The sequence below is a fragment of the Oncorhynchus tshawytscha genome, linkage group LG24, assembly GCF_018296145.1.
Source record: "Oncorhynchus tshawytscha isolate Ot180627B linkage group LG24, Otsh_v2.0, whole genome shotgun sequence".
NCBI classification, from domain to species: Eukaryota; Metazoa; Chordata; class Actinopteri; order Salmoniformes; family Salmonidae; genus Oncorhynchus; species Oncorhynchus tshawytscha.
In genome coordinates this window covers 6,277,851-6,505,941 of record NC_056452.1, presented here as the reverse complement: position 1 = coordinate 6,505,941, position 228,091 = coordinate 6,277,851, and the positions used below count along the sequence as shown (strand labels likewise).

At 42.4% G+C, this 228,091-nt stretch overlaps 3 protein-coding genes and 1 non-coding gene across 6 annotated transcripts; 2 read left to right on the top strand and 2 right to left on the bottom strand.

Moving 5' to 3' along the window:
• The first annotated feature begins 35,510 nt into the window (after positions 1-35,510).
• On the top strand, positions 35,511-127,098 carry plxdc1 (plexin domain containing 1). 2 transcript variants are annotated; one of them, XM_042305242.1, is made up of 14 exons: positions 35,511-35,956; positions 61,046-61,206; positions 71,676-71,819; positions 72,028-72,097; positions 83,067-83,189; positions 83,447-83,565; positions 123,774-123,873; positions 124,033-124,128; positions 124,260-124,339; positions 124,636-124,698; positions 124,812-124,938; positions 125,400-125,435; positions 125,987-126,144; positions 126,520-127,098. In XM_042305242.1, exons 1-14 carry the CDS (start codon positions 35,881-35,883, stop codon positions 126,643-126,645), a joined length of 1,479 nt encoding a protein of 492 aa, XP_042161176.1. In that variant the 5' UTR covers positions 35,511-35,880; the 3' UTR covers positions 126,646-127,098. The 2 variants fall into 2 exon arrangements, with proteins under 2 accessions (XP_042161176.1, XP_042161177.1); XM_042305243.1 differs by lacking the exon at positions 125,400-125,435 and having other exon boundaries at positions 35,512-35,956.
• A 28,271-nt stretch (positions 127,099-155,369) lies between these two features.
• trnac-gca lies at positions 155,370-155,441 on the bottom strand. Its single transcript has one exon. It is a non-coding gene; the product is annotated as a tRNA-Cys (tRNA).
• Positions 155,442-156,150: 709 nt separating this feature from the next.
• On the top strand, positions 156,151-201,729 carry LOC112223813 (LIM and SH3 domain protein 1). Its single transcript, XM_024387049.2, has 7 exons — positions 156,151-156,443; positions 157,807-157,901; positions 158,667-158,751; positions 176,393-176,500; positions 178,312-178,384; positions 199,509-199,606; positions 199,875-201,729. Exons 1-7 carry the CDS (start codon positions 156,375-156,377, stop codon positions 200,046-200,048), a joined length of 702 nt encoding a protein of 233 aa, XP_024242817.1. The 5' UTR covers positions 156,151-156,374; the 3' UTR covers positions 200,049-201,729.
• LOC112223811 (kelch domain-containing protein 1) lies at positions 200,276-222,839 on the bottom strand. 2 transcript variants are annotated; one of them, XM_042305239.1, is made up of 13 exons: positions 222,641-222,839; positions 221,812-221,882; positions 221,375-221,570; positions 214,114-214,226; positions 212,145-212,229; positions 211,949-212,047; positions 211,684-211,758; positions 211,374-211,432; positions 211,053-211,165; positions 210,262-210,334; positions 209,907-209,991; positions 202,866-202,945; positions 200,276-202,174 (listed from the first exon to the last, which is right to left on the bottom strand). In XM_042305239.1, exons 3-13 carry the CDS (start codon positions 221,477-221,479, stop codon positions 202,015-202,017), a joined length of 1,047 nt encoding a protein of 348 aa, XP_042161173.1. In that variant the 5' UTR covers positions 221,480-221,570; positions 221,812-221,882; positions 222,641-222,839; the 3' UTR covers positions 200,276-202,014. The 2 variants fall into 2 exon arrangements, with proteins under 2 accessions (XP_042161173.1, XP_024242816.1); XM_024387048.2 differs by having other exon boundaries at positions 221,375-221,492.
• Positions 222,840-228,091: the final 5,252 nt, after the last annotated feature.

The window sequence follows — 228,091 nt, the reverse complement described above, 5'->3', positions numbered from 1 at the left end:
AGGGAGGATGTTTCAGTTAGAATCGTCCCAGTGAAAGCACCGAACCAGCGGTAAGTTGTTGGTTGCAAAGCACTGTACGTCAAAGTGATTTTTATACTCCCAAGTGATGATTTGAATGTACAATTTATATAAATTTGTTTGCAAATGTTATTCGAACATCACACATAAGATGCAGCGTTTTTGTGCATATTTGTTGTGCATTTTGTTGTAGAGAATTCCAGCTAATGCTAGCTAGTAACTTACTGTGTCTGGTTGGGGGATTGTATATTTTGTACAGTGTGTGTGTAACCGATGTGAAATGACTAGCTAGTTAGCGGTGGTGCGTGCTAATAGCGTTTCAATCAGTGACGTCACTCACTCTGAGACCTTGAAGTAGTGGCTTTTGTGGAGCGATGAGTAACGATGCTTCGTGGGTGTCAGTTGTCGGTGTGCAGAGGGTCCCTGGTTCGAGCCCGGCGAGGGGACAGACTAAAGTTATACTGTTACATTGGTGCCGTGACCCGGATCACTGGTTTCTGCGGAAAAGGAGAAGGTCAAAAGGGGGGTGAGTGTAACCGATGTGAAATGTTGGTGTGCAGAGGGTCCCTGGTTCGAGCGAGGGGATGGACCAATTTTATGCTGTTACACGTGAGTACAGAGTTGGATGGTGAGCCGTGCATTGCATGACGTGCAATTTTGTGCTGTTTTGTGCTGAATAAATCTCCATGACTGGTGCTACAAGTTGGAGTTTACGTCGATGATTGATTGTACACAACGCAAGAAGCGTACTGTTACTGTGGTGCCGTGACCGTTCTTCTGGATCGGATCATCCTTCGCTGGTTTTCCATCTCAGAACTTCGCTGTGGTTGCCGTTCGAGAATCAGTTAAGATGTTGCTTGTGCAGTTTATGGCGATATCGCATTTCACCACAAGAGGGAGCTACGGCAACAATTTCTTTTTTATTACTGAAATGTACGATTTCTCTGAGACTTTCTTTGCTGTTTGGGACTTTAACTTCACAGATGAACTATATAACTTTTGTGTTACTTGTTTATTTGCAATTCTAACGTATATCTGATACAACTAGTGTGATTTTTACCAGTGTACTAGATATAGGTTAGTGTGTTTTAGTGTGTTGATTTCCCATTAGTAAAATGGAAGGTGTTGGGAGTGGCAGGGGTTTCCTGACATTTAATCTGTCACCATCTGTTGGTAGGGGTTCAGCCAAAATTCCAGTTGCTTCTACACCTATGCCTAAACTGGAGGGTTTTGAGTTCTGATGATAGTTTCCCCATGGAAACGCCCAAGGATGTGAATGAAAGAGGTTTGCCAAATATAAGGAGTGGGGAGGTCTCCATGGATTTCATAACAGACATTGTACAGCAGATTGGTCATTCCATTGGGGAGAAAATTGCCTCCTGTTTGGAGTCAAACACAATTGTTGGACATGTTGGGGACAATGTTATGGGGAATACATGCAGCTGCAGGGGTATGGATGTGTCAGGCCTGAACCTGGTATTGCATTCTGATATCAGGGAGCTGGTGTACTTTAGGGGGGATGGTTCTGAAAAGTGCACAGTGCATGAGTGGGAGGATATGGTCATTGTTTACATGCATAAGAGGGGCGTATCTGTGATGGACCAAGCAGATGAGGTTATGGTCAGGCTTATGGGAAAGGTCCGCGATGTTGTTAAAGTGGGCATACGCAGCAGTCCCGCTGCTGATTTATCTAAAGGCCAAGTCCCATCTTTGCCATTCTGAAACAGTATTTTAGTGACACTGCTTTTTCAAGCATGCCCCTCGCTAACTTTTATGCCACATTACCTGGGACTGATGAACAACCATTCGACTATTGGCTCAGACTTAACAGTTCTATGGAGGTTGCTGAAGATTGTCTAAAGAGACAAAAAAAAGTGTTGAAGACACATCTCGTGAGCTCACAGTCATGTTCATCAGACATTGCTCTAAAGCTGAACTATCTTTAAGTGGAAGCCATTACAGCAGTGGACCGCTGCAGATGTTCATGAGAGGTTGGATGAATACAGGAGGGAGTACTCTCACTTATCTAAGGTGAGCCCAACAATGAAGCAGGAAATTGGTGCTGTTGTGCCACTCACCATGCCTGCTGTGAGGCCCCACATGGAATCACCTAATGCGTCGCCTCCCCCAGCCCAGACTATTCAGGGCTCAGCTGAGCCGATGATACGGATCCTTGCAATGCTGGAGCGTGTGCTGTAGCAGAGGCCACAACAGTCTAACCGTCAGTTCCAAAAAGGGAATAGGAGCAAATTGAGGTCTAATGGGCCATATGAAGTGTGCGGGGATGCTGGACATGATACTTACTTTCACTGCAGGACCAATCACCTCTGCTTTCTTTGTCATGTAGCTTGCCACGCACGCTCTCAGTGCCCCAAGGCCGCAGCTCTGAGCACAGCTGGTGGAGGCCCTACAGTAATCACTGCTCAGCTCCCAGAAAACTAGTAGGCTTGCATGTAGAAGGGGAGAGTGTTGGGCCTTTTGTAGGGTCCCCATCAGTGAGGGCTGTTGATTTGGAGTCTGTATGTAAAAGTGTTTGTGACGAAATGGAGTCTGAGAAGAGTATCATAATGCAGAACACACAGAGACCTTCACCATATGATGATTTATTCTATGCCAAGGTGTTAACAGGAGAAGTGGAAGTGAGAGCTATGCTTCATAGTGGGTCCATGGCTTTGTACCTTGAGCTCTAGGGTATTACCTGAACTGTTGCATGCAGGAGTGTTGAAAATGGGTTTTGTAATAGTCCTGCAACCTTGATGAGCATGATGCTAAACATCTTTCGGGATCAGAACTTTCTTAGCCTGCTGCGTTACCTTCACAACGTCTTGGTCATTGCACCCACTGAAGATCTGGCTATACAGCGCCTGGAAATGGTTTTTGAGCGTCTCAAGGCTCACAACCTGAAGCTGGCACCAAAAAAGTGTCACTTTATGCAGAGGTCTGTGAAGTTTCTGGGGCATATCATTAGTGCGGATGGTGTATTTTCAGACCCTGAGAGGGCCATTACAGGAGTAACAGAAGCTGATCTGATGGAAGATGGCACTGACATTCCATCTCAGAAGAAATTGAGGTCATTCCTTGGGATGGTGGTGTATTACCAACATTTCATTGAAGGTTGCTCGACCATCGCAAAGCCTCTCTTTGGATTGACAACTGGACACAAGGCTCCACACTGGAAAAAGAAGAGACGCTCACCTGTCAGGAAGTTAATGGTTGCAGAATGGACAGCAGAATGCAGACAGACCTTATTCCAGCTAAGCAAGCCTTACTGGACCAGGTTCTGTTAGCCCACCCAAACTTCGACAAACCCTTTCTACTCTCGGTGGACGCGTCCAGCAACGGCTTAGGTGCTGTGCTGTCCCAAGTACAGGAACAGGGAGCTACATCTAGACCTATAGCCTTCGCAAGCAAGTCCCACAGTTATGGGCAGTCGAGGTATCCTGCGCACAGGTTCGAGTTCTTTGCCCTGAAATGGGCTATCTGTGACAAGTTCCACCACTGGTTATGGGGTCAGCAGTTCACAGTATGGACGGATAATAATCCCTTGACATCATCCTGACCAAAGCAAAGCTCGATGCTTGTGAACAGAGATGAGTCGCTCAAGCTGACGCTGTGCGCACAGACAGAGCGCAAGACGTGTTTAGCTGGTCCAACCACCCCTTTGACAAAGCCCCTGACTCCAACGAGGTGGTCATTAGCTGCCAGGCTACTGTTGACCCCCCCCATCTGGTGCTTTATCAAGACATGAAGTTGCAGCTGTTCTTCATTCACACAAGTGCTGGGTGGGTGAGGTGGGCTCACATGCACTGCTGTTGCCACAGCTTCCACAGGCTGTTGTGTCATCAGAGCAGACCGATTTCGATGTTCTGCCACAAGACCTACTGATGAGTAAGCAGCGTGATGACAACGTGATGAGCAGAGTGATCTTCTTTGTGGAGAGGGGGAGAAGACCATCCCAGGGAAAGCGTGCCCATGAGAGTGTTGAGGTTTTGTGTCTTCTCAGAAGTTGGGACAAGTTGACCTGAAGATGGGTGTACTGTATCGTGTTTCGAAAAATGAGGTTACAAAGGGGAACACGTATATGTGGTTCCAGTCTCCATGAAAGCAATAGTGTTGAAGGGTGTCCATGAGGAAGCTGGCCACCAGGGCCAACAGAGAACAGTCTACCTGACAAGACAGAGGTTCTTTTTGCATGGTCTGGAGTTTTATTTAATTGATTTATTTCACCTTTTTTTAACCAGGTAGGCAAGTTATTAAGAACAAGTTCTCATTTACAATTGCGACCTGGCCAAGATAAAGCAAAGCAGTTCGACACATACAACGACACAGAGTTACACAAGGAGTAAAACAAACGTACAGTCAATAATACAGCAGAAAAATAAGTCTATATACGATGTGAGCAAATGAGGTGGGATAAGGGAGATAAAGGCAAAAAAGGCCATGGTGGCAAAGTAAATACAATATAGCAAGTAAAACACTGGAATGGTAGATTTGCAGTGGAAGAATGTGCAAAGTAGAAATACAAATAATGGGGTGCAAAGAGGCAAAATGAATAAATAAATAAATAAATACAGCAAGGGAATAGGTAGTTGTTTGGGCTAAATTATAGATGGGCTATGTACAGGTGCAGTAATCTGTGAGCTGCTCTGACAGCTGGTGCTTATAGCTAGTGAGGGAGATAAGTGTTTTCAGTTTCAGAGATTTTTGTAGTTTGTTCCAGTCATTGGCAGCAGAGAACTGGAAGGAGAGGCGAAATAGGAAGCCAATTCTAGATTTAACTTTGGATTGGAGATGTTTTATGTGAGTCTGGAAGGAGAGTTTACAGTCTAATCAGACACCTAGGTATTTGTAGTTGTCCACAAGTCACTTGTCTACAAGTCAGAACCGTCCAGAGTAGTGATGCTGGACGGAAGGGCAGGTGCATGCAGCGATCGGTTGGAGAGCATGCATTTAGTTTTACTTGTATTTAAGAGCAGTTGGAGGCCACGGAAGGAGAGTTGTATGGCATTGAAGCTCATCTGGAGGGTTAATAACAGAGTGTCCAAAGAAGGGCCAGAAGTATAAAGAATGGTGTCGTCTGCGTAGAGGTGGATCAGAGACTCACCAGCAGCAAGAGCGACATCATTGATGTATACAGAGAAGAGAGTCGGCCCAAGAATTGAACCCTGTGGCACCCCCGTAGAGACTGCCAGAGGCCCGGACAACAGGCCCTCCGATTTGACACACTGAAATCTATCAGAGAAGTAGTTGGTGAGCCAGGCGAGGCAATCATTTGAGAAACCAAGGCTATTGAGTCTGCCGATGAGGATGTGGTGATTGACAGAGTCGAAAGCCTTGGCCAGGTCAATGAATACGGTTGCACAGTATTGTTTCTTATCGATGGCGGTTTAGATATCGTTTAGGACCTTGAGCGTGGCTGAGGTGCAAACATGACCAGCTCTGAAACCAGATTGCATAGTGGAGAAGGTGCGGTGGGATTCGAAATGGTCGGTAATCTGTTTGTTGACTTGGCTTTCTAAGACCTTAGAAACGCAGGGTAGGATAGATATAGGTCTGTAGCAGTTTGGGTCAAGAGTGTCCCACACTTTGAAGAGGGGGATGACCGCAGCTGCTTTCCTATCTTCTGGAATCTCAGACGACACGAAAGAGAGGAGAACAGGCTAGTAATAGGGGTTGCAACAATTTCGGCAGATAATTTTAGAAAGAAAGGGTCCAGATTGTCTAGCCCGGCTGATTTGTAGGGGTCCAGATTTTGCCGCTCTTTCAGAACATCAGCTGACTGGATTTGGGAGAAGGAGAAATGGGGAAGGCTTGGGCGAGTTGTTGTGGGGGGTACTGTGCAGTTGACCGGGGTAGGGGTAGCCAGGTGGAAAGCATGGCCAGCCGTAGAAAAATGCTTATTGAAATTTACAATTATAGTGGATTTATCGGTGGTGACAGAGTTTCCTATCCTCGGTGCAGTGGCCAGCTGGGAGGAGGTGTTTTTATTCTCCATGGACTTTAGTGTCCCAGAACTATTTTGAGTTTGTGTTGCAGGAAGCACATGTCTGCTTGAAAAAGCTAGCCTTGGCTTTTCTAACTGCCTGTGTATATTGGTTTCGAACTTCCCTGAAAAGTTGCATATCACGGGGCATTTCGATGCTAATGCAGAACGCCATAGGATGTTTTTGTGTTGGTTTAAGGGCAGTCAGGTCTGGAGAGAACCAAGGGCTATATCTGTTCCTGGTTCTAAATTTCTTCAATGAGGCATGCTTATTTAAGATGGTGAGGAAGGCTTTTTTTTTTTAAATAGCCAGGCATCCTCTACTGACGGGATGAGGTCAATATCCTTCCAGGATACCCGGGCCAGGTCGATTAGAAAGGCCTGCTCGCTAAAGTGTTTCAGGGAGCGTTTGACAGAGTGGAGGTCGTTTGACCGCTGACCCATTACGGATGCAGGCAATGAGGCAGTGATCGCTGAGATCTTGGTTGAAAACAGCAGAGGTGTATTTAGAGGGCAAGTTGGTTAGAATGATATCTATTAGGGTGCCCGTGTTTACGGCTTTGGGGTGGTACTTGGTAGGTTCATTGATAATTTGTGTGAGATTGAGGCGTCAAGCTTAGATTGTAGGATGGCTGGGGTGTTAAGCATGTTCCAGTTTAGGTCACCTAGCAGCACGAGCTCTGAAGATAGATGGGGGGCAATCAGTTCACATATGGTGTCCAGAGCACAGAGCAGACGGTGGTCTATAGCAGGCAGCAACGGTGAGAGACTTGTTTTTTGAGAGGTGGATTTTTAAAAGTAGAAGTTCAAATTGTTTAGGTACAGACCTGGATAGGAGGACAGAACTCTGCAGGCTATCTCTGCAGTAGATTGCAACACCACCCCCTTTGGCCGCTCTATCTTGTCTGAAAATGTTGTAGTTAGGGATGGAGATTTCAGAGTGTTTGGTGGTCTTCCTACGCCAGGATTCAGACACGGCTAGAACATCCGGGTTGGCAGAGTGTGCTAAAGCAGTGAATAAAACAAACTTAGGGAGGAGGCTTCTAATGTTAACATGCATGAAACCAAGGCTTTTACGGTTACAGAAGTCATCAAAAGAGAGCGCCGGGGGAATAGGATTGGAGCTAGGCACGGTAGGGCCTGGATTCACCTCTACATCACCAGAGGAACAGAGGAGGAGTAGGATAAGGGTACGGCTAAAAGCTATGAGAATTGGTTGTCTAGGACATCCGGAACAGAGAGTAAAAGGAGGTTTCTGGGGGCGATAAAATAGCTTCAAGGGATAATGTACAGCCAAAGGTATGGTAGGATGTGAATACAGTGGAGGCAAACCTAGGCATTGATTGATGATGAGAGATATTGTCTCTAGAAACATCATTGAAACCAGGTGATGTCACATTTGCATACAATTGTACAATTCACGAGACCACAGGCTTGGCCCCTTTCCTGCTAATGTTTGGGAGGATGCCAAGACTGCCTGTTAATAACCTCTTGAAGCTAGGGGGCACTATTTTTATGTTTGGAAAAAAAAACATTCCCAACGTAAACAGCCTATTTCTCTGGACCAGATGCTAGAATATGCATATAATTGACAAATTTGGATAGAAAACACTCTAAAGTTTCCAAAACTGTCAAAATATTGTCTGTGAGTATAACAGAACTGATATTGCAGGCGAAACCCTGAGAAAAATCAAACCAGGAAGTGGCTTCTATTTTGAAAACTCCATGTTCCATAGCCTCCCATTGCTCCATTTAAAGGGATATCAACCAGATTCCTTTTCCTATCACTTCCTCAAGGTGTCAACAGTCTTCAGACATAGTTTCAGGCTTTTATTTTGAAGAATGAGGGTGAACGACCACATTGCATAAGTGGATAGGTGGGGGCTCTCATTGTGAATTGTGCGCAAAAGAGAAAGGCGGCCATTGTTACTCCCGGTCCTAGTGAAAAGCCAACTGTCCCGGTTGAGATATTATCAAATAGATATTTTAAAAACACCCTGAGGCTTGATTATAAAAAAAACGTCTGGCATGTTTCTGTGGACATTATGGATATAATTTGGAATTTTTGTCTGCGTTGTCGTGACCGCTCTTTCCGGTGGATTCCTGGGCATAACGCACCAAACTAACGGAGGTATTTGGATATAAAAAACATCTTTATGGAACAAAAGGAACATTTGTTGTCTAACTGGGAGTCTCGTGAGTGAAAACATTTGAAGATCATCAAAGGTAAATTATTGATTTGATTGCTTTTCTGATTTTCGTGACCAAGTTACCTGATGCTAACTGTACTTATTGTTTTGTCGAGCGATTGATAAACTTACACAAACACTTGTATTGCTTTCACTGTAAAGCATAATTTCATAATCTGAGACGACAGGTGGATTAACGAAAGGCTAAACTGTGTTTTGCAATATTGCATTTGTGATTTCATGAATATGAATATTTTCTAGGAATATTATTTGACTGTGGCGCTATGCTATTCAGCGTTGCTGATGACAATTATCCTGGATCCGGTATGAGTGGTTCAGAGAGGTTAACATAGTCTTCGGCTCTGTCATAGAACCCAGAAGTTGTCAACTATGACCAGTTTATTCAGTCCTTGAGGAGAGATCTGAAAGAAGCCATGAATACAGCACAGGCATCTGCAGCAAAGCAGTTGAAGAGGCATGCTGACCTGTATGACAGAAGAGTCAGAGGAGCACCCATGGAGATTGGTGATTGAGTGTTGCTGGCTAACAAGAGGGAGCGCGGAAAGCGGAAGCTCGCTGACCGTTGGGAGGACACTGTCCACCTTGTCACTGGATTGAATGCTGACAATCAAACGGTTAAGATTCAGAACAGCCACTGGACAGGAAAAGTTGGTACATCGCAACCTGATAATGCCAGTCAACTTTCTTCCTCTTCCCCATGCTGCCGTTGATGATGGAACAGACATGTCTGGATTAACAGAGTCTGAGGACATGAATGACGGCCTTGTGGTCACAGCTGCCATGGACACTGCAGTGGATGATGATGCTGAGTACAGAACAAACGTGTGGGTGTCGGAGTTTCCTTCTGAAGGAACAGGTGACACAAGCCTGGAGGGTGATATGCAATCCTTGGATATTCCAGTGTAGTGAGTGAGCTAATTGACCAGTCTGCTTACAATATCCGTACTGACCTACCAAACTCGGACCATTTCCTACCTGATCAGTTATGCACTGACTGTGTTGACGGACCCACTATTGCAACAGCACACACTGTCACTCCTTATGCAGTTGAAGGTACTCTGGGTCGTTTTATGTCAAGGGCAGGAAGACTATTTAAACCCGTGTCAAGACTGATTGAGATTATGACTCAGCAGAAAGTTCGCTCTTGAAGGTTAAATATGTGAATAGAGGGTCAATGGTATTGACATGTTTTATTTGTTTTGTATTTACATCATTGTGACCATGATTAGAGGTTGCAGGATGGTAACGTGACAGGATGGTAACGTGACAGGATGGTAAACGTGACAGGATGGTAACGTGACAGGATGGTAATGTGACATATGATAAAGTCTCTTATGGTGGTTTATTTTATTACTTGGCTGTTTTAAAGTTGCTGAGTGTACTTAACATGTGACAGGCATGTTTACCTATGAGGGCTAAGGGGATTGATCAACCACTTTTCACTCTAATTCTCGTGGAGAATAGTCTAATGGCTGGAATATTTCGTGACTGTTTTAAAGTAGTGTCTGCATCCTCGATATACACAGCTTTACCTTTTAGTTTTCTCTATTAGGTGTCTAAAAATATGTATTTTTTCTCTGGATTATTCTGTACATATGTTGAGTGTCTCTTTACCTGACATGTTTGCACAGTGCAGTTTTGTATTTTTATTATTTTTGTTTGCAAGTGGAATCCAGTAATGGGGAGTGTAACAGGGTTATATTGGTGATTCCCTTGCCATATTATTGTTAAGCCAATGTGTGTTTGGTTTTAGTTTGGTCTTGCCTTCACCTACTCAACATGGCATCATATTGGCTGGTTTGCGTAGCTTGCTTACGAGGGAGGATGTTTCAGTTAGAATCGTCCCAGTGAACAAGCACCAAACCAGCGGTAAGTTGTTGGTTGCAAAGCACTGTACGTCAAAGTGATTTTTATACTCCCACGTGATGATTTGAATGTACAATTTATATAAATTTGTTTGCATTTGTTTGCAATTTGTACGCTGCTCCTGTTTTTGTTCATCTGCTTATTCTCATTATTAAACTAACCTTGTGCACCTGCTTCCTGCCTGATAGCATATACGTTACAGAATACTGCCTCAGAAAATAACGGAAGCAGCAGAAGATAACACCATATTCCGGACGGTCAAGGAACAGGGTCGTCTACTCCACCGCCTCGACACCCCCGATGAGGTTCTCCATACCTCTGATGGAAAGCCCCCTACCACGGGTCATCACAGTGAGCCAGTCCCTCTGCCTACCCAGCCATCCGCCCAGGTCAGCGATGCCCAACTGTCCCTTCCGGAGAAGTATGACGGTACTCCATCGCAATGCCGTGGCTTCTTACTCCAGTGCTCCCTTTATTTTGCCTATCAGACGGGAGCACCAACCACAGAGAGGTCCAAGGTTGCCACAGTAATTTCCCTGCTGACCGGACAGGTGTTGGAGTGGGCTACGGACATCTGGGAGAGAGGAGAGGAGGAGCTGGGTTCCTACGAGAGGTTCACGGCTCTGTTAAGGGCAGTCTTTGACGATCCTCCTGTCACGACTTCTGCCGAAGTCGTTGCCTCTCCTTGTTCGGGCGGTGCTCGGCGTTCGACGTCACCGGTCTTCTAGCCATCATTGATCTATTTTTCATTTTCCATTGGTTTGTCCATTGGTCTTCCTACACACCTGTTTTCAATCCCATTCATTACCTGTTGTGTATTTAACCCTCTGTTTCCCCTCATGTCTTTGTCAGAGATTGTTTATTGTCAGTGTAGTGTTTTTGTTGTATAGGTGCGCGACGGGTCTTCGTACCCATATTTGTTTATGTTCTTTTTCCTGTTTAGTGTTATGGAGCATGTTTTTATGACATTATTAAAAGACTCCATTTTACACTCCGTTTGACTCTCCTGCGCCTGACTTCCCTGCCACCTACACACATATGCCTGACACCTCCAGAGGGCAGAGAGGGAGGTGAGTGACTTTTCCAACTCCAGCAGGGTGCCCAGACCGCTGCGGAATACACCCTCACCTTTCAGACTGTGGCAGCCTCCAGTAGATGGAATGAGCCGGTGCTCCCCACTCTATTCCGGAGTGGACTGCTCCGAAGTAGGTTATCCAGACGGCGTTGGTATGTTGGGATGACGACATATCCTTCGACACTTTCATCGCAACGGCCATCCATCTGGATAACCTACTTCGGGAGAGCTTGTGTCCACCTTGCCACTCGCCTCCCTCCTTTGGCTGTCCTGAGGCAGAGCCTGAACCCATGGAGGTAGGGCCACGCACCTCTCCATGGCAGAGCGGGGTCACCGGAGACAGCTGGGGCTCTGTACCTATTGCGGCCAGGAGGGGCACCAGCTTCAGTGGTGTCTGGTTTGTCCCAACCCGTGGTCCACTAGAGCAGAGGGGCGGCCCGTGACCTCCTGTCTCCCAGTGTAGGAGTGAGTATTCCATTATCATTGTTTCCTACTGAACCGTTTCTGGTTCCCATTTCACTGGCGGCCTGTCCCTCAAGTGTTGTTTCTATAGCTCTAGTGGACTCTGGTGCCACTGGGAACTTCATTGACCAGGCCCTCGCCTCCTCCCTGAACTTAACTTCACACCCGCTTTCCTTTCCTTTTCCTGTCCAAGCCCTGTATATGAGACCATTGGGATCTGGCACAATTATAGCACCACTCACCATCAGGAAAGCCTTCCCTTCCTCATCACCACCTCACCTGTACACAAAATCATTCTTGGCCTCCCGTGGCTCCAACTTCATAACCCCAACATCACCTGGTCGAGGATGAGGATCACCGCCTGGGGACCAGGATGCCCGAGGACCTGTTTTCCCACACCCTGTGCTTCTACGTTGGTGGAGGATCCTGTGAGTGTCCGACCAGCCTATCAATCCATCCTCCTGAATCATTGGCCCTGTGTGTTGGGACGTAGATGTGGACATCCACCATGCTCTGGAGAGGGAATCCGCTCCTGCTACCTGCCCTCCAGAGCGCAACCAAGTCCCCACTGGAGTGAGAGATTGGCTGTTGACCTGGGCACACAAATCCCTCATCGTTGGAAACCCAGGTATCACCCGCACCATCCAATCCCTCTCCGATAAATACTGGTGGCCTACCTTGGAACAGGACATTGCACACTATGTAAACTCATGCACCGTATGCATCCAATCCAAATCTCCACAGCACACTCCAGCAGGGAAACTTACTTCCCTTTTCCATGTCTCAGCAGCCTAGGTCACATCTGTCCATGGACTTGTAACTGATCTCCCCTGTTCTGATGGTTTTACCACTATTGTGGTCGTTGTTGACAGATTCTCCAAATCCTGCCATTTGATCCCTCTCTCTGGTCTACCTACGGCTCACCAGGTTGCTGAGGCAGTATTCCAGCAACTCTTCCACTCAGAACTCACTTCCTTACTCCTCCACGGGGCGAACTCCTTTCCAGTGCGTCCTGGGACACCAGCCGGCCCTGTGTCCGTGGACTCCGAGCCAGACCGAGAGGTCCCGACACGCAGAGGAGGTGTGGCACTTGAGGCTCCAGCGAGCTGTCCACCATCAGAAGGACGAGGTGGCCAGTGTTACGCTTCGGGGCCGGGGGGCTACCAATATAACACCACATTCCGGACGGTCGAGGAACAGGGTCATCTACTCCTCTCTGGCTCTCGACTAACCACCGGGCCTGGCAACCCGCATTATGCACACCTGGACTTCATCATTGTCTTGATTACTTTCTCTTTATTTAACCCTCAGTAACCTCAGTCTTCAGACAGTATATATGGCTACTTGCGAAAATATCAAGACAGCTGGAACGTTTTAATTCCATAAGAGAATCATTTAGTTTTTTTAACATAATTGTTATCTTTAGAATTGATAAGCCCATGGATGTAAAATGAAAAGCAGGACCCACAGGAAGCAGGAACCACAGGGAAACCAATCAATCAAATGTATTTATAAAGCCCTTTTTACATCAGCCGATGTCACAAAGTGCCCACCCATTGGTCGCTACCCACCCAGAAGACCCTCTCTATAAACCGTTCCCCCTTCCCCCAGGGACAGACCATTTATAATGAGTTTCTGGAGAGTGAATGTGTACTTCAGTGTAGAGTGTAGCAATGAACAGAGTCTTTCGTTAATTATTTTCTATATTATATAAAAACATATGAGTAACACTGGACTTACAGCCAACCAGTATAAAGCTTTATTAGCCTACTTGTTACATGCATGTATGAGCCTCAATAATGTCTTATTATAAAGCTCATAATATGTTATTGTATATCTCTCTATGTATGACATTTAGGACTCAAGGTGTGTGCTATTTAATCAGGATAATTTTGAGATGATCATAAAACATTATAAGGGTGTCATAGCTGCTTATGACAAGCCTTATAATGGATCATTGCCGCATCATAATGTTCTCTCAAGGGGAAAGCTGATTTATTTGTCCCTAGATAGGCCTGATGATTATTTTGACAATAGGTTAATTATTTTGAGAGAGTGAAGACAAAAGACTGTTACATTCTTCAAGGCATAGGTTCTCCTTCACTGCAGCCGAAGTGAGGAAAACATTTAAACGTGTTAACCCTTGCAAGGCTGCAGGCCCAGACGGCATCCCCAGCCGCGTCCTCAGAGCATGCGCAGACCAGCTGGCTGGTGTGTTACAGACATATTCAGTCAATCCTTATCCCAGTCTGCTGTTCCACATGCTTCAAGAGGGCCACCATTGTCCCTGTTCCCAAGAAAGCTAAGGTAACTGAGCTAAATGACTACTTCTGTCATCATGAAGTGCTTTGAGAGACTAGTCAAGGACCATTTCACCTCCACCCTACCTGACACCCTAGACCCACTCCAATTTGCTTACCGCCCCAATAGGTCCACAGACGACGCAAGCGCAACCACACTGCACACTGCCCTAACCCATCTGGACAAGAGGAATACCTATGTGAGAATGCTGTTTATCAAACTACAGCTCAGCATTTAACACCATTGTACCCTCCAAACTCATCATCAAGCTCGAGACCCTGGGTCCCGACCCCGCCCTGTGCAACTGAGTACTGGACGTCCGGACGGGCCGCCACCAGGTGGTGAGGGTAGGTAACAACATCTCCACCCCGCTCATCCTCAGCACTGGGGCCCCACAAGGGTGCGTTCTGAGCCCTCTCCTGTACTCCCTGTTCACCCACGATTGCGTGGCCATGCACACCTTCAACTCAATCATCAAGTTTGCAGACGACACTACAGTGGTAGGCTTGATTACTAACAACGATGAGATGGCCTACAGGGAGGAGGTGAGGGCCCTCGGAGTGTGGTGTCAGGAAAATAACCTCACACTCAACGTCAACAAAACAAAGGAGATGATCGGGGACTTCAGGAAACAGCAGAGGGAGCGAACCCCATTATCCAATTCGACGGGACAGTAGTGGAGAGGGTAGTAAGTTTTAAGTTCCTCGGCGTACACATCACGGACAAACTGAATTGGTCCACCCACACAGACAGCGTGGTGAAGAAGGCGCAGCAGCGCCTCTTCAACCTCAGGAGGCTGAAGAAATTTGGCTTGTCCCCAAAAGCACTCACAAACTTTTACAGATGTACAATCGAGAGCAGCCTGTCGGGCTGTATCACTGCCTGGTACAGCAACTGCTCCACCCACAACCGTAAGGCTCTCCAGAGGGTAGTGAGGTCTGCACAATGCATCACCGGGGGCAAACTACCTGCCCTCCAGGTCACCTGCACCACCCGATGTCACAGGAAGGCCAAAAATATCATCAAGGACCACAACCACCCGAGCCACTGCCTGTTCACCCCGCTATCATCCAGAAGGCGAGGTCAGTACAGGTGCATCAAAGCAGGGACCGAGAGACTGAAAAACAGCTTCTATCTCAAGGCCATCAGACTGTTAAACAGCCACCACTAACATTGAGTGGCTGCTGCAAACACACTGACTCCACTCCAGCCACTTTAATAATGGAAAGATTGATGTAAAAATGTATCACTAGCCACTTTAAACAATGCCACTTAATATAATGTTTACATACCCTACATTACTCATCTTATATGTATATACTGTACCCTATACCATCTACTGCATCTTGCCATCTTTATGTAATACCTGTATCACTAGCCACTTTAATAAACAATGACACTTTTATGTTTACATACCCTACATTACTTATCTCATATATATATACTGTACTATACACCATCTACTGCATCTTGCCTATGCCGTTCTGTACCATCACTCATTCATATATTTTTATGTACATATTCTTCATCCCTTTACACTTGTGTGTATAAGGTAGTTGTTGTGAAATTGTTAGGTTAGATTACTCGTTGGTTATTACTGCATTGTCGGAACTAGAAGCGCAAGCATTTCGCTACACTCGCATTAACATCTGCTAACCATGTGTATGTGACAAATAAAAATAAATAAATAAATAAAGGTTGCAGGACTCAGTTTAACAACATCTTGCAAATGTCACCAACAGCTGGTTGCAGAGCAGGGAACACAGTCATATGGGCTTAGCTGTTTTGGCTTAGGATATAAATACTTTGCTGGTGAATCTGAATAACTCACATCAACAAGGGCTAACCAATATTCTCTCCAGATATTATGGGGAGAAAGTTTTTTTTTTTAAATAAATTTGTGTTAAACCATTAATGTCCAAGGCAGAATTCCTTCTGTAGTGCATTTGCTTATTGTACTAAATGTAGTTCATGGACATTAGTTAATACATGATGAGTTTAGTTGCTGTCAAGCACCTAATGTTTTACATAATTATGGGGTTGTGATAATGAGTTCACCAAATGATGTGTTGATGGTGGCAGTAAGAATGATAGCTTTCTAGGAGTTCCATACTAACTGACTGTATGACGATAAAGCTGTCAACAGTCTTCAGCCATTAACAGGTGAAAATATTACTGACATGACTATGAGTAGCATAGCAATGTTTCAGACCAAATAAAATGCAAATTAATTACTTAAAAATCATACAATGTGATTTTCTGGATTTTTGTTTTAGATTCCGTCTCTCACAGTTGAAGTGTACCTATGATAAAAAATTACAGACCTTTTCCTACTTACATGCTTTGTAAGTAGGAAAACCTACAAAATCGGCAGTGTATCAAATACTTGTTCTCCCCACTGTATATGAGTAAAATTGTTGATATTGTTGCATGTTGTGTTTATATTTATTTATATTTTTTGTTCAGCATAACATTCAAAATGGGTGAACCTTTCCTTTTAAGCAGGAAAACAGGGATTAAAGTGGTGCTGAGGAGAGTTTAAGGAGAGCTTGTGATCTCCATATGGAAGAAAATGAGGGCAGGACAGTGGCAACTTATAAAGAATAGTGTTCTCCACTAGTCGCCATGCTTCCTGTCTGTCTACGACAGACATTGTGTGATTGGAGCTTCCTGTGGTCTCTCCCTGTAGTGGCTTGTCCCATATGTGAGATACCGAAACAAGCATTTGAAAGAGAACCCTTTCATCTTTGAACGGTTCTTCCTAAAACTCTCTATGAATGGTTGCGCAAGCCTTATTAGTCTTTAAAATGAAACACTTTATGACAATACTGGCACACCCTGATCTGCTTCAACTGTCTTTGTGCTTGTCTCCACCCTGCACCAGATGTCTCCCATCTCCACTCAATGTCCCCTGTGTATTTATATCTGTGTTCTCTGTTTATCTGTTGCCAGTTCGTTTTGTTCGTCAAGCCTACCAGTGTTTTTCCCCTTGCTCCTGTCTTTTCTTTTCCCGGTTTTGATAATTTTGACTGCCCTGACCCTGAGCCTGCCTGCCGTCCTGTCCCTTGCCCCACCACACTGGATTATTGACCTCTGCCTGCCCTGACCCTGAGACTGCCCGCCGTTCTGTACCTTTTGGACTCTGATCTGGATTACTGATCTCTGCCTGCCCTTGATCGTTTTGCCTGCCCCCTGTTCTAGTAATAAACTTTTGTTACTTTGACACTGTCTGCATCTGGGTTCTCTCTAAAACGTGATAGTACGAACTGGCCATGAACAACCCAGCAGACTCAGACCAGCTCCACAATGCTGTCTCCCTGCAAGACACCACCATTGGATGACACAAGGAGTTAGGGACTTAGGGACTCCATAACCTGGCAGAACGCCATGACCAGGCGTTCGAGCAATTCTGCGGATTCCCCACTGGGCAGCTGGTCGCGTCACACCCGTAATCTCCCAGCCTACCCCAGTGTCCCGAGAACCCGGCTTACCTCCTCCAGAGCGCTACACTGGATATTCCGGATCCCGCCGGGCTTTTCTCTCCCAGTGCTCCTTCATTTTCGAGCTACAGCCTTCTTCATTCCCCTCGGACCGCTCGAGGATAGTGTACATCATAAATGCTGATGTCCGGGAGGGCACTCAAATGGGATACGGTGGTGTGGGATCAACAGTCTAGCGTCTGCCTCAGTCTAGAGGAGTTTGTGGCAGAAGTTCGGAAGGTGTTTGATTTGCTGTTGTCCAGGAGAGAGGCTGCTCATACGCCGCTTCAGCTACGTCAAGACTCCCGTAGTGTGGCAGACTATGCATTGGATTTTCACACGTTGGCAGCTGAGAGTGCCTGGAACCCAGAAGCATTGTTCGACATGTTCCTTCACGGATTATCTGAGGTAGTCAAAGATGAGCTTGCAGATCGGGAGCTGCCCGTAGACCTTAACCTCTAGCGTCGCGCAATCCCATATCCGGGAGCGTAATCATAGCCTCAAGCTCATTACCATAACGCAACGTTGCCTATTCATGAAAATCGCAAATTAATTGAAATAAATATATTGAAACACAAGCTACACAAGGATTTGTGTAAGAGTATTGATAGCCTAGCATAGCATTAAGCCTAGCATTCAGCAGGCAACATTTTCACAAAAACAAGAAAAGCATTCAAATAAAATCATTTACCTTTGAAGAACTTCGGATGTTTTCAATGACGAGACTCTCAGTTAGATAGCAAATGTTCATTTTTTCCAATGAGAAATAGCTCCGTTTTGTTCATCACGTTTGGCTAAGAAAAAAAACCGAAAATGCAGTCAACATTCCAAATTAGCTCCATAATATCGACAGAAACATGACAAACGTTGTTTAGAATCAATCCTCAAGGTGTTTTTCACAATTCTGTTAGATGAAAAATCATTCCTGGCAGTCGGTTTCTCATCAAAGGCAAACGGAAAAATACTGCAGCTGGAGATTACGCAATAATTGCGACGGAGGACACCAAGCGACCACCTGGTAGATGTAGTCTCTTATGGTCAATCTTCCAATGATATGCCTACAAATACGGCACAATGCTGCAGACATCTTGGGGAAAACGTGGAAAACGTAAGCTGACTCCTAGCTCCTCCACAGCCATATAAGGAGTCATTGGAATGAGGCGGTTTCAAAAAATGCGGCACTTCCTGATTGGATTTTTATCTGGGCCTGTAACATCAGTTCTGTGGCACTCTCACAGACAATATCTTTGCAGTTTTGGAAACGTCAGAGTGTTTTCTTTCCAAAGCTGTCAATTATATTCATAGTCGAGCATCTTTTCGTGACAAAATATCTTGTTTAAAACGGGAACGTTTTTCATCCAAAAATTAAAAGAGCGCCCCCTATATCGAAGAAGTTAACTCCCTCATAGCCTTGACCATCCGGATCGATGGGCAGCATCGAGAACGTGGGAGGGATAGGGATTCTGGGCTCTGTCGCACTTGTTCTCCCTCGATTCCCACCTTGCCTCCGAAGAATTCCGGAGACCCCCGAAGTCTACATTTCAGAGTGAACCCGAGTTCTTTTGGGAATCACGAGGACTGCCAACTCGCCTCCTTCGGAGTCCAGGCACATGGGTAGGGCTAGATTGACTCCGGCTGAGCGCTTACGCCAATTCCACACCCAGAGCTGTCTATATTGTGGAGCTAAGGGACATTTCATAGCTACTTGCCCATTAAAAAAACAGGCTCATCAAGATGGGGAGAGTACTCTGGTGGGCCTTATGGAGAACTTTTACTCTCCCCTTACTCCAACCCCTTTCCATGCCATCCTGCTGTGGGGGAACCAGTCGAAATCTCTCCGGGTACTCATCGACTCTGAGGCCAATGATAGTTTTTTGGATGCTACCTTGGTGTCCGAGCTGGGCATCCCCACTCAGCCCCTCTCCATTCCCATGGATGTTAGAGCGCTGGACGGGAGCTCTATAGGCCAGGTCACTCAAAATACCACTTTCATTACCCTACGAGTGTCAGGGAACCACAGCGAGGCAATCCAATTTATGCTGATTAAGGTTCCTCAGGTTCTGGTGGTATTGGGATTCTCTTGGCTCCAGCTACACAATCCCATCATAGACTGTACTGTTTGTGCCATTATGGACTGAACCCTGTTCTGCCATACCCATTGTCTGAAGTCAGCGCAGCCTGCACATGGTCTCCGCGTTCATCACCGCCTGCACGGTGTTACGGCTTTCTTCCGTCGAAGGAGAGTCGGACCAAAATGCAGCGTGGTTAAATCGAGACATCTTTAATGACGATAAATACGAAACATACAAAAACAACAAACGGAAATGTGAAAACCTAATACAGCCTGTCTGGTGACAACTAACACCTAACACCGCCTGTATCTTTGTAGTGACTGGGTGTATTGATGCTCAAAGGGATATTCAGCGACTGCTTTTTTCTATACACTTAATAGTCAGTGTCCTTCTTTGCAAGGCATTGAAAAACCTCCCTGTTCTTTGTGGTTGAATATGTGTTTGAAATTCACTTATTGATTGAGGGACCCCTTCACAAAGAGGTTGGATACTCATTGACTCAAAACATTTCAGCCTACATGTTTTATTATTGAAAAAAAATGTCTACCTACAAAATTCCACTTCGACATTATGGCGTATTGTGTGTAGATGAGTGACACAAAATGCTAATTAAATACATTTTCAATTCAGGCTGTAACACAACAAAATGTGGAAAATGTAAAGGGGTGTGAAAACTTTCTGAAGGCACTGTAGTTATCTTTGTTAGCTTTACAGGAAGAACATAAACATGTAATTGTTAGACACTTACCCAATTCCCCCTGTGATGGATACCGTAGGTCATTTTACAACTTGCAACGTCTTTGAAGGTGTCTTTACCACTGGCAAGACACATGGTCTTTGTCAATTGTTTTTTTTTGCATGCTTTGTAGAAATCTCTCTGTGGTTGGGTGTTACTGTGAAGAGACTTGTATGAGGTCATTCGTTTCCAGGGTTTGACCATGCTATGGTTTTAAAGGAGGGAGGTGGGATGTCGTGTTGTCAATTAGTGTTTGTCATGTCAACCTTTTTTAATTTTCAACATCTATCAAAGCAACACGTAGGGTAACATTGACTTTTGAACAGACTGCTTTTAAATTTTGTAGGCTACTGTACTGTGTGTTGCACTCTGTGTTGACCATTACGTAAATCCCGTCTCTTGTATCAGTTTGGACATCCTGTATCTTGTATCAGTTTGGACATCCTGTATCTTGTATCAGTTTGGACATCCTGGATGTTGTATCAGTTTGGACATCCTGTATCTTTTATCAGTCATCACCACACAAGAAGTCCCCTCACGTGAGAAACAGGATTCTGATATCAATCTGGGGGCCACAGGAAAGCATCTAGCAGGCCTTATGTGGCTCCCGGGCCTTGAATATAAGACACCTGCTCTAAGTAATGCTGTGCCAACTCTCTCAACTCCTCTTCAGATCGACCTTCTGTATTTTCTATTGCAATGGTGTTGGAGTATTTAGAGTGATCACATTTCTTGGTGAAACATTTTTTATTGTCATTTCCAATTTTAATTAAACAAATCTAAAATGTATATCCCCCACCCACCCCTAGCAAAAACGGATCTGCACAGCAGCACAGATCTGAAAGACTTAACAAGAATAAAGGCTGCAATGTCACAGCGAGGCACACATTCAGCAAATTCCAAGCTCTTCTTACCCTTACTACATACCTACATTGAACTGTTTCGTAATCTTGTTCCGCCTTTCTTTTTCTTTCTCTTTAATCGTTGTTCTCTTTTTTTTCTGCTTAAGTAGTCAGATGTTCAGATTGGATTTCTGGTGTTGCTTAAATCACGTTCTCTCGAACCTGTCTCACATTGGAACGAGGGAGAGGAGTGTGATTCCTGCTGTAATGGGAAACAGCCCTATCTATCTGGTGCCAGGTATAAGAGAGAGAAAAAAAAGAGGGGAAAAAATGAAGAGAGGATCTGGAGCAAGGGTCAGCGTGGCCACTGCTCACCTAGAAAGAATGAGGTCATTTGGGTGAGCCATGTTGCTGTCGCACACACAGACACACACGCACGCACACACACACAGCAGCCATGAATGCACGCTGATACAGTACGTATCAGGGTTGGGCCTCATAAATTCCAATTAAATTCTTGAATTTGAATTGAAGTAGCGAACAGGATACATAATTGTAATTCAATGAAATTCAAATGCCTCTTCTATTCTATATTAGGTGTAGTTTATACAAATACACATATTGTACATAAAACATCAATCATGATGTTATACTGTGGGCATACATATAAATTATTGTTGAAACAATTGATTTTCAGAACAAACTCTTAAATTGAATGCTCAAGGAAACAATCTGTATTCTACGTTATTATATTGCAGTAATCACTTAAATTTAGTTCAATATAGGGAAAATACTACATTTCTCAGAATGCATTAGTTTAACCCTCAAGTTGACCCTGAGGCCTTTAAAAAGAAGCCAAACAAATGAAATGGTTGGTGGAAATATAATTGGCTATTCTGAGAGAAAAGTGTTACATTCTTTGGTTTCTGATAGTGACCTGACAGATTCAACGAAACTCTCATGTTCTATGACTGAGTGGAATTTCTTTGAATTGCACTGAATGAAATTCAACTTCCTGTCACTCAAATTCAAATTCAAATTCTACATCCTGTGGGGTGTGGCCAATTCAAATTTCAACTCATGAGTTGAATAGGAGTCAATTCCAAAATTCCCAATTGAGCCCAACCCTAGCCTTAATGCAGTTCTTTCTGGACATCATAACAATCTTTACACAGTTTTTATTTTGCCTTTATTTAACTAAGCAAGTCAGTTAAGAGAACAAATTCTTATTTTCAACGATGACCTAGGAACAGTGGAACAACCTTGTTCAGGGGCAGAACGACAGATTTTTACCTTGTCAGCTCAGGGATTCGATCTTGCCAACCATTTCAGGTTACTAGTCCAACACTCTAACCACTAGGCTAGCTGCTGCCCAGAGTGACTTGAGTCATAAAGTAGCGTCATATACACAGAAGAGGCAGCATTATTGAATAGTTCCAATGAAAAACAAACAAGTAATTCATAGTTTATTACTGTGTAACATCTGGTCATTACTGTACCGTAAAATTTGTTACAGAAAACTGGTTTTGTTCTTCGGTAACATATTTTACGGCACAGTAATGACCAGATGGAATTACATATTCATTACACAGTAATAACCTATGCATTGCTTGTTTGTTTACTTGGACATTGAGAGCTAGCGCTCTCAAATCAAATATATGAAAATTACAAGGGCATCCAAATGAGCAGAAACCAGTGTCGATCACATTCCCTTGGTCCTATTTTATGCTATGCTATGGTGTAAGGCTTAAGCTATAAAGGATATCAGGATATCAGGTTATATCAGGTAATAAAATATATCAAGTGGTAAATGTATTGATAAAGAGACCATTATGTTATCTTCAGGAGTCGTAGGTTCAAATCCCACTTCTGACACACGAAGGAGATGGGTCATCATTATATTAGCTTTAGTAAAACTAATACAGATGTGAGTAACGGGCAAAATAGCCAGGCTAAGTATGTGGATTTGGGCCTGAGAGCACTGCTCACAACACTCACCAAGGGGGAAAACAGTCCACGACGGAGGGGAAAAGAACCACAAGGCTGTCCAAACTCACCCCAAAATCGTTAAAACATTTTTATCGTCTTGTTAGACCTATAAAAAGGGGCTATAACTTTTCCCCATGCTCTGAAGTCATTGTGCGAGCATCTGCTTAAAAGCTGGAAAAACAAATTATTCATAACTTTGTGAAATCCCCCCATTTCTGTGTTTCACTAACCCAATGAACGCAATATAGGTTTTAGGTTATGTCCACCCATCCCCCCTCACCATTTTATCCTAGCACATTACTCTTTCTCTCCATCACCACTATTATATCATACTTTCGGCCCAAATCCCCTATTGTACAACCCTCTATTGCAGGTATTCCCGAACTGGGGTACGCGTACCCTTGCCGCCGGGGGTACGCCAAATAATAATATTCTTTTTTTATTTTTTTTAAATCTTCACATTTTGAAACAGTACATTTATATTTTCCAACGGGGCTATACATTTGGGTGAGTTTTTTTTTCTCACCTGAGTAGCCTTGTTGCACTGCCAAAAATAAAATGAAACCATCTAGTCTTCAGCGAAATAACAACACAATGTCAAATACAGATAGCCTAGTCAAATAATTAACATCCAATCACATTAACTGTTACTCCAACCATGACTAGATAAACGATTGTTTACGGGGGGTAATCACGTCGAATGCTCCGTAAAAATTGCTAGAGATGGAATTCACGGCACAAACGGTTCACAAAATGTTTCGATTTAGGCTATAAAAATGGATTTCATCAAAGAAAACGGCACTTCATTTGATCACTGGGACCCTCAGGAAGAGAAATAAGAGCAAGATATCAGAATGTAAGTCATAATTTTACCTTCAGATGTGAATGTGTAAAAACTGTCATGGCGGAAAATGTTTCTGTTGTTGATTGCTCTTCTCAAACAAAAGCATGGGATTTGTTCTCTGTAATAGCTATTTTAAATTGGAAAACATAGTTTGATTACCAAGATTCTAATCTTTTGAAGGGTGTAAGACACTTGCATTTTCAAGAATGAATGTTACGAAGTTGTATTTTTTAGCTGTCACTCTGACATTTCCCCTGATGTTGATCCCTGTACGGGGATCGCAGCCATAACAGGTTTTAATCAGAAGCCACTGCCAGATTTCTGGATAGGGCTGCGTTCAGAGTTTCTTGCCTTGGCAAATCGCGCTGTTAAGACACTGATGCCCTTTGCAACCACGTACCTATGTGAGAGTGGATTCTCGGCCCTCGCTAGCATGAAAACTAAGTACAGGCACAGACTATGTGTGTAAAATGATTTGAGACTGAGACTCTCTCCAATACAAACCAACATTGCAGAGTGATGTGCATCCTTTCAGGCATACCCTTCTCATTAACCTGTGGTGAGTTATTCACCATTTTTTGATGAACAAATAAGGTTTTATATGTAAGATGACTAAATAAAGAACAAAATTATAGATTATTATAATATTATTATTTGTGCCCTGGTCCTATAAGAGCTCTTTGTCACTTCCCATGAGTCGAGTTGTGACAAAAACTCACACTCATTCTTATGTTTAATAAATGTATCGTATAGTGTGTGTGGCAGGCTTACAATGATGGCAAAAAATAACTTTTGAGAGTGCACTGAACCTGGTGCTAGAGGGGATACGCAGCTGGAGGTTGAATGTTTGAAGGGGTACGGGACTATAAAAAGTTTGGGAAGCACTGCTCTATTTCAATTAAGCTGTATCCTGTCAAACAACCTCCTTGCCCCTGCACACCCCAGCCTCCTCAACCTTCAGATAAGCCCTGTTATGGAGAGGTCTCTCTCTCTCACTCTCACTCTCACTCTCTGTCTGTCTGTCTGTAAAACTCTTATCTGCCCGCCTGCCCTGCCCGCCTGCCTGTCTGTCTGTCAGAGGTGGACGCCCATAATTTAGACCAGCAGCATGGCAGCAATGCATCCTGGGGGATTGGAGAGGTCCATCACAGTGGCAGACTCTTTTCATAGTGTCTCCAGCCATGGAAAAAGGACAAAGAGGAATAACGCATGGATACACACCATGACTGACAAGGTCTATCAATCAAAAGAGGTAATGAAGAGACAAACATGAAACTCTGGACAGTTTGTTATAGGGATGGGCCTGCAACTGGTGGCCCGCGCACCAGAACCGTCCCGACCTTCCCCTTTTTTTTATCGTTCAGGTGTATTTTTTACCGTATTTTATCTCGACCAACATATTTTCCACAAATAGTCTATCCATAATAGATTACAATTTATAGTGCCATCAAGTTTGATTGTTATTAGCTTCTCATAAGCACTCTGTTTCAGTCGATTTATGGATTGTACCTTGGGACAGAGGAAGAGCAAAATTGTCTCACTCGGGATGAGTTGTCTGAAAGGTCAACATTTCTGCAGTGAATCTCATTCCAAAAATGCCCTAGTTTTCATCCCCTCGCTGTATGTGCTACACTGAACGCTGGGGAATTCATCATTGAGATACGCGCACTTAAATGGAACTTAATTCCTTTTGTAATGCACTTTCTTCTCCGTGCGTATTCTGACCTTGAACTAAAGCATGGGGGAATGCAAGTGCCAACCTGGTCCACGTTTGGGGTTGATATCCCTGAAATGGAGGTGTGTTAGAGGTGTGTCTACAGATAAGAGAATTCTGATTTTGGCTTAATGCTGCTTTATAACCAAGTAGGAAGGTGGTAATTACCAGTTGTGAAGTTGTAAATACCATTTGGATGCATTCACTTGCTTTGAACTCATGGACAAAAGCTTATTGGCTAATGGCCAACGAGCTGCGTAAACCACAAACTAAATGTTCAGCTATAGTATCACTCTTGTAAACAAATTATAGTGTTCAAAAACGATATTAATAGATTGCCTTTATATATAATGTTTTTGGTTGCATTTAACTGCCCATAAATGCTGTTGTTGAGATAATTTCCTTAGTAGGCGCCGTCAGAGGTCAGCATGTGGGAGAAGTCGGAGCTCAGGGATGATAGATGAGTCTCCCACTAATAATTACCAGTTGGAGGGGCGTTCAAGTGAATTTTTCCCAGTCATATATGATAAATATCACCTTCCCACTTGGTTATGAACACAGCATAATTCCCTGATAATTCCACTATCTTTACGCGTGAGAAAACCTAGAATAAACCTAGAAAATCGCTTAAGTTGGAGACTTATATCTCCCTCACTAACTTTAAGAATTATCTGAGCAGCTTACCGATCGCTGCAGCTGTACATAGCCCATCTGTAAAGAGCCCACCCAACTACCTACCTCATCCCCATATTGTTTTTATTTACTTTTTTGCTCTTTTTGCTCTCTCTATTATTTCTACTTGCACATCTTCATCTGCACATCTATCACTTTGTGACGGCCCTGAATTATTCTGAACCGTCTCAGTGCAGCTCCTTCCAATAGGGCGCTTTCCCTTTAATTCCCAATTAAATAGCCAGCATCAGCTGCGCAAAAGTGGGGTTGTGATGGAGATGTGAATGAGGATGTGTTCAACCCTCAGTGCCGAAGCTTCTCTATTCCGTTTGTTTTGTTGCCGTTAAACGTGTGTTTTGTAGCCTAAGAGAGTTTACCCAGGATCGGATCCACTCTTTGCATCCGTGGACTACACCTCTCCGTTCTTCGTGGCCTTTCTCCGCTGGAGATCTATTGGCGGATTGGATTGTCTGACTGACCGACTGACTACCATCTTTTTGGTATACGGTATTTCATTTGTTTTGATGTATACTGTGATTTATGTAGTTAGTTGTAGTTGAGGACTTAGTAAGAGTTGATACGCTTTAAAGTTCTGTGGTAAAATAATTGTTTTATTGATTGTATGTTTAATACTGGGTTTATGCTACACGGAATGAACGGACAAACATTGGGTGACAAAAGTCACTTGAGTTCACTGAACTCCTTTACCGGGCTGGACTCTTTTTAGGCCCGAGGTACAGGACATTTCTGGAGGAACCAGAACTCATTGTGATATTATTATATGTGTGTAATCATTGTTGTTGCTAATACAACCCACGCAAAAGAATATAGTTGTTTTTGAAGTTCTTTCAAATGTTTTAAGGGTTTATGAAAAGTTTATTTCCATCCTGACTTTTACATAAGTCCTTTGTATTGGTGTAGACTTGATGGACCAGATGGGACTCATTCCCACCCAAACTAAAAGGAGAAACCAACGTTTTCTCTGGTAGGCACAACCTACCTGGCACCCCTATAAATAATAACCTCAAGTCAAAACCGTTACATAAAAAATGGCACCCCAGATGGGACAATTCAACATTGAGAACTAACCAAAGCAAATCTTTTGTGTGGAATTAAAACAATGGATTCACCACAAGATAATGTGCTCATCCATGTCATACCTGTCAATGGGAATACACAGGGCCATTCTGACCATCAAGCTGACAATACAAATCTTAAGGTGAATGGAGATAATGGAGTTGATTTGGGCCAGAGCCCTGGGAATCTGAATGCTCGGTCTGGACCACAGGCCACAGGAGGTCTAACCAGTTACTCACTTATTGACATGGATCTGTGTGGAAGTACTGAGCTAGCCCTCCCTCTGACACCCAACCTTCCTCCATTGTCTGGTTTATCTCCAGAGGTTGTAGTCTTACAACTTCAAGGTGACATCCTTGATATTCGTCGGACTCAACAACATCTCCAAACTCTTATCCACCATAATTTCAAATGTCTGAGGGAAGAGCAACAACAGAGTGCCATGGAATTCAGAAACTCACTGAGCACTCTAACCCACACGCTGACAGAGCTCAGTGAGAGTGGAAGACGGGAAATTACTGGTGCCATGGACAGGCAGTTTGACTACCAACGAAACCAACTCACTGCCACTCTCCAATGGCGCCTGCAACATCACCACACTGAGGTCCTCAAGGACGTTACTTCTGTTTTTTTCTCCCATGGTTGACACTGTAGACCACTTGCAGACAGAACTCTCTAATTGTGTTAAAATGTTGGATGACGTGTCTGTGGACATGGCCTCCATTAGGCACAACTCCTTACACAGAGTTTCCCTGGTGTCCACTTCTGTTCAGACCACTGAGGGCCAAGCTGGCACCTCTGAACAGCCAAGACAAGGCCATGCTGCAGCCACCCCTTGCAGGATGCAATCTACCATGCATCCTGGTGTTCATTTTCATTGTCCGATAACACCCTCCCCCTCTACTTCCTCAATCCCTTCTAGCTCGTTTGTTCATGGTGATTTGAGTAGACGTCATGTGGGGGCGATGCCCATTAAATTGCAATTTCCCACCTTTGGGAAAAAAGATGACAGTCCTGATCCGCTAATGTATCTAGAAAGATGTTGTGACTTTCTTGCCCTCAATCCCCTGGCTGACGAAGAACTCCTTGCCACATTGAGGAATGTGTTGCATGGGACAGCTCGAGACTGGTGGGATGTTGCACGTCTCACCACTACCTCCTGGGCTGACTTTGAGGCCAAGTTTTCCTCTGCATTTCTGTCTGAGGACTACACAGATGAATTGGCAGACAGAGTCAGAAATCGAGTACAAAGAGAGAAAGAGAGTATCCGTGACTTTGCATACGGTTACCACTCCCTGTGCAGAAGGTGGAAACCTGGCATTGAGGAGGAAGAGGTCATTAAATTGATCTTGAAGAACATCAACCCACTACTAGCCAGTCAACTCCGAGAACGAGTCACCACTGTCGATGGACTGGTTCGCTTGGGACAGCAGTTTGAGAAGGACAGAGAATGCCAACAGCAATATGACCAGAGAAAGAAACAGACACCCAAACAGTTACCCAAGACAGACCATCAACAACAGCCAGAGTCTCCAGCCAAGACCCCTCTCATGTTCTGTTGGAGATGTAGCCAAAAGGGACATTCTTCAGCTACCTGTCCAAGACCGTATCAAATAAACCCTTCCAGAAACCACAAATCACAACAGGCCAACACACCTAACTCTCTTCGCAGGAATGACCATCCTACTCTGGGTGCTTTAACCAGAGCGGAAACTCCAAGAGTCACTGCCTACGCCCCCCCCCATCGACATCCCCTTCCTTTCAGTTAATACCGCACCAACTGGTGTTACTCCTGTCCATAGGCCCATGGACAGGAAGAGCCATCTTGGATACCGGGTCATCCTACACACTGCTCAATGAGAAACTGTGGAAGGAGGTTAAAGGTCCATAATACAACTTGAAGCCGTGGACAGAAGGTCCACTCTATCTAGCTGATGGTGAGGCTAGACGACCACTTGGATGGAGTGAGGTAGAGTTCCGCCTGTGTAACCGCTCCTGTATGATTCCTTCTGTTATCCTACAAACCAAGAACCTTGCTTTTCCTGTAGTGTTGGGAATTGATTTCATGTACTTCAGTGGTGTCCAGATTGATATCGCACACAATTCCTACTGGTTTCCATACAATGCGAGCAAGAAGCATTTCTTCCAATCAGAAGCTATGAAGTTACATGATTGGGGTTCAAATGTGGCAATCTTCTCTGCCGTTGCTCCGGTACCACTAACCCTTGATAATCCTTCCGACGATCTCCTTTTACAGGCTGTGAGAAGAGCTCAGCTGGAACAGCCAGAGGAGTTAAGGCTGTTGGAACAGCTGCAGAATAATGCTGATGTATGTACTTCAAAGCTAGGACGCACCGGGCTCCTGAAGCACAAAATATTCCTTACACAGGAAATGCCGATCAAACAAAAGCCATATCGTTTGTCCCCAGCGAAGCTAATCATCCAAAAGGGACTCGTTAATGATATGTTAACACAAGATATAATAGAACGTTCCTCCTCTCCCTGGGCTGCTCCTGTTGTCCTCATCCCAAAAAAGACTGGTGGTCTTAGATTTTGTGTGGACTATAGGAAGACCAACAATGTTTCCCAGACTGATGCCTATCCTCTTCCTACCATCCACGAGATCCTGGAGTCATTGTCTGGCGCTGTTGTGTTCACTACCCTTGACCTCAATAGTGGTTATTGGCAGGTTGAGATGGACCAGGAAAGCAAGGACAAGACTGCTTTTGTCTGTGCTGAGGGCTTGTTTTCCTTTAAGGTGATGCCCTTTGGATTAAAGAATGCCCCTGCCACTTTCCAAAGACTCATGGAGATTGCGTTAGGTGAGCTCAAAGGGAAGATCTGTTTCATCTACCTGGACGATATAATTATCTACTCTCAGAACAGAGAAAGACACTTTCAAGATCTTCAAGCAGTGTTGGACAAGCTAAGAGAAGCTGGTCTGACCTTGAATATGAAGAAGAGCAACTTCTGCCAAACCTCCCTGAAGTTCCTTGGCCATATTGTGTCTTTTGACGGCATTCATGTGGATCCTGAAAAGACGAAGGCTGTACAAGACTTCCCTGTGCCAACCACACTCAAGGCCCTTCAACGGTTCCTTGGGATGGCTGGATGGTACCATCGGTTTGTGTCGAACTTCTCCCAGGTTGCAGAACCCCTCAACGCGTTGAAGCGAAAAGGAGTGAAATTCCAATGGACGGCAGAGTGCCAGACCTCCTTTGAAACCCTGAAACGACACCTCGTCACACCTCCCATTTTAGGTCATCCCAACTTTGATTGCCCTTTTGTTGTTTACACTGATGCAAGTGATGTTGGACTTGGTGCTGTCCTAGTCCAACAGACTGGACTTGGCACTGAAGAAGTGCTAGCGTTCGCCAGTCGGACATTGAATGGAGCAGAACGGAACTACTCCACAACCGAGCAAGAGTGCCTTGCAGTTGTCTGGGCTTTGGAAAAGTGGAGGTACTCCCTGGAGGGAAGACACTTCACTGTGGTCACTGACCATTCCTCCCTTGTGTGGGTGTTCAAGACCAACAAACCAAGTACCAGACTCATAAGATGGGCTCTACGGTTGCAAGAGTTCACCTTTGCAGTAGAATACAGGAAAGGAAAATACAACACTGTTCCAGATGCCTTGTCCAGAGCTCCTGCTTGTGATAACGGTGGCCCTCATCTTACATGTGCTACTGTCCTGTCAAGCAGTCGAGACTCGCCCAAAACGGACTTTCCCATCTCTGATGAGGCCATACGGAAAGCCCAACAGGATGATCCAGAAGTACAGGCTTTGTACCAGACTATCCTGGAAGATGGAGAAAAGATGGTCAATCCTACCACAAAGCTGACCATCATTGAAGACAAAGTCTACCGTGTTGTACAACTACCTCACAGAACACTCTACCAAATGTACATACCTGAAACTCTACGCCTTCAACTGCTTCAACATTTCCATGAAGACCCTTTAGCTGGTCATTTGGGCAGGTTCAAAACCTACAAGCGGTTGCAAGCGTTACTGTACTGGCCAAATCTGTGCATGGATGTGAAGTCGCACATCCGAAACTGTCAGGTTTGTCAAATGTACAAACCAGAAGGTAGAAAGCCTGCTGGCAAGTTGCAGCAAACGGTGGTTACCCGACCTTGAGAAATGTTAGGAGTGGATTTGATGGGGCCATTTCCTAGAAGCTCCAATCAGAATGTGTACATGCTTGTTTTTGTTGATTATTATTCAAAGTGGGTGGAGCTATTTTCCCTGCGTCAGGCCACAGCAAGGACCGTCTCTAACATCCTTACGAAAGAGATCCTGACTCGCTGGGGAGTGCCTGATTACATCCTGTCTGATCGAGGTTCCCAATTTGTCTCTGATCTCTTTGAGGAGACCTGCCAAAGATGGAACCTGAGACAGAAGTTGACCACGGCCTATCACTCACAGACCAATCTCACTGAGAGAGTAAATCGAACCTTGAAGACGATGATTGCTTCCTATGTAGGGACCCAGCACAAACACTGGGACAAGCACCTTCACGAGTTTCGATTTGCCCTGAATGCTGCTGTGCAAGAGTCCACTGGAGTCACACCTGCAGAGCTGAACCTAAGAGCTGCAGAGCTGAACGCTGCTTGCTATGAACAGGTAGTCCATCTCCACGACTTGAGAGCTCTTGTCTCAAAGAACACGATCCAGGCTCGACTTAAGCAGAAGAGAAATTATGATAAGAACAGACGAGACATGCAGTTCCAGCTTCGTGATCGGGTGTGGCTTCGCTCTCATCCTTACTCGAAAGCTGAACAATTCTTCTCTGCCAAGCTCGCTCCTAAATAGCAAGGACCATATAGGATTGTGGAGCAGATGGGCCCTTTGAACTACCGAGTGGTGAAAGAGGACACAGGTGAAGATATGCGCGTTGTCCATGTCTCACGCCTTAAGGCCTGTTACCCCTCGGCTGAGGAATTGGAGGCGATTGAGCGCCGCAAGGTCCTGGATATCTTTGAAGAGGAAAGTGAGGAGACTTTTCTTGGATTCCCAGACCCAGAAGTCTCACACCTTAAGGCCTGTGACCCCTCAGCTGAGGAGCGTGAGCTCCAAAAAGTCATGAATATTTTTGTAGAGGAAAGCGATGAGGAGACCTTTCTCGGTTTCCCCGACCAAGATGTGCCTTCCAGGGCCTTCCAGGGCTTTTTCCAGGGGGTGTGTGACGGCCCTGAATTATTCTGAACCGTCTCAGTGCAGCTCCTTCCAATAGGGCGCTTTCCCTTTAATTCCCAATTAAATAGCCAGCATCAGCTGCGCAAAAGTGGGGTTGTGATGGAGATGTGAATGAGGATGTGTTCAACCCTCAGTGCCGAAGCTTCTCTATTCCGTTTGTTTTGTTGCCATTAAACGTGTGTTTTGTAGCCTAAGAGAGTTTACCCAGGATCGGATCCACTCTTTACGTCCGTGGACTACACCTCTCCGTTCTTCGTGGCCTTTCTCCGCTGGAGATCTATTGGCGGATTGGATTGTCTGACTGACCGACTGACTACCACCTTTTTGGTATACGGTATTTCATTTGTTTTGATGTATACTGTGATTCATGTAGTTAGTTGTAGTTGAGGACTTAGTAAGAGTTGATACGCTTTAAAGTTCTGTGGTAAAATAATTGTTTTATTGATTGTATGTTTAATACTGGGTTTATGCTACACGGAATGAACGGACAAACATTGCGTGACAAAAGTCACTTGAGTTCACTGAACTCCTTTACCGGGCTGGACTCTTTTTAGGCCCGAGGTACAGGACATTTCTGGAGGAACCAGAACTCATTGTGATATTATTATATGTGTGTAATCATTATTGTTGCTAATACAACCCACGCAAAAGAATATAGTTGTTTTTGAAGTTCTTTCCAATGTTTTAAGGGTTTATGAAAAGTTTATTTCCATCCTGACTTTTACATAAGTCCTTAGGATTGGTGTAGACTTGATGGACCAGATGGGACTCATTCCCACCCAAACTAAAAGGAGAAACCAATGTTTTCTCTGGTAGGCACAACCTACCTGGCACCCCTATAAATAATAACCTCAAGTCAAAACCGTTACAACTTCATTTTGTTCATTTTCTAAATTGTAATTACTTCGCTACTGTGTGTCACGCCCTGGTCTTAGTATTTTGTGTTTTCTATATTTATTTGGTCAGGCCAGGGTGTGACATGGGTTTATTTTGTGTTGTGTTTATGTATGGGGGTTTTTCGTAGGTTTTAGGATTGTGGCTTAGTGGGGTGGGAGAAATTTAAAAAAAATTTAGGAAAAATTAAATGACTAAGATTGTTTTGTTTTTTTCATTTGAGGAAATATTAAAAAATATGCCCTACCAGGTGGTTAAGTTTCCCATGAAATGTATTTAACGCAAGTTACGCACTTGCATAAGGTCTGAAAACAAACGACTGAGAAATGCTTCAATCCAAACATGTAGAAAGGGCACATACTGTATATTCGTACAGTAAATTGGAATCGGGGCCTGTGTGAATTGTGTTTTGTAGATCAACACAGGCCTTTTTACAAAAACAGTGTCTGCATCCTGGAAAATCTTTAAAAGTTTTGTTTTTAGTTTCTGGTCTATTGCCATTTTAATTAATTATATTAGTCGTAGAGTCATGAAACTTTCACAGAACATGGAGGGGAAACATAACATTCACATACATTGTAAAGATGTGCGCTGAGAGTCGGGAAGCAAGTTCAGGGAGTGAGTGTTTTAATTAAATAAATGAAAGATAATACGAAAGAACCTCGAACAACGCACAGACATGAAACAGAAACGGAAACAATGACGCCTGGGGAAGGAACCAAAGGCATTGACATATACAGGGCAGGTAATCAAGGAAGTGATGGAGTCCAGGTGAGTCTGACGACGCGCAGGGGCGAGTAACGATGGTGACAGGTGTGCGCCATAACGAGCAGCCTGGTGACCTAGAAGCCGGAGAGGGAGCACAAGTGACATACATGCACATAAAGTGAGATATACGTTTTTCCTGGACGCCCAACAATAGGCAAACCAACTTTGTTTTGGCTGTCTACAGCCGGCTATTTAGACAGTGTTGTTTATTATCAAGGGCTCGATTCAATTCATATAATTCAAGTTCAGCGCTATAGCTCGATTGTAATTTAAAGGTATATTCCGATTGAGCCGACATATGCAGCATTTACAGTGAAATCAGTCTCCTCAAATTTCAATCACGCTATAGCGCTTCACGGATTGAAACACCCCCAAAATGAAGATAGGACAATAGGATCATTTTGCAAACTGAGGTTAAACATGACAGGATGATAACTTACCTTTGCAGCTCACCTGCCCTGACGTCCACCATCCTCCAACAGTCTCCCTCCATTTCCTGACAATCTAATGAGCATTTCTGTCTGCAGTTAGTCTCATAAGCGTCAACCTGAAAAGGGTCTGTGTGTGCGTGTACTAAAACCTCTGTTTTAGTGTATGTCTGTGTGTGCGCAAAACCTATTTTTGTGTGTGTGTGCGCTAAACCTCTTTGTGTGTGTGTGTGTGTGTGTCTTCACCTGTGCCAGTAAACATTGTGTGTGTTTGTGCTCATCGGTCTTTAAAAGAATGAAAGAGAACGTGTTTTGCTCAGCTCTCCTCAGCTGTAGAGTCCGTGGGAGTATTGACATTTAATCATCCACAACAGCTGTGCAGGATTTTACCAGACTTGTTCCAATTCATTTTAACAGTGTGCCAACAACGCACAACACAATTACCCTACTCCTTCCAGTCGCCATGGGGATGGGAAGAGGCACAGTGTAGGGGTGTCTAAATATTGGTGTTGGCACTACTTTTTCTCAGCCACATGGACATCCAATGTCCACAGTTATGAGTATTGCGGCGTAATACACCAATAAAGGATCCAATGTCCGATGTCACTGCTCCATAGCAAGTGTTGAGTAAAGCTTGTTTTTATGTTTTGGTGTATTTTAAACATGACTGATTATTTGAGAGTCTGGATCAACACACGTTCTGTCGCACACTGTTTGACTAGTTAGTTTTTGTTTTGACGGATGTCCACAGGAGGGTGCCACGTGCCTGGCAGCTTCTGTGGAAGAAATATATAAATATTTCTATGTAGGGTAGTCTCAGCCCTGCGTCTAAATCAGAGCAGTGCTCAGGAGAGGGAGAGAAAGAGAGAGGGGAGGGGGAAGTGAGAAAAAGGAGGGAGGGTGGCCGAAAACTAAGAGAGGAGAGCGAGAGACGAGGAAAGGAACAGAAAACCTGCAACACCTCATCAGCTGTTTGTACTGCTTGTCAACTCTTCTTTTACCATGGCTACAACATCCCAGGACTTAGACTAAGGAGGAAACAAAGACACAAGTGTGAGAGAGAAAGAGAGAGGAGAGAGAAAAATAAAAAAGCAAGAACCCTTCACTTCTAAGTCAAAAAGGAAGAGTGAGAGTGAAAGGAGAGAGAGGAAAGGTGGGCGAGAGGAGGAGTAGGCACCCTTTCCTTGAAGAAGTAAGCGTGCAAGGGGAAAAGGAGAGAGGAGGAAGGAGGGAGCGCACTCTACTGTGTGGACATGGGGTTGTATGCTGTTCTGTTGATCTGTCTATCCCAGGCACAGTTTGGGAGAATTTGGGCGCAGGAGCGAACAGGTAAGATCTCAGCTTGTATCACATGAACACACACACACAAACAAACAAATACTAGCACACACACACACACACAATACACTTACATACCTGAGGTAAATAGTCCCAGAACTAACTTCCCACTGTCAAAATACTGTGAAAGTGTGTGTGTGTGTGTGTGTGTGTGTGTGTGTGTGTGTGTGTGTGTGTGTGTGTGTGTGTGTGTGTGTGTGTAAGAGAGAGAAAGAGAGAGAAAGAGAATGTGTGTGTGTGTGTTTGTGTGAAAGAGATTTGTTTTCGATACATGGACAAAAGTTTGCATATGTGGCCAAGCCTTACTCTTCTGAACATCTGTGCAAGCTATGCTAAAAGGCTAACAGTCCTTTCAAAACTTATCTCTGTGAGTCAGAGGAAACACTTGAAGGCACTGTGATGGATTTGATTTTCTACCCACTCTTTGTCATCATCACCAGTCATGAGTGTGTGTGTGTGTGTGTGCGCGCGCGTGTGCGGGCGTGCGTGCGTGTGTGTGTGCTTGTGTGTGTGTGTGTGTGTGTGTGTGTATTTGCATGAGGGAAAGTATGTATGTGTGTGTCTGTGTGTGCAAACACCTTTATGTCTGTTCAACCACATCACAGTGTTTGCCTATGAGTATGTGTGTGTGCGTGTGCATGTGTGTATTTCAGTACTCCTTGGAGAGGCAGTATTTTTAGCAGCCTCCGTTCTTCCACCGCTCCTCCTCCTACAATCAGTGCTGCTCTAGATTCACTGCCCTCTCCTGTGGTCCCCCTCCCTCTGATCAGGGGCCCAGCTTTGCAGTGAAGAGCCCAGCCCAGAGAGGCCCCTCTGGGCCCCCAGTGAGAAGAGACAGACCCCAGCCCCATATGCCCACCACAGGGGCCCCATATCGCAACAGCAGAGCCTGGCAAGAGAACAGTGCTTTCCCCTTGGATGAGGAGGTCGTCATGCCTCATGAAGTGTTCCTCTTTCCTGGTCGTGGAGAACCACTGGATGTACAGCCTTCTAGTTCCATCACACACATGATTTAGATATTGTTATCGAGGGCTTGATGTGTCGATGCAGGGGTGCTAATGCTCGGCTGGAACATAAGCCTGCCCGCCATGTAGGTATACCCAGGTCCATGATGGAAGAACTGGCCTAATGTTAAAGGAACATCCACAAATCAGATGATGGTGAGACTACAGGATAAAGGAACATTAGAGCCCTCGAATCACATAGTTGGTTCTGATGGAGACTAGCTTGAAGTGCTTTGAAAGGTCAGTTAGGTGTCTCGGGATTGAGAATAAAATAAAAAACTGACGTAATAGACAAGTCTAGACAACCTGGGAGGGTCAGAAGAGCGCTCAAAAGGTTCTCAAAGATCAGCTATGACTTTGTGTTAAAATTGAAGGACTCAAATTGAAGTGGACATTGGTGAACTTTCATCTGTCCAGTTATTGCAGATGAGTGAAAGGAGTTAAGAAAAGGAAATATGATTATCTAGCACTCATTTAACGAGCCTAAACTGAGCATTTGCAGACTTGGCATGAACTGTCTAAGCATGTGCGTACCGAGCACAACCTGATCGTGTGCAGACCAAGTACAACCAGAGCATTTTTTAAACGAACAACGAGGAAACACACCAATCGTGGTTAAACAGCCATTTTTCTGTTATCGTCATCTTTTGACTGTACGACCATATGGATCTGAAGCTCAATCCCTTGTCTGCAGCCTCTGGCAAAATATAGGCAACCTGGAACACACTCAAGACGTTTGTCACTCTCTGTGGGCACATCGGTGGTTGTAAATGTTTGTTTATAGTGTTTAACTTCCCTTAGGGTTCTATATAATGATGGCATGAGGATTTCATATATTTTGGAAAGGGAAGAATGTAGCATGTGAGTTTACCATTGTAGAATGACTACATGTAAATGCAACTCTCCCTGAGGTAATTTGTGTGATTAGGTCACTTAACCTGGGGTGATTTTCCTGAAACATTCGTAGCACTAAGACCATTGTTGGTCCATTGCCTAGAAAGTACTTAAATGGACTGCTGTGACAAATCGTCAAAAAACTTCACTCGGGGCAAGGAAATTATTAAGATTGGGACAAAAAAAAACGGTGAATCTATCCCTTTAAGATGATCTCTGTTCTACAAAGTGTCTGGGAAACTGACCCCGATTGAAGAACAGACAATAAAAAGATAGTGGTGTTAATAAAGTCCTTTGTAAGACAGCAGTGAATCCAACTCATATTAACTCTATTGCTCCCTATAAACTATAGGCCCCACTCAATGAGGGTTTGGCCACAGAGTTTTGAAACCCAGAGGCCCAAAAGACCGATACTTCCAGGAATGCCTCGCAAAGCAGACTCGACAGACTAGGTTTTGGGATTTGGAAAGTCAATGAGAGAAGTGAAAAATTCATCCTTATAGTTGTTCATTTTCTGGATAAAAAACAACAATATTTTGATGTGACCATTGACAATGAGTTTTTTGAAAATCCTATATCTTGAAAATGTAATTACTGACATGCAGAGCAATAATACCCCAAAATAAATAAAAATATAGGTTTTTGTGGATTATTCCTTTAAATAGATGAAGATGGTATTACTCCAACTTTGTGAAGGTGTCAAATTGACATGTTTTAATTTGTGTCAAAGGATTGCCTTTGATTTGGCTGCCTGGAAATGTGCAGTTCAGTACGACATGACCGTTAGACCCGCTGACGTGTTTCTACTCATGAGCTTAGCTAGCGAACATCCCCATGACATCGCTTACAAATGTGATCAAGGATTTATATTGGAGAAGCAATTTCTGTTGCCTGGCTACCCAAACTCCAAACACTACGCCACGCCCCCACAGACGTTAGCTTATTCTCTGCAATGAGTCTGGATCTGAGTATCTCCCCAACGATTTCTAGAATGAAAATGTCCTAACCATTCTGATTGGTCCCAGAATCCGATGGGTTGGGCCAGAGATGATCCAATCGATGATGACTTTGTTTTGTATAACACCCCTCATTTTGACGTCACCACAAATTACTTAATGGATGGCATTCTCAGACTGAAGTATGTAGGGAACATAGAGCAGCAGAAGAATTTCAGTTTTAGTCGTCGGGCAACAGTTTTTAAGCATCTTCATACTAAACCATCTTTGGTTTGGCATCAGTATGCCATTTTGGAACAACTACATGAATGTGATCTTATGTGAAGTTAATGTGATAACATGTAAAGCAATATGTGATAACATGAAACTACACGTGACAATATGTGAGCACGTATGAAAACATGACCTTGTGAAATAAACGTGACAACATGGGGATGTCACATCAAACGTGATAACATGAAACTACACACATAACAACAGGTAAGCACATGTGTGTAACGGCTTTCTTCCTGGGAAGGAGAGGAGGACCAAAACGCAGCGTGGTTGAAGTTCATGGTTCTTTAATAAGAGACACTTAACATGAACAAACTACAAAACAATAAACGTGGCAAAACTGAAACAGTCCTATCTGGTGCATAAAACACAAAGACAGGGAACAACCACCCACCAAACCCAACACAAAACAGGCTACCTAAATATGGTTCCCAATCAGAGACAATGACTAACACCTGCCTCTGATTGAGAACCATATCAGGCAAAACATAGAAATATACAAACTAGACACACAACATAGAATGCCCACCCAGCTCACGTCCTGACCAACACTAAAACAAGGAAAACACAAAAGAACTATGGTCAGAACGTAACAATGAAATGATGAAAACATCTCGTGAAAACATCTCGTGAAATAAATGTGACAATTGTAACATGATAACATGAAACTACACTTAACATATAAGCACAGTGGTGGTTCTAGCTTGTATGGCTCCCAGCTTGTGTGGCCCCGCCAAAAAAAGCACCATTCTGCAATAACTGTCATTTTTATTCCGACATTTGGAACAACACAAATAAATAATCATAGTAATCATAATCATAATCATTTAAAACTATATAAATATATATACAAAAATAAGACTAGTATAGTATATAAATAGTATAGTATATAAGACTAGTATAGTATATAAATACAAATAAAAAAGAGAATCGAATTATTACGCTATTACCCTAACAAAAAACATTAATACAACTAAATTGCACAAATCCTATGTCAAAAAATACACAAATAGAATAACACACTTATAAAGAAGAAAACCTGATTACTACACTGTTGCACTTCAAACAAGAAACACACAAACTAAATTGCATTACTAATTGCATTAGTACTGTACAAAGTTAGAGGTGCGCTATTTGATAGATTCCCCCGCTCCCACTACCTCGGGCTTCCAGTGGGGACCTGAGGTCAACCTACCCCCACCCCCCTCCCCATCTCATTCTTCTGAGTGGGAGGCCTTCCCAGGCAGTAGCCTGCCTAGCTCATAAACAAGAATCAGGACACCCACTCCGACAAGGTTAATTGACCCACAGTCCATGCTGCCCATGTAGCCGATGCCTAAATCCGACACTGTATGAGCACATGTGAAAACACACATTTTAACATGGGAAGTCAGGGCCAGGGGCACATATTGTATGTGCATTCGTAGCTGCAGTGAGAGATGGGAGTAATGAAACAGATTTAGATATAATTAAAACACGATTTAAAAATCATATTAATCATATTTCCATTTTCAGAGAAAAGCTCTTCTCTTATGTTATGATATGTGCAGCATAAACACCTTTTTATCCCACACCCCTATGACCTTTCACTTGAATGTGAAAACGTGTTTTTGGAACACTTCACATGGAATTTCACGTGAAATGATGTGGGGGTTTTTTTCCCGTAAGAGTATACTTGCATGAACAGAAGCCATATTTATTTCAGTCACAAGGCCACAGTCATTATAATGATTAGCAGTCCCCCATAAACATTTTGCTCCACCTCAAAGATAGCCATCTCCTTTTATTAAAAATGATTTTACTGACTTAAACTCTGGCCGTTCTCCCTTTCTTTGTCTGTCCTCAGGGGTTTGAGCATGCGTGTCTGGGCAGAGGAGACGTAGTCATTATTTGTGTGCGTCTGTAAGTTGTTGTTCGCATGACTTAATTCCCTAATAATTCCACCACCTGTACACGTGAGGAAACCAGGAATTAACGTCCAGCAAACCTACCGGTTCCAAGTGGAAAAAGCATCTACTTCTTTTTTTCTGATAGAAATAACACTATTCTCTATGCATAGCTAGGTAAATGAGTAATCAATTCATCGCTGGAGACAAATGTGAAACCAGTCATATGGCAGCAAACTGAAACATATCAACATATCAACTTTCCCACAGTAAAGTTTATTAAATGCTGTGCCATTATGCAGAATTTTAATTGTACAGCCTTTTAACTTGGAGAGATCGGCGCTGTCAAATGTCTTAATTATAGACTACTCCGACTTTCTCTGTTTCCTATTTCTATCATGTTAAATATTAGCCACTATCAGTATTGACTGTCAGTAGGTCTAATAACAACACATATTCAACTGCCAGTTAACTGTTAGTTCCCTTCAGTTGGTATAGCCTGCATTATTATTCCATTTAATTACATTGTTTAGTTTACCTTCATTTGTTTCCTCTGTAAATGCTGTCACGGCCATGTGGTTGTTGCTTAGGATCATTAGTAGCAGTTCATAATATTTTTTAAAAGACCAGTCCGTGACAGTTTGAACGCAAAGCATGGTGACCATCGTTATGTTTGGAGGAAAAAGGGGGAGGCTTGCAAGCCGAAGAACACCATCCCAACTGTGAAGCATGGGGTAGCAGCATCATGTTGTGGGGATGCTTTGCTGCAGGAGGGACTGGTGCACTTCACAAAATAGATGGCATCATGAGGTAGGACAATTACGTAGATATATTGAAGCAACATCTCAAGACATCAGTCAGGAAGTTAAAGCTTGGTCGCAAATGGGTCTTCCAAATGGACAATGACCCCAAGCATACTTCGAAAGTTGTGGCAAAGTTTCTTAAGGACAACAAAGTCAAGATATTGGAGTGGCCAACACAATGCCCTGACCTCAACCCCATAGTAAATTTGTGGGCAGAACTGAAAAAGTGTGTGTGAGCAAGGAGGCCTACAAACCTGACCCACTTACACCAGCTCTGTCAGGAGGAATGGGCCAAAATTCACCCAACTTATTGTGGGAAGCTTGTGGAAGGGTACCTTAAACGTTTGACCCAAGTTAAACAATATAAAGGCAATGCTACCAAATACTAATTGAGTATATGTAAACTTCGGACCCACTGGGAATGTGATGAAATAAATAAAAGCTGAAATATATCATTCTCTCTACTATTATGCTGACATTTCACATTCTTAAAATAAAGTGGTTATCCTAACTGACTTAAGAGAGGACATTTTTACTAGGATTAAATGTCAGGAATTGTGAAAAAGTGAGTTTAAATGTATTTCGACTTCAACTGTAAATGTGGCAATTTTCATAAATAATCAAACCAGGATTTGTTTTTATTTTGTTCGTAAAGGCTCTCCAAACCATTTTTTATAATTCACAAATACTTTCCTTACCCTAAATAATCTAAAAGACCAGAGTATTATTAAATCTACCAATTGTTGCTGAAACAGAGACGAATATGCATATATTGAGGTGGCGTTCTTTCATTGATCCCTAATATTCTGAACCCATTCTGTCAATATATTCTATTGAATCTGTTGACAAATTTCTAACTTAAAGGTTCACCATATTTAAAGGGATGGCTTAAAGATAAATGTACTGAAAACCCTGTTGAATGAAAACCCCATGAGAAAATATGTTGGCCAGCAAGTGGGAGGGATGATATACATTTATTCAGCGTGCGCAAGGTAACCATGCATGCAAAGCCCGTTTCACACCTTCATAAGGTAAGTCTGAATACCAACTACTGAGAAGTGCGTAGCAAAGGCGTTCTTAATTAAGAAATGCGTAATCTCCTACGTTTGGAATCTTTACCCAACAGTATGAGCGCCATCTGTTAAGTCAGCAAAAGTAATTTATTGTTCATTAATGTATTGGAAAAAGCTTAAAGTACAAAGTCCATTGACTGATGTCTCCCTGCAAAAGAAAGTACATAAGTTATATGCAGCTATAAGAAAAGGGGCAGTATAGATTACCTTCATTGTCACTCATATTGTTGGATGAAACTGAACTTAGACAGCTTGAACTTCAGTGTATTCAGCATGGAGTATGGACGTATTGTCTCATGATAATGCTGAGGCTTGTGAGATAACTGTGGATGGATGATATGCTGACAGAGAATGGGGGAAAGAAAATAACGATAGTGAATAGTTCAATTTGAGAGACTCAGGAGATGGATGACAGTGTATTGTCCCATACAAAAACTGCTAATAATGAGTGATTATGATGCTTAATTAACCTACATAATTTAGTGAGATAATTATTTTGTCTCGATAAGGTAGTAAATAGTAGCTTCACTTGATGTGGGTTTATTGACGCTAGGCCTACGGATCGCTCTGTGTGTGTATGTGTGTGTATGTGTATGTGTGTGTGTGTGTGTGTATGTGCATGCATGCGTTTCTGAGCATGTTATCCAGTGTGGATGATTTAGGGATTTGTTCTTACCAGTGTATTATATAGGCCTATGTATCTGTACTGTACATATGTGGCTGATGATACTTGCCCTACATTGGCTTCTTTCCTTATATGTGTTTCAAACACCCACCAGATTTGCAAGGTTGGTGCCGCAATGCAGGCACTCCAGAGGGATGTTCTAGGGCGGACACATCTCCCTTTGTCGTAGTGTTATCTCACATAAAGCAATGGTGCCGTCCTGTTCCAAAGGATCTATAGAAAACCTGGGTTAAACAGTATTTGTTTTGTTTCAAATGATGCAGTTGATTGAGCTTGCCTGGTACAATGGAACCAATGGAATAGTCCCAGAAGTGCAAACTGCAAACCCTGCCCATCTGACACGCAGGCAGGTTCAATCGAATGCTGAAAGTATTTGAAAGAAAATTGATACTAATTTAATATAGGTCTGGTGTAGAGGGGTGCACCTATTGTAAGACATGTATGTACTGTGCAGTATATAGGATTGTCCTCCCATTGATTGCCTTTAAGATGTGCTGAGATTTGTTGGATCGTTGAGGGAGACACACTGATGGAGCAAGACCCAGTGTGTGTGTGTTTTGCAGAACAGTGTTATGACAACTGTCCATTCCTTGAGTCACTGTCCATCTTCCTCTCTCTCTCTCTCTCTCTCACCCTCTCTCACTCCTCCTCTTCGTCCTCCCTCCGTACTCGGACACCCCTCAGCTAAGTCCCATATGGCACCCTTTTCCCTATATAGTGCACTACTTTTGACTGGTCAAAATGGCACCCTATTCCCTATATAATGCACTTCTTTTACTGGTCAAAACGGCACCCTATTCCCTATATAGTGCACTACTTTAGACTGGTCAAAAGTGGTGCCCTATATAGGGAATAGGGTGCCATTTGGGATGCAGCCCTCATCTTCTCAGCAGAGATAAATGCAGCCAAATCGACCCAATTAAACAGCTTTGATTGTGAAGCGTCAGAAATAGATCCTCTTCCGCTGTTGCAGTGAAATCAAACAAAACCCCTTATTAGAACCACCTCCCCCCTGTGTATGTTTCTCTCTCTCTCTTTCTGATGTTCTCTCTCTTTCACTCTAGCTGTCTCTTTTCGACAACATCCTTTCTTTTCGACAACATCGAGGTCCACATTGGAAACAAGTGTTTTAATTAAGGGAGTGGCTGCATGACCAGGCTCAACACGCCTCTTCCTGAAAGCGAAACAACCTTAACGTCTCTGCATATGCTACTTTATGCAAAAAGCCATTTACATCGCTCCGCTGCTGTTTTCCCCTCCCTTCCTGTTCTCCATCACCCCATGTCTTTAAAACTGCTTTGTCTGTTGTAACTGCAAATGATATGATCAACATTTTGTACAAACTTTTTTGTCTGTAGTTACTGTAATAAACAACATGATCAACATCTTTGTAGAAACTTCTTCGGCTGCCCAGAGGCGGAACTGTATTGAAGACCATTCCTCTTCAGATGACCTGATTGCACTAATTGCTTCAAATTGGTGCAGGCCACGCCTTGTTCCACTACACCTGTTCCCACACCTGTTCTCACTCCCAAATCACCACTCCTAAGCCTTTTCTCACTCCTCACCATCCCATATAACCACCATCTCCCCTTCTGAACACTAACAATAATTTCATGGAGATGCCATGGGTGGCATGTTCTCCTTTTTTTTGTTGCTGGAAAATAATAAGTGAGTGCCTTATTCATTGGAGGATGTAACATGCTGATGTTAGAGATGCTTGCAATGGCTGCAGTTTGTACGCTACTGTCATTACCTTAGTACACGTATTGTCCCTATTGTCAGTAGTTATATCCTTTATCTTTTAGACATTTCAGTTTTATAATCTTCACCTATAGTTTTGGCACGGTCAGTCACGCTTGACGCTCTGTTTATCTCCCGTTTTGTATTTCCTCTGCAGAAACTGCCTAAACTTTGCAGGTGAGACAGCAGTGATTCGCTAAGGGGAAGCCACAAGTCAGGAATGGCAGCTCACTGCTGGTGGTACGGGTGGTGTTTGCTCGGGTTTAGGGGTTATAGCTGGGTTGGAGTAGTGCTGTGCACTGGACCTTGAAGGGGTGTATGGTTCCTGTAACCTCAACAGTGCAAACAGTGCTGCATGGTCCTGAAACTGTTCTCCATTTAGTTTTCAACAGTGCTTCGTGGGTTTGGAATGTTTTAACCATTTTCTGCGTCTGAGCGCACGTTTGTGGTCGTTGTTGAATGGTCCCTGCAGTGTACCTTTGCAAATATGTCTGGAACAGTAGCAACAGAACGAAACGCATCAACAGCAGAACTCAATCTATAAACCAGTCTAAGTAACAGGTTGCGCTGACAAAAAAACTGAACGTAAGTTAGCGACCTAACAGCTAGACTTTGTTAGACTGTACCACGTCTCTGGTGAGCACAACAGAGAAATGTAATGTTGTTTAGAAAAGAGATGTGTGTCAGCTGCTGTTAGTTTAGCTAACTTGTGTTACGGTTTTCTTCCGTTGAAGGAGAGTCGGACCCAAATGCAGCGTGGTAATTTTGATACATGTTTAATTAACGAATAAACACGATAATACAAAAACAAGAAACGGAACGTGAAAGGCTGTATTAGGTTATCTGGTGACAATAAACACAGAGACAGGAACAATCACCCACGAAACACTCAAAGAATATGGCTGCCTAAATACGGTTCCCAATCAGAGACAACGAGAATCACCTGCCTCTGATTGAGAACCACCTCAGGCAACCATAGACTTTGCTAGAACACCCCACTAAGCCACAATCCTAAAACCTACGAAAAAACCCCATACATAAACACAACACAAAATAAACCCATGTCACACCACTGGGCTGACCAAATAAATATAGAAAACACAAAATACTAAGACCAGGGCGTGACAACTTGGATGGCAACCATGTTTGTTAAACAAGCGAACTTTCATCCCAGATTGCAATTTACTGTAAGATGCAAATAAACAATGTCAAAGATAGCTGTGCCCATTGCCTGTAAAATATTAATTTAGTTTGGGCACTTTAAAGGATATTATAAGTCTTATATCTACTTGTTAGTGTTTACAAGAACTGGAGCACATGACTTGACAAGTTGTTTACAGTTTGACAAAGCAAATAACGTTATCACCTCACAGATCATCATCGCAAATGCAAGCCTACTGCCTAACCGTAGCGTGAAAGTAAAACAGGGCTGCCAGACTTGGTTGAAACGATTTTTAGGGGGATTCATTTCAGTTCTGGGGAAATGCAGTAAATGTTACTATGATGGGGGATTTATCAATAAATTGGGGTGGGGGCAGGAAACAAAGTTTGTAAGGTAAATAAGACCTTCTGGAAAGGGGGGGTCTGAGCTGGCAACCCTGAGTAACGATAGTTACAATCTAAGTTGAGTGAACAATCCATTTTGTTATGACATCCAGAAAGCATTGTATGATGTCAAACATGGCACGATGCATAGCTGGCATTTAGCTTAGCATTAGCTCAGTACAACCTTCCAAAAATGATTTTACACACGTGTCATTACAATCTATACAAGAATAAAAATACATGATTTGTCACCATTATTTGAAAATGTGATTAAAACAGAATGTACATTATGCTCCATACTGTGCATAGTGTGCTACAGTAGAAACGACAACACGATATACAGAAACTATAATGACAATGTAATAAGGCACTTAATTTGAAAGGAACGCACACATGTCCAATGTTGTCATTAGTAAAGAAAACCACAGAAGCAATGCGGGCGCCAGCCGTTATATTTGCCAGGAGGAAAAAGTTTGCAAGTTACAGTGCATTTGGAAAGCATTCCGACCACTTGACTTCTATATTTTGTTACCTTACAGCATTATTCTAAACTTGGTGAGTTTTTTTTTTGGGTGTATCTAAATCTACACACACCATAATGACAAACCCGTAAACATTTATTTTTAAAATTTTAAATGTATCAAGTAAAAACATACCTTATTTACATAAGTATTCAGACCCTTCGCTATTAGACTCAATTGAGCGCAGGTGCATCCTGTTTCCACTGATTGCCCTTGAGATGTTTCTACAACTTGATTGGGAACCAGCTGTGGTAAATTCAATTGATTGGACATGATTTGGAAAGGCACACACAGATACTTTACACAAATCACATGGGGATTGTATGAGGATATGAATTAGTAGTTGTGGTTTCTACAGGGGGAGCACAAAGAGGAGAAAAACAATAGGGGTGCGCCGATCTCGTCATACTGTCATATCTGTTTTATCACACCTGAAACTCGGTGTGATAATCGGATTTACTCGTGATCTAAAAAACAGAAGTGCGCTAAATGCCAGTAAGCCTATACCCCAAGTGCGTATGACTGCACTATCAATCCAAGCACATCTCAGAGCACATCTGTATGTTTCTTTACTCTTCACAAGTTGTTCCAAGCTAAGAAACAACATTTCCCGACAGCTGAAAATGCACATGATTTACTTACTTAGTCCTATTCAATTATCCACGAAATAGGCTAATAAATAATGCATGGCTGGCTACTGCTGACCTGCATTTATGCCAGACACAGATTTAGTTGAAGGTATTCACTCGCCCTATACTTTAAATTAAAGTTTATTGGTCACGTACACAGATTTGCAGATGTTATCGCAGGTGCAGAGAAATGCTTCTTCTAGCTCAAACAGTCCAGTAAAAACACCTAGCAATAAGTACAAAATCCAAAAAGAAAGAAATACCCCATAATTACAAAGCGTAAACAGGTTTTTAGACATTTTTGCTAAGGTATAAAAAAAACTTTAAAAAACTTGATTGGACATGATTTGCAAAGGCACACACTTGTCTATATAAGGTCCCACAGTTGACAGTGAAAAAACCAAGCTATGAGGTCGAAGGAATTGTCCGTAGAGCTCTAAGACAGGATTGTGTTGAGGCACAGACCTGGGGAAGGGTACAAAAAAATGTCTGCAGTATTAAAGGTCCCAAAGAACTCAGTGGCCTCCATCATTCTTAAATGGAAGAAGTTTGGAAGCACCAAGACTATTCCTAGAGCTGGCCAACCGGCCAAACTGTGCAATCGGGGGAGAAGTGCCTTGGTCAGGGAGGTGAACAAGAACCCGATGGTCCCAGAGTTCCTCTCTGGAGATGTGAGAACCTTCCAGAAGGACAACTATCTCTGCAGCACTCCACCAATCAGGCCTTAATGGTAGAGTGGCCAGACGGAAGCCACTCCTCAGTAAAAGGCAAATGACAGCCCCCTTGGAGTTTGCCAAAAGGCACCTAAAGTACACTCAGACCATGAGAAACAAGATTCTCTGGTCTGATGAAACCAAGATTGAACTCTTTGGCCTGAATGCCAAGCGTCACGTCTGGAGGAAACCTGGCACCATCCCTACGGTGAAGCATGGGGGTGGTAGCATCATGCTGTGGGGATGTTTTTCAGCGGCAGGGACTGGGAGACTAGTCAGGATTGAGGGAAAGATGAAAGGAGTAAAGTACAGGAATATCCTTGTTTAAAAACCTGCTCCAGAGCGCTCAGGACCTCAGACTGGGGCAAAGGTTCACCTTCCAACAGGACAACGACTCTAAGCACACTGCAAAGACAACGCAGGAATGGCTTCGGGACAAGTCTCTGAATGTCCTTGAGTAGCCCAGTCAGAGCCCGGACTTGAAGCAGATCGAACATCTCTGGAGAGACCAGAAAATAGGTGTGCAGCAACGCTCCCCATCCAACCTGACAGAGCTTGAGAGGCTCTGCAGAGAAGAATGGGAGAAACTCTCCAAATACAGGTGTGCCAAGCTTAGCATCATACCAAAGAAGACTCGAGGCTGTAATCGCTGCCAAAGGTGCTTCAACAAAGTACTGAGTAAAGGGTCTGAATACTTATGTAGAAATTGAAAAACCCATTTGCTTTGTCATTATGGGGTATTGTGTGTAGATTGGTGGGCGGGGTGGGGGGTGGGGGGTTGAATCAATTTTAGAATAAGGCTATAACCTAACCAAATGTGGAAAAAGTCAAGGGGTCTGAATACTTCCCAAACGTACTGCAGGTAGATCAATGCTTGTTCTGTTGGTCATAAACATTATTATACTTGGTTTACAGCAGTCCAATCATCCTGATACACCACCGTGTCTGTGTCAATGACTGATTTCACCTTTATTCCATTTACTTTACACTTAAGTAAATCACAACGCTGTTAAACTACACGAGAATCGATTTAATTTAACATAGTGATTTCAGGAGTAACATCTAAACAGAATGATATGCCCTACCAACATTAGACAACTATACAGAAAACCCTCATTGCTTGAATAAGTACATTAAATATGTGATTAGAGAAGAGTCAGATTAACTGAAATAGCAGAGCAGGTGGCTATCCTTTTCTAAGAGGTGTATTATAAGTAATGAATGTGTAGGGGACTTCTGAGAATGCTAGAGACTTTCTTTGTGGCGCAGCAGAAAGATCAGAGTACCCAAAATCCCAGATGGGGTCATATTGAAAAAGCAGTACTTAGTGATCATGTCAAATGTAATCATCTTGCCACTGCTTTAAATTTTTATTTTTTTAAACATTATTTTAGCTGAACAGGACCACCACACAATGTCCTGAAGACTGTTAAAATGAATGTCCTGAGCGTGTTAAATACGTCCCAACATGGTCCTCAGTGACATCCTGGTAACTTACAGGAACTAGACTAAGGTCCCCCATAGAATGTTCCCTTGGGACAATCACGCAATGTCCTAACGACGAGTAAAATGAGTCCTGAGAACGTCCTAAAAAAGTATTGACATGGTCCTCAGCGACATCCTGGTAACTTAGAGGGAACTACACAAAGGTCCCACGAACAACGTTCCTTTGGGACCATTATGAAATGTCACTAAGGATGACGTTCTATCAGAACCAAATAGGAACCTATTTGTAATGTTCCCTCCTGGACATCAAAATAGCGTCGGGTAGTTTGGGTCCTGAATGCTGATTGGCTGAAAACTGTGGTATATCAGACAATATACCACAGGTATGATGCAAAAAGTATTGTTTACTGTTCTATTTATGTTGGTAGCCAGTTTATAATAGCAATAAGGCACCTTGTAAAAAAAAATATATATATATATTTTGTTGTAATTTTTTTATTTTAATTGATCCATATCCTAGAACTTGGCACACCCCTAATAAACAGACATGTTACTTTACTTTACTCTCTTTATTGTTCCCTTGGGGAAAATGTGTTGCAGTATCATGTAGACATTTTAAAATGGTGTTTAAGAAAAGAACCATACAAAAGGACAATACAAATTCATGACCGTTATATACAGTATGTTTCTCATGGTTCACGCTTGGCCCCTTAATTCCAGCGAAGATAGATACAGTTTAACGCTACAGCATACAATGACATTCTAGAAGATTCTGTGCTTCCAATTTTGTGGCAACAGTTTGGGGAAGGCCCTTTCAACATGACAATGCCCCCGTGCACAAAGCAAGGTCCATACAGAAATGGTTTTGTGATTGGTGTGGAAGAACTTGACTGGCCAGCACAGAGCCCTGACCGAACACATTTGGGATGAATTGGAATGCCGACTGCGAGCCAGGCGTAATGGCCCAACATCAGTGCATGACCTGACTAATGATCTTGTGGTTGAATGGAATTAAGTCCCCACAGCAATGTTCCAACATCTAGTGGAAAGCCTTCCCAGAAGAGTGGAGGCTGCTACAGCATCAAAGGGTGGACCATATTAATCCCCATGATTTTGGAATGAGATGTTCGACGAGCAGGTGTCCACATACACTACATGACCAAAAGTATGTCTCATACTGTATATAGGACAGACACTTCAAAACCTGGTTCCTTATGATACATTTCTTGACTTTCTGGTTTGCCATTATGAATGTGTTATTCAATGCGATTATATGGGATGCAGTGGCATAAAGTACTTAAGTAGTACTTTAAAGTATTTTTACTTAAGTCGTTTATTGGGGGGTATCTGTACTTTACTATTTATATTTTTGCCTACTTTTACTATACTACATTCCGAAAGAAAATGTCCTTTTTACTCCATACATTTTCCCTGACACCCAAAAGAACTCGTTACATTTTGACAGGAAAATGGTCCAATTCATACACTTATCAAGAGAACATCCCTGGTCATCCCTACTGTCTCTGATCCGGCGGACTCACTAAACACAAATGCTTTGTTTGTAAATTGTGTTGGAGTGTGCCCCTGGCTATCTGTCAATAAAAAGAACAACTCCCGGTGATCACCCTGTTGAATGTGCAGTCACTAAATAATAAACTGGATGAGTTGGCAGCAAAGGGCTAGATTTGAAGATTCATTTAATCTGCTTTACAGAAACGTGGCTCAAGCAGGACAATGTTGATGTGAACATTGATGGATACACTTATTAGAGCAGATCAAGACATCACAAATCAATAGGTTGGGGGCTATGTATCTTCGGAGATAATAGTGTAGTGTGATTGAAATTCCTGTTGTATCATTCAGGCCATTCTATCTACCACGTGAGTTTGGACAGATTACCGTTATTCTGGTCTAAGTGCCTGGACCAAACAATAAAGAAGCTGCTGATAGGATTACAGATGGTTTCAATGCTGCGCTTTCACGATCAACTGACCCGCCAGTATTTGCTTGGGGGATTTTAATACACTCTACCTCTCCTCGCACCTCCCCACTTTGCAACAGTATGTCACCTGTCCAACTCGCTCAACTTGTATCCTGGACCAGTGTTATGGCAACGCAGAGGATGCATACAAGGCAGTGTGCAGAGCACCCATCCGGAAATCAGACATAACGTTATCCATCTCCTACCGAGATACAGGCAGCAGGTGAAACGAAGAAAAAAAACCTGTAGAGAAATCCATTCAGGTATGGACAGAGGAGAGTAGGGAGGAGCTCAAGGATTGCTTTGACGTCACAGACTGGGAGGTACTCTTTGACTCGTGCAGGGATCCCCACGAGTTGAGTTGACAGACAGCATCATATCATACATACAGTATTTCCCAACAACAAGCCCTGGGTCTCCAATGACTTGAAAATGTGCCTCAATGAAAGGAAGTTTGCGTCCCTGAAAGGAGATACTGATGCTGTAAAGAGAAATGAATTCCGGTCAAAAATGTTGAAAGCTAAAAAAGGACTTCAAGGATAAAGTGGAGCAGTGGATCTGTCCAGCCAATCCAAAACAAGCATGGGAAGGGCTTAATGCAAGGATGGGAGGAGAAAGGAAAAGAGAGAACAATAACATAGCAGATTGTTCATCCTTTGTAAACGACCATAACTGTTTTTATGGAAGATGCGATAACGTCGATTTTAAAAGACTAATGTAAACAAATATGAGCGCATCCCCAAATCCTCTCCTGTCAGAGAACGAGGTGGCTTCAGGCTTGTCACATATTAAGCCACATAAAGCACCGGGCCCAGACGAACTATGGGGCAAAGTACTGAAGGTCTGCGCCAACCAGCTCAAGGGAGTCTTCACACGACTGTTTCAACTCCTGCTGAGCACCTGTACAGTGCCAAACTCCTGGAAGGTGTCGGCCATTGTACCAGTGCCTAAGAAGGCAGATGCTAAATCATCAAATGGCTTTCGACCTGTGGCCCTCACACCGCCTTCAGGCCAAATGCATGGAAAGGGGTGTGTCCTTTCACCGTTGTTGTTCTCCATCTACACTAATGAGATGAAGATCCAAAGAAACAATGTGGGCCTTTTCAAGTACACGGATGACATGGCTCTGGTAGGATTTTAAAAGCATTATTTTTTTTAGATGCTACGTCAAATGGGGACAGCTATTTTAAACAGACCAACAACCTTCAAGAATGGTGCTGGTCAAGTGGAAAAGACAAAGGAGCTGATCAAAAAAAGAAGAAAGAAAGCCAACGCCTGTTTTTAAATCGGGATATTGAAGGGGTTTGGGATCAGCCAGGATGTTCTGGAGAGGGTGTACAGCAGCTTGGTGGAGAGCATCCTCACGTTCAATATGACAGTCTTGTATGGTGAGGAGCAAAATCAAACTCACCAGAATAGCAAACACAGCCAGCAAAGTGATTGGTTGACCACAGGCACATTTCAGCAGTCTGTTCCACAAAGCAACCAAAAAAGAAGGCAACGGCTATCATTGGCGTCCCCTCTACACCCTCCGTTCGAGAGGCTTCCCTCTGGCCGGTGCTTGAGGATGCGTTCAAACATTCATTCGTTCCTTGTGCTGTTGTATCAGTATACATACTTATCTATCCAGTGCAGTTGGGAAAGCGGTCGCTTGGGAGTGAATGTGTCAATGCCCTCTGTTTAGTGTATGCAACACGATGGACTGACTGGTTTAAATGTGTATGATGTGTGAATGTATATGATCCTTTTCATGGAAGGTGATGCCAAAGAAAAATGTCCATCCTGGATGGGCAATAACATTTTATTCTGTTCTTTACTCAGTACTTTGTTGAAGCACCTATGGCAGCGATTACGGCTTTGCGTCTTCTTGGTGTATGACACTACAAGCTTGTGTGCAAAGCTGTCATCAAGGCAAATGGTGGCTAGTTTGAAGAATATAAAATATTTTTGAATTTGTTTAACACTTTCTGGTTACTACATGATTCCATATGTGTTATTTCATAGTTTGATGTCTTCACTGTTATTATTATACATTGTAGAAAATAGTAAAAAATAAAATCCCTTGAATGAGGTGCCCAAACTTTTGACTGGTACTGTAGAAGAGCTCACCAACATCCAAGACTAGCGATACATTAATTCAGCAAACAACCCAGCTGATGATCTGACTAGAGAAAAGATTTGATCAGAGCTCTCTAAACCAAGCACATGGCAACGTGGCCCTCCTCTTCTACCCCAGTCTCCAGAGCAACGGCCCAAAGACTCTACTCCTGAGCCATCAGAAGATCAATCAGAGGTCAATAAATCCTTCTTCTGTGGTACAGTGACGTTCAACCCTTGTGCTCAAGATGTAAGCTTACACAAATCCTATCAAGAGCTCCTAGATGCTGCTGCTCAAGTACAACACATTATCAACCACTTAACCGCAAGTCCCTCTGCAGCAGACTACCTTGATGCAGAGCTAGATCTACTCAGAGAAGCCCAGCTAGACCGTTGTAGTGAAGACTTGGCATGCCTACAAGCCCAGGAATCGCTCTCATCCACTAGCTACATACTCTGCTTAGATCTGCAGCACCTCGGGACTAATTCGGGTGCGAGGGATACTACGTCACAGTGACAGGATGGATGTCTCCAGGTACTATCGTCCTAGACCCCTGCCATCCTGTCACAAAGCTAATCATCCAGAACTACGATGACAAACGGAACCATCCTGGGACCTCCCAGCATCCCGTCTCCACCTATACAAGCCAGCCTTCTGTTCCACAGGGATGGATCGCTTCAGACCCTACAACATTAAGCTTGACAGTAAAACGGAAAGGAGATGTGCCATAATGTTCAAATGCTTGACTACTCAGTCTGTGCACATGAACTCCATTGACATAGATTCCTTTCTTGTGAAAGTATTAAAATGAACACTTTTAAGTGCTATCCTCTGGGGATGCAATGGACATCATGCTGTATGTTTCTACCCAAATAAATTGAAATTGATTTCAATTAAATCCTATATCTCGCTCTCTCTTACTCCTCCCAAATTTGTTTCCCTCTTTTCAGTTATTTTGCCTGGTGTAATCTTTCTTTGTCTTGGTAGCCTGGTGGAACAGGCCTGCTTTTGCTCACATTAACATTTCAATGTGAGCGCAGCAGTCAGTCTGCTTGACCAGGCTAGTCTTTTGTTACATCCGTTGACGCAAAAATGGTCTCAATAAATGTAGTTGTCGGCTGTGCACATTCTGCACTCAGGAATGTCTGTGTTGGCCAACCTCCCTCGACAAATTATTTTGTTTAAACTTTACATTCCAATGCCATAAATACGGACTATATTTAGGTATACTACCTCACATCATATGGTTCTGTAGAAAGAGGGAGAGACAGTTGGTTTTTCAAAATAATCTGTTTCATTCCTACACCATAAGTGGAGGCTATATACAACCTAACATTATAGTTTTTGTATACCTTTAAGGAGAGAGCGAGGGGGGGGGGAGACACTCGTTCTGCCTCCCTGGTTTGGAATCACTCCTGCTATTTCCTCCCTGGTGAGGGCATAGCGTCACTAGAAAGAGATCCAACCAAACCAGCCAAGCTTCTCCTGTATCCCCCTTACCCTCTTCACCCTCTGTGTATTTTGTAATAATATATTACTACCTTGACTCAAGCTTATAACATCCATGTCATAGTTTAATAACCCAGCTCAACTAAGAATGTAGTTTCTGAAGAGCATTTGTCAAAGTCCCCAAAGAACTACCACTATATTGTTTGTCTAATGTGTTGGGCTTTCTGTTTATCTCCTCCCTCTCCATATGACAGTCTGTTTATATAACCATTTCTACTGACCGAGTTACTTGGTAAATGTGGTTTTGCTGTAGTAAAAAGTCCACAACACAGTAAGTCACGATGGAGCCGTTAAATAGGAAATAAATTCCTCAAGCAAAGCAATGGCCAGAGTGAACATGAAAACGTAACCCTCTGATGTGTTGACCAGATGACATAACACACACATACATGCGCATGCACATACTCGAACACAAAAAAAAACACACCCACCCACACACAGGAATTTGACAAATTCCAAATATGTTAGATGCAGGTATTAAGTGTTTTGTAATTCTTCTGACTGTGTGAACTTGAAATATGAAAAGACCATCAAACAACTCTCCAGAAAACATTCGAAACACTAAGCTCTCTGTAAAGCGTTGCACATCAAATGTTAACTCTGATTATTTCCCCATTGAGTAACTTGACTCAAAAAACAACTCCGTTAAAACAGTTGTTCAAGGTTAAATTAGTGAAACACATCAATCCTGGTCTTAATTTCCACTTTTAGGTGCAAGAGTGATATGTTTTTAATTCTTAATTTCCTACTTTTAACCCCTCCCCCTGAAACAGAACTGATAGGTGGACTCTGGAGATGCTGTGATGTCACGATACCCCTCAAGGGCGTTTTTTTTCTTTCTTTCCTGTAATTACTCTTAATTTGAGAAAAATAAAATTGTCAAAATAGATATTTTGTACACAAACAAAATCAATTAGGGGTCCACATCTAAATATTGCTCCTAGTGTTGCTCAAAGCTCAGAACACTAGTCTTATCGAACAGAAGATGCGTTTCAATATAAACATCTCCACATGGCCTGTCTTCCCCATAGACCTAGGCCTACATTCAAATGCAATAAAAATGCAAGCAATACAGTTCTGAAAATGCAATACGTTTTTGTTTCGTCGCTGATGCTACGTATCAGTGTGATACATTGTTCATATTTCCCCCTTTCAAGGCTATAACATTACAATTGTATCGCTAATAGGCTGTGTTTGTAGATCGACCTGAGGTGAATGAGCCTACAGCAGCCGGGATGATTTTAGCTTGTTTTTGTAGTTCTTCAAATAGCATTTTAAAAGTTTTGTAATTGTATAGAAATGCAGTAAATCAGCTTCAACTTTCAACCCCCCCCTTTCGGACCTCACACAAACTCAAATCCTGTTTACGGCCTTTCTACAGTTATAATATAATTGGCCAAACAGCCGATGTTGGACTGAAGATGTTAACTTTGGTAACTTCCTGGGCACGGTTTCCGGGTAGCGATGGAACTTAAGCTTACCAGCGTTTTAATAATGCATCTTCCTACAACTGCCGAAGGTTTCACATGCGCTTCCCAAAACACTGTGTATTGAGAACGTTCAAGTGCGTCGTTGGAGCATGTGTCAATAGGATCGAAAGAAAAGCAGTGCTGCTCTCATATCAGCTTTCTCCATTCAAATCTTACCCTACCATTAGAATTATTCCACAATACTGATGACGAATCAGCTCCTAGAGCAGTTGTATTCAAAGTCATGTTTGAAATATATAGGCCTTTGTAGCCTATACTGTATACTGTTATCTTTTAATCCAGTCATCGCAGTTTTCCTTTGAAACATTTTTTTTTAACCTTTGCTTGTTTGAAACAATTACATTAATTAATTAATTGGCAACTTTATCTTTGTAGTCAACTTTGTTCTGAAGTTATTGGCGGTCACAGAGAGCCAGAATCAAGACGTTTATGTTTAGTGGAGACATTTATGTCTGTGTATAAACTGATGCGGAAGAGCAAAGAAGCATCTAAGCACTTAGCAGTCGGTAAATAATGCGAGTTTTCAAAGTGCAACTTTCGTAACAATGGTTTTAGGAAACAGCTCAGAGATAGATACCAATGCATTAGCAGCCTGGTCTGCTTAGTTCATTGACTGTAATGTAACTAGAAGAGATGAGGGATGTCTCGCTTCCTCTTCCGTCTCTGACTGGAGTGTGAATTAGCCATCGAGGAGGTAGAGTGTGGCGATTGTGTCTGCTTCGGGTCTAAACTGCAGCGACTTTCTATTGCATGTAGTAGAGATAGCAAAGCCATTTTCAGTTTGAATATTGTTGCTATATCCATACAAAAATTTGCTATTTGTGGCCTCGCCATAACATTTTGGAATGTAAAATCAAATCGTTCAACTGAAATTGATACCAGGTGGTAGGTAGGTTTGTTGAACGAACTCATCTTTGGTAGAGATGACACACTCAACATAACGCTCCCAGTTTTCAAGCATTTTTCATATGGAAAAGGGGGCAGACAGGGCGAAAAGAGGCACTACAGTTACCCTTTTAAGTGATTTGAATGTCTGTACTATGGATTAAATGTCCTGGCATTGTCAGAACACTATTTGTTTCTACAGTCTAATTGTTTTTCCTTAATTATACTTTGGCTCAATTACAGCACATTTACAAAATTATTGACCACTTGCACGGTCCTTACAAAAGTACTTTTTATTCAACCTGAAAGTTTCATTCAGCCTGAAAGTTTTGCTCATAATGTGGCAGGGGATAACTTTTTCCACATGTGGCGTGATGCTAAAGCCAGAGAGTGCTAACCCCAGTTGATTATTTGGGTCTACAACCTAGAAAATCCCAAGATATTAAGTCACACTAACTTGCTGTAATGCGTATGTCAATGGCCACTGTCTTCTTCCCGCCAATTGTATATGATTCATATGCTGATTTGCTGTTGAATCAAATTCGGTTACAAGGCTCATCATAAAGCAAACACACACGGAAGTGTTACTGTCTGTCCAGATGTGTCGTGTTGAGTTGTCTCTGCAAAGGTGTCCTGATGGTCTCCCAGAGATAGTTTTGAGTTATTGATTTTCCTGCTGGGAATCTTAATTGTGAATGTTAAAAACTTCCATCCATGTTTCTGTTCATTGACTGTATTCCTTATGAGGCGCACATAGTTGTGACTTATGGTTTGATGAGTATCTTCCCCACCTAATGCATCACAACTCCAACAATCTTTTTCACACGTCTGTGTTAAGCAGTTAGCTTCAAAGGCAATACCTCCACAACCCACAGACCAATCCAAGTCACTGGTGAAACACTAGGTGCCAAATAAGGCAGTAAGATTTAGGGTTTAAGATTTCACCTATGGGTCATAGGACATCGGGTGATGTTCAGAAGGCATTGTTTTACAAGTATAACTGATGTGATGTGTCACCCCCATGCGGGGCACGGGCACATGCCACCTCAGATTTGTTCCGTTTAAAAATTCTAAATAAAATACTAGCCACCTAGCAGTTTTATGAAGTTGGCTTTAGCTAGCCCAGACAGGTTCCCAATGTCCCAACCAACTAGCTACCAAGAAGCCATTTCAGGCTATCAATGAAGTTAAGAGGTAGGCTTAAAGTGCCTTTGGAAAGAATTCAGACCCCTTTACTTTTCCCCACATTTTGTTATGTTACAGCCTTATTCTAAAATGAATTCGATAAAACAATTTCCTCAGCAATCTACACACAATACCCCGTAATGACAAAGTGAAAACAGGCTTTTAATACATTTTTGAAAATGTATTAAAAACAAACGTATCTTATTCACATAAGTATTCAGAACCTTTGCTATGAGACTCGAAATTGAGCTCCGGTGCATCCTGTTTTCTTTGATCATCCTCAATGTTTCTACAACACACCTGTCTATGGTATATAAGGTTCTACAGTTGACAGTGCAGGCCAGAGCAAAAACCAAGCCATTAGGTCGAAGGGTCTGGGGAAGGGTACAAAAACATTTCTGCAGCATTAAAGGTCCCCAAGAACACAGTGGCCTCCATCATTCTTAAATGGAAGAAGTTTGGGACCACCAAGACTCTTCCTAGAGCTGGCCGCCCGAACAAACTGAGCAGTCGGGGGAGAAGGGCCTTGGTCAGGGAGGTCACCATGAACCCGATGGTCACTTTGACAGAGCTCCAGAGTTCCTTTGTGGAAATGGTTGTCCTTCAGGAAGGTTCTCCCATCTCTGCAGCACTCCACCAATTAGGTAGAGTGGCCAGACGGAAGCAACTCCTCAGTAAAAGGCAAATGACAGCCCCCTTGGAGTTTGCCAAAAGGCACCTAAAGTACACTCAGACCATGAAAAACAAGATTCTCTGGTCTGATGAAACCAAGATTGAACTCTTTGGCCTGAATGCCAAGTGTCACGTCTGGAGGAAACCTGGCACCATCCCTATGGTGGTGGCAGCATCATGCTGTGGGAATGTTTTTCTGCAGCAGGGACTGGGAAACTAGTCAGGATCGAGACAAAGATGAACGGAGCAAGGTACAGAGAGATCCTTGATGAAAACCTGCACCAGAGCGCTCAGGACCTCAGACTGGGGCGAAGGTTCACCTTCCAACAGGACAACGACCCTAAGCACACAGCCAAGACAATACAGGAGTGACTTCGGGACAAGTCTCTGAATGTACAACCAGAGCCCGCACTTGAACACAATCGACCATCTCTGGAGAGACCAGAAAATAGCTGTGCTGCGACGCTCCCCATCCAACCTGATCTGCAGAGAAGAATGGGAGAAACTCCCCAAATACAGGTGTGCCAAGCTTGTAGCGTCATACCCAAGAAGACTCGAGGCTGTAATCGCTGCCAAAGGTGCTTCAACAAAGTACTGAGTAAAGGGTCTGAATATTTGTGTAAAAATGTTGAAAAACCCATTACTGCTTTGTCATTATGGGGTATTGTGTGTAGATTGATGAAGGGGGAACAATTGAATACATTTTCGAATAAGGCTACAACCTAACAAAATGTGGAAAAAGTCAAGGTGTCAGAATACTTCCCAAATGCACTGTAAGTAGATCACTGCTTGTTCCGTTGGTCATAAATATTATCTTTTCTTTTTTTTTTACAATATGGATTACGGGTTAGGGTACTAGTGGCATGAGAATATACATTTTTGCCTGGGGGGGGGTACATTCTCACGTATTTTGTTCCCCCTCAGATTTTAGAGGTGCATGACGCCCCCGAGTATAGCTTTTCTGTTTGTTTTTAATCAGTAATGTATTTCTTGTTGTGGTGTTCTCATAGTTTGCATGAGATGTGATATTGCTGTTTCTATCGAATGGCCATGTTATCTTGACTGTTATGTAATCTTTCATGTTTTTAGATGATACGTCACTGCGGATAGATGGGGGCTCGTCTGAGATGGGCAGGATCTACCGAGACCAGCAGCCCTCCATCAAACATGGTCAGAACCGAGCGGTACGCAACGCACTGGGGGGAGGACTGGACATTGATACCCTGCCCGACAACATGACCCATGTGGTGGTGAGAAATTGAATGAGTTATGTTTAGTATAACTCTTGTAGTGGTAAGGTCTAACTAACAGGCAGCCATCTGTGATGATATCGATAGCAATATTGTTATTTCCCCCTCTGCTCAGCATCTTGTTAGTTGCCATCCTAGCACCCACATCAGGTTTGCTCAGGATCAGGCTCATGTGACCGACTGCGTCTCCTGCACACCACATAACACTCTTAGCCCTGTGAGCTAAAGCCTAGGCCCTCTCTGTGACACAGCTGGTAGTAGGTAATTGGCAACATCTTCATTAGTCACCGCTAATAACCACATCTCAATGCATGGCTAAGCACTTTGATAATGGGCAGCAGTGTGTGACCCCAGCAGATGAAGCCAATTGATGGGAACACGTTGGCTGAAGCTATGACCCTTATCAGGGGTGACTGCTATTGGGATATCAATGACAGGTGTATGGTAATTTGCGAGCGAGCCTTTTTCCCCACAAGGAAAAGCTATTTTAGGCTTTGGGGTTAGGTTTAGAGTTAGAATTAGGGTTTAGGAGTTAAGGTTACGTTTAATTTTAGGGTTAGGGGTTTGAGGTTAGGGAAATAGGATTTTGAATTGGAATACATTTTTGGGTTAATAAAATGTGTGTTTAAATGTGTTTGTTGGATTAGTTGGTGTGGTGGGGACCAGTGTATCATCTTGCTCTTACTACCACATAAGTATAATTTCTGCCAAATAAATTGTGATTAGCTTTTCTCGGCACTACAAATTGACAACAGATCCTAGCCTTGTCCTGTCAACTTAGCGTGTGTGTCCTCTGGTTTCACACAAGACCCTCTAACTAACTTCTCACCGCGGCAGCTCTCGTTGACCAATCTCAATGCAGCTTAGGTGTTTCAGCCCTGGGCAAAGTCTGGGGATCTGCCCTCCTCTCAGACCCGGAGATTCCCCCAGAAACAGTGCCTTGTGTTGGGTCTCGGGGAAGGAGAGAATGTGGGTCACTCGCTGTATGTGGAGCAGCCAGATCGTCATTGAGAACACTGCATTTAACTGCTCCACTTTCCCAGCCCACACCTAAACCCCAGCACCATTGCTCTCTGTCACCTTGAAGCAAGGCACACATTAATAATGTGATCGAGTTCTGAGATCCGTTAAATAGATAGAGAGGCTTACAATGCCAAAGCACTGAGATCATTAGAGTATGTATACAGCTCCCCCACCTGGTGTAAATGAAAATACAGTACATGGAAAGGACCCCTGGTGTCACTATGCACAATAGTTAACTCCAACCTCTATTACTAATTAGCATCATAGCTATCATCTTCCTATCATAAGGACTACCATCTTCCACAACCATACATATTAAGAATACAATAGAATAGCCTCCTGCTCTAGATTGAATCAAGGGTAATGATTTAATTTTACTACATAGCCATAACACCTTCATAACACCTTCATTACACATCTAAGTATTTCATGAACGTGTTATAACAGGTCCTAACCACATTAAAGGTTAATGAAATATATCCATAGCATATCTATAGCGCATTCATAAGATGCTATGCAAAAGCTCACATTTAGGCATCTTAATAGACACATCATTACAACGACAGCATAGTGTGATCATTATGGCTGTTCTCTAAAATGTGCCATACCAGTGTTAGTGAATATGCCTAAAGGCCAAACCACATTTTGAAAATGATGCTGCTATATAGCCTGTACTAGCCCCATTTCCCGCACTGGCCTGTATAGGCCCGTGACTTAAAGTATGGTATTTTTCTTCTCAATGAGGTCAATGGTGCATGAAGATCCCCACAGTGTTGAATCCTCAGGGTAAATTTTACAGATCAAAATCGTGTATTTGAGGGTCAAGGCTCTTTCGTAACTCATTAAAGAGCCCTCCTCCACATCCCTATTAGGTTGAGCATACTGGTCTATAACGCACACATAAAGGGTCTATTTATGAATTATATGCAGTCAAAGTAAAGCGTATCTATTTTCCCATTCATTAAGCATTTATAGCTAAGCATTTCATGGTTAATTAACTGTGCAGTTTGCCACTGATCTATAACGCCAACATTAAAGGTCTATGTATGATTTCTATGCAGTCAATGTACTGTCAATTCTATTTTCCCATTAAAGTATTTATAAAGCATTTAGAAACATGCCTCACTTATCAAAAAGTATACAGACACAACACAATATTAAAGTCCCAGTACAGTCAAAATAAAAACAATTTCCTGTGTTTTTCTATCATATTGTACAACAGCTAAAACTAACATTTAAAAAAAAATCTGTGTTATAAGTGTTAAATCAGTGTTAAATCAGTGTTGTTTTCTGACAGTTGCTGGTTAAAAATACAATCTACACAGGACCTTCTAATCCGCAGGTTTCCATGCGAGGGAATTTCAGCTTTCCATGGTGACATCACCATACGGTAAATTGGTTAATAGACCAATAACACAGTTCCAAACCACTCCAATAAGAGACCGTTTTTAGTTTTCCCCCTCCCCCCAGATCATTCTCAGACAGTCCTTGCTTGACAAAGTTTTTTGCTAAAAAGCTATTTGTGCCCAGTTAATGGAAATCTATTACTGTAAGGTACTTAATTGTTACCCAGTAATGACTTGATGTTGGTCTAAAAATGACTGCATTGTGCCTTTAAAGGAAATATGAACATTCTATTTAAATTTTCCAGATGTAGCTAGCACAGAAAATAATTGCTGAGGACATCGTCGAAGAATCCTACTGTTGATATTTTTCAGTTAGACTTTTCTTGAGTAGATTTGACAAATATTCATATTCAAAGCCTATGTGGTCCTTTGTAGCTCAGTTGGTAGAGCATGGCACTTGTAATGCCAGGGTAATGGACTTGATACCCAGGAACACCCATACGTATGGGTGTATGCATGTATGCATGAATGACTAAGTCGCTTTGGATAAAAGCTCTTTGCATGACAGACTGTGCAGGTGAAAGCTATGGTCCCTTATTGATGTCACTTGCCACTAAATATTAGGAAGGTGTTCCTAATATTTGGTATGCTCAGTGCATATGAGTCAAACATTTATTATACTATCAAAATTGACAAATTGTGAATAGTTTCATTTTGGTTATAGTCAGGCTCGTCCAAAACCTGAATTTTGTGAGACTTGTGGTAATCAAATTTATTGGTCACATGCACGTGTTTAGCAGATGTTATTGCGGGTGTTGCGAAATGCTTGACTGCATCACAACGTAAATGGAGGTTGGGTTTGTTTCAATCCTGCCCACACGCCCATGGTTGGCAGCACACAAGGAATCATCAATGCAGAGTGCAGTTGCACATGACCCGATTATAATGCCTGTGATAAATTTGGGTTACTTTGGATATCCCTATGGGGCTAGCTAGGGACCATCTGTAAATTACACAATGTACATGGGACAATATGTGACCGACTGCTTCGATTCAGTCTTATGCAGCAAAATCATTTAATTGTGTTTTTCTTTTTACATTAGATAAAAGTAGAGACTCAGAACTACAAAATTGTATGTCATACAATTTTTGTAGTTGAGGAACAATAGGAAAGTAATTCTGCATTGAAAGTTGAACGTGTAACCTCACTTTTGAGCAAATGACCCCTGAATGTTTTGGTACACCTACTGGAGAGCTCTTCTTTGTTTACAACTATTGCGCATCGTTCACACCCTCTTAAGTCTTAAACCCACGCATCTCTTTAAGGATTCACATGTGCTAAACAGAGTGAGTAAGGTGGTGTAGTAAAAAACCAAAGATTTCAAGACTGAAAGTAGTAGCCTACAATAAGGAGAAACTCCAGGTAAAAACACACCTTATCTAATCCTTGGCCTATATTCTAATCTGACTTTGGTGCAGGTCATGTTGTTCTTCACATTAACGTCTCTCGTAAACACACACTATCTCAAATAAAATCATTTTTTGTCACATGCACAGGATGCAGAAGGTGTAAACGGTACAGTGAAATAGTTAATTTGCATAGCAGCACTATTAAAAATAGAAAGTGTCCAGATAAAAATATAGTATAAATATTTTATCATTATTAGGTGATGCGTATCCAGACACTAGGGGTGTGCCAAGTAGTCGGACAAATGAGTATCGTAATGGATATGGGCAATTTTTTAGATACAATTTTCTGGATACAATTATGATCAGAGTATTTTTTTGTAATTATCTATGATCAGAAAAAATATGTTTTTTGGGGTGCCAGCAAGCATGTTTCTTACTTGTGAGAGTTTTTAAATCATACTGTATTGTCTTTGAGTCACTCATATGCGTGGTCTAAATAACTCAACTGGCTAGTTTGTCTGTCTAAAGAGAAGGGGGGGCTGTACGTTGAACCTGCTGTTCTGATTGGATAGAGTGAAGCTGTATTTCTCCGTCCACTCGCTTCATAATTTCATCCAAACACTTTTCCTCGCATGTTTTCGATCTGATCATTTAGATTGCTGCTGCCTGTTACTATGATAAATCAACATGGCGAGGACATTTGTTATCATTGTGCATAATATCTAACAAGTGGGGCAAGGGTTTGGGAAAGATTAAACGCTAATGTGCATTCTGACTGGCTGCCTGCTGCAAATTGAGGACAGACACACATACAAACCCACCCCTCCGCACACTGCTCTTAATCTGCAGCTTTTTTTGCAGTGAGAACATGCAGGGAGGTGTTTTGCCAACATCTATTTAGGCATATCAAAGCACTTGTTTTTTTCCCAATCACAAGTATAATCCGATTCAACTGTCAATTTACGGATACGAATATGGATATGTCGGCGCACCCCTACCAGACACATTTGTCTAAATTGATGGGTCATGTGAAAGAAATCCTATAACCACCCCCCAGCCACATCTAGCTAAGTGGATGGGTCACTATTGTCTAGGCGTGTACACATGTTTGTGAAATACAATAGATGGCTGTAATCATCCCCAGACACACCTGGCTAACTTGATGAGTAATCATCTAGCGAAGTGTAAACAATGAACCATAATCCCAACCCATACTAATAGCAATACAAACTGATTTTCATAGCTAGCCACCATACATGAAATGCTGTAGTATGAATCTACAGGTAGCTAAAGTTAACCAACTAGGTTAAATTTTAGCTAGCTAGCTAATATTAGGCTATAACTAGCAGTGCAAATGGCTTTCTGAGATACAAATAATATTACTGCATAGATCACACACACACGTTTGCTAGCTAGCGAACAGTACGCTTTAATTTGCAATGAAAAAGAAACGTGTAATATTTGAAAATGTAGCTAAACTCTTAACCCATATACATAGATGAACGTTTCACAGCAGACTAGAACCCCTTTAACTCTGTTTTGTTTGTACAGCTTGTTTGGCCCGTGTTGTGTCAAGTCTCTCCGGTTCACACTGACCGTGTGCAGAAAGTAGTCCATCACAACTTTTTCCCACTAATCTTTGTCGATAGTGCCTGCTAAATTCAGGACAGGAATGTTAAGAGCAGTAGCAACACTTTTGCAGTAATCCATGGCAAAAGCAATATCTTCTCATTTTGTCAGGAAGCAAGGATTATCTACACATGCTGAGCAGCTCATGTTATAAACAGAATCATGCTACGTGGCAGACTAATCTGAACTCATCGCTTGGCATGTCCAGTCCATCCATTATCTCAGACAATCATAGCTAGCGGGAAGGTTCCTGTCTTTTTCCGTGTCTAAACCAACTAGACTCGTAATTTAACCATTTTATTTGTATTTACAGATGGCGTACAAGTTCATTATTAAGGTACATGAAAGTTTGCATATTCCAGAAGACATTTCTGGCAAAACAAAAACGCATTTTGATAACAAAATTAAAAACAAATGCCTCTCCTGTGAAGTAGTGACGTGCGACATTAGCATAGCTTATGTTAAAATTGACATAGCTCCAAACTTCAATGACTTAAACCTAAAACCAACTATAAATTGTAGAAATTCAAATAAAATATTGAAAGCATTTAATGAGAACTAAAAGGATGAAAACAAGAAAATATTGTCATCTACATTGTGTAATTCACTGATGGTCCCTAACTAGCCACGGAGATAGGCAATCCAAAGTCAAACCAACTTTGCAACGGTCGCACACCAGCCGGCTGAAGCTAATTGGTTAAATCATTTGGCTAACTCTTCCCACCATTGAACAAGCACATCAAACCACACATCAAAACCAACTCAGGTCTGAATTCAGTCATGGCCACAAGCATTTCTAAGAGATTCTCATGTACTTTGTATACACTGTATAGCCTGTACTAGCCCTTTTCCTCCTCCTCACTTAGGTCAATAGTGCATTAAAATCCCCACAGGGTTGAATCATAAGGGTACATTTTTTTTGTTCTGAAAGTCGCAAGCACAGGCCAAAAGTGTTCCCCCAGAACATTGGGTACAACATCACATATGTGCTGTTATGTGCACCACAGTATTGCTCTCTGTCTGCTATGTCCACTGAGCTGTTGGGCCCGCCCTGTAACCTCCTTGGATAACGCTGGGCAGGCATCTTGATTGCTGTCACTCAAATGCGAGGGGCTGAAGCTCATTGTCTAGAACTCGAGGGCTGGCCCACGTGGGGGGAAATGTAGGGAAAATGGCGCAGCACAGCTTCAAGAAAAGTTACTTTCAAACTAGGGATTTCGTAGGTAATTGAGATGAGACAGTAATTCTGCACATAGATTATGCATGTATGAACTACACACTCACACATCCAGCCGAAAGTTGACAAAGTATTGGAAAAAGTCTTTAAAACCTCTTTGGGCTAGGTGGTGTGCTAGTGACCCACCTCGCCAACATCCAGTGAAATTGCAGAGAGTGAAATTCAAAATACAAAAATCGTAATATTAAACATTCATGAAAATACATGTCATACATAAAAGCTTAACTTCTTGTTAATCCAGCCGCTTTGTCAGATTTCAAAAAGGCTTTACGGCGAAAGCACACCGTGCGATTATCTGAGGACAGCGACCCGCTTACAAAAGCATTAAAAACATTTCCCAAACCAGCAGAGGCATCACAAAAGTCAGAAATAGCGATAAAATAAATCACTTACCTTTGAAGATCTTCTTCTGTTTGCAATCGCAAGGGTCCCAGCTACATAACAAATGGTAGTTTTGTTCGATTAAGATCTTCTTTATATTCCCAAAAAGTCAGTTTAGTTGGCGTGCTTGATTCAGTAATCCACCTTTTCTACTCGTTCAAAATGCATACAAAGGAATCCCAAAAGTTACCAATAAACTTTGTCCAAACAAGTCAAACAACGTTTCTAATCAATCCCCTAATATGTAAATAAACTATCAAATTTAAGATGGAGAATTGTATGTTCAATACCGGAGATAAATAATGAAGTGCGCGCACATCCACATGCGCTACAACACTACAACACTACAGTCAAAATCAGAACCACCTTGAAAAACTACAAATTCTAGCTCATTTTTCAAAGAACAAGCCTGAACCCTTTCTAAAGACTGTTGACATCTAGTGGAATCCAGAGGAACTGCAATCTGTGAGGATTTCCTGATTTTCCCATAGACAGGCATTTCAATGGGTGGTCACCTCAAAATAAAAAAAATCCAGATGGATTCTCCTCGGGTTTTCGCCTGCCATATCAGTTCTGTTATAGTCACAGACATTATTTTAACAGTTTTAGAAACTTGTGTTTTCTATCCAATACTACCAATGATATAATTATATATATTTCTATCCAATACTACCAATTATATAATTATAATTATATATATATATATATATATATGCATATTCTAGCTTCTGGGCCTGAGTAACAGGCAGTTTTCTTTGGGCATGTCAGTCATTCGAACTTCCGAATACTGCCCCCTATCCCTAAGAAGTTTTAATGAATCAAATCAAAAACAAGGCCAAATCAGGAAGTGCAGTTGCACTTTAAAATAACAAAAATAGCTCAGAAGAATGCTGGTTTTGTCACCCGGACGTGATGTTACACTGATCTTTAACCACTCCTCTGCTGTCAAAACGAAAGCAACTGGTTTCTGTGTCTTAATTTTTATCCTGTTTTATACAGGACAATATACAGTGCCTACGGAATCTATTCAAACCCCTTGACTTTTTCCACATTTTGTTAAGTTAGTCTTAGTCTAAAATGTATTTGTTTTTTTCATCATCTCCACACATTACCCCATAATGACAAAGGAAACACAGGTTTTTAGAAATGTTTAGAAATGTAGAAGTATTTTTTTAAACCCAGAAATATTACATTTACTTAAGCATTCAGACCCTTTACTCAGTACTTTGAAGCACCTTTGGAAGCGATAACAGCATTATGACGCTACAAACTTGGCACACCTGCATTTGTGGAGCTTCTCCCATTCTCTGCAGATCTTCTCAAGCTCTGTCAGGTTGAATGGGGAGCGTCACTGCAAAGCTTTTTTCAGGGCTCTCCAGAGGTGTTTCTATCGGGTTCAAGTCCAGGCTCTGGCTGGACCACTCAAGGACATCCAGAGACTTGTCCAGAAGCCACTCCTGTGTTGTCTTAGCTGTGTGCTTAGGGTCGTTGTCCTGTTGGAACGTGAACCTTTGCCCCAGTCTGAGGTCCTGAGCGCTCTGGAGCATGTTCTGATCAAGGATCTCTCTGTACTTTGCTACGTTCATCTTTACCTCGATCCTGTCTAGTCTCTCAGACTGGGGCGAAGGTTCACCTCCCAACAGGAAAATGACCGAATGCACTGTATATCAGCATAATTTTCAAGTCATCGTTTGGCCTTTTTGCATATTCACTAACAATGGTATAGCAGAAGCACACTTTTGAGAACATCCATAATGATGACACTATGCTGTCATTGTAATGATGCATCTATTAACTTATTATGACTGCAGGGGCAGTATTGAGTAGCTTGCATGAAAGGTGCCCAGAGGTGCCCAGAGTAAACGGCCTGCTCCTCAGTCTCAGTTGCTAATATATGCATAGTATTATTAGTATTGGATAGGAAACCCTCTGAAGTTTCTAAAACTGTTTGAATGATGTCTGTGAGTAGAAAATAACTCATATGGCAGGCAAAAACCTGAGAAGAAATCCAAACAGGAAGTGAGAAATCTGAGGTTGGTCGATTTTCAACCCAGGCCCTATTGAAATCACAGTGGGATATGAATGAAGTTGCACTTCCTAGGGCTTCCACTAGATGTCAACCGTCTTTAGAAACTTGAATGAGGCTTCTACTGTGTGTGGGCCTGAATAAGAGCTGAATGAGTCAGGTTACTGGCAGAGAGCCATTTCCTGGTCACGCGCATTCCACAAGATATCGTCCTGCGTTCCATTGCTTCTCTAGACACAAAGGAATTCTCCGGTTGGAACTTTATTGAAGATTTATGATAACAACACCCTAAAGATTGATTATATACTTAGTTTGAAATGTTTCTTCGACCTGTAATATAACTTTTTGAATTTTTTTGTCCAAAGTTATGTTGGACCTGCACGAGCGTTTGAATATGTGTACCTAACATTATCGAACAAATCAAGCATTTATTGTCGAACTAGGATTCCTGAGAGTGCATTCTGGTGAAGATCATCAAAGGTAAGGAAATATTTCTAATGTGATTTCTGGTTTCTGTTGACTCCAACATGGCGGATAATTGTATTTATTTTCTGAGCGCCGTCTCAGATTATTGCCTGGTTTGCTTTTTCCACAAAGTTTTAAAAAAATCTGACACAGTGGTTGCATTAAGGATATGTTTATCTATAATTCCATGTGTATAACTTGTATTATCATCTACATTTATGATGAGTATTTCTGTTGAATCGATGTGGCTATGCAAAATCACTGGATGTTTTTGGAACTAGTGAACATAACGCGCCAATGTAAACTCAGATTTTTTTATATAAATATGAACTTTATCAAACAAAACATACATTTATTGTGTAACAGGAAGTCCTTTGAGTGTCATCTGATGATCATCAAAGGTTAGTGATTCATTTTATCTCTATTTGTTTTTTGTGACTCCTCTCTTTGGCTAGAAAAATGGCTGAGTTTTTCTTTGGCTTGGTGGTGACCTAACATAATCGTTTGTGGTGCTTTCGCTGTAAAGCCTATTTGAAATCGGACACTGTGGTGGGATTAACAACAAGATGACCTTTAAAATGGTATAAGATACATGTATGTTTGAGGAATTGTAATTATGAGATTTCTGTTGTTTTGAATTTTGCGCCCTGCACTTTCACTGGCTGTTGTCATATCATCCCGTTAACGGGATTGCAGCCCTAAGAAGTTTTTAAGATACCTAAATATGAGCTTTGCATAACATGAGTGCGCTATACATATGCTATGGCTATATTTCATTAACCTTTAATAATGCAGTTGGAACATGTTATCACATTGATGAAATGCTTATAGATGTGTAATAAATGCATTATGGTGATGTAGTCAAAGTCAATCAAGACCTTGGGCGACTGACCAGTGAATTCATTGAAAATCTGGAAAAGCTTTCTGTGCTAATCAGCGCCCTCTCTCCCAGGAGGACTCTCAGAGGTACTACAGGTGGAGGAGTTACGGGCCAGGAGACAAACGGATGGAGGAACTCTGGGTAGACCTAAATGCTGTGCAACAGAGCAAAGTCAGAGTGCACGGCATCCTGTCCAACACACACCGGCAGGCAGCGGTGAGACATGCACGCATGCGCACACACACACACACGCACACACACACTATACACATACAGATGGAAAGTGGTTAGAGTTGGTGGGAGAATGAGACGTACACAAGAGCACAGAAACAATACTGTACATAGGCCTGCATGCAGTCTTTGGACACCATGACATTGCCATCATGACTGACATGCTGTCTGATATGATATATGCTCCTCCTAGCGTGTGGCTCTCTCCTTTGACTTCCCCTTCTATGGACACTACCTGAGACAAATCACCATAGCAACAGGAGGTAAACTGAATTTATATTACTAAAACTGTCCAAACTAGCCGTCTCTTCACTATGCGGTAAATGCTTCTATGCGAACACATCTAACAGTATCACATTATTATGTATTGAAAAACTAGACTGTTGCCACACAGATATATTCTTAAACACTTAAAATTGGGCACCAATTGTTTTGTTTCCTACAAGGTACACTTTAAGCAAGAGAAGCTATTAGCGTTCTGCTTATCCCATTTCCAGAGTAGGTTCCAGATAAATGGAATTCTAAATCGCTTTTCATAATGAAATATTAAGAATGAAAATGGTAACTATTGAGTTAGCCGCTACAGACCCAAAGCCTCCGAATTACAGGGTTGTGTGATTTATGGCACCATTACTAATTCATTCACATTCTGCAGTTCCTCCTCTGAAACTATGAGAGGGTTTTCGATATATTTGACAATTTCAATAATTTCTATATTCTTGGAATGAAAGGCTTTTGAGGTAAAACTGTCTAATTGTTTTATTTGTCACTATGCAAGCCACTGTACAGAACAGCATGCTACTTTTGACATCATACTGTACATAGGAGTGTATAGGAGATGTTGCACCTACCGTGACAATTAAAACCTACCCTAACAAGAAACTGTGGATAGATGGCGGCATTCACGCAAACCTGAAAGTGCGAACCATCACATTTAACCATGGAAAGGTGACTATAAAGGGAAAGGGAATATGGCTGAATACAGTGTAGTTATTCCCTCCGCAAGGCAATCAAACAAGCGAAATGTCAGTATAGAGACAAAGTGGAGTCGCAATTCACCGGCTCAGACACGAGACATATGTGGCAGGGTCTACAGACAATTACGGACTTTAAAAGGAAAACCAGCCATAACACGGACACCGATGCCTTGCTTCCAGACAAACAAAACACCTTCTTTGCACGTTTTGAGAATAATACAGTGCCACCAACATGGCCCGCTACCAAGGACTGTGGACTCTCCTTCTCCGTGGCTGACATGAGTAAGACATTTAAACGTGTTAACCCTCGCATGGATGCCGGCCCAGGCGGCATCCCTAGGCAAGTCCTCAGAGCATGCGCAGACCAGCTGGCTGGTGTGTTTACGGACATATTCAATCTCTCACTATCCCAGTCTGCTGTCCCCACATGCTTCAAGATGTTCCTGTACCTAAGGAGGCAAAGGTAACTGAACTGAATGACTATTGCCTCGTACCACTCACTTCTGTTATCATGAAGTGCTTTGAGAGACTAGTCAATGAACACCTCCACCTTCCCAGTAACCCTAGACCCACTTCAATTTGCTTACCGCCCAAATGTAGGTCCACAGACGCTGCAATTGCCATCACACTGCACACTGCCCTATCCCATCTGGACAAGAGGAATACCTATGTAAGAACACTGTTCATTGACTATAGCTCAGCATAGGTCTACAACAACTCCACTTCGTTGATCCTCAAAACTGGGGCCCTACAAGGGTGTGTGCTCAGCCCCCACCTGTACTCCCTGTTCACCCATGACTGCATGGCCATACACGCCTCCAACTCAATCAAGTTTGCAGATGACACAAGAGTACTAGGCTTGATTACCAACAACTACGAGACAGCCTACAGGGAGAAGGTGAGGGCACTCAGAGTGTGATGTCAGGAAAACAACTTCTCACTCAATGTCAACAAAACAAAGGAGATGATAGTGGACTTCAGGAAACAGCAGAGGGAACACCCCAAATATCCACATCGGCGTACACATCACAGACAAACGGAAATGGTCCACCCACACAGACAGTGCGGTAAAGAAGGCGCAACAGCACCTCTTCAACCTCAGGAGGCTGAAGAAATGTTGCTTGTCACCTAAAACCCTCACAAACTTTGACAGATGTACAATTGAGAGCATCCTGTTGGGCTGTATCACCTCCTGGTACAGCAACTACACCTCCCACAACTGCAAGGCTATCCAGAGGGTGGTGTGGTCTACACAACACATCACCGGGTGCAAACTACCTGCCCACCAGGACACCTACAAAACCCGATGTCACAGGAAGGCCAAAAAGATAATCAAGGACAACAACCATCCGAGCCACTACCTGTTCACCCCGCTACCATCCAGGAGGGGAGGTCAGTACATGTACATCGAAGCTGGGTCCGAGAGACTGAAAAACAGCTTCTATATCAAGGCCATCCGACTGTTAAACAGCAATCACTAACACAGAGAGGCTGATGTCTCATACAGACTTGAAATCATTGGCCACTTTAATAAATGGATCACTCGTCACTTTATTATGTATCAACAGTATTATGTTCACATATCTTGCATTTCTCATCTCATATGTATATGCTGTATTTTATACCATTTATTGCATCTTGTCTATGCCGCTCTGTCAATGCTCATCCATATATTTATATGTATGTATTCTTATTCCATTCCTTTACTTAGATTTGTGTCTATTAGGTAGTTGTCGTGGAATTGTTAGATATTGCAGCACTATCAGAACTAGAAAGACAAGCATTTCGCTACACTCGCAATAACATCTGCTAACCATGTGTATGTGACCAATAAAATTTGATTTGATATTACTGTCCAAAAGATGTTACAGCTGCAAAAGTTGGCCATATTCTAAAGTTAGAAACATACAGTACCAGTCAAAAGTTGACACACCTACTCATTCAAGGGTTTTTCTTTGGTTTTACAATTTTCACGTTGTAGAATAACAGTGAAGATGTCAAAACTATGAAATAACACATATGGAATCATGTAGTAAACAAAAAAAGTGTTAAGCAAATCAAATTATATTTAATATTCTTCAAAATAGCCACCTGTTGCCTTGATGACAGCTTTGCACACTCTTGGCATTCTCTCAACCAGCTTCAGATGTTCTGGCCTCCACAATCACCCGACCTCAACCCAATTGAGATGGTTTGGGATGAGTTGGACCGCAAAGTGATGGAAAAGCAGCCAACAAGTGCTCAGCATACAGTGGGGCAAAAAAGTATTTAGTCAGCCACCAATTGTGCAAGGTCTCCCACTTAAAAAGATGAGAGAGGCCTGTAATTTTCATCATAGGTACACTTCAACTATGACAGACAAAATGAGAAAAAAAAATCCAGAAAATCACATTGTAGGATTTTTTATGAATTTATTTGCAAATTATGGTGTGGGAACTCCTTAAAGCAATCCATGTGAAGAAGGTTGAGATAAAAAAAGAACACTTTTTTGGTTACCAGATGATTCCATGTGTGTTATTTCATAGTTTTGATGTCTTCACTATTCTTCTACAAGGTAAACTCACCAAAAAAATAAATGTCCTCTCACTGTCAACTGTGTTTATTTTCAGCAAACTTAACATGTGTAAATATTGTATGATCATAACAAGATTCAACAACAGAGATAAACTGAACAAGTTCCACAGACAAGTGACAAACAGAAATGGAATAATGTGTCCCTGAACAAAGGGGGGGTCAAAATCAAAAGTAACAGTCAGTATCTGGTGTGGCCACCAGCTTCAAGTACTGCAGTGCATCTCCTCCTCGTGGACTGCACCAGATTTGCCAGTTCTTGCCCACTCTTCCACCAAGGCACCTGCAAGTTCCTGGACATTTCTGGGGGGAATGGCCCTTCCGGTCCCAGACGTGCTCATTGGGATTGAGATCCGGGCTCTTCACTGGCCATGACAGAACACTGACATTCCTGTCTTGCAGGAAATCACGCACAGAACGAGCAGTATGGCTGGTGGCATTGTCATGCTATAGGGTCATGTCAGGATGAGCCTGCAGGAAGGGTACCACATGAGGGAGGATGTCTTCCCTGTAATGCACAGCGTTGTGATTGCCTGCAATGACAACAAGCTCAGTCCAATGATGCTGTGACACACCGCCACAGACCAGGACGGACCCTCCACCTCCAAATCGATCCGGATCCAGAGTAAAGGCCTCGGTGTAACGTTAATTCCTTCGACGATAAACACGATTCCGACCATCACTCACGGTGATACAAAACCGTGGCACTTTTTGCCAGTCCTGTCTGATCCAGCGACGGTGGGTTTGTGCCCATAGGCAACGTTGTTGCCGGTGATGTCTGGTGAGGACCTGCCTTACAACAGGCCTACAAGCCCTCAGTCCAGCCTCTCTCAGCCTATTGCGAACAGTCTGAGCACTGATGGAGAGATTGTGCGTTCCTGGTGTAACTCGGGCAGTTGTTGTTGCCATCCTGTATCTGTACTGCAGGTGTGATGTTCGGATGTACCGATCCTGTGCAGGTGTTGTTACACGTAGCCTGCCACTGCAAGGACGATCTGCTGTCCGTCCTGTCTCCCTGTAGTGCTGTCTTAGGCGTCTCACAGTATGGACATTGCAATTTATTGCCCTGGCCACATCTGCAGTCCTCATGCCACTTTGTAGCCTGCCTAAGGGATGTTCACGCAGATGAGCAGGGACCCTGGGCATCTTTCTTTTTGTGTTTTTCAGAATCAGTAGAAAGGCCTCTTTAGTGTCCTAGGTTTTCATAAACGTGACCTTAATTGCCTACCATCTGTAAGTGGTTAGTGTCTTAATGACCGTTCCACGGATGTATGTTCATTAATTCTCCATAGTTCATTGAACAAGCATGGGAAACAGGGTTTAAACCCTTCACATTGAAGATCTGTGAAGTTATTTGGATTTTTACGAATTATCTTTGAAAGACAGGGTCCTGAAAAAGGGCCGTTTCTTTTTTTTGCTGAGTTTATTTTACAAAAGTAAAATGAAATAAAAACCCTTGAATGAGTAGGTGTGTCTGAACATTTGACTGGTACTGTTTGTCGGACTACACTTACATCAAAATATCACCCATATTTGCCTTAGTTTAGTATATAATACAAAGACAATGAACGTCTATATCTGATTGCTTTCAGTTAAATAACACATCCAGCTTTTCTTATATATAGCTTCTACTCAAATAAGCTAAAAACGTCACAATTCACATACAGTGAAAATCATGAATATACATCTAAAAGGTCATGAATTTGAAAATTAGCATCTATTCCTTTTTGAAATAAAAAACAAAATCTTGACAATTGGTAGATACAGAGCATTCAGAAAGTATTCAGAACGCTTGCCTTAATCCTAAAATTGATTCAATTGTTTTTTTCCTCATCAATATACTGTACATTCAATATCCCATAATAAGCTAAACTGTTTTTTAGATATTTTTGCAAATGTATTAAAAATAAACAACTTAATCATTGTATTTACATACGCTTTCAGACCATTTACTCAGTACATTGTTGAAGAAAAGTCTTCTTAGGTATGACGCTACAAGTTAGGCACATCTGTATTTCGAGAGTTTCTCCCGTTCTTCTCTGCAAATCCTCTCAAGCTCTGCCAGGTTGGATGGGCAGCGTCGCTGCACAGCTACAGCGGGGAGAACAAGTATTTGATACACTGCCGATTTTGCAGGTTTTCCGACTTACAAAGCATGTAGAGGTCTGTAATTTTTATCATAGGTACACTTCAACTGTGAGAGACGGAAAAAAATCCAGAAAATCACATTGTATGATTTTTAAGTAATTAATTTGCATTTTATTGCATGACATAAGTATTTGATACATCAGAAAAGCAGAACTTAATATTTGGTACAGAAACCTTTGTTTGCAATTACAGAGATCATACGTTTCCTGTAGTTCTTGACCAGGTTTGCACACACTGCAGCAGGGATTTTTGCCCACTCCTCCATAAAGACCTTCTCCAGACCCTTCAGGTTTCGGGGCTGTCGCTGGGCAATACGGACTTTCAGCTCCCTCCAAAGATTTTCTATTGGGTTCAGGCCTGGAGACTGGCTAGGCGACTCCAGGACCTTGAGATGCTTCTTACGGAGCCACTCCTTAGTTGCCCTGACAGTGTGTTTCGGGTCATTGTCATGCTGGAAGACCCATCCACGACCAATCTTCAATGCTCTTACTGAGGGAAGGAGGTTGATGGCCAAGATCTTGCGATAAATGGCCCCGTCCATCCTCCCCTCAATACGGTGCAGTCGTCCTGTCCCCTTTGCAGAAAAGCATCCCCAAAGAATGATGTTTCCACCTCCATGCTTCAAGGTTGGGATGGTGTTCTTGGGGTTGTACTCATCCTTCTTCTTCTTCCAAACATGGCGAGTGGAGTTTCGACCAAAAAGCTCTATTTTTGTCTCATCAGACCACATGACCTTCTCCCATTCCTCCTCTGAATCACCCAGATGATCATTGGCAAACTTCAGACGGGCCTGGACATGTGCTGGCCTGAGCAGGGGGACCTTGCGTGCGCTGCAGGATTTTAATCCATGACGGCATAGTGTGTTACTAATGGTTTTCTTTGAGACTGTGGTCCCAGCTCTCTTCAGGTCATTGACCAGGTCCTGCCGTGTAGTTCTGGGCTGATCCCTCACCTTCCTCATGATCATTGATGCCCCACGAGGTGAGATCTTGCATGGAACCCCAGACTGAGGGTGATTGACCGTCATCTTGAACTTCTTCCATGTTCTAATAATTGTGCCAACAGTTGTTGCCTTCTCACCAAGCTGCTTGCCTATTGTCCTGTAGCCCATCCCAGCCTCGTGCAGGTCTACAATTTAACCCTTATGTCCTTACACCCTCTCTGGTCTTGGCCATTGTGGAGAGGTTGTAGTCTGTTTGATTGAGTGTGTGGACAGGTGTCTTTTATACAGGTAACGAGTTCAAACAGGTGCAGTTAATACAGGTAATGAGTGGAGAACAGGAGGGCTTCTTAAAGAAAACAGGTCTGTAAGAGCCGGAATTCTTACTGGTTGGTAGGTGATCCAATTCTTATGTCATGCAATAACATGCAAATGAATTACTTAAAAATCATACAATGTGATTTTCAGAATTTTTGTTTTAGATTCCGTCTCTCACAGTTGAAGTGTACCTATGATAGAAATTACAGACCTCTACATGCTTTGTAAGTTGGAAAACCTGCAAAATCGGCAGTGTGTCAAATACTTGTTCTCCCCACTGTATTTTCAGGTCTCTCCAGAGATGTTCGATTGGGTTCAAGTTCGGGCTCTGGCTGGACCACTCAAAGACATTGTCCCGAAACCACTCCTGTGTTGTCTTGGCTATGTGCTGAAGGTCATTGTCCTGTTGAAAGGTGACCCTTCGCCCCAGTCTGAGGTACTGAGTGCTCTGGAGCAGGTTGTCATCAAGGATCTCTCTATATCTTGCTCTGTTCATCTTTCCCTAAATCCTGACTTGCCGCCCAGTCCCTCCCTCTGAAAAACATCCCCACGACATGATGCTGTCACCACCATGCTTCACCGTAGGGATGGTGCTAAGTTTCCTCCAGACTTGACGCTTGCTATTCAGGCCAAATAGTTCAATATTGATTTCATCAGACCAGAAAATCTTGCTTGTCATGGTCAGAGTCTTTAGGTGCCTTTTGGCAAACTCCAAGCGGGCTGTTGAGCTTTTTCATGATGAGTGGCTTCTGTCTGGCCATCTCTACCATAAAGACCTGATCAGTGGAGTGCTGCAGAGATGGTTGTCCTTCTGGAAGGTTCTGCCATCTCCACAGAGGAACTTTGGAGCTCTGGCATTGTGACCATTGGGTTCTTGGTCACCTCCCTGACCAAGGCCCTTCTCCCCCGATTGCTCAGTTTGGTCAGGTGGCAAGATCTAGGAAGATCTTAGGTTGGAGTCATTAAAAATAATTTTTCAACCATTCCACACATTTCTTGTTAACAAACTATAGTTTTGGCAAGTTTGTTAGGACATACTTTGTACATGACACAGGTAATTTTTCCAACAATTGTTTACAGACAGATTATTTCAATTGAAATTCACTGTATCACAATTCCAGTGGGTCAGAAGTTTACAATACACTAAGTTAACTGTGCCTTTAAACAGCTTGGAAAATTCCAGAAAATGATGTCATGGCTTTAGAAGTTTCTGATAGGCTAATTGACATAATTTGAGTCAATTGGAGGTGTACCTGTGGATGCATTTCAAGGCTTACCTTCAAAGTCAGTGCCTCTTTGCTTGACATCATGGGAAAATCAAAATAAATCAGCCAAGACCAGACCCCAGACCTATAAAAGTCTGGTTCATCCTTGGGAGCAATTTCCAAATGGTTGAAGGTACCACGTTCATCTGTACAAACAATAGTATGCAAGTATAAAAAGCATGGGACCCTGCAGCCGTCATACTGCTCAGGAAGGAGACACATTCTGTCTCCTAGAGATGAACCTACTTTGGTGCAAAAAGTGCAAATCAATCCCAGAACAACAGCAAAGGACCTTGTGGAGATGCTGGAGGAAACAGGTACAAAAGTATCTATATCCACAGTCAAACGAGTCCTATATCGACATAACCTGAAAGGCCGCTCAGCAAGAAAGAAGCCACTGCTCCAAAACTGCCATAAAAAAGCCAGACTACAGTTTGCAACTGCACATGGGGACAATGATCGTACTTTTTGGAGAAATGTCCCCTGGTCTGATGAAACATAAATAGAACTGTTTGGCCATAATGACCATTGTTATGTTTGGAGGAAAAAGGGGGAGGCTTGCAAGCCAAAGAACACCATTCCAACCGTGAAGCATGGCGGTGGCAGCATCATGTTGTGGGGGTGCTTTGCTGCTATTTTGTGCACGTCACAAAATAGATAGAATCACGAGGAAAGGAAAATGATGTGGACATATTGAAGCAACATCTCAAGACATCAATCAGGAAATTAAAGCTTGGTCGCAAATGGACAATGACCCCAAGCATACTTCCAAAGTTGTGGCAAAATGTCTTAAGGACAACAAAGTCAATGTTTTGGAGTGGCCATCACAAAGCCCTGACCTCAATCCTATAGAACATTTGTGGGCAGAACTGAAAAAGCATTTGCAATCAAGGAGGCTTACAAACCTGATTCAGTTACACCTGTTCTGACAGAGGGAATGCGCCAAAAATCACCCAACTTATTGTGAGAAGCTTGTGGAAGGCTACCCAAAAGGATTGACCCAATTTAAACCATTTTAAATGCTACCAAATACTAATTGAGTTTATGTAAACTTCTGAACTGCTGGGAATGTGATGAAAGAAATAAAAGCTGAAATAAATCATTCTCTCTTCTATTATTCTGACGTTTCACATTCTGAAAATAATGTGGTGAACCTAGCTGACCTAAGACAGGGAATTTTTATTAGGATTAAATGTCAGGAATTGTGAAAAACTGAGTTTAAATGTATTTGGCTAAGGTGTATGTAAACTTCCGACTTCAACTGTATCTTGATTACATACATATTCAACCCCATGAGTCAATACATGTTAGAGTCACCTTTGGCAGCTATTAAAGTCTTTCTAGCTTAGTCTAAGAGCTTTTCACACCTGGGTTGTACAATATTTGAACATTACTCTTTTAAAAATGTTTTTGGCTTTGTCAAGTTGGTTGTTGATTATTGCTACACAACCATTTTCAAGTCTTAGATTTTTAAGCTGATTTAAGTCAAAACTGTAACTAGGCCACTCAGGAACATTCAATGTCGACTTGATAAGCAACTCCAGTATATATTTGGCCTTGTGATTTAGGCTATTAACCTGCTGAATGGTGAATTTGTTTCCCACTGTCTGTTGGAAAGCAGACTGAACCATGTTTTCCTCTAGTATTTTACCCGTGCTTTGCTCTATTCTGTTTCTTTTTAACCTAGAAACTCCCTAGTCCGATGACAAGCATAGCCATAACATGATGCAGCCACCATGCTTGAAAATATGAAGAGTGGTACTCAGTGATGTGATGTACTCAGCTGATGTAAGAAGGGCTTTATAAATACATTTGATTTGATGTGTTGTGTTGGATTTGCCCCAAACATAATGCTTTTCATCCAGGACATGAAGTACATTTTTTTGCCATGTTTTTTGCAGTTTTACTTTAGTGCCTTATTGCAAACAGGATGCTTGTTTTGGAATATTTTTATTCTATACAAGCTTCTGTCATTTAGATTAGTATTGGGGAGTGACAATGTTGTTAATTCATACTCAGTTTTCTCCTATTATAGTCATTAAACTCCTTGGCCTCATGGTGAAATTTCAGAGGGGTTTGGAAGGACGCCTGTATATTTGTAGTGACTGGGTTTATTGATACACCATTCAAAGTGTAATTAATAACTTCACCATGCTCAAAGGGATATTCAATGTTTACTTTGTTTTATCCATCTACCAATAGGTGCCCTTCTTTGCGAGGCATTGGAAAACCTCCCTGGTCTTTGTGGTTGAATCTGAGTTTGAAATTCACTGCTCGACTGAGGGACCTTACAGATAACTGTGTGTGTGGGGTACAGAGATGACTGAATCCATGCAACTTATTATGTGACTTGTTAGGAAATGTTTTACTCCTGAACGTATTTAGGCTTTCCATAAAGTGGTTGAATACTTATTGACTCAAGACATTTCAGCTTGTCATTTTTTATTAAGGTGTACATTTTCTAAAAACATAATTCCAGTTTGGCAGTATGGGGTATTGTGTGTAGGCCAGTGACACATCTCAATTGAATCTGTTTAAATTCAGGCTGTAACACAACATTTTGAAAAGTCAAGGGGTATGAATACTTACTGAAGGCACTATATTTAAAACACAGGTAAAATCATATTTGTGACTGCACTGAGCCTTTAAAGTCCCCAAAGTGTCCTTTCAAAACTCTCGTCTGAACAATCAAGTCCCAATGACGTTTCCGATTCCTCGCCTGCCCTTCAGAGTGAAGAATGGCTGGGGTTCTGTGGGACAAGGAAATGGCCGTATATCACTTCCCCGGGTCCTGTTGGTTTGTTTATCATCTCATTGGGGTGCCAGACATAACAATGTAAAATGATGTAAGACTTTTGTGGAGGCGTGCTTCTTCCAGTCTCTTGACGTTTGAACTTTTGGGTCCTGTTTTCCTGTTTTTATGTATCATCTTGTTGGGGTGCCAGACACAACAATGTAGAAAGTTAAGACTTTCTCCCAGTGCCTCTGATGTTTGAACTTTGATCTTTCGAAGGGTTCATCTTCACGGGGGAGATCACGCATCGTATGCTGACAGCCACACAGTACATCGCCCCCCTCATGGCCAACTTTGACCCCAGTTTTTCAAAAAACTCAACAGTGCGGTACATGGACAATGGTGAGTGTGTTGGTATGTGCATATGTCTATATTTGTGTGGGTGGGTGAGAGTGGGAGCGGCAGTGTATGTGTGGGGTTAAGAAAAGAAAAGGAAAAGTAGCACACTTTAGTTGCTCCGGTGTAATAATTTATTTTACCAACGTTTCAACAGCTAAATTGTCTTCATTAGGGTTTTAGCTGATTTTATTTTTGTGGGTGCCTTTAGGGAGCCCTTATGTGACCTTTAATGTTGACCTCTGACCCTTGCTCTGTGCTAGGTGAGGTGTTTGTGGTGCAATGGGACAAGGTGCGGCTTCAGGGGCGCGAGGCAGAGGGAACCTTCACCTTCCAGGCTGCTCTCCATAACAATGGAACAATCGCGTTCAACTACAGAGAGGTGAGTCTTCTAATACAATATACTATAATAGGTGTTTGTTTTTTTACTGTTAAACAGATGATCTACTTCATATATTTTGACAAATCCAATGATTTGCTCCGCCATTATAATAGTTGGGGTTTGGTTCAATTGCAGTGAATTAAAACATGGGAATCAAAATAATAATTTGTGAATCGCGAACAGTAAAAAAAACCTTCCCAGAAATGAGTTCCTTTAGCATCCCTTTGATATTTTATGTAGAAATTGTGACCACATGAACAATTCAAAAATATGACTTTTTCACATGAATAAAGACTTGCCAAAATTCAGCATTTTGACATGTCCCTCTGGGCACGCTGTGACTTCTTAAAATATTTTAACCCACCTAACCCCAACATTTCTCCAAGTTTTCACCATCATTGTAAAGCCATAGGGACCTGGTGGATGAGGCTCTAGCAAATTACATTTTGGGAAAGCCCGGCAGAGTTCAAGTTAAACCATTCACGGGCCAAGTGAATGGTTCAACTTGAACACTGGAAAGTAAATCTGCCCCCAGATTCAGTACTCCCGCTATATGAGTAGCTCTCAGTGACTGGAGATGCACACTGCTCCACATAATCAGTCTGTGTGCCAGTGTGTATAAGTGAGGGGATTGCAGTCCCCCTTGTCTGTTTATGTAAGCCACAACAGTTCTGACTAGAACATGACAACCTCCAGAAATGGAGCAATGTATTTCATGTTAGGGACACTGCAAGGAGTTCCAGGCAGTTTATGTGAGTAGAACTGTGATGGGGTCCCCACACTGTTCTGCCCTCGTGAGTTTCACCCCAACCCGAGAGAGATGCGTCTGTTGTGAGTACTTTTCTGGATAAAACAGTGCCCATCTGGGCACCCTGTGACAGAAACTTCCGGTGTCTCCAGGAGTGCAGTGCTACCATGCAGCTTATGGAGATGTCTGTGACGTATTGGGCTCAGACCTTGAGAAGAGACCCAGCGTTGAAAGCCTCTCCTAATGGGATGACTACTAAAGCAGTCTCAGACATGCTTTGAAAGAGACCAGGTTCCCTCTGTGAAACAGTGCTAGGCAATCTTGGAATGTTCTTATACGTTCCACTGAAAAGCGAGCTTTGAATGAGCGTGGAAATCAGAATGCTCTAGAAATGTCAGGTGTTCCAACAGTAGCTGACTGTGCACTAAGACCTCTTGTCTTGATTGCGCACACAGCAGCCAATCGTCTATGTACATCATCAGCCGAATGCCCCTTTCTCTGAGTGAGGCAATGGCTGCCTCGGTACACTTCGTAAAAACTTGAGGTGACCGTGAGAGGCCGAAAGGGAGAACGAGAAATTTGTAGATTACTGGGCCTTGAAAAGCGATTCTGAGAAATTTCCTGTGAGGATCGGGCGAATACCGCCCTCCTTTTTTGGAACCAGGAAATATCAATAGTAAAAACTGCAGTGGTTTTACTCGGGAGGAACAATTCTTATTGCCCTTTTCACTATTAGCAATGCGATATCCTCCTGGAGTACACGCGCTGATTCCCCCTGAGCCAGAGTGTATCATCTGCATCATCTCAACAGAGGGACGGAAAAGATTTTTAGGGTCTACTGGAGCATACAGGATCATGAGCTTCTCACTATCAGACACCGTGTATAGGTTGAGCCATTGAGCCCTCTCCTGGGATATCATGAGCACCATCACTCTTCCTGACACCTGGACAACGGCTTTAAGCAGATGAAGATTGAGGTCTGTGGCAACACAGGCCACGAGGTCGTTGCTGAAGTCCTCCGACAGCGGGGCAATGGCGTCGAGCTGGTCACCCCAGCTAGCGCTAGCAGTCTTACCACGATTCCCCGTGGGGATATCCATTTCCTCTGGTGAGTCACCGGGGGTGCCGGCCCCCATGTTAGGTTCCTGTTGACTCAGGCTAGCTTGGCGTGCTCTTCACAGGGGCTGGCTCTTCACAGTGAAGAGGGGCACCGTGTGGACAGGAGCCAGGGGAGGCTAAGACTTCCTGGGCATGTTGCAGCCTAAGGCAAGTGGAGCACACCGAGTGGGTGTCTTTGGCCGATATCTTGTTTCCACAGGAGCAGATTAGTACTGGGAGCTTCTCTTCATTTGGGGTGGGAGATGTCTTTGTCGCCATAGCTTGGATGCTACGTTTTTAGCTGTCTGAAAAAACTAGCGTGGTAGGCTAGTCCGTTAGCTAGTGATTAGTGGGTTATCTCCAACAGTGCCACTTGGTGTGATGGCCGGATACCGTTTCTGAAACAACAGTTTAGAAAAGATAGCTTGCTGTAGCTAGTATAATCTTTTCTCCTCAAAGTAAACCAGAAAAGCTAGTTACGACTAGTCACTGTTTGGATACAGCTAACTTGGCCGTGAACGAGTTAACCGTGTCACAGCTGTACCCGTTCCTCCCTCCAATAATTTTCCTCTAACTATGGTTAAGGAAAAGGAACCACTGCAGTCCCGAGAATAACACCCGGCAGTGAGTTGTAAGCTCACATCTGTGGACAGTTTAGCTAGTTCTGGAAAATGCAGTTGCATCGAGGTAAGCTTTCTGATAAAAAGCGGGAAGAGATGTTTGAATGACTCAGAGACAACCTTTTATAGGGTAGGAGGGACACCCTTCCCTGACGCACAAGTCTCGACATCCAGCCAATCATGACTGGCGTAGTGTAATAAACGCTTTTGAGGATTACACTCGGGGCATATCCCCAGGAGTGAAATACCGAAATGAATACTTGAAAGAACCCATCTTAATTAGGTCTGTAATCAATAGTCTAACTGTTAAATGTGCCTGGCTTTATATATTATCCATATACACGACCAGTCAAAAGTTTTAGAACACCTACTCATTCAAGGGTTTTTCTTTATTTTTACTATTTTCTACATTGTAGAATAGTAGTGAAGACATCCAAACTATGAAATAACACATATGAAATCATGTAGTAACCAAAAAAGTGTTAAACAAATCAAAATGTATTTTAGATTCTTCAAAGTCGCCACCCTCTCTTGGCATTCTCTCAGCCAGCTTCATCTGGAATGCTTTTCCAACCGTCTTAAAGGAGTTCCCACATATGCTGAGCACTTGTTGACTGCTTTTCCTTCACTCTGCGGTCCAACTCATCTTAATTGGGTTGAGGTCAGGTGATTGTGGAGACCATGTCATCTGATGCAGCACTCCATCACTCTACATCTTGGTCAAATAGCCCTAATACAGTTTGGAGGTGTGTTGGGTCATTGTCCTGTTGAAAAAAAAATGATAGTCCCACTAAGTGCAAATCAGCTGGTATAGCGTATCACTGCAGAATGCTGTGGTAGCCATGCTGGTTATGTGTGCCTTGATTTCTAAATAAATCACAGACAGTGTCACCAGCAAAGCACCCCCACACCCTCTTCCATGCCTCATCCATTCACCTACTCTGCATCTCACAAAGACAGCGGTTGGGACCAAAAATCTCAAATTTGGACTCATCAGACTTAAAAGACAGATTTCCACTGGGATAATGTCTATTGCTTGTGTTTCTTGGTCCAAGCAAGTCTCTACTTCTTATTGGTGTCCTTTAGTAGTGGTTTCTTTGCAGCAATACGACCATGAAGGCCTGATTAACATCGTCTCCTCTGAACAGTTGACGTTGAAATGTGTCTGTGACTTGAACTCTGTGAAGCATTTATTTGGGCTGCAATTTCTGAGGCTGGTTACTCTAATGAACGTATCCTCTGCAGCAGAGGTAAATCTGGGTCTTACTTTTCTGTGACAGTCCTCGGGAGAGACAGTTTCATCAAAGCACTTGGTTTTTGCGACTTGCACTTTCAAAGTTCTTGAAATTTTCTGCATTGACTGCCCTTCATGCCTTGAAGTAATGGACTGTCTTTCACTTTGCTTATTAGAGCTGTTCTTGCCATAATATGGATTTGGTACTTTACCAAATATCTTCTGTATACCACCCCTACCTTGTCACAACATAACTGATTGGCTCAAACGCATTAAGGAAAGAAATTCCTCAAATTAACTTTTAACAAGGCACCCCTGTTAATTGATATGCATTCCAGGTGACCTCATGAAGCTGGTTGAGAGAATGCCAAGAGTGTGCAAAGCTGTCATCAAGGCAAAGGGTGGCTACTTTGAAGAATCTCAAATATAAAATATATTTTGATTTGTTTTATACTTTTTTGGTTACTACAGTGGGGAGAACAAGTATTTGATACACTGGCGATTTTGCATGTTTTCCTGGCTATCAGCTAGCTATTAGCTACAGTGGGGCAAAAAGTATTTAGTCAGCCACCAATTGTGCAAGTTCTCCCACTTAAAAATATGAGAGGCCTGTAATTTTCATCATAGGTACACTTCAACTATGACAGACAAAATGAGAAAAAAAATCCAGAAAATCACATTGTAGGATTTTTAATGAATTTATTTTCAAATTATGGTGGAAAATAAGTATTTGGTCAATAACAAAAGTTTATCTCAATACTTTGTTATATACCCTTTGTTGGCAATGACAAGAGGTCAAATGTTTTCTGTAAGTCTTCACAAGGTTTTCACACACTGTTGCTGGTATTTTGGCCCATTCCTCCATGCAGATCTCCTCTAGAGCAGTGATGTTTTGGGGCTGTTGATGGGCAACATGGACTTTCAACTCCCTCCAAAGATGTTCTATGGGGTTGAGATCTGGAGACTGGCTAGGCCACTCCAGGACCTTGAAATGCTTCTTACTAAGTAACTCCTTCGTTGCCCGGAAGATGTGTTTGGGGTCATTGTCATCCTGAAAGACCCAGCCACGTTTCATCTTCAATGCCCTTGCTGATTGAAGGAGGTTTTCACTCAAAATCTCACGATACATGTCCCCATTCATTATTTCCTTTACACGGATCAGTCGTCCTGGTCTCTTTGCAGAAAAACAGCCCCAAAGCATGATTTTCCACCCCCATGCTTCACAGTAGGTATGGTGTTCTTTGGATGCAACTCAGCATTCTTTGTCCTCCAAACACGACGAGTTGAGTTTTTACCAAAAAGTTATATTTTGGTTTCATCTGACCATATGACATTCTCCCAATCTTCTTCTGGATCATCCAAATGCTTTCTAGCAAACTTCAGAAGGGCCTGGACATGTACTGGCTTAAGCAGGGGGACACGTCTGGCACTGCAGGATTTGAGTCCCTGGCGGCGTAGTGTGTTACTGATGGTAGGCTTTGTTACTTTGGTCCCAGCTCTCTGCAGGTCATTCACTAGGTCCCCCCGTGTGGTTCTGGGATTTTTGCTCATCGTTCTTGTGATCATTTTGACCCCACGTGGTGAGATCTTGCGTGGAGCCCCAGATCGAGGGAGATTATCAGTGGTCTTGTATGTCTTCCATTTCCTAATAATTGCTTCCACAGTTGATTTCTTCAAACCAAGCTGCTTACCTATTGCAGATTCAGTCTTCCCAGAATGGTGCAGGTCTACAATTTTGTTTCTGGTGTCCTTTGACAGCTCTTTGGTCTTGGCCATAGTGGAGTTTGGAGTGTGACTGTTTGAGGTTGTGGACAGGTGTCTTTTATACTGATAACAAGTTCAAACAGGTGCCATTAATAAAGGTAACGAGTGGAGGACAGAGGAGCCTCTTAAAGAAGAAGTTACAGGTCTGTGAGAGCCAAAATCTTGCTTGTTTGTAGGTGACCAGATACTTATTTTCCACCATAATTTGCAAATAAATTCATTAAAAATCCTACATTGTGATTTTCTGGATTTTCTTTTTTCATTTTGTCTGTCATAGTTGAAGTGTAACTACGATGAAAATTACAGGCCTCTCTCATCTTTTTAAGTGGGAGAACTTGCACAATTGGTGGCTGACAAAATACTTTTTTGCCCCACTGTACCTTGATCCAAAACAAAATATTTATTGAACATTTTCATTTACTGTTCCATATTTTATTTAACTAATATTTGTTGTCTTATTTATGCATTTGCTCTTGTCTTTTACAGAATACTATCCTAGTAGCAGACCGATATTTACAATGTACCATGAATACTAGGCTATAATATCAACATACCCTTATTTTACCTGATCCTCTTCTCCTTCAGCTGGTGGAGGTCTATATTTAATCTCTAGTAATTTGGGCCAACGATATGAATGAGTTTAAATCAATATGAACAAAAATATCAATGCAAAATGCAACGATTTCAACGTTTTTACTGAGTTCATATAAGGAAATAAGTCTATTGAAGTCTATTGATTTCACATGAATGGGCAGGAGTGCAGCCATGGGTGGGCCTTGGAGGGCATAGGCCCACCCACTTGGCAGCCAGGCCCAGTTAATCAGAATGATTTTTTCCCACACAATAGGGCTTTATTACCCCTCCCCCTTACACAATCCCTCAGGTGAAGAAGCCAGATGTGGAGGTCCTGGGCTCACGTGGTCTGCGGTTGTGAGGCCAGTTGGACGTGCTGCCAAATTCTAGAAAAACGATGTTGCAGGCAGCCTATGGTAGAGAAATTAACATTACATTCTCTGGCAACAGCTCTGGTGGACGTTCCTGCAGTAAGCATGCCAATTGGACGCTCCCTCAAAACTTTAGACATCTGTGGCATTGTGTTGTGTGACAAAACTGCACATTTTAAAGTGGCCTTTTATTTTCCCCAGCACAAGATGCACATATGTAGGGATTAGACTGTTTAATCAGCTTCTTGATATGCCACACCTGTCAGGTGGATGGATTATCTTGGCAAAGGAAAATGCTCACTAACAGGGATTAAAACAAATTTGTGCACAAAATTTGAGAAAATGGTATGGTACATTTATTTTTTTTCAGCTCATGAAACATGGGACCAACACTTTACATGTTACACTGAACAAAAATATAAATGCATTTTAATTAATGGTGTCAGAATGCTCTGCGGAATAAAGCAATTCAGAACTAACTTGTTGACATGTTCTGTATCTGATCAAAAACCAGATTAACTCATTGCAGAATGTATCCATAATCATGAATCATGAATAAGCATATTTATTTGACAAGAATACACCTAGTCACCCATTAATCATATCAAACACCTGCACTCCATCAATTACATTGTTAGAAATAAATCAAAATAGTAAACAATGCATACACATGCCTTTTATACATGACATAACATATAAACATCTGACTCTAAGTAAATATTACATTATTTATTCATTAATCAATGCCACAAACCTGTGACATCTTAGAGCACCAACCAATAGCACCAACTATTATTACTACCTGAGATGGCACAGACTCTTCTGCTCTTCTATTTTAAGAATTAGACCAGCACAAATAACACAAAATGTAAAACAGGCTGCGTGGTTATGGCGTTGAACTGAGCGGACTTGTTTTTATTGCTCCTACCAACTTCAGCAAACTTGTTTTAAATTATTTTAATCTCTTATTTTAAATCCTCATAACACGAACAACAATTTTCTTGGACAATTTCAAGTGTATGTACATCCATTTTGAATCGACTTAAACATAGTCCTCCTAAAACAAGAAGAACATATTTTATCGACAACTTGGTCAAGGCTAGGCCAGGAAAGCCAGCTCTACTAACCTAGTTGCAAGCTCAGCTAGCTGCTCACACCACGAGTCCGACATGGCAACCAATGATGTCGACGACCTAAACCAGAACCAGAACCAAGGGGTTTTGGAAGCAATGCCTGCCATGAGGGCAGACTTTTCCACCAAACTCAAAGGTGTCCTAACAGGGATTAGTGAGGTTAAACGTGACCTTCAAGCCCACTTCACACACTTGGACGAAGCAGAGCAACGCATTAGCATGGTGGAAGATACTGTCGTCACTGTCAAAACAACGAGCAAAAAGTTTGAAAACAGATGGCAGACCTTATTTCAAAACCAAGCTCGCTCGAGAACAACCACAGGAGGTCTAATTTGAGACTGGTTAAATCTACTCGAAAAAGTAGAAAATGGTGATGCAGTTGCATTTCTCGGGAGATAGCTTTGGGGCCGGATGCCTTTCCAGACCCCCTGCACATTGAGAGACCATAGGCTTCTGGCTCCTACTGGCACGAGAAACCACCCTCTACTCGAGTCCTTATCATTAAGTTTCTCAAGCCAGGGCCAAGGGCAAGATGATGTATGGGTACCAAGAAATCATGTTATTCCCTGACCTATCCGTGGACCTGCACCGAAAAAGAAAAGGTTACGAAGGGGTTCAACGCCAGCTCCGGTCCCTCAACATTGCCTATGGAATAGCCTTCCCAGCTAAACTACCTCTGACTTACAATGGACGGTCACACGTGTTTGAATCTCCCTCTCAAGCCAAGGTGTTCATCTGTGGCATACAACGTGAATTCTTCCTAGTAATGTTGCCACTTTGAAGTTTACCACCACTCTGGACTATGGAGAATTAAACCACCTTGGATTATGTGACTGTTGGCAAGCTAACTAACATTAGCTAATGTATTAGCTGCTACTGTAGTACTGTAGCTTGCATAACAGTTAAGTGAATAATAGGTGAGCTAGCCCACTCAAAATGTCCTTATATTATTTGTAGCCTGTATGTGCTCATCAGTTAGCTCAGTTTCTTCTGTATTTCAGGCTAGATAGCTGTCCATTGAACATTTGACGTCATGTTTATTTTTGTTATGTTGATAATTCTCTTCCATTGGATAACATAAAACACTGTAAAATGCCGGCGAGTATGTTTAGCTCCATGTCAACAGACTCAAAACGACTAAGGTTACCTTATTTAGCCAGTGTGCAAGCCTTAACACAGCGGGACCTTATGCATTCATCCTGCACGACCGAGAAGCATCGGGACTATTTTATATGAAGACTTAAGTTTCGATCATATCCTTGGAGTAAAATAATCGAGACTCACGTGCAAGCCGGACCTCATGTGCAAAGGGCCTTTGGTTAATGTAGCACATATTCAATGGTACCTATTTTTCTCACGTAACCTGTTCATTTCGGATCTTTAATAGTTTTTTGGGTTTATAAACTTATCATGGTATACCATGTTCACGCTAACCGAGACACACACTTGAGGCTCCTGAGTGGCACTGCATCTCAGTGCTTGAGGCATCACTACAGACGCCCTGGTTTGAATCCCGGCTGTACCACATCCGGCCGTGATTGGGAGTCCCATAGGGTGGCGCACAATTGGCCCAGCGTCTTCCGGGTTTGGCTGGGGTAGGCTGTCATTGTAAATAAGAATTTGTTCTTAACTTAACTTAACATTTTCGATAGGATTGAGGTCAGGGCTTTGTAATGGCCACTCCAATACCTTGACTTTGTTGTCCTTTTTGCCACAACTTTGGAAGTATGCTTGGGGTCATCCATTTGGAAGAGCCATTTGCGACCAAGCTTTAACTTCCTGACCGATGTCTTGAGATCTTGCTTCAATAAAAATCCACATAATTTTCCTCCTCATGTTGCCATCTGTTTTGTTAAGTAAACCAGTCCCTCCTGCAGCAAAGCACCCCCACAACATGATGCTGCCACCGCCGTGCTTGATGGTTGGGATTGTGTTCTTCTGCTTGCAAGCATCTCCCTTTTTCCTCCAATCATAATGATGGTCATTATGGCCAAACAGTTCTATTTTTGTTTCATCAGACCAGAGGACATTTCTCCAAAAACGTACAATCTTTGTCCCCATGTGCAGTTGCAAACTGGCTTTTTTTATGGCGGTTTTGGATCAGTGGCTTCTTCCTTGCTGAGCGGCCTTTCAGGTTATGTCGATATAGGACTCGTTTTACTATGGATAAAGATACTTTTGTACCTGTTTCCTCCAGCGTCTTCACAAGGTCCTTTGCTGTTGTTCTGGGATTGATTTGCACTTTTCGCACGAAAGTATGTTCATCTCTAGGAGACAGAACGTGTCTCCTTCATGAGCGTTATGACGGCTGCGTGGTCCCATGGTGTTTATACTTGCGTACTGTTGTTTGTACAGATGAACGTGGTACCTTCAGGCGTTTGGAAATTGTTCCCAAGGATGAACCAGACTTGTGGAGGTCTACAATTTTTAAATCTGAGGTCTTGGCTGATTTCTTTTGATTTTCCCATGATGTCAAGCAAAGAGGCACTGAGTTTGAAGGTAGGTCTTGAAATACATCCACAGGTACACCTCCAATTGACTCAAATGATATCAATTAGCCTATCAGAAGCTTCTAAAGCCATGACATCATTTTCTGGGATTAATTTTCCAAACTGTTTAAAGGCACAGTCAACTTAGTGTAGGTAAACTTCTGACCCACTGGAATTGTGATACAGTGAAATATTCTGTCTGTGAAAAATTACCTGTGTAATGCACAAAGTAGATGTCCTAACCGACTTGCCAAAACTATAGTTCGTTAACAAGACATTTGTGGAGTGGTTGAAAAACTAGTTTTAATGACTCCAACCTAACTGTATGTAAACTTCTGACTTCAACTGTATATGTTTGTTTGTTCAAACAGACCTTTACTTATTTTCCTCACTACAAAATATGAATGTTGTCCTTGTGGTTACTAAACATAGTTTAGATATGCCTTTATGCTATAGCTTATTCTATGTCTGCATATTTAGTTAAATTACTTCAAAATACTGATACTTACTTCGTGGAATGTCCGTGGAGTTTGTTAGCTATCCAAGCTTAAACAGGTTATTAATAAGCTCAAACAACCTCATTCATCTAGTGTTCCTACAAGAAACTCACTTGTTGAAGGATTAACTACTTAAAAGTACGCAGGACATAGCAAGGGCAAGTTATAGCATCCTGTTTCTACACTCATTCTCGTGGTGTTTCATTCAGAAATCTGTTCCGTTTCAAGTGGATAATATTCTGATAATAGCTGATACAGCTCATAGATACATTTTGATACAGGGAGCTCTTTTGAATGAGCGTATTCATTTGGTTAATGTTTATGGTCCTAATGGATGTCATTATAATGGCACCAGAGGGGATGGCTGACGTTTTATGTGCTCCAAACCAACTGTGTTATTTTGTGTTTTTTTTGCATTGTTTGTAACTTATTTTGTACATAATGTTGCTGCTACCATCTCTCATGACCGAAAAGAGCTTCTGGATATCAGAACTGCAATTACTCACCTCAAACTGGACAAAGATGTTGTCTTTAATGAGTCCGAATCCTCGTTGTTCGCGTGAAGAAAAGACAGAGGTACAGGGGGCGGAGATCGGGGTGCCTAGTGAGAATTCGGCGGTGAGTGGGTAACCCGCCTCTACCGTATGTGCTATTGGCCAATGTGAAATCACTGGAGAATAAATTGGATGAGCTCCGTTTGAGACTATCTTATGTTTCACAGAGTCGTGGCTGAACGACGAAACAGATAATATACAGTTGGCTGGGTTTTCTGTGCATCGGCAGGACAGGACTGCTACATCCAGTGAGACGAGGGATGATGTTGTGTGTCTATTTGTCAATAACAGCTGGTGCACAATGTCTAATATTAAGGAAGTGTTGAGGTATTGCTCGGCTGATGTAGAGTACCTCATGATAAACTGTAGGCCACACTACCTACCAAGTGAGTTTTCATCTATATTTTTCGTAGCCATCTATTTACCACCACAAACCGATGCAGGCACTAAGACCGCGCTCAACGAGCTGTGTAAGGCCACAAGCAAACAAGAAAATGCTCATCCAGATGCGGTGGTCCTAGTGGCCGGGGACTTTAATGCAGGCAAACTTAAATCCGTTTTACCTCATTTCTACCAGCATGTCACGTGCAACCAGAGACAAAAAAAAATCTAGACCATATTTACACCACACACAGTCAAAGCTCTTCCTCGCCCTCCATTTGGCAAATCTGACCATAATTATTTCCTCCTGATTCCTGCTTACAAGCAAAAACTAAAGCAGGAAGTATCAGTGACTCACTCAATATGGAAGTGGTCAGATGACACAGATGCTACGCTACAAGACTGTTTTGCTAGCACAGATTGGAATATGTTTTGGGACTCATCAAATGGCATTGAGGAGTATACCAGCTCAGTCACCGGCTTCATCAATAAGTGCATCAACGATGTTGTCCCCACAGTGACCCAACCAGAAGCCATGAATTACCGGCAACATCTGCACCAAGCTAAAGGCTAGAGCTGCCGCTTTCAAGGAGCGGGACACTAATCCGGATGCTTATAAGAAATCCTGCTATGCCCTCAGACGAACGATCAAACAGGCAAAGTGTCAAAACTGGATTAAGATTGAATCCTACTACACCGGCTTTGATGCTCAATGGAAGTGGCAGGGCTTGCAAACTATTACGGACTACAAAGGGAAACCCAGCCTTGAGCTGCCCAGTGACACGAGCCTACCAGACGGGCTAAATGCCTTTTATACTCGTTTCAAGGCAAGCAACACTGAAGCATGCATTAGAGCACCAGCTGTTCCGGACGACGGTATGATCACGCACTCCATAGCCAATGTGAGCAAGACCTTTAAACAGGTCAACATTCACAAAGCCGCGGCGCCGGACGGATTACCAGGACCGATCATGGCCCCATTCACATCGACAGGGATTTAGTGGAGCGGGTCGAGAGTTTCAAGTTCCTTGGTGTCCACATCACCAACAAACTATCATGGTCCAAACACTCTAAGAAAAGTCGTGAAGAGGGCACGGCAATTCCTTTTCCCCCTCAGGAGACTGAAAATATTTGGCATGGGTCCCCCGATCCTCAAAACGTTTTACAGCTGCACCATTGAGAGCATAAAGATGGGTTGCATCACCGCCTGGTATGGCAACTGCTTGGCATCCAACCGTAAGGCGCTACAGAGGGTAGTGCGTACAGCCCAGTACATCACTGGGGCCAAACTTCCTGCCATCCAGAGGAAGGCCCCAAAAATTGTTAGACTCTTGTCACGCAAGTCATAGACTGTTCTCTCTGCTACTGCATGGCAAGCGGTACCGGAGCACCAAGTCTAGGTCCAAAAGGCTCCTTAACAGCTTCTACCCCTAAGCCATAAGACTGCTGAACAATGAATCAAATGGCCACCAGGAGTATTTACATTGGCACTCCAACCCCACCCCTTTTGTTTTTACACTGCTGCTACTCGCTGTTTATTATCTATGCATAGTCACTTTACCCCAACCTACATGTACAAATGACCTCGACTAACCTGTACTCCCGCACATTGACTTGGTACCAGTACCCCCTGTATATAGCCTCGTTAATATTATTTTATTGTGTTACTTTTTATTTAGCAAATATTTTCTTAACTCTATTTCTTGAACTGCAGTAAGGTCTACACCTATTGTATTCGGCGCATGTGACAAATGTGATTTGATGATGATAATCCCAAGTTCTTTGTGAATTTAATTCTATTGATAGCATCCCGTCCTGGTAAAGTCCTAATCTAGATTGCAGAGTAGAAAGAAATTACAGCATTTCATTAAGGACTTAAATCTATGTGAACCTTGGAGGACTCAGAACCCGAGTATTCATGTTACTTGTCGACATTTAAATCATATTCTCGTATTGACTACTTCTAGTTTCTCGCTCATTGCTTCCCACTGTAGCAGGAAGTGGATATGATAGTATTGTTCTGAGTGACCATTCCACTGTGTCATTATTCTATAGGGATACAAAACTACTAAAAGGATCCTCTTGATGGTGTTGGAGTGCAAATAGATGTTTATTTTACATTGAACACTGACCAAACGTCAGCAAGTACCAGATGGGAGGCTTTTAATGCATATGTTAGGGGTTAAATGATACGTTTTACCAGTTTCAAATCAATAAATCTGAAAATGAGAGAGATGGACAGCAAAATCAGAAGATTTGAGAGGGAAGCTTTTCACCTCAAAGGCTGCAAACAGCTGAACGAGGCCTTCTGTGATCAAGGTGAAAAACCTGGTAAATTGCTGGCCTGGCTCATTAAGCAATTGAATTCAGACAGATCCATTAATGCAATTCATAATTTACAAGGACAGTTATCAATGTATCTTGTAGAAATAAACCAAACATTTGCTTCCTACTACAACTCACTTGAAAACTCTGAATCTCCTGAGAACTTAACTACTCAGACATCAGTCTTGATTTTCCCTCTATTTCAGAAGACATAAAATTGGATCTGGAAAAGGAATTGGATGGTGTTGAAATATCTGGTGCTATTTTCAATATGAAGGGAGGTAAAGCGGATGAAAATCCGTCATGGTTTTCACAATGTGAAGAGAGTATTAAACATAATGTTGTTGTTTTTTTAACCTTTATTTAACTAGGCAAGTCAGTTAAAGGACAAATTCTTATTTTCAATGACAGCCTAGGAACAGTGGGTTAACTGCCTGTTCAGGAGCAGAACAACAGATTTGTACCTTGTCAGCTCGGGGATTTGAACTTGCAAACTTTTGGTTACTAGTCCAACGCTCTATCCACTAGGCTACCCTGTGAAGCGTCCCCTGTTACTGCCATACTCTCACTTGATGCAGAGAAGTCTTATTTATTTGTAGTTACTTTAACAGATTTGGGTTTGGAAACTACTTCTGTAAATGGATTAAGATATTATATAAGTTGCCATTAACAAATTGATTTCATAACCTTTTAAACGTTTTTGGGGCACGAGACAAGGTTGTCCGGCCAGTTCAGGACTCTTTCTTTTAAAAATACCTTATCTATATGGCACGAAGTACAGCAATATCTGGGCGAATTCCCTGTATTATCCAGTTTTACACCAATTTGAGACAATGACAATTTCACACCTGGTAAAAATGACTTGGTGTTTGAAGAATAGGCAAGAAAAGGTATTGTTAAAGCAATAGACTTTCACAATGAAAAAGGGCTCATGCCATTTAAAGAACTTAAGGGAAGATTTAACTTACCACAAAATATTTTTTTCAAAGACTTACAATTGAGAAGCTTTATTTTCAGTCTAAAACAATCTACCCTACAACCTCCTTTGACCACTTTAGAAATGCTCTCTGTTAATGTGTGTTGTGGGAGAGGTCAAATTACATCATTATATGGGAAAATGGTAGCTACTCGTAAAGACAACTCTGACACTATTTCAGCAGAGGACTGGGGTATGATATGCCCTAGAGCTCAGATACAGACAAACACACGCCTGAGATTGTTGCAATACAATTGGATAATGAGAACATGTATCACCCCTGTTAAGCTCCAGAAATTTGACCCTAATATCCCAGACCTGTGTGTTAAATGTAACACACATTTAGGCACCTTGTATCATTGCCTGTGGGAATGTGCTGAGTACTGCGGTGTATCTCTGAGATTACCCAAATACCACTAATCCCTAAACTTTGCATCCTAAATCTTTACCCAGAGAATATCTCTTTACATAGGAGAGAAAATAAAATGGTTGACTTCTGTCTATTACAAGCTAGAGGTTCAATTGCTCTACACTGTAAGTATGTCAGTTCCCCCTCACTTGGTCATTGGTTAAAATAATTAACGTCAAGCCTGGCTCTTCAAAATTTGACTTATATAGTGAAAAAGAAAGCCCCAGAATTTCATGATATTTGGGAACTGTTTTGTGAGTTTTTGCAAACCGGGGATATTGGAGAAGCATTGTGTAACGGTTCTCTTGTGGTGAAGGAGAGTCGGACCAAAATGCAGCGTGTAGATTTCGATCCATGTTTAATAAACAAACGTAAAACACAAATCAATTATAAACACTACAAAACAAAGAACGTAATGAAAACCGAAACAGCCTATACTTGTGTAAACTAACACAGAGACAGGAACAAGGACACTAAGGACAATCACCCACGAAACACTCAAAGAATATGGCTGCCTAAATATGGTTCCCAATCAGAGACAACGATAAACACCTGCCTCTGATTGAGAACCACTTCAGACAGCCATAGACTTAACTAGAACACCCCACTAAGCTACAATCCCAATACATACACACCACATACAAAAACCCATGCCACACCCTGGCCTGACCAAATAAATGAAGATAAACACAAAATACTTCGACCAGGGCGTGACACATTGAAACTCTAAATCTGTATATTCTCTAGTTTTTTATGTGAATATTGGCTATAGTCGAACCGTAATCTGCATTATCTGCGACTTTTATATATTTTATGATTGGAAATGTGAGGATTTTTAAAACTTTTTTTTCTGTTAATGTTTGGTTGGTATGTTTGTCTATCCTTGGGTTGGGGGGGTACAGTATGTAACAAAATTAAAATAATAATATGTAATACAGCATATTGTGATTTTTGATGGCTGAGTTACAAATGGAGAAACAACTGGATGCGTAATGTAGGTTTAATATAAAATACTAGGTAAACTCCGGTAGAATGAGAGAAACACTAAAAAAGGAAGCCATGCCTAAACGCAGCTAAGCATGGCTTTGGGGTTCAGAATGCATTCAGTCTAAACCCCAGAATAAGCAGGACAGCATTACACAGGTGGGAAAAAAATGTATCAAAAACAGCACACCACAAAACTTTTAAATGTGTTTCTGAGTCTAGATGTGATCAAATCAGGAGAAGACCAAGTGAAGGAAGAAGCATTGAAAAAATGGGTGAAGGTAGGGTGGGTTTATAAAGATAAGATGGTGAGTTCCAACGTGTCAGAAGTGGAGGGACCTTGGGACATAAAAGGTGGAATAAGGGGTAGCTAGAGGGATGCTTGGCCATGGAATAAACATAAAATGGGGTGCTGGTGCGCTTCTGCATCCCTTTTAGATCATTGTCACAAATACCCAGCCCAAGATAGCATTGGGAGAAAAGACAATTATTGAAATGATACATCTTCAAGCATAAGGAGCTGGAACACAAAAGTACACAAGTCCGAAATTAGGTAGGAATCAACATGGTAGAGATAAGTGTGGGGGGGGAAGAGTGTGATGAGTGTGGTGGAAGAGTGTGGTGAGTTAGTGAGTGAAAAGGGAAAATGGTTGCAAATGCCCGAGCCCATGTGTGTCTGCGAGCAGGAGTTGTGACAGAGAGTTTTCAATGTTGTGCAGATATGGGATATACATTTTAAGATAAATTACAAATGTAGTTTATTTATATATTGTCCTGTCATGATGGAATGGCCCCAACCCTACACCCAAGACACCCACCTGAGAGACCCTCACACTAAGGAGAAGTCCTTATGTTTTATTGGCCTACCGCAAGTAGCCTATACACAGCCAAGACAGACAGATTAACATGGTCATAGACCCACTAAAGTAGCACCGGCCCCTCTAGTCTGAGCCTGCCTGGCAGGGTTGGTCCAACAAAGCCAAAGCCCCCGGGGGGGTGAGCATAATATACAAGGAATTTCTCACAGCTGTTAATAAGAACCTTGATGATCTTGTACCTAGCTGGCGGGAATTCCGGTGCAGTATCCCCACCAGGTAATGTCGGTGCTGGCAACACTAGCTGCAGTAACCCATGTTGAGGGAATCACACTCGAACAATCAGAGAAGGGGCAAATTATTGTGGCCTTGACAGGACAAAACAATCAAAAGGTCTGACTGCTCAGAGATGCTTGGGGAAATGGTCACAATGGGGGACCAGCCTGTGTGTTTCAGGGGAAAGGGTTGTATCTGAGCTCCATCAGCTAGGACTTGACATTGGTTAATCAAATCTCCCCATTCTTGCTCAATTGTATATAGTCTTCTCTTGAGTTGGGCTCAGGGATGGAACAACTGTTGAACATCTGAGTTTGTGGGGGAAGGGTTGGGAGAGTTTGCACATGTATCCAACATCTGCTGCTATGGGGTAATGATGGTAGGGACAGTATAGGATTAATCACAATAAGTGCTTCCCAAAATAATAATTTCTTGCCTTAAAATGTAATTTTTGTAATGCCAGTCCTGGTTATAGGTAACAATCCTTCATATGAACTGCCTACATTATTACGCATATTATTAGTTAATTGTAGACAAGAACAGCTCAAGGACAGAACTACATAAAAAAACTATGTAAAGGCGCACACACAGCCTACATATCAATACATACATACAAACCATCTAGGTCAAATAGGGGAGAAGCATTGTACCGTGAGGTATGGCTTTATCTGTTTTTAAAAAAACCAGGTTTACTGTTGATTTGAGCAATATGAGATGGAACAGAGTTCCATGCAATAATGGTTCTATATGTGACCGACCGGCTCGATTTGTTCTTATATAGCAAAATTTGAAATTGTATGAAAGCAGAGACTCAGAGCTAGAAAATGGTATATCATACACTACAGTTGAGGAATTATGGGAAAGTAATTGTGCTTTGAAAGTTGATACATTTGTAACATGACTTTTGAGAAAATGGCCCTTGAATGTTTTGGTACCTAATGGAGAACTCTTTGTCTACACCCACTCAGCATCATTTTAACACCATTTTAAGCTTTAGACCCAACCATCTTTTTAAGGATTCACATGTCAGGCTATGTACTAAACAACCAAAGAGTTCAATAGTTAAGGCTGGTTTAATCTTGAGTGCCAGAGTGTGCTCTGGGCATCCATGAACTCAGAGCTTTGTCAGATTGGCCATTCATGAATTCAGAGTGTTTCGCTCTCCGAGCTTACACTGTACGCTCTGGTCAAAAAGTAGGTTGATCCAAGCGTTCTGACCTAACAACGGTAGTCAAGCACCCAAGCTAGCTAGCTAACTTTGGCTAGCTTGTTAGCTACTTCCAGACACGCATGAGATAACAGCTAACTCTGACCATTTTATTTGCTCTAGCAGAGCTGGTTAGGCTGTTTTTATGTTATCCAGAGTGTTGGTGACTGCGACTGTGCTGCTGGCAACAATTTAATTACTTTTTTAAAAAATGGTCTTTTTACATTAGATAAAAATACAGACTCAGAGCTACAAAATGGTATATAATATTTTATTTTTACTGAAGTACTTTACACCACTGCCCAAATGCCTTCACACCAGTACATTAGCATACTTTATATACTGTTACACATGCACTTATCACATAGTATCCCATACATAAGTTAAGGCCATGCAACCTGAGTTGGAACCTGAGTGAGGTGCACATGTACAGTACATAAACAGATGCATGCACCATATATTTATGTGGTGGACACTTGTACATACTGTATATTTTATTTATATTGACACTATCTATTTCTGATATTGCTACTATGCAAGTAACCATTTGGCTGTACCATTTACACCTACTGTAGAGACCCATCCACTTAGCAAGACTTGGAAAAATAATGATATATAAAATGAATATTGATATGTGTGGTCGTAACATGATTTTGTGACATACCACAATAATATCATATGATATTTTTGTGACATATGTACGTCACAAAATCTTGTTACGACAATATCATATGATATTGTTGTGGTATGTCACAAAATCATGTTACGACCTGCGGCTCTGTTGGGCTTAGTTGCTGTAAGCGCTGATGTCTGCCCCGGGATCGCTCCAGACTCCGCAGGGGGGGGAGAGACACGGAAGCCCAGCTAGCCTAGCTGGCTCAGCATTCTCAAATGGAGGCCGCTATTGAACGTTTCCAGCGCTCCAGGTGCTGTGTCTACTTTGTTTTGTTCCGGGACAGTGTGGACCGCGCTGACTTTCAATGTAGCAACTGCTTGGAGGACTACAGGAGCGAAGTGGCTACTCTTAGCAAGCAAGTAGCAAACCTAAACAAGCTACTGGGGAATCCACGCCCGTCTACTTTTTCTTCCACCCCAGTAGCCGGATGCCGCTCTGATCTGGTGGAATGTCGCCGCCGTGTCGGCTCTCCGCAGCCGACTAGCCGGTGCTCAACATGGTTCCATCCCCAAAGGGGTCTCCCCCTTTCCTGGAGAATGGAGCCGTTCTCGACCCAACCAAACAGCCATGGAGATACATCACTCGCCATGGAAGTCAAAGAAAGCATCCTTTGGCAACAGGGGTCTCCTTGGAGATGTTGAGCCCGGACCTGACACAGACCAGAAACAGCTTTCCCACCATGGATCCAGAGGTTCCAGTGCCTTCTTCCTTGGGGGCTTCCCGTTCAAGATTGGATCCGGAGGTACCTTGATAATGTTATTAGTTATATGCTTGATAATGTATGTGATATCAACAGAGAAGTATATTTTCTGGGTGATTTAAATACTGACTGCCTCTCAACAAACTGCCCACTCAAGAAAAAATGGCAAACTGTAACCAGTGCCTGCAACCTGGTTCAGGTTGTCAGTCAACCTACCAGGTTATTTACAAACAGCACATGAATGAAATCATCAACATGTATTGATCACATCTTTACTATTGCTTCAGAAATTTGCTTTAAAGCAGTATCCATATTAGGAAAACCAAAGTTCCAAATGCTGGGCCTAATAGTGTGTATAAGAGGTCATACAATGGGTTTTGCAGTGATTCATATCTTGATGATGTAAAGAATATTTGTTGGTCTGTGGTGTGTAATGAGGAGCAACCAGACTCTGCACTTGACACATTTATGAAATTGCTTATTCCAGTTACTAATAAGCACACACCCATTAAGAAAATGACAGTAAAACCTGTTCGATCCCCTTGGATTGATGATACATTGAAAAATTGTATGGTTGAGAGGGATGAGGCAAAAGGTATGGCAAATAAGTCTGGCAGCCCTACTGATTGGCAAACGTACTGCAAAATTATAAATCATGTGACTAAGCTAAAGAAAGAGAAACTACACTATGAAACAAAGATCAATTATATTTTAAAAAATAGTAAAAAGCTTTGGAGCACCTTAAATTAATATTTTGGGGAAAAAGCCAACTCGGCTCCATCATTCATTGAATCCGGTGGCTCATTTATCACAAAACCCACTGATATCTACTTTAATTACTTTTTCATTGGCAAGATAAACAAACTTAGGGATGACATGCCAGCAACAAATGCTGACACTAAACATCCAAGTATATCTGACCAATTTATGAAAGACAATAATTGTACTTTTGAATTCCGTAAAGTCAGTGTGGAAGAGGTGAAAAAATGATTGTTGTCTATCAACAATGACAAGCCACCGGGGTCTGACAATCTAGATGGAAAATTACTGAGGATAATAGTGGACAATATTGCCACTCCTATTTGCCACATCTTCAATTTAAGCCTACTAGAGAGTGTGCCTTCAGGCCTGGAGGGAAGCTAAAGTCATTCCGCTACCCAAGAATAGTAAAGCCCCCTTTACTGGCTCAAATAGCCGACCAATCAGCCTGTTACCAACCCCTAGTAGACTTATGGAAAAAATTGTGTTTGACCAGATACAATGCTATTTCACAGTAAACAAATTGACAACAGACTTTATGCACACATATAGAGAAGGACACTTAACAAGCACAGCCTTACACAAATAACTGATGATTGGCTGAGAGAAATAGATGATACAATTATTGTTGGGGCTGTCCTGTTATTATACCCTGACAACACCGCTCGCATCGCATGCGTGAGCGTTGCAAAATAAATGTAGCAATCTGTTATTCAATTATTGCAACCACACTGCTCACGCGCGCCAACGAGCGTCTGCGTTACCAAGGGCTAAAATAGAATTCAGTTCTATTTGTGACGCAGATCGCGCTACAAGTCCTGCCTCTCCCATCTCATTGATTTATAGAAGCAGGTACCCACGTACCATCTCGTCATTGGTTAAACCCAATGGGTTTAAGACGAACTGTGTTGTCGGTCATCGTGGTAATACTATGAAAGTTTAGATGCCAATCACCATATAAGTTCAAAGAAGAAAACGCCTGGAAGGAGGAGAGATGACTAGAAACGATTCGGTTGACCGTTTTATGTTTGGATTAATTGTCAGAGTAGAGGACCTTGTTAATTTCAACTCAATGTTTATTTCCCAGGACAAATTAGCTAGCAACAGCAAGCTAGCTAAATAGGGCATATTAGCTAGCAAGTGCAAGCTAGCTAGCTAAATTGCCATAAATGTTTAATGCTTTTTGACCTGTCCCCAAATTAATGTAATTGGTTCAGAGTTTGTTTTGATATTTTAACCTCTGTGCCGTGATCGCGTTTGGTGTGGAGGGACAAAATAAATTTACGCGCGCAGCTGGTTTGGGTTCCGTGTGGACTTCAGTGCAGATTTTGACATTATTGATCATTGTCTGCTGCAGTAAAAACTGATGTGTTATGGCTTTACACCCACTGCTATAATGTGGATAAAGAGTTACTTGTCGAACAGAACACAGAGGGTGTTCTTTAATGGAAGTCTCTCAAACATAATCCAGGTAGAAGCAGGAATTCCCCAGTGTAGCTGTTTAGGCCCCTTGCTTTTTTCAATCTTTACTAACGACATGCCACTGGCTTTGAGTAAGGCCAGTGTGTATATGTATGAGGCTGACTCAACACTATACACGTCAGCTACTACAGCGACTGAAATGACTGCAACAATTAACAAAGATCTGCAGTTAGTTTCAGAATGGGTAGCAAGGAATAAGTTAGTCCTAAATATTTTCAAAACTAAAAGCATTGTATTTGGGACAAATCATTCACTAAACCCTAAACTACATCTCGTAATGAATGTGGAAATTGAGCAAGTTGAGGTGAGTAAACTGCTTGGAGTTACCCTATATTGTAAACTGTTATGGTCAAAACATATTGATACAACAGTAGCTAAAATGGGGAGAAGTATGTCCATAATAAAGAGCTGCTCTGCATTCTTTACAACACTATCAACAAGGCAGGTCCTACAGGCCCTAGTGTTGTTGCACCTGGACTACTGTTCAGTCGCGTGGTCAGGTGCCACAAAGAAGGACTTGGAAAAATTGCAGTTTGCTCAGAACAGGACAGCACTGCTGGCCATTAAAAGTACACGGAGAGCTAACATTAATGACATGAATGTCCATCTCTCATGGCTCAAAGTGGAAGAGAGATGGACATCATCATTACTAAAGTAGCTAAAGGATGGGACTAAAAACAAACAAAAAATAATTCATGTAAAATATATTGTGTCCATAAAATGTATATATTATGTAGAGGCCTAAGTGTTGTTGTTCATTAGTTTCCTACCAATTAGGGGAGGGGTGGTATGGTTAGAGGAAATAATCAAGGAAAATACGTATCCATATTTTTAAATACACCACCAGTCAACATTTTTAGAACACCTGTACCTATCAAGGCAAAGGGTGGCTATTTGAAGAATCTCAAATCTCAAATATATTTTGATTTGTTTAACACTTTTTTGGTCACTAACTGATTCCATATGTGTTATTTCATAGTTTTGATGTCTTCACTATTATTCTACGATGTAGAACACAGTAAAAGTAAAGAAAACCCCTTGAATGAGTAGGTGTTCTAAAACTTTTGACCGATAAAATATATATATATGCAAAAAATACACATGGGTCATTGGAAATGATGCAGACAATTACATTGATAGAAGCCACAATCTATCTGCAATATTAAATCTGATATGCCCCCTAAAAAAAAAATATATATATATATATATATATATATATATATATAATATCTGGACAATGTCCAGTCATACTGTGGTTCTAAGCGTGTGTCCCTCAAAGTCATTCCCCATCTGTTGCAGCATTCAAATCGTGGCCATCATGTCTGTAAATCACAACATTGAAGATGATGAGTGATTACAGCATTTCCACAAATTGTGTCATACACAACACAACTTAAGCATTGAGGACAGCATTTTGTTTGACAACATGGTGGTTTACAGTGTCTACTGTGTGTGAATTATGGAAGAATCTAACCCCAGCTGTAGGTTCATTTGAGTGTGTGGTCACTTAGGCCTGCCTGCACATCAACCAATACTGGGACCATTGAAGACTTGGGATGCTCGAATGTCTTCGGGTCTGCGTCTATAAAGGACAAGTACAAAAATGTCTTAGATTGAATTCAAAGTTTACGCAAATTGTAAAATTGTAAAATAAACAAAACCAGCAAACAAAATTATGTTCCAGGACGTGACCACAACGATAGTTTAGTCCCCACATAAGTCATGATAACGTTATTGTGAAACGTGCCTTCTACATAGCTGTGGTGTCCGCTGACAAAACGTACATATCAAGTATTTTCAGGACGTAGAAATGTGTGGGGTTTTAAACAGCTAAATAACGTTATTCAGTAACGTTAGAGATGTCCTTGAATCTTCCCTGAACGTACCTTATTGGTACTGTTTGTACCCACTGACGAAAGTTACGTTCCCAGTGGTTACCAGAAACTGCATTTTGTGGGGCTCTCAATGTACTTGCTGACGTTTAGCAACATCGTGAGGTTGACCTAAAAATAACGTTTCCCTGAAACGTCTCCTACATGTACCTGTGGTGTCAGTTGACGTAAGTCACGTCCCGAGTCTTTTCAGGACGTAGAAATGTAGTGGATTTTAAACAGTTAAATGACATTATAAGAGATGCCCTTGAATCTTTCGGAGACGTGCACACTTACGTGCCTTGTTGGTACTGTAGGTACACACAGGTGAAAGTTACGTTCCCAGTAGTTACCAGAAACTGCATTTTGTGGGGCTCTCAATGTACTTTTTTTTTTTTTTACTTAAACTGTATCACAATAGATTCGGAAACAAAATCACAGCAATAAGGTCACAAAATAACAAGTTAGTAAAAACATGGACACTGCACTCCAATCAAGAACTGTAAAACTGCTTAAAGCTAAAAGTGTGCTTCACTTGCATCATCATCTTACGAAGCACAATACAAAAAAAGTATTCATTATTTTAACCTACTTCCTGATGCATGTAATGCACACAGTGGAAGAAGAGTAGCTAAGAAATCCTCACCAGGTGGCTCTACACGGAATCTGCTAGGTTTATAGTCACCGCCCTCTTTGCTGGTTCCTCGTCAGATTCAACATTGGAGGTGTCAACCCACCGTTTGGCTCGTTGCTCTGCCACAAAGAAATTGTCTGTATGTGCAATAAACATTGTCATAAATACTTTCCTATTAACACTGACAAAACAGGGTCAATTGAGTATTAGTAATTCACAAAGTAATACTTTCTGCAAACAAACATAGTACTTAAGAGGGGGAAGTTACTAACTCTACTGACCAGGAGTGGGTTGCACCTGTTAGACACTAAGGTGTAAGAGATAAGTTGGGCCTACCTACGCCCTACGTAACGATTTAGAAAATTGAACAAGATGTGACGTGACTAGTCATGAAACACTTACCTTGGAAACTAGTTATAGATTTATACACTTAGCTTTTGCTATGCCAGGGTGTGTCTCCCTGTAGCGCTGTCTTAGGCGCCTTACAGTACAGACATTGCAATTTATCTGCAGTCCTCATGCCTCCTTGCAGCATGCCTAAGGCAGATTCATACAGATGAGCGGGGACCCTGGGCACCTTTCCTTTGGTGTTTTTCAGAATCAGTAGAAAGGCCTCTTTAGTGTCCTAAGTGTTCATGACTGTGACCTTAATTGCCTACCGTCTGTAAGCTGTTAGTGTCTTACCGACCGTTTCTCAGGTGCATGTTCATTAACTGTTTATGGTTCATTGAACAAGCATGGGACACAGTGTTTAAAGCCTTTACGATGAAGATCTGTGAAGTTATTTGGATTTGTACTAATTATCTTTGAAAGACAGGGTCCTGTCTTTCTTTTTTGTCTGAGTTTAGCTGGCAAGCTCCCTCGCTAGTTAGATAGCCTGACATCATCAAACTGTCTTTATCTTGGGAGCTAGGAGTACATGAACTTACTTGTAAGGTTTAAATGGTACACGCTGGATAACTTACCTTTCGTAAAAACTTCCAGGATGGGAACTGTGTTGGGTCAGTCGGAGTCGATGGCGTCTTGGCTGTTCAGCTGTGTTGTTTCACTTTCAGCAATTTGTAGCGTAGCTGCTTTTATTCTGGCGCCAGCCTCAGAATCTTTAGTAGCCACACCCACTTTTATATTTGCAATGATGGATAATGAAGTCAAAAGGAATATTCAGGATGAACCGTCGTCAGGCCACCACTACTGCTAGCTACTTTATCTGTCTGTAGCTAGCTGCAGGCAGCATAGGTGGGCATACAGGATCCACCCTTTTGGACTTATTTACACATTTAGTTTAATAAAGTTAGTTTAGTTTAATAAAGTATTTACATATTACCAACATACGGGTATCGGTGTAAACCCCCTTCTAGTATACATAACATCCTTTTGGCTGAACATTATTGAAAACACACTAAACACGGTTTTAACAGGATTTATAGCACACAAAAAATGCAAACTATGCCACTACTGATTAAAAATATATATATATTATTATTGTTATAGGCTGTGTTCATAAATTAATATGATAAAAAAATATATATATATTACAAGATATGCAAATAATGTAAGCATACAAACATTAATGAATGGAGATGATGGGTACACAGTCCACGGTGTTGAGTCCAAGTATATCTGATCTGTATAGACATTGATGGAACATGGCTGATTAGGGCTTGGGTTGATGATGACTTCAGCATGGGTTACATCATGAAGCCGAGAGCCATTTGTGTCAAGAAAGCTAGGCCCTGTGTGCAAGGAAAATGACATCGAGGGGACGTCGTTCTTCAACAACACAGCATACGGGATGATCAAAACAAACCAAACAAACCAAACCTGTTACACACAGGGAAACAGGCTTGGTTATCAACTGTTTAAACAGTTCTGGTACTCTGCTTCAAAGGCACAAAGGGCATTCCTTCACAATATGCTTGCTTGTCAACGCCGATTCCTGTACTTATTGCATCTGCAATAGTCTTGAGAACCTGGTTATGCCGCCAAACCACTCCCAAAGGCTTTGGGTTTACATCTCAACATGTGCTTCAGCAATCGTCATCTGGAGCATAGCAGGCATGCTAGAGACTCCAACTGAACAGGTTGGGTAGACTGCGTTGAACCTCACTAACTTCCTGGATATGGGACTTGATGCACTGTGACCCCACTTCCATGAGACTTCCTCTCAACTCCCTGTTTCCACCAGGCTCCTTGCTTCCTCATACCCACTCTTTGACATATCTTATCTCCCCCCACTGCTGCTCTTACTTTATCCTACACTAAAGGCCCTCTTTCCTTTGGCAGTCATATTTGGGTATAGATCGACCGGCTCTTCCCCAGAGTCACTGCTGCCACAAGACTACTGTGGAGCAGTCAGGTATTTATCCTCGCTCGGCCGCAAGTTTATTCACACACAGGGTTGCACCGTTACACACGGAATAACTTCACATGGATCCACAACCACAAGCAGCACTATCCAGGCTCCATGCAGGCTGTCATCAATGGCCATTAGCAATCTTGTCCCTGACATGAAAGCAGAGCTGCATTGTGCCACATTCAAGTTAATGTTGAGACTTACGTTCCTGACTTTTCCTGCATGTCTTCTTTAGGGAATAGCTAAAGGACAGCCCTAGCAACATTTTACTTGATTTGTTTCTTTGATTTTAGCATTGTTTTAGTATATGTATTATGATATACACTGTATTTACTTTTGAGTGTATATATTCCAGAATGTCTATTTATTATTCTTATGGTATCTTTATGTCATAAACTATATTAACATGAAATGTTCGTAGAAAGATATTAGATAGCAAGGGAGTTTTAAGTAAAAATGTTTAAATGTTTCTTTAGTAACATGATTGCAACGTTCTTTATAGACACGTTACAACTCTCAAATATACATTCCAAAATGTTCTTTGGATGTTCACAAAGTAGTCTGACATTCTGTACATTTGAGGAACTTTTTGGGAACATTGCAAATACTACTACAATGTCAACAAAGTGGCCTGACATGCATAACCTCCAAAGTACTTACTGAAAACGTAACTATATCCATATGTAGTCAGATGTACCCCCACTTGACATACAGACATTATGGAACATTTTCAATCTATAATTCTAACTGCAACTTTAGATGTATTTAGAACTATGCATGGCTCTATAAAAAACGCTCTGAATTATCATATCCTGACATTTAGAAAATTGAAAGGCCTAACTGGGAATGTTGTGAAGGTCAACAAAATCAACATATTGTTAAATAATTTTAGAACTTGCCTAGACTTTAAAAAAATAATAATAATAATTCTAATGTCCCCTTATGCTCAGAAAGATAATGTGACATATAGATCACAAAGGGACATACTGCACAATAAATATTTGAAAGTACTTTTCAGTAACACAACTGCAATGTTGTTTGTAGACACATCAGGGCTCTCAAAGGAACATTCCTAAATGTTCTTTGAATATCCCAAAAGTGATCTGACATTCACTGGACTCATTGGGAATGTTTTGTAGAATATTGCCAAAGTGACGTGACAGTCAGTACATTTCAAGAACCTTCTGTGAACGTTACAAATACGTTACAAATACTGGGTTACTACGATATTAAACGTCTTGAATTCAACCATTATTGGGCTCAAATTCTTATTGAGATTTGTGAACAACCACAATCCGTAAGGCGCAAATAGCTAAATGATATCCATATTGCCGTAGACTACACCACTGCTGTCATCTTTACCGCCAAGCGTTTATTCCAGTTACATAATCTTTGGATGCCGACAGCAGTCGCACCATTGGAAGACATAGCTTGGACTGTAGCCTACAAAAGCATATTCCTGCTTTTTTCCCGCGATCCATCAAATACATTTGTCATCATAAAATCAAATCAAATTTTATTGGTCGCATACACGTGTTTAGCAGATGTTATTGCGGGTGTAGCAAAATGCTTGTGTTTCTAGCTCCAACAGTGCAGTAATATCTAACAATTAGTATCTAACAATTTCACAACAATACACACATCTAAAAGGAATCGATTTAAGATTTAAGAACATATAAATATTTGGACGAGCAATGTCGGCGCGGCATAGACTAAAATACAGTAGAATAGAATAGAATACAGTATATACATATGAGATGAGTAATGCAACATATGTAAATATTATTAAAGTGACTAGTGTTCCATTATTAAAGTGTGTGATTTCAGTGATTTCAAGTCTATGTGCAGTACAGTACATATATAGGGCAGCAGCCTCTAAGATGCTAGAGATGGCTATTTAACAGTCTGATGGCTTTGAGGTAAATGCTGTTTTTCAGTCTCTCGGTCCCAGCTTTGATGCACCTGTACTGGCCTCACCTTCTGAATGATAGCGGGGTGAACAGGCAGTGGCTCGGGTGGTTGTTGTCCTTGATGTTCTTCTTGGCCTTCCTGTGACATCAGGTGCTGTAGGTGACCTGGAGTGCAGGTAGTTTGTCCCTGGTAATGCGATAGTGGTCTCTGACTTGTGGTCAGACTCGCTCAGGTGGAACAAACTTAAACTTGCACCTTTTTTTCAATGCGGATTTGAATGTCATTGAGAAAACAAAGTGTCAAAAAAAAAATTCTCACAAACATTCTTTCTGAATTTAAAAGTCATCCTCAAAGTAATAATCTAGTTTTTCAAAAGTATATGAAATCTGATCACAATATTTTTACTGGTAACATAACGGATTACAGTTACCATTTTTTGTAATCCCTTACATGTAACAGATTACATGTAATCCGTTACTCCCCAACCATGTTTATATAGCAATACCATAATTCTAAATTAATTTTACCCCTAGTACAGAATAATGAGTTAAACGGTGGACAGCTCCAGATCTGAATGACAGGAGTGTATATAAGCTTTTGTTACAGCCCAGCTCATACATGATTTCAAATCATATAGCCTATCGCTGTGATTTGTTATTTGATTATTTAAGTCAGGTGTCAGAGCTGAGCTCAGACCAGGTTTGCAAAATTCCGTGAACTTTCAATAAATTCCCTGGTTTTCCAGAAATCCTGGTTGGAGGATTAAACCGGGATTTCAGGAAAACCAGGGAATTTTTTTAAGGTTCTCAGATTTTGCAAACCTGGTCTGAGCTCAGCTCTGACACCTGACTTAAATAATCAATTGGTTCTGGAATAAAGAAAGTGCAAATAAGGTTTGCAATTTGGCATCAATAACATGACAGTAATTCTACCTCAAAAACAAACGTGGGAGTACCAATTAATTTAAAACCCACCATAGCATGTAAGACTAAATAAGATTACATACCTTTGCCGACAAGATATACCAATGATCTGCTGTCCAGGGGGAAACAGCAAACAGATCAATGTCTTCCCACAGTAAAGTAAGCACAACAGAGGATGCTAATCAATCCATCTCTGAAACCTCTCAAAAATCCACAACAAATTAATACAGCTAAGCTACATGTCAAGTAGTAATTGAAAAGGGCTACCCACCCCTCACCCACAGACATAAACATTATCAAGAACTCTTAGTTTCACCATCTAAGATAGCTAGCTAGTCAATTAGAAATCTAGACTGCTGGTTTATAAAACCTAAAGAAAGTTAAACTTGTTTTTATGAATTTTGCATGCATTTTAAATTGCTAGACAAATAGACAGCTAATGTAGCCATCTATTCAGGCTAATGTTGCTAACTAGCTAACCATGAGCTAGCTCAGGGGTGGGCAATTCCAGTCCTCGAGGGCCTGATTGGAGTCACAGTTTTGCCCCAGCCCCAGCTAACACACCTGATACCGTTAATCACCTAATCCCCTTAGAAATAATGAATGGTGGAAAAAACTATTAGAACCATTTCCATGTTTGATCACTAGGTTTTATGGGTATTATGACTCATACTATGGTACACTATAGGCTCGTGCTCTTAGTAGTGATGTGCCTCTAGGCCTTCGAGAAGAAATTCAATTGAAAAAATGTAAATGGGAAAATGGTCCCACCCATTGCAAGTCAAAATGTGATCAAATCAACAACAAAAAATGTAACTTGTGCCGAATACAACGGGTGTGTAGACCTTACAGTGAAATGCTTACTTACAAGCCCTTAACCAACAATGCAGTTTTAAGAAAATACCTAAAAAAAGTAAGACATAAGAATAACAAATAATTAAAGAGCAGCAGTAAAATAACAATAGAGGGGCTATATACAGGGGGTAACGGTACAGAGTCAATGTGCGGGGGCACTGGTGTCGAGGTAATTGAGGTAATATGTACATGTAGTTATTAGAGTTATTAAAGTGACTATGCATAGACAATAACACAGAGTAGCAGCAGCGTAATAGGGGGGGGCAATGCAGATAGTCTGTGCAGACATTTGATTAGATGTTCAGGAGTCTTATGGCTTGGGGGTAGTAGCTGTTTAGAAGCCTCTTGGACCTGGACTTGGCGCTCTGGTACCACTTGCCCTGTGGTAGCAGAGAGAACAGTCTATGACTAGGGTGGCTGGAGTCTTTGACATTTTTAGGGCCTTCCTCTGACACCGCCTGGTATAGTGGTCCTGGATGTCAGGATGCTTGGCCCTGGTGACGTACTGGGCCATACGCACTACCCTCTGCAGTGCCTTGTGGTCAGAGGCCGAGCAGTTGCCATACCAGGCAGTGATGCAACCCGTCAGGATGCTCTCGATGGTGCAGCTGTAAAACCTTTTGAGGATCTGAGGACCCATGCCAAATCTTTTCAGTCTCCAGAGGGGTAATATGTTTTGTCATGCCCTTTTCATGACTGTCTTGGTGTGCTTGGACCATGTTAGTTTGTTGGTGATTGACGCCAAGAACCTGCTCCACTACAGCCTCGTCAATGAGAATGGAGGTGTGCTTGTTTCTCCTTTTCCTGTAGTCCACAATCATCTCCTTTGTCTTGATCACGTTGAAGGAGAGGTTGTTGTCCTTACACCGCACGCTCAGGTCTCTGACCTCCTCCCTATAAACTGTCTCATGATTGGTTGATTCCATTGCCACTCCACAATTATGCTCTAATACAATTAAATGGCAGAGGGCTTCTGTCTAGTTTCTGAAGGCCTAGCCAATTTCTCATCTAAATAGCTAGAATTATCTCCCAAGAGACCACCAAAACAAATACCATTGAAGGGCATCCTGAGTGGCGCAGTGGTCTAAGGCACTGCATCGCAGTGCTGAGACATCACTACAGACTGGGGTTCGATCTCAGGCGGTGTCACAACCGGCCGTGACCGGGAGTCCCATAGGGCGGCACACAGAGTCATCCGGGTTAGGGGAGGATTTGGCCGGGGGGCTTTCCTTTCCTGCGACTCCTTGTGGTGGGCCAGGCGCCTGCAAGCTTACTTCAGTCGTCAGTTGAATGGTGTTTCCTCCGACACATTGGTGTTGCTCGTTTCTGGGTTAAGCAAGCAGGTGATAAGAAGCAGCATGGCTTGTTGGGTCATGTTTTCGGAGAACGCATGACTCAACCTTTGCCTCTCCCGAGCACGTTGGGGAGTTGCAGCTATGAGACAAGATCGTAACTACCAATTGGATATCACGAGAAAAAGGGGGTAAAATTACTTTATCAATCCTTGGGACTTCTCTGAGGGCATAGAAGGCCGTTATAATTCTCCACTATAGTTCCCCACTAGAGACACAATGCTGGCTAAACGCAACAGTCTCTTGCACTTGAATGAATTGAGGAAAAATTGTACTTACCATGACTGTGATATGTGGTTGTCTCACCTAGCTACCTTAAGATGAAGTTTCTGCATATCACTGGTAGAAACGGGCCAGCTAATTTTCCTGGTTGTAAGCCAACCACAATATCCAGAATTCATAGTGATTTCAGGACATAGTACTGCCTTGAGGAGGTGTATCCAATTGTTGTGATAAAAATCTAAATGTCTGTGTTTGTAGCCAGCACTTTCAGCAAGAGGATTTCAAAATGGAACTGAAGTCTCAACCGATGGGGTTGCATATACCGTTGAAAAGTGATGCTATTCCATCGACTTTCCCCATCACTTCAAAGAGGAAGGCCTCCAGTCAGCCAACATCAGCACAGAAGAAAATAAGTCAAGCTGAGGTAACGTAGCTAATGTTACCTAGCTAACTAGCTAGCTAACTACATTTGTTTACCTAAACCAAAAACTAGCTAGCTAGCATTCAAAATACACTGGCTTGACTATCTGGTGGTGTGATTTGTAGCTTTGCAAGCTAACCTTAGCTTCGTTAGCTTACGTTAGCTAGCCAGCTAACTAACTTCCACAGAGGTGAATATGACTAACGTTATGGGTTCCATTTAAAGTCTGATCCCATCAACATCTGCAGCGGCATCAACATTAAGCTCAGCACCAGCATTTAGTGTAAATCACCTTCTAAAATCTTACTAAAATCGATTAAATCTTTCCATGGCTCCATGATGAGCAAATCAATATACTGTTGAGGGTGGGTATTGTGTGTGAAGGTTAGTATGCATCATCTATTGAGTGTGTATTGATGGGGATAAAGTAGTAAAATGTTGGCTAATCACTGACTACTGTGTGTCCTACAGACTAATCCTGCTGCTGCTGCTGCTGCTGATGATGATGATGATGATGATGGCCTTGACCCTAGCTTTAGTTGTACAGAGCCTGTAGACCCATTGGATGAAAGCTTTCAGCCTGGAATAAGGTCAAGCTCAAGGTCATCTGACTTCGAAACAAGCCAGGACAGCCAAAGGTATTAAAATCACCAATACACTAAACTGTTTACAGTGCTCCTCAAACTTTTCACACCCTTGCAGTCAGTTCATTGGGGAGAGGGGCTGTTAGTATACTTTTCAAGCCTATTCACTCTATCGTTGGCAGTTCTTGTCTACTCAACAGCACAACTGTAGGTGCTCATACACAGCAATACACGACAAGACTGTGTACAAGTCAAGCCAACTCAAACTTTTCTGACTTTGCTGACATCCCATTTCCCATCTATGTGTAACAAAACACCCAAAACGATCCCCCCCGTCTAGTTCCCATTTTTGTTTACAAATGAACCTAGTTTATTGTACGGTTACACATCCTCATGATTAGTCTTCATGTCTTTCCAGGAGACTGACAGTACATTTAAATCTTCTGCGAGAGGTCGAAGCCATGGGTGGTGAAAAACATCGCCTAAGCCTGCTAAACCAGCTGCCATTACCCAACACAAAAAGAGGTTCACCAGCTGAAGAACATTCTGGAACCTGCCTGAAACATTCAACTAACACATATCCACATTCAGTTAAACTGATGTTGTAGTATAATATAGAATGCCTTGTATTTTCACAACTTCATTGTGGTATAGATATTACTAGCTGTTGCACATATGTACTTTATATAAAGGTGTTTTATATAATATTTTTTACAAGTGTACTGACAAGTGACCAAATGATTCCAGCTATAGATATTTTTTTGGCAGAGGTAGAGATGTCGTTTTGTTTTTACAACTTTCTCTCTGTCATTTATAATGTATATTGTGTCATTTATAATGTATAGTGCCTTGCAAAAGTATTCATACCCCTTGGATTTCTTCACATTTTGTGTTACAAAGTAGGATTAAAATTGATTTAATTGTATTTTTTGTCAACAATTTACAGATAATACTCTTTAATGTCAGTGGAAGAATATCTTTAAAAAAATGTTTTAATAGAAATTAAATAACTAAAATATAGTCGTTGCATAAGATTCAGCTCCTTGAGTTAATACATGTTAAAAACTCCTTTGGAGGCATTTTCAGTTGTGGATCTTTTTGGTTAAGTCTCTAAGAACTTTACACACCTGGATTGTGTAATATTAGCTCATTATTATTTTAATAATTCTTCAAGCTCTGTCAAGATGTTGGGGATCATGGCTAGACAGTCATTTTCAAGTCTTGCCATATATTGTAAAACAGATCTGTGGTCACTCAGGAACATTCACTGTCTTCTTGGTAAGCAACTCGTGTAGATTTGGCCTTGTATTGAAAAATATTGTCCTGATGAAAGGTGAATTCTTCTCCCAGTGCTCTCCGCAGCTGACATAAGACATTTAAACAGGTTAACATTCACAAAGCCACAGGGCCAGACGGATTACCAGGATGTGTACTCAGAGCATGCGCTGGCCAGCATGCAAGTGGCTTTTCAAGCTCTTCTTGACCCCGTCTGTAATACCTACATGCTTCAAGCAGACCACCATAGTCCCTGGGCCCAAGAACGCCATGGTAACCTGTCTAAAATCCCCATAGCACTCACACCTGTAGCCATGAAATGCTTTGAAAGGCTGGTCATGGCTTACATTAACACCATAATCCCAGACACCCATGACCCATTACAATTTGTATACCTTCCCAAAAGATCCACAAATGCCACAATCTCTATTGCACTCCACACTGCCCATTCTCAACTGCGCAAGAGGAACACCTATCTGAGAATGCTGTTCATTGACTACAGTTCAGAATTCAACACCATAGTGCCAGCTTGTCACCAAACTAAGGACCCTGGGACTGAACAACTCCCTCTGCAACTGGATCCTGTACTTTTAGTAGGCCGCCATTGTAAGTAAGAATGTGTTCTTAACTGACTTGCCTAGTTAAATAAAGGTTAAATAAAAATAAAACTTCCTGACCGGCCATCCCCAAGTGGTGAGGGTAGGCAACAACACATCCGTCACACTGAATCTCAACACAGGGGCCCCTCAGGGGTGCGTACTTAGTCCCCTGCTGTACTCCCTGTTCCCCCATGACTGTGTGGCTGTGCACGACTCCAACGGCATCATGAAGTTCACCGACGACACGACGGTGTTTTGCCTGATGACCGACAAAGATGAGAGGTCAGAGACCTGCCAGTGTGGTGTCAGGACAACAACCTCTCCCTCAATGTCAGCAAGACAAAGAAGCTGATCGTGGACTACAGGAAACATGGGGGGCTCGATGGGGCTCTAGTGGAGCTGGTCGACAGCTTCAAGTTCCTCTGTGTCCACATCACTAAGGATCTATCATGGTCTCCACACACAAACACAGTCATGAAGAGGGCTGAAAATATTTGGCATGGGCTCTCAGATCCTCAAAAAGTTATACAGATGCACCATTGAAAGCATCTGGCTGCATCACTGGCTGCATCACCGCTTGGTATAGCAACTGCTTTGCATCCAACTGCAAGGTGTAACAGAGGGTAGGAGGGCCATCCAGGAACTCTATACTAGGTGGTGTCAGATGAAGGCCCTAAAAAATTGTCAAAGACTCCAGCCACCCAAGTCATAGAGGGTAACCGCAGGCAAGTGGTACCGATGCACCAAGTCTGGAACCAACAGGACCCTTAACAGCTTCTATCCCCCAGCCAGTTAGTTACATGGTTAACCAAATAGTTACCCGGACAATCTGCATTGACCCTTTTTGCACTACCTTTTTTTCGACACAGTCTGCTGCTAATGTTTATTATCTGTCACTTTATCCCTAGCTACAGTGAGCTCCAAAAGTATTTGAACAGTGACAGATTTTGTTTCCGCTCTGTACTCCAGCAGTTTGATACAATGACCGAGGTTAAAGGGCAGACGGTTAGATTTATTTTGAGGGTATTTTCATCTATATCGAGTGACCCCTTTAGAAATTACAGCACTTTTTGTACATAGTGCCTCCATTTTGGGGGCCAAAAGTATTGGGAGGAATTAATTTATATGTGTAGTAAAGTAGTCAAAGTTTGGTATTTGGTCTCATATTCATAGCACGCAGTGATTACATCAAGCTTGTGACTCTACAAACTTGTTGGATCCATTTGCTGTATGTTTTGGTTGGGTTTCACATTATTTTGTTCCCAAAAGAAATGGTAAATAATGTTTTGTATCATTTTCGAAGTGTATAATTTCAAATCCAAAGTGCTGGAGTGCAGAGGCAAAAAAAAACGTGTCACTGTCTCAATACCTTTTGGAGCTCGCTGATGTACATATCTACCTCATTTACCTCGTACCCCTGCACTTCGACTCAGGGCGTGTACCTCGTAAATATATATCCAAGTTATCGTTACTTGTGTATTTATTATTACTTTTATTATTATTGTTTAACTTTTCTATTATTATCTATTTTCTTTCTCTCTGCATTGTTGAGAAGGGCCCGTAAGTAAGTATTTCACTGTTAGTCGACACCTGTTGTTTATGAAGCACGTGACAAATACGATTTTATTTTGTTTGTGCATTATTATTTTATTTGACTGAAGCATCTTTTCCACAAGGATTCTGCTTTTGCTTAGCTCCATCCTGTTGACTTTTATCCTGAAAAAACACCCCAGTATTTGCCAATGTTAAGCATACCTATACCATGATGCAGCCAACACCATGCTTGAAAATATGTAGGCAGTTACTCAGTGATGTAGAGTGTTGGATTTGCCTCAAACATAAGGCTTTGCATTAAAAAATTTTTGCAGTATTACTTTACTGTCTTGTTGCAAACACCAGGGGTATTCAACTTTTACTCTAAGAGGTCCAGAGACGGTTTCTGTTCTACCAGCTGGTTTCCGTTCTACCAGATAACTAATTGCACACACCTGGTGTTCCTGGTTTAAATCAGTCCCTGATTAGAGGGGGAAATGTAATGAAAAAAAGCAGTGGAACTGGCTTCTAGGTCCAGAGTTGAGTTTGAGGGGCATCCACGATGCATGTTTTAGAATATTTGTATTCTTATTTTTACTCTGTCATTTATGTCATTATTATGGAGTCACTACAATGTTGTTGATCTATCCTCTCATCACAGCCATCGAACTCTGTAAATGTTTTCAAATCAACAATGGCCTCATGGTAACATTCCTGAGCAGTTTCATTCTGTCCTGCAGCTCAGATCAGAAGGACGACTGTATCTTTGATGTGTATGGTGGATTAATACATAATCCACAGCATATGACCATGCTACAGTGGGGAGAATAAGTATTTGATACACTGCCGATTTTGCAGGTTTTCCTACTTACAAAGCATGTAGAGGTCTGTAATTTTTGTCATAGGTACACTTCAACTGTGAGAGACAGAATCTAAAACAAAAATCCAGAATATCACATTGTATGATTTTTAAGTAATTCATTTGCATTTTATTGCATGACATAAGTATTTGATCACCTACCAACCAGTAAGAATTCCGGCTCTCACAGACCTGTTAGTTTTTCTTTAAGAAGCCCTCCTGTTCTCCACTCATTACCTGTATTAACTGCACCTGTTTGAACTCGTTACCTGTATAAAAGACACCTGTCCACATACTCAATCAAACAGACTCCAACTTCTCCACAATGGCCAAGACCAGAGAGCTGTGTAAGGACATCAGGGATACAATTGTAGACCTGCACAAGGCTGGGATGGGCTACAGGACAATAGGCAAGCAGCTTGGTGAAAAGGCATCAATTGTTGGCGCAATTATTAGAACATGGAAGAAGTTCAAGATGATGGTCAATCACCCTCGGTCTGGGGCTCCATGCAAGATCTCACCTCGTGGGGCATCAATGATCATGAGGAAGGTGAGGGATCAGCCCAGAACTACACGGCAGGACCTGGTCAATGACCTGAAGAGAGCTGGGACCACAGTCTCAAAGAAAACCATTAGCAACACACTACGCCGTCATGGATTCAAATCCTGCAGCGCACGCAAGGTCTCCCTGCTCAAGCCAGCGCATGTCCAGGCCCGTCTGAAGTTTGCCAATGACCATCTGGATGATCCAGAGGAGGAATGGGAGAAGGTCATGTGGTCTGATGAGACAAAAATAGAGTTTTTTGGTCTAAACTCCACTTGTTGTGTTTGGAGGAAGAAGAAAGATGAGTACAACCCCAAGAACACCATCCCAACTGTGAAGCATGGAGTTGGAAACATCATTCTTTGGGGATGCTTTTCTGCAAAGGGGACAGGACGACTGCACCGTATTGAGGGGAGGATGGATGGGGCCATGTATCGCGAGATCTTGGCCAACAACCTCCGTGCCTCAGTAAGAGCATTGAAGATGGGTCGTGGCTGGGTCTTCCAGCATGACAACGACCCGAAACACACAGCCAGGGCAACTAAGGAGTGGCTCCGTAAGAAGCATCTCAAGGTCCTGGAGTGGCCTAGCCAGTCTCCAGACCTGAACCCAATAGAAAATCTTTGGAGGGAGCTGAAAGTCCGTATTGCCCAGCGACAGCCCCGAAACTTGAAGGATCTGGAGAAGGTCTGTATGGAGGAGTGGGCCAAAATCCCTGCTGCAGTGTGTGCAAACCTGGTCAAGAACTACAGGAAACATATGATCTCTGTAATTGCAAACAAAGGTTTCTGTACCAAATATTAAGTTCTGCTTTTCTGATGTATCAAATACTTATGTCATGCAATAAAATGCAAATTAATTACTTAAAAATCATACAATGTGATTTTCTGGATTTTTGTTTTAGATTCCATCTTTCACAGTTGAAGTGTACCTATGATTAAAAAAAATACAGACCTCTACATGCTTTGTGTTAAGTAGGAAAACCTGCAAAATCGGCAGTGTATCAAATACTTGCTCCCCACTGTATGCTTAAAGATATATTCAATGTCTGATTTGTTATTGTTACCCATCTACCAATCACTTATTTGAGGCTTTCGAAAGTTTCCTGGTCTTTGTAGTTGAATCTTTGCTTTAAATGCAATACGTGACTGTGGGACCTTACAGATGTTGTATGTATGGGGGACAGAAGAAGGGTTAGTCATTCAAAAATCATGTCAACCCTTATTATCTAACTTATTATGCGATTCGTTAAGAAACATTTTACTGAATACTTATGCAATGACAAAACATCTTTGACATTACAGAGTATTTTGAGTAGATTGTTGACAAAAAAGACAATTACATCAATTTTAATCCCACGTTGTAACACAAAATGTGAAGAAATCCAAGGGGTCTGAATACTTTTGTAAGGTACTGTATACTGTATATATGCTACAAGACTGGTCGTGGGAGAATGCTCATGAATGGATTTCGGAATTTTGGAATATTGATAAGTGGCAGTTGGGACGTTGAGTGCGCATTGTCTCAATGTTCATTTTGGCCAAAACACTTGCACACTCGAGTGTTAACTGTCGAACACATTAGCTAGTGGCCACTCAATGAAGGGCTTAATAGCTAAGTGTTCGGTTTGAGATTCAGCCATGCTTTCAACGGTGCTATCCAACACCTGACACCAATGCAGGGGTACCCTGACTGGGACTCAAACCCTGGTCCCTGTGACTGTCATTCCAAAACAGTTATGCAATGTTTTTGTGAGGTCGCTTGGCGTGAACACTAGGTGTTGTACTGAGGTTGTTTAGTATTTTGTACAATGGGTTCAACTTTATTTTGTATTTCGTTTTCTCGCTTGCTCACCTCACTTAAAAAAATATGAAGTCTGTTAAACCGTTAATAAAAATGTGTATTGCCTTGTTTAAGTTATCCTCTCATCCAAACACTGAAAGAGATGGGCACAGTGTGGCAGAAAAGCTAGCTGTAGCCATAGATAGCTGGCCTCTTTATAGATATAAAATAATACTCACTCGGAGACGTGGAACACTCACAACAACAGGTTAGGATTTTCGAACATGTTATTGATCACTGTAGGCGCACCCTAGCTCAAAATGGGAATACCTCAACCAGTCTCTCAAAGTCAACTTGTGTGTAAAAACGCAAAAGCCAACTCTCCAGTCTTTGATTCTCTCCTTCTCCTACTCCTTTAGGTACCTTTGCCAGTAGAGAAGATCAACTCCACTGAACACCCAGTGAAGGTGGGCCTGTCTGACGCATTCATGGCCCTCCTCCCCTCTCCACAGTCCTCAGGTCAGTCACAACAAGACTACACTCACACCTGCCATCCAATATCCTTCCCTCTCTACTGTACCCAGACCAGTTTTAGATGTACCGTCATGTTATTTGTGTGTGTGAATGTCACAAGGTCAAGAATACTGGCCCGACTTCTACTTGATTTCCTCTCTATAGATGCAAGACGGCGGACCATCTATGAGTACCATAGAGTAGAGATTGACACCACTAAGATCAACAATCACTCTGCCTTTGAATTCACACCATTGCCCAGTGAGTATGCATTGTGCTCACAGACCCCTACTCAGCCAAACTTGTGACATCATGATGGCAGTTTCACGCTTTCGCCCCACTGAATACAAGCCTGTAAAAGTTGTAGTGGATAATTTGTCTTATTTTTCCAGCATGTCTCCAACACACCACCTGTGAACTCTGTCTCATATCCAACCTGACAAATGGCTGTGGTTGGTGCAACACACTACAAGGTGAGGTGAGATGTGTGTGTGTGTGTGTGTGTGTGTGTGTGTGTGTGTGTGTGTGTGTGTGTGTGTGTGTGTGTGTGTGTGTGTGTGTGTGTGTGTGTGTGTGTGTGTGTGTGTGTGTGTGCGTGTGTGCGTGTGCAGTTTGCATAATCTTGCATGTGTATGTATACATGTGAGTGTTAGACTTAATGTCATGTAAGAAGGACTAACATGAGACGTAAAAATTGTTTATTCGTGTAGTATTTGTGAATTATACTGCATAATTGTCCTCTCTCGCGGTCCTCTCCACTTGTATTTCAGATGCTCCGATGGAATTGATCGTCACAGACAGGAGTGGCTCGACTACAACTGTCCTGAAGAGGTGAGATGGTATTAGATCGTTGGGCCGAAAAATCAGAAATTACATCGACAAATTACATCGAACAACCGTTACTCCACCTCTCCCGGCAATATTATTTTGTAACTTTCTTTCAGGCAAAAGAGGGCACTTGTGAGGACTACACTCAGGGTGGCCCTGAGGGTTCCATGGGGTCCTTCAACCACTCAGCCCCAGAGCCCACGCCCTCCCCTGCAGTGCTCTCAGATATCCCCGTCACCGAGGGTGAGTTGGGGGCCGGAAGCACCACCCATCTGCTGGGTCTGAGTTATAGTGGTGCCCAGGGTTGCTGGCCATTCACATACCAAATCAGCACACCCCGATTAGCTTATTAAAGATAGTATGGTCCAACCCAAGTAAATGGTCCAGTCCAATGTTGACATAGGAAATCAATGTTGCCAGGTTCGAGACATCTAACAATTTCCAGATTTAAACGTTTTTCTCCCTATGTTTTTAAAGACACCATAGTATAATTATAAGGAGACATTTCAAGTTTTGCTATGTAGCTGCAACCCAAATCCACCCTCGAAAGATTGATAAATATAGTGAGATGCCAATCCATGCTTTCTGTGCTTGCATTCTGTTGTCTAGGTTCTGTCTGTCAGTCTGTCTATTTGTTTCTCTATGTCCGTCTGTCTCTTCCCATCTCATGTGTCTGTACAACAATACTCTCTTTTTGTCCACAGATGACACCAAACTTTTCATTCGCTACAATGGTGGTGGTGAGTTGGCTTGTAGTTGGTTGGTTACGTGGGTGTTTTGCATAGGTCAGTGAGGCTGCCTGGTTGTGAGTAATGTTATCCTTACCCGGAAGCACTGACCGTAGACTAGACTGAGCCACTGAGAGGATGAACTCAGATAAAAAAATGTAGAAAAAAAAGATCCTGATGCAACTATGAATAAAATATACATTTCAGTGTGCTACCTCCTGAAAGACAATATCCTGGCTGTTCCAAGCCTTTATTATCACCAAAATTCCAGGCAAACTGGAATGCTGCTGGAGTTCATAGTGTTGTACTGTAAGTCTTTTGTTTTTCTGTCTTTGTGATGTGTTTCTGTCCTATAACTGTCGCTAATGTGCAAGTGAAGCTGGCTAACTGTTTGTCTGTACTGTATGTATCCTGTCGTGGGCACCTTGCCTTCTCCATTAGCCATTTTATCAAGCTTAGCAGGGTAGACTAGTGCTAATTTCATTTGACATTAGCAATTCTTATTCACAGTCATTCCAAGGATTTAGAATCATTGGCATTACCTCACTTTCCTTTTCTCTCAGACGTGCAAACGGGTCCTCCGCACCAGGAACGGACAGAGCACACTGCGATTATTGCAGGTGTGGTGGCAGCCCTCATTCTGCTGGTAGCCTTGACCCTTTTGGCTGTCTACTATATCAACACACACCCCACTGTTGCTCCTCCATTCTACCTCATGCAGGTGAGACTGAGAGCAGGCCCTTACAGATTCAGATAAATTCCACTTGAATGCTCTGTTATTATATATAAATGTCTAGAGCAGGGATGCATGACTCAATTTAAGCTATGATCAACTGCATGAAAAGATTCATTAAATGCCACGAAGAAATGATAGGTAAGCAGGATTTCGGCCCTTGAGGGCCAGATGTGCTGGGTGGTGTTCAGTACGGCACACTGGGGCCGGAAACAAAAATCTGCTGTTTTTATTGGACATGTTCAGGTAGAACCTCCCCGTTTCAAAATGGTTGTTCCCTACTGAACACAACCTTGGTCTAGGGCGTTACTGTACTCATGGACTTGACTAATCCTGGTTGGGTCAAATGTCTGTCGTTCACAGCGACACACCAATAACTACTGGCCATCTATGAAGTTCCACAACCAGAGCTGTCACTCCACCTATGCTGAGGTGGAGCTTGGGGGTCACGATAAGGAGGGCTTCATTGAGGCTGAACAGTGCTGCTAACTAGGCTGGACTTCCGGGGCAACGTTGGACAAGAGAGTGAGCGCCATTTTGGGGATTAAAAAAGGAACTAGAGGGGACAGAAATGCAAAACGTCCCTTATTCGTACTATGGTGGACAATGTGTAACTGCTTGTAGAGAACAGTACTTTGTCTGTTTTGTCTGTGTCTCTCGCTCTTTGCCTGTCCAACATGCAGCAGCTGTCTATGGCCCTGTTCGAATACACTAATAATACATTCTTCCTCCTTCCCTTCCTTGAGGTAAGCACAAATCTAACATTATTTGATAGGTGAGCAAGAAGTCCACTACATTGATTTCACCAATCATATCATATCAGATCAGCGATAACTTCAAGGAAGGAGGGCCTACAGTGCCTTCGGAATGTATTCAGACACTTTGGCTTTTTCCACATTTTGTTACGTTACAGCCTGACTCTAAAAATTGATTTAATTGTTTTTTCCCTCATCAATCTACACAAAGCATAAACATTTTTTTTTTAGAAATGTTTTCTAATTTATCAAAAATAATAAACTGAAATATCACATTGACATAAGTATTCAGACCCTTTACTCAGTACTTGGTTGAGGCACCTTTGGCAGCAATTACAGCCGTGAGTCTTCTTGGGTATTATTCTACCATCCTGGCACACCTACACTACCGGTCAAAAATAATAGTGAAGACATCAAAACTATGAAATAGCACATATGGAATCATGTAGTACATGTGGAATTTTTTCCTTCTGTGTTTGAGACAATCAGTTGTGCTGTGACAAGGTAGGGGGGGTATACAGAAGACAGCCCAATTTGGTAAAAGACCAAGTCCATATTATGACAAGAACAGCTCAAATCAGCGATGAGAAACGACAGTCCATCATTACTTTAAGACATGAAGGTCAGTCAATCTGGAAAATTTCACCAAATTGGAAAGTTTCTTCAAGTGCAGTCGCAAACACCATCAAGCGCTATGATGAAACTGGATCTCATGAGGACCAACACAGGAATGGAAGACCCAGAATTAACTCTGCTGCAGAGGATAAATTAGATTACCAGCCTCAGAAATTGCAGTCCAAATAAATATTTCAGAGTTCAAGTAACAGACACATCTCAACATCAACTGTTCAGAGGAGACTGTGTGAATCAGGCCTTTATGGTCGAATTACTGCAAAGAAACCACTACTAAAGGACACCGAAGAGACTTGCTTGGGCCAAGAAACACGAGCAACCGGTGGCAAATTGTCCTTTGGTCTGGAGTCCAAATTGGAATTTATGGTTCCAACAGCCATGGTTTTGTGAGACGCGGTGTAGGTGAACGGATGATCTCCGCATGTGTATTTCCCACCGTAAAGCATTGAGGAGGGGGTGTTATGGTGTTGGGGTGATTTGCTGGTGACACTGTCTGTGATTTATTTAGAATTCAATGCACTATTAACGAGCATGGCCACCACAGCATTCTGCAGCGATATGCCATCCCATCTGTTTTGGGCTTAGTGGGACTATCATTTGTTTTTCAACAAGATAATGACCCAACACACCTCCAGGCTGTGTAAGGGCTATTTGACCAAGAAGGAGAGTGATGGAGTGCTGCATTCGATGGCCTGGCCTGCACAATCCCCCGACCTCAACCAAATTGAGATGGTTTGGGATGAGTCGGACCACAGAGTGAAGGAAAAGCAGCCAACAAGTGCTCAGCATATGTGGGAACTCCTTCAGGACTGTTGGAAAAGCATTCCAGGTGAAGCTGGTTGAGAGAATGCCAAGAGTGTGCAAAGCTGTCATCAAGGGTGGTTACTTTGAAGAATCTCAAATATAAAATATATTTTGATTTGTTAACACTTTTTGGTTACTACATGATTCCATATGTGTTATTTCATAGTTTTGATGTCTTCACTATTATTCTACAATGTAGAAAATATTAAAAAATAAAGAAAAACCCTTGAATGAGTAGGTGTTCTTAAACTTTTGACCGGTAGTGTTTATTGAGATCCTCTCAAGCTCTGTCAGGTTGGATGGGGAACATTGCTGCTATTTTCAGGTCTTTCCAGAGATGTTCAATCGAGTTCAACTCCGGGCTCAGACTGGGCCACTCAAGGACATTCAGAGACTCCTGGCTGTGTGCTTAGGGTCATTGTCCTGTTGGAAGGTGGTCCGTCGTCACAGTTGGAGGTCCTGAGCTCTCTGAAGCAGGTTTTCATCAAAGATCTCTCTGTACTTTTCTCCGTTCATCTTCCCCTCGATCCTCACTAGTCTCCCAGTCCCTGCCACTGAAAAACATCTCCACAGAATGATGCTGCCACCAACATTCTACCACGTAGGGATGGTGCCAGGTTTCCTCCAAACTTGACGCTTGGCATTCAGGCCAAAGAGTTCAGTCTTGGTTTCATCAGGCCAGAGAATCTTGTTTCTCATGGTCTGAGAGTCTTTAGGTGCCTTTTGGCAAACTCCATGCGGGCTGTCATGTGTGTTTTACTCAGGAGTGGCTTCTGTCTGGCCACTCTACCATAAAGGTCTGATTGGTGGAGTGTTGCAAAGATGGTTGTCCTTCTGAAAGAATCTCCACAGAGGAACTCTTGAGCTTTGTCAGTGACCAACGGGTTCTTGGTCACCTCACTGACCAAGGCCCTTCTCCAACCAATTGCTCAGTTTGGCCCGGGCGGTCAGCTCTTGGAAGAGTCTTGGTGGTTCCAAACTTCTTCCATTTATGAATGATAGAGGCCACTGTGTTCTAGGCGATCTTCAATGCTGCAGAAATGTTGTTGGTACCCTTCCCCAGATCGTTGCCTCAATACAATCCTGTCTCAGAGCCCCCAATCAAGTTGTAGAAACATCTCAAGGATGATCATTGGAATCAGGATGTAGCTGAGCTCAATTTCGAGTCTCATAGCAAAGGGTCTGAATTCTTAAGTAAATAAGGTATTTATGTTTTTGTTACATTTGCAAACATTTCTAAAAACGTTTTTTCTTTTTGTTATTATGGGGTATTGTGTGTAGATTGCTGAGGAATCTTTAAAAATATATATATTTTAGAATAAGGCTGTAACGTAGCAAAATGTGGAAAAAGTCAAGGGGTCTGAATACTTTCCAAAGGCACTGTATGTATAATCAGAGAGGATGGATGTTGGAAGAACTCCATCTGAGAGAAAAGAGCTGAATACACATTGCGTGTAAAGTCAGGGAATGGTACAGACACACTAGCCTTCATTACTGCAAACCAATGTACAGTTCAACTTTATAATGGCTGTGTTTTAATTTTGTTCTGTTTTGAGAAGATATCTTGTGTTTTCTAAAATGTCTTGGTTGGTGAACAACCGTTGAGTTACAGTATATGTACAATACTATAGCCACATGGACTTCAATATAAACAGATATATTTTAGTGATTCTAATGCTCATTATTGCCATGAACCACTTTGGAAAAACCTGGTTACATTGTTTTGGAGAAATTTACTTTCATTAAGTTTAGCATATGAAAAAAAAACATGTTTTGTTTGACATTAGTACTGTTTGAAAATGTTTCAATAAAAACTTGTGGTTGGTTTTGATAAAATCCTTGAGTCGCTCAAATAAATTAGCATTTTTCAAGCACATAGTCAGTCATGGCATGGCCTATACAGTTATTCAAGGTTTTAGTACACAATTATAAGCCGAGGCCAGAGAGAAATTAGGCAAAGTGAAAGGTTTTACAAAAAATAGGTCCACGATAATAAGCCCTGCAAAGTGAGGATTTTTTTTAATGGAGGTGAATGACATGTTGAATTTGGGCTACAAAATGTTTAATTGTTAATTTGCTACGTGAGACTTATTTGATCGAATATATACGTTTCGTAATGGTTAGGTTGTTCCAATGCACTGATAAACAGTGCCGTGAAAGAGTATTTGCTCACTTCCTAATTTTCTCTATTTTTGCATATTTCTGACACTGAGGGCTCTATTTTAAGGTGGCGATAGTGTCAAAAGCACATCAAATCTGGCGCACATGGCATTTTACAACCCTAACGCTAAGTTCGGCAATTTACCAGTCTAACATCAGTACGATTTTGCTCAGATGCACATGGAACAAGGTATGCTTTTGGTGCCTGTATACTTCATATTTATAAACATATTAAAAACCAAGCATCACTTCCCTCCTCTCTATGAAGGCTGTTTTCCTTTCACCCTGCTCAATGTAATCAAGTAGACTAGTCAAGACCGTTGACAAAGTGTTTGGCTTGTGAGGCCACTTGGAAAGAAATCTTCATCTTTAATCTTAAGCTTTTATTCAAATCTAAAGTTTGAGAGGAGCAAAACAGTGAGCTGACGTTCCCTTTTTATCTATGTATTGTAGGCAGGCCTACATTGTTTTTAGCCATGCTTTGGACATGCGTAAAACCCCCTCCGTGATGTAGACTACGTGTCCATACCTATCATGAAACAAGAGATGAGAACCTCGGTGAATACCGGCAAACCTCATATTTAGAAGTTATATCCTGTAACAGTAGTTTGTTTTTCTGTTAAAAGAAAATCAACCCAAGCCCACGTAGGCTACCCTTACTTACCCTAGGCCTACTATAACAAAAGCTGGTTCAACAGCAATGCCTCGTGTCTTTTTTTTACCCTGGCGATTTCATGATATTATTACATTTGACATTTACTGTTGTTGACAAAAAACTAACAGATTGCTTGTTTTTTGTTTAATTTTATTAAAACCAAACTTATTAGAATGTTTCACTGTCCTAGTCTTATGGTAAGAAGTGTGAATGTGATCTGCAAGATGGTTCCAATATGTACTGTATACAAACAGAAATATAAACTCAACATGTAAAGTTTTGGTCCCATGTTTCATGAGCTGAAATAAAAGATCCCAGAAACCTTCCATATGCAAAAAAAGCTTATTTCTCTCAAATTTTGTTCACAATTTTCTCATTTGACAAGACAATCCATCCACCTGATAGGTCTGGAATATCAAGAATCTGATTAAACACCATGATCATTACACAAGGTGAACCTTGTGCTGGGGACAATAAAAGCTCAATCTAAAATGTGCACTTTTGTCACACAACACAACGCCACAGATGTTTGAGGGATTGAGGGAGCGTGCAATTGGCATGCTGACTGCAGGAATGTTCACCAGAGAATTTAATGTTAATTTCTCTACCATAATTTGCATCCCACGCCAGCCCAGGACCCCCACATCCGGCTTCTTCACCTGCAGGATCGTCTGAGACCAGCCACCCGGACAGCTGATTAAACTGTGGGTCTGCACAAATGAAACATTTTGGCTCATTGTCCTCGTAACCGAATTCATTGGGCACACTGGAGTAGTGTGCTCTTCACAGATGAATCCCGGTTTCAACTGTACCGTGCAGATGGCAGACTGTGTGTATGGCGTCGTGTGGGCGAGTGGTCTGATGATGTCAATATTGAACAGAGTGCCCCATGATGCCGGTGGGGATATGGCATGGTCAGGCATAAGCTACAGACAATGACCACAATTGCATTTTATCTATGGCAATTTGAATGCTCAGAGATACCATGACGAGATCCTGAGGCCCATTGTCGTGCCATTCATCCTCCGCCATCACCTCATGTTTCAGCATGTTTCAGCATGCAGGGTCCCATGTCGCAAGGATCTGTACACAATTCCTGGAAGCTGAAAATGGCCCAGTTCTTCCATGACCTGCAAACTCACCAGACATGTCACCCATTGAGCATGTTTGGGATGCTCTGGATCGACGTGTACAACAGCGTGTTTCAGTGCCCGCCAATATCCAGCAACTTCGCACAATCATTGAAGAGGAGTGGGATAACACTCTATGCGAAGGAGATGTGTCGCGCTGCATGAGGCAAATGGTGGTCACACCAGATACTGACTGATTTTCTGATCCACGCCCCTAAAACATTTTTAAAGGTATCCGTGACCAACAGATGCATATCTGTATGCCCAGTCATGTGAAATCCATAGATTAGGGCCGAAGGAATTTATTTCAATTCACTGATTTCTTTATATGAACTGTAACTCAGTAAAATCTTTGAAATTGTTACATGTTGCATTTATATTTTTGTTCAGTGTGTATAAAGCATTATATCTGGGAGCAGTATAAGGGTGAGTGGACATTCTCCTCTTTTCTTTATATTGGATCTTTGTCCAGTTACTTTGGAAAGATTAGATGTGTCTAAAACTCAGTAGGGCCTAGCCCCTATATCAGTGCGAATGCTATGTATTATTTCAATATAGAAGCCATGCAATTACTTTGAACAAATGTGGACTGCGAACAGGTTCAAGTTAACATACTTAGAAAAGATGTGTTAGGTCTATATTATTTAGTTTCTAGGGTTGATGTCCGCGCCCCCCAAGGAAATCGAATAACAATACAAAAAATCCCTGTCAGTTTAAGCAACAGATAGGGTTTTTATACATGAGGTGTGTCACAATAAATGTGTAAACATTTCTAAAAACCTGTTTACGCTTTATGGGGTATTGTGTGTAGATCTACGCAATTTATTTATTGTTTTTAATCAATTTCAGAATAAGGCTGTAACGTAACAAAATGTGGGAAAAGGTCTGAACACTCTATATATGGAGACTATTTAAGTGCCAAAAATAAGGTGTTAAATACATGTAGAAAATTATAACAAATGTTTCCTGATCTTTTGTATATCTCTCAGATACAGTTGAAGTCGGAAGTTTACATACACCTTAGCCAAATACATTTAAACTCAGTTTTTTGAAATGTCAGAATAATAGCAGGGGAAATTATTTATTTCAGCTTTTACTTCTTTCATCACAATCCCAGCGGGTCAGAAGTTTACATACACTCAATTATGATTTGGTAGCATTGCCTTTAAATTGTTTAACTTGGATCAAATGTTTTGGGTAGCCTTCCACAAGCTTCCCACAATAAGTTGGGTGAATTTTCGGCCCATTCCTCCTGACAGACCATGTGTAACTGAGTCAGGTTTGTAGGCCTCCTTGCTGCCACACGCTTTTTCAGTTCTGCCCACAAATTTTCTATAGGTTTGAGGTCAGGTCTTTGTGATGGCCACTCCAATACCTTGACTGTGTTGTCCTTTAAGCAATTTGCCACAACTTTGGAAATATGCTTGGGGTGATTGTCCATTTGGGAAGAACCATTTACAACCAAGATTTAACTTCCTGACTGATGTCTTGAAATGTTGCTTCAATATATCCACATCATTTTCCTCCTCATGATGCCATCTATTTTGTGAAGTGCACCAGTCCCTCCTGCAGCAATGCACCGCCACAACATGATGCTGCCACCCCCGTGCTTCACGGTGGGATGGTGTTCTTCAGCTTGCAAGCCTCCCCCTTTTTCTTCCAAACATAACGATGGTCATTATGGCCAAACAGTTCTATGTTTGTTTCATCAGACCAGATGACATTTCTCCAAAAAGTACGATCTTTGTCCGCATGTGCAGTTGCAAACCGTAGTCTGGATTTTTTATGGCGGTTTTGGAGCAGTGGCTTCTTCCTTGCTGGGCGGCCTTTCAGGTTATGTCTATATAGGACTCATTTTACTGTGGATATAGATAGATACTTTTGTATCTGTTTCCTCCAGCATCTTCACAAGGTCCTTTGCTGTTGTTCTGGGATTGATTTGCACTTTTCGCACCAAAGTACATTCATCTCTAGGAGACAGAACGTGTCTCCTTCCTGAGCGGTATGATGGCTGCGTGGTCCCATGGTGTTTATACTTGCGCACTATTGTTTGTACAGATGAACGTGGTACCTTCAGGCATTTTGTCACGCCCTGACCATAGAGAGCTGTTTATTCTCTATGTTGGTTGGGGCGTGACAGTGACTAGGGTGGTTTATCTAGGTGAATTATATATCTATGTTGGCCTGGTATGGTTCCCAATCAAAGGCAGCCGTTTATCGTTGTCTCTGATTGGGGATCATATTTAGGTAGCCATTTCCCCATTGTGCTTTGTGGGATCTTGACTATGGATAGTTGCTTGTAAGCATGATTATTAGCTTCACGGTTCGTTTTGAGATGTATTGTTTTGGTTTTGCTGTGAGTTTCACTTAGAAATAAAAGGATGTGGAACCCAGATCATGCTGCGCTTTGGTCCAGTTATTATAACGTTCATGACACATTTGGAAATTGCTCCAGACTCGTGGAGGTCTACAATTTTTTTTCTCACGTCTTGGCAGATTTCTTTTGATTTTCCAGTGATGTCAAGCAAAGGGGCACTGAGTTTGAAGGTAGGCCTTGAAATACATCCAGAGGTACACCTCCAATTGACTCAAATGATGTCAATTAGCCTATCAGAAGCTTTTAAAGCCATGACATTATATTCTGGAATTTTCCAAGATGTTTAAAGGCACAGTCAACTTAGTGTATGGCAACTTCTGACCCACTGGAATTGTGATACAGTGAAATAATCTGTCTGTAAACAATTGTTGGAAAAATTACTTGTCATGCACAACATAGATGTCCTAACCGACTTGCCAAAACTATAGTTTGTTAACAAGACATTTGTGGAGTGGTTGAAAAACGAGTAAATGACTCCAACCTAAGTTTATGTAAATTTCCAACTTCAACTGTATAGGATAGACACTTCAGGATAAACTTCCTTTGGATAATGTTTGAGGGGACTATCTGTTGCTCTATGCGTTTGTATGTGCCAATAGCAAGGCCAAACAAAAATGTCCATCAAATGTTTTTTTTAGATATTTTTTTTACACTTCAAGTGGTCTTAAAATTCCAAATCAAATAGCAAAATCATCCTTAAATTCTTAGAAACAATTATATTTAACTTAGTATACCCCTTATTGCATCCGTAGCGATAAGAATAAAGGAAAGTTAAGGAAAGTTAAGCTTTGCCATTCACGGCTCCCGCTATCGGCTTTTCTCAGCATCACTGTAACCAGATAAGTCATCTTCTGTTAAGAAATGTGCATTTTATCTTAGTAGCTAAACTTAGAATTCAAACAATATACTGTATTTCACCTATTACAAATGTTTTACTTCATCTAGCTAACGTTATGATTGGGCTTAGACAAGTGCAGTGTAGTAAAGTGTCTTGAAGTGGGCTTATACCTGCCCATTACTGCATGTCCCGTGTTATTGTTGAAAAGGCTCTCATGATTCAGACACTTTACGGTTAACTGTTCCTTTAATTGCACTTTTTAGTTAATGGTCCCTTTAATTTCAGGCACCTCTGAGCCATAGATATGTGTAGAGATCACTACATATCAGTCCTCAAATGGCACTACCCGTGTTATTCAGGCTTTTGGGCACTAAAGATCTCTACACATCTCTGTGCTCTGAGTGTACCTGCAACCACTTTCCCTTGTTAAATACCGGAGTTCCTTTTGTCTTTTAGTTCAGTGCCAAACAACCCATGCAGTTGTGAAGAACTCTCCTGCATTTAGCCTTTTATTTCTGTTGTCTGTGCATCACAGTACTGAAACCTAAATGTTGTTTACGTTTCACTTGCTTTTTCAAGTGGATATAGATGCTCATTTAGACGCACTGTTGTTTATTAGTTGTAGAATGTTTTGCTGTGGCTGCGTATGGATAGTGAAGTTGGAAATACCTTGAAATTAATATATTTAGTAAATGTTTAGGAAATATTTAAGGTTATATGATGAAATATGTATGACGAGGAATAATATGTGTGAATGCAAATGTTTTGTTTACTGTTTTTCTTTGCACACACACACTTATGGAAATGTATCATTGAAATGATAAAACAAACGGGAGCTGCAACTCTCTAGAATGCATCCTCGAGTCTCTCTCCCTATCCTTGTACTCTACCTGGGACTCCTGTACCAGCTCCTACCTTCACACAGTACAAAATAGGCAACCTGCCATAACAAATGCTCCTTTGAACGAACGTGGCGTGGGATACAGGTGTTCGCATGGATACGAACCTCAATTACTCCACCCTCAGTGGGGAACCTCATCCTGACTCTGCCATAGTCGGTCCCGGCACATGTGGGATGCAAGTGGAACCTTCACTGTCTCACAGCCAAGTGCAGCAAGTGCACATCCACATTTTGGGTGGAAAGAGCCACAGGGGGGAAACAGCCCCCATTCCATTTGAGAGACAATTAGGTTTTCCCCCACATAACCCAATCTCAGAAGAGATTATCCACACAACCACAGCAGTTATTTGTAAACACTCCATCCCTCTTCCTCGGAGCGTATGGAGTCCCCGACACATGAAGACCCGCCATTTCATCCGCCTCTGGAAGACACCTCACAGAGGAGGCAAACTGGGGGATCAGAGCGACGTTCTGTTGAATCTCTCAGGTCCACTAAATCATCTCATTCAATGAGGGCCACTCGTCATATCATTCATCTCTGAGCTGTGGGACTGGATGGAGTGGAGTCCCGTCAGAGGCCCTGAGTGACTCACAAGCTGCTTCTCTCACGAAATGTATGAAGCTCCTTAAAGTAGGTCAAATGCCAAATCATAGAGGACACTCAAGCTGACGAGAACTGTTGGCTCATGGACGCTCAAACACGAAGCCTTTGAAGCACGCAAGACCATAGCCAAACGGCAAGAAAGACTGCTACGGCAAGCTGAAGGGGATCTGGAGGGGATTTGGAGGAACCAACAGAAAAGTGGTGAACCTGACCCAGAGCAACAACAAAGGGTTGAGCCTCTGGGGGTGGCAGCATCATGCTGTGGAGATGTTTTTCAGTGGCAGGGACTGGGAGACTAGTCAGGATCGAGCTAAAGATGAATGGAGCAAAGTACAGAGAAATCTTTGATGATAACCTGCTCCAGAGTGCTCAGGACCTCCGACTGGGCCGAAGGTTCACCTTCCAACAGGAAAACGATCCAAAGGACACAGCCAAGACAAAGCAGGAGAGGCTTCGGGACAAGTCTCTGAAAATCCTTGAATGGCCCAGCCAGAGCCCGGACTTGAACCCCATTGAACATCTCTGGAGAGACCTGAAAATTGCTTTGCAGCGACCCTCCCCATCCAACCTGAAAGAGCTTAAGAGGATTTGCAGAGAAGAATGGGAGAAACTCCCCAAATATAGGTGTGCCAAGCTTGTAGCATAATACCCAAGAAGACTCGAGGCAGTAATTGCTGCCAAAGATGCTTAAACAAAGCACTGAGTAAAGGGTCTGAATACTTATGTAAATGTGATATTTATTTATTTATTTTTATACATTTGCAAAAATGTCCAAGAACCAATTTTTCCTTTGTCCTTATATGGGTATTGTGAGTAGATTGATGAGCAAAAATGGCTGTAACTTAACAAAATATGGAAAAAGTGAAGGGGTCTGAATACTGCTTAAAATATTTTCCTTCCTCTTTCAAAATATAATTTGGTATCGAACACCAGGCTGTAGTGCTTCAGTGCCTAAGACTTCTGTGCCACTCGGGAGGCCGATAGCACTTCTATGATGAAGATTCAAGATAAACGTGCATTTTTCACAATTTTCCATCCAATTCGCTTGATGTAAATAAAATAACGTGATTGTTCTTGAATAAGTTCCTCAAATTATTTTAGTTTTTCCTCTGACTTATTTTGTGCCTCCCTAGTACTGTTTCCATTACCATCTACCTGCACTGTTATTTCCTCTATTTCCTTTATTAGTCCAATCTCTTTTGACCTAAAATGCTTTTGTTTTAATGATGAGTATTGTATTGAGTGGCCTCTAAAAGTACATTTCAAAGTGACCCATACAAGGGGATCTGCTGTGCCTATGTTGTGCAGAAAAAAGGAAATTATGAATTATTTTTCATATTAGTTAACAAATTGTCATCCAGTAGGCTTTGATTCAATTTCCTATATCCCTGTCCACGTGGAAATTCTGTAAGAGTTATTGTGGAGGACAATTCAATGATTGTCCGATCGCATTCAGTCTCCTATTAATACTTTTTAAACTTTTGACACCAGCAAAAATGAGACGAGGAAGTAATCAAGACAGCTAGCTTGATTAGCCTCCTCCATGTAGATTTTGCTAGGTAGGGTTTTTCAGCCTCGATATATCAACTAGCTCTAATGTATCCATGATATTCGTGTTCTCCTTAAGCACATGAGGGTGATAGTTTGTAGTGTGATTTCCTTTACGATCCATTGAGGGACTTAAAACCTTATTATAATCTCCCACCATAATAATAGATGAATTTGTTACTTGTGAGTTTAATAGATTATTATATATATTTTCGAAAAGTGTGGATCATCATTATTTGGCCCATATAGATGAATTAGCCAGATCTGTTTTTGGTCCAGTAGCATATTTAAAATGATCCATCTTCCTTGAGGATCTGTTTGCACAGTTTGCACAATCGGATCAAAATTGTTGTTAATTAATATAATCCCCCCTTTTGCGTTTCTTTACCCATGAGAAAAATATATTTATTCGTCCCAGTCCTTTTTCCAGAGAACTTAATTTATAGTTGTAGAGTGAGTTTCCTGTAAACAATAGATTTGTACTCTTTCTCTTTTAGCCAGGCAAAAAAATAAAAACAATTTTTATGATCTGCTAAGCCATTACAATTATAACTTGCTACACTTATTTCCCCACTTACCATAATGATACCTAAGATTCAATTATACTTACCACAACCAATGTTTTGTAACCTTAACATCAAAAAGCACCATGATGATTGTGTCCATATAGCTGTACCACTATATTTGCACTGTTAAGTATACTGTAGCTGCAACTAGGTAGACCTCCAATTGTCCTAATATTCCACCCACCAAAACATCCCCCCATATCTAGGTCTGTTATCACTATGACCATCTCCCTGACTCATGACACACCTTTGCGTCCTAAGGCAAACCTTTGGCCGCCAATTGGTGTAGGCCAGAGAGAAATATGGGCAGATAACCTCATTCAATACTGCCACCCTTCACGCACACATTCAAAGCCCCATAGGTGTATTGCATGTCTATGAGGGTTCTTTTTAAGAGAGAACTAAACAAATAACATGGAAAACAGTCATAAAAATAAAATAATAATAATAATAATACATCATATTATAAAAAATAAGACCAGCACAATATTTTAGATGTATGCTCATATTAGGAAAGTCCTAGTAAAGGCCACAAGCATGTCAGCCCAGCCTGCTCAGTTCATTGGATCAAATAGTTTTTTGAAATTATAAAATTTTAAGAGAAAAAAAACCTTCTATAAATATCGCAGACCAGTTCTTTATGTCCAATAAAAGCACACTGCCTGTCGTCAGAGAAACGTATTATATCCTGTTATATTCTGACAAAAAGGAAGAAAGAAAAAGGACCTTGCATTTTAACAGCCAGTAAAAATGTGTCTTCGCTCTAAAAAATTAAAAAAGGTTCCTGGAGTATCTTTTAGGGGTTCTTCAAATTGACACTGTGGGGGAACCCCTATAAAGGGGTCGAAGACCCCTTTTAATGGATCCTCAAAGAACCTTTTGGAGAACCTTTTGGGGTACATTTTTAACTACGCCCCCCCCCTCTCCTATTATTCTTATTATTAATAATAATAATACACATGAACAATAACAATAACACAATATTTTAGTTGTCAATGTTTGTTATGATTTTAGCGGCAAATCAAAAAATTTCACTTATTCACTGTATCACAATTCCAGTGGGTCAGAAGTTTACATACACTAAGTTGACTGTGCCTTTAAACAGCTTAGAAAATTCCAGAAAATGATGTCATGGCTTTAGAAGCTTATGATAGGCAAATTTATTTGAGTCAATTGGAGGTATACCTGTGGATGTATTTCAAGGCCTACCTTCAAACTCAGTGCCTCTTTGCTTGAAATCATGGGAAAATCAAACGAAATCAGCCAAGACCTCAGAAAAACAATTGTAGACCTCCACAAGTCTGGTTCATTCTTGAGAGCAATTTCCAAACGCCTGAAGGTACCACATTCCTCTGCACAAACAATAGTACTCAAGTATAAACACCATGGGACCCATTAGCCGTCATACCACTCAGGGAGGAGCCACGTTCTGTCTCCTAGAACTTAACGTACTTTGGTGCGTAAAATGCAAATCAATCCCAGAACAACTGCAAAGGACCTTGTGAAGATGCTGGAGGAAACAGGTACAAAAGTATCTATATCCACAGTAAAACAAGTCCTATATCGACATAACCTGAAAGGCTGCTCAGCAAGGAACAAGACACTGCTCCAAAACCGCCATAAAAAAAGCCAGACTACGGTTTCAACTGCACATGGGGACAAAGATCGTACGTTTTGGAGAAATGTCCTCTTGTCTGATGAAACAAAAATAGAACTATTTGGCCATAATGACCATCGTTATGTTTGGAGGAAAAAGGGGGAGGCTTGCAAGCTGAAGAACACCATCCCAACCATGAAGCACGGGGGTGGCAGCATCATGTTGTGGGGATGCTTTGCTGCAGAAGGGACTTGTGCACTTCACAAAATAGATGGCATCATGAGTATAACAGTTTAACTTTAGTCCGTCCCCTCGCCCATACCTGGGCTCGAACCAGGGACCCTCTGCACACACCGACAACAGTCACCCACAAAGCATCGTTACCCATCGCTCCACAAAAACCCTTGCGGAGCAAGGGGAACCACTACTTCAAGGTCTCAGAGCGAGTGACGTCACCGATTGAAACACTATTAGCGTGCACCACCGCTAACTAGCTAGCCATTTCACATCGGTTACATGAGGAAGGAAAATTATGTGGATATATTGAAGCAACATCTCAAGACATCAGTCAGGAAGTTAAAGCTTGGTGGCAAATGGGTCTTCCACATGGACAATGACCCCAAGCATACTTCCAAAGTTGTGGCAAAATGTATGTAAACTTCTGACTTCAACTGTGTATGTGTGTGTGTGTATATATATATCATATATCATATTAAAACAAAATGTCTTTAAAAAAAAATACATCTTTCCTTGGCTTATCTACAGTAGAACAATACAAAATAGGCTATAAATTCAAATAAAGATTCCAAAGCTGGATCATGAGCCAGAGTCAAGAATGTGAGCCCTTTGGGGCCATAGTTACATTAGAAGTGACCATCCAAGAAGGCTCAAAGTCATTGGCCACAGATAAAATTACGTCAAATCACGTTATATCTACAATAGCTTTGACTGGACTGATCATGTCAACATCATCATTTCACAATCTTAGCTAGCAGTCATTATCATGAATCAAGTCTGGCAAATCATTTTCAAATCCTTGTCATATAAAGAGAAATTATAGATAAAACTGCTCATCGGCCATTGGACAATTAACATTCCACAACACGTTGAAAATCGCAAATTCAACAATGAGTTGATTGAAAGGAATCGGTGACAGTGGCTAACCGCAAACATTGCAACTGGGAAGTCAGACTGGGAAAATTTGTTTTGAACCGTCATCCAACTTGGAATTGTACATATTTTTCTTTAATGACAACATTTGCCAACAAAGGACCACCGCGCACATTAAGGTGAGTCCAAAAATGTTTTATATGCTGCTGCATAAATTCTGTAACATGCCAGGGAGATATGGTCAGCCATATCAGCTATGTTTTTAAAAAGTAATTCAACGAGGCTGAATGAATTGTTTCGCTGCCAGACAAGGCTCCGCTGATTGCCAGGTGTAGCAGTGGTAAGGATTCACTACATTGTGCTGGAAAGAAAGCTCTGCTGTTGGGACAGATTTATGTTGGCCCTAACAGTTTGAGGGCACCGCTTTTCACCGTTATAGTGTAATTAATATATTGTTTAGTGTTGTGTAGTGGCTTTGCTGGCATGCATCTAAACAAAAAAATTGGAGGGGGTGTTTGCCCCACCAAAACGTACATGCTAAAATCTCCACTGCGTATGACTCCTCCTGGCAGCTATGTTGGAATACTACTGCAATACCACCGCAATCAATTATTTGAACAACTGCTGAGTGGCTTCCCCAAGCTGCATGATAACAGTGATTTCAAACTAGTTAATTCATCACGACGGTCAATTTCTGTGCAGTGTTTGGCTGCTCTAACAAGGCAGGAAAGATAACGGATTTACAGATTACCCACAATTATGAAACACCAAGGAGATAAGACTCAAGAACTGTGAAAAAAAAGAGTTTGCCCGTCAAGACCTGAATCCACTGGTAAATATGATAGATTTTTTGTTTCTTTCAGCTGTTATGCAAACCAGGTGTTAACAAGACTAAGTTGGCCAACATTAGATAGCTAGATGGCTTATAATGATACAGGAGGCAGATGGTTTGAGCTCTGATATTTATTATTGTCAAAGGGGTAGGCAAAGGTTGGTCAGGGACAGGCAAGAGTTCACAACCAGGTCAGAGTCCAAAACAGTACAGGGCAGCAGGCAGGCGCGAGGTCGAGGGCAGACAGAATGGTCAGGAAGGTGGGCTCAGAGTCAAGACAGGCAAGTGCCAGAACCTGGAGGATGAGGAAAAACAAAGACTGGGCAAAAAAAATAAAAAAATCAGGAGCTAGGAGAAAACCGCTGGCAAACAAAACAAACTGGCACAGACAGACAGAAAACACAGGTATTTTTACACTGGGGATAATGGGGACGATGGGCAACACCTGGAGGGGGGTGGAGACAAGCACAAGGACAGGTGAAACAGATCAGGGTGTGACATAGCTTGTAGTCTAGCTATTATCCTGTATCTCTTACATAGTCAGTGCGCTGTGTGAGTTTATAGTTTTGGGGAAGCAATTTTTGTTCACCATAAAAATGCACCTTTTATAACAAAGGATTGTATGCATGTATCATCGCATTTGCAGATTAAGGTAAGCCTACTATTCCTACTGTGATGAGTAGATTGGATAGTCATAATTTAGGCTATTAATGAGCGTATAGTGACATGAGCCTATATCAGATGTTTCTTTCCTTTGCACTGGAAAATTGTGGCCTTTGATAAACATTTAATGAAATTCTTCTACACTTTATATGACAATCTTTTTTGAATACGACAATAGACTAGACCTACTTTGCTGACACTGACAACAGATCAATAAAAACAACCTTGTCTTGATTGCAACCATGTAATCTAGGCCTACTGTATGATAACGGGTGACTGCTAGAAGGGATTTCGTTTTATTTTAGCTAACCCTAACTCTTAACCTAAGTCTCATAACCTGCTACGAAAATTAAAATCTGCAGCAACATCCATTTCTCCTTTTACTACTTTGTCCTTTTCCAGATAAGAAAGGAGACATCCCTCAGTTATACAATGTGGTTGCCATATGCTGTGTTTTGGTCAATCTGAATGATTCTGTTGTGCCATTTGAGTAGAGAGCACCTTCACCTTGTCGTCGTGACAAAAGTGCCCCCTTAAATCATATGAATATATAAAATGTAATTTGGAACATGTATACTGAACAAAAATAAATGCAACATACAACAATTAACAATTTTACTGAGTTACAGGTCATATAAGGAAATCAATCAATTGGAATTTCATTAGGCCCTAAACAATGGATTCCAGGCTGCTAAGGGGAGGACCGCTCATAAATGTCTGGAACTGAGTGAATGGCATGGCATCAAACATGGAAACTGTGTGTTTGCTGTATTTGATACCATTCAGCTCCAGCCATTACCACGAGCCCATCCTTCCCAATTTAGGTGCCATCAACCTCTTGTGCTGGGAATACGGATATGCATCCGTTGGTCACAGATAAAGGTAAGGGCGTGGATCAGTAAACCAGCCAATATCTGGTATGTCCACCATTTGACTCTTGCAGCATGACACCACTCCTTTACATGGAGTTGATCAGGCTTGATTATGGAATGTTTTCCCAACTTCTCTTCAATGGCTGTGCGAAGTTGCTGGATATTGGCGGGAAATGGAACACTGGTGTACACGTAGATCCAGAGCATCCCAAACATGCTCAATTAGTGACTTTTCTGGTGAGTATGCAGGCCATGGAAGAACTGGGACATTTTCAGCTTCCAGGAATTGTGTACAGATCCTTGGGACATGGGGCCGTGTATTACCATGCTGAAACATGAGATGATGGCAGAGGAATGGCACGACGATGGGCCTCAGGATCTCGTCAAGGTATCTCTGCATTCAAATTGCCATAGATAAAAAGCAATTGTGGTCATAGACCGTAGCTTATGCCTGCCCATACCATAACCCCAGTGCCACCATGGGGCACTCTGTTCACAACGTTGACATCAGCAAATGACTCCCCCACACAACACCATACACGTGTGCACGGGTGCATTGCAACTGCCCGTAAGGCAAATGCCATCATATTGTAGCTGTGGATCCCAACTCCGGTCCTCGTGTACCACCAACAGTAGACATTTTTATTGTAGCCCGAGACAAGCACACCTGATTCAACTAATCAGGCCTTCAATGAGTTGAATCAGGTATGTTTGTCTGGGGTTGCAACACAAATGTGTGCTGTTGGGAAGGTACTCAAGGACTGGGGGAAAAAGTGACAATCTAAACTAATTGGAGAGCTTACAACTGAACAAAAAGCTAGTGTTTATTTGAGAATACAACACAAACGCAGACAAATTAGAGACCAATTCCCTTCCCCTCTTTATTGCGCCTGTTCATCTTGAATAATAGTTAACAATTAACCCTCTATTCTAAGCCCTGTTTGGTGGGGGGATTATTTAGCTATTTGATTTTGAATGATTGGATGAAACACTGCATTTAGCCAACACATTGAATAGCATCTTAGTAACCAGTAGGCTATTAGTAAAGCATAATTTCAGTTGAACAAAAAAAGTCCATACCAGAGGTGACCAACCTTGCTCCACTGATCCCTGATCTACTGGGTGAGCAGACTTCTATTGCAGCTCAGCAATGGCACACTTAATTGTCAACTAATTTGGTTTGATAAATTGAATCAGGTGTTAGTGCTGGGCTGGACCAGAATCCAGAACACCCAGCAGGGTTGACCTGATCCAGTTTAATATGTTTACACATTGTGTGTGACTTTTTAAACTCCATTTTTGTTAACAAAATGTCCTAACATAGGTACGCGTATGACCCATTGTATACAAGGATGCACTCTTATTCTCTCAGGGCATTCATTGGGACATATTCCTCTGCAGACAGGGTTTCATAGCTCTCTGTATCTGAGGACAGAAAACATCACAAAGAAACAGGGTGCATTATACTCAAATTAGACAGCACTGAAAATGATGTTGCTATATCTCTCTGTCCTCAGTTTTTCTCGCTAACACTAGGGACTGGAACTGGAGAATATTTTCATAATGTCCTCAGACAAAGGTACCTGCAATATTCAGAGTAGCCTACTCTATGTTCTCTGACAGCCGGAACAGCTAGCTAATCCTTTCACCTTCTTCCATGGCTGTTCGCTAGCTACCTAGCTACAAATGCATTTCGAGTTACAATTATACATCACGATAACTAGCTAATATGATGTTAGCTAGCTGGTGTTATTTAACTCACTTAGCTAGCTATACAGTATGCAAAGCTATCTAGCGAACATTACGTTCGCAGCTGATTTGAGTTAGCCTGAACACTAAGTTCTTGTAGCTAGCTAGATAATAATACATATTTTCTAAATATATTTACTTACTTGAATAGGATCTCCCACTGTTTACACTTGCTGGGTCCTTTAGGAAAAACTAAATAATGGGGTAATCTTCAACGTTTCTGGTGGTAGCAAGCCATGTGGACGATTGGAGGACTTCTGCCAGACTGACTCTGGTCTTCCAACATGGCGCCTGGTGTGGTCCTAGGTGATTTGTGATACAGCCTCTATAACGTTACAGTTAAAGTAGTAGGAATGCTAACGTTAACCGTCTCAATGCTTCTTTTTTTTTTAAGAGTTGTGACCGGTGATTGAATTTGCAAGTTCACTGTTAGACATGTAGCTACAGTAGGTGTTGCAATCTATTGGGAAAGTCCCAACTGATAGTGTTTTTAGATAATACTGCAGCAAGTCTACACAATATTCTGCATAATGATAGCGAACCTACACAGTACACCATAATGTGACAGATACAATTAGCCTTCCAGTGGGCATTGCTAGAGATTTCCTAACAACGTAATCTATGTTTCCAATGATTTGAATAATGCCTAGAAGTGCCCATAATGTTGTCATTGAATAAGGCTTACAAGTTGAATTTGTATAATAGATCATCAAAGGTGTAAAGCTAACTATTTGTACATTTGCCTCGTGTTTCTGTGTCAGACAGACTGGCGGTGTTGTGCGAGTACATCCTACAGTTTGGAAAATAACATGGCAAGTCTTTCCTGTGGCTTCTGGAGAATGATTTGGGATAGACCTTGTACCTCCATCAAGAAGGTTGAACAGGAGGGGAAGACTAGGCAGTTCAACCCAGTGGGTGACAGAAAGGACATCCTAATGTCCTTCCTCCAGTACTTGAGGAGCTTTCAAGAGATTGAGGACCATCTGAAGTACAAGTCACTAAGACCAGCTACACCTGTTGTGACCTCAGAGGATGAGAACTTTGTTGGTTTTGGGAAACAGTCCAAAAACACCTGGAGGGAAATTTGGAACACCAGGGCTGATGGGTATGCTAGCTTTATCCTTAGTCAGAAGTGTGTGTCAGGCACACATTCACTAACTACAGCAGTCCCTGTTGAAAAAGCAAAGCCAGGTAACAACTGCCCCTGTTCCACCTCCAACATCATCTGGCACAGAAGCCCCAACCCCAACCCCCCCTTGCCTATGATCTTCCAGGTCAGTTGGTAACAAAAATATAGAAAACTATTGGTTTACTTTAATATGACATGCTATTTGTAATGACGTCTTTGTTTCATTTCACAGTAATGGATGAGGATTTGGAAAAGGAGATGTTGGGTTTGTCCCCATCTATATTCCAGACCTAGCTGAGTGAGTGTACTAATACTTTAAACTCATGCCAATCATGTCCAGATTAGTAATTTATTTAATTGTATCTACTGCAATGATAAATGCACATGTTAACTGTGATTTCAGGTACACCAGCAGCAGCCGTTGGAGCGCCAGCTTACCCTAGATCTTACATTACAGAATGTGAGGCCCCCTGCCCCTACCAGAGCAGAGCAGGGTACAGTGCTGCCTCAAGGTATGACATACTCTGCCATGTAATTCATCTACACTGATCTTTTTTGGTTTAACAATAAGTTTCATATTTATTTTGTATCTTGTAGCTCTGAAACACCCTGCTTCTCCAGCACACCCTGCAGCCACTCTCCCACCGCCACCACCCACACAGCCTGCAGCCTCTCCCCCTTATGTCCTGCCTTGTCTCCACGGTTGTCCCAACCCCCAGGTAGTCTCTTCTGGAGTAGGAAGGCATAGGGTGATTATTGGCACCAGTGGCCAGTACTATGCTGTAGCCTTCCATCTTAGCTGCGAGGTATGCAAAAAGTACTGGTTTGCTGACAAACCTCAGGGCGTTTCAGCAAAATCTTGCCAGCCTTCCTCGGCCTTATGGTTATCTGCAAGACGGTGATGGATGAGCTGAGACATTCCGGCAAGTCATCCAATGACATGGTCAACCAGGTGACAGAGACGCTGCACCTGAAATATGAGGGTGCCCACCTGGCCTACCTGCTCAGTGTGCAGAACCACAGGGATGCTGAGGCGGGGCTGTATGGACAGAGGACCATCACAGGGCTCCTGAGACGGGAGGACTCACCTGCTCCGTTTGGAGGCTATGAAGATGCAGATAGATGGCTGGTGTGGAGTGTCTGTGTCTTCACACTACCTGACTGATTTCCTCCTACAAGAATACCAACAGCAGGAGCCAGCCCTCATCCAGCTCTACATGGCACCTTCCGACAGGTATTCAGGTCTGACCACACCCACGAAGTGGCCAGAAAGGTGACATTGTCATCTGGCACCATGTCATCCTATGTGATGATGAATGAGAACTGGATGATCCTGTCCTGGGTTATGCTGCAGTCGGAGAGTGAGCAGTCCCTGGAGGCTACCAAAGAGGTCCAATCACTACAGCGCTGCTGGCATTGGGCTATTTAAGCTCTGAATATCATCTACCAAACCTAACAGGATTTATCCTGAACATATTTGCAATGTGTTTCCACAGTGGGAAAAGCAGAAGTATTTTCTTTTTTGCTATGATCAGCTCATGAAAAATTGTTATGTCAATATTTTTTTTTCTCTGTGTAAATAGGGACTGCTGTGCTGCATTCTGAGTCCCGGACTCCCAGCCTCATGAGCATCTCCTGTGGGCTGCCTGAACGACCACAGAGGCTATAGTGGCAGAGGTCACATCTGAGAACTTGGCTAACAACTGTGCCTCACGGAGCAAGTTCAACAAGGACATCAATGTCAAACTGGACTTGTTCCACTGCATGCAATGGTTCGCCAGAGAGTTTCTCTCAGAACACCATCTACTATATAGCGCCTCCTGCAAGCTCCTGTCCACAGCCTTCATGTAACGGCTGTCTTGGGTGGAAGAAGGAGAGGACCAAAGCACAGCGTGGTTAGTGTTCATCTTTTTACAACTGAACACTTCAAAAATACAAAACAACAAAGTGACAACCGAAACAGTTCTATCTGGTGCAGACACACAAAGACTGAAAATAACCACCCACAAAACACAAAGGAAAACAGGCTATATACATATGGTTCTCAATCAGGGACAACGATAGACAGCTGCCTCTGATTGAGAACCATATCAGGCCAAACACAGAAATAGAAAATATAGAAAAACTAACAGACAGCCCACCCCAACTCACGCCCTGACCATACTAATTAAAGACAAAAAAAAGGAATAAAGGTCAGAACATGACACTTCACTGTGGCAGGCCAGGCTGACCTGGATAATCTGAAGGTCTACGCCTTCTATGGGATTGTCCCTGCTAACCCCACAAAGCAGCAAATCTGAAAACAGTAATTTCTTTACTTTGAGGTTTACTTTAAACCAAAGGCATATTTATGACAGTGTTGGAAAACAATCCTTTGTACAAATAAAATGCAATTCATTTACATTCAAATACTTTTTATTTTTTAACATTAAACAGACCTTAAACAACTATTCAGCATTGTTGCATGAAGAAATGTTGTGTTGATGGGTGCTTTTATTGCCCTACCTCACAAAATATGGATGCATTGCTCTGAAGATGCATTCAGTTGTCCCCGAGCACTTGCAAAGTACTGTATGTCACAGAAGCAAATGGCAGTTAAAATACTGAATTTAAATAGCAATACATTTAGTTGTTAAATTGTGCACCCATATTTCCATGAAGCCACCATAATTCAATCAATATAGGCTATGCAATATATGATTATTTTTCATGCCTCGTGTTCAATGAGTACAGCAAGCTAGCGGTCAGGCTGATCTTCAGCTAAATTTAGGCCAAAACGGATGGACTAAATACTATTTTGGGGTGAAATAACGGCTGTGACTGACGGAACTGATGTCGCCCATAATTTGACGTTGTGTGCTGAGTGGTTTAAAGATGTACCTACTGCTGAACCTCAGGTCAAAATAATTCTGTCTATGCAGGACCTGGAGATGTAAAGAGTGATTTCTGCCCTGGGAGAAAGCTGTCAAGTCCTGTCTGGAGTCTTACTGGGGCATTCCATCCAGGTTTGGCTCAAAGATAGAAATGATCAGTGGCGATTTTAGTATGTAAATCTTGGTGGGGCGAAAAAAAAAAAAAAGAAAAGTGGATTGCATGCCAGCAAAGCCACAACACAAAATAATACATTAATTGCACTATAACGGTGACAAATGGTGCCCACAAACTGTTAGTGCCTACATAAAGCTGTCCCAACAGCAGTCCCAACACCTTACAACTGCTACACCTTTGAGAGACTAGTCAAGGACCATATCACCTCCACCCTACCTGACACCCTAGACCCACTCCAATTTGCTTACCGCCCAAATAGGTCCACAGACGATGCAATCTCGACCACACTGCACACTGCCCTAACCCATCTGGACAAGAGGAATACCTATGTGAGAATGCTGTTCATCGACTACAGCTCGGCATTTAACACCATAGTGCCCTCCAAGCTCGTCATCAAGCTCGAGACCCTGGGTCTTGACCCCGCCCTGTGCAACTGGGTACTGGACTTCCTGACGGGCCGCCCCCAGGTGGTGAGGGTAGGCAACAACATTTCCACCCCGCTGATCCTCAACACTGGGGCCCCACAAGGGTGCGTTCTGAGCCCTCCTGTACTCCCTGTTCACCCACGACTGCGTGGCCACGCACGCCTCCAACTCAATCATCAAGTTTGCGGACGACACAACAGTGGTAGGCTTGATTACCAACAATGACGAGACGGCCTACAGGGAGGAGGTGAGGGCCCTCGGAGTGTGGTGTCAGGAAAATAACCTCACACTCAACGTCAACAAAACTAAGGAGATGATTGTGGACTTCAGGAAACAGCAGAGGGAACACCCCCCTATCCACATTGATGGAACAGTAGTGGAGAGGGTAGTAAGTTAAGTTCCTCGGCGTACACATCACAGACAAACTGAATTGGTCCACCCACACAGACCGCATTGTGAAGAAGGCGCAGCAGCGCCTCTTCAACCTCAGGAGGCTGAAGAAATTTGGCTTGTCACCAAAAGCACTCACAAACTTCTACAGATGCACAATCGAGAGCATCCTGTCGGGCTGTATCACCGCCTGCTACGGCAACTGCTCCGCCCACAACCGTAAGGCTCTCCAGAGGGTAGTGAGGTCTGCACAACGCATCACCGGGGCAAACTACCTGCCCTCCAGGACACCTACACCACCCGATGTCACAGGAAGGCCATAAAGATCATCAAGGACAACAACCACCCGAGCCACTGCCTGTTCACCCCGCTATCATCCAGAAGGGGAGGTCAGTACAGGTGCATCAAAGCTGGGACCGAGAGACTGAAAAACAGCTTCTATCTCAAGGCCATCAGACTGTTAAACAGCCACCACTAACATTGAGTGGCTGCTGCCAACACACTGACTCAACTCCAGCCACTTTAATAATGGGAATTGATGGGAAATGATGGGAAATATATCACTAGCCACTTTAAACAATGCTACCTAATATAATGTTTACATACCCTACATTATTCATCTCATATGTATATGTATATACTGTACTCAATATCATCTACTGCATCTTTATGTAATACATGTATCACTAGCCACTTTAACTATGCCACTTTGTTTACGTACTCATCTCAAATGTATATACTGCACTCAATACCATCTACTGTATCTTGCCTATGCCGCTCTGTACCATCACTCATTCATATATCTTTATGTACATATTCTTTATCCCCTTACACTTGTGTCTATAAGGTAGTAGTTTTGGAATTGTTAGCTAGATTACTTGTTGGTTATTACTGCATTGTCGGAACTAGAAGCACAAGCATTTCGCTACACTCGCATTAACATCTGCTAACCATGTGTATGTGACAAATAAAATTTGATTTGATTTGACCTGGCTATCAGCGGAGCCTTGTCTGACAGTGAAACAGGTCATTCAGACTCATTTACTGCCTTTAAAAAAAATAGCTGATATGGCTGACTTGCTTAAACAAATGTGGTTTCTAATGACAATTAAAATGTAGAAACTATGGCATATGGGGACGACAAGCGGATAAGAGGCAAACTGTAATTTCAATTAAGACAATGAGCGAGCTAGGACAGACGTAACATTAGTCAATATAACTATTTGTTTAGCACTTTTGAAATGTACAGCGACAGAATTCAGAACATGAACCGTTCTGACAGTGCTCTCCCTGTACACCAAGTTAGAACTGTAGGATAAATAAAGGGGGCAAATAAGCAGACAATAAAAGCTCTTACAATATTCAATGATTACATTTCTCTAAAACAGGTTATGGGCTACAGTAGAACAGTAGGTGAAATTAAGAGGTGTAAATAGACCAAATTACTAGAGTGAGGCACATGGGCTACTAATATCACAACATACACTTAGTATTACTTTCTTAGCTACAGTAAACATACCTCCCTGGCATCATTTTTTACATCATTTTTGGTTTTTTTGAACTCAGTCCTCTGAGTTAAGAGTTGTTTTGAGCATGGCAAATTTCATTGACCATGGCCAATGTTGAATGTTTATCATTTTAAACTTGTCTAATGTTTATGTCCAATGGCCGTCTAATGTTCCAACCTTTGGCCGATGACCGATATACATTTTATCTATAATTTCTCTTCATATTACAAGGATTAAAAATGATTTGTCAGTAGACTTGATTCATGATGATGACTGCTAGCTAAGATTGTGAAATTATGATGTTGACATGATCAATCCAATCAAAGCTACTGTAGATATAACGTGATTTGACGTCATTTTATCTGTGGTCAATGACCTTGAGCCTTCTTGAATGGTCACTTCTATGGCAGCAGCCGAAGGGCTAGAATTTTCAATGTCTTCTCTGACACTTGGCAGTGATGTAAAGTTCCCATGAGTGACAGAACACTGAGCCAATCAAAGCACATCATTCCATATTTTCTGCTGGCTTGCCCCACCACCACAGAAAGCGCTGAGCTATGCAGAAACACCTACATTTTGGAGCTGACTTACTCAAGAAAACCAAAAAAGAGGCCATGTTTATATGTGGCTTTATTCAGTCAATGATATATATTATTTGACATTGTTTGCAAACTGATGTGGGACATGTATTAATGCCAAAATAACATGCAAAACAGGCATGATGTTTAGATTAGGAATACAATTTCTTTACATCCATTTATGGATAATTAAAAATGTAAACCTAAATATTTAAAAAGTGCCCTTTTTAAGGTTGGTGATTTTTAGACAATATAGTCTACGAGAACATCACATTTCCAGAGTGGGCTCTCTACTGCTCTAGCACTGCATGTGGCAGCAAATCACCAAATTGGACTTTATTCTTATAGTAGCCTAGACCAGTGGTTCCCAACCTTTTTTGCTTACTGTACCACCAACTGAATTTTGCTCTGCCCGGAGTACCGCTGAAGTGCCCATCATGTGCATTTTACCAGTAAGCTTATGGTCTCAAGTACCCCATGTGGATAGGCCAAGTACCCCCAGGTCCTAGTACCCCTGGTTGGGAACCACTGGCCTAGGCTATACGGCCAGCAGTCTGTGAATGTATGCCTTTTCAGTTTGTTTAAGAACTGCCAATACACTCATACATACAAGTCGAAGAAATACTACTGTTGAAGATGTGCTACTTTTAAATGGAGATGTTGTCATGGGTCTGCCCACTTTCCATCTCTAGCCTATAGTTAACCAGGTTCAGACCCATATCATGAACAGAGTTCCAAAGCAGGGTCAAATAACTTGGAATGACCCAAAACACTGAAGGGATAGCCAGGTAAGTCTGGCTATTCACCTGTATAACTACAAGCCAGGCCTGGGCAAAGGCCGGCCCGGGCGCCATATGCAGCCCAAGACCTGGTTCAATACAGCCCGCGGAATCATGCACAGATCACATAAAGAATTTGTGATAGAAATTGCATTATTCATCAGGAGATGCTCTGTAAATGTGTTCTGAAAATGAGCCATGTTGTGGATACAGTCACTAAAGTGATACATTTCATAAGAGCAAAATCTTTAAACCACAGACTGTCTCCACAGACTGTCTCTGTCTCACTGTTGGAAGAGACAGAGTTGGGTCATGCAGATCTCCCCTACCACACAAATGTGAGATGGCTGAGTTTGGGAAGGTGCTTAAAAGGGTGTGGGACCTGAAGTTAGAGATTGCTGAGTTTTTACAAATGAAAGGAAAATATGTGGATTTCCCTCAACTGCAAGATAAAGAATGGTTGGCCGATTTTGCCTTCAGCGTGGACATCATGGCCCTCATGAATGAACTGATTTCCAAACTACAAGGGAAGAGTCTTTTTCACATCAGATTTACATCCTTGTCAAAGCCTTCAAAGGAAAATGACTCCTCCTGACCCGCCAAGTAGAAGCCAACAATCTCACCCACCTTCCGACGCTACTAGTCTGTTCCTCATCAGATGACCAGTCGTTTTGAGGATTTCAACGTGTTGGAAAATGACATGCTGTTGGTTTCCTCTCCTTTCACCTTCAATGTGGATAACGCTCCCACTGACCTGCAACTTGAGCGTATCGATCTTCAGTCTGATGCAGTGATTGGAGAACTATTCAGAACAATGTCACCGACAAGATTCTATGCATCACTCGATGAACAAAACTTTCCAAAGATAGGAGTCATGCTCAGAAGGTGTTTGTACTGTTTGGGTCAACCTATGTATGTGAACAGACATTTTCAGTGATGAATTATAACAAGTCAAGGCACAGATCATCTCTCATTGACTCTCACCTCTCAGCAATCCTGCGCATAGCGACGTCAGAAACTATACCTGACTTCACTGCTATACCTGCCCAGAGATTTCACACCTCACACTGATTGAGTAGTTTAAATGTAATGTTGAGCTCTCTCTCTGTCTTGTGTTTTTGTGCATACCCGTTAACAAGAGTTCCTTCCGTGGTGTTGAATGCACAGTGTACTTTTCCCTCCATGTAGTTCATTGCATGTTTAATAATGAAAATGCCTACCAAAAGGAGAACATGGATGTGTTTAATTTCTGTGCATGTTAAAAAAGTAAAATAAGTAGCATATCTGGATGTGATTTACAGTAGATATATCTGTCAACACAGTCATACACATGATGTATAATCCTGTAATATCATTCTAATGGCAAAAATATATTCTAATGTGGTCCTCCATTGCAAATAATTGCCCAGGTCTGCTGTAAACCATACATCCTTCCATTTGTACTGCATTAATGCCCTACATATCTACCATATACATCAGCTTTAGGATACCAATATTATGACGTGTGAAAAACTTTTTCAAGCGATCAATATCCTACTGATAAAATATGCATCGCCAAAATGAGGGGGCACCTGGATTTGAACCGGGGACCTCTTGATCTGCAGTCAAATGCTCTACCACTGAGCTATACCCCCGTTAACCATAAATCTTCACATTGAACAGTTTTTGTAGTCTACACCACAATTGTCTATGGTGTTCTGATAGTAATGGTGTTTTATGAGGAAAGGCAGCAAAAACGAAAATATTTCTAAACACATCTACCAGCACGGAAAATCTCAGATATGTTACAATGTAAATGCGTGGCAATGTAAATCGCGTCCATGACACCAAAGGAGCATGTTCTCAATTTAACACTTGGTCGATCAAACCATTCTATGCGTTTGTCTAATTCCCCACAACATAATAGGGGGTAACACAATTCTGGTTTCTATATTTGTGTATTTATGCATGTAGCCTATTATGTACGTTTTTAATGGGGGTGGGGGTCATTTTTGTCATTTTCTTCTCCAATAATGGTTAACACATGGCATCATTGTTCTCTGACTGAGCTTGTTTTTATTTCTTTGATGGTTATTTGCCTAGCTACTAGTACATGTTGAAACTACTGCAACGCCCTCGAACTTGGCACACTCATCCAGGATTGCAACTTCAGTAGGTCTCCCCCTAAACTACAAGTTGCGAATGACTTGAATACCATAACCATACTTGTGCCAATGTTGTTTATAACAGCAAATACAATACACATCTGCTGTACTCCTTATAAGGTTATTACGGAGAAAATAGTCTGCTTGACGGTTCTACATCATTACAGCGGTACCGCCTTCCCTCTCCGCTCTCCGAAAATAAGCCTCTCCCTCTCGCCTCACGACCGAGTTTTCGTTTAATCAATTTCGTGAACGCGCGCGCCTAGTAAGAATTGTGCGCTGTCAAAAAACGGACTATTGGAATTTAGAATATCTGCCGATTTAACTGACGCTATTTTGGATAGGTTCGCTTCAATAGGTCTACACCAGAATATTAATTTCATTGCGTCCCGTTATTTCTGAAAGAGGATTTTCCCTTTCGCCATGAATCCGTTATGTGGAAGATGCAGTAAAATGGTTTACCCCACGGAAAAAGTGAATTGTCTAGACAAGGTAAGGCATGATTCGGGCGCAATTTGTCCTACGCATATTCACAGAATATAATCAACTATATTGAGGGAGTTGGCTATCTTCTTTGTGCAAGCGCATTTTGGGTGCATGGGTGGCTGCTGATAGAAGGGAAAAAAACAATGAATGATAAATGATCTAGTTGCACTAAGAGTTCACAAGTTTTGCTGTGTCAATGATAGCCTACATTCTGCCAATGTTTGTTTACATTATGCTTAGTCTTTTGGGAAATGTACAATGGATGGGCTAGCCTATAATAACATTGTCTGATGTGGGTAGTATTGCTTATCTATCCAGCTCTGGCTAAATGTATCCAGTCCATATATAATAATACAATTTACTCCATGTTACATTTTAATCCCCTGTTTGGGAGCTGATTCATGTTGTAATAGGCTGTAACATGCAATTACAACTGCAAGGTGTGCATGAGGGGCTAGATATACATTCTCCTCTTTACATGACCAGTGAATTGGAAGCTCAACAAATCTCTATGTCCCTCTCTACATCCACAACATGGTGTTAATAACCCTGGTATTGTGAACAGTATGAACATAATGTTGTTGTTGTGTGTGTGTGTGTGTGTGTGTGTGTGTGTGTGTGTGTGTGTGTGTGTGTGTGTGTGTGTGTGTGTGTGTGTGTGTGTGTGTGTGTGTGTGTGTGTGTGTGTGTGTGTGTGTGTGTGTGTGTGTGTGTGTGTGTGTGTGTGTGTGTGTGTAGCTCATTGTATTTGTCATAGCCCTGCCCAAGAGCATATCATGTCTATTTTCAAACACTTGTGGTTTGTGTATCTACCAGATATGATTTTTGGCTATTGTTATTCTCTCTCTCTGTGTGTGCGTGTGTGTGTGTGTGTGTGTGCGCGTGCGTGCGTGCGTGTGAAATCTGGAACGTTGAAAGCACAAAAATCCCTCCAAATATATTTTACACTTGCTTTACGGATTTCTTCTGAATCAAGTCTGAAAACTCAATTTCCCATGTCACCCCACTCCGAGTCCACACGGGTCAGGAGGATATGGTGGTTTTGTGAGTCATGGAACGGTGGTGCAGCTGTGCTTTAATGTTAGAAGAATGGAATTTTCCCATGCTGTCATTGTAGATTACATTTAATTTGCCATTACACTTGGATTTGCTTTTCCCATGGGACAAACATTCCAACAGTCATAGATTTAGTCATACTCGAGTCGTGACACTAGTCCTAAATCATGTAATTGAGCTATTTACCCTCATATTCCCCCTCTCTCCCTGCTCCCTGTCTCCTTCCATCTCTCTACCCCGTCCTTCCATCTTTCTCTCTCTCCACCCGTCCATATCTCTCCCTCCATCTCTTTCTCTCCATCATTCTTCACAGTACTGGCATAAAGGATGTTTCAGCTGCGAGGTGTGCAAATTGACCCTTAACATGAAGAATTACCAAGGCTTCGACAAGAAACCCTACTGCAGTATGTGAGTATATCACACAGCATACCATTGATATTATCGTCCATGTTTGTATCTGTCTGGCAGGCACTGCAAGCACGTTGTATGGTGTGCTAGGTACTTTTCATTTGAATTTCCGTTCATGCAGGCAGGCAGGCAGACAGACAATGATCCCTCCAACTACACTACAATGTGCTACGGGAATGACAAGACAGTAGGGCTATTGTCATGTCATTGAAAAGGTGATATAGAGAAGTGGGACTAGGCAGACAGACAGACGGGCGAAGGGAGGGAGGAACAGAGACAGAGACAGAGACAGAGACAAATCTGTCAGTTGTCTGGCAAGTCTTACATTTTCTCCCACACTCCCCTATGGGGACTAGATCAAATAAACCCAGAAAGGATTGTGCACAGGATGTATGACAGGGTGCAGTTGGCAAACTGACAAACACACACAGACATGCTGCGTGTCCATCTGTGTGTGTGTGTGTGTACTCACAGTAGTGTGTGTGTGGTGGGATTAACTGCTAATCCAGGATGTATTTTACCTGTGTGCACACACCCTTCTCCAGATGGGGGCATTATAGGAGGGCCTTCTTAACATAGATTACCTTAGCTTCAACCACCCAAGTTTAGTTTGGTCAGTGCTCTGGAAAGGCCCAAAAATTCCACTGAAAATCAATTGACAGTGGCAAAAAAAAAGCCCAAATTGAAAGAAATGTACATTCTTACCCTGCATATGCCTCTTCACATCCTGCTCTAATATCTCTTCTCTTTGGCTCTTTGTTGCAGGCACTACCCGAAGAGCTCCTTCACCTCCGTGATTGACACCCCAGAGAACCTGCGACTCAAACAGCAGAGCATGTTGAACAGCCAGGTTAGAACACTGATACTACTTAACTCTAAGGGCCTGTTTCCTAGACAAAGAGTCAACCTAGTCCTGGACTAAAACGCACAAAGTACTTTCAATGCAGATTGTCCATTGAAAAAGGGGTTTTGTTTGTGGTCCAGGACACTATCTGTGTGAAACTTGCCTATCTGTGTGTATATACCCATATCATTTATTTATTTATTTTACCTTTATTTAACTAGGCAAGTCAGTGAAGAACAAATTATTTTTTACAATGGCGGCCTACCTCCACGGCCAAACCCTCTCCTACCCAGATGACGCTGGGCCAATTGTGCGCCGCCTTACGGGACTCCCGATCACGGCCAGTTGTGACACAGCCTGGAAACAAACCAGGGTCTGTAGTGACGCCTCTAGCACTGCTATACAGTGCCTTAGACCGCTGTGCCTGGTATAAGCGTTTATAAGAGTGCAAAGGCCCTCAAATCAACATCTAGGGCCTCTTTAACCAAATTGAAGTTGAAACCAATTTATTTTAGGCTGGGAATCAAAGACAACCCAGATTCACGTTCCTGTGCCCAGAGATAGACTTCTAAATCCTGCCTGCATTAGACCTTACCTTGCAGGGCTCACACCCACTTGGTGTCGTACTGTAACCTCTCTCTAACCTTTTTTCCTCCTGTCATTGCTACCCAGTTACCATAGTAATCTTTCTTTAATCCTGTGGCATGACCTCTTCTATCTTCCTTTTCCTCTCTCTATCTCCATCTCTTACTCCGTCACTCAGTAAGACAGATTGAACCCAACTCTCTACCCCGCTGTCATGACAATTGGATTCCTTCTACAACTGATGAATCCTTCTTTACCCTCCTTAGAAACTAACACACACTCACATATACACACACTTTGCATGGCCCAATTTGAACTCACATATTAGTAATGAGGCCATGGAAACACACACGCACACACAAACACATACTTTATCTATCCAGCAATTACCAACATGGGCACTGCAGACACCCTACTGCAAAAGGTTACCAACTTAGGGGTCGAGATAAAGTTTCCTGGGGGGTTTCCGGAGCCTTACGTGATTTGAGGGGTAAAAAAAATGATCCTTATTAAATAAACCAATGTATAATGATGAATATCTCTGCAATGCTTTAGGCTAGAAACAACCAACCATAAACTGCATAAGAAAGACACGATCCTGTTGCACATAGGGATATCCTCGGTTTGACATTCAGAGGCTGAGCTACAACCTTCAGTTGTCACAAATATTTGTTGCCATCAATTGAGCTATTCACTTTCTGAAAATGACACAAAACCATAAAGCATTTTGCTACTTTGATAGTCCACGGTGCTCTGAATAAGAGGTTAAAATGGCTTATAATGCAGTATTACATATTGGTAGGGAGATAACCTCAAATGAGCGAGACTTGATTTTTCCCATCATTATTATCATGAAATAGCATACACAACAATAGATGTCATGCTAAACTACGTAAAATTGACGGAAATTTGCTTTAAATTAGCAAACATGTCCTAGTGCTTCAAGGAATTTCTCAAATGTAAAGTATAGTTGCGAACCCCTGTAAAAAGGTTGGGAACCCCTGTGGGGCCAATGTGATCATGGAGTCACATGCATTTAAAAATAAAAAATAAAATGCAATCTTTATTTAACTAGTCAAGTCAGTTAAGAACAAATTCTTATTTTACAATGACAGCCACTGTATATGCACACTCTCATGTGGCAATGAACCAAAACTCACACACTGGCTTTCCTTCCCTATTCATACCTCTGATGCAATGCGACTAGATTAAGCAAATGACTGTACCGACTGTACAAAACATTATGAACACCTGCTCTTTCAATGACAGACTGACCAAGTGAATCGAGCTGAAAGCTGTGATCCCTTATTGATGTCACCTGTTAAATCCACTTCAATCCGTGTAGATGAAGGGGAGGAGACAGGCAATAGAATGATTTCTAAGCTTTGAGACAGTTGAGACATGGATTGTGTATGTGTGCCATTCAGAGGGTGAATGGGCAAGACAAAATATTTAAGTGCCTTTGTGCAGGGGATGGTAGTAGGTGCCAGGTCCAACGGTTTGTGTCAAGAGCTGCTGAGAACTGAAGAGCTGCTGGGCTTTTCATGCTCAACAGTTTCCGTGTGTATCAAGAATGGTTACCCATCAAAGGGACATCCAGCCAACTTGACACAACTGTGGGAAGCATTGGAGTCAACATGGGCAAGCAAACCTGTGGAACACTTTCAACACCTTGTAGAGTCCGTGCCTGACGAATTGCGGCTGTTCTGAGGGCAAAAAGGGGGGGGGGGGATTGTTCTTAATGTTTTGTACACTCATTGTACATTACCATGAACAAAGATGATCCAATCCAAGATGAACAATCCAATACAGAATCTCATGTGCATAATAACTCATAATCCTTTATGCATGTAGTAATAGCTTAAAGTGTCTTATGCATAGCTAATAAGGCTCTGTGGATGTGTTTATAATGCATTATGAAGAAGGTATTCATAAGAAGTGTTACCTATAACTCTTCCCTAAAACAATAGTCATGGATAAGGCTGGTCTTATCTTTTCACTTGTTGTATGACATCACATGTTATGTATGTTTCTGACATATGTACCAAGATGATTAAATAAACCTAAACCTATTACTAGCCACGCTGATACCAGTAAAGCCTACCCACAGTCACAAAATGGTAGTCAAACGTGAATCAAATATTTGACTGAGGCTTTAAGGTCAAGGTGTGTTTTTAGGTTAGCAGCCACTATGCACACACAGCTGTACAGTATGTTTAGTGTTAGCGGAAATATTAAGTGGGCAGAGTTACATGCAATTCTTCCCACTACCATAGATGTTAAAGGTCCAATGCAGCTGTTTTTGTATCAATATCAAATCCATTTTTGGGTGACAATTAAGTACCTTACTGGGTTGTTATCAATTCAAATCATCAAAAAGAAACAAAAATAGCTTCTTACCAAAGAGCAATTTCTCAAGCAACAATTTTGCTAGGACTGTCTGGAGGTGGGGAGCTGAAAACTGAAAACTGAAAACAACCTGTTATTGGCAAAGAGGTTTTGAACCAGATCCTATTAATTTACTGATTCCTAATCCAATGTTTGGAACTATCTGTCTTATTGGTCTATTAACTAATTTTTGAAGACACCAGGCAGGCCAAAACTCCATCCCACCAAAACAGACAGAACTTTCACGCGGCCTTTTCAAACAGCTCTTACACTAAAGGGGCATTATCATCCTTTTCACAATTTCACAGTATTATTCCAACCACATAGTGTGGAAATATATATATAAAACACAGGAACATTTAGTTTTTGACTGCACTGGGCCTTTAATGACAGTAGATACAGCCATATCTCAAAGATTAGCAATTCACATTTAAGTGAAAAAAAATACCTTGTCTGTCAATTTGGTAAAACTTTTAAGGGAAGGTTTGACAAAAGGGAAATGTTAATGTAATGTTAAACAATATTAATGTTTAGTAACTTCTTAGAATCTTCCTATTGTAGGAGGGTACTTTCTGTAAACACTGTATGGTCCTTTCCCCCTCACGCTCACTCACACAAGCAAGGCCTTTTTATTGTTCATAAAGCATAACCATAAAAGTCAATGCACCCCTGCTCTCCCTCACCGAGAAAGCATATTCCTCATAGCATAGCAAGCACATGACTCACATCTCTGTGTGTGTGTGTGTGTGTGTGTGTGTGTGTGTGTGTGTGTGTGTGTGTGTGTGTGTGTGTGTGTGTGTGTGTGTGTGTGTGTGTGTGTGTATGTGTGTGTGGCAAGGAGGAGTTCTCTCTTCTCTGCTATGGGTTGTTGTTAATGACTTTAGTACTTGTGGCTCCCAGCAGTTGGAGGCTTTAAAATTACGGGGGGTGTCTGTGGATCCGAATTCTTTGGAACCTTCTTCCTGACAGCTAAAAGTTCGAAGCTTCTCTGCATGTGCCAAATTCTCCACTATAAGCACAGTTTCTGCTCTACTTGTTCGGGGTGCCTAGAACAGGCTACTCTGGTGAATCTCAGTGAGGAATGGAGAATGGTGCTATTAGGTAGGGCTGTTGCGGTGAGTCAAAATTCCATGTGACCGTTGAGTCACGGTAATCTCCTTTTATGAACACCGGACATGCTTTGATAGTCCACAACTTGCTAACTAACATCAGGTCCTAATGGCCTGGTACTCAGGGCTCTATTGTCCCTCTAACCACTCTGACATCAATGCAAATACAATCGAAAATCATCAAACACATCATCAAAACAGTATCATGCTTTTAAAACTCACCTCAATGTGATGATCAATATGAAGAAAGAAGTTCAGCAGCAGGTTGAAACTGAGTGTAAAACATGGTCGTTGTGGATGTTGTTTCAAAGCCTAGCGCAATGAAATAGACAGCGCTTTCTAAGGTGACGATTAATTCAAAACATCAATACACGTTAGAGCTTATTCTTAGGCATATGAGCCCAAGCCTCAAAGGCTTACAGTTAGCCTACAATTATAGTGAATTTGTATTTGATTTTGAACAGCCTAGTAATAGGGCATTTTTTATATTTTCATAATTCATTGGGTGACACATTACCTCTAGGTATACAGAGTATCTCACCACCATGTGTTTCCCTCTACTCCTCCCCTCTCTCGAACATGTAGAGGGGCAGTCAACAGTTTAGTGAAATATATTTTGTTGCGAAAACATGTTACTATCAATGTTCCCGAACAGATTTCACAGATTTCACATGGTTTCTCAAATGAAGCACTGGGTAGCTGTAGAAACAGGGTTGGAGAGCCCACGGCGCAATGAGAGCATGCTCCTCAAACAGGGGTTGATGCATGGAGTTAAATAAGTGTTCTTATATTTAGTTATCAGCTGCTCATATTAAGCACAGCTCCACTATAAAACCGAGCGTTGCCTTCATTCGCTATTCGAGTGCATACGGACTACATGTCTTTTTCCCCTGCCCCTGTTCCTGCCCATTTGATAATGGGCCATTGTAAATCTAAACTAATTTGACATATTAATAAAGACAATATTACATTGAGAATAGTTTGATGGGTGAAGATATGATAACTTGATGAAAGTGAGGCAAGCTTTTTTTTGTTGACTTTCTCAAATCATCAAGAGTCTGTATTCGTATCATGTTTTGATTTCTAAGACATTGTTAGGTTTGTATCATTCACAATTAAAGTTGGCAAATAACTCTAAATCTAGCGTATAGGTGTTACGGTTTTCTAGGTGTGAAGGATAGTCGGACCAAAATGCAGCGTGTAGATTGCGATCCATGTTTAATGAACAACGTGAAACACGAATAAACACAAAACACTACAAAACAAAGAACGTAACGAAAACCGAAACAGCCTATACTTGTGTAAATAAATAAAGAGATTTTTTTTTTGAAAAAATGATTTATTACCATCTATACCATTCATACTTTACAAAATCATAATTCTCATTCATTCTTAATTAATTCTATTTACAAAAACATCAAACAAAAACAAACCTCAGGGGAGCATCGTCCCTTCCCGTCATACCTAACCAATACCTAACCCTTTCCCTTTCCCTATCTCCCCTTCCCTAATCTATCCCCTTACAAATCTCACTCTAACACTCCCATCCCTAATCCCCCCTTCCACCTCTCCCGTGCCACATGCTGCCCCCACTTCCTCTCCTCCCTCTTCATCCTCCCCCTCAAATCACCTTCCACCCTCCTCACTATCCCTTCCACCCCGCAATCTCTCCCTGTCTTGACTAAATACTGCCTGGCTTCCCACAGTCCCCTTTTAAAGAGACTCATGAGAAGCCAGAGCAGAAACCTGTCCCTATCCGTTCCCCTCACTCTCCCTACGCCTCTCTCTAGCCTAGCCCATGTCAACACAAAGTCACTCCTAACCACACCTAGCAACACCCGTGCCCTAGCCCATACTAGTCGGGCAAAGGCACAGTCCCAGAAGGCATGGCGCACAGTCTCCTCCCTGCCACAAGCAGATCTTGGACAGGTGGGGATCCCGACAAACTATGCCGGTACATGATGGAACATACCGGCAAGCACTTGTGGAGGCTCAACCAATTCAGGTCCTTGAGCCTGTTGTCCAGGCCCCGCGCCTGCACTCCCTCCCAGACCACTGATGAGATGCCCGCTACAGGCGCAGGATTCCCTGCCTGCCTGACCTCCTCGTACAGGTGCCTGTGGTCTAAACCTACTCGGGCAACTTCAACCTCGGGGTGCGCACGCAGCCACTTGGCCGCATTGCCAAAGTGCCACGGCAGCTGTTCTGCCCGAGGACCCGCGTTAGACCACACCATTACGCTTCTCGCCTGATACGAGAAGAACACCCGCAGGAAGTAACCGGACGGGTGTATAACCGGATGAGCAAGCTCCGTCAACAAGAAAGAAACAAAAATCGCGTCCAGCTTGAGGGGGAGATGTGGTACCCCCCTACCTCCCTCCCCGATGGGACAGAGCATGCGCGCCCTGGCGACCCACTCGTACCTGCCACCCCACATGAACTGAAACACAAGCCTCACTAGAGACCTTCTCAGACAAGTCGGCAATGGGTAGATGTATGCCAAATACAAAAGAGATGGCAATACATCCACCTTTAGTACCAGGACCTTGCCCATAAAAGACAAATACCTAGCCTTCCACATTGCTAGCTTCTTCTGTACCACTGCGATACCCATGTTCCAGTTCAGCGTCGCTGAGCCAGAGGTCTCAAAATGGACCCCGAGAATCCTCAGGGCCCCTCACAGAGAGATAACCCCCCGGGCACATCCGTCCTACCGCGCCATCTTCCGAAATACTTAACGGAAGACTTTGCATGATTCAGAACCGCCCCCGACGCTTGGGTGAAATCCCCAATGATGGCAAGAGACCTTGTCAGGCACGAGTCCTTGCACAACAGCAAGGAAGTGTCGTCCGCGTACTGCGTCATCTTAACACGCAGCCCACTGCTCCCAGGGATCAACAAGCCCTCCACCCCTGTGTCTGCCCTAATGGCAGCCCCCAGAGGCTCCATGTACAGAACGAAGAGGAGAGCCGAGAGTGGGCATCCCTGCCTGACCCCAGACGAGAGGTCAAAAACGTCACCTAAGTGACTATTTACACTAACTCGACACCCCGCTCCGACATATAATGTACGAATCCATCCTATAAACTTCTCCCCAAATCCTAATCTACCTAACACCCTGAATAGAAAAGATCTATTCACGTGATCAAAAGCTTTCGCCTGATCTAGCGCTGCTACCATTAAAGGCAGCCCTCTATCTTCAACCCAAGCGATGGAATCCCTGATCAACTGTAGGTTCCATCTTATAGAGCGGCCCTCTACCCCGCACGTCTGATCCTCGTGGACGACGTAGGGAAGGGCTGTGCGCAACCGGTCTGCTAAAACCTTTGCAAGAATCTTGTAATCTACGCACAGCATGGTCAATGGCCGCCAGTTGCCAAGGTCAGTTGCTTCCCCTTCTTATAAAGAAGTGACAGCACACCAACAGCCATTGATCCCCCCGGGACCCCCGTCTCAAGGATGGCCTTCAAGACTTCGAGAACCACTGGTCCAAGTATACCCCAAAACTTGAGGTAAAACTCAGCCGGCAGCCCATCCATCCCAGGCACCTTCCCTTTTCCCATCCTCCTAAGAGCGCTCTCAACCTCTTCTAGTGAGATCTGGGCCTCCATCACGTCTCTAATGTCCTCTGGCAACCGCCGGGACAAGTTTTCTAAAAACACGTTTCCCTGCTCTACATCTATTTCCCTTTCCTTAAATAAACCTTGGAAATGATCAGTTGTCACCCTGACCATTTCCTCTGGTTTACTTACTATACTACCATTTTCTTCCCTAACTCCATGCATTACCTTCCTACTCTGCCTGGCCCTAACCGACTTAAAGAACATAGCGGAACAAGTCTCATTATGTTCTAGAAAGCCACTATGCGCACGCTCCAGGAAAGCTCGAGCCTTCTGCTCCTGCAGCTCCCTGAGCTGCGCCTTTAGGGCTGCGAATCTCTCCCAGTCAATCGACCCGCCGAGGTTGCCTGCCTCGTACTCGAGTTCAATTAACCTTTGGATACGATCCACCTCCCTCCTTTCCTCCCTTTTTTTTCCTTCTACAATATCCTATTATAAAAGCCCTAATCCTCACCTTAACTAAATCCCACCACTCTAACACCCCCTCGCACATGGACCGGAGGCCGTCAAGCCTCCGAAAGAAACAAAAAATGCGTCAACGAAAGCCTGCTCCTCCAGTATATCCCGATCTAACTTCCAGTACCCCCTACCGAAGAGGCAGACTGGCGACCCTACCTGCAGGAACACCCCGTCGTGATCCGTGAAGAAAACAGGCACCAGCCGCCCAGACAACTGACCCAAAGACCTGGATACAAAAATGTGGTCGAGCCTCCGCGCAACCCCCTGAAGTTGCGCCATGTAGGACCGACCATTGCCGGTAGTGTGCAGGCCACCATCAACCAGACCATGGCAAGCCATTAGCCCAGTGATGGCGCCTGCACTGCTATCACCACCTACCCCTAAATCTATATTAAAATCCCCTCCTATCACCAAGTGCCTGTTTGTAACACACAGGGGCACCAGACAGTCCACCATCTCCCTCCTGTCTGCCGCCACCTGTGGCCCATACACCCCAATTAACCTATATCTAGCTTCTCTATACTTTACATCTATCCCCAATACTCTACCCTGCATTGTAACAAAAGTGCTCTCTACCTTAACCTCTCTATTCCCACACAGAATCCCTACTCCTGTTGAGTGCACCCCTCCTATGCCCCAAAAAGATTCCCCCTTAGCCCACTCCCTCCTAAATCTACACACATCCCCACCATCCCTCAGGTGAACCTCCTGTAAAAAACAGAAATCAAACCCCACACCCTCTAAATAACAAAAAACATGCCCTCCTTTTAACATTATCCCTTAACCCCCTAACATTTAGACTAAAAAAAGAAACAGAAATATTCATTTAATTATTTACAACAAATAAACCCCAAAAACCAAAGAAAAACCAGGAGACTCACCCGATGCTCCCCTGGTCCATCTCCACCGGCGGGGACGTCCTCTCCACTCCTGACGCCCCCCCGTCCTCCTCCATCTCTCCAACCCAGGATGCAGGCAGTGTGTTAGGCAGGGTGCCCTGCACCCTGGGTTTCTCACCACCACCCACCCTCCCCCTCCCCCTGGGTTTCTCACACACCTAGCACCCGCCCACAGACCCCTCACTGGAGTCATCCCCACTAGGATGTAAGGGGCTCTCCCCCCGCCAATCTCTTAGCCCCCTCCCCCCACACACCCCCTCCCTCTCACTACCTGCCAAACTTCCCCTCTTCTTCCCCTTCTTCTTTGGTGAAGGAGGTAGCGGGGAGACACAATGTCCCATCCCCGCTAACCCCTCCACCAATTCCCTTGTCTCGTCCTCAAAGAAACTTGGCAGGCTGTCCCCCCACTCCTTTCCACCATCTCCCCCTCCCACCCCCCCTCCCACCTCCACCCCTCCCTCCGTCCCCGTCACTGTCACTGTCCCCTCTTCCACTCCATCTCTCAACACTCTCCCACTCTCCCTCTTCTCCGCTCGTTCCCGTTCGTCCACCTTCTTTCTCTTCTCTCCTTCTTTTACATTTTTTTCTTCTTCCACTTTCTTCCTTCTCATCTCTTCCTTCTTCCCATCTTCTTCCTGCGTCTTCTTTACCCCTGTGCCATCCGTACAATCCGCACGCGTCCTTTCTCTTCTCCCCCCATCCCCCGTTCCCCCTCCAGCTGCAGACGCGTATGACCTGTGACGAGCCGGGCACTCACGCCACAGGTGTGCTGCCGAGCCACACCCGTGGCAAGCCTTGGGCTCGTCACAATCCTTGGCCTCGTGCTCTCCCGACCCACAAAAACAACATTTCTTGGAGCTGCACGAGGCCAGGATATGGCCGTAGGCCATACAACGCCTGCAGAACGGGGCTGACGGGCATAATACAGCGTCCCCCTGTCAGCCCCCAGGAGAACATCGCCGGAGGATGGAGGTAGCCATCCACACTCTTCGGGGACTCCCTGAGTAACGCCTGGAAACCTCTTCTCCCGTTCCAGAAACCCAGGGAGTCCCTGAGGTACCTCGCTGAGGAGACATTGTCCATGTACCTCCCCAGAAAGGCCCTCACTTCTTCATCCTTCACGTGCGGACTGTACATGGTTACAGTGACCACCCTGAAGCTGTTCCTTGCCAGGCTGGTCACCGTGTAATGGCACAGGGGTTTCGCTCCTTTTCCTTCTCTCACCTTCTTCATAACTTCGTCGTGTTTTTCTTCCACTTGTAACGTCACATCATATCCTTTCTCGATGGGATTCCCTTGAAGGCATAGTACATCTTTTACTTCCAGCTGTAGGCATCCCATCAGAACATTTCTCCCGAAGGTCTCTCTCCCCCAGGGCTCCTTCTCCTTATCTGTCCAAGAGAACCTCACGGTATTAACCAGACCAATCCCAGGTACCCCTATGTGGGGATTTTTCTGTGCCATCTTCACAAAAAAGCTCTCTTTTACACAGAAGCCAATAGAAACAAAAAATGAAAAATCAGATAAAAATCAGATTTTTAGAATGGAAAAACTCTCCCTCCTATCCTACCTACGACTTGAAATGAATACATCTTCTTTAATAAGACGAAGAACATATACTAGAACAATACTTATGTAAATAAACAAAGAGATAGGAACAACGACACTAAGGACAATCACCCACGACAAACTCAAAGAATATGGCTGCCTAAATATGGTTCCCAATCAGAGACAACGATAAACACCTGCCTCTGATTGAGAACCACTCCAGACAGCCATAGACTTTGCTAGATAACCCCACTAGCTACAATCCCAATACATACACACCAAAACCCCAAGACAAAACACACCATAATACAAAAACCCCATGCCACACCCTGGCCTGACCCAATACATGAAGAAAAACACAAAATACTTAGACCAGGGCGTGACAATAGGACCTGTAACAAATGATCACATTAACGCTCAACATAGCCACTTCATATGCGCCCTCGCTCCAGAATGGGAAAAATATCCTTTCTATTTTATTCAGCTAAGTTCAATTATATTCTTCTTACTATAAAATCATATAATATATATAATGGCACAGGACATATCTTGTCAGCTAAATTAACAAGCCTACAGCCTATGGCATGGAGCATAGCCAGATAACATACATTAGGCCAACTCAAATTCTGTTCTTCTGAAATACATTTTTTTCATATCATGTTTCTTCAGACCTGACTGAAATAAATATTGGATTTATTGTGATGATGTATATTAAATTGATTTATTACACCTTTTTAAATGTAAATGTTTCAAAGGCGTGCGTAAAGCGTTTTGTATGTAGCTAAACTTGTTTATGTTAAATAACGGTCAATTACCGTGAGACCAGCAGACTTTTGCATGAGGATAACCAGCTGACAAAATCTCATGACTGCCACAGCCCTACGCACCACTAGGCAAAATATGTGTTTTGATTGAAACAAAACACAGGTATGCTACAGTTTGTTAACACCATCTGCTCTAAAATCTACTCACTGTACGTAATTCAGAACAACAATGTACCTCGAAACAACACTGTACATAACTCAAGAAGATCTAGATGCATATTCCTGTGAAAATTATTGAGATGAAATGGTTGACATTCAGATGCTGCATATGGACGTTTCACTGGTAAAACTTATCACTCACGATTTGTCACGCCTGCTTCCCGCTCTCCCTCCCTGGCGCTCAAGAGTGCTAGGCTGCCCAGCATTGCGCACTCCTGCCACCATCATTACACACACCTGCTCCCCTCGTCACGGGCATCATTGCACTCACCTGGACTCAATCGCCTGTGTTCCTCCCCTTTATCTGTCTGTTCCCCAGCTCTGTTCCCTGCGTCAGCATTAATGTTCGCTTGTAATTTTCTTCCCTGGTTCTGACCCTGTTCCTGTCCTGTTCCATGTCTGTGCTACATTAAATGTTCTACTCCCCGTTCCTGCTTCTCATCTCCAGCGTTGGTTCTTACACGATTGAAAGTTAGAAATGTGAAGCGAGGGTGACCACAAAAATGTGTGTGCAAATTAGGGGTAAAGAAACACATGCACAGAATCTGATTCGGAACTTCAGCTCTGGGGAAGACCATTCCATGGGCAACCTTACAAATATTAGAGCGGAGGCAACGGTATGGAGTCACCATTGGTTTATTGGAGTATGGAGTCACCATTGGTTTATTGGAGTATGGAGTCACCATTGGTTTATTGGAGTATGGAGTCACCATTGGTTTATTGGAGTATGGAGTCACCGTTGGTTTATTGGAGTATGGAGTCACCATTGGTTTATTGGAGTATGGAGTCACCATTGGTTTATTGGAGTATGGAGTCACCATTGGTTTATTGGAGTATGGAGTCACCATTGGTTTATTGGAGTATGGAGTCACCTTTGGTTTATTGGAGTATGGAGTCACCATTGGTTTATTGGAGTATGGAGTCACCATTGGTTTATTGGAGTATGGAGTCACCATTGGTTTATTGGAGTATGGAGTCACCACTGGTTTATTGGAGTATGGAGTCACCATTGGTTTATTGGAGTATGGAGTCACCATTGGTTTTTATTGGAGAATGGAGTCACCATTGGTTTATTGGAGTATGGAGTCACCATTGGTTTATTGGAGTATGGAGTCGCCATTGGTTTATTGGAGTATGGAGTCACCGTTGGTTTATTGGAGTATGGAGTCACCATTGGTTTATTGGAGTATGGAGTCACCATTGGTTTATTGGAGTATGGAGTCACCATTGGTTTATTGGAGTATGGAGTCACCATTGGTTTATTGGAGTATGGAGTCACCGTTGGTTTATTGGAGTATGGAGTCACCATTGGTTTATTGGAGTTCCAGAATCCAGTGAGGAATATTAGCTGGGTGACCAGACTCTCTGGATGCCTCTTCCCGACAGCCAAACAACCTTCTGCGCATGTTATACTTTATTCACAAATGCTTTTATGTAGCTCCGGTAGCTCCGCTGATGCTTTCCCCTCCCTTCCAGTTCTCTCACTCTGTAACGGATTTCTTCTTCCTCTTCTGAGGAGGAGTAGTAGGAAGGATCGGAGGACCAAAATGCAGCGTGGTATGTATCCATAATGTAATTTAATGAGAATGAATACAAAATACAGAATCCAAATTAAAACCGAAACAGTCCCGAATGGTGCAAACACTGAAACGGAAAAATATAATCACCCACAAAACACAGGTGGGAAAAGGCTACCTAAGTATGATTCTCAATCAGAGACAACAAACGACACCTGCCTCTGATTGAGAACCATACCAGGCCAAACACATAAACACAACCTAGAAAAATGAACATAGATTGCCCACCCCAACTCACGCCCTGACCATACTAACACAAAGACAAAATAAAGGAACTAGGGTCAGAACGTGACACACTCACCCCCCGGCGATGATCAGAAGTCTTTGTCTGTTTCAGCCTACGACATGTTGTACAAACTTCTTTGTCTGTTGTAGGCCTAGCTATAAACGGCATGATCACAAACACAAAATCAAATTAAACACCCACACACATTGGGGGTCCAATCTGGCCTGCAGGTCGTTTGAGTAAAAATGGAATCAAAACATGTATACACTACATGACCAACATCTCTTTCCAAAATCATAGGCATTAATATGGAGTTGGTCCCCCTTTTGCTGCTATAACAGCCTCCACTCTTCTGGTAAGGCTTTCCACTAGATGTTGGAACATTGCTGCAAGGATTTGCTTCCATGGTGACATCAGGCACTGATGTTGGGCGATTTTTGCCTGGCTTGCAGTCTGTGTTCCAATTCATCCCAAAGGTGTTTGATGGGGTTGAGGTCTTCCACACCGATCTCAAAACCATTTCTATATGGACCTCACTTTGTACACGGGGACATTGTCATGCTGAAAGAGGAAAGGGCCTTCCCCAAACTGTTGCCACAAAGTTGGAAGCACAGAATCATCTAGAATGTCATTGTATGCTGTAGCGTTAAAATGTCCCTTCACTGGAACTAAGGGGCCTAGCCCGAACCATGAAAAACAGCCCCAGACCATTATTCCTCCTCCACCAAACTTTCCATTTGGCACTATGCATTGGGGCAGATAGCATTCTCCTGGCATCCACCAAACCCAGATCTGTCCTTCGGACTGCCAGATGGTGAAGTGTGATTCATCACTCCAGAGAATGCGTTTCCACTGCTCCAGAGTCCAATGGCTGTGAGCTTTACACCCCTCCAGCCGACGCTTGGCATTATGCATGCTGATCTTAGGCTTGTTTGCAGCTGCTCGGCCATGGAAACCCATTTCATGAAGCTCCCGATGAACTGTTATGTGAGTGTTGCAACCGAGGACAGACGGTTTTTACGTGCTATGCACTTCAGCACTCAGCGGTCCTGTTCTGTGAGCTTGTGTGGCCTACCACTTTGCGGCTGAGTCGTTGTTGCTCCTAGACGTTTCCACTTTACAAAACAGTACTTACAGTTGACCGGGGCAGCTCTAGCAGGGCAGAAATTTGACAAATTGACTTGTTGGAAATGTGGCATCCTATGATGGTGCCATGATGAAAGTCACTGAGGTCTTCAGTAAGGCCATTCTACTGCCAATGTTTTTCTATGTAGATTGCATGGCTGTATGCTCGATATGAGCATCCCTGCCCTAAATTTTACATATGCACTAAGGTTGTACAGCAAACTCAGCTTATTACATCTGCCACTGCTATTGATACACTGTACAAAATTTGAAGTTGAGTCAAATAACAAAAAATCAAGGCAATCAGCTACAACATGATTTCTAGTTTACATCTTGTTGCATTCGCATTTGTGGCTAATGTTAGTTAGGGGACTACGTTAGCTAAGCTAGGGTTTAGGGTTCAGACCTGGGCAGAAATTAGTTATGTTTTGTAGTTTATTTTAAAATACCAACTTTTCAAATACTCAAGGAAGTCAAATATAGTTTATATAGAGCTTCAACTAAAAGGCAACTGTTTTCTTTGGTATTCAAATTCAGAAAACCAAATAATATTTGAAAGTATTTTGAATACCTCTCAGGAAACCAAATAATATTTGAAGGTATTTTGAATACCTCTCAGGAAAAACCTAATAATATTTGAAAGTATTTTGAATACCTCTCAGAAAACCAAATAATATTTGACAGTATTTTGAATACCTCTCAGAAAACCAAATAATGTTTGAAGGTATTTGAATGTAATGATCGTAAGCACATGGTTTGGAGGGTTCTTAGATGTTCAGCATGATGTAGTTTATAGCCTAAAATGAAATACATGACGGACATGGAATCACCTCAACATTAGAGTAGAACACTTTTGCAGCTTCAAAATGACTAACAAATATATTTTCATATTGAGTGAGACATAAGGTAGTACAGTAATTCTTGACATCAAGTTCTTATACATGTGCTGTAACTTTGTCATTATTACAATAACAACATTGTTTTTACATAGGACTTTGGAAATTGCTTTATAATTGCATAGTAATGGAGTTATTACATAATTGGAATATGGGACAGTCACTATACCTTGTGTACAGTCGTTACAAAACTCTCAGCTCATTGCTATGGAATTAAAATGCAATTACCAAAGTGTTATGTAACAACATGATAATAAAATGTTGCTCCAAAAGTAATTATAGTTGTATTAAACAGGCACAAGAACAGTTTAATGTTAAGTGTTACTGAAAATGCTAACAGGAACAAAAAATGGGTATTAAGTATCGGAAGGAAACAAAATATCCCAAAACTACAGCCAAGAAAATCATCTTAGTTTAAATTCTGAGTAAACCATCCCTTTTAGATGGTATAGTGTGTGTTTGAAACAAGAACACTTGACCTCAGATGGATATAGAGGTTAGAAGTTGTTTTTGCTAAGCATCCAACTTGCTGTTTGCAATATTTGCAAAGGGCTTTGAATTACTCTGCAGTTTTTTCAGGTATGGTCAAATTAATTGCAGACTTCAACATTTTCAGTGGCATGTTGAAAGATTCATACAGTAGTTGAGCGTCATAACTTATTTGAACTTATCGGTACAAAATATTGGTAGTAATTTTTGGGATCTGTATTCAAATAGTTGTAGTCACCTCCAAAGGAACTACATTATGTGTTCCCCGGAAAAAATAGTTACTTTCCACAAAGCATAGTAAAACTATAATTATTCCAGGTCTGTTAGGGTTAAGATGAGGGTTAACTAACATGCTAAGTAGTTGCAGAACACTATGGTTGAGGTTAGCTAAAGTTGTGGTTAGCTAAAGTTACTTTTTAGCTAAAGTACTCAAGTTGTCCCAGACGCGATTCGAACACGCAACCTTTGGTTTGCTAGACGTTTGCATTATATGCCACACATCCTCCTTGACCATCCTCCCTTCTATGGTTTTGCTAAATTTAGATGTTAAGTACCAGTGTCCTGCCAAAAGCTCACACTGAATGAGGCCTGAGCCTTTTGCCTTTATCATGACTTTACTGACATTTAGGCAGATAGCTAGTAAACCTACAATTATCAAGTGATACAGCCGATTAGCTCATATGGTAATTAGCTAGGTAGTTGGCTAGCTTGCTAATTTAGTCAGCCAGTTAGCTAACATACCCCTGCCCATAAATCAACAGAACTGCTTTGAAAATGCCAGCTGTCAATGAAAGAGAACAGACTGTCTGTTTGACAAACATGAACCACACAGACAGGAGAAAATAACTACATTCTAAAAGCAAATTCAATCATAGATAGCTACTAGCTAACGTTAGTGATGCTGTCCAAACCTGTCCTATTTGTTTCCCAGTGCTAGCTAGCTAGCCTAGTGTTAGCCCATCACAGAGATTTCAGATTGTGTGAGAGCAGAGCAACAACGTGAACTAAAATGTACAACCCTCATAGCTATACAATCAACACGTGTTGCTTGCCTTGAGTGAGAATGTATTATCTCTACCATTCCTGTAAATTATCTTTTTCTCCTTCAAAAATATGAACATTTGCTGTTAGAAGCTGTCATATTACAGGACATGTACCAAATTAGCTTCCCTTCATTTTAACTGTAAGATTGGTTTTAATTATATCAACAACACCTTTTTTAAATATTCAAACGGAAGTTGAAGGTCATAATTCACGTTTCTCTGTGATTCGAGTGTCACTATTGACAACTTTGTTGGATTTCTTTAATGTCTGTTCAATAGTTGTCTATGGCAGAATTATCATTTAAAAACCTATCTTCGTGTAAGAGAACTGGTGAACGGATCTGGGCGTCGTGGTGAGCATTTGGGGAATGTAGTTCTTTGTGGATGTGAGCAATTTCGTTCCGGAATATGGAGGGTTCACAGAGATAAGACGAGGAGAAAAAGTATATTTAGCATGAATGCATTGCCCAATCAACACTATCGTAACCACTAATGTTATAATTGTAGTACAGTATTTTGATTTCAGCCCTCCTACTGAAGTGTAATGGCTTATGTGTCATGTGCTCATGTGTGTTTGTATGACATACAGTAAGTAAGCAATGAAGAAGAAATGAAGAAATGTTGTTAGTATGCATGGTTTTCTGTAAACCCGTGTGTGTGTGTGTTTCTGTGTGTGTGCGCGTGCGTTTGCGTGTGTCAGGCGCTGTACAAAGAGGAGTTTGAGAAGAACAAGGGGAAAGGCTTCAGCGTGGTGGCCGACACACCGGAGATGCAGAGAGTGAAGAAAACGCAAGACCAGATCAGCAACGTAAGTCTATTTACTCTGTATCTACATTTTCAAAAACAGAACTAAACCAGTATAGAGTCAACATTCCTAATGAACTACACCCACTTCCCTATCTCCCCCCTCTTCTCACTTTGGACCAAAAGATTTTAGCTGCAAAGGTCATTGCTACTAGCCTGGTCCCACATCTGTTTACGCTTAATATGTTTACAGATCTGGGACCAAGAACCATTGCTAATAGTGCTACGTACAAAACTGCAGTCCTTCTTTGCAGGCTGTACTGTTTTGTGCTCTCCCTTATCCTTTATCCATCAGCAAGCATAAACTAATTTTCTCCTGACTGACCAAACTAATAGACAGATTTTGTCAAATGGACTGGCTCAATCTATCTCATTCCATCTCAATATCATATATCAGATAAGGCTAAAAGAATGAGACTGTTAGAGACTGTAGTATTCCCTAGAGGTATAATGGAGAGCCATGGCTAGAATTCAACACTATCTCTCCTCATTCCACTCTGCTACTGCTGCTCCAAGGAGAGAAAGAGCGTGTGAGAGAGAGAGAGAGAGAGAGAGAGAGAGAGAGAGAGAGAGGAAGGGGTAGTGAAAGAGGAAGGGGGTAGTGAGAGAGAGAGAGAGAGAGAGAGAGAGAGAGAGAGAGGGGAGTGGGAAGAGAGGGGAAAGGGGAAATATAGAAAAAGGCAAGAGAGAGCAGGGGGAAGGGAGAGAGAGAGTGAGAGTGTCTATCTGGGGAACAGCAGCAAACTGAGAGTGGACATTCACTTTCTCCTCATAGCTGAGGGAGTTTGACCATATAGGGCAACACCTTCTGGGGCCCTAAGAAATGTCTGAAATGTGACTTCAAGTGTCAGACTAGCATAATCCCCTCCACTGACTCCCTCCTAGTTCTGTCTGTTTATGTTTCACCTTTCATTATTTCCTCTTACTCTCTGTGTTTCTGTCTAGATATGTCCTCTCTCTCTCTGGTCTTTCTGTCTCGTTGTTGTCCTCCCCTCTCTCTGCCCGTCTTACATTCTTAACTCTTTATCTCTCTTTGATTTTTCTGAATGCTTGCCTCAGTCTGCTTCTAGCTGTTTTTGTCTTTATTCTATTCTAGCTATTTTCTCTGTTTTCTTGTCTTTCTCTCGGTCTTTTACATACACTCTATATTTGTTATCCCTCTTTTCCTCTCATTCTAAAGCTCCTTAGTAGTTTGTTGAGTTCCCAAGCTTGTTTACTTCAGGTCGTTTGAGGACGAGTTGGTTACACAGGGCTGCACTTCGCTTCCTCTGGACATTCAGTCCTCTGTTTCCTCCATCCTCAAATTTCAATGGCTGCATTCCAGTAGTTGAACACAGTTCGGACAGATCGTCTCCTTTCCTTTCATGGCCACTTGTCTCCTATAAGGGTTACTAGATACAATTTCTACTGGTTTATGAGAACTACTAACCCTATCCAGCCCTTTAAGACAAGTGGTCATGAAGGAAAGGAAACAAGGAAAGGAACCATTGTAGGATTTTCTTAGCACATGGTTGTGGATGGGAAAGTGATCTCGTTTTAGAACTTTAGAGCAAACCTCCTACCAAAGTTATGTGATCAGGGCTTAACTTGGTTGCAAACGTATTCATTGTTAAATCACTGTTGTCTTTGAACTGTAATTTCCTCTTTGTTTTTTTCAATACCTCCAAAAATGGTACTTCACACAAACCTAGACTATTGCGTTGTTGATGGCAGAATTTGGCAACATAGTGACCCCTTCTGGAACGATCTATAAAGTGCAGTATTCTCTCAGTACAATGTATGATGTCTCCGTTCTGTCCGTCTGTCTATTTGCAGATAAAGTATCATGAGGAATTTGAGAAGAGCAGAATTAGTAGTGATGCCCCACCCCCAGTGAATGCCAGTCAAGGTAAATACTCCACACACATGCAGGCACATGCGACGTGCACACACTCATACGCGCATACACGCACACACACACACGCACACACACACACACACACACAATAAAAAGCATACTGTAACAGACCTGGCTGGGTTCAAATACTATTTTGGGTATGCCAGCTAATTTATAGACAATTGGAAGTAAGTATTTGGATATATAGAGAGGGAAAGAAAGAGAGAGGGAGGAAGTTAGGGAGGAAGTTGGGGAGGGAGGGGGAAGAGAAAATAACCCAAAAGCCCATTTTGACTTGAGTAATTGTTTCCAACCATTTTTTTCGTCATATGGTCTATTATTCACGATTTTAGAAAAGTCAATTGATAAGCTAATAATGCTTCTCACTGCCATTCTCAGTACACAGTCCACTATCAGGCAGTCTGATGTCCTAATACTACAAATTGTTTTAAATGTCTATGTCTTCCTTGCATCTATAGTATTAGGTAGTATTAGGCCATACTTCCAAGTCATTACCAAAAATGTATTAATTAATTATTCTGAAATGTTGCATATATTTGGAAACTTTAAGATCGGCTTCCAGTTGACAGCAGCACCTGGTTTGGGCTGGGAAGAAACAGGCGAGCGCAATTAGTAATCAATCAATGATGTCCTAATAGAGCAGTTGGAAATTCCAGCACTGTGCATACGAAAAATATTTAATTGGTGGTGTGATGCAACTTGACAGAAATTAAGAATTCAATAATTTCATCATTCACAAGGAAGTTGTACAATATTTTGAAAATAAGAAATATGTATTATTTACAGTGTACTCGGAAAGTATTCAGACCACTTGAGTTTTTCCACATTCTGTTACGTTACAGCCATATTCTAAAATTGATTAAATTGGAGTTTTTTCCTCATCAATCTACACACAATACCCCATAATGACAAAGCAAAAAGCTGTTTTTTAGAAATGTTTGCACATTGGTTAAAAATTTAAAACGAAAATATAACATTTACATAAGTATTCAGAGTCTTTACTCAGTACTTTGAGTACCTATGACAGCAATTACAGCCTTGAGCCATCATGGGTATGATGCTACAAGCTTGGCACACCTGTATTTGGGGAGTTTCTCCCATTCTTCTCTGCAGATCCTTTCAAGCTCTGTCAGGTTGGATGGGGAGCGTCGCTGCACAGCTATTTTCAGGTCTCTCCAGAGATGTTCGATAGGGTTCAAGTCCGGGCTCTGGCTTGTCCACTCAAGGACACTCAGAGACTTGTCCCAAAGCCACTCCTGCATTGTCTTGGCTGTGTGCTTAGGGTCATTGTCCTGTTGGAAGGTGAACCTTCACCCCAGTCTGAGGTGCTGAGCTCTCTGGAGCAGGTTTTCATCAAGGATCTCTCTGCACTTTGCTCCATTGATCTTTCCCTCAATCCTGTCTAGTCTCCCAGCCCCTGCCACTTAAAAACATTCCCACAGCATGATGCTGCCACCAAAATGCTTCACCGTAGGGGTGATGCCAGGTTTCCTCCAGACGTGACGCTTGGAATTCAGGCCAAGGAGTTCAATCTTGGTTTCGTCAGGCCAGAGAATCTTGTTTCTCATGGTCCAAGAGTCCTTTAGGTGCCTTTTGGCAAACTCCAAGGAGGCTTTCATGTGCCTTTTTTACTGAGGAGTGGCTTCAAGTCTGGCCACTCTACCATAAAGACCTGATTGGAGGAATGCTGCAGGGATGGCTGTCCTTCTGAAAATTTCTCTCATCTCCACAGTGGAAGTCTTGAGCTCTGTCAGAGGGACCATCGGGTTCTTGGTCACCTCCCTGACCAGGGCTCTTCTCCCCCGATTGCTCAGTTTGGCTGGGCGGCCAGCTCTAGAAAGAGTCTTGGTGGTTCCAAACTTTTTTCATTTAAGATTGATGGAGGCCACTGTGTTCTTGGAGACCTTCATTGCTGCAGAAATGGTTTGGTACCCTACCCCAGATCTGTGCCTCGACACAATTCAGAGCTCTCCGGACAATTCCTTTGACCTCGTGGCTTGGTTTTTCAGCTGTGGGACCTTATACAGACTGGTGTGTGCCTTTCCAAATCATGTCCAATCAATTTAATTTACCACAGGTTGACTCCAATCAAGTTGTAGAAACACCTTCTTTGCCTGCTTTGAGGATAATACAGTGCCACTGACATGGCCAGCTACCAAGAACTGTGGGCTCTCCTTTTCCGTGGCCGACGTGAGTAAGACATTTAAACGTGTTAACCCTTGCAAGGCTGCCGGCCCAGACGTCATCCCTAGCCGCGTCTTCAGAGCACGCGCAGACCAGCTGGCTGGTGTGTTTACGGACATATTCAATATCTTCCTATCACAGTCTGCTCTCCCCACATGCTTCAAAATGGCCACCATTGTTCCTGTACCCAAGAATGCAAAGGTAACTGAACTAAGTGATTATAGTAGCACTCACTTCTGTCATCATGAAGTGCTTTGAGAGACTAGTCAAGGATCATATCACCTCCACCTTACCTGTCACCCTAGACCCACTTACAATTGTCATACTGCCCCAATAGGTCCACAGACGATGCAATCGACCATGGCACTGCACACTGCCCTATCCCATCTGGACAAGAGGAATACCTATGTAAGAATGCTGTTCATTGTCTGTAGCTCAGCATTCAACACCATAGTACCCTCCAAGCTCATCATTAAGCTTGAGGCCCTGGGTCTCAACCCCGCCCTGTGCAATTGGGTCCTGGACTTCCTGACGGCCACCCCCAGGTGGTGAAGGTAGGAAACAACATCTCCACTTCGCTGATCCTCAACACTAGGGCCCCACAAGGATGCATGCTCAGCCCCCTCCTGTATTCCCTGTTCACCCATGACTGCGTGGCCATGCACGCCTCCAACTCAATCATCAAGTTTGTAGACTACACAACAGTAGTAGGCTTGATTACCGACAACGACAAGACAGCCTGCAGGGAGGAGGTGAGGGCACTCAAAACAACCTCTCACGCAACGTCAACAAAACAAAGGAGATAATCGTGTACTTCAGGAAACAGCAGACAGGAGGCTGAAGAAATGTGGCTTGTCACCTAAAACCCTCATAAACTTTTACAGATGCACAATTGAGAGCATCCCGTCGGGCTGTATCACCACCTGGTACGGCAACTGCACTGCCCACAACCACAGGGCTTTCCAGAGGGTGGTGCGGTCTGCACAATGCATCACCGGGGGCAAACTACCTGCCCTCCAGGACACCTACAACACCCAATGTCACAGGAAGGCCAAAAAGATAATCAAGGACAACAACCACCCAAGCCACTGCCTATTCACCCCGCTACCATCCAGAAGGCGAGGTCAGTATAGGTGCATCAAAGCTGGGACTGAGAGACTGAAAAACAGCTTTTATCTCAAGGCTATCAGACTGTTAAACAGCCATTACTAACACAGAGAGGCTGCTGCATTCATACAGACTTGAAATCATTGGCCACTAATTACTTTAATAATGTTTACATGTCTTGCATTACTCATCTCATATGTATATACTGTATTTGCTTATGCTGCTCTGTCATTGCTCATCCATATATTTATACATATATATTCTTATTCCATTCCTTTACTTAGATGTGTGTGCATTAGGTAGTTGATGTAGAATTGTTAGATTGCTGCACCCTCTGAACTAGAAGTGTTTCGCTACAGTCGCAATAACATCTGCTAACCATGTGTTTGTGACCAATAAAATGTGATTTGATGATTTATTAAGGATGATCAATGGAAACAGGATGCACCTAAGCTCAATTTCGAGTCTCATAGCAAAGGGTCTGAATACTTACTGTTTTGTATTTTTTATAAATGGGAAAAAAATAGCTAAAAAACTGTTTTTGATTTTTCATTATGGGGTGTTCTTTAAATCCATTTTAGAATAAGGCTGTAACGTAACAAAATGTGGGAAAAGGGAAGAGGTCTGAATACTTTCCGAACGTGCTGTATAATATTCCATTCAAAATTTTGCTATGAAGCATTGCAATTCATTATGTTGAGTAAAACACAGAATATTTCAGAATTTGTGTCCCGGTGTCATCATTGTTTTTCTTAATATACCCAAAGCAGCCTATGTGCCAGAATGTCTCTGCTTCTGCTTTAGAAAGCTAATTGGTTGTTAATGCAACACTGTCAAATCAAGCCAATCTTGAAATCTTTCTTTCCGCTCTTGAGCCAGCCAATATTAAGCTGGCAAGAGGGACTACAATGACTACGTTTAGACAGGCAGACCAATTCTGATCTTTGTTTCACTAATTGGTATTTTTTGACCAATTAGGTCAGCTCTGAAAAATAACTGATGTGAAAAGATCTTATGTGATTGGTCAAAAGACCAATTAGTGGAAAGAATATCAGAATTGGGCTTTCTGTCTAAACGCAGCCTATGTAGCTAACATGGCTTGAATACAGTACATCCAACACAACAATAAAAGTTTAACATTTTAATCATTTTAACATTTTAAACAGCAACATTTTATTAATCAACATTAAAAGAAGATAAAATACAACAGTGTTATTTTCAATGTTTTCATCCTGTCAAGTTAAAACGAACGGCTATTGATGATTGTACATCAATTGCAACAATTTTTTTTTATTTACAACTAATGTTCTCGTTGCGAAATATCCAATTAAAGACTACCTGTAGCCATCTCCCATTCAAACCTGTGTGAGAAAACCAGAATGGTCATAGAAGAAGACAGTTTAAAGGTAGACTCTGCAAAATGACGTTGCCATGAGCAGCACCAGAGATATTCAGATGAGCGAGATGCAAGACTTCGCTTTCACACGGTCAAACACAGTATCTGCGCATGTGCACGGATTCGCCTCATGCTGTTCACAGCGTGGTAGCCAAGAATCTCAATTATAAAATACATTTGGTTAACACTTTTTTGGTTACTACATAATCCCATATGCGTTATTTCATAGTTTTGAGGTATTGATTATTATTGTACCATGTAGAAAATAGTAAAAATAAAGAAAAACTCTTGAATGAGTGGGTGTGTCCAAACTTTTGACAGGTACTGTATATTTTCTTTGAAATACACTGATAAATCCAAACAATTCAGATTCATATTTCTTCAATAGGTGTTTTAATTGAGGTGAAAATAAGTGGTTTCTCTAATAGGGGTAGAGTTATAAACTGTCTTGGTCAGGGAGCCTTCGAGGACAACGACACTGCATTACATGAATCATGGATCAATAGATTGCTTGATGAAGCCACCCAGGTTTGTTGCCCTTGTACACCGGTGCTCGCTGGAGTCGTAGAACCCCCGTCTTTTGCCATTGGAGGCTACCTTGGCACATTTCTGCCTGTGTTACTCCAGGCGGTCGGGATGAAAGCGCCAGCCGCAGATATCACACTCTTTCAGGTTGAAGTTGGCTGATTGCAGTTTTGAAACTGCAGTAAAGGTTTCAGTAACTGCAGTCGACTGTGGTATGTTGGGTGCAGTGATTGCAGAAATAACTGCAGTGTACTGAAGTTGAACTACAATTATACTGCACTGTAACTGCAGTTACACTACAAAATTACTGCAGTCTTTTTTCATAAGGGATGGAGCATCTCACAGAAGAATGACATCGGTAGGAAAGACTTTCAACTTATAATGCTAACTAAGGCAACAGTGGATATGCAAACCAGGTTTCAAAAAATGTTGGTCCAATTTGCGATGTGCAATTCAGTCATCATGCGCGGTTTACATGAACATTTCTAAAGGCTCCCCCCCCCCCAAAACATCCCAATTAAATGTTGACTGCATTGTAGTCCTGTCTGATAGAATGATATAATGCTGATTTGTGTCAATGGGGAGGGGATTTGCTTTGGTCAATTGAATTTTAAAGGGCAACTACACCCTCCATAAATGTATTTTTGTAGATTTTTTCCCAGACCTCAAATGGTCTGCCGATGTGGTTAAGCATTGTTGTAGACTTACAGCATAACATTTTTGAAAGTGTGATGTTGAAAGTGAAAATCTGAAAAATCAATGGGAAAACAGCCTTTCCTTCACACAGGACCCACTTCAACAGGCACCGCGACACCACTGCATAGGGTCGATGGAAAGACAGCAGTCCATTCACTCTGACATAATAAGCCAGTAGGTCCCAGTCCTAAGAATACAAAAACACAACCAATTAGGTTAAGCATTTCCCAGTCGAAATGTTCAACTGTTACTTCCCAGTGGAAAACATTTTTTCAGGTTTAGCACACAAAGTAACCAGTGATCTTAAGTTGAAATGCAACAATGTGTCACACACATAAGTTATTTTCAAAGAGATGGCTACCAGCATGCAAACAGCAATAAAAAAACACAGTTCCACTACCTCTTGTTGAAATTTATTCTTGAAAAGGGAGAAGCTAACAAATAAGCAACAACATCCTCTTCAATAACACCTGCTGCAGCCACTGCAAACTAGCCTACAATAAAAGCTAGCTAGCGAGACCTTGGGAAAACTAATGCCCGCTATTGCATTGACCTGTTTCCATACATTTTTGTTAAAACGGTCCCACCCACTACAAGTCAATGTAATTGGTTGATTCCACTCTCACTCCAACATTTTGCCCTAATACAGTTGAATGGCAGATGCCTTCTATCAAGCTTCTGATGGCCTAGCCCTCGCCAGTGGCTGACTTAGCTAGCTAGATGTATCCCCTCAGAGTCCACCAAAGAAGAATCCTGAATGGATCTTTTTTTCTCTTCAGTGTTAGCACTTTCCTTTCGAACAAAAACTGAAGAGATTAAATCAGAACATGATTGAAAAGAATAATATGAATAATTATTTGTATTATTTTATAAATCCTTAGCTTTTCTCTTAAAGCGTAGAAGGCTCTCATTGTTCCCCACTGTTTTTGGGTTACGACATTTTTTTAGACTGGCTCTATTTGAACTCTTGTTATGGGGACGAATTGACAAAATTACAATCATGGTCTTGAATTGGACTCGCATTTTTCAGGTCTCGGTCTTGACTCGGTCTTGTACCTCTCGTCCCCCTCCCGGTCTCAGTCTTGACTCGGTCTTGCCCCCCTTTGGGTCTTGGCTTTGACTCTGACTCTTTTCGCTCCAGTCTTGGTCTTGAATCGGTCTCGAACACAACACTATATATACCACTATTTCATAAAAAGAAAAATCACCACCCCCATTCCACCACTTTGACCGTAACTGATCCTACACCAGGCAGACGGCCTGGGAGGACGGGACTCTTTTATTCAACACACTTTGTAACTCTTCTGCAGTAAAACCATGTACACCCAAGTACTGTACTTCTCTGCAGCTGCTACCACAACATCTATTTTCTGTGATTACAATGAATGAATGCTAAGAAGCCAACCTTACTGAAGCACAAATTCGTATCACTCTGTATTGGCCTAAGCCTACGTCTCACCTTTGACCGATCATCCTCTACTCTCTTCACTGCCTCAGGATACAACACCTTCTGTTCTAGTCTGACCCTGGCAACCTCAACCTGTCTCTCTCGCACCGGGGACTTGTGATCCCCAGCAACATGAGTACACACACAATTGACACACACAGTTTTTTTCACCGATACTACACATTCCTTTATCCCATACCCTCCAGCAGACTTCTCTCTTGGGAATCTCCCTCCTACACACTGCTGCAACATGACCAAAAGCTTGGCATCTGAAACACCTTGTGAGTTCGGCACAAACGCTTTCACAGGATAACTGACATATCCTAACATCACTTTATCAGGTAAAGACTGCTTCAAAACTCAAAATGACAGACAGTGTCTTCTCAGTTTCACCAAGCTCGCCTCCGGGTCTGCATCGCACCAAACGGCGGGCATCACAGACATAGGGAATTTTCAAATTGCTCCACCTCAACACATAACGTCACCCAAATAATCACTCCTTTTAAAGGCGCCCTGCTCCCAAATGCAAGTCACAGCTCTTGTCCCTAGTCGCGTGATGTGAAGGGCCCGCTCCCACTGGACAGAAGAAACACAGAAAATTCTCACAAGTCTACTTTGAGCTACCTTAACCAATTTAACATTACCCAACTTATTATCTACCCCAGCCTCAGCCAAAATGCAGGGATCAACTTTTTCCAAAAATGTCCCTCCCACTGGGCCCGAATCATCCTTTGCATGACCATCGGGGGGAGGCACGGACTCGGAGGTCTTCACCACACCACACCACACCACACAGGTAGTTCATCCTGACTCTCGTCAGGTTCAATTTCTGAGAAATCAGAGACAGCATAATACGGTTTGTACTTGGCGCCTTTTTTCCCCAACACACATCTTCCCACTGCACTCGGCTCTTCTCCTTCCTCCTCACTGTCCATAACCACGTCTATCCTTTCACCGAGCTCATTCCGTGCCGTCATCCGCTGTACTGCTTGCAGAACACACACTGATGGCCTTTCTCCAAAACCCATCTTCTGTTCCTTAGCCCAATTTATTAGTCTGGCAACAGTATCTCTGGCCTCTCCATGCTCCCAAAACGTGCCACAGTTGTCAGCCAGGTCTCCCCCTCGTCATCCATCCAAAAGCTCCTAGACTCTACCTCTTCTTCTCCTGAACCAGATTCAAAGTCAAATGGAGGAACCACGTGAACAGTTACCTCGATGTCATGTGATATCTGTCATTTTTAATACTATTCTTGGATTGGAGTCACATGACTTGGACTCGAGTCTGACTTTACCTGACCGTTTATTGCAGCAATAACTACGTTTCCATCCACAATTTTAATGCGAGTAAAGTCATACCTTGTAAAAAATTATCACGACAGCTGTGATGAAAATAGGTAGTTTCGGTACAATTTTATAAATGCCGAAAGATCATTTGTTCCTTCGACATAGTGGGATATTTTTTGTCTGTAAAATGTATGGTGGTGGAAATGCCTTTATGTGCAAATATTGATAAAACAACCATCATATATGAGCAGGCACATTTGCTATTCAACGCAACAGTTTTTGTGACAAAACTCGGTAGAGTTGAAAATGCGATGGAAACACATTGAATTTGAGATTTTTTACTCAGTACAGGAAAACTTAAATTAAAAAGTGAATTTTTTTTTGCACTACGTCATCACACACAAATGTTTATCTGCAACAAGTTTATTGGGTAGAAACACACCACTGGTGAGAAAATGCATATTTTAGAATTTTAGAGTATTTGCATGATAATCTGTAGCCAATTGGATGGAAAGCTAGCTACTTAGACATTTCTGTTTCATTTTTGACAAGATATATTTTAATTTAGGCCTATCATTTATTACCCTCTGACTTGGTACGATGTTTATTGTGTACATGAACGTCCGCAAGACTCATGAGGTAGAATTTCTGTTTATTTAAAGCTGCAATATATAACTTTTGGGTGACCTGACCAAATCCACATAGAAATTATAGATATGTCATTCTCATTGAAACCATGTCTAAGAAGAGCTAGATCTGTTCTATGTGCATTATTTCTATGCTTCCCGTGCTTAAGTTTAGTTTTTGCATCTTTTACTTCTCGGTTTTGTACACCAGCTTCAAACAGCTGAAACTACAATATTTTTGGTTAATGAAAAGATATTTCACAGTGGATTTTTTTGTTACGACACAGCCTTATCGTAAAAATGTATAAAATAAAAATATATCCTCATCAATCTACACACAATACTCAAACATTGACAAAGTGAAAACAGGTTTTTTGAAAATTTTGCAAATGTAAAAAAATAAAAATATTACAGAAATACCTTATTAACATAAGTATTCAGACCCTTTGCTATGAGACTCAAAATTGAGCTCAGGTGCGTACTGTTTCCATTGATCATCCTTGAGATGTTTCTACAACTTGATTGGAGTCCACCTGTGGTAAATTCAATTGATTGGACATGGAAAGACACACTCCTGTCTGTAGAAGGTCCCACAGTGCATGTCAGAGCAAAAACCAAGCCATGAGGTCGAAGGAATTGTCTGTAGAGCTCAGAGACAGGATTGTGTTGAGGCACAGATCTGGGGAAAGATACAATGATGATTTTACAATGACGGCCTACCCCGGCCAAACCATCCCTTAACCCGGACGATACTGGGCCAATTGTGGGCCAATTGTGCGCCGCCCTATGGGACTCCTGATCACGGGGCGGCAGGGTAGCCTAGTGGTTAGAGCGTTGGACTAGTAACAAGTTCGAATCCCCGAGCTGACAAGGTACAAATCTGGCGTTCTGCCCCTGAACAGGCAGTTAACCCACTGTTCCTAGGCCGTCATTGAAAATAAGAATTTGTTCTTAACTGACTTGCCTAGTAAAATAAAGGTAAAATAAAATAAATAAATAAAAACGGCTGGTTGTGATACAGCCTGGGATCAACCAGGGTCTGTGGTGATGCCTCTAGCATTGAGATGCAGTGCCTTAGACTACTGCACCACTCGGGAGCCCAGTATTGAAGGTCCCCAAGAACACAGTGGCCTCCACCTTTCTTAAATGGAAGAAGTTTTGAACCACCAAGACTCTTCCTAGAGTTGGCCACCCGGCCAAACTGAGCAATCAGGGGAGAAGGGCCTTGGTCAGGGAGGTGACCAAGAACCCGAAGGTCACTCTGACAGAGCTCCAGAGTTCCTCTTTGGAGAGGAAACAACCTTCCAGAAGGACAACCATCTCTGCAGCATTCTACCCATCAGGCCTTTATGGAGAGTGGCCAGACGGAAGACACTCTTCAGTAAAAGGCACATGACCGCCCGCTTGGAGTTGTCCGAAAGGCACCTGAAGGACTCTCGAACCATGAGAAACAAGATTCTCTGGTCTGATGAAACCAAGATTGAACTCTTTGGCCTGAATGCAAGCGTAACATCTGGAGGAAACCTGGCACCATCACTAATGTGAAGCATGGTGGTGGCAGCATCATGCTGTGGGGATGTTTTTCAGCAGCAGGGACAGGGAGACTAGTCAGGATCGGGGGAAAGATGAATGGAGCAAAGTACAGAGAGATCCTTGATGAAGACCTGCTCCAGAGTGCTCAGGACCTCAGACTGGGCGAAGGTTCACCTTCCAACAGGACAACGACACTAAGCACACAGCCAAGACAATGCAGGAGTGGCTTTGGGACATGTCTCTGAGTGTCCTTGAGTGGCCGATCGGACATCTCTGGAGAGACCTGAAAATAGCTGTGCAGCAACACTCCCCATCCAACCTGACAGAGCTTGAGAGGATCTGCAGAGAAGAATGTGAGAAACTCCCCAAATACAGGTGTGCCAAGCTTGTAGCGTCATACCCAAGAAGACAAGGCTGTGCTCGCTGCCAAAGGTGCTTCAACAAAATACAGAGTAAAGGGTCTGAAGAGTTATGTAAATAAAGTATTTCATTTTTTTTTTTAACATTTGCAAAAATCTAGATTGATGAGGGGAAAACATTATTTTATCAATTTTAGAATAAGTCTGTAACGTCACAAAATGTGGAAAAAGGGAAGGGGTCTGAATACTTTCCGAAGGCATTTGTGGTTTCATTTGTTCATTTTTCCCGGGTTATTCTGGAGTTCTGTGTATCTTTGTCCTGTCTCGAGGCAGGTTTCTATTCACCCAGGTTTATTCTACAAAAGCAATGTCGCAAAAACAATATATTGTGACTTGTGTAGTCTAATGGAAACGGCGGATATAGGAAAAATGTTCTAAAGATCAACAACATATTTATCCGTTCGGTGGATTTTCATTTAGTCAAACTTTATTGGGGCAAATGATGCTGGAAATAAATGATAACTCGTGTATAATGTACCGTGTCTGTAAAATATATATAGTATGTATAATCTGGATGTAGAAGTCTAAGTTTTGCTCTCCATTAGTTTACTCCAATTAGGTGAGGGGTGGTAGGGTTATGGTAAATAATTTTTTTAAATAAAAAATATATGGGGGATTGGAAGCGATGCAGACAATTACAGTGATAGAACCCACAATCTATCTGCAATATTAAACCCCCAAACAAATCCTGATTAGCATAGCTAGCATACTGAAATTGGTGGTGGTAGTCAAAGTCGTTTTTAACTTCAATGCAATTGATTTGTGAAGATGTAGGCACATTTTGCTGGGGGCAATGAGGAGACTGGATCTTTGCCCCAGTGCGTTTCCATAGCAATTCCATTGTTTTGGCTTGAGTTCGATGGACCTCTTTACCACGTCTATGTCATAACTGATCAGTGCACCTTGAACATTCCATTTGAACCCTTTGTTGGCTGACCACTAAAACTATAACACAAATAACACTTCTGAACAGCGGTGGTAGAAAGTGCTATCAAAGCAAATTGCTTGCAATGAAGCCTCCATAAGTTTTACAAGGAATTACTGCAGGAAAACCTGAAACTGAGGGACAAGGAGCAGATGGATTAGGTGATCATCTGGATGATGAAAAGAAATAGTCAATTAGAGGATCTGTGCTCACAACATGACCTCAGTACAGCTACTTTAGTATAGCAGAAGGCTAGACCGCATCTGCCATCCAGACTCCCTGTGCCACTGACAGCAGTTTATTCTTTCACCCTAACTCTACCACCCCGCTCCCCTAATTTGACTAAACATAATGGACAACAACACGTAGGCTTCTACTTCCATCTTAAACATACAGTACTATATACATTTTACAGACACAGTACATTCTACACTAGTTATCTTTTTTTTTTACCCTTCAGCTACCCTCGGCCCCTCCCATCTATCTCTGAACACCATCCAGTTGTGATTTCTACTTGCCATACGTTTTTTTCAACTGTGCTGTGATGTTTCACAACAGTTCTGAAACTTTCTATTCTCATAGTTTCTCCAGACCGTAAATTAAAGATGAACATTTTTACTAAGAGTATTATTATATTATTGATCAAATGACTATGGCTTTTCAAGTCAGCCAGCAGTGCTATTTGCAGAGTTAGCTTTAGATAAATGTTGTGATTTTTCAGCCATTATTGAACATGCGACCAAAAACAAGCTACATATGGGGCATTACCGCAACAAAATATCTAAGGATTCTGTCTCTTCGCATGCAAAATCTGCAGAGCTGGGATGGTTGTGTCCATGGCCGGCCCGCTCATTAGGCAGAATTAGGCGGGCTTGCCATATTGACGAGGATGGCATTTTCGGAGCTAAACTGGCCAAGACGCACTGTCACGCCCTGGTCAAAGTATTTTGTGTTCATCTTTATGTATTTGGTCAGGCCAGGGTGTGGCATGGGGTTTTTGTAATTGTGGTGTGTTTGTCTTGGGGTTTTGGTGGTGGTATTGGGATTGTAGCTTAGTGGGTTGTCTAGCAAAGTCTATGGCTGTCTGGAGTGGTTCTCAATCAGAGGCAGATGCTTATCGTTGTCTCTGATTGGGAACCATATTTAGGCAGCCATATTCTTTGAGTTTGTCGTGGGTGATTGTCCTTAGTGTCTTACTTGTACTCTCTGTTAGTTTGCACTAGATAGGCTGTTTTCGGTTTTCATTTACGTTTATTGTTTTGTAGTGTTTAGTGTTTAGTCGTATTTACGTTTTGTTTAATAAATATGGATCGCAATCAACACGCTGCAGTTTGGTCCGACTCTCCTTCATCACCACTAGAAAACCGTTACAGAATCACCCACCACCAACGGACCAAGCGGCGTGTCAACAGGCAGGAGCAGCCGAAAGAGGAGAGGCAACAAAGGCAGCAACAGCGGCGCAATGAGGATTGGACATGGGACGATATATTGGATGGCAAGGGTTGCTACACATGGGAGGAGATCCTGGCGGGAAGGGATCGCCTTCCATGGGAACAGGTGGAGGCACTTAGGAGAGCAGAGGCAGCCGGAGAGAGGAGCCGGCGATACGAGGGAACACGGTTGGCAAGAAAGCCCGGGAGTCAGCCCCAAAAATTCTTGGGGGGCTTACAGGGAGTATAGCTATGCCAGGTAGGAGACCTGCGCAAACTCCCTGTGCTTACCGGGGGCTGGAGAGACCGGGCAGGCACCGTGTTATGCTGTGGAGCGCACGGTGTCTCCAGTGCGGGTGCACAGCCCGGTTCGGTATATTCCAGCTCCGCGTATCGGCCGGGCTAGATTGAGCGTCGAGCCAAATGCCATGAAGCCGGCTCTACGCATCTGGTCCCCAGTGCGTCTCCTTGGGCCGGCTTACATGGCACCAGCCTTGCGCTCGGTGTCTCCGGTTCGCCTGCATAGCCCAGTGCAGGCTATTCCACCTCGCCGCACTGGCAGGGCAACCGGGAGCATTCAACCAGGTAAGGTTGGGCAGGCTCGGTGCTCAAGAGCTCCAGTGCGCCTGCACGGTCCGGTCTATCCAGTACCACCTCCACACCCCAGCCCTCCGGTAGCAGCTCCCCGCACCAGGCTTCCTGTGCGTGTCCTCGGTCCAGTACCACCAGTACCAGCACCACGCATCAGGCCTACAGTGCGCCTCGCCTCTCCAGCGCTGTCGGAGCCTTTCTCCTCTCCTGCGCTGCCGAAGTCTCCCGCCTATCTAGCGCTGTCGGAGCTTTCCTCATCTCCAGCGCTGCCGGAGTCTCCCGCCTGTTCAGCGCAGCCAGAGCTGCCAGTCTGCATGAAGCAGCCAGAGCTGTCAGTCTACATGAAGCAGCCCGCGCTGCCAGTCTGCATGAAGCAGCCAGTCTACATGGAGCAGCCAGAGCTGTCAGTCTGCATGGAGCAGCCAGAGCTGTCAGTCCGCATGGAGCAGCCAGAGCTGTCAGTCCGCATGGAGCAGCCAGAGCTGTCAGTCCGCATGGAGCAGCCAGAGCTGTCAGTCCGCATGGAGCAGCCAGAGCTGTCAGTCCGCATGGAGCAGCCAGAGCTGTCAGTCTACATGAAGCAGCCCGAGCTGCCAGTCTGCATGAAGCAGTCAGTCTACATGGAGCAGCCAGAGCTGTCAGTCCGCATGGAGCAGCCAGAGCTGTCAGTCTACATGAAGCAGCCCGAGCTGCCAGTCTGCATGAAGCAGCCAGTCTACATGGAGCAGCCAGAGCTGTCAGTCTGCATGAAGCAGCCAGAGATGTCAGTCTGCATAGAGCAGCCAGTCTGCATGGAGCAGCCAGTCTGCATGGAGCTGCCAGTCTGCATGGAGCTGCCAGTCTGCACGGAGCTGTCAGTCTGCACGGAGCTGTCAGTCTGCACGGAGCTGTCAGTCTGCACGGAGCTGTCAGTCTGTAAGGAGCTGCCAGTCTGCAAGGAGCTGCCAGTCAGCACGGAGCCGCCAGAGCGGTCAGTCTGTAAGAAGCCGCCAGAGCTGTCAGCCTATATGGGGCAGCTAGTGCCGCCAGTCTGCCCAGCGCCGCCAGTGCCCCCAGTCTGCCCAGCGCCGCCAGTCTGTCCAGCGTCGCCAGTCTGCCCAGCGTCGCCAGTCTGCCCAGCGTCGCCAGTCTGCCCAGCGTCGCCAGTCTGCCCAGCACCGCCAGTCTGCCCAGCACCGCCAGTCTGCCCAGCGCCGCCAGTCTGCCCAGCGTCGTCAGTCTGCCCAGCGCCGCCAGTCTGCCCAGCGCCGCCAGTCTGCCCAGCGCCGCCAGTCTGCCCAGCATCGCCAGTCTGCCCAGCGCCGCCAGTCTGCCCAGCGCCGCCAGATCTGCCAGTCTGCCCAGCGCCGCCAGATCTGCCAGTCAGCCAGACTCTTCCAGATCTGCCAGTCAACCAGACTCTTCCAGATCTGCCAGTCAACCAGACTCTTCCAGATCTGCCAGTCAGCCAGACTCTTCCAGATCTGCCAGTCAGCCAGACTCTTCCAGATCTGCCAGTCAACCAGACTCTTCCAGATCTGCCAGTCAACCAGACTCTTCCAGATCTGCCAGTCAACCAGACTCTTCCAGATCTGCCAGTCAGCCAGGATCTGCCAGTCAGCCAGGATCTGCCAGTCAGCCAGGATCTGCTGAGACCACCAGCCAGCCAGGAGCTGGTAGATCTATTTACCGGCCTGAGCTTCCTCTCACTCCTGAGCTTCCTCTCACTCCTGAGCTTCCTCTCACTCCTGAGCTTCCTCTCACTCCTGAGCTTCCTCTCACTCCTGAGCTTTCTCTCACTCCTGAGCTTTCTCTCACTCCCGAGCTTCCCCTCAGTCCCGAGCTGCCTCGGTCCCGAGCTGTCCTTCAGTCCCGATCTGCTCCTCAGTCCAGTGGGGTTCTGGGTGAGGACTACTAGGCCATGGTCGGCGGCGAGGGTGGACTATCCAGGGACGAAGGGAGAGGGGACTAAGACATTAAAGGAGTGGGGTCCACGTCCCCGCGCCGGAGCCGCCACCATGGACAGACGCCCACCCGGACCCTCCCTATTGTTTTGAGGTGCGTTCGGGAGTCCGCACCTTAGGGGGGTTCTGTCACGCCCTGGTCAAAGTATTTTGTGTTCATCTTTATGTATTTGGTCAGGCCAGGGTGTGGCATGGGGTTTTTGTAATTGTGGTGTGTTTGTCTTGGGGTTTTGGTGGTGGTATTGGGATTGTAGCTTAGTGGGTTGTCTAGCAAAGTCTATGGCTGTCTGGAGTGGTTCTCAATCAGAGGCAGATGCTTATCGTTGTCTCTGATTGGGAACCATATTTAGGCAGCCATATTCTTTGAGTTTGTCGTGGGTGATTGTCCTTAGTGTCTTACTTGTACTCTCTGTTAGTTTGCACTAGATAGGCTGTTTTCGGTTTTCATTTACGTTTATTGTTTTGTAGTGTTTAGTGTTTAGTCGTATTTACGTTTTGTTTAATAAATATGGATCGCAATCAACACGCTGCAGTTTGGTCCGACTCTCCTTCATCACCACTAGAAAACCGTTACACGCACCTCCAACAACAACAAATTAATCCGCATATACTTCTGCACAAAAACAATGAACATTTCTCTCAACCAGTGGCATGTGGGCTTTTTAGTTGAGCGCTGATGCCGCTCTTTAATAAGCAGTGGCCACATTTTAGAGGCGGGCGAAAAATATTTTGCTTCTCCATTCCCAGCGCGCCTCTCCAGGGTGCTGTCGGAGAGATGCATCTCTGCAGCGCTCCACCGACGTTCTGTAAAAAATAATCTAACATAAATCATATAGCAGATAGAGAGTATGTGGCCTTTTCTGTAGCCTACAGGCTGGAGATAAAATGTATGACAATGTAATGAGATGGACACGTTTCACATCATGCAGGTTTCTCCGGTCAAATAGCCTGAAACTAAATGGCACTCAATCCCCCCCCCCCAAAAATACACTGTCATCTTAACAAACAACATATCCTAAAAACAGGACAGCACGAAGTAAAATGGACAATATGGAATGGACAATCACAACTGTTGTCGAGGAGTTTCACCCCATTGTCATGATCAGTGGTTTGAAGTTTGTATCCATCAATTTTTGACAAGCTTATCATAGTGAAAAATAAAATACTTTTGCATTTCCCGCTGTGCAAATAGGCTCGCGATAACTCCTGATAAATTTGGGTAGATGATATTCAGAGCTTAAATAGCCAAATGAATTAGTCACATGAATCAGGACGAAGAAAGCCAATACAATGGCCTGTTTTACAAACGGTGGGCCTACTACATGGATGGGCATTCATAAAATTCCATTGTGGGCTGACATGGTAGGCTATACCCCAGTAAGAGCCAACGTTATTTGGACATGTATTTTTTTCCCTGCCCAGACGTCTTTTTTTTGTGTTTTACAAATGGTAGGCTTGCCACATAGATTGGCATTAATACGATGCCATTTCAGGCAACACTGTAGGCAACACCTCAGTAAGCACTGACCGACGCCTTTTGGATGTTTTTTTTTTGGTGCAGTTCCAGACCGCCCTTGATTTCGACATCCACGGGGACATTGGTTTTTGGTCCAGTCCAGACCAAATCTGAACCAATCATAAACGTCAATGTTTGGTTCATATTTGGTATGGTCTGGACTAGGGCTGTGGCGGTCACAACATTTTGTCAGCCGGTGATTGTCAAGCAAGTAACTGTCGGTCTCACTATAATTGACCATTATGAACACCACATTTAGCATCTCCTGGCTTCTCCACATAGAGTTGAAGTCGGAAGTTTACATACACCTTACCCAAATACATTTAAACTCAGTTTTCTTTACAATTCCTGACATTTAATCCCAGTTAGGATCACCAGTTTATTTTAAGAATGTGAAATGTCAGAATAATAGTAGAGAGAATTATTTATTTCAGCTTTTATTTCTTTCATCACATTCCCAGTGGGTCATAAGTTTACATACACTCAATTAGTATTTGGTAGCATTGCCTTTAAATTGTTTAACTTGGTTCAAAAGTTCCGGGTAGCCTTCCACAAGCTTCCCACAATGAGTTGGGTGAATTTTCGCCCATTCCTCCTGACAGTGCTGGTGTAACTGAGTCAGGTTTGTAGGCCTCCTTGCTCGCACACACTTTTTCAGTTCTGTCCACAATGTTTCTATAGGATTGTGGTCAGAACTTTATGATGGCCACTCCAATACCTTGACTTTGTTATCCTTAAGCCATTTTGCCACAACTTTGGAAGTATGCTTGGGGTCATTGTCCATTTGGAAGACCCATTTGCGATCAAGATTTCACTTTCTGACTGATGTCTTGAGATTTTGCTTCAATATATCCACATAATTTTCCTAGCTCATGATGCCATCTATTTTGTGAAGTGCATCAGTCCCTCCTGCAGCAATGCACCCCCACAACATGATGCTGCCACCCCCATGCTCCACGGTTGGGATGGTGTTCTTCGGCTTGCAAGCCTCCCCCTTTTTCGTCCAAACATAACGATGGTCATTATGGCCAAACAGTTCTATTTTTGTTTCATCTCAGACCAGATGACATTTCTCCAAAAAGTATGATCTTTGTCCCCATGTGCAGTTGCAAACTGTAGTCTGGCTTTTTTATGCCGGTTTTGGAGCAATGGCTTCTTCCTTGCTGAGCGGCCTTTCAGGATTTGTCTATATAGGACTCGTTTTACTGTGGATATTATACTTTTGTACCTGTTTCCACCAGCATCTTCTAAAGCCATGACATCATTTTCTGGAATTTTCCAAGCTGTTTAAATGCACAGTCAACTTAGTGTATGTAAACTTCTGACCCACTGGAATTGTGATACAGTGAATTATAAGTGAAATAATATGTCTGTAAACAATTGTTGGAAAAATGAATTGTGTTGTGCACAAGGTAGATGTCCTAACCGACTTGCCACAACTATAGTTTGTTAACAAGAAATTTGTGGAGTGGTTGAAAAGCGAGTTTTAATGACTCCAACCTAAGTTTATATAAACTTCCGACTTCAACTGTAGCCTACACCTTCACAATAAATCCATTATTTATTTTAGACAGGTCTAAAGAAACATGATATGAAGAAAATGTAGTCTATTTCAGAAGAAAAGAATAGCAAACTCCGAGTTGTCCTTATGTTAGGTCCTGATGTGGCTATGCCAAATGGCTGTGGGCTACACTAGTTCATTTAGCAGACAAGATTTGTTTATATTTCAGTGGCATTATTTTATAGTATGAGGAATACTATTGAACAAAGCTGAATAAAATATAAATGTTTTCTTCAAACATTTGAGGGAGTCCCCTTATGCGCCTATTCTGTGTTGAGCGATTAACAAAGATAGGTATTTAACCGTTTTAATTTGTTTTTATATACGTATATTTAAAAATATATGAATTAGTATATTTGGGTTTAACCATAATATTTGTTGTAATATTTGTTTGTCTTTTCTGGTGGATTAAACAGAAATTGCAAACAGCTTTCTATGGGTTGTTTTAAATACAGCAATATTTTGGAGATTATTTAATTTTCAAATAACCGAAAGTGAGACGTAGTAATTTGAATATTGGGAAAGAGGCTATTTTTTAACACGGGGTGAGCCATTTTTACTAATCTGCTGGAGAACCAGTTCAGATTTAAGTGTAACTTTTGTATGAATGAGAGTTAGCATTTACTTCTTCTAAACCTGAAAACGTATAAATATTGTGCTACGAAAACAGCCAAATATATCCAAATCGGACTAAAGTAACCACATTGTGGGCCTGTTACAATAGATAAATCATGATGGATTTGAGGAATATCCAATTTGTTAGATCAGATTTGTTGACTGTGCGCCAATCTGCTCAATGGAATGGTCTGCGTTCCATTTACTCCTTTACCGCATCTATTGGTTTAAAAAATATATAATAAAAAAAAAAATCAAAATACAGATCAACAATTTACATTCTTACATCAAAACAGAACGCAGGTATTAATGAGAAAATACTGGAACAAACAAAAAATATATAAAAAATTAACTATTCTAGTGCAATTGTAATCACTCTGAAAAAATCTTAGAATTATGTAGGAAAATGTTATTCTTGTTATTGTTCACTGGGGCTAATGTTTTAATAAAATAGTTATATTCAATCAAAAAAATGTGTAATTCTATGATATCCAAATTTGTGGCTGTTGATGATATCTGCGTTTTCTGTGAAAACGGTGAGAATTTGTCTCACTTGTTCTTTGAATGTAAATTTGTGTCAGAATTTTGGGAAAGCCTTGCAAAATATTTATTTACCATTATGAACACTACCTATGTTTTTGACATGAAAGATATGTTACTATTGCAATGATAACAAGTCCACTGAAATGATTGTGAATTGTTTTTTTCTTGTTGCCAAATACTTCATACACAAACAAAAATACTGCATCTATTGTGGCTCACATTGTTGTACTGTGGTGATGTCACAATAGCCCAGAACTGGCAAGAGTTGATTTCACTAGCTGATGGAATTATAATTTTGGTTTATATGATAAAAAGTTTGTGGTTTAATTATAATACACCATATTTTGGGTTATTTTAACAGTCTGCAAATTAACCCCTAATAGTTTGTAAGATGTGTTATAACCTGTTACATGTCAAAGAAATCTCCTTGACTTCATCATTTTGAGGTTTATATGACACAAAAAGCTTGTTAAAGTACACCATATATTAAAATCACTTTATGAGCAAATTACCCTCTCAAATTATGTAAAATATCGACACAAAAAATCCCCTAAATCAACTGTTATTTTTGCCTCTCATCTAGATGCTACTGTATACTATTGTGTATAATAGTTAGATCTTTTTATATTTTGCCAGTCAAACAATCTAATGGTTATCACTGTAATATTTATCAATCGAAAGGTTATCATTGTAATTGCCATACATTGTTCCTTGAATCTCCTTAAAAGAATGTGGAGTGTGCAATGTCTGATCCTGTATTCTGTCTCTGTAGATCCGCAGCCGCAGCCAGCCATCCCTCAGACCTACAGCTCCCAGCCGGATCCTGTGTCTGTTCCCTCTGCTGCTGCTGTACCACCACCTAGTGGAGGGGTAAGGAATAACACAGAGCAGTACATCACTGTATGATGTCATACAGTATAGTCCACTGTTCTTTGTCTTCCTCTGTGTGCCCTGAGCAGCAATGGTAGGAGCGTTTTTATCATTTTTTTTGTAGTGGTGATATGATCTGCTTAACTCTGTAGTGTGTGTGTGCACGTGTTTGTAGAGGTAATACCCACACAATTCTGTAGCCCTATGTTGATGAATGTGTGTGGTGTCCATGCATGGATATACAGTATGTCCCCATATCTGTCTACAGAAGCGCTACCGGGCTCTGTACAGCTACATGGCTGCCGACGCTGACGAGGTGTCTCTCCAGGAGGGCGACCTGATTGCAGACGTACAACAGATAGATGAGGGATGGATGTACGGCCGCATCGAACGCACCGGGCAACAGGGCATGCTACCTGCTAACTACGTCCAACCCCTCTGAAACCCTGGGCCTCGTTCAATTGGTTGAAACATTCAGAACACTGCAGACAGAAATGTAAGCATGGGTTGTGTTCATTAGGCACCAAAGGGAAGAAAATGGATTGAAAGAAGGTGTGACTGCCCGGACGTGTCCAATAAGAAACGCTCAATTTACTTTTTCATTGCAAAGCGTTTAAAACCCTTTCTGTTGCATGTCATAATGAACAAAACCCAGGTTGAAGGTTATAGTGTCCTCTCTAGGTTGTACTTTTCTATCTGCAAGGTTCAGAGTTTCACTCCACTGCTGAACTTAGTCCAGGAGAAATGGGGAGATGAAAAAAAGGGGGGGGGGGAATATGGGAAACAAGACACAGCCCAAGAGAGGGAGAGGAGGGAAGAAAGAGAAAAGGAAACAACTAGTGCCATTAAGACTTGAATATTGTCTCTGACCATGTTTTTGCTCATATGGTCTATTATTCATGGTTTTTGAAAAGTCAATTGATTTAGCTAATAAAGCTTCTCACTGCCATTTTCAGTACACAGTCCACTATCGGACAGCTCAATGCCCTAATACTACTACACCTAAATGGTTTTAAATGTCTAGGTCTTCCCCGTGGTTTATTTGTAGTGACATAACGACCCCAGTGAGGCCATACCATATTAAGCTTGCATCTATTAGGCAGTATACAATATATAGAGTTCCCCAAAATGTATTAATTATTCCGAAATTTTGCATGAAGTTGGAAAGTTTAGGATCGGCTTCCAGATGACAGTTGTACATTTTAGGACAGATATTTCTATAATTTAGAACCTAGAGGGCTTCCGTGTTAGTACTTGTTAGCAAACTGTATTTACTAACTAGTACCTGTTAGAATACCTACCGGTCTGTATCTACTGATTACAATAGTTACACTAATCAGCAGCACTTGGTTTGGGCTAGGCAGAAACAGGTGTGCACAATTATCAATCAATGGTATTTTATTAGGATCCCCATTAGCTGTTGTGAAAGCAGCAGCTACTCTTCCTGGGGTCCACACCAAACATAAAATAGAACATTAATAAACATGAACAGAACTAATGATGTCCTAAAAGAGCCGTTTAAAATATCACCGCTGTGCATACGAAAAAAAATACTTAATTCGTGGTGTGATACGGCTTGACAGAAATGAAGAATTCAAAAATGTTACCATTCACAGGGATTCAAGGGTGTTTTATAAGTTTGAAAAATTAAATAGGTATGATTTATATTATTCTATTCTAAGTTTTGCAATGAAGCATTAAAATTCATTGGAGTAAAACTGAATATTTGAGAATTTGTCTCATTGTTTTTCTTACATACACAAAGCAGCCTATGTGCCAGAATGTCTCTGCTTCTGCTTTAGAAAGCGAACTTGACTTGAATGCAACAATGTCAAATCTAGCCAATCTTGCAAGCGTTCTTTGAAATCTTGTGCCAGCCAATGTGTAGCTGTCAAGAGGGACTACTTCAATATCTGCATTTAGACAGTCAGCCCAATTCTGATCTTTTTTTCACTAATTGGCCGTTCGATTAGAATTGGGCTGCCTGTCTAATCACAGCCTATGTAGCTAGCATTGTTGAGGTACCCAGTCGAACCAAAGAGTAGGCTTTGAATAGAGCACATCCAACAATATTTTAAGTCAGCAACATTTTATTAATCAACATTAAAAGAAAATACAACAACCTTATTTTCCTGTTTTCATTTTGTCAAGTTAAATGGGCTACTATTGATTGTACATTAATTGCAAAACATTGTTTTTTTTGCCAAATATCCAATCTTACTACCTGTAGCCATCTCCCATTCATGACCTGTGTGAGAAGAGCTTTAGACCGATGCACCAATGAGACTCATTTCCTAATGAGCTTTAGAAAAGTGAAAGGAACAAGTTCTGATAAAAACAAATAGAATACCACACTTAAACAAAACAGTCAATAAAACTTTTGTCATGTAATATATCTTGAAATACTGTCAATCTAAAACCAGGTCCAACCGTTTTTTATTTTCCTGGTTTGGGCCGATCCTGAAGAAGGACACGCTCTTGTCCACAGTCTCCTGTAGTTTGGGTGGCAGCCACAAAAGCTGCTCTTGCAAAACATCAGCGTTATAGCCTATGCAGTCTTTACATAATCTATAAAGAGAAATTGAAGTACAGGTTTGTTAAAACATCAACAGATAACCAGGTGGCTGGAAACTAAAAAGGTGTGTTACTATAGATAGCATGGCAACCATATACAATGTGTGTAAAATACACAGACTTGAGAAAAGTAGCGATTGAATATCTAAAAATGGTTCTCTCTCTGGTTAAGGCTTAAATAATTGGTTTTAAGTTTACAGTTTCACATAAAACATGTCAAATCTTTATTGCACATTTACAGTGATGTTCATTTTTGGTTAAGTTCTTTATAAAATCAGCACTACGTCACAGTGGAAAAACACAGCAAAATCCCACAACACTAAAACAACAACGTTAGGATCAAAGTCGGAGTATAAATTGCACAACATGCTCAAATGGTCACTGTGGACTTTGTTAAACCACTTAGTCATGAATGGTTGGGTTGAGAGTGGACCAACACGTACACACACACTTGCACAGGCGACTACTGTACATGTGCCAGTGCACTGACTTACACATATTTTACCTTTATTTAACTAGGCAAGTCACAAATTCTTATTATCAATGACGGCCTAGGAACAGTGGGTTAACTGCCTGTTCAGGGACAGATTTGTACCTTGTCAGCTCGGGGATTTGAACTAGTCTAACGCTCTAACCACATTAGATTTTGATTCAAGTGCAGTATATCACCAGGTGTGTGGTTTACCTGAGTAGGGGGTATGGCTGGGTCTGAAAGACTAGAACATCTTTGCAGTGGTTCTGTGACGGAGACCTCAAAACAGTGACCTGAAAGCAGAGGGTTGGTGACATAGTAGTGAGATGGGTAGATGAATGGATGGATTGATAGAGGGTATATAGTGACATAACGAACCCAGTGAGGCCATACCATATTAATTAAGACTAAACCCAAACATTGCATTTGCTTGACTAGGTTCTTATGTGCTGGATCCTGTTTTAAGTCCATTCATGTTCCATATAGAAATGTATGAATCCATACATTTATACGCAAAAGCTCAAGTCCACCTCGCACCCAAGCAGTTGCGTTGGAAATCACCTTAACTCCATTTGAGCTTTGTTTGAGTCAGTCCAAACCAGCTAAAGTTTTGTTTACTTAGAAAATGATTATAAGGCCCCTAAACAAGATGTTAAATAGGGAATTTTACCCCTTTTTCATGGTATCCAATTGTTTAGTAGCTACTATCTTGTCTCATTGCTACAACTCCCGTAAAGGCTCGGGAGAGACGAAGGTTGAAAGTCATGCATCCTCCGATACACAACCCAACCAAGCCGCACTGCTTCTTAACACAGCGCGCATCCAACCCGGAAGCCAGCCGCACCAATGTGTCGTATAGTCTTTAGCCGTACCCTTATCCTACTTCTCCTCTGTTCCTCTGGTGATGTGGAGGTTAATCCAGGTCCTGCAGTGCCTAGCTCCACTCCCACCCCCCAGGTGCTCTCATTTGTTGACTTCTGTAAACGTAAAAGCCTTGGTTTCATGCATGTTAACATTAGAAGCCTACTCCCTAAGTTTGTGCTAAAGCAGTGAGTAAAACACTCTGCCAACCCAGATGTCTTAGCCGTGTCTGAATCCTGGCTTAGGAAAACCACCAAAAACCCTGAAATCTCCATTGCTAACTATAACATTTTCCGCCAAGATAGAACTGACAAAGAGCGCGGTGTTGCAATCTACTGCAAAGATAGAAAGTAATACAGAACTCTGCAGGCTAAGTCTGTACCCAAACTATGAGCTTCTACTTCTAAAAATTCCCCTTTCCAGAAACAAGTCTCTCACTGTTGCCGCTTGCTATAGACCTCCCTCTGCCCCCAGCTGTGCCCTCGATACTATATGTGAACTGATTGCCCCCATCTATCTTCTGAGCTTGTGCTACTAGGTGACCTAAACTGGGACATACTTAACACCCCGGCCATCCTACAAACTAAGCTTGATGCCCTCAATCTCACACAAATTATCAATGAACCTACCAGGTACAACCCCAAATCCGTAAACACAGGCAACCTCATAGATGTCATCGTAACTAATTCACCCTCCAAATACACCTCTGCTGGTTTCAATCAAGATCTCAGCGATCACTGCCTCATTGCCTGCATCCGTAATGGGTCTGCGACCAAACGACCACCCCTCATCACTGTCAAACGCTCCCTGAAACACTTCAGCGAGCAGGTCTTTCTAATCGACCTGGCCGGGGTATCCTGGAATGACATTGGCCTCATTCCGTCAGTAGATGATGCCTGGCTATTCTTTAAAAGTGCCTTCCTCACCATCTTAAATAAGCATGCCCCTCTCAAAAAATGTAGAACTAGGAATAGTCCAGACCTGTCTGCCCTTGACCAGCACAAAAACATCCTGTGGCGTTCTACATTAGCATTGAATAGCCCCCGTGATATGCAACTTTTCAGGGAAGTTAGGAACAAATATACAAACTCAAAAAAGTTCTGGGACACTGTAAAGTCCATGGAGAATAAGAGCACCTCCTCTCAGCTGCCCACTGCTCTGAGGCTAGGAAACACTGTCACCACCGATAAATCCACTATAATTGAGAATTTCAATAAGCATTTCTCTACGGCTGGCCATGCTTTCCACATGGCTACCCCTACCCCGGTCAACTGCCCGGCACCCTCCACAGCAACCCGCCAAAGCCCCCACCATTTCTCCTTTACCCAAATCCAGATAGCCGATGTTCTGAAAGAGCTGCAAAATCTGGACCCCTACAAATCAGCCGGGCTAGACAATCTGGACCCTCTCTTTCTACGATGATCTGCCGAAATTGTTGCAACCCCTATTACTAGCCTGTTCAACCTCTCTTTCGTATTGTCTGATACTGCCGCGGTCATCCCCCTCTTCAAAGGGGGTGACACTCTAGACCCAAACTGCTACAGACCTATATCTATCCTACCCTGTCTTTCTAAGGTCTTTGAAAGCCAAGTTAACAAACAGATTACTGACCATTTCGAATCCCACCATACCTTCTCCGCTATGCAATCTGGTCTCAGAGCTGGTCATGGGTGCACCTCAGCCACGCTCAAGGTTCTAAACGACATCATAACCGTCATCGATAAGAGACATTACTGTGCAGCCATATTCATCGACCTGGCCAAGGCTTTCGACTCTGTCAATCACAACATTCTTATTGGCAGACTCGACAGCCTTGGTTTCTCAAATGATTGCCTCGCCTGGTTTACCAACTACTTCTCTGATAGAGTTCTGTGTGTCAAATCGGAGGGCCTGTTGTCTGGACCTCTGACAGTCTCTATGGGTGTGCCACAGGGATCAATTCTCGGGCCGACTCTCTTTTCTGTCTACATCAATGATGTTGCTCTTGCTGCTGGTGATTCTCGGATTCACCTCTACGCAGACGACACCATTCTGTATACTTCTGGCCCCTCCTTGGACACTGTGTTAACTAACCTCCAGACGAGCTTCAATGCCATACAACTCTCCTTCCATGGCCTCCAACTGCTCTTAAATGCAAGTAAAACTAAATGCATGCTTTTCAATTGATCGCTGCCCGCACCTGCTCGCCCGTCCAGCATCACTACTCTGGACGGCTCTGACTTAGAATACATGGACAACTACAAATACCTGGGTGTCTGGTTAGACTGTAAACTCTCCTTCCAGACTCACATTAAGCATCTCCAATCCAAAATTAAATCTAGAATCGGCTTCCTATATCGCAACAAAGCATCCTTCACTCATGCTGCCAAACATACCCTCGTAAAACTGACCATTCTACCGATCCTCGACTTCGGTGATGTCATCTATAAAATAGCCTCCAACACTCTACTCAACAAACTGGAAGCAGTCTATCACAGTGCCATCCGTTTTGTCACTAAAGCCCCATACACTACCCACCATTGCGACCTGTACGCTCTCGTTGGTCGGCCCTCGCTTCATACTTGTCGCCAAACCCACTGACTACATGTTATCTACAAGTCTCTGCTAGGTAAAGCCCCGCCTTATCTCAGCTCACTGGTCACCATAGCAGCACCCACTCGTAGCACGCGCTCCAGTAGGTATATCTCACTGGTCACCCCCAAAGCCAATTCCTCCTTTGGTCGTCTTTCCTTCCAGTTCTCTGCTGCCCATGACTGGAACGAATTGCAAAAATCTCTAAAGCTGGAGACTCACATCTCCCTCACTAGCTTTAAGCACCAGCTGTCAGAGCATTTTACAGATCACTGCACCTGTACTTAGCCTATCTGTAAACATCCCATCTATCTACCTACCTCATCCCCATACTGGTATTTATTTATTTTGCTCCTTTGCACCCCAGTATCTCTATCTGCACATTCATCTTCTGCCGATCTACCATTCCAGTGTTTAATTACTATATTGTAATTACTTCACCACCATGGCCTATTTATTTCCTTAGCTTACCTCTTTTGCACTCACTGTATATAGACTTTTTGTTTTCTTTTGTTGTACTGTATTATTGACTGTATGTTTTGTTTATTCCATGTGTAACTCTGTGTTGTTGTATGTGTCGATTTGCTACGCTTTATCTTGGCCAGGTCGCAGTTGCAAATGGTTAAATAAAGGTGAAATAAAATAAAATAAAAAATAAACTGCCTTGTTCAGGGGCAGAATGACAGATTTGTACCTTGTCAGCTTAGGGATTTGAACTTGCAACCGATTGCTAGTCCACCACTCTAACCACTAGGCCACGCTGCCACCCCTTAAATAGTAATATAGCTAGTGGACTCCTGATATCTCCAGGAGTGATAAGTATAATTTGTTGTCTTTATCTGTTGTGGTCTTGTACATTTTTTTTGCTAGCTAGGGCCATCTACTTTAAGTGGATGCCCAGTGGCATACTTCATGTGTGAACTGCTGACAGCTCACAATTTGAAGATTGTTGACACATCAACCAGGATCAAGTGGCTGGGCAATTAGTTACTTGGTTTGGTAATCACTGGCTGTATTGGGAGGTGTGCTCTCCACCTCTGCTAGGCAATTAGCAATTATTGTTAGTTCTCCAGTCTCCCCTGGTTTGTCAGCAGCAGCTGTAAGCCGCGATCGTGTCGATTTTGTCGCAAAACTAAGACACCTGCCGAAACAAAGACAGTTCTGCCGAGTTGTTCTGCAGAGTTATTCAATGAAAGAGAGGAGGGCTTCACACCACTCGTGTATCTTACCGAGTTATTTACAGATTTTCATTTTGCTCTTTTGTAGCTTTGTCAACTATGAGTTCGCTCCTCTCCCTGTATGCTTTACAGACTCTCCTCACCTCTTGGCTGCAACCCTTCTAATTTAGTGTACCCTGCGCGCACAACCCATGTTGACCCTACTCTCCTCCCTTTCCGTATCCTATGACTCACACTGTCCCCTTTCCTCCCAGCTGGCTTGGCCCTTCCCTCGTGCTCCGTGGCCGAGTGACTCATTGGGAGCTTACAGAACAGGGCTGTAGGCAGCTGAGCGAAAATGGAACTTCCAGAGGACCTATTATCCTTTCACTCCCTCCTCTCCACCCCTATGGGAGGGCAGCTCCTACTCAGCCCAGACTTGAGATGAACATGAGTACATTAAGTATTGTAGTGATTGAGGGAACAGTACAAGGTTAAGATGAGCAGCCTGAAATTGGTTCACCATGACCAAAGGCAGTGACCATAACTACTGGTCCAAGAAAGCTAGTTCCTTTAAGAAATCAGTTATCGGTCTTATCAATGGCAGGTTTTTTTTTTACAGTGTCTTTCAACCATAAGATTACTTATTTGATCAAATGAAAACTAAACAAAATGAACAATTCAACCATCATTCAGACGCCATCTATCAAGCTAGGGAATGTGAAAAGCATCCTTAAAACTTCTTAGGGCTGAGATCCCGTTAAGGGGATCAATATGACAACAGCCAGTGAAAGTGCAGGGCGCCAAATTCAAAACAACAGAAATTCCTCAAACATACAATCTCTTATACCATTTTAAAAGGTCATATTGTTGTTAATCCCACCCGTGTCTGATTTCAAAAAGGCGTTTACAGCGAAAGCACCACAAACGATTATGTTAGGTCACCACCAAGTCACAGAAAAACTCTGCCATTTTTTCAGCCAAAGAGTGGAGTCACAAAAATCAGAAATAGAGAGAGAATTAATCACTAACCTTTGATGATCTTCATCAGATGACACTCATAGGACTTCATGTTACACAATACATGTATGTTTTGTTCGATAAAGTTCATATTTATATAAAAGAATCTCAGTATTACATTGGCGCGTTATGTTCAGGAGTTCCAAAAACATGCGGTGATTTTGCAGAGAGCCACATCAATTTACAGAAATACTCATTATAAATGTTGATGTGAAATACAAGTGTTATACATGGAAATATAGATAAACTTCTCCTTAACCTGTTGAGTGTAGGGGGCAGTATTTTGATGTTTGGATGAAAAACGTACCCAAATGAAACTGCCTATTTCTCAGGCCCAGAATATGCATATAATTGTCAGATTAGGATGGAAAACACTCTAAAGTTTCCAAAACTGTCAGAATATTGTCTGTGCGTATAACAGAACTGATATTACAGGCGAAAACCTTAGGAAAATCCAACCCGGAAGTGCTGTTTTTCCTGAAAGCTCTCTGTTCCCATAGCCTTATCAACCAGATTCCTTTTCCTATGGCTTCCCCATGGTGTGAACAGTCTTTAGACATAGTTTCAGGCTTTTATTTTGAAAAATGAGCGAGAAAAATCACATCGCGTCATTGGATGGCTGGGTGCCAGCAGCATTTTGCATGCGCAACAGTTTGGAGCAGACATTTTCTCTCTCTCTCCTATTGAAGAAGCTGAACTAGGGAATCTTACATAAACGCTTGGTATGCTTTTGTCAAAAAAAAAGAATCGAAATGCATCAAAAAGTTAATGCAACTGCTGTGTCAGATTTCAAAAAAGCTTTACGGAAAAAGCAAACCATGCAATAATCTGAGTACAGCACTCAGAGAACCAACAAGCCAAAAAGATATCTGCCATATTGTGCAGTCAACATAAGTCAGAAATAACTTTATAAATATTAACTTAACTTTGATGATCTTCATTAGAATGCACTCCCAGGAATCCCAGTTCCACAATAAATGTTTGATTTGTTCGATAATTTCCATCATTTATGTCCAAATAGCTACTTTTGATAGCGCGTTTGGTAAACAAATCAAAACTCACGAAGCGCGTTCACTAGTTGCAGACGAAATGTCAAAAAGTTCTGTTACAGTCCATAGAAACATGTCAAACGATGTATGGAATTAATCTTTAGGATGTTTTAACATAAATCTTCCAACCGGAGAATTCCTTTGTCTTCAGAAAAGCAAAGGAACAGGAGCTACCTTTCATGTGAAATGCGCCTTACCAGCTCGTGGCTGCTGGCAGACCTCTGACTCATTCCCCTCTCATTCAGCCCCCCTTCATAGTAGAGGCATCAAACAAGTTGAAGCCTTAGGAAGTGCAACATAACCAATATCCCACTGTATCTTCAATAGGGGCTGAGTTAAAAAACTACAAGCCTCATATTTCCCACTTCCTGTTTGGATTTTTCCTCAGGTTTTTGCCTACCATATGAGTTCTGTTATACTCACAGACATCATTCAAACAGTTTTAGAAACTTCAGAGTGTTTTCTATCCAAAAATATGCATATATTAGCAACTGGGACTGAGGAGCAGCACCTTATTCATCCACGCTACTCAATACTGCCCCTAGCCATAAGATGTTTTAAGGACTTGTTTTTCCCCAGTGTAGACTTATACGTACCGAGTCCATCAGGAGGACGTAGTCTCGACTCCCCCCGAAGACAACCACATCATTATCCTTGCCCCGACACGCCGAATGCCACAACCTATGGAGGTATACCATGTTCAGACAGGTATACCATGTTCAAACAACTTTTTGTTTTGTTTAATTGAATAAAATAAATATCTGCTCACTAATTGGTTGCACCTAACGAATAAAGAAATTAAAAACGGGAACGTCGCAAGCATTACAAAAAGTTATTGCTGGTTGAGTCTCTCAGTTCAAAACGTCTGCACAGAGATGGCGTGTTACTGGAAATTAGGCTAATGACAGTGAGAATATGCACAAACAGTGGCTTTTGATGGCCATCCCCTACCTGGGCTTGTCATGGTGTAGGTGATCCATCTCTCTCCATGAATTTGTCTGAGTGTCAAACTCCCATCCGTCACCTAAAGGAAAGATATGAAAGAATATGTATGATTTTTTTACAAACCACATATGTCATTCTTTACAAAAGCACTACTCACAGGAAACCCAGAACTAAAATCTTCAGTGTCATTCTTTACAAAAGCACTACTCACAGGAAACCCAGAACTAAAATCTTCAGTAATGCGTCAGAGGCTCGATTAAGTTCTGGGGGGCAGACATGTTAGAAAAAATACTAGAATGAGGGGCAGCAGCAAGGCGGTAGCTCCACCCCCCTCTCTTTGCAAGTTACAGGCTAGTCTATGGGCCAATTGTGCCACCCACTTTCTAAATGCAAAAGATGTGAACAACTGCGAAATCGTGACTTGTCCAAATGATCCATGGTGATAATAAATCTGCGCAGCGGAACAAAGTTCCTCGTTAGTCATCGCATCAGTCTGTTGACAGATGCTAAAATACCAGTTATGTTACATGCTGTCCACGAGAGATTACAAAAGCACTTTAGCATTTTAGAAAGACGTAAGTGCTATAAGGACCGATGGGGCTGTTATGAATCCTTATTACACCCATAATGCATTTGAATGCATTTGATAAAAATACAAATGTAAAAAAATACAAATAAAACGAATGTATCTATTTGCTGATTCAATGAGGTAACACTTTTGTTAGACATAACTAGCCTAGTAGACAAAAGTGAGTGTAGCACTCGGTCTGGTTTATCCAGGCTAGCTTCAGACTTACTTAAAGAATCACCAGTGATACTCAGCCCACCAAACAGGAAGAGGGTGTGGTCAGACACTGGGGTCAGGGTGTGCATGGAACGCCCCACGGGCACCAAAGACGAGAGGAAGTCACTGGAGGAATGCAGAGTGTTTTACACAAACACACAGATATAGCACTAAACACATGCTAACAAGGACAAAAGTTTTTACAGAGACGAGCCCCTGGTTGTTGTAGGTTGAGTAAACATATTAGATCTAACAGTCTTGAGGCACGCTAGAGACCCAGGTTCAAACCCAGTCAGTCACATACTTTATATAGATATAGAGTAAATGAGCTTACATCCGTGTCCATATCCAGGTGTCCAGATCCAGACAGTGGATGTCCAAATCTGTGTCCTCCTGTCACAAATATGAAATGTTTTGAAATCACAGGGACATAAGTCAGTCACCATCAGCAAATCCTTGTCTCAATCACAAGATGCCACATTGTCAGCTTCTTTGCTCTTCTCCTGATAGGTCAATACAGTTGGCAACCACTGATATAAAGATGTTCAAAGCAAAGGACCAGAGTTGATTTCAAGATGGCAGATCCAAAAAGAGATGTTGTATACCACCCATACACAGCAGGAATCTAATGGTGGTCCACTCACCAGACCTCCGCAGATGTAACCTTTGTCCCCCAGGGTGGCGCTGGTGTGGGAGGCTCTAGGAGATGGGGTCTGACCCTACGGAAGGAAGCCACGAGGGAACGTGTCATCAAGAGTATTATCAATGTGTCAACAACAGAAAACAAGTGACAAGATAGTTGCTACATAATAAATAAAAATCATACTTAAATCATGATTAGGGACATGTCAACAATAATAAGACCATTCATTTCATTCACATGAATATAGTAGTACCACACACACTCACATGGGTTTCAGGTTCTTCCCACGTCGCAGTGTGTGTGTCAAAAACGTTGACTTCGCTGTTCCAGCCCCAGAACCTAAAGAATGTCGTCCCAATCATTGCCTGAGGAGTTATAACACCCAAGTAAAACATAAACATATTCCAGTATCAGTGAACATGTAGTGTATTTATATTGTTTGTTAATTTCTTATTTATTTACCCAGGATGATTCATGGACTGTGAAGTTCCTTGAGTTGTTGACCTCTCTTATGGTTTTACATCCATACCCTCCAAAGTAGATGAGCCTATAAAACAATAACACAAAAGATCACTAATGGCACCATCATTACTACATCCAGCTGCTCACTGCAGCTATTGATTAATAAATGCATCGAAAGTAACCCTCTCACATATATTGCAAGCAGTGAACACAGTGTACACTCACAATGTTTGCATCATTTTGTTTGTTCACAATACACCCATCACTGTAATCTAAGTCAGTCCTTACTACGAATGGCTATTTACCTCCCATTGAGATGTATAAATGAGCAATTAGGTAAATTAGGTAAATTAGCAAGTAAAATGAGGGATTCCAACTGAGTGAATCTGAATAGGCAGTTAATAGACATTGTCAGCTAGAAGGTGTGAATGTTTGGCGAATGGCTCAAGTGCACCTTTTGTTGTAGGGCTAGCCTTAATGCTAGTAACAATGGGTGTGGGGAGAAGGCTTTAAAATACCCTCTTCCTCTGCATCGTCGTCACATTTCTAGGCCTAACCAGTCTGGATAGTGATCAATATCATAAATGTCGGTTTGCAAACTACCGGTAATTTACCAAAGTAAATCTGAATTTTCAATCATCAACATGTCATCTATATACGGTCATTTATACTTAAATAATGAAAAATATATATTTTATATTTGCGTCCATGAGTTTCTAGTTAATAGACCATATGGTTCAAGAGAAAATGGCCTAATGCAAAAAAAAACATCAACCAACAATGGCATTATTTTTCAATTAACACTGCAACTCTTCCAACTATTGACTTTTTTTCACATCCGTCATCAGTTTGACGCTAAAACATTTACAGCAAAGATGTATTGACATTTAATATATACAGTATATACACGTTTTATTAACCTTCATTTAATTAGGCAAGCCAGTTAAGAACAAATTATTATTTACAATGACAACCTACCCTGGGGCGTCAGGTAGCCTAGTGGTTACAGCGTTTCGATCTTGAATCCCCGATCTGACATGGTAAAACAATCTGCCGTTCTACCCCCAAACAAGGCAATTTAACCCAGTGTTCCTAGGCTGTCATTGAAAATAAGAATTGGTTCTTAAATGACTTGCCTAGTTAAATAAACAGTCAAATAAAAAATAAATACGTAAAATAAGATATTTTATACTGAAACCGTCATATTAAACACCAATGGTATTCACTAAGTTGATGGGTTGTAAGTGAGGATAATGTTTTACAGCTTTGTCATTCTATTTTTTATTTAACAATCATCTAATTTTATATATTTTACATGTGATGAAAATTCAATCTAGGCAGAATCTACCGCATACACAAAGCCGATTAGTGAAGGTGCTGGAGGAAAATCCAAAACTGGAGAAACAGCAAAAAGTCAGATGCAATTAATTTTTTTTAGATAGAAGCTAAGCTTTCGGTCAGTCAACCATCAGAGCATATCCACAAACAATAGTGGGACAGGTAAGGCCAAAAAGATGTCCAGAGAAATTTAGACACCTCTAATTATCGGAAGTACCCAAAAAGGCCACTAGATGTCATGTGATGAAAATTCCATAAAATCCTTAAAAGTAAAAAAATAAATGTGTGTGTGTGTACATTACTTTAGTCCTTGCAGAGATAGCACACTGACAAAGTTCTATACCCATGTAGGTCTTTGTGTGTGTGTGTGTGTGTGTGTGTGTGTGTGTGTGTGTGTGCGTGTGTGTTACCATCCTTGTGAGTACCGGAAATCCCCCAAAGTCCCCACAATGATAGAACTACAAGGAAAATTCTCCCTCGTGGGTACATTTCCCACAAGTAAAAATACTATTTTAAGCTTAGGAGTTAGGGTTATAATTAGGGTTAGAGGTTTAGGGTAAGGAGTTACATTTTGAATGGAAATCTATTTTAGGTCCCCACAAGCATAGTAAAACATGATGTGCGTGTGTACCTGTCTCGGTTTACCCAACAGGACTGTTTGTCTCTGGGTGAGGGGGTGTTTCCCCCAGCGTCTGTCACTTTCCTCCAGGTGTAGCATCCTTCCAGCAGGTCAACACTGTATAGCTGCAGACAGAGCAACACAGGAACATTACGCTCTCATTTTAACACAAGCAGTGGACTGTTGCTCTATAATGTATCAAAGACATAAAAGGTATAGGCTCTGTCCAGAAACAACCCCAACCTACTAGGCACTTGTGTAGATACAAGAGGATTGCATTTAGGGTGTAAGCAATGTAGCCCTATGTTGGTCTTTGTGTGTGCGCACACACACATTTTACCATACTTGTGGAGTACCAGAAGTCCTCACAAGAAAAGTAAACCAACTAAAATTCAGAGAAGTGAGCACATTTAGCTGGTCCCCACTTGTAAAAAGGCCATTTTAGGCTTAGTGGTTTAGTTTGGGGTAAGGTTTAGGATTTATGGAAAATAGAGCTTTGAATGGGAATCAATTGTTGGCCCCCAAAAAGTGAAGTATAGTAGGACAGCTGTGTGTGTGTGTCAATTTTGATCCTTAATGATCTCAACGCCAATGCCTGCTTTCTGAGTGAATATAGAGATGCTTTCACTCTGTTTTACAGAGACTTAGTTAGCTGATGAGATTTCTAATGTGCTGAAATTGAATGGATTTTATGGTCCCATTCACGCAGAGCGCGACCTGGCATCGCCGGAGGAGGGGGTGTGTTTCTACATAAACGCTGGTGTTCTTCCATAAATATCAAGAGCAAAAGACGTTGAAATGTTAGGCATCTCATCGCGCCATTTCAGTGTTTATCCCAACTGTTTATGTACCAGCCACAGCATACTACTACAATTGCTGCTAACATCACCTACCAATTTGTCTCCTGGAGATTTTAACTCTTGCTCACTTCACACTGACCTATAAAACTATGAACAATGTGTTACTTGTAGCACAAGGGGAGATAGGAAATTAGACTTGTGTAATGGTAATATTAACAGGGCATACAAGTCACTGCAGATGCCTCCAGTACTACTAAAATACAAACAAGAGCAGGAAAAGTATTGGAAAGGGCAGTTCAGATATGGTCAGATGAAACGACATATCAAACAAATTGTATTTGTCACATGCGCCGAATACAACAGGTGTAGACTTGACCGTGAAATGCTTACTTACAAGCCCTTTAACTAACAATGCAGTTCAAGATATAGATTTAAGAAAATATTTACTGAATAAACTAAAGTAAAAAAAAATCTAATCAAAAGTAACAAATTACATAACAATAACGAGGCTATATACAGGGGGTACCGGTACCGAGTCAATGTATCGGATTAAAGGTAATATGTAAAGTGACTATGCACTTTACAAGTGGGTGGGGGGGTCAATATAAATAGCCTGCAAGGATGTTTTTCCCTGTACAAATTGGGACATTATCAGTATCAGCAGAGACTGCATACAGCCATTTCTGTGAGGGCATGTTAGTCCCCACAAAGATGGTGAAATGCTATCCAAATAACAAGCCAAATGCAACCAAAAGGAAGTGAAAACTGCAAGGGACCATTAAAACAACAAACAGCCCAGGCTAAAGACAACTACAAAAAGAAAGTGGAAACCAAGGGACGGCTACCGAAGGAATGCGCAGATGAACTGGCAGACATCTTTTGCACTCTCCTTAAAGTGGAACTTACAATGTTTTAAGTACTTTGCAGATATGAAAACAGACCATCATATCACTCCAAAATATCAATTTCCTAGTTTATGCTACAAAACCAACTTTAAAACAGTTTTTTTTAAAGAAGGTTATTTCTATTTGACTCAACATTCCATGATGTACACTAAGGCATTGTAGGCAGAAAAGATGGATGCAGCTCAATATAATTCACCAATACATTTCTTGGTAGTCCAAAAAAATATTACTATCATGTTTCTTAATTCAAAGACTCAATCGTGGACACTCTGACTGACAGTTATGGCTGCTTAGCGTCATGTACTGTTGCCTCTACCTTCTTGCCCTTTGTGCTGTTGTCTGTGCCCAATAATGTTTGTACCACGTTTTGTTGCTACCATGTTGTTGTCATGTTGTGTTGCTGCCATGCTATGTTGTTGTCTTAGGTCTCTATGTAGTGTTGTGGCATCTCTTGTCATGATGTGTGTTTTGTCCTATAATTTATTTGCAATCCCAGCCTTTTGGTAGGCCGTCATTGTAATTAAAAATGTGCTCTTGTATAATTTTTTTCGGTAGCTACACAACTAGAGATGCACGTGTCATTTGGTTAGCTAGCAAGAAATGCGAATCGCTCTTTGCCCCAGCTAGCACAGTGGATCTGGGCCGATTCCGGTTGAGAGTCGGGGCACTCGGCTGAGAGACTTGGCCGACGTCATGTGGCCCGAGTCTGGGCCGCCTTAGGCAGTATTACTTATGGCTAGGAGGAAGGGATTGAGCTCCGGGCCGATACCGGTGTGAGTTATCGGGCCCAAATGTATTACTTGGGTCTCAGGCCAATTCCACTGTATCGCAGTTTAGGCTGTTACAAATGTACTGATATAAGTGGATGCACGTGGCATTCCGGCGACTGAGAAAAACTACTTAGTTGTGCCTGTTGTTCACACGCGTATCTGCCCTCTCATTGGGTAGAATGGTCCCACCGGATTTCCACTGTCTCTCTTGTGTGTGCATCCTTTTCCTGGAATTCTCTTCTGCTTTTTGATTGCATGCAGCCTCACCTTCTCTGTGTAAAACTCTAACACCTGCAGGTAGACCCCAGCATTATCTTGTGGGTGCTGGATTTCCTGCTGAACAGGGGGCAGTATGCCAAGTTCAACAACACAACATCCCTTCCTCTGTGTACATCTACTGGTTCAAGGGGGAAATTAATCTCTCCAGTGCTATTCTCCATGTCCACCAATGACATGAAAGGTTCAGACAGAGACTGCTTGGCAGCGAAATACACCGACGACGCCACTCTTGTGGACTCCTCAGATTACACAATGCATTCCCAAACAGAAGTAAACAGGGTTTATGAATGGTGCTATAACAACCTCACACGCAACATCAACAAAATCAATGCTCATTGATTTCCAGAGGAAAGCAGAGGAAGCCAGCTATTCCTGGGTATTGAACAGGCAGAAAGAGCAGGGAGATTCAAGTACCTGGGGAATATCATGGACAGCACACTCGCTTTTAATGGCAACACTGAATTTTTTATTTTATTTTTTAAATCCAACAACATCTGCACCTCCTATGCAGACTAAGACAACTTTGTGCTTAGTTCCATCCTGTACTCCCCATTCACCCACGACTGTGTGGCCGCACACGACTCCAACACCATCATTAAGTTTGCTGACGACATGACGGTGGTAGTCCTGAACACCAACGACAATGAGAGTGTGTGGTGTGGTGCCAGGTCAACAACTTCTCCCCTCAACTTCAGCAAGACAAAGGAGCTGGTCTTTGAACACAGGAAACAGAAGGACGAGCACGCCCCCCATTCACATCAACAGGGCTGTAGTGGAGCGGGTCGAGAGGTTCAAGTTCATCTGTGTCCACATCACTAAAGGACCTATCATGGCCCAAACACTAACCCAGTCATGAAGAGGGCACGACAACACTTCTTCCCCCTCAGGAGGCTGAAAAAATTTGGCATGGAGCCACAGATCCTCAAAAAGTTATTCAGCTGCACCATTGAGAGCATCTTGACTGACTACGTCACTGCCTGGTATGGCAACTGCTTGGCATCTGACCGCAAGGCACTACAGAGGGTAGTGCAAACAACCCAGTAAATCACTGGAGCTGAGCTCACTGCCATCCAGGACCTCTATACCAGGCGGTGTCAGAGGAAGGCCTTAAAAAAAAAAGACTCCAGCACCCAAGTCATAGACTGTTCTCTCCGCTACCGCACGGTAAGCGGTACCGGAGTGCCAAGTATGGGACCAAAACGCTCCTGAACAGCTTCTACCCCCAAGATATAAGACTGCTGAACAGTTAATTAAATGGCTACCCGGAGTATTTGCATTGACCCCTTATATTTTTTTGCACTGGCTCTATGCTGACTCACTGGACTCTAGACTCATTGTAATTTGTTTTACCATTTCCTTAAATTTGTTGCATTTTAAATTTGCATTGTTGGGAAAGGTAAGTAAGCATTTCACGGTAAAGTCCACAACGGTTCGGTTGTATTCAGCGCATGTGACAAATAAAATTGGATTTGAACTGCATGTCAACACCCAGGGTCTTTAGGGAATCTTTGATAGACGGGCAATGGAAAAGGCCAAACGATCCATAGAGGACCCCACACACAACCTTGCCCAATGATTTGAGCTGCTGCCCTCCAGAAGGACATATACTCTAAAGTATCACTGTTCAGCAAGAATAGGAGCAGGTCAAGTTTCATTCCGATGGCCATCAGGCTGCTGAACAGTGGGACATAGGACAGATGTAGGTCCAATACATGGTCCGACAGTAGGATACAGCAACTGTGAATATGTGTGCATTACCTATCAATTTTTTCTGCATTACCTGTATTATAGTGTATTGTTTTTGTGTATTTGTTTGCAGACTTCACAAAATGAATTTCCATGTAAATAGACAAAGTACATTGAATCGTATAGCTTGAATTACACTTCACAAGGCCGCAGGGCCAGACGGATTACCAGGACGTATACTTCAAGCATGACCAACTGGCAAGCATTTTCACTGACATTTTCAACCAGTCCCTGGCGGAGTCTGTAATACCAACATGTTTCAAGCAGACCACTATAGTCCCTGTGCCCAAGAACACTAAGGTAACCTGCCTAAATGACTACCGACCCATAGCGCTCACATCTGTAGCCACGAAGTGCTTTGAAAGGCTGGTCATGGCTCACATCAACACCATTATCCCAGAAACCCTAGACCCACTCCAATTTGCATACCACCCCAACAGATCTACAGATGATGCAACCTCTATTGCACTCAACACTGCCCTTTCCCACCTGGACAAAAGGAACACCTATGTGAGAATGCTATTCATTGACTACAGCTCAGCGTTCAACACCATAGTGCCCTCAAATCTCATCACTAAGCAAAGGACCCTGGGAATAAACACCTCCCTCTGCAACAGGATGCTGGAATTCCTGACGGGCCGCCCCCAGGTGGTAAGGGTAGGGAACAACACATCTGCCATGCTGATCCTCAACACAGGGGCCCCTCAGGGGTGCGTGCTCAGTCCCTTCCTGTACTCCCTGTTCACTCATGACTGCAAGGCCAGGCACAACTCCAACACCATCATCAAGTTTGCCGATAACACAACAGTGCAACAGTGCAAAAAAATCACCGACAACGATGACGCAGCCTATAGGGAGGAGGTCAGAGACCTGACTGTGTGGGGCAAGGACAACAACCTCTCCCTCAACGTGATCAAGACAAAGGAGATGATTATGGACTACAGGAAAAGGAGGCCCGAGCACGCCCCCATTCTCATCGACGGGGTTGTAGTGGAACAGGTTGAGAGCGTCAAGGTCCTTGGTGCCCACATCACCAACAAACGATCATGGTCCAAACACACTAAGACAATTGTGAAGAGGGCACGACAAAGCCTATTCCCCCTCAGGAGACTGAAAAGATTTGGCATGGGTCCTCAGATCCTCAAAAGGTTCTACAGCTGCTCCATCGAGAACATCCTTACTGGTTGCGTCGCCGCCTGGTATGGCAACTGCTCGGCCTCCGACCGCAAGGCACTACAGAGGGTAGTGCGTACGGCCCAGTACATCACTGTGCCCAAGCTTCTTGCCATCCAGGACCTCTATACCAGGCGGTGTCAGAGGAAGGCCCTAAAAATTGTCAAAGACTCCAGACCCCTCTTTTACGCTGCTGCTACGCTCAGTTTATAATCTATGCATAGTCACTTTAACTCTACCTACATGTACATATTACCTCAATTACCTCGACTAATTGGTGCCCCCACACATTGAGTCTGTACCAGTACCCCCTGTATATAGCCTCGCTTCTTATTTTACTGTTGCTGTTTAATTATTTGTTACTTTTATTATCTATTTTCTGCTTAACACTTTTTTTTCCTTAAAACTTCTTAAAGAATTGTTGGTTAAGGGCTTGTAAGCAAGCATTTCACTCTAAGGTCAACATCTGTTGTATTCGGTGCATGTGATAAATAAAGTTTGATTTGATTTGACTTAGCCCGATCAGAGAGCAAGGTGGAGCTACTTCCATACTTCTTATGGTTATCAAATTATTAGCAGTGTACTAACAACTACCACGAAAGGTTTGTTTCCTTGTCATACCAAAGAAAACTTTCCCAAGCCCGGATGTAATAGTCTACCAAAGACCATTTCGAACTCCCCTTTTCACAAAGTCAGCTTCCAATTCACTTCCAATCGACAAGCAGCCACATTCTCATGAACACAGTTCCTAGGAATGGCACTAATGCATTCCTGTCTTTTTCTCTGTCTGCACTTCTCTGATATCAGGTTACAGCCCAGGTTGCATATCACTGATAGTTTTCATAACAATGCTACGTGGCCATGAGCAAAACAAAACACGTCCGACAGCTTTTGGCCTTTCTTGGTTCTCTTAATAGGCCCCTATCAATCACACAATCTGATCGGAGGTCAGTTTCACTCTTTAACACTTTGTACCTCCAAGGGGGGAAAAGGACACAGCTGGATAAAGGCGCATACATAGGTTCGGTTTGCTCCTTGCCGAACTTAGCTAAGAGAAGTAAGTGAATGTCTGTGCTCGCATACTCCCTTACAATACCTTCGCTTGGAAAACAAGGGGAAAAAAGCAGTAATACTGCTCTTTGCCCCTCTTGAGACACTGTAGCAAAAGTACACTTCTTCAAAAATAGTCTGAATTAATAACATTTTGTAATTCATTTTGACATTTTTGCTGGGATGGTCATAGTTACGCAATTTTACATAAAAAATGTTTGGTGCAGTATTTCTCAAGTGAAAAAATGTGCATGAAAACGAGTCGTCTGTTGTTGAATGACAACAAACACTTCATTGAAGAATTGCTACTGTTGACCTATCGCAGACAAAGAAGCGCAGACTTAGGCTCCAGAACTTTACACATGCATGAACAGCTGAAAAAAAAAACGACAGACACCAAAACAAACAAAGATATCACAAAATGTATGCGGAAACTGTTTTGACTCAGAAGCAAACGGTAAGGTTTAGGGTGACCTGATCCTAGGTCATCGGGTGGATAATTGCTGTCTTGGGGTGGGGCGGTAAGAGAGAAATGAGGGGTGATTCTTACCTGGTTGGTGTGTCCATTTGGGTCACACCCTCCAAACACGTAGAGAGTGCCGTTGTGATAAGAACCGCAGGCGCCTGATAAGGCCGGAGGGATTTCTCCCTCCATCCCCCTCCGCTCCCTGACACACACACACACACACGCAAATTAAAGCTCCGTAGTGTGTATGTCTGTGGGTAGTGTGTGTTGGGACAGGTGGCTTTATCACAAACACAAAAAACGAAATAGGGAAGAGTGATAGCCTTTGTGTACATGCTACGGCACTGCAAACTTGGTCAAGTAAGTGAAGATATTAACGAGCAATAAACAATGAATGACAAAGAAGTGTCAACAGCAGCGGGCAGGTGAATCATTTAATTTTAGAATAATTGAAATTAACAATGACTAAAGAGCTTGAATCCAACAGGAAACAGACATTAAGATTGTTATGAGACTCTTACCATATTCCACTATCCAAATCGCACAGCCAAATCTCATCACTGGGTAACAGTGTTTCTGTTCCGGAGACTGACTGTCATGGAACATCAAAAAAACAACATCTACCGTCAATAAGACACAACACTCTATTGAAACATTGTAGCAATTCACACAATAGACTAAACCTACTAAAAGTTTCGGCAGTGGTAACATTAATAAAAACGGAAAAGGTAGCCCAACATTCCACCTTATTGTAGAGGTAAATTGGCTTTGGCAGCTAAAACAACCAAATACTCAATCTCATAAATAGGGTCTCAATTGCGGTACGGCTCTAGCAACATAAAGCCCTCAAACTTTCATTATTATTATTTTTTAAACATACATTATTTTAACCAGTTTTAACCAGCAGATTGTAGTTTTCAGTGACAAGTTTGTGGCGTCTGTCTTCGTTACACACAGGTGTCCGGAGACGCGTTTGTTTTCTGTGAACAAGCGCTGTAATATGACCGTGTGGGAACCCTAACCCTATAAAGGTGTGTAGTAATTTCACATTATGTATTATTATTTCTCGCTGTCGATATGAAAGACAAGTTCATTTTGTTTCCTAAACCGTACTGAAAGCGATGCGTTTGAAATTTAATAAACGAGATTTGAAGCTCAAAAAAACTTCCACGGCTGTAAGATATCGTCGATAGGAGCTGAAGGTGGTGACGTCTATGAATTAGTTAAGTGAAAACAAAGCCGAATTTCTCAACTCAAAAGGTATCTGAACATATTAAATGTGATGCCTATAGCGTTTTGCTCAAATGCGGCTTAAAGAATAAATAAATGCTTTGCCCCATATAACCTTACCTTACAGCCTCCCCACACATAAAGAAAGCTCCCTTCCACGAATGCAGTGTGATCACTCCGCTCCAGCGAGTTCGACATCTCGACACCGGTTCCTGTATCCATCATCTACTGCGACTAAAGAAAAGCAACTGTGTGTCTCTCGGTTTTACTTTCTCCAGATCATAGGAATGCTAATGGCTCTGAGATGGGATGGACTTCTTGTACATGCAAAGGCAAGCGAGACTGTGCCAATGTGCTTTTCAGGATTGATTTAAACTCCTGGGCCGCGTTTCTATTGTGAGACTTAAATCGTTTCAGAACATTATGTGACTGGGTGAAGGCCGCCGTTTCAATTGAATAAATCTTCTACATATATGTTGTAGGCTATAATACACTAGCTACATTCGAATAGATAGAAATAGACACAATACCCTACATTTTATGTCATATGGTATAATGATGCACTTCTAATTGTTTAATTTTATTAGGTCAAGGTAAAAAACCAATATAATAATTCTGCTCAGTTTAACATTAGACAAAACACTTCAAATATAGGCTACACGTTTTTCTGTCTTCTAGTAGCCATTGATTGTAAACTCAGCAAAAAAAGAAACTTCCCTTTTTCAGGACCCTGTCTTTCAAAGATAATTCATAAAAATCCAAATAAATTCACAGATATTCATTGTAAAGGGTTTAATCACTGTTTCCCATGCTTGTTCAATGAACCATAAACAATTAATGAACATGCACCTGTGGAACGGTCATTAAGACACTAACAGCTTACAGACAGACGGTAGGCAATTAAGGTCACAATTATAAAAACTTAGGACACTAAAGACGCCTTTCCACTGACTCTGAAAAACACCAAAAGAAAAATGCCCAGGGTCCCTGCTCATCTGCATGAATGTGCCTTAGGCATGCTACAAGGAGGCATGGGGACTGCAGATGTGGCCAGGGCAATAAATTGCAATGTCCGTACTGTGAGACGCCTAAGACAGAGCTACAGGGAGACGGGACGGACAGCTGAACATCCTCGCAGTGGCAGACCACGTGTAACAACACCTGCACAGGATCGGTACATCTGAACATCACACCTGCGGGACAGGTACAGGACGGCCTGAGTTACACCAGGAACAAACAATCCCTCCATCAGTGCTCAGACTGTCCGCAATAGGCTGAGAGAGGCTGGACTGAGGTCTTGTAGGCCTGTTGTAAGGCAGGTCCTCACCAGACATCACCGGCAACTACGTTGCCTATGGGCACAAACCCACCGTCGCTGGACCAGACAGGACTGGCAAAAAGTGCTCTTCACTGACGAGTCAAGGTTTTGTCTCACCATGGGTGATGGTCGGATTCGCGTATATAGTCGAAGGAATGAGCGTTACACCGAGGCCTGTACTCTGGAGCGGGATCGATTTGGAGGTGGAGGGTCTATCATGGTCTGGGGCGGTGTGTCACAGCATCGTCGGACTGGGCTTGTTGTCATTGCAGGCAATCTCAATGCTGTGCGTTACAGGGACGACATCCTCCGCCCTCATGTGGTACCCTTCCTGCAGGCTCATCCTGACATGACCCTCCAGCATGACAATGCCACCAGACATACTGCTCGTTCTGTGCGTGATTACCTGCAAGACAGGAATATCAGTGTTCTGCCATGGCCAGCGAAGAGCCTGGATCTCAATCCCATTGTGCACGTCTGGGACCTGTTGGATCGGAGGGTGAGGGCTAGGGCCATTCCCCCCAGAAATGTCCGGAAACTTGCAGGTGCCTTGGTGGAAGACTGGGGTAACATCTCACAGCAAGAACAAGCAAATATGGTGCAGTCCATGAGGAGGACACATTATTTGTTCAAGGACACATTATTACATTTCTGTTAGTCACATGTCTGCGGAACTTGTTCAGTTTATGTCTCAGTTGTTGAATCTTATGTTCATACAAATATTTACACATGTTAGGTTTGCTGAAAATAAATGCAGTTGACAGTGAGAGGACTTTTTTTTCTTTGCTGAGTTTAGTAAGCTACAGTTTAGTGTTTCTCAACCTCTGGTCCGTGGGCTGGTACCGATTCCTGGGCTGTTGCTAACTGGTCCCTCAGATGGTTGGCTGAGCTGACATGCATTTAGTAAATTCTTAAACTTACCATCTCTGGTACATTAATGGCATTTATGTTACAAACTCTACACTGCAAATTTGGTTGACCTTTTGGTGGCAGTTCGTGTGACTGGTATTTTGGTCAGAACAGAGTTTGGAGACATTGTACTTTACAGCGCTTTTAATTTTTAAAATTTATTTCACCTTTATTTAAACAGGTAGGTTAGTTGAGAACAAGTTCTCATTTACAACTGCGACCTGGCCAATATAAAGCAAAGCAGTGCGACACAAACAACAACACAGAGTTACACATGGAATAAACAAACATACATTTACCTAGCAATGCCTTATAGATGACCTGGAGGCAGTGGGTTTGGCGACATATATGAAGCGAGGGCCAGCCACCGAGAGCATACAGGTCGCAGTGGTGGGTAGTATATGGGGCTTTGGTGACAAAATGGATGGCAATGTGATAGACTGCATCCAATTTGCTGAGTAGAGTGTTGGAGGCTATTTTGTAAATGACATCGCCAAAGTAACGGATCGGTAGGATAGTCAGTTTTACTAGGGTATGTTTGGTAGCATGAGTGGAGGATGCTTTGTTGCAAAATAGGAAGCCTATTGTAGATTTAATTTTGAATTGGAGATGCTTAATGTGAGTCTGGAAGGAGAGTTTACAGTCTTAACAGACACCTAGGTATTTGTAGTTGTCCACATATTCTAAGTCAGAACCGTCCAGAGTAGTGATGCTGGATGGGTGGATAGGTGTGGGCAGCGATCGGTTGAAGAGCATGCATTTAGTTTTGCTTGCATTTAAGAGCAGTTGGAGGCCACGGAAGGAGAGTTGTATGGCATTGAAGCTCGTCTGGAGGTTAGTTAACACAGTGTCCAAAGAAGGGCCATAAGTATACAGAATGGTGTCGTCTGCGTAGAGGTGGATCAGAGAATCACCAGCAGCAAGAGTGACATCATTGATGTATACAGAGAAAAGAGTCGGCCCGAGGATTGAACCCTGTGGCACCCCCATAGAGACTGCCAGAGGTCCGAACAACAGGCCCTCCGATTTGACACACTGAGCTCTGTCTGAGAAGTAGTTGGTGAACCAGGCGAAGCAGTCATTTGAGAAACCAAGGCTGTTGAGTCTGCCGATAAGAATGTGGTGATTGACAGAGTCGAAAGCCTTGGCCAGGTCGATGAATAGAGCTGCACAGTATTGTCTCTTATCGATGGCATTTATGATATCGTTTAGGACCTTGAGTGTAGCTGAGGTGCACCCATCACCAGCTTGGAATCCAGATTGCATAGCGGAGAAGGTAAGGTGGGATTCTGAATGGTCGGTGATCTGTTTGTTAACTTGGCTTTCAAAGACCTTAGAAAGGCAGGGTAGGATAGGATAGATATACAGTAGGTCTGTAGCAGTTTGGGTCTAGAGTGTCTCCCCCTTTGAAGAGGGGGATGACCGTGGCAGCTTTCCAATCTTTGGGGATTTCAGATGATACGAAAGAGAGGTTGAACAAGCTAGTAATAGGGGTTGCAACAGTTTTGGTGGATCATTTTAGGAAGAGAAGGTCCAGATTGTCTAGCCCTGCTGATTTGTAGGGGTCCAGATTTTTCATCTCTTTCAGAACATCAGCTATCTGGATTTGGGTGAAGAAGAAATGGGGGAGACTTGGGCAAGTTGCAGTGAGGGGGGCAGGGCTATTGACCGGGGTAGGGGTAGCCAGGTGGAAAGCATGGCCAGCCGTAGAAAAATGCTTATTGAAATTCTCAATTATCGCGGATTTATCGGTGGTGACAGTGTTTCCTAGCCTCAGTGCAGTGGGCAGCTGGGAGGAGGTTCTCTTATTCTCCATGGACTTAACAGTGTCCCAGAACGTTTTGGAGTTGGTGCTACAGGATGCAAATTTCTGTTTGAAAAAGCTAGCCTTTGCTTTCCTAACTGCCTGTGTATATTGGTTCCTAACTTCCCTGAAAAGTTGTATATCGCGGAGGCTATTCGATGCTAATGCAGTACGCCACAGGGTGTTTTTGTGCTGGTCAAGGGCAGTCAGGTCTGGAGTGAACCAAGTCTATATCTGTTCCTAGTTTTAAAAAAATTGAATGGTGCATGCTTATTTAAGATGGTGAGGAAAGCACTTTTAAAGAATAACCAGGCATGCTCTACTGACGGAATGAGGTCAATATCTTTCCAGGATACCCGGGCCAGGTCGGTTAGAAAGGTCTGCTCGCTGAAGTGTTTTAGGGAACGTTTGACAGTGATGAGGGGTGGTCGCTTGACCCCTGACCCATTACGGACGCAGGCAATGAGGCAGTGATTGATCCTGGTTGAAGACAGCAGAGGTGTATTTGGAGGGCATGTTGGTTAGGATGATATCTATGAGGGTGCCAGTGTTTACGGATTTGGGGTTGTACCTAGTGGGTTCATTGATCATTTGTGTGAGATTGAGATTAGAAAATTTAGATTGTAGGATGGTCGGGGTGTTAAGCATGTCCCAGTTTAGGTCACCTAACAGCACAAGCTCTGAAGATAGATGGGGGGCAATCAATTCACATATGGTGTCCAGGGCACAGCTGGGGGCAGAAGGTGATCTATAGCAAGCGGCAACGGTAAGAGACTTGTTTCTGGAAAGGTGGATTTTTAAAAGTAGAAGCTCAAATTGTTTGGGCACAGACCTGGATAGTAAGACAGAACTCTGCAGGCTATCTCTGCAGTAGATTGCAACTCTGCCCCCTTTGGCAGTTCTATCTTGTCGGAAAATGTTATAGTTAGGGATGAACATTTCTGGGTTTTTGGTGGTCTTCCTAAGCCAGGATTCAGACACGACTAGGACATCCGGGTTGGCAGAGTGTGCTAGGGCAGTGAATAAAACAAACTTAGGGAGGAGGCTTCTAATGTTAACATGCATGAAACCAAGGCTTTTTACGGTTACAGAAGTCAACAAATGAGAGCGCCTGGGGAATGGGAGTGGAGCTAGGCACTGCATGGCCTGGATTAACCTCTACATCACCAGAAGAACAGAGGAGGAGTAGGATAAGGGTACGGCTAAAGGCTAAAGAATTGGTTGTCTAGTTCGTTCAGAACAGAGAGTTAAAGGAGCAGATTTCTGGGCACGGTAGAATAGATTCAAGGCATAATGTACAGACAAAGGTATGGTAGGATGTGAGTATAGTGGGGGTAAACCTGCGCATAGAGTGACGATGAAAGAGATATTGTCTCTAGAAATATAATTTAAACCAGGTGACGTCACCACATGTGTGGGAGGTGGAACTAAAGTGTTAACTAAGGCGTATTGAGCAGGGCTAGAGGCTCTACAGTGAAATAAGGCAATAATTACTAGCCAAAACAGCAATGGACAAGGCATATTGACGTTAGGGAGAGCC

What these genes read in the sequence shown, in the direction of transcription:
- plxdc1 (XM_042305242.1), top strand. Translation starts at nt 35,881, where the DNA reads ATGGGGTTGTATGCTGTTCTGTTGATCTGTCTATCCCAGGCACAGTTT. An exon ending in AGTGCGGTACATGGACAATG is followed by an intron (nt 83,190 to 83,446) that starts GTGAGTGTGTTG and finishes GCTCTGTGCTAG; the next exon opens with GTGAGGTGTTTGTGGTGCAA. An exon ending in CATTCGCTACAATGGTGGTG is followed by an intron (nt 125,436 to 125,986) that starts GTGAGTTGGCTT and finishes CTTTTCTCTCAG; the next exon opens with ACGTGCAAACGGGTCCTCCG.
- LOC112223813 (XM_024387049.2), top strand. Translation starts at nt 156,375, where the DNA reads ATGAATCCGTTATGTGGAAGATGCAGTAAAATGGTTTACCCCACGGAA. An exon ending in AAGAAACCCTACTGCAGTAT is followed by an intron (nt 157,902 to 158,666) that starts GTGAGTATATCA and finishes TCTTTGTTGCAG; the next exon opens with GCACTACCCGAAGAGCTCCT. An exon ending in CGCAAGACCAGATCAGCAAC is followed by an intron (nt 176,501 to 178,311) that starts GTAAGTCTATTT and finishes GTCTATTTGCAG; the next exon opens with ATAAAGTATCATGAGGAATT.
- LOC112223811 (XM_024387048.2), bottom strand. Translation starts at nt 222,745, where the DNA reads ATGATGGATACAGGAACCGGTGTCGAGATGTCGAACTCGCTGGAGCGG. An exon ending in GATTTGGATAGTGGAATATG is followed by an intron (nt 221,493 to 221,811) that starts GTAAGAGTCTCA and finishes TGTGTGTGTCAG; the next exon opens with GGAGCGGAGGGGGATGGAGG. An exon ending in TGTTGGGTAAACCGAGACAG is followed by an intron (nt 212,230 to 214,113) that starts GTACACACGCAC and finishes ATTGTTTTATAG; the next exon opens with GCTCATCTACTTTGGAGGGT.